Here is a 272,236-nt window from a genome sequence, read left to right on the forward strand (position 1 = left end):
CAGCGTGACTCAGGCCCTCATCTCAACACAACAGGTACCTTCTGAGTGTGAGGCAGAGACCTGGAAAGAGACTGAGCTGCAGGTAACAGAATAGAGCTGCTCGAGGAGGCTGTCCTTCTTAGCACTGACCGTCAAGCCGTCCTCAAAACACAGGAGAGCAAATGGAAGGAAAATGGAGGAGCACCGGGGTCATGAAGAAAGACGCTGGGACGCAGCGGGACTTCGCCGCTGTGCCGGGAGAGAAAAGGAGTTTCTTCTCAACTGTTCTCAGCAAGTCAGCATATTTTAGCTGAACCTATTTCACCGTCTGTAGCCGGTCCAAGAATTTCTTCCAGGTGAGAATACAAAGCAGCATCTGTTCTCCACAGGCCGAGTATTAACCGGGCACACATCCATTTTCAAGACCCCAAGAAGTAACCAGAGTAAAACACCTATTTATCATCCTTTTATTCAAACCAAAAGTTTCACGACAGGTTTCACTTTTACAGCGTCTACAGACACGAAAAGTTGGAAAAGTAGGAAGATAAAAATATACTGATTATTTCTCATTTGATTTGAATATCATTCACAGTCCCTTTCCAACTACAAAGCTGCCCTCCCTGCGGAACGATCCCTAGTCAACGTGCGACAGAAGAAAACCGGGAGGAACAGGAAGACGAGAAGGAGTCGGGGTAAAACTCCCTCAACGGTGGAACCTCGTTTGAAGCTTCCTCTCGAGGCCTCGGGGAGACGCACACGTTGGAATCGATCAGGATGAAGAAAGACGACGTTAACTTCAGGTCGTATCCGCTTTAACCAGCGCTGAATAAACTACAGCGATGATTCAGGATATTTGTAATACTTTGTTCGAAATAAATAATGTTCAATAACGTTTTTTTGCAGTAGCTTTTGTTTGAGATATGAAACGCAGCATCCTTGTTGCTTCTATATTCCTGTAGAACCACTCAACTTCCTGACAGGTGCGTCTGGGGAGTGATTACTAACACGGCGCCGACCTTGGCTCATGCCGGTGCATTTTTAAGTCGGCGTACACGAGTGTGTTGCTTACTTTGTGTGGTCAGACACAAAGAGCAGTGGTGCTCACACCGAGACAACACGGTGTGCACGTGTTTAAGAAGAGCAATGGGATGTTACACCGATAATACAATGAATTATATTGTTTATTTCTTACGATGGCCTTTTATGTCTGTAAATCAAATTGTAATGAAATAGATTAAGGGGAAATGGATCACCTCTTTTAACTGTACTCGACAACGTATTTTCACAGTAGCAGTGGAATAAAAATGGCTTTAAAAATCTGCAACAAAAGTAATTATTGCTGAACGTATTAAATCTGCCACTTGGACCATGACGCAGCACTTGGTAAAAAGAAAACAAACTTCAGGGGTTCAACTGGCATCATTAGGATTCATCTCCTGAGGACTGACTGACAGCATACGTCACGAACAAACACTTTGATTACATCTGTGGGAGAGAGTGGTGGAGGAAACAATGATTTAAGTTAAACCTCATAAACAATCATCTGTCATCTGACCTTGGTGAAAGTAAAGATCCCAGAGTCCCCGTTTGTTCACGTTGCAGTAAACAGTTCTGAGTTTGGCCCGACTGGTGGCGGTGCCCTGTAAGATGTTAATAATGCAGGAAGGAGTCCCCACGTGCATTTATTAATCATGTAACCATGATCCGGAGCTGTTTGCATGATCCAGTCTTGTCAGGTCAAGGTCTCGTATCCCAGAGGATAAACAGATGCATGTTGTTAGGAGTAAATTGTCCTTCAGGTTTTTACCAACCATTAAAGGGACACCATTGCCTGAAATGTTGGGGGATCTTTCTGAGATTGGAAGTGTTTTCTCCTAAATTTTTTTTGGGACAATTAAAAATACCATATTTTTGCTTCGAGGTGTATATTTTCTAAATTCTGGTAATTATGGTGATTTTTCCAGGATTTTCTTACTGGTTAATTGTTTTGTTCTTTTCCCCCCAGATTGTTTTTGCATGCCCTTGATCATAAGACCAGACGAAGACTGAATTATTTTAAAAGCAACCTGAAAGACAAAAAACTGTGCTCTCTTTTTAAATAAGTCAGGGGGACATAATCACATATTCATCTGCAGTGTACAGTCGACCACCTCAGTGACGCCCCACATCTACTCAATATTCTCCATCTCCATCAGCTGTCCTTGCTTTTCATAAAAATAATCCATGCTTATCACGTACTGTATCTGCTCAGTGAAATCCAATATGCCATTTTATTTTAGCTGTACCATCACTTCGGGTGGAAAATTTGATGCGTTATCATTATTTTATGTTTATTTCCTTGTTATTTTCGGGGGTTTATTTTGCATCAATCACTGGGTTGATGACTTGTTTTGACATTTAAGCTCAGTAGACTTGCACAGAGTCTGGGCTGATTGTTTGACTTTCTAATGAGCCCGCCGGTTGGTCTATGAGGATAAATAGGTTAAAGCATCCAAGTCCTAAATTAACGTCAAGGCAAAGCTAATGTGTTGGCATTCACAGCCTAGAGGTCGTAACTACATACCATAACGTTGGTTATAGACTTTGATTACATGTAAGGTCAGAGGCGTGGCCCTGAATCCATAACATCTACAACTGGAAGGTTCCTAATGGACCAATATGGATATCAGCTTCCTCACATATGACCTTTTCAATATCTATATTCCCTCGCCAATAAATCTCTGGAAACTCTCCGTTTTCAGCCACTTAAGCTACATTAAACATTTCCTGCATTTGGTATTTAGATAAATAAGACTTCACTTAAAAGCCCCGAGCGTGACTGGAGGACACCGGTTACCAGAAGTCTGCTTAACAGCGACGTGACCTTCAGACCAGTGTTAATTTCGTTGACGAAGACGATGACGAAATATATTCGTTAACGACCTTTTTTCCATGACGAAGACGAGACGAAGACGTAACGAAAACGAATCTTTGAAAATAAAAACTATGACGAAATCTATTTTAATTTTCGTTGACGAGACGAGACGAGACGAAAATGTTGGTGGTTGACTAAGTCACAATAATTTTTATAACATCATCGTATCAGGCCGTCATGAAGTATCAGGAGCGGGCGAGTGAATCTGTGTGTGTGTGTGTGTGTGTGTGTGTGCCTGTGCGCTCCCAGATAGCGCTCCGGTCCGTAGCTCCGCCCCCCGCCTCGCGCACTCGCTCAGAGAGACACAGTGAAAGCAGAGCGCGTTCTCGTGGAGCAGCCTCTCAGTGACCGACTGCTTCTTAACTATGGAAACAGTGAAAACCAGAGTTTCTATGGTCTCAGCTGCTCAGAGATCAGCGCAGCAGCTTCTTCATCAGAGCAGAAGCTGCAGTTGGTTTGTACCGATGTTCAGTTTCTGTGTCCGGCTCCAGTCTGACCTGCTCTCCCTTTTTGTTTTCACATTTAAAATTAAATATATATTTTTAAGCTATTAGGCTGCAGCTATATGTTTTTATAGAAAAGGAGTTTAATGTGGCTATTAAATGTGACTAAAACTAGACTAAAATGGAATTAGTTTTCGTCGACTAAAACTAGACTAAAATGTAATTTGTTTTCGTCGACTAAAACTAGACTAAAACTAAGAAGGATTAAAATGACTAAAAGGTGACTAAAACTAATATGCATTTTCGTCAAAAGACTAAGACTAAGACTAAATCAAAAATAGCTGCCAAAATTAACACTGCTTCAGACAGACAATGTTTCAGAAGACATGGCTTCCAGTAAGGAGATGCATCTGAAGAGTCTGCTGGATGCACACCAGCACAAGAAGGAAAACTGCAATAGAAAGTTTTAATTAGGTCAAATTAAGACATGCTCACTCTGGCTCAATGTCACTATGGAGATAATTATACCTTGGTTATTCACATGAGTTTTAAGATGCCGAGCTGACGACGTTTTATAGTCATCTGTCCTTCATCCATTCCTTTTTTTGTGAACATAAAATCGCAAGAATGCCTGGAGGTAATTTCTTCAAATTCAGCCCAAGGGTTTTCTCAGGCTTACAGATGATTGGGCTGGAGGAAGGTTAAAGGTCAAGGTGGCTTCACAAAACATGTTTTTTTGGTCCCGTGACATTCAGCAACGCCTCGAGGAAATTTGGAATCATGATCAGATTCAATATTGGAGGTCAAGGGTCACGAGAGCTTTGCGACGTCCACACAGAAAGACCCCGGGCAAATCGGGGTTTAAACCGGGAACCTTCTTACAGTGAGGCTAGAGTAATATCGTTTATCAGTTATCAAGATTTATCAACTCAACTAAAGGAAAGTGGGGAACAGTCAGTTCAACTCATTATCCGTCTTAATAGTCAACTTAATACACTGAGCAAATCAGATGTTAATGTAGATGGGGGGGGGGGGGGGGCATCTGACATCTGTGGAGGCATTTCTACTCTTCGAGGAGGATTTTCTTGTGTTGGCTTCACTGCAATGTGAAGTGGAGTGTTTGAGATTTGGAAGGTTTGGACATACAGATTTCTCATTCTCCTCGAGGAGGGAGCAGCTGCCACACATGGAGCAGGCGGCATACTGTGGAGCAAAGGAGGGGGGGTGATGAGATTGATGGTCAGTTAGGGCCACTGGCTGGCGCGGCTTTGCACCACAATGCGGTGGCGAAAGTCAAGAGCCGAGTCCAAAGAGTAAAACTCTCAATTAAACCGTCAGCCCTGGTTCACGTCCTCGCTGAATAGTGAGAGAATGAGATCGCAGGTACAGGCGGCTGTAATGAGGTTTCCCCCCCGGCTGACTGGTGAGACTGAGCTTCAGTGATTCTGAAAAACCTGAACGCTGAATCACTGCTCCTTCGCAGAGTGAGGAGTCGACTGAGGGGGGTGGAAAAGGCCACGCTCCTCGGCTCTGAGACGTCCTGAGGCATGACCAGCTGGGATGACACCCCAGAACTGACCAAGGACACACTTGAGGGATTACATCGCCCATCTAACCCCAGGGAAAGATGAGGGATCTCAGAGAGACGCTGGGGGAAGTTGAGGCAGGGAAGAATATTACTATTTCCACTAGGAAAATAACAGGTTAAATAACCCTTCCTGATCTTGATTTTAATAACTAATGATTCCAAACATCACTTAAAACTTTTTTCAGACAAGCATACTGTCCCTTAGTGTAACCTAGCTTCGTCTTTGTCCGCGTATGAACCGCTTGTACTCTGAAAATTGATTTCTCTCTGTCTGGAGATCAAACCCTGCCCCGTCCATGTCTCTGCAATCCCTCCTGCTTTTCTCTATTGACAAACCAAGGGCAACAAGCAAAAGGTACAGTTCTTTGTCCCTTTTTAATTCCATCAATACAAGAGCAAACTGGGAAAAAAAGAAGTGAAACAACTTTCCTGAATGAGACAGACTAATAAGTTTAAATCAGCGTTGGAATTCCTCCTCACTGTTAGATGCTAAATTTAAACCAAGATACATTTTCTATATATTTTTCTTTTAGCCTCATAGACAGAGGGTATTTTCAGCGAGTGTCCCTCATGACAGGATTATTTCTCACTCAATTCTCCCCCCCCCCCCCGCTCGTCCTCTCTGGATGTTTTCACCTCCAAATCATGAAAGTAATTAAAACTATACTCAAAACAAAAAGTGGCTTTTCACTCTCATTTCAGCTCCATTGATATAAATGTACAGTCTGCTGTATCGATGCAGGGCGACTCTTCATTAATTTGTCCTGCACTCATTTGGATTAGTTGGTAATTAAATGATCTCTCAAGTTTTCATGTGAGATGAAGAACTTCGAAGCGATTCTCTCTTTAATGGGGAAGAAAACTTTCATAAAAACCGGAGCTGTCACATCAAACAATCTGCAGTGTGTTGTTATGTGTGTGTGTGTGTGTGTGTTCCTCAGGTTGTGAATACAATTACTCAGCTTAAATTGGTTTTCTATTCTTTGCTGAAGAAAATAGATCAAAAGCAGAAAACAGAAAATTAGTCCAATTACACTAATGCAAATTTTGGAAAGAAGTGTTTTCGAAGTCAAGACAAACGCTCGTCTGCTCAGACGTCTCATCAGCAGCTTGGACAGCCGCGCAGGGAGAACATTTCATTTCCATTAAACTGCGGATAATTACTCTTTATAAACATATTTCTGAATAAGACGAACAAACAAGAGACTCCATCACAAATTCAGCCTCATGGTTTATTTTGGAGTGTTTTGTTTGAGCACAGACAGCCTGCCAATTTCTTATGAATCTCACAACACACTCGCCCCATCGTGTGCGTCCCTGTGTGTGGGTGTGCAGCATTGAGAAAAGTGTGTGTGTGTGGTGAAAGGAAGAGGCAGACAGGTGGAGTGAGATGGAGAGAGAGAGCGAGACATGTCGCAGCACCCTCAGGACGTCTCCTCTTCCTGAGCAGCTGTTGTCTGAGAGCTGGAGGCAGCACTGCGGCGCCCTGTCAGCTCCCCTCTCCCACACAAGCCCCCTTGCATGCAAAGCAGGCTCAGGCTGCCCTCTCTCCTTGGCCACGCTTATTCCGCCCCCTATTTTTTGTGTGTGTCTGTATATAACCCGCACCTCCTTATTTACTCTGGCCCCCCCTTCTCTCTCCCTCCGAAGCAGAGTCTTTATTCAAATCAATTCCCAGCCACCAGACGTAGTGCGCTCGGTAATGGCTTACAACACACAGACGCAGCAAGTGAGCCAATTTTATGAGAGAGCATCTCAAGGGCAGAGACTGATAAAGAAAAGAAAATGTATTGCTGTTTTTTCAGACCAGATTGATTCTGCGGGAGCAGACGCATCAATTCCTCTGCACAGAGAAAATAAATGAGCATGGTCTCATCTGCTCCAGCTCTTTCAACCACGGTAGAATCCTCTTCTACTCTGAAAAGCCAGGGGCCAGTAACGGTGTGGTAACCACACTATTAAAAACTGTGACTCTTATGATTTTAATTCAACTTCTTCCCACATAGCAAATTTGTTTCGGCCCAGATTTGGCATATATCCCCAGATCCGACCCCCACACCACATGGAATGAGGGCACTTGGGCGGTCCGCTCCCGTTTATCTGGGCCATAACTAAGCCATAGCAATACTTCATGTCAACCAAAGTGTTTTATGCAATTTGTTTTATGCAATATGGGCCATATTCACCATGGGCCACTTTAGGTTCCGTCCAGATGACACTTTGCCTAGAGCAGCATGTGTTTGCTAACAAAAAGGCCCACATTTGTTTAAGGATGTTTGGGCCACAATTGCTATTTTACAAGTGGATCACTTTAGACTCACATTCATTTTTTCCGGCCCACAAGAAGGCAAGAAGTGCTGCATCATTCTAAGAAGAAGCCCACATCTGTATAGTATCTGGGATTTAATTTGCATAGCGCCAAATCAAAACAAACATCTCAAGGTACTTTATGGTCCAGACCTCTTAATAACAGAGAAACATATTGAGATGGTGGAGAGAGTAAAAAAAAAACATGCACTTAACTTGGAGAATCCTTCAACAGAACCAGACTCGGCGTGAGCAGACATTTGCCTCGGACAGTTGGGGTGAGAGGAGAGAAATGTCGTTGTATTTAAGCATGAACAGTATCTTGTGATGAGAACAATAATAATGATACTTAAAGGTTCAGTTTGTAGAATGTAGTGACATCTAGTGGTGAAGTTGCATGTGGCAGCTGAATACCCCCTCACCTCACCCTCCACTTCCAAACATGAAAGAGAACCTGTGGTAACCTTCAGTTGTCAGAAAAATCCAAAGGGCTTTAGTTTGTCCAGTTTGGGCTCCTGTAGAAAACATGGTGCCCTCTGAAGAGAGGACCCGCTCCCAATGTAAATATAAAGTATTTAAATACAAAGGGCTCATTCTAGAGTGAAGAAAACAATTCGTACAATTTAGATGATTAATAAACTAGTGAAAAGTAGGATTTTTTATATTCAATTTCTGCCAAGAGATCCCTTTATCCAGATCTTACACAATGGAAATTTAAAGATATTGATGTTCTTAATGATACAACCAATTGAAAATAGTAGCAATGATAAATATAATGGCTGGTAATAATTGCATCAATGATGAAAAATATAATGGGAATCGCCCCCTAGAATTCCACTAGGGGGTGATACTACACTGTGTAAAGCTTGAATGTATGTTCTGCAACAGGTAGATAAGCTGTTAGGAGACGAGCAAGAATTAGAAATGCACTCAGATGATACACTCAAACTGATAGAACAGTCAAGTTACTACAAATCCACACAAGTCAAGAATGACCTGCTAGTCCACATCACAGGCTACAAAATGTCCAACTAAAATGTTGGTTGGACCCATTTCCCAAATGCCAAATTACAGTTGTTGACGAGTCAGAATGTTTTGTGAAATGTGAGGTCAGCGACGCTCCACCCAATCGTCTCAGGGACTGACAGAGAGGGAGGCTCAGACCTTCATGGAGGGAATGACAATAATGAAAGGTGATAAAGTGCAAAACCAGGTTGTCAAGATACCCGCTCGGTTATCACATCAAACCCTGTGTGACGAGCATCCTGTCGACTGCAGAGCCGAGGATGTCACAGAGACTCGGCTCTAGCTTGACGAGCTTGTGACAGAGGGGAAATCAAATCCAACGGAAAATCACCCGTGACGCAAACAAAAAACCGAGAACGTTCTTCCAAGGTGACAGCGTGTTCATCAGAAACTCTTCCTGTGGTTCTACATCCCTCCGTCAGCCACACCTCACCAGGTCCAGTCACATGTTGGTAGAAGTGTTCAAACCATGAGACACAAAGTTATGGTCGGACTCTGGACACTGTGCCCAGGTCAGATCCTAGAAAAGAACTGGTGCTGCTAACAGACACTGACTCAGACCCTGTGGGCCCGTCACCGACAGTGAGGGATCTCCTGTGTGTACAAACTTTATATTCTAAATATTCTTTGTTTCATTACTTGTCATTGACCGGCTATAGTCTCATTATCCAACATTCCCAGGCCTTAAGAAGAATAGTAACTTCGGGCTGTAGATGACTGGATCCCTCACCCTGGGGACCAGATTCCCCTCGAGACAGTTAAACTGGTTTTGTAATTTTATTTATTTAAAAATGTAGGTCGAAATTTGCACCACTCAAGTACCTTATCCACCAAGTGCCCTGTAGTTTTTTAATCTTGTATCAAAATGTTTGTTTTAGAGTTTGTTGTGCTCATTTATTATATATTGGTATTTAAAAGTGAAGCCAACCCAGTGACTGACACATGGGGTCAAGTTCAGTGTGGGAGTGTTTGTGTGGGGAGGGGTTAGCAACAGTGTCAACAAAACCTTCAGGCACTCCCTCCCCAGCTTGTTAGTCTGGTCATGGGTTAAGGACTAATGCTTTGACGCAGGTTGCATTTCATCAGAGTCACACAATCGTGGCACACAGACCTGAAACAGCTCACAAGCATTTGATTGTGCCTTGAGGGGATGGAGGGAGGGGGGGGGGGGGGGGACCAATCAGACCAATTATATTGAAACAAGTTGAAAGAGCCTAAGGAAACTTCCCAGTGCTCATGACATTCTGCGACTGCACCTTAATTTACTTCATAATCGACTGGTGCCATAATGAGGCTTTCAGATTTGCCAATCCTTGCGAGAAAAAAAAAAAGGTTGAGCGCTTGAACTTAAAAAATCCCAATTTCCGTAAACTCTTTAGGGAAAGTTGCTCACATTTTAGTCTGATTGGATTTGATCTGAGTGGATTGAGAGACCAACCGTGTACAAATGTGGAGAAAGATACATTTTCGGGTGCTTTCTTAGTTTACCTCCTTTGTCAGGATATACACTTAATCGTTTTGTTTCATCCAAGATGCCCCAGAAAAATGTCTCATTCATTCAACGAGCATGTTAGAGAAAAGTACATTGACCTACAGTACCGGGAGAAAATTATTTGATAGCCATCTTGTTTTCTATGCCGCTCAGTTGTGTTTAATGAGCCTGTTGATTCAGCAGCGATGAAACCAGTTCTTCAGGGCTGGATGGAAAACAGGAAAGGTTGGGATCAGCTTACAGTAATTTGATAAGAACCCATACAAAGGCTTATGAATGGAGAGGAAAGAGAAGGGAGCGCATTGATACAATACTGAAACGAGAACCCTGTGTATCAACAGAGAGGTTGACACAATATAGAACCACAAGTGCTACACGTGACGTTTTATACCTCGGCCCAAATGAAAACAAGTCAAACTGGCATCAAGAGTAACTGATGTTTCTTTACTCAGGAACCAATGCTCATCCTGTTCTTGAGAAACTGCTGCCACCATGTGGTGTACGTGAGCACTACAAAGTTCTGATCAATACATCATTTAGTTTTTGTCACTCTGATCACTCCAGGGATCAAATGTTCAGGACTAGGTTTCCTCTCAAAGCCGAACCAGGACTGTTGTCGGTGAGGGGAGATCACGGATGAAAACATTTCAGCCACCAGGAACTGTTTTGATCACATCTTTATTTGCATAGTCACGCTTTGCAGGTCTGTACAAACACAACAGGCTTAGAATAGAATCACATGATGGTTTCTACAAATGCTGACTGGGCTCGACGACAAATGACAATGAGCTCATTTAGGATACTGAGGAAAGACGCGAGGATGCAACACTCCCTCCATGTCGTGTCTCAATAGGTTTTCTGAGTTCAGGCTCTTCAGTGACTCACTGGGTTTAACATTTTCTGCTGACTGATCTGGAGTTTGAAATGTTTTGACTTTAAGACAGCGCCCCCCGCCCAGAAGTGATGTCACAATAACTTGAATTGCAACAAGCCTGATGGTCTAACCCACTGACTGAGATTGCATTTGAAAGCAACTAAAGTAATTACTTAATGCATTAAAACAAATTAAGGAACAAAGCCATTGGGAGCTGGAAGGCGTCATTTATGTCTCATAGATGTGTGTTGTGGCTCCGGTTGTCGTCAACTCAGTAGCAGAGGTCAACTTTGAATTTCCAACTTCTTATAACCACCACAAATATTCACTCAAAAATGCAGAAGGGTCACGCTCCGTCAGTTTGGCAGCACAGGCCACAATACCCCCTCCCCCCCCAAAGTTTGCTCCACAGCTTCATAAAATTATAATATTCTCACCTCAAGATCTATTCAGAAGCTTTTCATGGAGCCTTCAATCATTGTTATAATCCTAGGAGAAAAAGTAAAACTTAAATTACTTTCATTCTGTAACAATTAGACAAACACCTCAGAGGGGCAATTGGATGTAACTAACTTTATATAGCACATTTCATACAGAGGCAGACTCCATGAGCTTTACAGTAAAACAGAAAATATAGAAAACACTCCAGATCAATAGGCTAGGTGCTACAGCGCACACCTCAATGCAATATAATACTCACACTAAAGCGTTCACTCACACAAACTAACAGTGACACATTGTGGAAAAGCATCAAACCATGAAGAGGCGTGATTAAAGTTGTGAAACTATTTCATTTATGAAGTACATTTCATACAGAGGTACACGCCATGTGCGTTACAGTGAAACAGACAAGAGAACAAATACTCCACACCAATAGATTAACCCTTCAGCACACATGAAATATAATATTCACAATAAAATATACACAAACACCAACTACCAATACCCTGAGAATAATTAAAGCTCCACAACAGTAACTCAATTTAAATGTCTACAAATTAAAGTTAAATTTTGTATGTGTTCGATCTGTGTTAAGCTGACGGCTGCTTCTACAGCCACACTGAACCCGCATGGTGGCAACTCTTATTTCATTTAACCTCTTTAGCACAACACTTAGAAACTAACAACCAAAATAACTTCACAGATACTGGTTTTATATAAGATACTCAATTTTATTAGCAGAAATTTGACATAATTTTTTCATTTAAATCTGATTTCTTTGACTCACCAGTTCGGTGGGTTGTAGCTGTGTTCCCTGGTTGGTCAGCAGAAGGAGGTTCACCTGTGTCAGACCTGCTTAAATACTCATGTTTGCTAATTGGACCGTACCATGTTCCTGCTGCGTCGTGGGGAGGGGGGCTGTTTCCAGTTAACTCTTTGAAATTGTTGATTCATTAGTTTTTAGTGGCCTGTCATGTTAGTTAAAGATATGTATGGTCATGCTTCAGGTTATTGTTGTTCATTTGAATAATTGCTTATAACTGTTCTTAACCCTCAACAAGAGGGTTAAAAATAACCAGAAAAAAACTATTAACAGGGAGAAAACGTAGAAACGTACGTATAAAAAAAAAAACAGCATTTAAAACATTGTTTAGAAGAAATATTTGTCAGTATGTCAATGAAGTATTTGTACATATGTCTTTAAGGCATTCAAAAAAGAAAAATGTTAGCAAGATACTACATGTCTCTCTTTGCAGTGGCCTCAACATGAGGTAAACAGGTGGTCCCACCTGTAGAACTATAGTTTATTGGTATTCTCATAATTTATGTTAAAATATGTCAAATTCAAACAGTTCATATTTCTTTAGCGTCTGAAACAACATCCCCTTCTGCCTCAGTCATTTAATCCTGTGCACGGATATTTGAGAAGCATGTTTGTGTCTCTCCTCATCTTTCCTCTCAGTAAACAAAAACACAGTAAACAAACACACAGTCGCAGCCTCTGAATAAATATCAACAATAATAAACAGAGTGAGATTGAATTATTCAAAGTGCAGCCTGTTGTTCCCGTGGCGGTGTGTCGTCACCAGGAAGTGGTCGCTGGTGTTCGGAGAGGATGGAACCTGCAGGAGCAGGAGCAGGAGGAGGAGGGGAATAAGCAGGAGGAGGGGGAGGAGGCGGAGGAGCTCAGCTGTCGGACGCGTGTTTCCCTCACAGCCCGGTGGAGATGGAGGATCCCCGGAACACGATCCTCTGAGATCCGACCCCAGTCGCAACACTCGCGGCTCATTGCGGCGTCTCCTCGAGGCTCGTCGAGGAATGGGTGCTCTCCAGTCTGCGTCCGCTCTTCCAGAATACGGTGATCTGGCGGAGAAGACGGGATGTGAGTGTTATTGTGTGTTTTATTTTGAAATGAAATCAGGAAACCATGAGCTCACTGGTGGAATTACAGGTTTAAACCAGTTTTATCTTAAATTCCAGTGTCTGACACATGTTGAGCAGAAAGGTGATCAGGCCTGTTATTTGTCTTTATCATATAAACACACCTGTCCAGCCTCTCTATGTGTCTCGGGTTGAAGCTGCTTGTCTGCTGCAGCACCGATGAATAATTCAAGTTCACAGGAGAGTACGTTTCAGAGACGGGGGATAGCAGCAGGCTAAACCAGAATGTTTTACATAAATATGAATATACAAATCTGTTGCCACGAAAGTTTCCTGTAGAACCTGAAGAGCTTGTTCATTAAGAACAAACACATTGCACAGTTAAAGTTTCAGTGTGTAGAGTTTAGTGACACCTAGTGGTGAAGTTGCATGTTGCAGCTGAACCCCCCCCCCCCCCCCCCCCCCTTAAAACATTAGAGAGAACCTGTGGCAGAGATCAGTTGTCATAAAAACTCAAAAGGTTTGGTTTGTCCAGTCTGGGTTACTGTAAAAAAACATGGCGGCCTCCGTAGAGAGGACACACTCCTTATGTAAATATTAGGGCTGTGAAATGATTAAAATTTTTAATCAAATTAATCACAGGTTTCTATGGATTAATCATGATTAATCACATTACCGATTTTTTTCGGAATATTTTTGTGAAAACAAGATTTATGACATTTAACTTTTCTTTTGTGCTGCAACTCAGCAGTTCTTCAGCAGTTATCATTGCTTTTCCATATGGAACATTAATATAATCTTCATCCTAAACAGAATTCGGGTTCCTTAGCCATTGTGTGGTTGAATAAAACTTTTTTTTTTAAATTAAACAGAAATTATTTGAGCTTCTTAGCCATAGGATGGTTGACATTTTTTATATTTTTTGTCACACAACCATTAACCACACCATGATACAATCTAATGCCTCTAAAGGCCCTCTTAGCTACTCGTTCTTTAGCCAGTTGGTGAGGCAAACTAACTTGTTCAAATTCTCTGACAGTAAAGCTGACCGCTTCTTTTGCACAATGTGTCCTGCGAGTGAGTCTGGTTTGGCGCATTCCACTTGAACGCCCCTCGCCGACCAACACATGCTTCGCGTTGCGGGGGTTAGGCGGGTATTGCTACGGTGAAACGATAACGTCTTCTCGCAGAGTGTGCATATCACCTTGGTTTTACTGAATGTTCGATCTTTGTTTTTTTGGAACACGATCTTCCCGTCCAAAAGGTCCTCAGGTTCATCAGAATTATCCATGTTGTTTGTTTGTTTGAATGGCAGCTGCCGTCTGACTGCATTACGCCGGGTTCACACCGGACGCGGAAGCGACGCCGAAGCGCCGCGCATTACTAATAATATCACATACTGCTGCTGTTATCAGCCTGCAGTAAAAACGGCATTTAATCATTTTTTTCAAGCATATACTTACTTGTTGCTCCAACATTAACTGCAACAACGTTCCAACATGTGTCTTTTTTGGTGTTGTCTTTATACAACATATGCTGAGAATCAACAACTCAAGTTACTTCTCCACTTCAATGATTAATTTAATGTCATCCATGTTGAAGAACTTCTCCGCTGTTTGCTCAGTTAAATGTCGGGTGTCGAGGGTAAATTACGTATTCTCCACTCAAGCCTATGTGCAGAATACGTAGCCCCCCCCCTCTTTTTTATCTTTATGACTGCTTGTGTGGCTGTAGTGGATGGGCAGAGGGGGACATTAAATAATGTGGTTGGTAAAAGTGGTAAAATTAAAAGTCCAAGACAACAGAACGTGAATACAAAGTATGGGATGCATATTTGATCATTTATATCATATAAAATATGTCATCTATATCGTTTAAAATCATTTTTCAGTGTGTTTCCTGTCGCGATACGCTCGCGTCAAGCGGAAAAAATAGACTCGACGCCGAAACGATCGCTTCACGGCGCTAGGCAGCCGCGGCACAACGCTACGCTTCAGCCTCCGCTGTGTTCAGCGCTGCGGTTTAACATGGGAGTGGATGGGAGCCAGAGGATTGGCGCTGCGCTTACGCCTCGCTTCGGCGTCGCTTCCCTGCCGGTGTGAACCCGGCGTTAGAGCGGCGACTAGTGCAGAGGCGGCGGAATTGGAAGGTCCTTCTGCGCATGCGTTAAATGCGTTAAAAAAAAAAAAACGAATTAATCCTGTAATTTAATCATAACGCGTTAACGCGTTATTTTTCACAGCTCTAGTAAATATAAAGTATTTTAATATAAAGAGTAAAGGCAACAACAATTCATACAATTTAGATGAAACACACTCGTGAAAACATCACTAGGATTATTTTATATTCAATTTCTGCCTAGACACACTTTAAATGACCTTTTAAAATGTAAAATGTATTAATTTGCTAAAAATTTGAATTAGACCTAACGTTGCTTCTTTCAGTTTCAATTGGAAAGATCCGAGTCCTGCACAAAAGATTCAAACAGCTGAGCCACCATGAAGAAACTCTGCGGTAAGTTGACCTTGTGGTGTAATTTGCAAAGTCATTTTCATTATATTATTTTTTAAAGCAACTTTTTCCTAATAAATTGGCTCGCTGTTCCACCTTTTTCCTTTTGAAATGGAAACTTGGGGCCACAAACAGCCTGTAGCACGTGACCTCTGTAGATGTCTTGTGTGACACCATGTGACACTTCTTTCCTCAGGAGAGATCACCTCAATGACATCCCAGATCTTGCGTGCAACCCCATCCGTGCACAGATCGTAGAGGCTTTCTTTGACAGAAGGTGCAGTGACCATACCTAGTCTGAAACTTATCTCTCCTGTAGACGCGAGGGTTTTAATGTGACCACCGTGCATTTCTGTAGAAACTACCATCAGAACGGCGAGGGCCCGGTGCAGGAGATCGGCTTTGAGGAGTTCCTGGTGGTCATGTCCCATTTCCAGGCCCCCGTCTCTGCACATGACGGAGGAGCAGCGTGAGAACGTCAGGAGGGAGAAGCTGAGATGTGCGTCTGAACACAAACCACACGATCACGTGCTCGACGTTCTCTGTGACTGACACGCAGCTGATGGTTCTGTTCTTCCTCCACAGTTTTATTCAACATGCACGACACAGACAACGACGGGACAATAACCCTGGAGGAATACAGACACGTAAGCCAAAAACAATGCTCCACTCATGCCCTGTTAAAACTTTTAAATAAACTTAACTGATGAATACAAGAATGTTTGTGCACAGTTTGGGGGAAATCTTCTTGAGTCCTGATTATTATTATTATACGTTAAGATGCAGATTCAGAAAACCAAAACAAAGTCTCCGTCATGTTTTACAGTATATATATATATATAACTCCACGTCTGGTTATCGGACATCTCCACTCCACCGCTCAAGAGTCAACTGACTTCCTGCAATGTTCTTGATTGGAAGATAATGAGTGAAGGGGGGAGGGATGTCATTTCCTCCAGCCCCCGGATATCGGAGAGTCATGGAACTCGATGTAGTAATATTATGACTTCCGCTAAGGAGCTTTTTTTTTTTTTTTTGTGAGCAAGATTACACAGAAATAACTACGGATTTCCACAAAACCTGGTGGAAAGAGGCAGTGTGGGTCAAGGAAGAATCCATTTCATTCTAGTTATAGGGGACTGTCGGGCCTTGGTGGAGTGTGCGCTCTACTAAGTGCCCTTCTAGCAATTCAGCTGTTGTATTTCTACATCTGTCCAGGTGGTGGAGGAGCTGTTATCTCGGAGCGGGGCTCTGGAGAAGGAGACGGCCAAAAGCATTGCCGATGCAGCCATGTTGGAGGTGGCCAGCATTTCAATGGGTCACATGGTGTGTAAGCTATGAGATGGTAAGTTTCAAATCCAAGTTGGAGGGCACAGTGTCTGTAAACCCTTTGTCTTACACAGGAGCCTGATGAATTCTATGAGGGGATCACATTTGAGCATTTCCTCAAGGTAGGTAACCAGAACATACACTATAATACACTATAATACCATTTCAAATACGTATAAGTATAGTTTAAATTGTCATGTTGAACGATGTGGTGAAACTAAAGTCAAACTCTTTTTGCAGTTGCTGCATGGCTTTGAAATCGAATCAAAAATGAACATTCACTTCTTGAACATGGACACGTCGACCCTGTGTAAGTGAGGCTGGGACGTTAGTCGCTGACTCGGCGAAGACTCTGAGGACACACATCGTTGTTTTCATGATAACAGCAGCTCTCGCCTGTTTCCTTCACCAACGTTTGGAGCTTCCACTGACTTTATGCCTTACTCATGTTTGAATAACTATGCAGATCCAAAGAAAATATCAATATATTATTATATATTATATTATGGAGGTTTTAGGATTATTTTATTTGACTGTAAGCAATAATATGAGGCACTACATGATATAATAACCAGCCTGTAGTTCGACAAAGCAATAATAAAATATCCATGTCTGGAGTAATAGACGGAACGACTATGCATGCGAAGATGGATGCTACAACTGATAATGCCATTAATCAATAGCACCCAATAATCAGGGATAAAAGGGTTTGTCTTTAAATGTATATGTCTATAAATCATAGGACGACGATAAGAAATGCCTTCACGCTGACACTGCAGCATATTAAACATGGCTCCTGCTATGCACACGACATTTGCACAATAAAAAAAAAAACATGAAAACAGGCCTGACTATTTGATGATGTGCATTTCTGATAAAAAGGAAACGGGAGTGTGCGCTCATGCGAGGTAAAAAAGGCCAAACGGCATAATCTGATTAGTTCTAAGAACTTTCAGCAGGTCACACTTTGCTTTCTCAGAAAAGTCAGTGCACACTCTGGAGGGCGAGTGACTTGTGGAACTAACCGCACACTGAGTTAAAAGTGCGAACTGTGGTATATGTTCTAATTATAATATTTTAAAATTAGAACCGTTTCTTGAAGAATGCAGAGAAGTCACAACATAAGGTGTCACAGAGAATATCCTCCCTCGTGATGTTTCTTTATCTTAAATCCTACAATTACGAGAGGATCACGCAACCAGATCCTTCTATTCCAACATTTAACACAAGTGTGAGCAAAGCGTTTATATTTTCATCATATTAGAAGTTTCAAGAGCTATTTCTAATCCTATTACTCCAAATTACTTCCTATTCCTTAAACACTTTAAGAACTGAAATCCCCCTGGAATCAAAATCCTTTACAGGAGGGAGAAGGGGCAAAGACAGAAATAATAAATGCAGGTGAATTATAAAAGTGTGATCAGGGGCAGTTCCCCTAATCTTCCATACTCTTGTCCTTTCATGGAGATCTGCTGTTCCACTGACCTGCACTGACTTCCCCATGCTGTTCCTGTGACTGCACTGTGTTAATGCATATGTGTTGTATGTTGCTTTAATACTCACACGTTAACTAAACGTTGTCTAGTTTTGTTTAGTCGAGCTATAAATGTAGAGAATGCAGAATAGCCAGCAGTACTGCTCATGCACTGTGACGTCAGACTCCAGCCAAGCTCTGCAGTTTACTGCCCTCTGCAGGACAAAAGATGGAAAAGCAAGTTGAAGCGTGATGAACTTGAACCTGATTCTTTTTGGGTGTAATTTCAGATTATGTCAAATCTGTGACGCAGCGGTTTTAAACATGATACACTTTGAGTCATTTTCTTCCTTGTTCTTCAGTATTTTAATGTTTACGTTCGTCACAAGCCCAGGACATGATATCATTTTGTTTTTTAAACTGCGGGAAACCACAAATGGGGAAGTGGCCTCAAACGTTTGGATCCTACTATAAATCCCGAAAGCAATGGCATCTGCAAGTTTAAAGCAAACGGCTCAGTAATTTTTAAGGGATTTTTTTTCAACATTTTCCTTGATTTCTCATAGAATAATTCATAGGTCTTGAATAAGAATATAGATCAGGCATATTTGAGGGACTGCAATTTGTTGCAGATCCAAGTGAGAAGCTGATTTTTTGCATCCCTCCACCCTTCAGAAATGTTATTCCTGACCTGCTACCTTAGAAGTCAACACGTTCTCATAGTAGTGTGCTGCAGACTGATGGCAGATCAGGTCCTGTGAAGTGAAAAGGAATAAATAACCTAGACTGGAGAATAGGCGTTGTCCTAACGTACCCTCTGTGTTTGTGCTTTAAATAAAGCAGAGTTATAACGAGGAACTTGATTCATGACCTAGAGTGAATCCCCCATCTACTTCCAGTTTCCTGAGAGCTTGTGATTTCAGGAAAGTTTAGTTGGCATTACTTGGTTTCAACAAAAACTTCTAGAATCTGTGATTTACATGTGATTCGTTTACAAGCTGCTGTTCATCAACTAAAATAAAGGTGTTCTGCATCATTTCAACTTTGCTCTTGTTTTTTCCGACCAACCCTTCACACGCTCGCATCTCCATCACGATGAAGATGCGAGCGTTTAACACGTACAGTATTCTCACCCGCACCTTGTGACCGGCCAGACGTCCCGCCGGTGTCATGAAGTCTTTCCTATCTGATGCAGCCTTGTGTCAAACACATGCGTCACTCTGAGCTGATATCAGCTCGGTCAGCGTCTCAGCAGCTTCCTGATTTTCTTTTAACTCATTTTGATGGAGTGATTCTGTGCAGGAAACACTACGCGACGCCTCAAACACGAGTTAAACTGTTCCTCTGAACTGTGTAACAATGTGGAAACAGACATAGTGTCACTCTAAATGAGTTCAACAAATGGGAAGACAAGTGTAAAGCATGAAAATCTGTTTACTCTTTTAGAGCAGGTCCTTTTTCCAGACACTCGTGTTGCTGTGTGGCTCAAATAGTGCAACAACACTTCGAAAATCAACAATCACAAAGAAGTGCGGCTGTAATTTTTTTGTTTTAATAATTCCATAGGCAGTAAATAAGTTTACATCAGAAAAATAGATCCTTATATAACATCAAATGTATTAAATATACATGGCTTTCATAGAGATGGATTTGGAACATGACTCCATTTTATCGGGAACACAAAAGAAAATAAATATTAAATACCATAAATAGTATCAATCACCCTGATGTACCAGCCACCTTCAAACTGCTTTACAAGTCTTTATCAAAACCCGGTGAGAACAGGTGTTGTTGGGAGCCGACCTTCTAAGGCCAGCCTTAGGTCATCCTCAGGAGAAAGGTGTTCGTCTCCATCCTCCTCCTGCACACTTTGCCCTTTAGGGTTCTCAGTTCTCGGGCCACGTTCGACAGGAACTCCTTGTAGGTTCTGAGGACCGCGCAGCCGTAGACCTTCTGCTGGAAGACGTTCTGAGGCGGGGGTAGCATCGTGGGCCCCCCCGCCGGCTCGGGCATGGGCAGGTTTGGGAAGAGGCTCTGGTAGAAGCCGTTCATGAGAGCGGCCAGGTCTCTGCTGCGCGCGCTGACAACGGTGAGCTCGCCCAGCAGCGGGCTCGATGGCAGCTGCAGGTCTGTCTGCTGCTCGTACACCCGTTTGAAGTGGGCCATGAAGGCTTGGAGGTGCGTGTAGATGCTCGCTATCCTCTCCGAGGGCTCCAGGCCGGAGATGTTGGGGTCAGGGACATCGTTGACCGACACCTTGCAGAAGAGCTCCGACATCTCTCCTTGGGCGGCCTTCTGCAGAAAAAGATAAATCAATTAGCTCAAAGAGGAACATGAACAGTCACCATGTGCTATATATATACCACTGCACGAGCACATGGGGATTTTAACACAGCAAAACAAACTGCAGCACTTCTGCGGCCCGTACTCACATATGTTTTGATGAGGAGGACGGATTCCTTCTGTGCAAGTCTGGTGAGCTTCAGAGTCTGCTGCAGAGAATTCCCACACTGCTGGTTGCTGCTGCTGGCTGCCACAGTCCTCGTTGAATCAACAGCCATAACCAGCAGGAGAGGGAGTAGCGCTGAGGAGAAAGGAACCGGTCAGTTACCGTGATCCTACATCACACCAGCGAGGGGAACTTTGGCGTTAAAGCCACAAGCGGCGAGCAGGGGAGGTAAAAATAGAGTGGAAAACATCCAGCAAGTCCAGGAAAGAACACGACAGGTCTGTAGTATTGTCACTTCTGAGATTTTATACATTTAATTCATGTACTAATGCTGACCTGTCATCCTGCTTGTCTCTTTAAACAAAGGTCAGATTCTCCAAACACTTCACAAACTTATCAAATTTACTAATGCAGGAATGAATCTTGAATTTGTAAGTTTATAATAGACTGTAAGGCTGTAAAAGTTATAAATATCAAACTGTATAAGACTGTGAAGCACTAGAACTGAATATGAAACAAGCACAAAAAATATCCAAAACATGCACAATGGCAAGAAAAGATGTGACAGTGTTTAATTGCAGTGTGGATATTTCCATAGAAGAGATTTGAATCAAACTTACTTGTTGTCAGTTCCATAAATTGTTGAAAGCTCATCCTCTGTACACGACCATTCATTCTCTCCTCGGTATCTCAGGCAAATTGCGCGGACTTGTCATAATCACACCGCTTTAAAACTTTTTTTAAAAAGACAGAAACCACACATTTGTCATAGGAGGAAATGACGTGCACTTTGTGAGGCAACCAAATTTCCCAGAATTTCCTCCTTTTTTTCTTCACATGTGCATTTTTTTTTCTTCTTCTGTATTCAACAAGTGGTCTGCGTCCCCACTTGGCTGCTCAGTGCACAGACATGTTGGGACGTTGCCCACTTATTGTCACAGGTGTGAACTCAACCTTTTTTGACACTTGAAAAGCCCTTCCTCTCCATTTGTGCACAGAAACTAGTCACACTTCTGATATATTTAAATCGCTTGAGGAAGATAAACCTGCAAGATTTTGAAAATTGTCTCAGAAATGTATGGGAATAAATGTAGGCACCAGGGTCAGCCCCCCCCCCTGACAGGGATGATCTTTATTATTAAAGCTGTGCCTTAAGAAACCTATAAAGCTCAATTGGAGGCATTCATCCTCTAATGAACTAATCATCGGGATAAGTGTGGAGATATCAGTGGTTCTATTGATTTAAATGACAAATTAAAAACAGAGCCACTTTAATACACCTAATACTCATCCAAAATTGACTGGAAAGTACAAGTTGCATTCTTAAAAGCAAAGTTTTTTAACTGTATCTTCATATTTTCATTCCACTTCTCCTGCCTTAAGTGAACATTTATCAATATAACTGTATTTTTTACAATTTAAACTGAATCTGTGCTCGTGCTTTTGCAGCACTATTCTCACATTCGCACTGTGCAGGAAGCCAGCGAGGTCACAGGAAGCGCATTTCTCAATCAGAAACTTTTACATGTGCGTAAAGGGGCGGGACTGCGTCACTCCAGCATGCAGCGTGTCAGCTTCACTACGCTGAAGCTTCGGTTCGGACTGAGCTCACGTAACTCAGGGGATGATTTCATCCTGACATCATGAGGTGCTGCTTCCCCAGTTCCAGTGATTGTTGGGAGGAGAGACAAATATGAAGATAAACTGGGGTTTTTCATGTGTTGTCCCACTAACACTCACCTCTAGGAATTGAGGTCACTTCTGCTTGGAGACACGCTATGATGTGTTTAGTCAGCCGTCTGCATCACAGGGTTGGTGAGAGGTCACTGCCACAGCTCACTGACATGATCTCCAGTCATTTCAAGCTTCCACACTCAACGCTGTATTGTTATCAAAAACCACTACTGCTTGAGAAAAAGCCGAGGGGAACTCGACGCACCACAACCCTGTCAGCACTACTTCAGGTGAAGGCAAAACCACCTTCCCTGCTGCCCTCGGGGCTTTCCACTTGCCCCAGGGGATAATAGGGGGGTTGTGGTGAGGCAGGCAACTGCTGCAGAGGGAGCCGCAGACGTCGACGGTTCAAGGAAACTACAGCCGGATTCCTGCCAGCAGACGTGCCCCAAAAAAAGACACCAATCAACACCTAAATCGAGCAAGAATCAAGTTTACCCGAAACTTAAAAGCGGCCTATAAAACCCAGCACAGGCCTGCGCTGTTTAACTTCCCTCTCACCTCCTGTTCCCATTTCAAAGTTCAAGTTTCAAGAGTTAAAAGTGTTGGACACAATGTGGGTCATGGTGGTGATGTGGTACCAAAGAAAAGCAAAAGTAACAAGTCCTCAACCACACAACAAAGCATTACAAGGAAACTCAACCACAGACGACATGAAATGCAATGTCATAAGATGCAGGATGTCGACTGAGACTTTCTTTTTAGTTTTTTTTCAACAGAATCTCTTTTATTTTGTCTTTTATCTGCACAGGAAACGGTTGATCAGGAAAGTCCCCTCTTATTCTAACTAAATACATCTTTCTATCAACTTAACATTCACACAAACTGATAAGGTTCATCACTGTTCTCAAGACAAACCTTTCTCCGGCAGCCCAGTAGCACTTTATTTATTTTCTCACTGGAACGGCTTCGTCCACAAGGCTCCAGTTCATATCTGACCAGACAAAAAGGCCTTACTGCATATGAGAAACGTTTTCATTTTTCAAATTTCAAAAAACTTTTTATGAAAATGTAAAAGGCTGAAAAAATCTCGAGGAGCCATTCAACTTCAGCAGCACATTCTGGTCAAACACAACAAGTTTAGAACTTAGATTTCTGTCTGTAAATTTTTCAATTTTCCATCAGAAATGATACTCAATATATTCCTCTGTTTAAAATACTGTGTTAATACAGGGGACGTCTTCCGCCTTTCATCGTGTGGGGATCACGACTGAACATCAATACAAGCCGCGGCTACGAAATCAAAGGAAACAGGAAATACCTGTCCAAATATAACAGGGCTGCAATTCAAGACCACAACGTTCATTAAACAATGTTTCAAAAAACTGACCCGTGATAAAATAGTATTTATTTTTTCATACATATACTTCATTTTTAGAGGGTTTCACTGCATGGGGTACTCTAAATATGTCATGAGTGTCTGAAAAAACTTAGTAGTGTTTTGACTCGGGGAGGGGGGGGGGGGGGGGGGGCTTCAAAATGCTTCATGTTCACATTTTGTAAAAATCAATCGTCTCTCTCTCTCCAAGACACAAAACTACAAGGCTAAATGTGGTATTAGAAATTAAGCACCAAACAATTCTCGTCCCATTCGGTATAAATGGAAACATTGTGCAACCTGTTCAAGGACCTTAATGAACATGGCAAAAAAAAAAATGTAAATCTGATCATTAGACACAAATTACTCAAATGCAATCTCGATTCAAGTGTTGTGTATTTTTTTTTCCTTTTTCTAGAACCGCTGATCGATAAAAGATCACTCGGAATGATATTACAAGAAGTCTGTGGTTCCATTCACCAGCATTTATACAATCTGAGAGTCTAGTGATTTCCACTTAGCAATATACTGAGCTATTGTTTGACCGTATCTCCATGTTACAAAACAAAAACGAAGCAAAACCCTTTATCGTTAAGCTCTGCTATCGGTTATAGACCGGTGTCTCTGTGTGTCCTAGCTATTATTCTCATGTACAAATATTGATATCAAAAGTTATACAGCACAATTCTCACCATTTTTCCTTTACAAGAACTTTGATTAGTGAACATTAAATGATTCACAAGTTTAGATGAAACCAAAACAAAAAATGGTGCCGGCCTCAGGAAATAAAACATAGAGAAACACAAAGAAACTCAAATCTGCTTCAGGCACAACTTAAATAAAGGCATTTGTGAAATTATCATATCAAATATGGAGCTCATGTCCAGTACCCATAGGCTTTAAACTAAAACTAAAAAAAAAAAAAAAAAAAATGCTATGACCACTTTTATTTACAAACAGCTAAAATCTCTGACAGATTCATGCTTCACTTCACAACCTGAATTTGTCCTTAAAGTGCATGCAATAATAAGCAGTTTTACCAAGTGGGATCTGGAGTTGTGATAAAGAGAAACGGGCTGATCAAGCTGATGCCAATCGATCCTACATATCAAATGAAAAACCGTTGCCTAGAAAAGTGAGGGACCACAGTATACTGTATGCATAAGCACAATATGGAAGTATGACCGAAGAAAATGTAAAAAAAATTTTAAAAAATGAATAAACTCTGACTTTATCCAGTGACCCCATACAGTAATATTATCCACATTCAGAGCATAAAATAAATAAAACTAAATGAAATAAACCTCGTAACTTAAACGACAAAGCAGCTTAACACCACGGGGGAGTCCGCAGCTCACATTCCACAATGTCCCTCCATGTAACACACACATTTAGCATCATATGAACATGATGGGTTTCTACTTAAACATATCAAAGTGCCCATTTTACTAAAATTTCCTGATTTATTCATTTCATACCAAAAGGAGGAAATGGCATGGAGGAAAACCAAAAGAAAAAAGAGTCTGTTGTTTTGTTTTGAACACGTAGGTTTTGAGTTACACTGACTAGGTTTGATTTTTATTGACATGTTGTTGTTGTTGTTGTTGTTGTTGTTGTTGCTGCTTCTTTTGTTTTACTTCCCCCTTCAAGTTTCACAAAAGAAGTTCTCATTGCACGAGACACCCTCGATTCAAAGATGCAATATCTGCGAGAGAAGAAAAGCAATAAGAGAAAGTTATCCAGCTTCGTCACCGTGGGGGGGGGGGGGGGGGGGGGGCGCGACAAGCGGCGGGGTGGACGTGAAAAGGGGGCGTGGATATGTTCTCCTCCAGAGATAAGTCCACTTTCATCTGTCGTCTTCTTTGGCGAAGTCCAGAGATCCCAGGCTTCCGAAGCCGAGACTTCTACTCTCTGAGTCAAAGGCGTTCATTTCTCTGTCCTGACGTTCCAACAAGTGCTTGATCCTCTCGGTACGCTCCTTCTGAAGAGCGGCCAGTTCCTCCTCAATCTGCAAAGCCAAAAATATCACGGCAGATGTTTCATGATGTGGAAATTTAAGTGGCGTTTCCCCCATAGACTGCACATTAACACGGAACACATGACGGCTTCCCAATAGAGAAGCCAACTGTGCCTTCATCACACCCTAGAGGCTGTCGGTATAGGTCATAAACACTGTCTCCTCCATGTTGGTGGCTGGGCTTAATCCTCTGTTCGCTCCAGTGAAAACTCCGGCTCCTATATGCAATTAGCGCGAATTAGCACCTTCTTTTTACAGTCTATGGTTTTGTCCCGCTGGCATGTTTGTCCTGTTGCCAGTGGCTTTAACAGTAAGAAATCATACAGGTTGCCATGATAATTATTGTGGATATTCATGGTTCTGTAAGGATTCAACTTAAACAGTCGGGGGTAGTTCTCCTGACCTTTAGCCCCCCCCCAATCTCTACAGCTGAAATGTCACTCAACATACTCATTTTCAGACATTACAGTTTCTCTTATGTGAATATTTGATGCTTTTATCTGATAGTAAATTGAAATGTTTTATTGCATGAATATGTGTTTTAATGGTCACCTCGAGCCATCATGTGTGAAAAAGTAAAATAGCGTTTATCATTTGCTATTATTCAATTATTTAAACATGTTAGTTGCATTGTGACACACCTCATTCTGACATTTTCAGCTTGTACCAATCTTTCCATTTAGCAGATTACTATGATACTCGTTGTTTGCTTGCTCACGCCCCCTGGAGGATGTTCCCTATACATTCTTTTGTGCTCTTTTACTTCTTCCTTTTTTTCTGCACTGTCACCTTTAGGATAAACAGAATGAAGTTTTGCACACAACATTTTACACAATGGACAGATGTAATCAGCAGATATCCCAGCAAACCACCTATGTCAGCCAAAACATATCCAGGTTAGAAATAACTGGAACCAACCTTTGTATGGTAGCTACACTGATACAGTCAGAAGAGTAAAGTTGTGACTTTGTGGGGACTTTTATATCTGGGGTTGTAATGAACATTGCAGCCTCTAGGGGGCATTCAAATCTTCTTCAACTGCCACCACAGGATCATAAATCTCCTTCTGCACATGTATCTATCTGCTACCTATGCTGAGGTCATTCTGTTATACAGCTTGGTGTTTCAGAATGGTGTCCATCTCAGACCTACCTTCTGTTCAAGGTGCGCTCTGCGTATGGAGACCTTCTGCTCCAGTTTCTGCTGCTCCCGCTCGTGTTGGGCCTCCATCTGCGACTGGGTTTTTCTCTGGTAGGCGTCCAGCAGCTCCATCTCCTGCTTCAGCTGCTGCTTCAGAGCTTGGCACTCGGCTTCCTGCTCCTCGTCCAGTCGCATCTAGAGACGCAGCGAGACACAGGCGGTCACAATGGTATCAGCCGTGAGCCTAGGCCGGGGCCACAAGATTACGGCAAAACTGTTGACAGCACTTTAGATTTTCAGATTCACGATGAAGCTGGAAAACAACTGATGCACATACGGTGGTCGTGATGAACATGCTACATACAAATGATGATGATTGAGGTCCACGTTTGCAACTCATGACAAGAGGCTTCAGGATCCTCGTACCGCTTGTGACGCCATCATCTCGTTGATGCTCTGCTCGTACTGCTCGGCCAGCACGGCCAGCTTGCGCGTCTGCTCCTCTTTCAGGCACCTCAGGATGTTCTTGTGGTCGCCCTTGGGGGAGACCTCCAGCTGATGGTTCCGAAGAGCTTTGTACTGCTTGTTCTGCACCTTGCATGTGTCCTGGAACTGCTTCTTGATCTGCATCTCCAGCGCCTGCAGAGGGAGACAGAAAACAGTTTAGTGTCCGGTTCGTTCATGTTTTACATACAGATGGTAAAACACAAAACTCATCACAATATGGAAAACAAGATTTTGTTCAATATGGCTCTTAATTTGATTTAATTAGTTCCACACTGAATATACCCCCAATCGGGAGAGAATACTTTTGAAGTGTTATCGTAATAATAATTAATTCAGTAATAAATCGATTTGTTTGCAGTGACCTTGAATATTTCAGGTGGCACAGATGACCTTTGACCTCTACACTGTGCAGCTGCTCAAACTGAACAGTATTGTCAATTGGTAGGTACAGAAAGGGGAAACAAAAATGCAGTTCTCATGACAACTTAGTTAGAAATAATAGTTCTATTGGGAACTTTAGAATTAGATATAAGGTACATTAACCATTGAGAGATGTGCAGGGCAGATGTTCAGTACCAATATCTAATCCTTTTGTCATGAACCATGTCCTTTTCCTTTTATAAGCAAACCTGTGTTGGCATGAAGATAACCGGATATCAACTAAATAACCCAAAACACTGGTAAAGAAAACTCTTCAGGCACCTTGAGGTTTCTGGGCTGCTGCCGCTGCTCCAGACTGTGTTTCCTGTGCAGCTCCCTCTGCCGCCGGCCGTTGTACTCCTCCTGGTTCTCCAGCTCCGTCTGATGCTGCAGCCGCATGAGCTCGATGCGCAGCTTCTGCAGCATGTGCAGCTGCCTGCGCTCCAGGTCCTGTGTGGACTCGTCCTGCCGGATCATCAGGGCGTGCTCCATCTCCTTCTGGGTCCTCTTCTTGTTCAGCTCCTGGAACAAGAAGTTGATTCATTTGATTCTTTACCCAGAAATCTTACTCCTTCAAGGGAGCATCATCATTTTAGTGTCCTCTCCTTTTAACTTCACATGCTGGTTTTTGGTATGCACTATTAGATTCCATGCTTAAAAAATAGCTGCAATGTCAGAGGGGATGATTGGCATCCAAACAAATTGAGAGGATTTGGAGGTTTGCTACTATTTAATGGTCGTTTTTCTTTAAATGTTCACACACCTCCTGAAAACACCAATAATCACCCTAACATTGTGATTGGCTCTAAAGTCATGAAGTCTCACTACCTCTCTCAGTTGCTCCTGTTCAAACTCCTGCTTCCTGAACACACTCCGGCGTTTGAGGGCCCTGCAGCTCCGGTCGTAGACCAGCCTCTGCTGGGCCAGCAGGTGAGCTTCCTCGTCAGCCTGAGAGCGCTGCATTGTTTCTTTGTGCCTGGACAGACGCTCCTGCTTCTCCTCCTTGGGTGTGCAAGGGTCCTCACTCATCTCCTTAACGGAAACAGAAGCACAGATACACAGAAACGACAAAAACAAAACACAATTAAATCCTCCGAGGAACGTGTGTCTGACGAGTAGGTTGATACACTTTGTTCTGGATATTTACTTCTTTGATCTTGTCTTTGCAAAGCCTGTACTCCTTCTTCTGACTGTCTAAGAAAGACGTCAGCTCCCTCTTCTGCTGAGCAACAATCTGTTGCTGGATCCTCCGCTCTTCTGATGCAACTGACTTCATCTGTGACGAGACATTTAAAAAGTGAACATTCACCCAAAATGCCTGGACAAACATTGTTTAAGCTCAAACTGAATCACTGTGTAGTTTCCACCTCATTCACAAGAAACACCTGGAGGGCTGTACCTCTTTGTCCGTTTGAGCAGCGTGCCGCTTGGCCAGTCTTTCCAGCTCAATGTAAGTGTTGTTCGCATGTGTCTCAAGTTCCTTCTGCAGCCGGAGCCTATGCTCATCCATCTCGGCCTTTAGCCTGTTCTCCAGGGCGATCAGCTGCTTCTGGTGCTGCCGCCGCATGCGCTTATACCCAGACATCTGCTCCCGCAGCTCAAAGTCCTGCTCATGCTCCTGGATCTACCTGATGACCTAGACAGAGGAACACAGGAGGCGGGAAGTAAAAGACACAGAGCAGGCAGGGAGACACAACTGCCATGGAGGAGACAGGGGTGGGGGGGGGGGGGAGGAAGAGGGACAGCTGGTAAGTCAGAGGCTGTGGCCTAAAATCAGAGCACATGCACCACAGAGGCAAAGAAGAGCTCTTTCAAAGAAAAGTAATGAGTCCACAGATTACTACCATGATAACCGAAGACTCTAAAGTTGATAGGCTACGTCTCACTTGCAGCGTAATCAATATAAAAAAGAATCTACTGCTTTAATCCCATTTACAACAAATACACAGTCGCCCTGTCATGTTTCTGCAGCTCAGGAAAAACTTTCAAAAGATCAGCGTGTTTTGATCCAGAAGAAATTCAGAGATTTGTCATTCATGCCTTCATTCCCTCCGGTTTGGATTATTGAAATTCTCTCTTCACCTGCCTGAGCCAAAAGATTCCACATAAATTACAGCTCGTCCAGACTCCTCACCAAATCTGCTGAAACAGAGCATATTACTCCGACTCTAGCTTCTCTTGATGGGATTCCAGGAAATTTTTGAATAGTTGTACGATTTGACTGCAGACTTTGAAGGACCGTTCTGGACTTGCACCCAAGTACATTTCTTTTGACACCACACGTGACCTCCAGAGGTGACCGGCTCTGGCAACATCTCGTTTTTCTCATCTGTAACCTTTTCTCCATTTCTGTACGTTGCTTTTAAAACTGTTTCTTATTGTTTGCTCATTTAACCGTTTCCTCGTTTGCCTCCAATTTCTCCAACTTGAACTTGCCAAGCACCTTGTGACTGTGTCGTGAGAGGTGCCACGTAAATAAAGTTTATTAGATTCCCATTTAAAATTCTGCACGAGTCAGTCAATTACTCTCCACACTGTGCTTCCCAATCGGCAAGGAATATCCACACCGTTTCAAACACCGGGATCCGTGACCCGACGATCTGAGGCGACGTGTGGAGGAGCACCTTTTAACACCACCTCCGACTCAAACTAAATCCCATTAGCGGCAGGCGGCGAGCAGCGGTTTGCACATGGACGTACGTACGAATGCATGAAGGCAGAGAGAGAGAGAGAGAGAGAGAGAAGCTGAGGATGGAAAAATGACATCCATTAACAGGATACGGTTGCCATGACTACAGATGTACAGCTGAGAACACAGACACCCCCTTCCCTCCCCTCATCCACCTCACCCCCCTACCACCAGCACCCCGCCCCCCCCCCCCCCCCCCCCCGCCCCCCCTCCACCAGCACGCACGCACGCACACACTCGCTCGCTTGCACACAGCCACGCGCGCCCCGTCCGCGTGCACTCGCACACGTAGCCCCATTTCCCATGCAGGGAGAGGGGAGCTGCGTACCAAAGATGCTGATTTGATGGTGGCGGCGATGTGTTCACGGGTCTTGCAGTCGGGAGACCGGCTCTTGTGAGAAGTAGGCCGCAGCTCTGGCCTGGTGTCCCCGTGCACAGCCTCATCCCTCACGCAAGCATGGTCCTGCAGGGGGGGAGGAAAAGGGGGAGATCGTGGGGCTGGGTGCTTCCCAGGCCCTCCGCACTCGCTGTTCCTGCCTGAGCCGCGATCACTGGCGAATCTCCCTGAATGCAGCACACATCCAGCGTCAAATGCATCATTCCCCCCGGCTACTGTCCGCAAGTCCTTCCTAAGAGAGAAGAGGGCATTGCCAAACAATTGTGCAAGGCAGCACCAAAAAAAAAGAGGCAGCCACAGGATGGAGTCGGGTTTTTCTTTTCTTTTTTTTTCTTTTTTTTTGCTTTCTGGCGTCCCCCCCTCTCTTCCCACAGAGGAGGAACCAAACGGCTCCGGTGGATAAGGGTGAATTATGCAATGCCTACCATTGATAATCGGAGAGCACGGGGACGCGTTCTGCTGCCACTCTTCTCTTCCGCCTCAAAACGCAAGAAATGTTTGGGAGGATAAAGACTTCTCCTGTGCGCCCATGATCGCATGTGGTGCCGCGGGTGAAAACGCTGGAGTCAGGCGGCGAGGCGCATCCGAACATGTTTTTATTTCCCCGAATCTGTCGCCCGACGATCCGCTTGTGGTCCACTCGAATTTCTGTCCTACATTTACAGCGCACTTGGTCATGGTAGGTGGTTCTGGTGCCTTCTATTCATCTCGGTCCTCTGTCCCCTGCTACACTCCCCCTTCCTTTAAAGAGACACCGCAATACTACAGCCTCCCCTCAGCAGGACCAAACTTCCACATCCCAGGTCGCAGGAAGAACACCCGTCAGTAATCAGGTGTGATGTGGGAAAAACAATTTCACCGTTTTATATATGATGTTTGTAAAATGTCATCTTAGTTTCCAAGTTTAAACACATTCGAGCAATGCCAGATTAAAAAAGAGATTTCAACTGTCACAAGATCCTTCAATGCATTTTCCAGAGAGTAATGTTAAGCAAAGAATTATAAAATATCTTATCTTAGTGTTGAATTAAAATGTTAAATTTAAATATAAGTGTTAACCATACAGGTAAATGTTAAATATATATGTGAAAGTTAAATGTATAATATACATGTTTTAGATATATCTAAATGTAAATGTTGAATATAAATATTTAATATACATCTCTGTTAAATATAAATGCTAAATATGAAAGATATATGTAAGTGCTAAATTTAAGTGTTAAATATATATCTGTATGTTGAATATAAATGCTAAATGTAAATGTTAAGAGAAAAAAATGAATAACAAACTTAAAAAAAATAAACTTGTGAAGAAATGGAAAAATAATACCCATGCTACCAACACACAGATAAAAAAAAAGTCTGCTGTGGACTATTATTATAATTAAATTAATTTGCTGTAACAATAAAGCAGAGACTATAAACATGAATATTTTTACCACTCTAATCACTCATATTGTTGATTCATGTGGCAACAGATAAATATTCAAATACAGTCTCTCTGGTGCTGAATAAATCTCAATCAAATATATACTGTCAATACTTCTGCTGCTATGTACAGCACTATTAATATCAGCTCAATGGCGTCCCTTTGGCTGCTGGGAGTATTGCACAGTGCAACACTTAAAGGTCCAGTGTGTTCGATTTAAGGGAAAAGGATCTAGTTTAGATTTAGTTTACCCTAGAACGGGGCCTTTATATTTAGATAGCTAAATATTGCCATGTTTTTTTTTAAGTAGTTTATACTGGACAAACTAAACACCTTTGAGTTTTTATGACAACTGAAGCTACTACAGGTTCTGGTTCAAGTTTCGAAGGGAAGGGTGAAGTGAGGGGTATTCAGCTGCAACATGACATTTCACCACTAGATGTCACTACATTCTACACACTAAACCTTTAACAACTTAGTACATCTCTAGCTACCTTGCAGAACAGCTAGCAGCTACCTTACAATAACAGAGACTAAATATACTATAGCAAACCACCTAGCAACAAACTACTGACACCATAGCAGCTCAATTAAAACAGAGAACTTATAGTGACACATTAAATTATACATAAAGCACTTTTTAACTAAACGTTAGTCAAAATCATATCTCGCAGAAAGAGGGTGTGCTTGAGATTTCCTATGAAGTTTGTTTTTTACCTCTCCTATTTGTGCTACAGTTGGTAGAACTGATGTACAACAATTGTTTCAGATGTCACACTAATACAATGTTGTGTGGTTTAGGTTTGCTTTAATAAATTACACATTTAAAATGACTGTAATACAACCTGAACAAACCCCTATTCAGCTTAGAGATATTGCCGCAGACCAAAGTGGACAAACACTGTGAAATGGCCGACAATACAATGTGACCAGTTTTCTAAATAATTATTTCAATTAGTACATTAATCCCTCTGATGTCACTTAAGGACACTTGATCGGCTTGTCATGTCTGAAAACGACTGAACAATAACTTCTATCATATAATACTCCAAACACTAGATGTCACTGTTCACTTTTGAATGACTCGGTCTTTGTCAGACTAACTCTGTGTCTCTCAGGGATGAAGCTTATTGTTTATTTTTCTTGTGATAAATCTCTATCAACTGATTACAATCTCAATTGAACTTCTCATATAGAGGAAATACGTGGTAAAAAGGGATTCAGTGGTTTACCTTCAGTCGACCATTTACCTCTATGAATACTGTTGGTGAGCAACGGATGAAATAAATCAGAATAAACTGGTTCCTTCAAATCTTTTATATGCTAATAGATGCATCTGCAATGCAAGGAGAAACATACATTCTTTATTATTCTTATTGAAGGAGCTGTTTAATACAGTTGAAAATTATATTAAAATCAAAATTTAAAAACTGCAGATTTTCCAGTGTTTCTCTGCCTTGAAAGCAAATTAAAACTCAAACCAAGTCATTTCTATATTCAGCTCTTCTGCCCTGTAGAGGACATGGCAACACTGGAAATACATAAATCACTAATACACATGTTCAATTAGAAAATGCCGTCATGCTAAGACTCAAAATCTGTTACTTTTTTTTTACATTGATGAGTTTGCATTTAGTTGTTACTGTAGTGGTGATGGTGCATTATAGAAGCAGATAGTATCTCATATAGATCACCTGTACTAAGCTGTAACAAACTTTTACTTCAGTGCTACTTAGGTTCGCTACGCACAACTTGAGCTACATCTCGTTCTACTGGCTGGTCTCACTGGTCTCCATCCTGCCTCTGTTGGATCTGAACTGGTATGACGAGCTCACTGGGCGGCTCGCTGACGGACGTCCCGGGAACGGGAGCCTCCACCGACAGGACTCCATCGCCAGACAGGGACGAGCTGATGTGCTGCAGGTCCACCCCCTGTGGCAGCCTGGGAGAGAGGAGGGAAACCACTAAGTACTCAAATTCATGTGTTTTTGACTCATCAATCACACTGCAATGGAAATCAACCAGAGATGTGAAATTATACAAATTTATTCAACTGACTTGTATTTCCTGTTGAAGCATCTTGAAACCGATCCATGCTGATCTTGCTTTTCTTCATGATTTCCTTCGAATAACAAAACAAATTGTAAGAAAAACACGATACAAAAAACAGAGCTCAACATATCCTAACTTTTGCTTAGTTTCCATCACATGATTCAATGAAAGAAGCACCGGCAGCACCTGATATCTGCAGGTAGCCCTCCTTGGTCGTGATTGTGATCTCTTCAGGGGAGAAGTGGTTGACGTCCAGGTCAATCTTCCAGCTGTCCGTCCCCGTGCGGACCTCCGACACCCCGCTCGTCAGTGGTCTCGGGCCCTTTGCTTGACCTCCGAGCGGAGGCAGCAGTGGAGTCTGTGTGTAGTCGGGCCAGGAGAACGTGGCCAGCCTTCTCTTCGCCCAGTCTATCCAGTCCACGTCGCCGGGCTCCAGGAAAGGAGGGAGGCCAAAATCCTGCATGCAGATGCGGCTCGGCTGCGTCCAGTTTGGGAACGGTTCCCAGCTGACATCCCGGCGGAAAATGGGACGGGATAGTGTTTTGTTTTGTTCGCCCATGTCCCAGAAAAACAAGCTCAGAGTGGATGAGAGGTTTGTTGAAACTGCAAAGCCCGTAGCTCCACCCTGACAAACCAGTCTGAATCGATGACCCGGACACCGAACAACAGAGCAGCTGTATTTTTACTCTCTGGGTGAGCAGGGGCCTGATTTGGCATATATACCCGGCTGACTCATTTTAACACTTGTCCAGCAGCGAGTGGGATCTAGGTGATGAGGAGCTCTCGGTATGTCCTCAGCTGGGAGGTTACTCCTCCGTTGCCCCGGAGCCTGGATAGGAAAATGCTAATTATTTGTATTTATATCTCTGGAGTGTCTGTGGCAAGTTGTTGGCGAATGACTCCGGACAGTTTATTCAAGCGGTGGCCTCTGCAGTCTTGTCACATACTGGTGCTCTTTGTCCATAGAAGTCACAGCTTTGTGTTATATGTGAGGGAACAGTGCGTACATCCAGTCACACAGTAAACAACCGAGTTAAACCCTGTTTCCAAACACAACACTGAAGTAAAAACAAATCTCAAGACCAAACAAACACTACTACTCGATGAATACATATAGGTTAAATAATTCTATATGACAATGATAAGTTGTGTTCACGTTCAGCTCAAAGTGACGGGCCGAGAGACTGACGCGGTGAAGTGGAGCCGAGGAATTTGACATCTGGAACATCCTCATGTTATGACGTCCAGATAATGAAAGGAGCTTCGGAGGAATAAATCAATGAGCTCTTCGCCATCAGAGAGGAATGATATTTATTACTGAGGCAATATCTGTAACCTTTCCATCAGCGCCCATGAGTCACAGGTATTAACCAGATAAACAACATAACAGGGATGACATCGTGTTTTGAGGATGTTAATACATAATCCAATCAGACATCATCAATTCAAATGACCTTGTTTTCACTTTTTAATAGGAGCAGCTTCTGTGAGTCAAGCTGCACAGTATTCGTGTATGAGATAGCTTTATTGTCAAACAATTGTGAATAATGAACCTTTAAATAATATTGATCAGCGTTTGAGGACGATACACAAACAACGCACACACAATACATTACTTTACAGTTGTTACTTCTGTTTTTCTGCAAAATACATGGATGTAAAAAAACATCAGGTGCCACAACACTTGAAGCTCTGTGGGTATTTGTACTTCCTGACTAAAATGGAGTGTTCAAACATCTGCAGGAGGTGAGATGCTTCACGCTAAAAACTAAATCTGTAGTTTTAGCTCAGAGTGCCGTGTAGTGTTGGGTGTGGTTAAAAAAGAAAGTGCAACACATGTTGGACGTAAATCACCCCGGAGGATGTGGTGTGGAGTATTACCTGCTGCTTCCTTTGTTCAGGCTGATGATATATTCATCTATATTATATAAGAAGGTATTTATGTACCAAATAAAGTTGTTATGGTATCATTAGTTGGAGATATGAACATGTAGGCCACAGTGAAGCACAACCTGTGGTTAGAAGGCCTCACTCGTCCCAGTTAGGTTTGCATTTGCAGCTTTCCTGAAATTGAAAAAATGATAACAATACACGTCTGTCAATTCAAAGCGTATAGAGTTGATTCATTCATAAGATTTTAGATACTGCACCGCACCTTTTCTGTTTCCTGGAGCTGAGTATGATTGTCGTTATAATAACAATCAGTGCCAGAGCTCCGATTACTGAACCGGCCACAATTCCTGCGACATTACCTGAAATATGACAAAGATGCATTTAAACCAGAGGCTCTCAACAGAGGCAAAAACATTTGATAAGATGAAGTGGGTTTGATTAAATGCATTCATTATATTTTAACTATATAGGTTTGGATGGAAAGACAGGGGGCAAAGGTTACCAGGATCCTCCAACATTTGTTTCAACACATACACTGAATCAAGCTCCATTGTTTCCTTGTCCATGTGGCACGAAGCACATGAGTGTGTTACTTCTGTCTCTTATGGAAAACGGTTGCTCTAGTGGTGAGAAACCAAGCAGCAATGATTGTATATCCTTACACTGTGATCCTGAGGCCCTCTTTTTAAATACTCAACAAAATCTCAAAGAAACAATGGATCGATTATTTAATTTGGTCGAGCTTTCCATTTTTGAAAGTTGAAAGGATGAAAGTAAAATAAAAAAGAGAGGAGAGGAGAAAGGAGGGAAGTTGTCAAATGCAAAATTGACAACATTTTACAAAACAAAAAAACTAAATTTTAGTCACTTTTCTGCATTTCATAAGTCTCCTCCTCATAGGGATTAGATGACAGATGGAGTTCTTCCGTTTTTTTCAGATTTCCAATTTGTTGTGTGCATTTGATTCGACTCAATAATCAAAGGTCATGAAAGAGATAGAATTTTTTCTCCATTCAAAACTTCAATCACAGAGCTGATTCCATGGATCACACTCACACTCATGATTTATAAAAAGACAAAAAATGATTGGAGAAGACTGATCTCATAGTTTATTCTTACTGGGAACCACGCAGCTGGTCTCCTTTCCGGACCACTGGCCGCCCTCCTGGCACACGCGCTCCGCTGACCCTTTGAGAGTGTAGCCGTCGTTGCAGGAGAGCACAACCTTCGCTCCTTGTAAATACGTGGTCCCCTCCTTATGACCGTTGTCCGGTGGTGAGAGCCAGCCACAGGAAGTCACTGCGGAGTGTGACAGGAACTATTACACATCATAAATGTTCTAAACAGGGGACACTTAGACGTCTTCATCCTGTGAACACTGACCTGGCTCAAGATCCACAACAAGAGAGATGTGATTCTGGTAAGACACTCTGGTGGCGTTTCCCATCCTTGGACTGCGACCCACCAGGATATCGAACCTGCGGTGCAGAGGAAGTGATCAGGACATGAGAAGCTGTAACATTATTTAACAGACAATAGAAATTCTCATGAAGTTGGAATGTGAATCAGCAGAAATCAAATCATCTTGACTTTTATTCTCTTTATGGGCTAAAAATACAAGATGTTTAATAGGCCAATTCTTTCAAAAGTCTTATCTCCAGTTATAACAGGTTGTTCTAGTCCAGGTCAAAATAACCCTGATGATATCACCAGGGCAATATCGGGATTATTTAGTCAGATGTCAATTATTTATTATTTCATCATTAAATTTATTTTTATCAACTATTCATCAATTTAAAACATTGACAGTACAACTGAAGATGATCACAGAATACGTTTTCTTGACCAAAACAGTTGTACCGAGTAATTTTGTCAGTATTATAATGAGTAAAAGTAAATGTTCTCTGTGCACCTGCAGAACTGAGCTCCCTCTCCCGCTCCAGAGCAAATCTCTGACGCCTGTTCACCTAACGGATCGTCTGGACTCACAGGGACAGAAAACACTGGAATAAAAGTGATGTCGTGTCTCGGAGCGTAGCAGTACGTGTCCAAAAGATACTCTGAGTCATATGTGAACAAGGCAGACGCGTTGTATACGGCCCCTGTAAGAAAAAGAAAAGAAAGAGGCACAGTTAAACATCGCAGGAACTCTGACCAACACTCAAAGGTTTCATTGATTTCATGGGTTTCTTACAGCTCGCCCCGAAACTGAACAGCTCCTCTGGATCGCTGTGGTCCCGCACCAGTTGACCGTTGCTTAGGACGAGGTCGTCCGCGGCGTCCCCGTTCATCTTTCCCAGCAGGCCGAGGGTGGAGTCTTTGAACGCCTCTGGCAGGAGCACGGTGGTGGTCATGGTTCCCTCTATCAGTCGCACCTCCACCCCGGCTCCGGTCGGGAACATCACGGTCACGTTCGTCGGAGCAGGAGAAAACACAAACACGCCTGCGAGAGAGATTCGGTTTAAGTGAAGCAGAAGAAGAAGATTCCATCAAGAACTTGAGTTATTTACAAGCAATGTGGATGTGATATGAAACATAAATAATCCTGGTTTCCTTCGACAGTTTGAACTGTTTGTTGAGATCCTTTAGTAACAGCAGCACTAAGACAGCAGAAGTATTATTAGATATTGGACTCAATAAGTTTATCATTGCACTTTATTGTTGTAGTTGGTCAGGGTGAAGGCAATTTTAACATCTTTATATACTGGTGGATTGATGGATCTTGGCCACAGACCGAGGACAAAAGTCCTGCATCTGTTTCGTCCAATTTTGTTAAGTTGTCCATAACAATATCGTGTCACATCTAAGTCAAGGTAAGCAGGTATTACTAATTATTTAATAGATAAGGATAAAGGAAATATTCATAAATGGGATAATATAGGTGAGGATAATTTAATAAAGGATTTCTCTACACCTGAATAATTGTAACGCAGTCCCTCAATGTTGTTGAGAGATGTGTTTTGGGGCTTCAGGATGTCAGACTGTCCTCATTCCAGGGCAGAAAACGTCTCTATAGTCAAAAAGCCTCCAAGCGACTGGTTTACCATCTCAGCTGAAGTATAAATACTCTGTTTTTACTTTATTTACACTATGTTATTAGTCACATATCCACTGGTTCACCACAAAGTGAGAATCCTGATGTCACAAATATGAGGATTTTGTTCAAATTCTCCAAAGAAATGAATCCAAGAAAGTTTTTCAGAAGATTTCAGCAGTATCAGTGAAATGAATGATCAGGTGCAGTGGGGTGGACCTCACCGTGCAGGTCCATCCAGCTCTGCTCAGTGAAGGACAGGGTTCTTTGGTTCTGCAGCACTTGGAGCCCGTTGTGTCCCGTGGCGAGCCGAACCTCAATGACATCAGAGGATGCTTCTCTCATGGCCACGGATGTTAACTGGGTGGCTTTTATGGTTTCTAATCAGGAAAGAAGCAGATCGGTGACTACAGGTGTTTATTTTATATTCAGAAACAACAGTCAGGTCTCAAGGCTCAGGCGCTTCAGTCACTCACCATTCACAGATTCTGTTCTCCCTTGGATTGTCAGATTCTTCTCTGCGGAGGTCACCAGAGTGTATTCCCCTTTGCCATTGAAGGTGTAGCTGACGCCATCAAACGTTATGAAGTGGGGATCTCCAAACACCACAGCTGTTTCACACACAAAACGTCACGTCATGCCACAGGACACTTTTATTGAAAACAAACTCGTAAACTGTTCCCGCGGGGAGTGAGTCACTGACCCGAGCTGGGCGACTGGTAGCGTCTGCAGTCGCTGGAGGGCCGGTGCTTGAAGTAGAAGTGGCAGTTGTCCGACCACAGGCAGCAGTAGTAGAAGCTGAGCACGTCATACACCCAGTGGGACTGTCCGGGGATGCGGGGGGGCCTCTTGAAGGGAGGAGAGCCCCAGTCGTGGGCTCGGTCCGGAGTGCTCCCCCCGATGGAGTCCGCCGTCAGGACCTGGGCACCGGTGCTGTCATAGCAGCACTGCTGTCCCGCCGCGTACATGGGACTGTGGACGGGTTTACAAAACACAATGTTGGGTTTACAATGACAAAGCAAACATCCATCCATCCACTCTAGTGTTTAGCCAGACAATTGAGTCTCTATAATAAAATGCAAACTCAATGCAAACAGGCCCCAGACCAGAAATCAAACCAAGAGGCGACAGCGTGACCTCTGCTCCAACGTGCCGCCCCCAACCCTAATATGCTGATGGTAAAGATGAATAAGCAGGACTCAAAGTTCAGAGATACGACGAGAATGACATCATTTTTGTTGACTTGACTGGTTAAAAAGTTAGATCCGATTATCCTCACCTATCAATCCATCCTCCAACACCTAATAATCAATATTCATGCTCATTGGGATCATGAACGTCTGTATTAAATTTCATGAAAGTTTATAAAACAACCATTTCGGAGATATTTCAGTCTGGGATTTGTTAAAGATTTCAATTACCTCTGCAACTCCTATTATCACACAACTAAGCGATGAAACCCAAACATCTCTCCTCTTGCTCAGAATACTTATTTATGTTTATATTTCAAGTGCCGAAATTTGTGCGCAACCTTTCACCCAATGTCTGCTAAGATTAACTCCAGCCACCCCCCCCCCCCCCACCCCCCTCACCTGAGACCCTCAAAGGTTAAGCACTATATATAACTGATGGATGGATATATGATCAGCTGCTTTTCTCTCTCAGTAGCTCCAATAATCAATATCAATCGACTGTTCAAGGTGCCGTCAATCAATACGGGTATTTAACTAGAGGTCAATGGGATTATGCAACAGAGAAGCAGGATAAGAAGGGAATTTACTGCATCTTACTGTCAAGGCTAATATATTAATGCTCAGGTATCGCAAGGTCTTTGAGGTAATAGATAGGAGTACGATTTTATTAAGGGAGCAGAAAGATGGCAAGTATAAGAATTGTTTTTGTTTGCTTTTTCTTAATTTTAATATTATTATTATTATTATTGTAAAAAGCAAATCTTTTTTAGCTCGTTAAGACAGAGCTTATCTTTTGCTCTGCTGATAGACAGGTGGTCGGCACATCTCTTATTTAATCTGAATCACTGGACACTAAAGGTTTTGCCTCTTTGCTAATTGTCACAGATACTGGTGGGTATCAACCAGTTCCCTCCATCCATTAAACGTATAGAGAACAACATGTTGAGCTGTGGAGTTGAGGGTGTGTTCCCAGTGTCAGTGGAGCGCTCACCTGGCCTGTATGGCCCTCACACAGTGAACACTCCCGGGGTGGTAGGTGCAGACACTCCCTTTCTCTATGTCACAGCCATAATCCGTCTGAGGGGAGAGAGAGAGAATGTGAGCAGGCGGACGATCGTACATTTCACTGTATTAACATTTAAACCCGTGTTCAGGAACTGGCTGCACCGGCCGTGCACACTTTGTCCCAGTAGAACATTTATGTGATATGTGTGACTTGATCTCAGATTTGGGCCACGGCACCAGTTTAGATATAAGAGGCTCGACTATAAGTTAGGTTAAATGGTGTAAACTGGATTCAAATGTAACTTTACATGCAAACTTGGTGTGCGCGCTGATGCATAATTATAATGTGACGAGTGCAGCCACTGTTATTCTGTTTGCTCGTCCGTGATTTTAACGACAGTGGTTTAATAACACATGCTGCACTTGCCAGTTAACAACACGTTTCTCCTTCGCCTGTCTCTAACTCTCTGTAATGTATTTACCCGTCCCTCACTGTAAAGGACTAAGATATAAAAGGTCACCTCACAGCAACTTAAGTACAAACATCATAAACTCATAAAGTCATTACACACTTTTATCTTGAATCAGTAACACAATTCAAGATAAAGTGGGTGTGGTGTGGATCCATGCGAGCACCTGAGTCCACGCACATTTAACTGCCTCGGTCGAAGAGGTTATGTTTTGGCCTCTGACCTTTAGTCTGTGAGCGGGATTACGCAAAAACAACTGAATGGATTTCTAGAATCTATGACATTTTGGAGTAAGGCGTATGAGGTGGAGGAAATATAACAGGCATGTTTAAGGGACTGATATCTATGACTATATATCATATTTATAATAAAAATCTGGATCTAATGGATTTAAAAACTGTGGTTTCATGGGGCAACGAGTACCATTCTAGTTTCTGATTAGTTGTTCCAGGGAACCCGAGCCATTTGTCTCTTTCTCAAAAGCCACCAAACACCTGACTCACAAGTTTATTACGACGCTATCTTTATATTTGATTTATAATATTGATTACATTTTAGTTCCAGCACATTTACAGTCCAGCACAGCATCTGTTCGTGTCTCTTACGGTACTTGATTGTTTTTGTGTGTGTGAGTTAATCCAGAGCATCTCAGGAGGATTTTGACTAAAATAAGTGTCTTTATCTCGAAGTTGTTTCAAGTGGCTGCAGGTAGATAATAGAAACTGTGCTGCTCTTTACACTCACATGAAACCTCCCCGTGTCGGCTCTGGCCTGAGCCAGGGTGCAGGGGCAGTCGATGACCTCACTGAGGAAGTTGGGCAGCTTGTTCTCCAGCTGGTCCCAGGCCACACACTTGTCCAGGGCCCAAACTGTCGAGTTCTGCCTGAACTTCTCCTCCAGGTGCCAAGCGAGAGCGTGGTCCTCTGTCCAGGCTGCTTGCACATTCCTAAATGAAACAATTCAGCAATTGTTTGTGTTGACAAGAGCATTTTTGAGGAAATATGAGATGTAAATAATAGTACATATTGGAGTATTTTATTCTTATGAAACCATTATTAAATAGCAAGAAGAGGAATATTTCTTTCAGTCATACCACATGCCATCGGTGTAGCTACTGGAGCTGATGCGCAAAGAGCCGAGCTCCCAGCTGGAGAAGCCGTTCTCTGCTGGTTTGGGCAAAAAGCTGAAGGATCCACTGTTGGGTTGATCCTTTGAGAGCGAGTACAGATATTCCCAATGACCCTTCCAGTTGGCTGAGTAAGGCTCTCCTGTAGAGAGGCATTACACAGATGCTCAGGGTTTTCTACAGCTATGAGTTAGCTCAAGTACCAATATGTACTATACAGTCGGACTCACCGGTCTCCCTGTATCCCCACAGCTCCACGTTGACCCTCGCAGCTCTGACCAGAGACGTGTTCCAGGTCATCTCCAGAGAGCCTCCGACACCGGGCGTGCCGTAGTACTGCCATTTGGTCGAGTTGACCAGGGTCGCCTTGAACTTAGAATCTAACTTGCCAGTGTGTACTGTAGCAACACATTAAAATCAAAAATAATTTGTGTTAATGGTGTTTCATTTCCTAGAAATTGTTTTAAATGGACCCTGACTGTGATAATCCCAGTACCTGAAAGCCAGGATCCAACTCTGCTGAATGTGGTGCCGTTATCTGAGGAGATGTGCAGAGGGATCCATCCCGTCTCGAAGAGAAAGGGGGAGATACAGTGGCCTCGGCTGTTTTCATCCACATACCCCACAGTGTTGGTGTCACCGTTGAACCTGCAATTTCAGAAGGATTATCATTATCATTTATAAGATATTTAATAATTAAGGTTCCATGCTTTTTTCTGCACTTAAAATGTATGTTTAAGCCACTGTGAGGCCATTAGGACGCTTTCTACATGACAGACCTTTTGAACATGTAATTTTGGGAATGAAGAAGAGTTTAAGGGGCTGTACTAAGTTACTGGAGTGGAACTTATACTATCATGGGGGTTTTGCTCTTTGACAAATGCCCATTAGGTCATTGTCTGCATTACACTTTAACAAAATCAGCCAATTAAAGACCGGTAATACAGGTTTAGTTACATGTAAATGCTATAAAAGAAAATGTTACCTGCATACAACATGGGAACTTTGATTGAAAGTTGCATCGAGGACGATAAAATCCGTCCCACCGAACGAGGTCCCGGAGTAGGGAGAGACTCCCACACAGTAGTCCTTATAGTCCGTGCAGCAGGTCTTCAGGGACGTGCACGTCGGGTGACACGAACAGACGTTGAGTGTTTCTCCACAGTTTCCCTCACATGTCTGCCCTGTCCAATGAAAAAGAGGTTTTAGGAGACGATCAATACATTGTATTATTATTTAATTAGAATTTAATGAATACACCTACTTGACTTAAATTTGGCAACTGAAAATGTATCATTTATTGAATCTTTAAAATATTTTATGAATTTGAATTGACCTTATCCACCTTTATATAATGTTTCACCATGTAATTGAGGTATCTCTTGCTGTATCATTTCGATTTTCTGTTTTCAAGATTCAAGTTTTGTGATTGCTTTAAGTCAAGAGTGTGTTTTCTGTCTCTGTTTTGATTCTCCTCTCACTCTGATTAGACAGCGAAACAATTAAATGTCGGACATTAGACAGGATAGAGTTTTAACATTTCAGAGGTATGCAGGTACTGACCTGATGTCCTGCAGACACATGAAACCAGGAGGACAAATAGTGCTGCGGTGACTCTGTCCATCGTGCCACAGTGAGTCTGTCTGTCCAAGGCGTCTTCTCCACACTCCTCTGCAGCCTGCGTCTTCAACAACTCAGTCCCAGCTGGTTAGAGCACACTCAGCACTTTTACAAACCTTGGCCCTTTTATCACATGCCTTTACAAACACTGGTTTAATCATCAGCCAGGAGTCCGGGTGATCCCAAGGTCAGCTGTACATGCCCTGTTTCCCCGCTCATCTTTCACCATCTCAGGCTCCTCTTGACACAGACAACCCACATGCACTAAACTCTGAGATTCTCTAGAGTTTCTTTGAAAAGAGAAGTGTCTGTGAACACAAATGTACCTGAGGAGTCTGAAGTGGAGACATCAGCTGGTGACCAGATGTCCCCTGGTTGGTTGCAGTGATCCCGGCTGTTTGTAATGTTGAACACGTTGTGGTGACTGTAGTCAGAGAAATGGGATGAAGAGGGCAGGTTCTCCTCCGGTCTTTGAGATATCGTTAAAAAATGAAAATTCAGTCATTGTCTACTCACCACTGTGCCGAGGGTGAAGTGTGGGTGAAGTCTAAAAGTCAGAAAAACACTTTTGGAGTTTCAGGGGTAAACGGCGTTGCAGCCAGATCCAATACAATTGAAGTATATGGGGACTCCTCCTTCAGATGTGATAAAACAACAGATAAAAATCCACAACATGCCTCCAAACATTTAAATTGACTCAAAACGGCTTCCTTTAAATTATGTTTTAACCTTCCTTTGTCCTCGAGGCGAGAGCTTGTGTGTGTGTGTGCAAAACTAAACTTGGCAATGTTCTGGTTTTTTTTTTTGTTCTGCTATTTTATTTTACCCTTGAGAAAGTGGTCACTATTTCCTTTATTTCCAATTTTGTTGGATTTGGCTGAGACTCTGTTGTAGTGGTGAGCAGATAAAGAGGGAATTTAGATTTTTGGGTGAACTATCCCTTTAAGGAACGCCTCCTCTCCTCCTCCACGCTTCTCCTAAACCTCCTATCCACTAAAACATGCACGTGACGTCATCAAAGAAGTGTCCCTGAACCTTCACGTGTAAGTAAACTGCTGAGTCATGACTTGAATGACGGGCGAGGAAGGGTGGCGGGGGGGGTATTAGCTGAGCAAGACCTTAATCTATTGCATTTTGAGCATTGTGTGACATAACCAAATCAAAAGGTAATAAAACATTAGGGGGTAATTGCTCCACTGATCCAATCAGAGCAGGGCAGGTATTCTTAGACCCCGCCTCCTCCATCACGAGGACTCAGTGTTGAAGAATCCCCTGAACTGGATTCACCAAGTCTCAGCCATGGAAAATATTCATGGCTGCAAAATTCGTTATTGATCTGACAGAGTCTCTATTGTATTAAACCAACTATACAATAAGCACAGGAACTGGTGTAGTAGATCATTACAGTTGGGAATAGGTCACACTCTTTTAAGTATATTTAAAAGCAAGTCAAGTACTTACTTTTACTTTTACTTTATGTAATTGTCCACTATGCATTTGTACTTTTACCCAAATAAAATGTTTGGTCTGTAGTTTGGTCCGTAGCATTGATAGAATAAAAAAGGCCAGTAGGTGGAGGTGCTGCCTCAGAAATCATCAACACTGTCTCAAAGGCTCTTAGTGAACGAGGCTGATATTTCCAGTACAGATGTTGATACAGAGTCAGTTGTGGTTTAACATGTTTTAATGTAAAGTTACAGCATCTGTGAGGTATTATAAACAAGAATACACTAATGGTTGCACACAGGTACTATGTCTCTCTACTGGTATAATCTAAAATTTCTGATACATTTAATACAAAACAAAATACAAGTGCTTCTCTTTGTATTAGGGGTAGTTGACAGTTTGCTCACATATAGATGGTTTTTAATGTCAAAATATGACGAACAAGCAGAGCCACTGATATTCTGTACATTGGGTTCTGCTATAAACATGTTTTTTTCTCTTTACAGTCGAGGTATTGGCAGTAATTATGTAATAGTAGCATCTGCAACTTAAATGTTTCGGATGCAAAATGCAAATATTTCCTTTTATTTGCAGCAGGATTATTATTAGAACAATCATGGCTGTTGCAGCTCGGAGACTCAGCATCATGTTCGCATCATAATCTCGTCTTGGTTCTCGTCGATTCCTAAAAAACATAAAGAGCTTGGTCACTTGTCGGCGGCTTTGATGATGACTTAACAGCGTCTGTACTCACCACCATCAAGTGGCCATTCTTTGCCCTGTAGACAATGAACTCCTGACCACTCTTAAAGTCCACAAAGCCCTCTCTGCCCGGCTGGATGTCGAATCGCACACTGCAAAAGGACATCAGAATAAACTCACTCGTCTTTTACCATTTAGATATATATATACGTATAACTCTGGATCCTGTACCTGCCCTGCACCACTTTGATGCAGTTCTGCTTGTTGGCTATAACACTCAGCTTGATCAAGGCCTCAAACAGGAAGTCACACTGCAGCACCAGATCCCCCTGAAAAAACAAATGTCCCCATTCAACTGATTAGTCTGGTGATTTTTACAAGCCCATATGGTCTGATCCAGTTCTGATTCAGGTCTGATCCAGGTCTGATCCAGGAGTTAGCCAGTCTGATCTGCACTGTGTGAGCCTTAAATGTTATTAAGATTAAAATCAATTCTGAAGTTTATTCTGAAGAAATCAATCCACTACTTGTCTATAGAAGCGTGATTTATATGATTCTGTTATTGTTTTTAAAATCCATATCTACCAGCGACACCAGCCTGATGATAGCTCTACGGTACCTTTTTCTTGATGTCATCACTTTTAACATGAAGGATCAGGAAGTTGTCGCTCAGGTTGCTCACAGATACGCCTGTTTAAAAAAAGCACAACCTTTTTAAAAGCATGAATCACACAACTAATGCAAGCTTCAAGTGTGTGTGTGTGTGGTGGGTGTGTGTGTCTGTCTCCTCACTCGTTACCTATCAGAGAGCTGTAATCGATCCGCTGCTTGATCCTGGCCTCTTCCACCAGGTAGGCGGCTTCCAGGGTGAAGATGAGCTGCCGGTCACGAGGCCTGAAGCCGTTCCTGTCGTACTTCACGACCGGCACGCTGTACTGTGGGTAGAAGGTGCACGAGGTGAGAGGGGCTGAAAACGACCATGTTAATGCAAAGTCAAAATAATGACAGTTTACCTTGACTTGCTCCTGTCGTATCATCTGGAGCACTTTGATGTGTATGTCGCCTGTGCCTTAAGAAAATAAGAGAAAATGCTGAGGATCCATGAGAGAAGGTTTCACACTAACACTTAAATATGGAAAGATGGCAAATTGACAGGCCAGAATATTCAAATGACTTTTAATTTGGGAATACATTTTTCATAATTTGGAAGCACTTTAAATCGGCTGAAATCGAATGTACGGTAATGCTGTGTTGTAGTTATACATAAAATAACAAAAGTAAAAGGTTTAAAGAGAATATTCCTGTAAGTACATTCAGAGGCTATGAAATCATTCTGCAGTCTTACTGATCCTGGTGTCCAGGAAGGGTCTGCAGACACTGAATGAGTAGTTTTCTTTCTTTCCTTTAAACATGGAGCTCGTCTGTGACTTTAACAGAAGCTGCAAACAGGGAAAATATGTTAATACATAAAGTAAGAGTATAGTAATATACTGCATATGTACTGTATAATGGAACTTTATTCATTCGGGAAATCTGTGTTAGTTTTGTGTTTTCCACAAACTGTTTCCAGAAATAAGATACAAAAACCCAACTGTTTGTATAAAAGTGAATGTTGATATCAGAAGAATGAATTTAAATCTTACTATTCTATTAAGGCAGACACACGTGGGAATTCTGGTTTATTGAAAATGTGACTGAACACTAATATGAATGGTTCTGCCCTCATGTGGGACAGGGTGTGGATCGTACCTGTGCTCTCCTCTGTGGAGTAATTCCTCCAACATACTTCTTCACCATGTGGCGGATGTAGAGCTGCTTCAAGAGCTTGGATGCCTGCACAAAAATAAAGAAATCAAATGAGCTGTTTGATTTCCAGCCTGTGCACTGGTGCATGCAGCCTTTTGGAGAAACAACCAACCTCCTGCATCACAGGCGGAGGCGTGAGCCAAGCGTCTTTCTCCAGGACGGTTCTGGGAAGGTTCTCTTTCAGCCTGGTGAGGTAGTTCTGCCTCACGTACGCCAGGTACTCGCTGTTGTCAACGCAGGCCGGCTGATTCCTGGTCATGAAACCTTTGATGAACCTGGAACAGATCAACAGACGTCACAGCACAGACTCTAAACAAACACATCCTCACTGCCACACTCACATAAGATCAACTTACTTCTTGATGACCTTGACAGCCCATGATCTCTTTTCTCGCTCCTTTCTGGCCAAGATACCTCTCCAGCAGTTCTCAATCTTAGTCGCTGTTTAGATCAGACAAGTAGACAAAAGGTCAAATCATCATATAAAACATTTAATCAAGAAAGAAATGATAGTTTGTGCCCATGATGCCAGATATTGCCTCTCACCAGCGTCTCTCTGTTTCATGTAGTCTCCTTTCACCCTGTAGCCTTTGTACTTGGCCTGAATCCTTGTCGCTGAAACAGAAACAGTCAGTAGTTTCACCCCGTTTAGCTTTTTGATGCTTTGACTCCTTCAATAGAAACCTATCTACAGAACAACAGCTCACCTAGCTTATGTTTGCAGACCTGAAAGGCGTCTTCTGTTGCAAACAGAGTTCTGGGATGGCGGATGAAGATTTTTGTCCTTCGGGGAAAAGACAGTGAAACACTCATTACTGTAATTCTCGAATCCACCACAGAGAGTCTGTGAGAGCCATCCATTAACATCTGTGTGTACCTGCCCATCTTGTACTCATTGGATTTGTAGCCCAAGTGTTTGACGAGGCACCGCACCCCCTCTGCTGCCGTCCCTTTCCAGTTGGGCCAGGTTTCAGGACACAGAGGTTTATACCTGAGAACAGAGGAACACACAGAAACATTTGATCCCAGCAGAAGCTAGTAAATTAGTAACCCCATGTGTATTTAGAATGCAAATAGGGAAATTGAATGGGTGCTGGATACCTCTGGAGGAAGATCTCATATTTGCGGCGGTAAGCAAACCCGGCGCGCCTGACCCTCAGGTGCTCCATCAGCCCCAGGTACTTCACCTGATGCCGCACCAACACGTCATCAAAGCGTCCTGCAGGGGACACCGCAGTGCTAAGAGTTCAAGTGTCTCCTCCTAACTTACAGTGCACATTTAACTAAGACTCTGAGGTCTCTTAAGTCGGAGGTGTTATGGGACACCTGGCCTCACCTGGCTGCTTGGCTTCATTGGGCTTAATGCAGCGGACGTACCACGGCTCTTTGGACATGAGGATCTCTGTCAAGCCCACGAGGCTGCTTTTAAACTGAGTCACCACCTTAGGAGTAACAGGGAAACGGGATATGAGGACTAAAGGTTTGTTTATTGTACTTGTGTGTTAATTGGTCGTCATCTTACAGTCTCAGGTCTCCTCTTAGTGTCCGGCTCAGTAGAAGGAAAACAGAGCTTGATGATGGCGTTCTTGGATTGTCTCATGACCTGAGGAGGAACAGGAAATCTGTACCGTCAGTAAACACGTCCAACACATGTCCCTTAATGTAAGAGAAAAGAGTTCTGCTCTTTTAATCTCGATATATTGTCAGTTATGTTGGTGTTGAAGTGGAGAACATTAGAAGTCATTCAGCACATTTAGAAAGAAGTCTGCATTTGTGTAATGCACTTGTTCAAACACCCGGTGTCAGAGGATTCAGATGAAATGAAATTACCTCTTTCCCATTACGATACAAGAGATCATTGTTTTTGTCCAAGAATCCTGAAAGTTTAAAGGGCAAAGAAAATACTTTAAATTTTACAAGAAAAACGACACACTCCTATTCTCACAGAGAGTCTGTGTCAGCTGTCAATCATGATGTTTCACTTTGTTTTTAAAGCATTGAATAACCTATGAAAACCAAACTTGCTCTAAAGATGAGAACTTTAATATTATTCACTGTGAAACTACCTAAATTGACAGAATAACTAGTAGCATGTGGTGCATAGCATATGTACATTTCATTCATAGACTCATTTAATGGGATTTAAACGCAAAAAGACATGAACAACAATATATTATTTCATCTCTCACCAACAACACAGTAGGTAACTTCCCCTGCGTAGTGCAGGAGGCGGAAGTCTCCCCGATCCAGTGTCTTCCTCGTCTTTTGGTCTGCAAGTTTATGTCTGCATGGAGCACAGGCAGAGTCAGTGAAGGTCATTAGGATGTTTATGGTTATTGGATGTGCTGGCTTGATTGCTGGGTTCCCTTTTAACCATGTGCATTTCCTGTAAATCAAAATGCGTTGGACTCACGTGACGAAATGCGGATGGCCGCCCATCTTCTCCTCCATCTTCTCCAGGAAGGTGAGATCTGTGGCTTCTCCCGGACGTAAACATTCCTCGTCCTGTGTAAGAGGACGAGCATCACGTTTTACTTTGTTGTTGTGCCACAGCATTGTTGATATTTCCGAACGACCATAACTCAATCACAGCTTTACCAATTGAGAGATGATTCCTCTGTATTTCTCCTCCACGAGGTCACATATGATCTTGTTGTTGAAATATGGCACCGGTTCCCACTGAGCATAGAAATATGATAAAAGGATGAGTGTTTCGTAGCAGTGTGAGTCATTAATGTAGTGAAAATATGAGGAAAAGTGATTTTCATACTTCTATCCCTTCCATATCGTACTCCTCCTGCTCTGATTTGAGGGTCAGCTGGATGAAAAGCTGCTGCAGCTTCTCGTTGCAGTAGTTGATGCAAAACTGCTCAAAGCTGAAATGAAACACGTGCACGTCAGTGTCCAGATTCCTCGTTTCACACTTTTTCTGTTGAAGAATAATCCGATTCTTTGTTTTGAGTGGTCTCACCTGTTCACATTGAAAACCTCAAACCCGTAGATGTCCAGCAGACCGATCACTGTCTTTCTGGAGGAATCCTGGAATTAGTGTACAGGGGGGGGGGGGGGAATCACGCTTTCTGGTTTTTAAATACAAATTGTAAAAAATTTGCTAAAGTCTTCCAGTGAGATTGCTAAACTCAGGCTAAGGAGAGATTAAGTTGTTGTTGTAGTAGTTGTTGATCTTTTCTTTCCACCCACCTTGTTGGCTAAAGATTCATTGACCTTGTTGACCAGCCAGTTGAAAGTGCGGCCATAGATGGCTTTGGCAAGGGCATCCCTGGCATACACTGCGTGGTCCACAGAGAAGGGAGTGAGCACCTTCAACATTAGGACGAGGGAGATGATTTAACACCAACACAATAATAAACAGCCCATCAGATTTAACACTTTATTAAGAATAAAGTCACCTCCTCCATTTTGGCTTCAATCTTCCTGTGGGTTAAGCCCTGTTGTAGCACCTGAGCAGGAATCCCCAGCAGCTACACAGCAAAGGCAAAATGATAACCGGACATGAATTAGCTTTTTTTGTTTTACATCAGGAGGTTTATATGAAAGTTATAAACCATAAGAACACATGTAAAGATATAAACTCTCTGTTGTCTGTTTGGGACTCACCTTTGACACCCAGTGCATCTCCTGGTTGGTGTTGAGAGAGGCGTAGCCTCGCCCGTCTGCTTCAAACCGGATGTTACCGAGGTGGAGCACGCTGGCAATGATTCCAAACAGGTGCTGCATTACACCCAGAGAGAACCCCAGTTTATTATACATGGTTTTGTGTGAGGCTTTGTCCAGCGTTAGAGTGTAAAGTCATTTTCTACCTCACCTCAATATCATTCTCACTGAACTCTATGACAGAGAGAGCTTTCCGCACTGTCCTCCAGTCACTCTTATCATTGATGGAGCTAACTTTGGCACAATCTCCCTGAAGAAGATAAATAAACAACAGGTCAGACTCAAGTTTTCTGTCACCAGATATATAACAAGAGGGGTTTTTTTTCACGCTGACCTGCACCAGATAACTGTAGTGCTGGCAGTTTCTCTCCAGGCCGAGCCAGAGGAGCAGGTCGTCCTCTCCTCCGTCCACCAGCTGGTAGAAGATGTGGAAGTTTCTCTCTCCGTGGTTCTGGTGGACCACTCGGGATTTCTCCAACAGGTAACTGAGGATGTGGCCACCGACCGCACCACCCTGAGGAGGAAAGGTCATCTTTAACCCCCGGGTCTGTGCTAAGTGTTATTTACCGAGTTTGTGATTTTGCAGAGTAATGTAATGTAAAGATGATAAATCAGTCCACCTGGTGGTCAAACTGGATATCCATGTATTTCCCAAAGCGGCTTGAGTTGTCATTCTTCAAGGTTTTGGCATTTCCGAAAGCCTGGAAGATATAAAACGCAAAATATTTTTTAAATGACATTTTTCTCAGCACTGGTTTCACACGGCAGCACCTTGGTTCGATGTGTGTCACTGACCTCCAGCACTGGATTAGAGAGAAGGAGTCTGTCTCGAACATTGTTCAGGAGTCTGGTGCTCGGGCAGCTCACAGCGTAGTACTGCAGGATTTTCTTGGAGGCCTCGGTCTTTCCAGCCCCGCTCTCCCCTGAGATCAGGATGAAGTGGTTGTTGAACTCAGACAGCATGGTGCGGAAGACGTTGTCTGCCAGAGCATAACTGAAAGTACAAATTCAGTCGAGAATTTGACATCAGACTCGTCATAGCTTCATCCTAAACACTTCTTATATGAGGTGCAGAGAAGGTGAAGGGCTCTGGCCAGATGCAAACCAGGGACATCGTGGTTTATGGCCCCTCACATGCATAGATTCCCTCCATGAATTAATCAGTTAAAAGTTAAATAGCACTAGACAGTTCTAGCAGTTCTTAATATAAAACAAACTAGTTGACAGGTTTTTTCCACTGCCATTTTACAGAAAACCAGCAACTTAATGGTGGCGCTAGAAGAACGGTGAGGAGATAGTCTAAGTCATTAGGGTTCATCCTCTGAGGATCATGAATTTAAGCATTTTGTGAAAATCCATCCAACAGTTGTTGAGATATTCCAGTCTGGACCAAAGTGTCTGACTAAGCAGGTAACATTCTTAGACCCAGTGTGTAAGTTTTAAGAAATGTCTAAGAACTGTAGCATATCAAAACCCGTCCTTGGTATCATCTTTATCCAGAACAAAAGACGATCTTACATGTGAGGTGGCAGCTCAAAGAAGTTGACTCCCATGTAGGTGTCCATTTGCTTCTTGCTGTAGATGTCTAACTCTTTATATGGATTGACCGTCACCAGCAGCGTCCCAATGTAAGTCTGCAGACAAAGACAAGGACAGGAAGTCGAGTTCTGCAACTCTTGCACATTTGAAGATTGTTTTTCTCACCAGTGACATGACTTTAAAAAGGCCTCCAGCTGCGTGGTGTGTCTGCATCATTCCACTGATAAGTTATTTTGTTCCTCTTATCAAAAGCAATAAGTTTGTTTAATCACTTCTCATGACCCTACAGACAGCAGTGACCTCTAGAGTGCACACTCTGCAAATGAAAAGAACAGGAGATGCTGTTTCAGCAGCACAAGGTGCCAGATTCAGCAGCGTTAGGACCTCGTGGGGTTGAAGGTCGAGGCTGTAAAGTTTCATTAGAGCACAAGAGAAGCAGTGCAGCGTGCACAGTTACCCAAAATTAGACTCACGTAAATGAGATTTTCATGAAAGCGCTTCTTCAGGTTTTCCAGGAAGGCTGTCTCGCTCGTGTAGGGGTCCAAGAGAACAAAATCCTGGATGCCCACGCGATCCCGGGCCGTCAGGGAGGCCTCCATGTTCCTCAGGATCTGGTTACACCGCTCATCCAGGCTCTGGGCCCGAAGAGGAACACATCAGTGACATGACACAGAAACAGAATCACAAGAAAACCAAGTAGCATCACAGAGCCGGAATCTATTCCTGTCAAACAATATAGTATTTTTAGTCCAATTATCCCAGATCCATATGTCCCAAGCTTTTACGTTGCATCCTGTTTTCCTCAAAAGTTATCTGCTTTTGTTGAAGTTGTCAATCAACACACACACACACACACACACACACACACACACACACACACACACAACCACACACACACACACACACACACACACACACACACACAAACAAACACTCACAAGCACAAAATAATGGATAACCTGGGATACATTTCCCAGAGAGTGACTAATTTCCTGCCGGTCTCTCCCTATGGCTGCAACTTCCAGTCAGACAAGTTAGCGGCCTTGACTGCATCCTTTATGATATGTTCATGACAAATCTAAATTCAGCCGTCACTATCTAATCTGCTTTTGTGTTCTCTAAAGAGCCATTAGTCACGCTCATGGCAAGGACAAGGCGAGCGCCGCATGCTCCACCTTCTCCCCCGTCTCTATAACGTGAATGACAGTCAGATAACAGCCTCAACAATAATTTAACACAAATACAGAATAAAGTCGATCAAGCACAACCCAGATGTAATTAGATTCATTATGGAATCCACAAACACGGGATTCGTTCTGCTGCTTTACTCACAACAGAAGAAGTGCCAAGTGAAATAATCAGCTAATGGGATGCCCTTTAATTACGGTGCTACCAGAGAGCCGCCCAGTATTATGCTCCAGTAGTTTGAGTCTCATCGCTGCCAAGTCGACCTGTCACCGAGTCAGAGTGTCTGACAATCATCCTCCAATACAACCAAAACGTCTCAATAAACCACATCCTGGAAACAACATGTGATTGTTTAAATGTTCAACAAGGAAAAGATATTACATATTACATATTATAGACGTTACATACCCTGAGGGTCCTGGATGTGTGTCCTGGTGTGTGTGTGTGTGTGTGTGTGGGCGACCCGGTGCCTGCTCTGAGCTAAACATCTGGTTTTATTGAGGGGAAAGGACAGGAACATGTCAGGAAACTCTGACAGATCACTGCCTGTACTTCCTTCTCTAGGAAACCATCAATAATATAGTGCGTGTCCAGGAACGGAAGAAAATCTCGTTCTAAATTTGTGTGCGTGCGGGGGTTAGCATGTGGAGATGAATTACATGTTTCCTGAACATACAAACTGTTTCCAACTATTGCTAAATAAGTAAGGTCGTGACCTCACTCTGTAAAGTGAGATAATATATTTTAATTTGTCGGAACACAATTAGAACTGAATTGAATGACACCTTTGGGTTTTTCAGAATCATAACTTATCATCTAAATCACACTTTGTATATTTGCCATTGTTTGAGCTCTGGACACTCAATATTTAACCTTTAGAGAATATATATATAACTTTATATAAAGTTCTTGTTATTTATTGCCGAATTCTAAATATGTCTCAGTATAAAAGTAAAAAACTATTATTAAAACAACTAAATAATAATTAACAATAATTTATTTTCTCAGGGGCACAAATATAAATATATATAATATAATATATATAATGCTCACTCTCCTGACAGATGTTACAACAACAAAGAAGTGAACCTCTAAAAACTAATGCCAATAATTAAACTTTAGAAATGAAATACCCCTTTGAAAATATTCTGTTAAATAGCCAACATGAACAGCAGTCACTGACCTAATGTGATCAACTAAGACCGTAGCAGTAATAACAACCTGAGAAACCAGAAATGTCCTCACAGAGGTTAAAACTTGAAATGCACATGAACAGTTCTTCTGACAGACCAACTATTCTTTGTGACACTTGCTTATGCTGTGAATTTCCGACGAGGGGTGAAGAAATGAGCGGCTTCTCTCCGTCACTCTGCCGTGTTGTTGCTCAGCGGGCACGGAGCACGGGACAGAGATTTTATTCCATTCAAAAGTAACATGACCTCCACCGAACACACGGCCAGTGAGAAAACAAACACTATCCTGTGAGACAATGGACAGCTCTACCAAAGAAGTGGAAGATAAGAGGTCGACTTCTCTTGGCAGCGCTGGCCTCTGATTTAAGTCGGTGAGTGCAAATGACCTTTAGCAGTTAAAGGAAGAGAGACGACCACGGATGAATCAAATGCTCCGAAACGAACTAGTACTGTAGAACATCAAATTTTGATGCCAGGCTTCATCGGAACAGGAAAGTCTATCTGACCCGGAGACCATCACCCGAGAGGGCGCTCCATTGTCCCCGTCTATCCAGTACGGTGCCGGATCCTGTTACGCAGCCACAAAGTGGCAGTTAGGCTCCTGAAAGAGATAGCACTCCTCGTGGGCCATCGGCCGACACCACGCATCACCCGGGGCAACACACTTTAAGGGGGCTCCAGGTGTCCAGAGAAACCTGACCGTGGAACAGGCCTCCATCACAGCAGCCCAGTGCCTCCTCCGGTGCTACTGGGTCACACCGACAGGCAAGACACGGTAACAAACTCATCACCCTGTTTGCAATGGTAAAGAATCAACTGAACAGAAAAATCGGATTAAGTGTTTGTTTAAAGGAACATTCATTTGTTTGTGTCAATCTGGAGGCAGAAGCTGGAAACACCACATTCACACATTATCCTCACAGAAACATGTTGTTGTGAAGCTGCTAGTGAGCGATGACCTATGACCTCAACATAAGCATTCATTTAAACTTGTGCTCCTTGCCACCGGGTACAAAGTCACTTTCCTTTGAGCTCATTTTTTGGTCTTCACCGATTCATTAAGGAACACTGTGGCTCTTTAGCTGCTAAATGCTTCCCTGGCTGATTCACCGGTAAGCTGCTTACGTTGTCTGTGATTTGGTGCTGCAGATTTTTTGCCAAAACCAAAACCACAAGCTGAAAAGGGCTAAAAGGGCACAGATACATATAGGAGAAGATTATCTGTGGATTTGTCAAAGCAATCAATACCTTTTAATATCACACATAGTAATTGGATTTATAAAGTCAGAATAAAATATAAATTGGTGCAACTTTAAAATGTATGTGAATCTACACAAATTTTGACCTGCACCGTCTAATTTTTCTACAAATAAAAAAAAAAGTCAGAGAACTTTGAAACAGCAGGTAAGAATACACACACGCCAGGTCCATGTAATTACCTCCTTGCTTTCCAGAACCATGTGAGTCATGGCTGAATCAGTCGTGTGTGACGAGCCTGATAAATCCAAAACTGCTCTGAACGTCGGTCGTCAGGTGCACAACTCGGTAAAAAGGGTTTTCAGTCGGTGAGAAGTTCTCCCATAGTGCACTCTGTTCAAGTCACCCACTGATATGTCACCAAGAATCTTCTCTTTCTTCTCTGACACTCAGGTTTGCATCGGCTCCCTGATGCAAACAACGGCTCTCAGCAGGTCCGGTACCACGCCTGGGACTGAGAGGCCGGGATGAGGAGGAGGAGGAAGATGAGGAGGATGAGGAGGGAGTCCCTGCTGCTTCCTACTGGGCTGGCCTCCCTGCATTCTGGGTAATGGTGCAGTGATGAGCTACCTGGCTCCGGCAGCACTGAGCTGGTTAAACATTCATGGATCGCACGCAGGAAACCTTCAGTTCAGTGCTTCACCTGAGTGATGAACAGCTACACTATGTGTTTAAGGACGAGTGTGTGTGTGTGTGTGTGCGAGTGTGTGTGTGTATCTGCAGGTATGTTACACAAGGATGTGGTAACTGTATCCCCACGGAGACCCCTCCTCACCCTCCTATCCACCAAATTACTGCACAGTATTCGATTACAGATCTTTGATTAGGCAGATGCATTTCAAACTAATTACTAACTGCTCATTAGAGACACACACAGCACTCAGACCCAATTTCAGATTCTCCGGCATCACAAATTAATTACACATGTACCGTCATATTCTCATTTAATTATTGTGAATCCTCAGACAAAACCACAAATAGTATAAAAGTAATTAGAGTATGAAATATCAAAAAAAATTGACTACACCATATTTTAATAATGTCAACGCATTAATCAAAATTTATTTCACTAAATATATATGTTGTTTACATTTATTGAAGTACAGCACAGAAGTGAAAGAAAGTGAAGGAAGACGAGATAAAGATGGAGCCACGGTAGCAAACCAAATGAAATGTAAATTATGCTGTTTCTAAATTGGACATTACACTTTAAACATTATTCCATCCGGGAGCCTTTGTCTTATCGTTCTCTTACGTTTCAGTTGTGACAGTAAGGCCGAGTAACGTTGCCCTCCAATTCCGTCTGTTTAAATTTTAACATTGCGTTTCCTGCAGGCATCAACAAAAGGCATCTTACGTTACTGCCCTGAAGATCGGCCGCAGCACGCAGTGACATGAGAGAGCACTCTGGAAAAAAACTGCAATTAACATAATGTAATCCATTATGCAAATAGTGAAGGATGTTGAGGATCCGCTCCATCTTTAAAGAAGCTGCTTTTAGGATGTAAAGGTGCCCAATAAAAACACACAGACACTTGCTAAAGGTCACATCTTATTGATTTGTGGTCCACCTTAAAAAAAAACGTGGACCAATCATCAGATGGACATTCGTATGGTTATACATACACTTTGCAGATTGTTTGACATCCATCTATGAAGCTCTGACAGTTTTGCTTTAAAGATAAATACTGTACTATAAAGGGATAAAGATTTTAATTAAAATAAATCCCAAAATGAGGAAACATTGTAGATTATAAGAAAATTAACCAACAGTCACAGCTCTGATAATATGAACAGCGGATTGTCAGAAGTTGTTTGATATTAATGTAAAATTTGAGTTTTGGTTCCAACGCACAAAATAAACAACTTTTTGATAAACTTTAAGTTTTCAAGCATAAACACACTTTTCACCAGTAAAAATCAAACTTCTCAAATGCATCGTTGTTCAGTGCCATATTCGTTCAATTATTCATAAAATAACTGTGTCTGATGAAGTACATTATAATATGATAAAACATATTTTAAATAAAATAATTTACTTTCAAAGGGGAGCATTAAAATAAAAGAAGAATACAAATTTGACTATTAATCATCAAAATGCATTTGGTATTTGATGTATGGACCAGACTCAGTTCTTGGAAGCTTGAAAGAAAATAAATATTTATTTCATGACCTCACCCATGCACTAAATATTCATAGAGAAAGAGTAGTAATTAGATAAGCTGAATACTTTAACTTTACGGATTCACACACACACACACACAAGCATACACACACACCTCGACACCTCACCATCAGATAGGAGAAGAACAACATTGCCTGTTGCAGTCTCTATTCTACAGAGTGAAGGACGAGTGTCCTTGATCCACCACTTGTCCAAATAAATATTCACAGGCTCAATTAGTCCCAAACAACTAATCCCTTATTCATGTGAGCAAACGGATTGCTGTCGCAGGAGCAGGACTCTGAAGGCCACAACAAGCTGTGAGGATATTCGTTTTCAGGGGACCGAGGACACAGCATCACAAAACCAACTGATATAGAGATTGTCAACATCCAAGCGACCTTGCATACAACTGAAATCATAACAGCTTCAATATCTGTTACCAGGAAAGTCATAAACATAACAAATGTATCTCATCGGGCTAATATTATAGTTTTCAAGCAAATCTTACCTCTTTGTCCATGTCGCAGTTCTGTATGTGAATCTAAAAGAAGCTCTGCTGGGTCTCTGTGTGAGTCTGTGTGAGTCTGTGTGAGTCTGTGTGAGTCTGTGTGAGTCTGTCCATCCGACCGCAGAGGAAGCTGCGAGGACGAGGGACCGGACTGTAATTTCTACCTGTACTGTATTTATGGCCGTCCCATAATGCAGCAGCCTCAGCATGTCCTCACTGTGTCCCACTTTGCTTTGATTTTCAGGTCGACCTTATTCACTCGAAAGGGCTGAGAGACTCCAGCAGCTGTAGACACAGTTTATTGAATTATTTTTTGAAGATATTCTCACAGACAGGAAACAAACTATTTCAACTGCACAAATTAAATGTATAACACACTGTCAAACAGTGGTGCAATGTAACTAAGTACATTTACTCAAGTCAATAATACTGTACTTGACATTCTTCTATGCAATTTTCAAATTTACACACTTAGTGGATTTTGTTTCTCTTTACTCCACTGACATTTATCATTGCAAAAACATATATAAGGAAAAAAGTATAACAAAATACATTTTCTTATTTGTTGTTTTTTATTTTCTTTATATTGTTGTCTTCATCAACATTCTGATAATTTTTTCAAAATCCGATGTGGAATGTAAACCTGTAGTTTGTAATGTGGTATTTGTTGTTGTATTCATTCTTTTACCAAGGCTCAGGATCTGACTACTTTGCTCTTAGCCTGGTGAAAGTGTATTCATTCAGTTGCATTCCCTGGGTTTCAGTCGATTTTAGCCCAGAGACCAGAAACCAGTTTGAGAGACTCTAGAACAGGTCAAACAGGCTTTGGACAGGGCAGCTTTACACTTTGAGGGTCTTGGTGAATATACACAGGTACAGCACACATGTACCTGATAAGTTTCACCTCTGAGAATAGTCATTTTTTCGTCGTCCAACTTTATGACCAAGTGACAGAAACAGTGTGAGAGCACAACCTGCTGACGGCTGGAGGTTATAACAGGGACTGAGCTGCTCGGCCTCAGAGCTGCAGACAGGCTGCAACTCCACCTGATCAAAACCTCAAAACTCAGTTTACTCCTCTATCAATACTTTTATCCCTACCTAATATGAAACCTGTCTGTGGTCATGAGGGAACGGGGACCCTGACAATAATAACATTTTGCAAAACTGTTCTTAGCCTTGATTATTCTACTTGTTGCGTTACTGTTTTAAATTTAATTTCTCACGATAGAAAATGTTTGTATTTAAATATCTGGCTTGGTGGTTGTTTTCATCACACTATTGACTTTTATCTTCACATTTTGATATTTAAGGGGATAACTGTGATGAGGCTGAAATATTCATTCATTTATTTTGACAAAGTAACAAAGTACTTCACTCTAGAGTAAAACAAGACTGAAACTACAATAAGGTGAAATGAAAAGTGTTGTTCTTCTCTTTCGCTCTCATCATTCGCTCAGCGGTGGGACTCCTCCCCCTCTCACCTGCTGCTGCTCTCTTATGGGTTGATCCGGAAACCTGGCACAGGTAGAGAGCGGGTTTGGCGAGTTGAGGCGTGATGAGGCGACTCCACCTGCACAGTGTACACAGCACCCCGGTGTTTCTGTGTGTCGCTGCAGACACCGACTCTGAAATGGACTCTTTCGCTCGACCTGCTCAGATCAGCTACAGGCGCTGGAGGAATCCTGAACTGAGGTAAAACAGCGAAATGTTGTGGTTTCCTTTGAATGAAGATCATGATCCACTCTGACGTGTTTATTCAGAACGTCTGTTGCTCTCCTTCCTCTGTGTTGACTCTCAGGTGTGAGGTGGACTTCGTGGCCGAAGGTGATGAGTCCCAGGGAACAGAGAACGAGATCTGCACAGTGACCTCAGCCTCCAGAGAGTCTGCTCCCAGCTGTGCGTCTGATCCTCACACTGAAGGTTCCTGCACCTTCACAGTTTACTTATCTCTATATAATGTAAAAGCATGTGAAGTTATTTGTTTTTTAGTTTTGTACATAATGTTCTACGTATTTTTTGTAGTTTTAAATATTTTATTTTATAGTTTTGCATATAGTGTTCCACATATTTTGTGTAGCTTCCTATATTATATAGTATGTTTATATATTTTTGTATTTTTATATATATATGGTCTTAAAAGTTTTATATATAATGTTTTACTAAGTTTTAAGTTGTTATATACAATATATTCAATCATATATTTTGGAGTTTATCTAATCGCACTGCTGCTGCACTATTGCTACCAGTTGCTTCAGCCCCTCCACCATCCCAGCATCCACCTGTAGGCTCCAAGGGGGGGGTTTACAGGTATTTGCTCATCCCTCCCATCATTCCTTTATAATCATATGGGGGAGTGATTAAGTTGGAGCCTATAGATGCAAAACATGTTCTACTGCTGCAATAAATGTTTGAACGCGAGTTGTCTGACTGAACTCCAGTTCAACAACTCTCCTCCGAGTGGGAGTATTGATCTGAAGCTTGTAGCGTCCTTACATCATATGACAATATTTGTGTGTGTGTGGATGCATTTCTGATGGAATTAGTTTCTTTAGATTCTTACGTGATGCACGTCTTCAGAGTGAACTCACAGCGACCGTCATGTCCCCTGAACAGAAACCTTCACAGTTGAAGATGCCCTGGATGCCGTCGGTTTTGGGCCGTTCCAGTGGAAATTGGCGCTCCTCACTGGTCTCTCGTGGGTAAGTCTCCTGAAACCCGCTGATCGGTCGTCTCTCCCTGATTTCCACGTGCCGACTGTGCGTCCGTCATGTAACACTGTGTCTCTCTGAGTGCAGATAGGAGACGCCATGGAGATGATGATCCTCAGCATCTTGGGACCACAGCTGCATTGTGAGTGGAGGCTGCCGAGCTATAAGATGGCCCTGCTCACATCGGTAAAGTCTGTTGTGTTGGTATTTCACAGCTTGTTGATATTTTCCTGATAATGCGTCGTCGTTTTAACCTTTTTCTCTCTCTCTCTCTCTCTGACTCAGGTGGTGTTTGTCGGGATGGGGATCAGTTCACCTCTCTGGGGGAATTTGTCCGACAAGTACGGCAGGAAAATTGTGAGTGATTCTCAGGTCATCAAATATGATTTGTGACATTTTTGTTTTTATTATCTCACGTGCTCATGTTTCTGCGGTGACCAGGGTCTGGTGCTTTGTATGTGCTTCACTCTGTACTACGGCCTGCTGAGCGCCTTCGCTCCGATGTACGGCTGGCTCTTGGTCTTGCGGGGCCTCGTAGGATTTGGCATCGGTGGAGCTCCTCAGGCGTGAGTTCACTGTTTCATGATGAGACGCCTCCACGATTTGTTAATGTTAAACAGCAAAGACAAATATTTGGTCTCTTTTTTAGGGTGACGCTCTACTCAGAATTCCTCCCAGCGAAGAAGAGAGGCACCTGCATCATGTTGATTGCGGTACTGTGGTGATTTTGTTATAAAGGCAATATTTAACTGTAGTCTTGTGTTGAATATTTAATCCGATTGAGTAAAACAGTTCATTAATTCCCGTCTGATTGATGTGTTTGTGTGCATCAGATTTTCTGGTCAGTCGGGGCTGTGTTCGAGGTCCTCCTGGCCCTGATGATCATGCCCACCCTCGGGTGGAGGTGGCTGCTCGGCCTCTCCACGTTACCAATGGCACTCTTCATTATTTTTTGCTACGTACGTGCTCTACCTTTACAATAGAGATCCCGAACACAAATCCAGCTGCAGTCCAACTCTCAACCGAACGTTCTGTGTCTCTCAGTGGCTGCCGGAGAGTCCTCGTTTTGACGTTTCCATGGGAAGATGTCATAAAGCCCTGGTGACATTAAAGTCCATCGCCAAACAGAACGGCAAGGCCCTGCCTCGGGGGAAGATGGTTGCTTATAAACAGGTGAGGCGACAGATGTGTTACAGAATGGGAAAAAGAAGATATGTCAGATTCTGGAAGACGGTTGCCTCTAACTTCTAACCTGCCCCACTCACCCATATAATAAATGACCTATCAAATTTTACTTTATGGAAAAAGCAAGTACTATTGGCTGGGTTTACAGCAGTTTCATGACGAGTCCATGGAGAAAAGGAATCGGATCCATGAGGCTTGGTATTCATTTATAATAAATTATTCAAGGACAGTTTGCAGTGATGCGTTACTGATCGATTGATTGATTGACTTTTCATTTTACATTTTACTATTAGTATAATCGATAAAGTGCAAACAAAGTCCAAACAGTCTTCACTTTATATAATGAGGACTCAGGCAGACGCAGATGCTTTTATACAGCTACTGCATATATTCTTAAGTTATCTTAAATTATCTTACTTTTAAGTTTTTTGTGTTCTTCATGCATGTGTATTTATTTGTATTTTTATGTGTCTTTGGATAAGATGAAAAAAAAAGATTGAAAATATATTTTACAGAATAACCATGGACGGATCAAAGATCTCTTCGCTCCTCAGTACTGGAAGACGACTCTTCTTCTGTGGTTCATATGGTTAGTTGAAATTACACTTCCTACTATCTACTTGAACAAAGGAAATTATTCAATGGAGGTTGGATTAACAATTGCAAAAACAGGTATCGGCCCAGTTTAAATTATTACTTCACCTAGATAGATGTGCTTTGTATGGTTTTAGGTTTTCTGTTCTAACAGTTGTTATCTATGTCTCTAATTTACTGAAACCTATATGGGCAGGTCGTATTACAGAAGCAGTGGTTGGTATCTAGGGCACCAGGTACAATAATAGTGCGATTTCCTTGTTTGTTAGCACAGTGATGGAAGCCAAAGATGCTTCATTGGAGCCTAGAGCTATCCAGCTATGTATTTAATCATTTAAAAACCTTTCTGCATGACACAACTGAAGTGTTGTTATTCTATTCAAAGGTTTTCAAACGCCTTCGCCTACTACGGCATAGTCCTGTTGACAACTGAGATGTTCCAGGCCGGAGATTCATGTGGAGGTAAGTGTTTTTTTACATTTGTCTTAATTTGAGCCAAATACCAAAAATAAAAACCTCCCTCCTTCCTTATAGCAACGCAAGGGGCCAAGATCGAGCCCAGCTGTAGTCTGGAATGCAAATATTTGACATCGGAAGATTACAAAGACCTTTTATGGACGACGTTGGCTGAATTCCCAGGTGAAGTAAACAAAGCATATACCTGTGATGCACATGTAAAACTGCACCACATCTATATTATGAGATTTATAATATTTGAGGAAACGTTAAAATTCTCTCGCATCACTTCACCGCCCAGGCCTGCAGCAAATCTAATAAATTCAAAGCAAATGTTATGTTTAAGGGAGTGACACTGCTGAATTGTCATTTATCCTAACTGTCGCTGTGTATTTCTCTTGTTTGTTCCAGGTCTTGTGCTCGCCCTCCTGGCAGTTGAGTTTATTGGCAGGAAGAAGAGCATGGCTCTGTGTTTCTTCATGTTTTCCTTGTCCATTCTGCCTTTATACGCTTGTATCGGGAGGTACGTTGGTCTCTGTGTGCCTTAATTCCCAATAAAGCAACAAAAACAATACATTGAACCACCCTCTGCCTTTATCTATCTGTTCGTGTAGGACGGCTCTGACAATCTTCATCTTCCTCGCCAGAGCCTTCATCTCTGGAGGATACCAAATTGTTTTTGTTTACACACCAGAAGTAGGTTTTATACCCCATTTTTGTACTTAAAAAAAATAGCCTATAAAATGCTTAACTCAAATTGTGTTGCCTCTTTTCTCTCAGGTGTTTCCTACAGAAATCCGAGCCTTAGCCATGGGGGCTTCCAGTTCGATGTCCAAGCTGGGTGCTCTCATCACCCCCTTCGTGGCACAGGTATGAGGCACAGTGCTACATATTTTGCTTTATATCATTAAGATGTACAAATTTTCATTAAATAAAAGCTTGTTTACGTTGTTTATTTTTGTGATGCTGTATTACAGGTTCAAATTCAGAGTTGTGCAGCTTCATCGTTATAGCAGGAGATCGTTCCGATTTCTCTCCTCAGTGTGTTTTTGTTTCCAGATGATGCTCAGAACATCAGTGTATTTGACGCTGTCCGTGTACTGTGGCTGCTGTGTGCTGGCTGGCATTGCGTCTTTGATCCTGCCCATTGAAACGCGAGGCCGAGGTCTGCAGGAGTCCAGTGTTGACCAGGAGGCCGGAGGACAGGCAGGCAACACAAGAAGTCAGGAGCCACGATCCTAGACAGGGTTGACCAGGACAAACGCATATGGCAGAGGAAGAGGAAGGATGTGTTGGTCGCCTCGCAGCCTGCACCATGATGTGGCTGTTGTCTCTGCAACTGTGGGCTGAATCATCTGAGCGATGATGGGTGAAGATCAGCGCGGGGCACTCCCATTACAAGCAGCCGGTGATAATCGAGGGTGGACCCACTGCCCACGTCAGGCGACCGGAAGCACATTGGTGCTCGCTTTGTTTACACTCTCCCCCAATCCAGCTATGAGGACAAGCAAGGGACATGGGGGGGAAATTACGCAGTGTGAAGGCTCTGCATTGAGCTGAACACTTTAAGATTATGCCCTGAAGAAGCTGTGAAGTTTATTTAGTAATATTCCGGAAAAAAATTATTGGTTTATGTTTATTTTGTATGTATGCCTTTTGTATATTAAAGTGTGATTATGGCTGTAGATTAAGGATACATTGATTATTGAACAAGTCTACACAAAATCCAATTATTCTCTTGTTTGATTATTTGGGCGTTTTGAACAACAGACAAAATAATGCATTTTCTGACATTTACTATATATATATACTATAGGATTTTAGGCATTTTAAAAGTGTTATGGTAAATTATAGAAAATAAGATGATATAATATAAAAATATAATCAGATTGGTATTGGATTTTAATAATTAAAATATTAAAAACTAAGATTTTGATTAATAGGAATTTATATTTGGCAGTTTATACAGTCATATGATATAATAAAGTAAATAATAAAATAATTGGTGTTAAATTTTGAAATTATTCATAATAAATTATCAAATAAGAAATAATTACAATCCTTTGAATTGATCTTTAGATCCTTGATGATATTAATAATAGAACAGTGTGGTGTTGCTGTGTGTTTCATAACATGAGGATAATTTCATCAACATTTGTATTTGGGAGTTCCTAGTCTGGCCAGTCACCTTGACAACATTGGCCCAATGACAGCGCACACGCGAACTAGGCCAGCCAATCAGAGGCGGCCGCCGGAGCTGCCTGTCATGTGTGCCCCGCTTCAACCTGCACCGTGTTGTGTTTGTGTGTCTGCGGACATGATGAAGCCCCGCAAATCACGCAGCGACTCCCTCGCGACCCCCCGCATATGAGGACCCCGGTCGCCGCAGAGGACGCACGGAGCCGGGCCGAGAGGCAGCAGCAGCAGCCCCGCCGCCGGGACTCGGGAGCGAGGCGCCGCTGGATGAGAAGCGGCGGAGTCTGACTTGGCGTTTTTTTCTCCCCGGTGACAGAGACACAATCTCCGCGGCGCATCTCCTCGCGTCCTCCCCGCCCTTCCCCTCCTCCTCCTCCTCCTCCTCCGCCTCGCCCGCCGACCATGGCCCTGGTGACTCTGCAGCGCTCCCCCACCCCCAGTGCAGCATCCTCGGCCAGCACGACCAACAGCAGTGCGGGGGAGGTGAGTGGAAGGAGCCGGTGTCTGCTCTTTGTGTCCGCGGCGTGAGATGAATGCGCGTGCAGGATTTCTCCTCAACAACAGTCTGGGTGGTTGCTGGACATCGTGCGGGGGGGACGGGGGAGGGGGGGGGGGTCGCCTCACTTCCGTCCCTGCTGAGGAACTTGACTTATTGAATTATAACGGCACCAGACTTGTGTGTGGCAACTGTGGCGGCGGATTTGTAAACAAAATCCTGCAAGGGGGGGGGGGGGGGGGAGAAGAGGGAGGAGATGGTGGTAAGGAGGGGGGGGGGGGGGGGGGTTAAGCTGTCAGAACAAAGTGCTCATTTTGCTGCTGCACAAACATTTGCTGCTGTTTGTGTTCAGGTTTGTCCTCCCTGCTCTGGTGCTGGGCTGGTTTTATTGGCAGCAGTGCAGTCTGGGTGATTGGGGGGAGAAGGAGACTTTAAAGGTCCAGTGTGTGAGATTTAGGTGAAAGGGATCTATGGGCAGGAAGTGAGTCAAATATTGTTTCGTCTAAAACTGTACAAATCGCTGTTTTCATTAACGGGCCCTTTCATATTTAAATACTTTATCTTTACATCGGGAGGCTGCCATGTTGTTGTTTTTAACAGTAGCCCAGCCTGGACAAACTAAACACCTTTTGAGTTTTTATTGCAACTAAAGGCTACCACGGGTTCTCTTTCATGTTTGTTACTCAGCTGCAACGTGCAACTTCACCACTAGATGTCACTAAATTCTACACGCTGAAACTTTTAAAAGGAAATGTCGCGATACACCGATAGTATAATGACACTCTCTGCGTTTATTGGTATATTCCAAGATGATCATATAACAATACGTTGTGATATCTGTCTAACTGAAGAAGAAAATGCCCCTGAAGAGGTAACGTGCAGGATTTGTGTAGCTAAATGCAATTTGGTGTCATGGACGCATACCGAGAGCGAGCAAAGTACAATAAGTACATTACGTTTTACCGTAGTGCCTCTGTCAAAAGTCCAAAACTATACATATGTCAATAACCAAATAAGTTATAATATCGCCAGCATTTCTATAATCTGTAATTATAACGATTTACTGCCCTATCGATATTTTGTCCCACTTCTATTTACGAACTTGCAGAAACACTATAAAAAGACATGTAGGATGCTGCAGATACCACAACCATAACCACAATAAACAATCTTATGTATGAGCCATAATCTAATATTTAAACACAGCATCAAACAAAGTCGTCACAGCACCAGAGTCGTTGCTCGAGGTTCTAGTTTTTAGGAAAGTGGACAAAGTGCTCGTAAGTCAGCTGAATGAGCCGAGGCACAAAAACAACCAGTGACAATCTTCCTTCAGTTGTTAGTGCACTTTCTTTTTTAAATATCGGTTTCCTCTCACTGTTCTGCAAGAGTCAGCAGCCGGAGGAATAACTGGTGTGATGTGTTATTTCCCTGAACTCGAAGGTGTCCTCACGAGTCAGCTGACAGCTCCATGGGACTTTTCATATATGAGATCACAGCACTGACCAGGAAGGGCCAGCAGATGGCGCTGGAAAACCGTATTCCAATTTACTCATAAATACTGATTGGCTCAACTGTACCAACTCACACATTTAAAGGATTAAACAGCAATTAAATAAGCAGAGTGTCATCGTTGCTGTACAGGACAACAGTTCCCCTGTTCTTCATGTCTGCAGCCACAAACACTAGATTCACAGAGAGAGTTGTTTTCAGCTCAGGAGATTTTTTTTTTTACATATTTTACTTTTGAGTAACACTAAATTGTCTGCCTTGATTTTGTCTTTCAGGACTTTGGAAGTGACGATGACCGGAAAACTAATCAGAGGTGAGATCTCTGTCTTTTAAAAAGTTAAACAACTATTAAACAAAAAAAAACATTTTGCTGCAACGAAAAGCTGGAATCAAACTCCAGTGTCCAAATACATTTTTTGTTATTGTTGACTTTTTTTGTTTGCCTTAGCTGCTTTTAAACTTACCCTCCTCCATGGTCAGTGTGTCTGACTTCCATATTTAACAGCCAGGGACCTAAAGTAGAATAAAATAAAATAATAACATTTTTGAACATTTCAGAGTTGTAAAATGTGTGTTTTTCTGATTTATAAAGAGAAATATGAGACTTTTTCTCAATCGCTGAAAATCTTCTTTTAAAAACAGTTTCCATTTTCAACCGACATCAACAAGAGCTTTTGTGGAAGCTCCTCATCAGCACTTGTCTCTCGTACAGTCTATATTCGGTCTCTCTTCTCTCACGGCTCTGAGTGTCTCACTGTGAAGGAGGAAAGACTGTCTGGAAGTGCTGTTGATTAACGCGACTGAGTTAACAGTTACATCAACGGAGATCACGTAAACAGTTGTTCCTGTTCGGTCACAAAGCTTTTCTTTAATCAGCACAACGTCACAGAGGCAATAGTTTGTGTCAGCAAAGCTCTGGCATAGAGTCTGTCATTGTGCCCAGTGCCTGTGTGTGTGTGTGTGTGTGTGTGTGTGTGTGTGTGTGTGTGTGTGTGTGTGTGTGTGTGTGTGTGTGTGTGTGTGTGTGTGTGTGTGTGTGTGTGTGTGTGTGTGTGTGTGTGTGTGTGTGTGTGTGTGTCCGTCACAGTTGAAACAGTCGTCTCATGCTTAGTCAGACTCAGTGGGTGACATGTTTCTGCGGCTCAGTGATTCATCAGTGTTACAGATTCTGCACGTCAAACTTTCAGCCTGACGCCAGGGCAGCGTCTTCCACCGCCTCCCCGCACCTGCGTGAATGATGCTATTGTGGCCGGGCTTGGCGGAGGGAGCGCTGCCTGCGAGGAAGAGACGGGGAGGAGACACAGCGGCACGGATGAGGAGAATCGAGCACCGGGGCGGTGGGAGTAGGGAGGGGAAGGACGTGCTGGGACCCAGACCATGATGAGACACACATGCTGTCAGAGGAGGCTGCAGCCGTGTATGCAGGATTAGAAGATGAACTGGAAATAGGTTCATATTGGAAAAGTTAGTGTTTTATCATGAAATAGTAGAACAAGCATCAGGATGCATCTGGTGGTGAAACCGTCACGTAAAGCCATGCTGACCGTGCTGCCCGACTTTGTGGAGAAAGCTGCTCTGACTCGGAGGGAGATCTGTCGCATGTAAGTTTTCACGGCGGCACAAACACGCGAGGACGGGTTAGTGGACATTTTGTTGAGCTAGTCGTACTTAGTGGGAGTACGTGAGGTCTGGTTTTTCATCTAACAGAATCAAATGTTCACGTTTGAAGGAAAGGAGATGGTTTTATAAACGCGCTGGCTCTGTTTTAAAGCTTTAATCTGGGTCATAAATTAGAGGACTTTTCTTTCTTGTTAAGAAATGTTTTTTTACGTCAAGCTTTGTTGGTAATTAACCTCGCTGTCCCAGTCGTCTGCATGAATTTGAAAAAGGAACAGTGACACCAGCAGAGGAGCTAAAACAAAAGGCCTTGTGATGGTCCCACTCAGTCATACCAGGCTGTGTGTGTGTGTGTGTGTGTGTGTGTGTGTGTGTGTGTGTGTGTGTGTGTGTGTGTGTGTGTGTGTGTGTGTGTGTGTGTGTGTGTGTGTGTGTGTGTGTGTGTGTGTGTGTGTGTGTGTGTGTGTGTGTGTGTGTGTGTGTGTGTGGTGGTTGGGAAAGTGGAATGAGACTGTGGTTAAACAAAGCTGCGCCCTGTCCTGTGTGAGGAGACACACTGAAGCGCTCCTCCTGCTCACTGCGGCCCTCACAGTGTCTCATGACCCGGGTGTCCTGCGTCCGAAAGAGACTGGACAGGAGAGACCAGGTTTTAAAGCCACAGAGCTCGATCAGGACTGACAAGGCTTCCGTCCTCCTCCTGCCCACTGACTGCAAATAAATATACAGTGTCCTGACTGTTCCTGTGATTCTCTTCTTGATGTGATTCCATTTCTAATTTGGCCACAAGGAAAAATCTACAACCTTAATGGAAACTCTTTGAGACACAGAGACACACAACCAAAAACCTTTATACCAAAGTCATTGAGAGGGATTAGACCAGAGTTAGACTTTACAGTAACAAATCATGATCGTGTTGGCAGCTGATTGTGGACCGTGATGGTGGATTGTGGATTGTGGTGGCATCTGATTGTGGTTTCCTTACTCTTGTTGAGGGTTTAGGGCAGATAATGTCTCACCTTGTTAAGCCCTATGAGACAAATTGTGATTTCTGAATATTGGCTATTCAGATCGAATTTGATTTGATTTGAAAAAATACAAACACTATGCTCTGAGAGGAGTCAACAAGGCCTATGATGTGAAGCACAATTACCCTACTATTAAGCACAGACGTTTCCCTGTCGAATATTGAAAGTCGCTCATCCCCCACAGTTCACTGTTCCTGAAGCCTTCACTTAATGTTCCACTCCTTTTTGTTTCAGCCTCAGTGAGAGTTTCTTCATGGTCAAAGGAGCCGCCCTCTTCCTCCAGCAGGGCGGCAGTGCACAAGGACCAGAGACCCCGAGCCACCACAAACATGCAGGTAGGAACCGACACAAACGACTGAACAGAGAAGCTTTTCTTTTCTTCTGTTTGAGCTGCTGACAAAAGAATAAACAGGTTTTCTGTGGCGACTCTTTCCCTCTGTGGGTTTTGTGTTTATTCTCTACTGTTACCGAGCTGGGTGTGACCCGCAGTTAACACCGGGGACGCCCAAATAGGATTTAAACAAAGAAAAAGACAGTTTGCTGAAAGCTATTTCAAATTAGACAGTCAATGTTTACAAGCTCCAGCTGAACAATGCTGAAGTCGTCCTCGAGCTCTCAGTGACTAATGATGTGTGTTGTCTAAATTACTGCAGGTATAGGTGTGTGTTTTTCTTCTGCCCAAACATTACACAATGACACCGCTGCTCTTTGTCTGCACATCAAAGTGACATCAAAATTTGTCATAGTCATGCTCAGTCTAAAAATAAACTCAACGCTCAGTACAGTCCTTTTAAATTCGTTTTTTAAATAATTCAAGGTCCTTATCTGACGTCCTTGTTGAGTCTGAAGTCTGGATTCAGTCTGTACATGACTCAGGTGACTAACAAACAGGATAACCAGCAGGTTGTCGGGTTTAGATTTGTCTTCATTGAGAGAAATGTGCAAACATTTGCTAATGGACAGTGAGAAGAGGATGACTGGTCAGTCTGTAGCGAATTATGCTGTTTGAGGAGACACGTGTCCGATGTCACTGTGTGTGTGTGTGTGTGTGTGTGTGTGTGTGTGTGTGTGTGTGTGTGTGTGTGTGTGTGTGTGTGTGTGTGTGTGTGTGTGTGTGTGTGTGTGTGTGTGTGTGTGTGTGTGTGTGTGTGTGTGTGTGTGTGTGTGGGACGTCAGCTGGGTCGTGGGTCCTTTTGCCCAGAGAGTGTGTGTTTTATTATGTCTGTATTGTGAGTTGGGATATTAGTGTCTTTCGGATTATCATTATAAAACACTCCAATCAGACCACATCAGAAAAAAAGACTCTAATAATCTGAATCTTCTTCTATTTTATCATCAGTCTCAAAATGTTTCACTTTCAGGTGATTTACCTCAGCACCTGCAGGTCATGTTTAAGATCCTCCGCCCCGAAGATCGTATTAAACTGGTTTGTATGATTCCCACTCTTCATTTCTCATGGTTCGGGGCTTATCTTGACGAGAGGAGTAAACACAATATTCTTATTTTTCCTTGTGTTTCCCCAGGCCGTGCGGTTAGAGAGCGGCTGGTCGGACCGGGTGCGCTACATGGTCGTCATCTACACCAACGGTCATCAAGATTCAGAGGAGAATATCGTCCTGGGAATGGACTTCACGGAAAAGGACAAGTAAGTAATCTCCCAGAAGCCTCACATTTACACACAGTACCCTTCACACCGATTATTATGTTTTTAAATGATGTGTCCTTTCTGACCCTCAGTAAGAACTGCTCCATTGGGATGGTGCTGCCACTATGGAGTGACACCAACATACATTTAGATGGAGATGGGTGAGTTTCATTTTTTTCCTTTCACAAAAGATGGAATAATTAATGCTTGAATCAGCCGTCAAAGTGTAGCTACAGAATTACTATAACAATAATAATATTTTGTTTATAAAACACCTCTCACACACAAACAACAAATAAGTACAGTGAAGTGGAAGCTGGTTTTGCTGCCCCCCAGTGTCAGGGGAGTGAACTACCCTAATTTTCCTGTTCCTGCTGACCTGGTAACATTGTGTCTGTGTGCTGGAGGAATGTTCCACTGGTTCACGGCCTGAATAGTCCCATGAAACGAACCCCGTCCAGTCCGTGTTTACACCCCATCAACATGCCTCATCTCTAGCCGGACTCAAACTAATCTTCATCCTCCTCCTCATCCTCTTCTTCCTCCTCCACCAGAGGTTTCAGCGTCAACACAGCAGGGCGCTCACATGTCTTCAAGCCTGTGTCCGTGCAGGCAATGTGGTGAGCAAACCGTTTTTGTTTACATGGGATTACTGTGGTGTGTGTGTGGTGTGTCGATTGACACTTTTACATTAAGTAAATAGCAACAGCTTTTAGTTCATTTGCACCAACCACTTGAAATGTTGTTGTTATCTGGTGCCACAGTTACTCGTGATGTAAATCCCACGAAAAATATAATAGTAAACATTCCTTGATTTGTACAACTTTAAAAATATGTCTGTCATCCTCGTAAAAAATATGAGGCTTAGAGATATGTTATAAATCAGATTTCAGTTGTGACATTATGAATATGTTACAACATGTAAACTGAAGAACCATCCATCGCTGGACACTAGTCTCTAGTTGGTTTATCCCGTAGACATTTAATTTGCAGTTTAAAAGAACTGAAGAAAATAAATCCATCCATGTTATAGTTCTGTCAACTTAAATCTCCATTGTCCTTTAAAGTTTTTGCCAACCATTAACAGACTATTTGTTCAGAGACCTCCTCTTGCAGCAGCATGCCACCTGCTGGTCACTCATCAGAATTACAATAAAAACATGTCTGCCTTGCTCTACTGTCTTTCTGCTCCTGTCACATTTCTTGTGGTCTTCAAGCATTTTTGCTGTGCGTTGCCACAGGTCTGCCCTGCAGGTCCTGCACAAAGCATGCGAGGTGTCACGCCGGCTCAACTACTTCCCAGGGGGCATTGCCCTCACGTGGGTGGCCTTCTATGAGAGCTGCATCACCTCGGAGCAGAGCTGCGTCAATGAGTGGAACACCATGACCGACCTGGAGACCACCCGGCCCGACTCCCCCACCATGTTTGTCGACCGGTGAGAAGCTTCAGGCTGCATCTCAACACAGTTCTAGTTGCAGTACACCTACACTTCAATAGATTTAATAGAATTGGTCTTACCCATAGACTGTGTATATACCACTCTGGGCTGTCAATCATGCTCTTTTTTTAGTATATCTATTAACTAATGAAAATTACCACTAATATAGAGCAGGGTTTTCAGCCAGCCACCAGGGGGCGACCATGATGATGTGGCTTCACTGAGGGGGGAGTTATAATGTCGTCCATCTTTATATGAAGTCTATGGTCTGGCTTGTGTATGCTGTTTTCAGCTGAATGAACATATTGATCTATTGATGTGTTCTGTGCAGGCCGACCGAGCGAGAAAGAACAGAGTGCCTCATTAAAGCCAAGCTACGCAACCTCATGATGTTCCAGGACCTGGAGAACATCACGTCCAAGGAGGCACGTGTCAAACTGACGTCTCATCTGTCTGCATTTGTTCTAGATCTGTCTATAATCCTGTAAAGCTATTTGCTAGTATTTGACTGAATATGGGAAATACATCATTTAATAAATAGTTATTTTTACGTGTTTGTTTCTCGACATCAGATCCGTAACGAGCTGGAGCAGCACATGAGCTGTAACCTGAAGGAATACAAGGAGTTCATAGACAACGAGATGCTTCTGATCCTGGGTCAGATGGACAAGGCCACACTAATCTTGGACCACGTGTACTTGGTGAGAGTCTATTTTGTATTCTTCATTTTCCCCACATGCTGGTACTTAAATACACACCCTGGTTCTTCTTTTCTCAATCAAATACAGTTAAATAAGCCTTTAATAAATAAACCACTAATCAAATTTAAATTGTTCCTGTCTTTACCTTCTTAGGGCTCAGAGTGGAACGCTTCCAACCTTGAAGAGCTACGTGAGTGCGGGTGAGCTGATAAACATATTTAATATTTCTCTTATTAAATATTGCGATGGTGTATTCTGACACTGGATTCAATACATTATATCAATGCATATTTTTAGAATAATTTTTTGTATTTTATAATTTTAAGTTGCTATTATCTGTAAAAAAAATATACTGATAGATTTGCTTTAGTTGTGTCTTGCTGACGTTTTGATTTATTTCATTTTACATTTTGATGTTTGTTTTTGTGGAATAATCCAACCTCTTAATTCAAAAAGCAAAATGCAGTTTATTTATGAGTTAAAATAAATTGTGCTGGTTCATGAGTAAATGGTTTGAATGTGGACAACAAGAGAATAGAATCTGGTCCCTGCATTGAGATTGAACGTTCCTTCATTTTCCCTGCAGAGTGGGCTACATCCTGAACGTGACCAGAGAGATTGACAACTTCTTCCCTGGGATGTTCTCGTATCACAACGTGCGTGTGTACGATGAGGACGCCACCGACCTGCTGGCCCACTGGAACGACACCTACAACTTCATCCTCAAAGCCAAGTGAGGCGCCGCACATCAGAAATAAACCAGTGAGCTGAGTGGAGGGTGAAATGATCCAGATATATGGACTGTTACAGCCTGGTGTTATGGTCTATGCTGATGATAGAGTGTACCAGTGCTCCTACAGCACTGTGGTATTATTAGATGGAGTTTTTTGACTTTTTTTATGAGCTGTCACAGTTCGACTGTCTCACATCATTCATTATCCAGGACCAGAACCAGAGCTATGGTCATACAGGACACATTTTGTCTTGTCTCCAAATACATCACACAACTGTGAGTTGCTCCAGTAATAGAGAGAGATTAAATGGTGCAGTCGGACTGGTTGCTATGCAACTGTCTAACCATGCCCACCTGATGTAAAAAAAAAAAAAGAAAAAAAAAAGAAGTTTGTGATGTGAAGCTTTAAAACAGCACAATCCTAAAAATCCTGACATCCTGCTTATCTAATAATAGTTTGAACAAGTTTCTGACCCATGCTGCACTTTCCTAACACCATCAACTTAATCATCAAATAATGAGATTTCCTTCCCGTCCAATAGGAAGAATAACTCCAAGTGTCTGGTGCACTGTAAGATGGGGGTGAGCCGGTCGGCCTCGACAGTTATTGCCTATGCAATGAAAGAATATGGCTGGTCTCTGGAGAAAGCCTACAACATCGTCAAGCAGAAGCGGAGCATAGCCCAGCCCAACGCCGGCTTCATGAGACAGCTGGCGGAGTACGAGGGAATCCTGGACGCCAGGTAGGAAGGTTCACAGGTTTCACTGAGGATTGCTCGAGTCATGGGGGGGTGGTACACACTCACACAAGCTTCACATGTAAACCAAAGTTGACTTTTCCTTCACAGCAAACATCGTCACAACAAGCTGTGGAGGCCTGGAACAGACGAGGAGGGATCGGAGGATTTACAAGCATCTGGTGGAGGGGAGACGTCGGGGCTCAGAGGAGAGGAAGCCTGGGGGGGCTGCGGGGCATCTCCCTGCAGGGCTGTGGGTCTGGAGATGGAGCCCCTTGACTCTCTTAACTATAATTACTATTTCAGACGTTTGTCAGACTCTGCGTTAGACAGTGAGCCCTCCACCCCAGTGCGGGGCCCCCCGCTGCTGGGTATGGAGAGGGTTTTCATCGAGATTGAAGACGTGGAGAGGGACGCCCTGTTGGAGGACGAGGGTTTCCCCATGGCCCATTTAGCTCTGCCTGGTGAGGGCACGGCAGCGCAGACGTGTGGACGCCTGGACCCCCTGGAGGACATGAGACTAAGACTTGAGTTCAGTACTTTGGAAGAGGAGGACGAGGAAGAGGCAAAGAAAGAGGAGGCTGAAATGGCGGCTTTGGCTCAAACACCTGGAGGTTCAGATGGGAGGAGGGCGGGGGAGGAGGGGGAGAAGACGGAGGAGAGACGGCTCGGTCTCGCCAACCTCAACACCAACAACAGCAACCGGCTTGCGGCAAAACGCAGCTGCCCTGCAGCTTTTGATGTGAGTTGAGATTGATTTCTGTTTATCTGCAAATCTTAAAAAGGTTTAAGGTGAAAAGCATATACATTGCTGTTAACATTTGAAATATTCTTCATGTCACTAACCATATACTGGGTTCTCCTCCATTTTTACTCCTTGCAGGACAGTGCGAGCACAGGGAACCCTTTAAAGGTGAAGCCCTCCTATCAGTCCTGTAAAGACTGCTTGCGTTTGCCACAAGGTCGGCGCTGTGACCGTCCAATAGGAGGTCGTTCCCACCGCCTCTACTCCTCCCGCCACCACAATGTCCCCTCTATATACGTAGATCCGCCAGGGACCAACTTTGCTTCCACTCCAATTCTGCAGTCTCTGCCGGCCCCTGCAGTTGCCCCTCCCGACGTGATCCAGCCCTGTGCCCACATCTACCGCTGTACCACATGCGCCCCAGGCGTCCCACCAGCGCATCGCCTGAAACTGGTCTCACCCATGAGCTTCGAGGAGGCAGAGGACATGGATGAACCAACTGCGGAAAAGGTGGATGTGCAGCTAAGGGAGCGTTCAGGGACGGTCAGTGCTGCTGCTGCTGAAGGTTTAAAACTACAACCTGGTGATGCAGCCGAGCTCCAGCAGCAGGCTCTGGCTCAGCTGCACATGCCAGGACTGGGGATAGAGTTTGGTCTGGAACTGATGCGACAGAGGGCAGAGCAGCTTGAAAAGAGGCCGAGCTTGGCGATGGAGGGCCAGCTCCCGGTGGGCCCCCTGCCTTAAAGCAGGAGCTGGAGGAGGATCACTGCCTCCATCGGGTACACTATGATGGCTGAGAGCCTTTAGATGACTGCCGCTGTGGTGTGGTACCAGAAATGAAGCCTGAGTCTGACCTGTACCGTCACGTCCTGGCCTCAAGCAGCTCTCTGTGCTTTTGCGTCCGCTGGCATGAAGATCGAGATGAGGCTGGTTGTTTTCACCGTCACACCATTAAAAGCTTGAACGCTTGTGGCCATACTGGGACTGAAGACTTCTCTCGCGTCCCTCGGAGCTGCTGCCATTTTACCATCAACACGCAGGTTAAGCGGTGGTTTGTAAGATCTGCTCATTCCTTTGTGAGTCCTCATAGAGCTGTCGTTAAGACTTTGATGCTGATGGAAAGAAAAATACCTGTATATTTTATCAATCCACCTCATCCAGAGTATCGAGAGACGCTCAATGAATGTTGATCCCGTTTGATTCCAGTCAGTACGTCCTCATGTCACCACGGATAAACGGAATCCCTGTTCAACTTCACGTCTGTTTCTCTTGCCGCAGTTGCTTTCCCATCATGACGGAGCGTTTCACGTGGAAGCTTAATCATTTTTCATAAAAGGATGTGAGCCTATGTGAGCATTTGAGAAGCGTCGTACCTCGGACCACGAATATCTGTCGGACTAGTTTTAGTCAAAGACTTTTGTTTCTGCTCATTGGCTGGTTCACCCCCCCCCCCCCTTAATGTTAATGTATTTAAGTCCTTAAAGTGCTCAGTTTAGCCACGCATGACTTTGCAGTATTACAAAGCATATCCTCAACGTGCTTACGCAGAAAACACAATTAAAAATCACCTTTCATTTTCACCAGGGTTTTGAAATACATGTACTGAAAAAACATATTTCAACATCCAGGCATCATGAAACAATCATAAGCTTAAATATCACTGACTCTTATTCAGGTCATATCTGATGTAACTAAAGCCATATCACGTTGCCAGGTTCAGTTTTCACCTAATTATTCTCTGGGAAATCATCAAAAAGAAATCTCTCAATCTTAAAGAAAGTGAAAGAAACATTCCTGAATCGCCCGGATCGGTGCCATTTAAAAGGAGAACTATTTCGACCCACGTTTTATGGGAATCCGTTTTGTAGGTTTTGCGTAATCATGCTTTCCAACAAACGAACGTACAGGGGTGAGAACATAAGAGAAGCTGAGCACAGTTTCCTTTGACCGGTAAACCATCTAATAGGCTCACCCAGTAAACCTTTTGGTTACATGTTGAAAAACCTTTGCAAAGGCACAATGATCACGCATAGATTTAACACAACTCTAGTATCCATTCACACAGCGCACAGGCATAGCTCAGATGTATATCTACATTTAGTCAGGATTAATTTCAGAGCACTAAGTCACAAACAATAATCAGAAATGAAAAATACACATGCTCCAAAGACTTTTCACTTTCTCAGCTTGCAGTCTAAGAATAAGTAAAAAAAAAAAATGCTAATTTAATGAAATACTTGGTTACAGTGTAAACATTTGAAAAAATATAAATTTATCAACTGACAAGACCAGACTTCCTTTTATTTTCTAAATAGAGAAGTAACCTATTTAAAAAAAAACTGCAAAGCCCAGTTTCACAGTCCCCTCTAGTCCATCAGTTCTTCAATTCTTATTAAACTTTTCTTATTGCACATTGAACACCATGAGGTATATTTTTTTAACCTGTTTGGTTAAAATTAGATCACTGATCCAAAGTTGCTGTGCCGCAGGACTATATTTTCTTTGGTTGATGTTGTGTTGCTTTTGTTTTTTGGGCACGCTGGATGTGCTAGAGTGGTTCTGAATGACGCCTGTTTAGGAAAAGCACATGCAAGTGTTATTTCTGTGTTTAGAGATCCAAGTGCTTCAGGAGAACTGTACAAAGAATGGATGCAAAATATTGAATCATCTTTCTAATAATTTTTTGGTTTTTAGATTTTGCTTTACTTTCAAATCTATCTATAGAAACTTAGGGGGAAAAACAATAATGCCTCCTCTGTTCCTTCTCCTCTCTCAAATGAATCCCAGGGAGCTGCAGGTTTGCTCCGCTAGTTAGATTTAAGTAATGTGGTTTTGCCTTTAACCGGTTCCTTCCCCTCATGTGGACATGAGTCTGGTGCAACAACAGCACTTACAGAAAGTTGCCATAAACAGTTCACAGCTCAAAGCATTAAGAAGCGTAGTGTAAAAGACGGACTAAAGGAATAGTATATTGAGTATATCACGTATTTATCTCAACATAAAGACTTAAGGAAAAGCCTGGTTCTGAAAAGTCTGGCCCGTCTAAAGTAATTATTACATTAAATCCGATAAACCAACATAACTTTAAGTAGGCTGGAAGTAGGGGTGCTGAGGGGGCTGCATCAAATCCTACTGGTAAAAGGCTGTAAGTGCAAGGCAAAACAACAAAGTTGTCATAATCAATAAAATCAATTAATTAATTAATTAAAATAAATGGATTGAAGTGTTGGAAATGCAAGGTTAGATATGTCTCAAAAAGATCAAAAGATATTATTTGACTGCACCTTACCAGGAGGGGGCCATTGATAAGGAATATATCTTGAGTCAAGCTGGGTATGATTGAATTGCCTCCAGTCTATATGTCATTTTGACAAAACCCCATGTTTGCTGTTCCTTCATTTCCTGTCCTTATGCTAAGCTAAGCAGCTGCATTATGTTTCCCGTTCAGACATCACAGTGACACCACCTCCTCCAACTCTTGACAACAAAGCAAACAAGCCTACGTGTCAAAATCTCCACCAACTCCTTCAGTGTATTCTTCATGTAATTCTGAATGAATGCAGTGGTTCTCAGTAAGTTATTGGCCGGACGACGGTGCTCGACAACCCTCCGCTTGTGTTTCCCGACCGCAGCACAGATATTTGGTTGTTTGCTTCACGTGTCGAGTTTGTTTTTGCATTTAAGTGCCTTAACCTCGGCCTTAGCTTCGCCATAAAGCGTCACAGGCTTTGCAGAGTTACTGTGAGTGTGTTGAAGGTTTTTTTTTTGTACATGACTTCCCCTCACTCCCAATAATAACCACGCTCTTTGCAATGTATAACTCGGCACATCTATATAATGTATGCAAACACAGATACGCTCATGCACAGCAGCCTCCTCTTCCTCAACAGACACATACTTGATGGACTTCCATTTATTAAAACAGCCTATAATAATATTGTACTTGTTTGATATTGTTGAAACATGTGGTATTGGTTCAATAGCTGGCTGAGGAACCTTACTTGCTGGAATGAGAACTATCATTTATTTACATTAAAGCATAAGGATAAGAAGGATTTAATTACCAGTCTGTAAATACTTTTCTCTTCCATTAATTATTGAGTCGACGAGCTCGCAGATGTGGTCAGTACTAAGAAAAGCACTGATAATGTTAGCGCACAGCGAGAAAAAAATTAAAATAATTGATGGGGTCATCTCTAATTTAGTCTCATGACTTGCAGCTCTATTAAAAATGACAAATTATAGATTTTTTATTTATTATTATTGCATCATTCCCAGGCATCAAACTGACAATCCTACTTTAAGGGCCAGAGGCTGAGGACGGACATTAAATAAGAAATATATTGTATTTTCAGGGGATGGGGTGGGGGGGGGGGGGGGGGCGTTTATAGAGTGGATTGATACAGAGCACAAGTTTGCCCCCTAATGCATGAGACGAGTGGAAACGACCGAACATGAAAAACCTACCTGGGAGGAGGATTTTGTTGATCGTCTTTTGTTTACTTGTACTGTACATTGCCAATGTTCATGTGTAATGCACTTTTTTTTACATTTTGTTAAACTGATGTCCAGTCTAATGTTTATCATGGAAATAAACCATTTCCTCTGCAGAATGGGTTTATTGTGCACATATTTGATTCAACTCAATTCTATTTGTAAAGTGCCACATCATAACATACATTATACATATTTGATAAACCCAACAGTTCCCACAACAAGCATGGAGAGATAAACAGATCTTATTTGTGTTTTCACTACACTATAAATATTGATTATCCTGGTTATGAGGAGGTATCAATCCAGCAAGAGGAACTTAAAGGGAAGAAATATGAGGAGGCTCGAGTCCTCCGGCAGCGGCTGAAGGTTTGGTTCCGACCCGGCCCTTTGCCCATTCTCTCGCCCCAGTCCAGACTGGTGTCCAGTGTCTAGTCAATAAAGGTGAAGTACACAAAAAGGATCATGAGGGAAGTCATGTATGTGCATCTCTGTATATGTGTGATTGAAACGCTCCCGTCTCTGGCAGCCCGTGGCCTTGCTCTCTCAGTCAAATTAACCGGGCAGAGAGCGATCTTATTGAATTATTCAAATTATGTCTGCCTGACATGGGGCAGGTGACAGCTGAAGGAAACGATCTCCTCCAAACACTGGAGTCTGACACACGCAGAAGGAGCCTCTTTTTTAAACACCAGCCTCAGTAAGTATCTACCTTTTCTGCAGTGTTACGCCTTAATGAAATGTTTATATCAATGGTACTTTAGTCTGTATTAAATATCTTCTAAAACTGCAAAAAGTTAGGTTTTGGGATGCAAGTATTAAAAAGAATAGTCAGTATTGAGTTGGATGGTGAAGTCTCCAGCAACAACAGGTCAGGAGGAGAATTTAAATGTTAAAAGGTAAAAGTATAATTTCCACTAATAATAGAAACAAATGTTTACGTACTAAAACTGCAGTCTCTGTATTGTATATGCTTATACATTTTGAATAACTATAATCCACACAACCACAGAAATAGCTCATTAGGAGCTACTATGCTGCATAAATCGATCAACTTTCAAATAAGCACATTTATCTTTAGTTTTTTTATGACTAACTGCTGCCGTAGAGAAAGAAACTTTCACTGTCAAACTAGATCATCTGTCTGAATACCATCCTGTCTTAGAGTCAATTTGAATAGGAGTTATATTATGTCATACGCGGCTCTTAAGGCCTGTCACACTGTTTTGCAGAAGGAAAACAAAGTCTGAGGCAATTGACCGGGCTAATAGTTGGTGCACTCTGTGTCACAAGTCTCTTATAAAGTGTGTGTTTGGTATTAAAAGCATGAGATGCTCAAGAATGAGTGATGTAAGGAGAGAGGGAGAATGAGGCGGGGGGGTGGGGGGGGGGGGATTCACAGAACCAGAGTCATAGATATCTCTAATGCTGCTATTGTAACACATCCATCCCGAAATAACACTACAAGTTACACTAAAGCTTCAAGCGCACGAGTCTGTCAAGCGTTGGATTAATGTGAGCAACATCATATCCTAAAACCAGACTGTGTCATGACAAAACAATCGCTGCTGAAAGACAGCCTATTGTTACATGTTCTGTTATTTCTATTAGTGTGTGTTTGTGTTGTGTGTGTCGCAGAAGCACAAACACACCTTCAGATGAACTCAATGACTGCTTTAAGTTAAACTAACCATTTAAACATTACTCTTAGCCAACAAACCTTTAAGCTTTTAATATTATTTTAATACTTACACCGTTCATCTGTCAATTTTAGCAAACCATTAGCTATTGTTTATATTTCATCCATCATGTTTAACTCTTATCTAATACTTTTATTTTGTATTTGAAGCATTTATCCATCACCTTTGACTAAGTGTTAACTGTTATCAATTGTTCTCAGCTGCCTGGCACTTTCAGAGTGTGGTTCTCAGATGGCAAAGCTTGATCGATATACATAGATATAGTTCTTTACAGATTATTTATTTATAGATTAAAGAGGAGCCAATATACATCAAGGGGAATCATTTTATTTATGTGCTGTGGACAAGTATGTTCATGAAATGGACTGACAAGTGTCACTCAGCACTTCTTGTGCTTCACAGGCAGCGGAGCACATGATTGCAGTTGAGGGGTGAAGAGGTTCTGTCACCTCTCTTTCCTCACTCACTTCTCAACTCCAGAAACCAACGTCTCTTTAGGAGGAAATGTGGCATTTTAGGATTCAACATGATCCCAACGCAACTGTTAAGTTATGTGTACAGGAGCTGTCCCTTTAGTTGTGTGTTTGCAGCCTAAAAATACTCCTGATTCCAAATGTCACTTTAAAGCCTGTTGAGCCGTTTTCCCTTTGTAATAATCTCTCCTCCACCATCCGTCATGTCGGTGGTTGAAATCTCACCGGGCTTCGCACAAACAGCTCGGTTCAACAGTCAAGGGACTTGTGACTTGCATCACGTATTCCAGGTGACCTTTCTATAGACCCGGCCGTAACCAAAACAATCATAAACATTGAGATAGTTTGAAGGGAGGCACAGAGCACACAAAGAAACCTTGTCTCCAAACTGGTAATTGACAGTGCGTGATGTCCCACACTGCGCTGGCTCTGAAGAGGCATGTTTGTAAAAAAAACTAGTTATCAAATTCACAAATCCTGATAAACAAGACTTTGATGTAATTGAAGACTTATTAATATACATCTTAAAATGTAACGTCCATGTATTGGGAAGTATTTATGAGAACACATTTTTCTCTGGGAATTATATTTGACCTTGGCACCTAGCGGTCGATCGCTTATCTCACTTGTCCCGTTTCCTTTTTGGCCTACTGACTCACTGGCAGCAGTCGACCTTTAATTATAGCAACCGCAGCATTCCTTTGTGACAGAATGGGGGGGAGATAGGCATAGAGGCCATGGCAGGGCAAGTGTGAGCCATATAGACGAATATACAAAAATAGAGAAATATTCACGCTAGTAAAAGATGGACAGCAGTGTCTGTTATGTGGTTTAATCTCATTAGGACTGGGAGGAACGCCATCCTTATTAGGGCTACTATAACTACACTCCTGTGTCTTGACATTTGTCTCTCTCTTTTCCTAATGCTAAGACCGAACAACGACCATGGGCCAGAAGCTGGAGAAGCTGTCGGAAAAAGACGAAGAGTCGCACACTACTTCAGAATGTTCTGAGCAAACTGGAGAGACAGAACAGCCGGAGACAAGAGAGCGAGATGAGATCACGGATCAGGACAACTGCAGTTTTGCGACCCCTCCGAGTATTGATGGGATTAGTGGGAGTAATGTCAGTGGCCTGGCGACCGGGCACGCAGGGGGGCACGCAGTCACTGCTGCACGTACAGACTCCCAAACTGGGCAGCCAATCAGGCCTCTGTGTCAACAGCAGCACCCTTTCAACACTAGAGGAAAGTGGGTGGGTGGAGACAGGGAGAGCCGGAGTGTCACACAAACTGTCGAGGAGTCAAGAACTGTTCGGAGACCTAAAGACAGCAGACAAGCTTTGATCCAGAAGCAAGGCTCTGAGAGGGACGCTGTGGTCTCTACGAGGACTACGGCTATGGAGGAGAAGGGAAATGGGAGGAAATCCGAAACTGGCTGCAGCAAGTTAGATCCCGACACTCGAAGCAGGGGTGTAACCGCCTCAGGTGATCCCACCAACGACGAGGAGTTTGTGGTGCTTGAGAGGGACGAAACCTGGACGTCTTCTGATGGAGAAAATTATCCGTTTGGTGCTAGGATGATAACAGAGAACCTTCAATCACCCACTAAAAGAAGAGTTGAGGAAGACGCTTCTGCAACTCACTGTGATGATAACCTTTCCCAACCTTCCAGGAATAACCCTCAAGGGACATGTTGCGAAAATAAAAGCAGAAGAACATCTGACGTGCATTTAGTGACGGCTGAAAGTGTGGAAGCACGTGCTCAAAGTTCACCCGCTGCCTGTCTGGAGACTGAAATGGGTCAACATTTGGCTGAAGTGACAGGCAGCAGGTGTCAGCTAAAAGGAGTCAGTCATTTGGAGGCTGCCCACGCTGGGACAACTGGGAGAGGCAAAGCAGAGAGGGAGCAGAACAACAGCAGTAGGTTAATGGGAAACATGCTTGAGGACGCCGGTTGCTTGAATGCACAGGGAGAGCAGGCTGGGGACAACAAGGAGGGCCACAGTTTAGGATTTGATGTACAAAAAACTAAAGTTGAAAAATCCTTTCTGAACAGGTTTGCTGATGCTGTTTCTAAGAGAACTAAAGCGGGTCCTGTTAGTTCATGCTCTAAGAAAGAGGATGACCGAGCATTAAGAAGAGCAGCCGACTCGCACCCCCCAAAGGCCAAGGCCCATAGATCTGAAATACCACAGCGAGACCATCCCTCATTTTCACTGGAGCAATGCGATGCGATCCCTTCTCTTCCGCTGCCAGGGAATGACGCCTGCCATGAAAAGATACAGGTCGCAAACTCAAAGAAGGAGAGGGAGCTCATTTTTTTCTCGGCCGTCGTGACGTCCCCACCTTTAACTCATTTGTTGACGAAGAAAGACACAACAATGGAAACACAAAACGACACAAGCGTGGCCAGCTCACGGGTGCCCACATCAAGCGATTCCAAAGATGAGTCTATGCCAAAGGAAAAGCCCAAAGTTAAAGGTCCGCCTCCGCCGGTCCCCAAAAAGCCTAAAAACCCAATGATAAAGCTCAAAACTGCACAATTAATGTCCACTGATGTGCAAAGAAGAAACAAAGCTCATCTGCATTCTGAGGAGAAGGCCAAGAGAAGACACACTTTTCATTTTAACAAGGACTTTCCAGTTAACGCACCAACTAACCAGGACATGTGTTTGCTGTGGGACGAAAGAGGCACCTACATCGCGCCAACCAACATGCGCCGGCTCTCGGTTGACCTTGAGCCATGTCAACATCGTGAACTCGGACGCGTGGATGATCAGTACAGCGATATGATCGACTACGACTACTGTGCGCGCATGGCAAACCTGTCTCCGGACAGAGAGCTGCAAAACCTGGACATGTCGAAGAGGAGAATATCCCTGAGGAGGCGATCCAGCTTTAACAGCTCGCCTCCTCCTGTTGCGAAAAAAACCTCAAATCCATTTACGTCCTCAGAAAGTCTACACATCCCAGAGGTCGTGTCCGACGTAGAAGTCCAGAGGCGGAAACCTGCTTGTTCACGGAGAAGAGAAATCTACCCCGAGCCCCTATATGAGAAGGTCAACACACAGGACAGCAACGACAGCCAGGCTAACTTCAGATACCGTAAAGATGAGACAGTTCACGGTGGTGATTGGGACGCAGGACACGACAGTGAGGTGGGCTCCTACAAGCCTGTGTCCGAAATTGTCAAGGAGGCAAATCAAATGAAGAGACATCCGGGCCGGGTCAAAGCTGAAGGGGTCAAAGCTGAGGTTCGAGTGGCAGAGCAGGGTCCAAGTGTGAAAGTGTCCCAAATAAAGAACGCCTTCGATGTACCCAAGAAATCCAAAGAGAGACCACAGGAAGTGCAACCACCTCCAAAAAAGGGTAAGAACTCAGGACTGAGGCAGCAATGTAATGTTCTGGTTAGGTTTCACTTTTCTCAGGCAGCAAAATAAAGTTTAGATAAACCCTCTATTTACTATTCGCCCAGAACTTAACACCGGACAGACTAAATAAGCTGGTGAAGCTAGTTGAGCATTTAGCTTCTAAAGAGCCTGATACTTCTGAACAGTATGTGAATGTTTGACTTGACAAGTCCACATGGATGCTAATGCTAATCTAATAGTATCAGAAAAGTTCCGTTTCTGCTGATATTTTAGTTTTTGTTGTTCTTAACTCAAGGCAGCTGATGTGTTCATTCTCAATGAAAAAAATGCAACCACGCTGTCAGTAAGGGAACAACAGGATCTCAGTTACATAAAACATCTAAACTTTTTTAACTAAATTCTATTAAGAGCCTTGTTTTTCTTGTCTGGTTGCAAGATTAATTTAATAAAACACCAAAGCAGGATTTTCCCAGACAACGTTTTTCACATGGCTCAACGATGCCTCAGTAGCATTTGTTGAAGATAGAAGAAAATAATTCATGTTTCATATTCCTGTCATGGAGTCAATCAGTTGATCTTATAAATCTCAGCCCCTGTTCACCTTCATTTTTTCCTACATTTCAAAACATGTGCAGCTCTTTACACTCTCATTCACTGCTAAGTGTAAATTTGAGTATTAATGTGTTCATCCATCCTAATTATCTCAGTAGCAGTCTTGGAAACTGTCCATGATGTTTTCTCACCTTCTGCTAAATCACACTGGGGCAGGCTCCAAGATCCTCTCCCATAGAATCAAGCAGGTTAAGTAATAAGCAAATACATGTGGTTTGTTTCCGCTACATGACCCATCTCCTCCTTTACAAAATAAATATAGCTTTTAAAATGCATATATTTTAGATACAAGATTTTGCAATAATCTCTCAGTAACTTGAACCACAATATCATATCACACGTGTGCACACCAACCTTAATAGAATCCAACTCAAGGTCAACGTACTAGCTTTTCATCATGTGTTCCACAACAGAAGGTCTACTCAGGTGTCATATATGATCTGCTGACATACGAGCTCAGTAGCTGTTGAAATCCATGAATCAATAACACTTACAGGTCTTATGTGTGGTGAGTTTTTGAAAGTTAATTCTTGACCTTGCAGAAGAGTGTGAGATATGATTTAAAATCCATTAAATTGGAGCTTGAGCAGAAATTATCTTCTCATACTATTGTTTCTAATGTAAAGAATCAACTTCCATGCTTGCTTGACAATAGTTTTACAGTTCCACTTACAGATTGTGTATTCAACACTTACTAATATCCAACACCCTTTGGTTTAGTCCTTTTTCTTACTTTACTTTATAATCACAGTCTCAGCTGCTGTAGTTAAAGTTTGAATCAACTTAACTTAAATGCTGCTTTCAAAGCCCAAAAGGAAACATGCTTCAACATTAGCACTTCATGTTGGGGTGGAGGTCGTGTTAATTGAGTTTATTAGTGGGGTTTAATTGGGTGCATGCTTGTTGCTGATGTATGTTAAGAGGTTGAACTATCAATTCAGACACTACCGGGAACATTTAGAGAAGTAATGTGTGTTTAACTGACCTGATTAGCAGGTTCCAATACTGTATATGAGAATAATGTTGGGAGAAAATTGACTGATTTGCACATGCAGCGCATTAAGCGGTGATAAAATCTATTATTTCATATTTTATAGACATATAATGGTTGCACTTATTTTTGGTCGTCTATTTCTCCAGCACCGATCTTCATCTTACATTACCATTCAAATCCCATCTGAGTTTTTGTAATTTGTTTAAAAGAACTGAATAATTTAACCTCAATATGTGTCTAATACCAAATTAAAAATGTGTGACCTTTATCTGTAATCACATATAAACATCAGGTTAAAATGAGAGAATCTGTTGAATAAACTCCTGTAGCTTGACAATAAAGCCAAGGAGTGCAAATATAATTTGAAACATCAAATCAAATATATTTTAATGTCCCCATGGGGACATTTTACTTGGGCCAAAGGCCTACAGCAGCTGCAGAACAGAACATTGTGCAACAAACAACAAAAACATCACACAGGGACATATTGTATAAGACCCAGGATTACAACACATAATCAAGTGCGTTGAATATTGCACCTGCCCTAATTCCTGGCAAGGCAAACAGATAAAGGTTGACAGCTGATTCTCCTGGACGTGTGTGATGTTTGGGTGTGGGGGGGGGGGGGGGGGGGGGGGGGGGGGTCTTTATTGTGAATGGAGAGGACAGGCTGGGGTGGGGATGGGATTGGATTGGACAGAGGGGGGAGGGGAACAAGGACCCTGACTCAAAAGATGCTGCTGGCTCCTAAATGCACAATTCAACAGATCTGTGCATGATGACCAGAGTCAGAGGATGTATTTAGAAAAACAGACAAGAAGATGACATGTGAAGGAACTCGAGCTTCTCTGCAGACCCATCCCCGATCCCAGCCCCGGAGAGGGGGGGACGAAATCTGACTTCTTCTTTTGCGCATGTGCAGTAGCTGGTTTCCACAGTAGCCTATTGCATTTAATAACGATGAGAATAGACGATTGCTAGTCTTCTACCGCAGGTGAGGAGCGGACAGGGGATGCTCCATTCGTGCACTGGCGTCCTGAATCACCAATCGATTTAAACAAAACAAAAAAAACGAAAAAGGAACAGGGGGTCTGCGGACAGTGAGGGGGAATCAGAGCAAAGCGGCTGGGCTGTTTTCTGTGGAGACACCAGAGCAACGTCCTGCAGGATAAGGGCGCGACTCTACCACCACATCCATGTGTTGTGATTGATTCCCCCCCTCCCCGTGCGTGAGAGAATCGTGCATAGATTTAGGAGGAGGTAAGAAACATAATTTTTCAAAAAAATAAAAGTCTTTGGAGCGTTGTGCGTTTTCTCCATGTGACGCGTGGATCAGGGCCGTGCAGCATCCGTCGCTGGACGGGATCGGGAGCGGGAGCAGCCCAAAACCCCGTTGGGTGAAAATGTCTGCACTGGCGTCAGCTGGCGGTGCTCCACCGCGGCTAGCAGCGTTAGCCTAGCTTAAACCGAACCCTGGATGTAGAGCACAGTGTCCGGTCGGAGGAGGATGGTTTAACACTGTAGCCTGGTTCGAAAGCTGTACTGGTTTAACTCACCATGGTGCCAGTGGTGTGATGGTTTTAATGAATGGCAGCAGCACCAGTCTCGCGTCTTTGCGGTGCCTCTGTGTCAGCGGCTGTGGAGACGGGACCATCCCCCGGCACAGCTGCCCGGAGCTGGGGGCAGCGCGGCGGAACACGGACGAGGACCACCGTTAACCTCCCCTGTTAGCATCGCTTCCACATCTAAATAAAACACCGAGTTTTTATTAAAGTGAAAACCTCCATGAAAACCTCAAGCTTGGTGGCGTTTGTGAGTGAGGGTCACATCTGGGGCGTACTCACCAAAATACCAGTCTGCTCAGCCGGGTCCTGACCCCCTTGTTTCATTAGCAGGCGTTAGCTAACAAAAGCTAACAGCATTATTGGTTTTTAAACCCGCTGCTTGTTTCTTTGTTAAAATATCACACCTGCGTGTCATCGTCACCTGGATGATGAGATTTACAGCATCTTTTTCTAATGGAGGGAGGAGGAGGAGGGGACACACGGTTAGCTTCGTGCTAACGGGAGCTAACGTTAGCCAGCGGCGACCATTGTTTCACTGTGCACAGATGCTCCCGGTGGTTCGAGAATCAGACCGTGAATCCTGCACATGTGTGGACAGACGGACCGAAAGAGACAAGCCGGGGATGGGATGAGGAGAGGTGGTGGTGGTGGTGGGGGGGTTCGGTGGCGGTGTGCACACCCATTTAGTCGCATTGTCCAGACGCTGGAAACAACAGACCTGAGGGAGGAGGAGGTCGAGGGAGGCAGATGTTGACTACACCTTATTAATGACAGAGAAGACATCAGTGTTTCATTGGATCATCATATTTTAAGCATTAGGTGCAGCAGCAGGAGAATGAGTGAGTGCACATCCATCAGCCAGGCCTGCATGATAAGGATCAGACCTGCTGGGAGCTGATGGGGTGTAGTGAAGAGAGCAGTGTGCTGTTGAGATGCATGACATCAAGTGAAGCCTGCCAGAGCCGAGCTGCTCGTGTCATCAGGTGCATGTGAGGAGGGAGAGGAGCTTCTCCTGCATGGAGGCTGATCGCCAGCTGAGGGAACACGCTGTTCTGTGAAAAAAGAGTCCAGGCATCGTGCAGCTCTGCAGGAGCCTGGTCAGTGATCAGGACTCTGTGAAGGCCTTTACAGGAGGAGTGTGGGATTCATAACACGAGTCGTGTCCAGTAATCCATTTAAAAACTGATCATTATCTCACATTATCACTGATTAAAGTCTCTGAGGCTGCGCGTTAGAGCTCAACCAGTTTAACGCTTGGCTGATAATATTGGCCAATATGATCTAAGGGTGGGCGATACGCTCATCAACAATTATCTAGATGGATGTCACATTATTATTTCTATTAACAGTGAAGCATTTTACAAATCCAAGGTATATCATTTGTGTTTTACAGCTTCTCGCCATGCTTTATCCATGCATACGCATTTTATCAATATATATTAGAATTCTGTTACATTGCTATTAATTAAAACTACATTGTGATAGTAATGGGTATGTTTTTATCGCCCGGCCCTAATATGAGCTTGAAATATCATTTAGTTTGACTGTGTTCAACACAACCACTGTTTCCTCAAGTTTCTCCTTTCAGGTTAAATAAGTGAAAGCACTTGTGCGCTTGTATTAGTAGATACTGGCTTAAAGGTTATATTACTGTATTCAGATTGGGTGTTGCAATGTAATGCCTAGTGTTGTAGCATTATAATCATTATAAAACACATGTAATACATTTATAATCATATCTATAATCTACATTTTGTCCAGTTCTTTGCAAAACTGTTCTGGTGCATGAAAGCAAATCCAAGTTTCTATACTGGATCCAGACGGCTGTGATTCATCTTTTCCATTTTCATAGTCTGTGATTGAACGTGAAGAAGCAGGTGGTTTGGTGTGATGGCGTCTTCACTGGAGACAAATCTCAGCATCCGGTATACCAGCACAGTATGTGGCCTCAGACTGGAAGCGTAATTACTGCCCTGCAGCGCCATAGTTTCCACATAATTACACCGCAAAGCATGTCACTAAAACTGTGAAATATCTCCATCACTCAGGAATGACAGTAGATGGTGCTAAGACAAGGCAAGTTCCTGGAGGAATTTCTTTTGTGTTTTGTTTTCATGTCGCGGCCGCAGATCTCATGAAGCCTACACTTGATCTTACGTGGGAATATTTGTCTGTACTTGATAAATGACATCTCTTGAAGCAGAAAAGAGAGTGAGCGAGTTCAGTGCTACAATGAGAGCCGAATTTAGAGCGTCTCCAAAATCTCGGTGCAGTAACAGGCCATCTGTGGTGTGCCCACTGTTTCAAAGATACAGTAAAATGTCACTGATGACCGCTTTCATTGTTTCCCAATGAAATAGATCCTAAATTATAACCAAGCTTGGCACAGCACTACTGCAAAACGTTAGAAAAAAACATTGTTTTATGTTTGCGAGTAAGACTCATTCAAGAATATTTTTTTTTAATAATTTCAGTGTATTTTTTCGCCTTGTAGCCAGGTAAGGCAAAGTTCTTGATTAATTCAACTTTAAATCCAGAAAGATGAGATGATGATCGATAGTTTTCTGGAAATAATAATCAAATGTCCTAAAGATGTAAAAAGGATATAGAGCTATTTCAGAATCAGTTTGTACTAGAAACGTGAACGTGGGGTTTATAATAGGAAGTGAGTTCCCTTTAAAATGTCTTCAGATTAAATCTTGAAAGAGTTGCCTCATTTTTTCCCTGAATGAATCCGCGGGGTTGCAGATTTGGGTTTTGCTGTCATTTGCAGAAATGGAAGTAACTTTACGAGGTGTCATCATAAAGTCCACAAAGCCTCTACTCATAAAGACTGCTAAAGATTTGTGTAGCTAAGAACTCTCCCCACAATGTGAATGCTAAAATATATATGACGTTTATTTAATTGGATATGGAGATGTGAGGCAGTTTGATGAATATACAGTTAGTATTTTTGCCCTCAGTTGACAAACTGTATTGTGGATATAAATCTTTCCACCATAACATATAAACAACCTCAGCATCCGTGCGTTTGCAGAAATTGAACCTTTTTCCTCTCAGACGTTTGGGAAATTGCCCTAAGATAAGGAGGTAAACACAGCTGGAGGACAAAAAAAGCAGCATCTCATGTTTTCCAGTAGGAAGAGCTGATTTATTTGCTTTGCATGCACAGGAACAAACTGAGTCACTGGGAATAAATGTAATCTCACATCAGACAGACGGTGCTGGCTCCAGCCCAACGTTCCCCTTCAAGGTTTCCTCAGCAGGCTCAGCGGTGACAGAAGGATGCTCACTTCAGGATTTTATATCTGCCACTTTCCGTTTTTGTGCTTTTTATACAAAAGGATGTTGTAAAAATGTTCCCGGAGCTGCGGCTTAATGTACTTGCTCTTATTTCTCTCCGCAGATATGTTGCGGCGAGTTGTGCGACAGAGCAAGTTCCGTCATGTCTTCGGTCAGGCCCAGAGGAACGACCAGTGCTATGATGATATCCGCGTCTCCAGGGTCACATGGGACAGCTCCTTCTGCGCGGTCAACCCCAAGTTTGTTGCCATCATCATCGATGCCAGCGGGGGAGGAGCGTTCCTTGTACTTCCTCTACAAAAGGTCAGATGCTGTGCGACTCTCCCTCTTGTCGGAGACATGAATAAGCTTTGGTTTGGTTTTTAGCTCCATTGCAGAAGAGCTGTAAGGGGCAGATTTGCGCAACCTATTCAAAATGTCAATAGGAATGAGTTCACTCAAGGTCCAAGTACAGCGTCCCTTTTAATCTGTGAGGCTGCTGTAAAACACTTAGATCAGCTGACACGAACAAGCAGTAAAACACGATTTAAAGCTCTGCTCTTCAAATCTGCTCCTCAAGGCTGTTTTCTGAGGTTTTAGTTCTGCTCTGGTGAATAATGAACCACAACTGCTCCGTCTGTGCCTCGGGCAGACTTCATGTCATATATCCCTCTTTACATATTAGAAATACAATTAATGTCCATATGTACGCGGTAGTTCCTCCTCTGAATGAGTATTTTTCTGAAAGCTCTGGTGGCGTCTGGGTAGAACACCCCCGCCCACTGACTGTGAAGTGATTTTCTGTATTCTCACATGTGCTCACTCTGATATCTTCTTGAAATTTTGCTCGGGGGGTGGGGGGGCTTGCAGGAAAAGTTCCAGAAAGATCCTGAGCAAGGGTCCAGATCCTGCCTGAAAGCAACTTATAAAAAGTTCTATTCTAATGGCATGTTGTTGTTTGTTTTATCTAAACCATTCTGTAACCCTGCTCATATTGGCTTTAACCAACAGATAGGGTTAAACATCTGTGTCTCTCGAAGAACAAGGCTGGACACAGAGGGTGTAAATCAGAGGCTGGAGCAGTGCACTGTCATATTCTCGCATTCAGAATTCAGAACATGTGCTGAATCAATTCTCTATAGGCGCGGTCATCAGTGCTCTGCTGCTGTGACCCCATGCTGCTGAACCCTGAGGCTCTGATCTGTAGTGAAACCCCCAGATAATCAATGTGTAAAGCTGCCTGGTAGTAAAGGGATGTGATGTGTATCCTGTTACACTTCCCTCGCTCTGGACATGATATCCACGGGGGGGGGGGGGCTCTGACAGTATTGTAGGCCACTGGGTTAATGAATTTATATTGCACACACTGTGTAATGCACTAACTGTAAGTTTGTGATACATCCCTGATGAGAATGGGTCATCACAGTAAAAACATGTTAACTGTGTGTGCTCATGTGACAATCACATTTGTATAATCTCGATGACTGTTAAAGTTAAAGTTCAGTGTAATTTGAAACTTCCCTCTTCTCTTTTAGTCGTTCACTGCACTTAAGTTCATTTTGGGGATATAATTGGTTGAAGTGTTGCTTCCTCTTTTTCCTCGTTTTACAAACTAGCTGTTGTTTAGTATTAGAATGAATACAGTTTTAGTGGACGTCTGATTCTTGTAAATGTCATTTGAATGTTCTGTAGCCACGTATGAAGTCAGTTGTTAAATAAAGCTCACAGCCTTTAACCCCTTTGTAACTTAACTGCCCTCTCTTCCTTTTAGACCGGCCGCATAGACAAGGTCTACCCGACAGTATGTGGTCACACGGGCCCGGTGTTGGACATCGACTGGTGTCCTCATAATGACCTTGTCATTGCGAGCGGCTCCGAGGACTGCACAGTCATGGTAAAGTCACAGTTGATCTCCAAATAGCATGTGATGCATGTGAAGATTCCTTCACGGTTTATTATGCCAGTGCTATTTAACAGAGTGTCCCATACGAATACTTGGAATACCTTATTGTGTCACATAATATCCTGTTATTTAGAAATCTTTTCTAAGCTGTAATGTCAAGTATATGTTGACACCAATATATTTCCATAACTTCTTTAGTGTTAAAGGTTTTATACCTCAAGTGTTTCCCTGGCTTTGTGTAAAGCTGCTAAGTTTGCTTTGTTTCTTCTCATGTAGGTTTGGCAGATCCCTGAGAACGGGCTGGAGAATCCCCTCTCAGAGCCTGTGGTCGTGTTAGAGGGCCACTCTAAGAGGGTCGGGATCGTGTCATGGCATCCCACCGCTCGCAACGTGCTCCTCAGTGCAGGTAAGCGTTGACGGGAGCCGCCGCTTCGTCCTCTGCCCTAAACCGGTCTGCCATTTGTCCACTGTGCACAGCTGAACTCCATATTTGTCCAACTCTCTCAGGCTCCGCCCTCCGTCGTGTTGCTTTTGTGTGATGCAGATTTCCTAAAAATACACTTGGAAACAGAGGTGTGTGCAGTCAGGCCGTGTGTGTGTCCATTTTAGGGTGTGACAACCAGATCATCATCTGGAATGTGGGCACGGGACAGGCCATGATCAACCTGGAGGACATGCACCCTGATGTTATCTTTAGTGTCAGCTGGAACCGCAATGGCAGCCTGCTCTGCACGGCCTGTAAGGACAAGAAGGTCCGCGTCATCGACCCCCGCAAGAAAAAGATTGTGACGGTAGGTAGAAACACTGAGGGGATTAAAAAAAAACATTGGGTTGGGGGTTAATATGCTTGACGTGTGGAATAATGTATCCCAGAGTCAGCGACCACGCAGCCATGGCCATTCTGACAGGTGTTTCTGTGTGTTTTCAGGAGAAGGACAAAGCCCATGAGGGAGCTCGACCAATGAGAGCCATCTTTTTAGCAGACGGAAAGCTTCTGACCACCGGATTCAGCCGCATGAGCGAGCGCCAGCTAGCCCTGTGGAAAAGTGTAGGTCACTGTGGAGAATCCCCTTTTCAATCTGTCACAGAAACATTGGAATCCACACGACACTCAGAGCTTTTAAAGCGATGTTGAGCTTTCATAGAACTTTGATTTGTACAGCACTCTGTCTGAGATACACACAGATCAGCAGGTAACTGGATTCAGCGTTGAGGCGGATCAAACGTCTTATCTGTGTCTGTAACCTCTCCGCTCCAGCAGGGGGCGTCGAATTCAAAGAGAAACCTCTTTGTCATTGTGATAATATATATCTTCAGAATTATCGGCTGCAGTTAGGTTTTAATCATTAATCACAGGCAGTAAATGATACAACTCGGGGTTCCTCTGAACTGTGCCATTAATTCAAATGTAATCTTATGATACCAGGACAACATGGATGAGCCGATAAACGTTCAAGAGATGGACACCAGTAACGGAGTCCTGCTGCCCTTCTACGACCCCGACACCAGTGTGGTCTACCTGTGTGGAAAGGTGAGAGGCTCGTGTAACGAAGATACATCTGTGTTGTTGCTAATAACCAGATTCACAGACTCACACTCGGCTCTGACCCTGTGTCCTCAGGGCGACAGCAGCATCCGGTACTTTGAGATCACAGACGAGGCGCCGTTTGTTCACTACCTCAGCACCTTCTCCACCAAGGAGCCTCAGAGGGGCATGGGCTACATGCCCAAAAGAGGCCTGGATGTCAACAAATGTGAAATCGCAAGGTAGCACATCAGCTATGTTTTGGTTTATTTAACTTTGTCTAGATAGTGTGGGCTCCTATGGATTAATATCATATATGAAGTTGATGTACAGTGTGAGAGCAGATCAGTTTAGCAAAATTATGAAAAGCAGCAAATATTCACATTTTAAACGCTGTATTCAGGTCAAATATAAGTTATTTATTAATTTATTATCAATATGTTCATTTTAATGTAGTAAAAAGAAGTGTCACTCATATGGTTAAACCTCAGCTGTTAAAACGCAGCTTTAAAACGTAATAATGTAAATTTATATGTAATATTTTTTAACATATTTTCTTTACCCAAATAAACAGATGGATATCTTAATAGTTATGACAATCATATTAATAAATGATATATATATATTTATGAAATATTGGCTCCTGGTAATATGTACATCTAAGTAATAGATGGAAGCACTATTATATCCCTTTTAAGATCAAATTAAAATAACTAACTTCTCTTCTTGGCAGGTTTTACAAATTACATGAGAGAAAATGTGAACCTATCATCATGACAGTCCCACGTAAGGTGAGTCTGTTTCTATCAAGTTACAAATACGTGTGTTCCTTTACTGTTGCTTTACATATCACGCCGTTTTTCTCTATCTATACCTCTCAGTATTTTGCACAATCCTTAATTGTCCTTATGAAATTTCCTGTTCCTTCCCCCTGTCCAGTCGGATCTGTTCCAGGACGACCTGTATCCAGACACGGCCGGCCCCGACCCCGCCCTGGAGGCAGAGGGCTGGTTTGCCGGCAAGAACGGAGGCCCCATCCTCATCTCGCTCAAAGATGGCTACGTCTCCACGAAGGCCCGTGACCTGAAAGTCGTGAAGTCAAACGCCCTGGAGACCAAGGCAGCGCCGAAAGTAGAGAACACCCCGACTGTCCAGAAGCACGTTCCTGCACCGCCCTCAGCAGTGAGTGTTGATCACCTGCACAGCTCCCATGCTTTTGTGTTTAGTAGATTTTTACTAATAGTTCATTCTGATCTAACTAGGTTCTTAAAACAGATTGTGTTTCCTCCCAGTCAAACTGTTCAGATATGTTCTTTCAGACTTGCACAGAACTTTTTCTGCTGACACGGGCACTCTCCCATTCACAGTAATTATTATGGTTGGAACAATTCACAGAAGTTATGGATCAGCACATACTTTGGTATGTGGGTCACAATTCAGTGGAGCAGCAAAGGAAAATGTGAACAGCTCCAGGTCTTCGAGGGCCGTGAAGTCCCTGCTTATTTTCCCCAAGATTAATTACTCGATTTTATTTGAAAATCGACAAAGTAAATACACACGTCCTGCAAAGATCTTCAGTTAACTCTCTGTGACTGTTTCAGCAGAAGATGGAAGACAAACTGGAAGAGGTGCTCCGAGAGTTCAAGTCGCTCAGGGACCGCGTCATCCTCCAAGACCGTCGGATCGCCAGACTGGAAGACCAGGTCGCCAAGGTCTCCATGTAAGACCGCTCGTTGTTTCGGAGAGGAATCGAACGGACGGCGTCAGCCACGGCCTCATTCTCCCGATTCGGCTTCATTCAGCTCGACACCGCCTGGCCCCTGTGACCGGTCAGAGCCTACATTCCAAGATGAACTTTTTATTTTTCTCATCAAGCCTCCGGTTTTTACACGTTGCCCCGACACACACTGAGAAACGGAAAGAACTCTTGCAGCTCATTTTGAAGAAAAGACATTTTTTTTTGTTGAAGGAAAAGTCTTAACTTCTTTTTTTGTTTTGTTTCCAAACTGTGGTAAAACATTCTTATGTGAAGTTTGTACTTACTGCTCAGAAACTGTATGTAGCATCAGTATTTCCATTGTTCTTTTTCTTGTGTTGCCAAATATGAATGGTGTGCGGTTTCATGCACTGCTTTTACATTTATTTTCTATCCTGTTGTACATTCCGCTCACAACTTGGTAGAATGACGTAGTCGAGCTGGATTTTTTTTTTTAAACGATAGCCGTTGACCTTTTTCCTTCTCACCAGTTTGTTCATTGATAAACCATCAGATTTATGAATGTGGAAGAATTCCTACGAAAAAAACGTTTGCTTCCTGTTCTTCTGGGGATTGAAATTCAACGTTGGGTTTTAAAGGGGGAGGGGAGGGTGGGGAGGGGGTTTGCATCTCTCTGGTGTAAATGTTGTGCAAATGTAGTGGTGCCTCTTGTCACTGTCAAGGGTCAAACTAAAAGTCGCCCTCTCCAGTGCGTAGTTCGGTGTGGGGAAGGGACCACTCACCCAGCTTGTGTTTCACTGAACCCCCTGACAAACAGTTCTGTGCACATAATAAAGATTTTACACACGGAATCCTCCATTTTGACCTTTTCTTACCTTTTCATATCTGTCCACACATCTGTCCCTCCTCTGGCATCAGATGTGGTTTGAAATATCAGAGTTACACACAAAGGAAACAAGGACAATTGAAGCTGGTAAAATGTGGTAATCCTAATTTTATGGATCTGAATACCTCTTCCACTGCTCTGGCACATTTGTATTTCAAAATAAGATGAATCTGCATTGATCCCCATGAGGGAAGTTTAGGTATTACAGCAGCCTGATTACAGAACTACAGCTGTTGTGGATAGAGGAAGAAGATGAAGGTGGGTACTGGTTACATTACAACTCGGAGACAACATAACATTACTTTAACTATTCATTACTCTTACTGCTATTTATATGGATTAACCTGTTGTTAAAAATAAAAATGATATGATGACAAACTTGAAAAATGTCTTGGGTTTCCAGAGCCTCAGGTAACTCATCAAGAGACATTTGATTCCCAAACAACTTCATCAATTATAAAAATGATCTAAACTCGTCTCATTTAACATTCAAGCTAATGCTTATTCATGCCTACATTTCCCAGAATATCTTCAGAGGTGTTGTTAAAACTGTGATTATTTTGTAGCATGTAGTTTGTGCTCATGTTGCATCATATCTCAAATTGAGAGGACCGAATAATAAACACTCAGCTTCACTTAGTTGTACCTAATAAACTGCTTATTGTACTGTATATATTGCAATAATAATAAACCCCAAAAAGTGATGCATAACAGTTTGCATGTAGACAGAGAATTAACACCTGGGTCGAAAGTCACTTTCACAACATGTTTTTGAATATTGTCAACATGGCAACGTTCAAAACACTGAGAACGATTTTCATCTTCCTCTGCAGTTTTTCCACAACCACATCTCAGTGTGACTCATTAGAACAGGAAGTGACGGTTATGATTTTCAGACCAGAGGAGCCTTTTTATTTCCTGCCTGTGAGTAACTTGGGAGGCCGAGCGTTAGCCGCCTCGCTGTTATGTAACAGTCACAACAGCCATGTTGCCAAAACAACACACTTCAGGTTGATTGATTGAATAAATGGACTTTCAGGTGGATTGTTTGTCGTTTTATTAGATGTTGGCAGCGACAGTGGAATCCTTCTCTGATAGAATTATATTAGTTCAGCTTACAAAGGTTAAAAGGAGACACAGCTATAACATAAACATGAACATTTGATTCCTATTTGTTTCTGAATTCACTTTGTAATTTGTAAATACCTTGCACAGTGGTCTGGAGGCAAAACAAATATGAAGATGTACGTTTTACTGTGTCTCTTACTGTTATCATCAAATTACAAAATGTTACGAATGTATAAGCAGAAAAGGGGGAAAATATATTATTATTATTTGCTTTATTATTCTTTCTTTTATTCATGTACCTGTCTGGCAGCTCCCTGATGCACTTATATCTATGTTATTAACATAAGATGAGGAAGTGTTTTTTTGTTATTTTTTATGTACAACTACAATAACTATTAATCATTTATAGACTAAGATACACTTCAATAATAAAAATAACCTCGTGACATATTTGAGTGTTTAGAAGGAAATGGCAAAGTGTGTAGGGAAGTGTGTGTTTGTATCCGTCAATCTGAAAATGTTGCATAGCGCTGGTTGTTTTCGGAGGGGTGGTGCACATTTCCTGTTTCTTGTCTCACTCAGTGCCACGATCAGTCGGCATGTCAGAGCTCTGAGGATGTTTCTTACACAGAGGCCGAAATGAGCTGAAGTCCACTCTGGTTGATTTGAATCCCTCACGTCCATCGACCTGCTTCTCCAGCAGTGAGGTAAGAACCATTTAAAACCTGTGTTCTGTCTGAATGTCTCTGAGTATCAGGGCTGATGTCTGCTTTCGTGATGCAATTAGATAAAATCACTTTGGAAAAGAGAAGTTTTCTACTCTGCCACCAAAGGAAATACATTCATTGAGGTTTGTTTACTTCCGACCTTTAATCCTTGTTTACCTCTTACACATTTCAGACCTCACACAACTTCACAACTTCTTCTGTATAGAAAGTTAGTTTCAGGAAGTTTGAGTTTTGCTCCACAAACGCTGCAGTTCAGTGGATTTTTCTGTGAAAATGGAGCAACGGGTGTGGTGAAAGACTTTATGACGGTTTCATCATAAGATGTCACCAGCAGACATATGACACATCGATTTCCCCCCCACGCTTGTCACCTACTCTTACCCCCCCCCAGCAGCTTTGTGCAGTAGATCCTGTGAACATGAATCCGTTCTGTCGTTTCAGATCTTTTAACCCAACGATGATGCGTCTCAGCGTGAAGGCCTGTCTGCGTCTTCTATGTGGAATATCTGTTTTGCTTTCGGTGGAGTCGGAGATCACTTCCATCACAGAAACCAGCAGCCAGGCGGCTACTGCTGCACCGAACACGGCAAACATGCTGCTCACCTCTGCACACGAGGAAGCAGAGACACAGGCTGCCACCTTGGATCGCTCTGCAACTCACAATCCTGCAGAAGTCACAGCAACAACTCATATCGCTGATTCACGCACAGCAGAAACAGAGGAGGCGGCTGCGAGCAGCTCAAACGGCAGCACGCCTGGTTTGCTTGTTGTGACCACAGCAGCAGCAGCAGCAGCAAGAAGCTCAGGTCCACCGACGCTTCAGACCCCAGCGGCGGTGACCACACCTCGGCCTACAGGTGACGCACAAACTCCCCAAGATACGACAATCTCTGAAACGGTGAAACCTACAGAGGATATCACACAACAACCATCATCCACAACCTCTACCCACGTGACTTCTCCTGAAACGACCTCTGCAACCTCCCGGCGCCTCACATCCACGACTAAACCTGAGGTTACATCAGGTTTATCTCCCAGCACCACCTCTCAGACGTCACACACCGTCAGCAGTCCCTCATCTTCTACTGTGACTGTAACAAACCCTGCCTCCGAGGTATCTGACCCCACCTCTTCACCCGTCACGACGACCAAGACCCTCTCCACCAGCAGCTCTGAGAGTTCAGCCTCGTCGCACTCTCCCACCGAGCCTCCCACCGAGCCTCCCACCGACGGCTCCTCCAGCTCCACCTCCCTCGTCTCCACCAGTCCGGCGGGTATCTTTCCCAAGAGGTTGTCAATCCCATGGACCACACCGACTCCAGCAAGTACAGCAGCACCTTGTAAAGTCTCAAAAGTCCCACCCAGCACCTTCGAGGCCCAGGCCTGCTCCACCCGCGGCGCGGTGAGCCACTGCCTCATCGCCATCGCCTCTCTGGCTGTGCTGGCCTGCATCTTCATGGTCTCCACCGTCATCCTGTGCACCAAGCTGTCATCCAGGAGGTACAAGGTCAAGAGGCCCAAGGAGTCGACTGAGATGATGTGCATCTCCACCCTGCTGCCCGAGGAGGACTTCATCTACACCAGGCACCGCACCCCCATCGCCAACGGGGTCCTGGTGTTCCCGAGTGGCAGAGACAGCGACGAGGAAGGAGGAGATAACGTCACCCTCAGCAGCTTCCTACCAGAGAACGACCGCTATGTTTAGAGACAATTGACAACTCAAAGCTCTTCACAGTCAGAGTCATTCACTTCACGCTGCGCTTTTTCCTTTCCAGCCCAGACGTTAGGGCCAGTTTGGGATTCAGCATCTTGCCCCAAAGATACTTCAGAATGCAGCCTGGAGGAGTCAGGGATCGAACCGCCGACCTTCCTCTCTACCTCCTGAGCCAAGATCAGGGTGTTGTCAGTGATGTGGAGACAGTTGCTGTTTAAATAATAATAAATGCTTCCTCTGTGGTGTTGGTGGTTAGGCTTCAGTACACACTCCTGCAGGAAGTAGAGACAGACACCACACACACACACATGCACACACTTTGTTTTATTATCTTACACTGAAGACTGAATGCTTGGAGGAGGAGCACTAGCGAAGATTTGATTTTTTCTGAGCCTTGATGGTATTTCACTCAGGAAGACTGGTTTTGTCACAGACACTGGTTTCTGGTCCCTGTGAGGCTTTATCACATGAATGGAGTATTTTATTTTGTTGATGACAAACTGTATGTGTCTCTGAACGAGAGAATGTTTGTTTTGAAATGCAGTTTGTGGGATAATTTATTAAAGGAGAATTGTATTTAATGTTATTGCTTCATCATTTTTCACAAACTTCCTGAAAATAACTCTATAATAAGGACAAAGGTCAAAAACACTTTTAGTTCAGAGGTTGTGTTGAGTTGAGAAAAAGAATTTGAATAAAGGAAATCTACTCGATGGAATGCAAGAAGTCTGAGGAGGAGCCCTGTGCTCGAAGCATCACTGGTAATTAAATCCTTTAACAGGAGCTTTAGGTATACGCAAAAGTTTTAAAGAAATCGCCCATCCATTATCTATACCACTTATCCTTAAACATCCATCTACATGGGCCCCTGTTCGAAAAAGACATGAAGGGCCTATAGACGAGGTTAAAGGTCGTAGGGAGTCCTGGAGCTTGGAGCTGACATTGGTACACCATGGGCCAATTCCTGAACCAGGATTCAAACCAAGAACCTTTCCGCTCCATTTAAACCTAAACAAAAAAGGCAGCCTTGGTAATTGGAGCTGGTAATTCGATAGTTCACCATATTTTTTGCTGAAAATGTCAAAAATAAAAGCAGAAATAAAAAAAAACATAAAAGAAGACTTGGTGTAGGTTTCATCCCACGTGTCTGTGACCTTAACTCACTTCCTTTATTTGAGAAAGGTTTCATAAAAGGCGTTTTCTTCTGCCCTGGACTTGATATCACATTCACTTCCCTTCCTGTGAAACGAAAACAGAGAGTCCTGCATTCTTATTAGGGCCCTGTGAAGCCATGTTTTATTTTTATTTGTCATCTTTTCCCTTTTATATTTTGTCTTCTTCATACTCAGCATTGGGCGTCGGAACCAGACACTCAGCAGAGCAGAGACGAATGTAAACCTGGAGGATGCCGGACGCTCGTCTCCTGCTCCTCGGTGACCATATAAAGCTCGACTTGTCTTTGACTGATCACAAACAACGTCCACGTGCCAAAAAAAAAGCAGCCGCGCACGTACACACACACACACACACGATCCCTCACAGGCTCACACGCTGCGTTGTGTCCCTAAAGTGGTCACACACACCACGTGAGTTTAATTGCTTGATTCTGAGGGGGGAAAAACTGGAGAAACACAACACGTTGTTTCAAGCGGCCTCAGTCGTCTGCAGCCCCCCCCCCCCCTTCTCCTGGCTGTCCACACAGGAAACATTAACCTCTTCCTGCATTGACCGGTCACTCGTTCAACCCACTCTCAGTCTGACTCCTTCTATTTTAACCCCGAGAGGTTTCGTTTTAAGTCGTCAGAGGCCGAGGGGTCAGAGAGGAGGCCAGGCCGCCCACCAGAGCAGGAATCCTGGAGACATGAGAAGTTGCTGATGCTGATGATGTCTGAGCCACAAAGAATTCACTTCAATTTTTTGTCGTCTCCGGCCAACACATCCAGCCAGCCACACATAAGGGTGCAGGAGAGGACCCTGCCCCCACAGCACATAATAAACTCCTGCCTGTAACAAGAACAATCTGTGTGCAGGCCGGAGAGCCCAGACACTCTCGGGGAAACTGAGGAGGGGGAGGAGGAGAGCAGAGGAGAAGCAGAAGGAGGGATTTGTCCCTGTGTTTTTTTTTGTGTTGCACTATCCAGACAAAACCTCCGGCCCTGAAATCTGAAACTGCAGAAGTTGCCTGGCTCGCCGAGCAGTCGCTTCACTGTTAGTTCACTTTTTCCAGACTGGTTTCACTCGTCCTCCCATCAGACGCCAACTGAGACGCTTCTCCAGGACAGTGAGTGAGATGTTTTGTCATTATTTAAATGTTGATCTTCCTCTAAATTATTTGAGTGTTGCATGGTAAAGCTGAACTGGGCTTCCTTTACATCACGTTGGCTCAGGTGACAATTTGAAGTGATGTGAGAGCATCGTGATGCCTTCACAGGAGCCTCCACACTCCAAGAGCACGGCTATAAGAACTTAGAGGCCATATTTTGAGTCTGTTTTAAACTTAAAAATGGACAAAAACTGAATCTAGCTCATTCCTATTCAGTTTATTATTGTTTCTTTTTATCTGCCTCCTCCCGTGTGTGTGTGTGTGTGTGTCTGTGCATGTGCGTGTGTGTGTGTGTGTGTATGTGTGTGTGTGCGTATGTGTGTGTGTGTGTGTGTGTGTGTGTGTGTGTGTGTGAGATTGCGAAGGCATGTGTGGCTGTGTTTATTTGGTCTGGGTTGAGAAGGTGATTAATTTTGGGAGGGAGAGAAAAAGACCATTCCTTCTCCAGATGAGAGCAGTTTCATGTTGCACCATGCAGCCTGAACACAGACGCAGCAGAATGAGGATCAAAGTGACACAGACGGGGTAAAAACAAAGAACTACACCAGACTGAAGCCGGGTTTTAAAGGGTCACTTCCGCTACCTACCGATATTTGGCATTTTATTTTAAATGTTTAACTCCGGGTTTCTGTAGTTGTACAGCAGGTGTGTTCAGGACACTCATCAGAAAGAGTAAAACACTTCAGGCTGAGCTGGAATAAACGTATTTAACTTTGTGCTGAATCAAGCTAAGGTTGATCTATGTAGCACATTGGATTCGAGGGTTACCTTGGACGTATAGTGAACTCCAAACTATGTGGAAAGTACGGTGCAAAGATAAACATTAGACACAGATTAAAGCAAACATACAAATTAAAAACTAGGTATATAATATGATTAAATGAAAATAGTAATAAAAACCTAAAACCAATACAAAATAATATGGTCAATTTTAATTAGCTAGCCAGACCACAGAAAGGCTAAAAGGGAGTGTATACACGTTTGTTTTGTTACAGTCCAGTCAAATAATATTGCTGTAATCTTCATATTACAGCTACATACAAACGATCATATCTACATCTACAATGAAGAAACACGTGCTTAGGCCATGTAGAAATGTTTTACACAGATGTTTTCACCATATGGATCCTTGCTTCTCCATGTAAAAATGATCTAATCGAGGTTTACACATCTCATGTTTTACTATTACATTTGAGTTACTATATCACAGACTTATTCTTGATATTTCCAGACTCCTCAGAAAATCAGTGATCAAAGATATTCAGTCTGCTGCAGAAATGTTAATGCATTTCCCTTTGTTGTGCCTAAAATAACGAAACCCGGATATAACTCATAATAAGATCCATCTGTAGTTGCGCTTCTGGCTACATCCTCTCCGAGCTTAGAAACAGTGGCACAACTTGAAAGATGGATGAAAGATATTTTTTCTTCTCTTTATTCTGCAACAGCCTGAATATTTGTCCTCCAGATGGTCAGAGGAGTCTCTGAGGATTCTGGGAATATACTGGGAACAGTGGCGAGCATTGTGAAACAACCTGGTTTTCTTTTTTAAGATCCTTTTCTTTTTCCAGAGAAAACAGATGCTCTCCTCTGAGACTCCAATGTTAAGCCAAAACACGACATGCACAGATTATCTTTACATATGGAGCTGACATTCCAGTCACTGACGCTCATTGTTATTTACAGATCCTGTGGGGAAACCATGCTCCCGATGGGCCTTCGTCAGATCGGTGCGTGTGTGGTGTTATGCCTCGGCGGCGGTATGGCCACGCCTCTACCTTTTTCCAGTTCTCTGGAGGGAAGTACAGATGAGGAAGACCTCAGTAACTTTGCTTCCTCCCTGCCCACCAGTTACCTTTTCTCCGTGCCACAAACCACGCCTGCTGGCCCCACCTATGTGGAAACTGACTTCCTGAGTCAGGTTGTGGACTTCCTGGAGGAGAACATGCTCCTCATCCTCGTCACAACCTCCTTTGTCCTCCTCATCTTCTTTATCATCTGTGGGGCAATAATCATGAGCCGCAGGCGAAAGGTCAACGCCTACTACCCTTCCTCCTTCCCCTCCAAAATGTATGTGGACAACAGGGACAAGACCGGAGGTACAAAACCCTTTAATGAAGTGCCAGAGAAACCTGCTCCCGAGCAGGAGAGTGAGCCTGTGGACTCTCACAGGCAGCTCCAGGCCGACATCATGAGGGCCACCAAGAGGCTGCGGACGCCAAATAAATCTGTAGATGCTGCAGAGGGAAGTGGCAGCAGTCAGAAAGCAGCAGACCACAGTCCTGGAGACAGTTCTAAGACATGTGGCAGCGTCCTGGATCCGCAGCTGCCAAGTTTCCCTGAGGAAAAGGAGCCATGCGAGCTCCTCAACATGGAAGAGGCAGCAGCAGCAGCAGGAGGCAGCACTGAGCTGAGCTTTCCTCCAGAGCAGCCTCATCCAGAGCAGCCACAGCAACAAGGAGATGATCCAAAGCAGCCACAACAACAAGGAGATGATTCAGAGCAGCCACATCCAGAGAGAAATGATCCAGAGCATCCACATCCAGAGGGAAATGATCCAGAGCAGCCACATCCAGAGGGAAATGATCCAGAGCAGCCACATCCAGAGGGAGATGATCCAGAGCCAGAGCAGCCTCATGCAGGGGGAGATAATCCAGAGCAGCCTCATCCAGAGGGAGATGATCCAGAGCAGCCTTTGATTGGCAGGAGTCTGCGGCCCTCCTCTATGCATATCCACAATGACTCTGCAACACTTCAGCTGATCGCAGGAGAGAAAACTGCCTTCTGACTCCTCTGAACACTATGAACTGACTCATTCTCTACCTGAATCCACTAGTGGCAATTTGTCCGTAAATCTTCAAAATGATCTACAGCTTTACAGATTGACACCACTCAATTTGAGGTGTTTGTCCAGTGAGGGAAAGATGATGTGAGCTCACCAACGACTGGTTTTGTCATTATGACATTTTATCGGCTACAAACAATATTTTTTGCTTTTATGGACATGTTATTTTGTTAAATCCTTTCAAAATGGCGGCACAGCCAGAGAGTGTGGAGTTGGTATGATCCCCATGTGTCTCTGTGGGTTTTCTCCAGGTTCCCCAGCTTCTTCCCACAGTCCGATGACATGCAGATTGACATTAAGGTAATTGGAGACTCTAAATTATGTAAGTGTGAGTGGTTTGTCTCTGAGTGACACCCAGCGACCCTCAAAGCAGACAAGTGTTATGGTTAATGGTTGGATGGGGGGTCACTTTAGTAAACATGTAGTCAGTCGTATGTGGCCCAATATGTCTTCAGTGTATAAACATTCAATAGTTTAAGAACTATAACTATAATTTATGACAACCGCTTTTTAGAATCGGTTTTGTTTGATGTTGGTTGAATGTTTTCACAGTACCTCTTTTCTAAATCCCACCTTGACATGTTATAGCTTATACACAAGCAGTGTTTATGACAAACGCATTTCATTTGTGTGATCCACATCCATAACTATTATATTGTGAATTTTGCATTTTTTACTAATTGAGATATCTGCATGATTAACGTGAAAAACATCTTATTATTCAGGATGTTTCAAGACATTAAATGCACTCGAAGCAAAAGATGATTCAGGATTTTTTTATTGCAGATTTTCACAGAAGCATTGCTAGATACTAATAAATTACAGATAAAACCAATGGACCATTTCATGGTTTCTAGCAACGTCGCTTGGTTGCATATATCAAAAGGTCAAAGCTTAGGGTTCAGACAGGATACATAATTAGCTCTTAGCTTTAATCAATATCTCCATCACACCTTTCAGGACACTCTCCTCGCGCTCGACAATCTTAAAATATTTCACAATCTCAAAAATAAGGCTCAACTTTGTACCAACCGCTCACAGCAGTGCTCACATTGTGCGTTTAAGTGACAGGCTAAATGGGTAAGAGGGCGCAGGGTTGGCCACAGACTAAGCCTGGTGTACAACTGCTACAGAGGGTTGACAATGGTGGACTTGTTATCAACGTATTTGGTGTGTGCGTGTTTCAGTACTGCAGGAAGGTGAACTACAGCTACTTCTCTCCCTGGTAGCGGGAAGCAAGTGGAGGTGGGTTTAAATGCTGGCCCTGACTGCCTCCTGCTGGTCGTCCTGCTGCTTGATGCGATAGTCAGCCAGAGCAGCCTTGATGGCGTCCTCTGCCAGCACTGAAGGGGAACAGGAAATAAAGGGTGAATATACACCAGTGGAGCAGTTTGTATAAGAAGTCAATCATGACAAGAATCTGCCGTAGACTTACTGGAGCAGTGAAGTTTAACGGGAGGAAGACTGAGCTCTCTGGCAATGTCAGTGTTCTTTATTGTCAAAGCTTCATCCACCTGAGAGGGGGAAAAAAAAAAAAGAGCAAAAACCTTGCTGTTCAATGAACAGAAGAAGAATATAGGAAATGGGAAACAAGAGTCATGTCTGTTATCACTCACAGATTTGCCCTTAATCCACTCGGTGGCCAGAGAGCTTGAGGCGATGGCAGAGCCGCAGCCGAAGGTTTTGAACCTGGCATCCACAATCTTCCCCTGGTCATCCACCTCAATCTATCGGGATGAGAGAATTCATAATTTTAAATGCATAGTGATCATTTCATTATGAGCCCAGTAATAACTACATGTTTACCCTAAATCATAACAGGGGAAATGATTTATAGCTATGTTAAACTGTTAATCAAAGACTTGAGCCATCTACTTGGTGAAATAAGAATATTTAGTCTATCAGTGCTCTGTGTTGTTCTGCCACTTGTGATTTGTTATTATGATCCATCTCAAAAAGCTCTTCATGTAAACAAAAGGCTGGGATCCATCCATCCATGGTACCTGGAGCTTCATAACATCTCCGCAGGCCGGAGCTCCCACCAAACCAGTCCCAACATTCCTGGAGTTTTTGTCCAGCGAGCCGACGTTTCTCGGGTTCTCATAGTGATCCACCACCTTCAGAGGAAAGAGAGGAAATAATATATCAGGGTGGGGTTCGTTTTTTAGAGTAAATCATAACAATGAAATAAATCAGAAGAGCCCAGACATCAGCAGCATCCTGGAATGTTTTTTCCAATTCTGATACAATCACAAAATGTCTATAAATCTTGTTTATCACTGTTATTCAACGATGCATTTCCTCCATTGTGTAAGTGACACTGAAATAAACAGATTAGGACTGGACGTCATTGTCCACTACACCAACTCCTGCACCCCCCCTCCTCCCTCAGTTCCTGCTGAGTCACTCTGACCAGGACAACACAAAGCGGTTTAGTCGGTATATACGTCATTCAATACAGCAAATTTCATGTGATGTGAGATTTCGGGATGTTTCTCTTTTTGGTCACTTTCAAAACTGACTTTCAGCTTTTTATATTTAATGTTATGATGTAGAAAACCGTTTTTTTATTAAATATCTTATTTTAGAGCTTTGACACAAACACAATGAAACACAAACCATCTCTTTTTACAGGCATAAATCAACTCAACCTAAATGTTTGTGTGATTCTCATTCCCACAACCCAGACGGTCAAGTAACACAGTGAAACACTAAATGTGAAAGTTGTGTTAGACAGAAATATGCTGCACTAACAAGAATAAACGAACAACTCTCCCGCAGGTATTACAGAACATTCACCTGTAGTCTTACACAATGTGCACCTTCACCATCCCGACGGCCCTTAAAGCCTATTAATGGGATGTGATTCAGGTCTCAAAGCTGTAGCAGTGGACAGCTGAAGGGCAGATTGGTGACCTTACTTTAGTATTCAACTAGCTTACACAACAAATAATGTTTAATTGTTCCCTCGGTTTTAGATGAAGCTCGTATAGAAGTAGACTCATTCTTAGGCAGCCATGTTTAGGTTAAAATTTAATTCAAAACTAATTGAATACATTATAGAATATAATTTAGGACCTTTAATACCATTAATTACAAGATCCACAGGTTTTCTCAGGCTTCTGAGGGTTTATTCACTGTTTAACCTTTTAAAACTTGGACTACTCTCAATGTCATTTATTATATAACATTTTGATCGACTGGTTGTTTTACAGATGCTTTTAAAATAAAGCGGGCTTGAGTAGTTCACGTTCACACGGGCCAAAGTAAAAACGCATGATGGGAAACCAGAACCAGCTTAAGAGTAATTTAGTATTGTTACATCACCCTGCAATATGTAACAGTAAAAGGCCTAATGACATAACTGATTAAATCAATGAGAGCTGGACTCAGATCAGGTGATAATACACACAGATGGATTAATTACCTCGTGTGATTAACTCATTCATTTAGGCTCAGGGTCAATTAGATTTAGTTGTTATATAATATTTATCACGAGGCTTGTTCTGTATTGTAACAAACATTCCTGCTAGGTGAGCTAGCTTGTTGTGGCTAGCTACGTCGCAGCGTTGTTCAACAGCAACTTCTCCGTGGAAATGTTTGTAAACAAAGGTCAAACCGCAGTCAACACCGAAAACACACAATCTACCAGCACCACCACACACACGGACACATGCTGGGTGTTCGTTACCTTCTTGTGGTAGCAGCACTGGGTGATGAACTCCGGGGCAGAGAGCCTGCGGGTGAGCAGAGCCAGAGGACTGAGACACTTGTTCATCACGGTAGTCGCCATGTTGGAGAGTGGAGCAGTAGTGACGCAGTTCGGAACAGAAGAGCAGTTCGAGCCCAGACCGCGAGATACGTCACTACCAGGGGGGCGGGGTCACATGACGACACGTGCGCATGCGCTGTGCAGGTAAACAACACTGGGAGTAAACATCCTCTCGTGACTGCAGTGTCAACGTTTTATCACGACCTGCGACTTATAATCACATCTTGTCCTTACGTCACTTCTACAAATTAGTTTTTACTCCATTTTCTTTCCCGGCTAACAGACTAGCTGCACAATCCAGTCTTTGGTGTTTACTTACAACCTATTAGACAATCCCTCCACTGGTGCTTATAGAGTTATTTTTGTTTCCTATTTTTATAGTTTTTTAAATATAAACTTGCACAAATACACTTCAGCAAGATTCTGCTAAGATTTGTTATGGTTAAAATATCATATATACTTTCATCATAAATACTGCATGCTCCTTACGTTGCAAATGTCCCCTCTGTGGGACTAATAAAGAATTATCAGAAACAGAATTATTTTTATTGCCACGTACACTACCGTTCAAAAGTTTGGGGTCATTTAGAATTTTCCTTATTTTTCAACGAAAAGCACTGTTGTTTTCAATGAAGATAATATGAAATTAATCAGAAATACTGAGCTGTTGTGGGAGCAGCTTGACTGTATGGTATGCAAGAAGTGCCCATCAGGACGCGTGGGAGGAAATTTCTACAGATTACCTCAGCAAATTAACAGCTAGAATGCCAAAGGTCTGCAATGCTGTACTTGCTACAAATGGAGCATTCTTTGACGAAAGCAAAGTTTGAAGAACAAAATTAATATTTCAAATAAAAATCATTATTTCTAACCTTGTCAATGTCTTGACTATATTTTCTATTCATTTTTAACAACTCATTCGATAAATAAAAGTGTGACTTTTCATGGAAAACACGAAATTGTATGGGAGACCCCAAAACTTTTGAACGGTAGACTATATTTGCATATATTAGAAATTGCAACGGTGTGGTCGGTGCACTGTACATAAAAACAATATATACAGTAAGACACTATATACAGTAAGAAGCAATAAGTAATGGAGATAAATGATGTGCGAGCGGGGGCAGAGGCAGTGTGATCTTATCTTATCTTAGAGGGTAAGCATGTAGAATTTAGTGACAGCTGGTTGGTGAAGTTGTCTGTTGCAGCTCCGTATAGAAGACCTGCTCCCAGTTTCAATATAAAGAATTTAAATAGAAAGGGTCCTTTTGGTTGCAATTTTAAACAATGTTTTATCTATAACTTATACAATTACCTTATATGTCTTCTTGCGATGCAAATACAAAGTAGTGTCACATATAAGGTTCTTTAAAGGTCAGTGCTATTGCATAATTCGATCATGTGATTTTTTTGGGGAACTATAGAGAAATGCTTACGAAAGCCATAAAGACTTGATGAGGATTTCAGCACTGTTGGTTAAAGACACAATAGCAAAAATTACGGGTAGTGATTCATATTAAAATAGAGGGAGTAGGTTTTTTCTTTACAAATTAATAATTTGGTTTTAAAAGCAATGAGACGTGAGTTTTAAGGAGGACTCTACGGACCCTTGGTTAATGAGTCTTTTTGTGTTACTGTGTGACGGGGATCCCAATGTGAGATTACATCAGTGGGCTGTTGTAGAGTCAACTAACTTTATATTTATTTTATCCTCTTTCATAAACCCTCTTAAACTCCTTAAATGGTGTCACCGTCAAACACAAACTATGTTTTCAGTAATGAGTCAGATTAGTTATTAGTAACTAACTTTTTCCGTTGCGTAATAATATCTGATTGTTTCCCTCATTTTACCTTTAGTCAGTAACTCTGCCCAGGAAGCAGAAGCGAGAAGTAGCTTCAAGCGGCTGGGTGTTTCAGAACGAAGGCATCAGAACAGTGATCGCTTCCACATCGACTCTAACGTGAGTATTTATAACCTGTTTCAAATGATAATCTTAAGGGGTTTTTTTGTGCTTAAATAGTCAAACTGCTATAATTATCTATGTGTTTATGGAAATAAGACTCTGTGCTTAATTTTTACAGGACACCAAGCATGGACCTGGATTATAAAGAATATGAGGATTATACGCCAGACAATGAAACTGAGAACGTCAATGCCACCCCTGCTGTGCTCATGAAAAACAGCAGCTCTCATTCTTCGTTGGCACATGCTCTAGTGGTAATCAATATCATTATAACTGTTATTGGCCTCATAGGAAATTCAGTCGTTATCTGGATCTGCGGATGGAAAATGAAAAGAACGGTGATCACTATTTGGTACATCAGTCTGGCCATTTCAAACTTTTTGTTCTGTGTATTTCTGCCCCTGGAGGTTTTCTACAGAATAACCTCGCACTGGCCTTTCGGACTGCTCTTGTGCAAGTTCACCTCCTCCGCCCTGTTTCTCAACATGTACAGCAGTGTCTTCCTGCTGGTTCTGATCAGCACTGATCGCTGCGTGATGATTCTATTCCCCATATGGTCACATAACCACCGGTCAGTGAAGAAAGCATTTGGAGTTGTTGTGCTCATGTGGCTCCTTTCCGCGCTCCTAACGTGGCCCTCACTCATCTACAGGCAGACTGTAGTCCACGGCTCAGTCACTCAGTGCTACACAGGCTATATGGACCACTACATACACAGGGCAGTTGTCTTGTCTCGGTTCATCTGCGGGTTCCTGATTCCGTTCTTAATAATTATCGTCTGCTGCTCCGTGCTTGGTGTGAAGCTCAACACTTTGACCGTCAAGTCAACAAAGCCGTACAAAATCATGGCGGCGCTCATCTTGTCGTTTTTCTTCTGCTGGGTCCCCTACCACACCTTTGTTCTTCTGGAGTTGGACCTCACGTACCTCAGCCTGGAGGTTATTAAAACTGGAATGACGGTGGGAGCCACGCTGGCCGCAGCAAACTGCTTCATATCCCCAGCTCTGTACGTCTTCGTTGGTAACGACTTTAAACAAACCCTGAAGAGGTCTCTGACATCCAGAATGGAGGAGGCAATGGCTGAGGATTTCCGTACAGGAGGTCTCAATAACTCACGGTGTAGGTCAATGGAAGTGATCAAAACCTAGGATGGCACTTTGAGAGCAAATTCCCGCCGCCAAATTCCATGGACCAATAGTCTGGATCTTCCCCTAAATAAACGTTTTTTGTCCAGATGATTGGCTATTTGTGTGTTCAAGGCATTCATTTAGTGTTTTTCAATCTTGTTAAGAAAATCTTCAGATTCAGATGATTTTTTTTCTAAGATTTTATTCATATCTACAACTGAATTTCTTCTGTGTTATTATGTTTGCAAACAGATTCAAATTGCAACTTAAATAAAGTGGAAGGCAGAATAAATTGAATATTATGAATGTGTATAATAAATCAAATATTTAAGCAATTGAATGAAAAACAAAATGCCTTTTTTTATCTTGTTATTAGAAATTGATGCATATTGTTTATCGTTCTAATCAATACATTTAAAATATAACCATATACTAGTTTTGGGTTTATTTGTGTATTTGTGTTTAGTAAACTAAATAAAGATAATACATGTTAATATTTCTATAAGAATGGTGTATTGTGTTCCATCACCACTGACGAGTAGCAGACTTCACTAACTTCACAAAGCATCGAACTACGGACAGGTTCATCACTTTTTTGGGGGTCTGCTGGAAACATGTTAGTTGTTGTTTTCCCGATTTTGTCCTCACGTTTCTGTATTTACATGGGTCGTGACTTTTTGCAGCTCATGTGGTGAGAAATTTATGAAGTTTTTTTTGTAATTTGCATTGCGTTGCGCTCTCTTGTTCTCCCTCTTTCCAGGAGTGAGCAGCTGTTTTCTGCAGTTAGACCTTGAGCAACTGTTAAATAGGCCCTGCACCAAAATCAAGCATTCTCAGGGGCCCATTCTTTGCACCATTGCATTTTGCACTATTGCACACACTTGCGCTATTCTTTTTCTTGTTGTTTTTCTTTAGGTGTTTATATATATATTTTATTTCTATTTTGAATTTGTATATTCTATTTAACTTGTCTTACTCGATATATATTTTGTGTCTGCTTGTAATATTCTGAGCATTGCTATAAGAGAGCCTGTGACCCAAGCACTTCATTGCAAGCGACTGCTTAATGAAATGTTTGTACATATGACAATAAACTCTTGAATCTTGAATGAGCTCGGCGTCCCTGTGTCGCCTACCCTGTTGCAACACCCCGCTCTTTGCAGTTAAAACCACAGACTGTGTGTAAAGAGGAAGGGGAACATACAAATGAAACACGTTCTGGGTATCACATTTCGAGCGGAATGACTTCGTTGTCAATGCATGCAGGTTTAGCCTCAGTCAGCTGTATGCTTTGTGGAGCATCCTTAGAGTCAACACTGAGGGAAGCAGTAGCATCCTGTACGCCGCCTCCTGCCCCCCCTCCCTGGATCTACTTCCGGGTCCGTGTTGCGGATGTGTGATGCAATCAGCTGGGACCAAGTCGCCACAACTCCTCACAAGTTACGGATCATTCACTGAATCACCCCCCACTCAGCTAATACCGCTGCCGCGTGTGTTGATCCCCGCGGTGTTTCCGGTTAGACCGTCGGTTGGCTCTGCTAGCTAACGTTAGCCGCTCCGGAGCTAGCTAGCTCTCCTGTTACCTGAGGGATTATAGATACTGTCTTTTAGAAACCACTCAGACCTCCGCCTGGACCTTCGCATGTGTGTGTTGTGAAGCGCTGGGTGCCGCCGGCGGAGTCACCCCCCCACCTGAGCCTGCCTGCTACAAGAGGATCTCGGTTTTAAATGGCCACCGCTGCCCCCGCTCCACCCCCTCCTCCTCCTACGGCCTCCGGCCCCTCCACCACGGCCACCGACAACCCGAGTCCCGGGTCCAGCGGCTCCAGCGCGGCCGCCGACAGTAGCAACCAGGACAGCACGTTCGAGTGCAACATCTGTCTGGACACCGCCAAGGACGCAGTGATCAGCCTGTGTGGACACCTCTTCTGGTAGGTCGGGGTGTGCAAGAGACTGATTTAGCTTTTCAAACTAGAACCCACCTCCTCGGGGTCAGTCCGGGTTAGGAGGCCACAGTTCAGGGTCCAGACTGACTGAGACTAAATCAAGCTAACCTTCATCATGTTGCTGAACAACAGCTAAATCAGTTTATTGGCAGACAGCATGGTGGCTAATGTCAACAACAACCATCACGAGGTTCCTGTTTACATCTTGTTTACTTTGAGCTGACCATGTTTATCTTAATCACACACCACAACACACACCTGTTTCATTTTATTATCTTAGACACTTTCATGGAAACTTGACAGCCTCTGCAGCTAGATCCACCTCTTCAAATATACTCAACTTTTGTCCACTGGGAACCAGTCGCATTTGCGCATCTGGTCTGGCTTAAGTATTTATTTAGTTAATCATTCGTCAAAATGGATAAAGCCCAGAGCTGGAAGCCAGGTTCTCTCTCACCCCTCATATATAGATGCCATTGTATTAGCAAATGTATATGTAAGTCAGTGTGTTTCACTAATCAAAACTCTTCCCTTTCTGACATCTCTCATCTCTCAACCCTGTTGCATTTCCTATCATTCAGTTGGCCGTGTTTGCATCAGGTAAGTCAAACTTCCCTTTTCCTCATTCTGCAAATGCCAACGAGAGGGCGGTGCTCTAACTCGACTTTGTCTTCTGTGCAGTGGCTGGAGACCAGACCCAGCAAACAAGTGTGCCCTGTGTGTAAAGCTGGCATCAGTCGAGACAAAGTCATCCCCTTATATGGACGGGGAAGCACAGGTCAACAGGATCCCAGGTTGGTGTTGTTGTGTTAGAGTTACAGGTCAGACTGACCCTAGACTTCATGTATTGAGTCATCCCAATCCTCCTCCCCCTAGTACTGCAATGGTGAATATGTTCCACTCAGATTTTAATGTCATTTTCAAGAGAGACTGAGAATAATAACTTTTTTGAACTGTTCATGATGCGTTTTTGTTGTTGTTTTTATAGAGAAAGAACCCCCCCTCGACCACAAGGGCAAAGGCCTGAACCAGAAAACCGTGGTGTAAGTTCTCTGCACCAATATAAAGTATCATTTAATGCCAGATCTGTACCTCTTGTTTTCTTGATTTCATCCATGTGAAGCAGCAGTGTGTATTTTCTCAGTCGGTCAAGCAATCTCATGCACTCATGATGAAATGATTACATGGAATGACGCAGGTGCTGTGGTGCAGCCCTGTAGTTTTTTCACTAACAAAAGAACGTTTCCCTCTGGGATCCATTAATCGCACTGTGTTGCGTTGCAGCGTCAACTCTGGAGAATTACCACAAGTCGTACCGCCTGTTGCGTCACATCTGACAAACCATACAGTAGACTGTGCGTCAGGTGTTGTGAATACTTGACTGTACAACATATTTTGCTATTCTTTACAGGGATTTCAAGGGTTTGGTTTTGGAGATGGGGGTTTCCAGATGTCATTTGGAATCGGCGCCTTTCCATTTGGTATTTTTGCGACAGCGTTTAACATCAATGATGGTAGGCCTCCTCCAGGTATTTATGTTTTACACAATTCACTATCACCATGATGGATCTTTCATCAACAACATGTCCTATAACTGTCAAACTTATTCCCCGTCAAACAGCGGCACCCGGGACGCCCCAGCACACGGACGAGCAGTTTCTGTCTCGACTCTTCCTGTTTGTGGCTCTGGTGATTATGTTCTGGCTGCTGATTGCATGAATGTGCAGGGAAACAACATGTGGGGGTTCGGCCAGGAGATCTGCCCAGGTTGAGACAGGAAGGCTCATCATCATCACGGCGATGGGCGAATCGGATTCTGCCTCCGTGCATGTTTGTCTTCCTCGATGATTTTTTTTCTCTCTCTCAACAAGCCATGTGAGATTAGAACAGAACGTGTTTTTTGAAAATAAATGTATGAGTGCTAATCTAAGAATAACAACCTGATAGGGCACCATGAGAGATTGGTTGCCTTTGACGTCAGGGGGTTTTCACACTGGACATTTGGACTTGTCTTAGTAGGAAAAGGACAGGATTGGTACTGTCTACCATGTTGCTGCTATGTCACAATTCAGGAAAAATAGGAAATCCTCCGTGGACCATACAGTGACTTCAGCTCGGGCTCTGTGGACCACTGGGGTCTACGGAGGCCAAGCTGAAGGATGTGGCCCCTGAATCGGGACACAGCTCATCGTGACCCTCCTCTTTAAACCCTGACAGCGTGATGGTTGAGATACTTTGTGCTTTTCCTACTCTAACATGTCAAAATGTTTTCAGGGAATAGACAAATTTAAATTAAACAGTGACTATGAGCCTGTAGTTCCTCTGAGTCATCAGTCCGCTCACTTATGTACTAAGAATGTTCTTTATTTAATCTAATACTACCTGATAGTACAAATTACACATCTTTTTGTTCAAATTTACCACAATCTGTCTCATGCTTTGTTGAATCAAAACAATGTCGGACAGTCTTTTGATTTTAAAACTACATCGATGCAGTTGAAAGATTAAACTATGAAACAGTATTTATCTCCAAATCTTAACATTTTATTTTGCTCAGTTTATTGTATGTCCTTGTAAGTAAATATAAATACTGTACTGCAGAGTAGAGAGAACTTCACATGAGATCTTTACTGTAAATGTAAATTCAGACTATAGACAGAAAAAGATAATGTGAATAAAGATGTGAATCATCAGTTTTCCTATGAAGGTGTCATTCTCACACAAGCCTTACTTGCTCAGTTAATATGCAAATGAAGACACACCAAACCAAAGTGGTGTTAAAAAATTTAAATACTCTGTTGAGAAGTAGAATATGTTTTGTTTTTCTTCACTCTTAATTATTTCACATGGGAAAAAAGATGTTCTTCAACTAAACCACTTTATGCTGTAACAAAAGGAAAATCGATATTTTGGTCATTCTGTGGAAGACGTTTATAGAAAACAGAATAAAGTACAAAAAAAGAAGTCGGCCTGGTTCAGTCTTGTGTTTCTTGCTTTGCGTTTTTCTCTTGGGATTCCGACTGTGTCACGTTGAACTCGGCCTCGTACATAATCTGCTGGATCTTTATTTTGGTCTCACACCTTTTCTGTGGAGCGAGTCGCTTGAGAGCCGGAACAAAGCTCAGCAGAAATAGTTCATCCTCATCCCGGGGCCTGGTGGGAAATGAGGCGCCATTGTCTTTGACCAGCCATTTTGTCGGGGACTGTGTACTCTGAGAGGAAGGCGACGAAAGTAACTCTTGAATCAGGCGCCGTTTCCGCCCGGTCTTGCTTACGGGTGGGATCTGAGAGGTTGACGGCAGCTTGGCCATAACGGCAAGCTGCGCCGTCTGCGTGTCCTGGGACATTGAAGGGACCTGCGTCACACACGCCACCTGGGGCTTGAGGTCAGGTTGGCTCACCGGGGCCTTCATGATGGACTGCGGCGCCTTGACCACCTCAGACGCCGTGCTCTCCCCCTCCATGCTGCCAGATTCGTTGTCGGGGTTGTCCTGGTCGTCATCTTCGTTGCTGCAGATGTCCGCCAGGCCGCTTCTTGACCCAGTGAAGGGTGCGATGAAATTCATCAGTTGTCTGTATTTCCACCGGCTCTGCACGATCTCCCCTTGCTTCTTGCTTTTGATCTCGATTCGGACTTCCTTCAAGTAGCGGTCTCTCATGTTCTTCCATTTTCTTTTGCACTCCTCAGCTGGAAAGAGAAATTTCAGAGTCATGATTCTCATGATGACTAGCAGTGCATGGAACAATGAATAATAACAAGAAAGCAACCTGGACATGATGTGTTCATTGTTATGATTGTTGATATTAGGATATAATAGTTATTTTCAACATTTTTGATAATTTTACAAATAATTATTCATGGCTCTTGACAAATAAAATCAGGCATATTTAGGGGAATTGAATATATAGGTCGACCCATAAAGGGACTGATGGGCCTCGGCGGAGGTATGTGCTCTCTGAATTCCCTGTATACTTCTATATAACATTTATTTTGTAAGCTCCATATTTTATTTTAAATGGGGAAAATATATAAACTAATAACAATTTGGATACAAAAAGCAAATGGATTAATATTGAACATATAAAACAAGATGTCTGAAAACTGACAAAAGGTCCATTATATTGTCTTTAAGTCGAAACTACAGAAAACGTAAATATTTGAAATTTACTCTACTTTAAAAGAAAGTCAGCAAATCCTCACAACCGAGCTTTGAACAGAGTAATTTTTTTAATCATTTTATGTTTAACTTTAGTTTATTCTAACAGTGTTTTGAAAGGTGCTTTTTACATAGTTTAATATTATCATGATTAAATTTCCCCTTAAAATGTATTATTACCTGCTTATCTTAATAAATGAAAATAAATTCTGTTGAAATATGTAGTTCGACTTCCCGTCCCAGAGAATAATTCACGCAGATAAACTCATTTATCTGAAGGAGACGCCTCGTGATGAGTTTCTCCCGGACCCTGTGCACCATGTGCGGCTCTTGGGTCTCTGACATGTTGACCCGGGACACCGCGTTGCCGCCGCCACCACGACAACCTCACAACCAGCCGCCTTTCACTTGTTTTTTTCTTCGCTGATGGATCGCCTCCTGACGATCGACAGAGGCTCGTGCGGCGGATCAGTGCTTCCTCCTCCGCAGAGCCGTATTGTACCATGCTGTACCGTGCAGCGCAGCGCGGCCTAGGCGAGGCAGCGGCGGCTGCTACCGCTAGCACGGCGGGTGCGCGCGGCTGCGGCGGCGGCCACAGCAACAGCACCGTGCTGCCTCCTCGAGCGGAATTAAAACAACCAGAACTGCAAACCCGCCGGAAATAGCACGCGAGACATACACACGCGCTCAACCCACAAGTGCGTTCCCTCATCCATCTGCGCTGCGGTCCACGATGACGCCGCCTCGCACATTATAAGAGTCAGTAAAGTTGGGACAAACAAATATACTCACACGGGAGACCCAGTAGGAGGCTGATGTTCCTCCAGGCGTGCGCGCGGCTCTCCGTGCAGCGGTAGTTGGGCAAAGCCACGTTGTAAAGCTCCGGGTAATTAAATACAGCCAATATTAACTTATCGTCCATTTTGCGCCTCCACTGCTCGTTGTGTGCGGGGCTGCGCGGACGCGGAAGCGGCAGCCCTCTCCCGCCTTTTCCGCTCAGCTGCTGCCCCGACGCAACGCGAGATGACGCGGAGTCGCGGACGGTGCCGCGCCGTGTCGCTCCGCCGTTCACTGGGCACCGCCGCCAGGGGGCGCAACACCGCACACAGGCCTCCCTCACTCTTTGATTCACTGTGGGAGAAGAACAGACATTTAAACCCACACGTTGGCATTATTACATTATGTCAATATGATACCAGAGGGATGAAGCCCATTTCACCACTTCTCAAACTCAACAGTAAATGTGTTAGTGGTTCTTTGACCCTTCAGATCACTGGTTCTCTAACTAGAGGCTGGGACCCTCTGTTGGGTCAACAGACGCAAATGGAGAGAGTCGCAAGATGATTTCATGCAAAATAAATAAAACTCATAATAAGCCATTCTTGATCATATATTTTACTCATAAAAGTCCAGAGAGCTGAAAAATAACTGTTTTACTTCAAATATTTAAAGTAAAAGCATGCAAATGGTCATCAGCCTTTGGATCTTAGTTTCTTTGTGACCCCTGAGGGGATTACCACAGATTAGCGACCGCATCGGTTGCAGCAGGTCAGTTTACAGCACCGCAGGAAACATTATGTGCACGTATAGGTGATTTGTTTTTGTTAACTATTGCTCTGTTCTATAACCTTTATGATAATGGGAGTCACATGTCTCTGGTGGGGTTGTTTTTGGGGCTGAAAAGTTCATGATTCCCTGTTTTAGATAACCTTACCCCACCACCCTGAAAGGTATCATAAAACATTCCTATCAGAAATAGTGTAGCCTGTGATCTGCATAACAATGGTATTTTGTACCATATAAGACAAGTTGCACAATCGTTTTTTCACACCTTCTTTTAATTTTGCCATTATTTGTTGGATAAAGTTTTATTTCTAAATGGAAATCCGTTTTTCGAGCGATGCTGGAATTCTACAATGGTTGTGAACCGTTGGGTGGTAAATAGTTGAGTAATTTAAAAAGAGATAACATCCTCCCCTGACTTCCTCCACTAGACCATATTCTAGTTCCTCAACTGTTTTTAGGGCCACAAACTGACCCCTTGTGATTGCAATGTAATGAGTATAAAATACTGTTGTCTTGTGAATTCAAGTGGATTAAAATGCATTAAAGGGAAGATTTAAACAAACTCCAAAAAGGTTGTGTGTAACATAAATGACAGATACATATCTTTAACTGAAACAAATGCTGCTCACAAAGTGAATGTAGGATGTGGAAAAGTGCAGTGAGAACACAGTGGCACATGGGAGCAATTTGTCTTCCTGTGTAGTTCAATGTCGGTAACGTAAACCTGCTTAAATAACAAAACACATGGTCCCAGTGAGTCTGAAGCCAGACAGACTGAACTCCAGGTCCCAGAGCTCATTTTCAGATTTCACGGAAACGATTTGAGAAAGAAAAAGAGAGGGGGGAGGGGGAGAGAGAAGAGAAATATAATATTTGTATTTACACAGATATCAGATATGGAGTTTCTGCAATCACAGAGTGGCTTTCTTGATTCCTCTCCAGCCCCCAGAGGATCGTTATCTGATGCGTGCTTTCTTAAGCTTCCCCAGTCACTTGGTAAAAATAGTGTGGATGTTGCCTGTGTTCTCCCTGCACAGGAAAACACAGAGGAAGGTTGATCCTCTGCATTTCGTGGTCTCACAGCTGCAATCTCCAATTCCCCAGGAGGTTTTGGGCCCCGGGCCAGCGGTAAGCAGAGACACTGAGCTTTTTCACACGTGAATGCTCTCGTGTCACGTTGGGTTCTCTGCTCATTTACCAACAGCCAGTGTGTGGGTGTATTTTGTAATCCTGTGTCTCCTGTCTGAATTGTACCGCTTTGATTTGTGTCCTTTATTATTCATGTTTTCATTTTTCCTCCCGCTGACCTGAAATTTGAGCAGCCATGTGATTTGTCTGTGTCCCAACACGACACGTTAGTCACTGATAATTACGCTGAAGAGAACCTCACACGGAACACATTCTAACCCTAACCCTGATAAATACGTATTTTCTAGAAATAACTGTCTACAAAATGTCCATTTGAAAAGGATATAACAGAAAATGAATGATTAATACAATATTATTATATATATTATATATTTTTTATATTTTTCCGGCTTGGCCTTTTGTGGATCATGCTTTTTGTCAGTATATCTGAATTAGTGTTATGACTTTGTCCCCATGTATCGTATACATGTATTATATCAGATACATATAGCATGTACACAGGAATGTTATGCAAACTGCTCACATTAAACACAAAATATCCAATCTCTGATATTCTCTGATAACATTAGGAATATTTGTAACTGCACGATAAGTGGATAAAGATCATCCCCCTAAAAATACCTATTTGGATCATTGTCCAGATCGGCACCATATTTTACAGAGATGTTAGTACAGACACCCTGATCTGGATCTGCACCAAAATTGTATTGGTTCTTCCTTCTAGTAATCTTGCTAATAATGACCTTGAATCTTCACAGTCAAATTAATCAGTTGTTAAGTGTCGTCAGTTTTCCCTGTACCTCCCTTCAGGCTGTGTTATTGAGAGTTTACGACGAATCATGTGGCGCGGCACCATTTCATGAGCACCAGAAATAATTTGTACCCAATTTTCACCGTTAATAATGTTTGCAAATGAAAATCACACACCATGGAAGAGAATCAAAAGTCCATAAAACTGTATTAACCCTGATGTGCAGGTGGTTTCCCTCACTTCCCTTCTTGTACCAAGTATTTCTCTTTACAACAACAAAATGAACCTTTATCAATCTAATCCCCAGTAATGAAATTTGAGCTGTATGAACCAGTGCGGATGTGCTACAATTCCTTCTTTTGAGAGCCACAATAACTGCAGATAGCGATCTCCCATGCTCCTCAAACTATATGTCAACAATCTGGACGCTATTAAACCCGGTTGAAAAGGATGGGATGGTGTTTATTGTTATCTGTTTTCAAAAGCCCTTATAAGCGGAGCTTAAGACAGATTGTGGAAATCCATTAATTCGTATATTGCCTTGTATGAAATCACAGGATTTGTTGAGGAGGGGGTTGAATTTAACCTGTAATAGCTTTACCTCAGCTGTGCACATTGTCAGAGGAGTAAGACTGAAAAGACTGCAGCTCACAGATAAAACACATGAAGCATTATCTTGAATACAAACTACACAGTGGAGCCCCTATTTGTGCTTATCTGTATTAAGTAATATTGTACATACAAACCCATTAGTGACACCACGCATGTCACTATAGCACTGGAAAAACAAGTCACTCATTCATCTACATCTCTTTATGTAGTGGTTATGATCAGTACGCATTGTTGTCCTGTTTATCGACCATATCTACTAATTTGCACAAGATCATTTGGTGATAAAGCTAAATAGGAAAGTGACATCATGAAATAAATTTAGGCAGCTAATCCTCAAGTTCAGCATGCACAAGTCTCTGGCCACACCAAAAAAAAACGTTCATCTCTAAATCCAGGTTTCTAATACCGAGCAATCCCCTTTTCTCTAAAACCCCAACAATAAGGATCTTAGGAGCTCTCCACTTCTCATTTTATGCAGTGAAATCTGATTTCTTTTGGAGAAAGGAATGAGGCAAGATTAACTGAATCTGCCGTCCTCCCTAACCTCTTCACAAAACTGCCCAGATTAGCTAGGAATTAAGTTTCAACCGTTTTATGTGTCTGGTCCACAGGGGGGATTATAGTTTTTACTATTTTTTTTGCCTCCCAATTTCACTATAAGGGCCTGACACAGTGTTGTAGAAGGGGAGAAGCAGAAGAGCAGCGGAGCCCGAACAATCACAGTGTGCTGTGTGTCAATATCATGTGATTACCATTGCTTTTGTTTTATTGGGCTTTCTTTGAGAGATGGATGGAGTGATGAGGATGGAGAGACAAAAGTTTCCTTTCACCATAGAGAACATATTGAGCAATTATCCGGACGGTAATGGTGACAGGTGGACGTGTGGGACGAGTGGTGCTGGGGAGAAAGAGAGGGCAGTGAGTCCTGCTGGGGAACAGACAGAGACTGTTGTTCATCACGCCTGTGTGTGCTGCTGCTACTGCTCCCACTGTGGAGACATATTCAGAGCTGATTTCATCCATGAAGGTAAGACTAAACCATTACATCTGTTTTAACACGTGCTTTAGAAAGATGGATTTGTCTTCCGAATCACTTACTCTCCTTTCTAATATCAGATTACCTGCCTGCCGCCTGTCAGTATGGATGGCCCCCGGCGATGCTCTCCAACCCCTGCAGGCTGGGAGAGGCTCTTAGAGAGGAGCAGCTGCCCGGTCAGGTGCACAGGAGGACCAGGCGTCACCGCACGATTTTCACCGAGGATCAGCTGGATGCACTGGAGGAGCTGTTCCTGCAGAACCAGTATCCAGACGTGAACACGAGGGAGAAATTAGCTCTGCACACTCACTTGAGAGAGGAGAGAGTAGAGGTGAGTCTGTTAGGACATATTCAGCCTTTCAATAAATAATGCATATTGTAAATGCCACATTTGAAAAGGGATATAATTGCATTCTCTTGTATTTTTTATTAAATGTCTGCATTGATAAGGATGTTTGATAATGGTTTCTAATGTAGATCTACGAATTTAAAATTTGCCAGATATTGTGAGTACAGTAAATGAAAGCAGGAAATTACCACTAACTAACTTTTCTGGCAGGTTTGGTTTAAAAACCGAAGAGCAAAGTGGAGGCGTCAGAAAAGACTGTCGTTTGCTGTGGGAAATGCAGAAAACTAAATTTTGTACTGTATATACAGACGACAGCACTGAAAATGAGGGAGTATATTTGTATGTATGTGTTTCAATGGTTGAGGGAATAAATTATATTGTAATCAGTTCACAAACAGCCCGACAAAATAATGTTTTCCACCAGATAATAATTTTTTTGTGACTAATTATGTAACTCTAGCCTTGGCAGTTTGTAGCCTTTTCATGAAACTGGTTGGTTGAGTGCATGATAGAAGCACTGGCAGCATATACGTCTTTGGAATCCTAAAGATAAGTTTTAAGTTTGTAAATATATTGTTCTAACTTGCAACAGCTGTGGAAAAAAAGTGCCCTTGATAAAAAATAAAGTTATTTTGAATGAGTGCAGAATCTGTTTTTCCCCCAAACCCCGATACACAATACATCATGATATGTAGAATATAATTTAAATATTTTACTCAATCTGTTTTAGTTTTAGGTTTATGTTTTGGAGAGAAGTAAAGAAAAGATTTCATCCAACAAATTCTCCAGCCAGGAGCACAGGCAATAATTATTGGGGGAACAGGATAATACCAGCAGTTAGTATACATATATATAAATATAACCTGTGCTCCTGGGTGGAGAATTTGTTGGATGTTTGTTGGATATATATATATACAAATATCCAACATATATATAAATATTCTGCAAGTGAGGAGATAACAGGGGTCAGAGTGAAGCCACTTGTTTGAAGAATCTATCCTGCAAACTATACGTATATTGCATATTAGATAATGGTGATCAGTAAGGATGAGTAGCCTTTGTTATTGCTTTGTCGTTCAAATGAGGAATGCTATCAGGGAGCTTTTAAATTCAATATAATACAAGTCATTTATATGATCTTGAAAATACAAGTATATTTTTTTGGTTCAGCTCAAAGACTTGTTTTTGTAACAGTCTTTTGTCAAGTAAGTAGATCTTACTTAGAGCATTGATATGTATGTTCTACAAGCAAGTGTTACTTTCATACAACGTGGAATATATTGTCTCCTGTCTAAGTAACAATCAACGTTATAATAGACATTTGATTTAGTCATGGTGATTTAATCCAAAATCAGCATTCACAACATCCATCGCAGACATCAAAGATCAATTTAGGGAGCAAGACAAAAAGCGGTTGAAACTAATCGAACATTAATACGGAGAAGTGGAAATAACAATACGATAATTCAATATAATTGAATTGAAACAATAAACAAATATTTTATTCAATAATAATTAAAGCGACCGTAAATATCCTCGGGGTAAACTTCCGGTGACGTCACCTCGCGCAGTACGGAACTACGTCGGTCGGACGCTGTCTCTGTGTTGTGGCTGATCTATGCTAATAATACGTAGCTAATGCATCGCAGTTGTTCACAGATTTCTACAGCGTAGGACTTCCCACGGTGTCCCTTGACGTTTGTACGCGGCGTTTGTGAGGTAGAGAAGCCGCCTCGCGTCTCCGTCCGCTCGGTGTTTGTCGGTGAACGCTTCTCCGCTAGCCGTTAGCCTGCGAGGCTCGTCGGGCTCCACGATGGAGGGCAGCGCCAGCGTCAGGAGAGCCCTGTGCGGGACTCTCGTCCCCGCGGCGGTGACCACCATGGCCATCCGGCAGCAGCCAGATAATAAAGACACGGGAAGGCCGCACAGGAAGGTCCTCGACGAAGACCAGTACATCGAGGTGAGGAGATGACAGACAACCGTGTGTGTGTGTGTGTGTGTGTGTGTGTGTGTGGGTGTGGGGGGGGGACTGTGTTGACCTGGAGTTACCAGACAAAACAACTGCTTGAGCGAGGTTAAACACAGACGAGAAACGGACCTTACATAACAAACTGTGTGTTGAACTTTGTGTCTTTTGTCACAAAGGATTACGTTTTGTACGTAGCTTCTCTTTAGTGTTTTCTTCAAGGAACAGTTGAAGTGGAGAAACATGTCAGTTGGTCTGTTGGAGGTTCGACTCAGGAAAGATCTAGTGTGACAGTCGTGGAATTACGAGTTTTGTCCATTGATGATATTCATGGAGACGTGAGACTGTGTGAAATAGATTTAATCAAATGACAGAAAGATATTAAGCAACAATATCGATATTCTAGTAATAATTTAATTATTAAATAGGCCACAGGTCCTCAGGTAGTAGCCTCCCATACGTAATGAGTTATTAGGAGTCAAATAACATTCAGATTTCAACTGTCAATATTTTAATGATGATTTGTTGGGGGCCAGGTACATTTATATCTGTTTCTTGACTTTTCATTGACTGAATAATTGAATTAATCAGCAGATAACTCGATGATTAAAATGACTTACCATCTTGGTTTGTTGTTAGAAACTAGCAACTCAAGTAAATATGTAGGATTTGGTAAAAGTGAGACTCCAAAAGTGGTCACGTATATAATTTGTTTCTTTTTCTCGAGTGCCAAAGAACATGGTATGATCCTTTTACCTGTTTACTTCGAACAGAACTTGGAGAAGATCATCCAGAGGGACTTCTTCCCAGATGTGACCAAATTGCAAGCTCAGAAGGACTATCTGCACGCGGAGGAATGTGGAGACCTGGCGAGAATGAGGGAGATATCCATCCGATATGGATCCTCTGTGACAAAATCAACACCACGATCTTCTGCACCTTGTGAGTATTGTGATGTAATTGCCATGTTTTTCTGTTTTTTTTTTAATCACAGAAAGAAAGAATAGCTTTTGTGTTCTCGTTGCACCTTGTAAATAGTTGATTTTACGAGCTAGTTCCACTATACCAGATTTTTCATGAATGGGCTTTTCAACTGTGTTTTTATTTTGTGTGCCAGATGTGACTCCAGCCAGCTTTGAGACACCGGAGGGCTACGCAGCGTCTCCCTCCTCCATTCGTAGCGGTAAAGGATTAGATGGAGGTGAGTGTTTCATTTTTTCAAATTGAGATACAGAAGTTTACCAGTAGTTGAACTGTACTTCTCTCAATGTTTTATTTACAGAAGGCAGAGATGATTACAAGGAAGAAAAAGAGCTTCCCCCCCTGGATCGATTCCTGGCTAAAAATACCAGTGAGGATAATGAATCGTTTGAGCAGATTATGGATCTGGCTAAAGACAAGGAGAAAGTGAAGCATTCCTGGTTATATGAGGCTGAGGCTGAATACAAACAGGTACACATGTGCAGACTACTTTACTTAAATTCAAATCAAAATAAAAAACAGGGGTTCTGAACACACATACTTTAGTGAAGTTAGAATTTTATGAAATTGTTAGTTGCAGAACTTTTTATGACTGAATAGCTAATTACATGAATACTTTTTATGTGTTGGGTATCAAACAATCACCAAGTGTGGGCTTGAAATGGGGCTTTGAAAAGTTTTTAGTTTGAAGCTTGCATTTAAACTTCAACTTCAGTAGTTCTAAGGGTTACGTGGCCGTAGTTTATAGAGGCAGTTGATTGCTGACTGACTACAGTGAAAACATATAATAAACAATCGTGTGTTTCAGCGCCACGATGAGAACCTCGCCTTACCATCCATGGAGAAGGCAGCACTGGAATGTGTCAAAGCTGGACTGGAAACATGGGAGTACAAAGCAAAGAATGCCTTGATGTATTATCCAGAGGGTAAGCTACATTAAAAACATAAATGTCAAAAGTTGATGAAAACAGTTCAGTGAGAAGATAATAAATATGTGTTTTTCGCATTTTCCAATTCAGGTGTTAAAGATGACGATGCGTTGTTCAAAAAACCACGGGAGGTAATTCACAAGAACACGCGTTTTGTCGTAGACCCGTTCAGCAAAGCTCTCAACAAAAGCCAGATTCAACAGGCCGCGGCTCTGAATGCACAGGTAAGATTTAGGGTTATGGTTCATGAAACCAAGAAATAAGGCATGATGTTACATTGGGGTAATATACCGCAGTATAAATCCTGAAAGATGCAGATTCATATGTCATGTCTCTTTGTCCAGTTCAAACAAGGTAAAGTTGGCCCTGATGGGAAAGAGCTCATCCCACATGATTCCCCAAATGTGAACGGATATGGTTTTGAGAGGACGCCTTCCCCTGCACCTGGTAAGTGCATCTTCTAATCCTTCTCCACCTGGAACCAAATGTAGCAATAAATTATTCGAGAGCTCTGCCAACATTTTGTTGTTCTGTCCATTTCTTTTCAGGTGTATGCGACTCACCTCTGATGACATGGGGTGAGATCGAGAGTACACCCTTTCGTCTGGATGGATCGGACTCACCATATGTTGAGAGGAATCACGGTCCGTCATTTAAGGTACTGAGCATTCAGAAGTTTAGATTTTTGGGCCCAGGATGCCATTGATCCACCGTATCTTTACATAAAAATGTGGTTGTGTTGTGTTTAATCCTTCTTAATGTTGTCTCCGAAGATTCCAGAACCTGGGCGGCGAGAGAGGCTGGGCATAAAGATGGCGAATGAAGCTGCTGCTAAAAACCGTGCAAAGAAAAAGGAGGCATTTCGAAAGGTCACAGAGAACCTTGCAAGGTAAAAACTTTCATCCTTTTTCACTCTTGATTTGATCTTCTACAGGTAAAAACGCCCTGCTCCATCGGTCAGCTAAGTCTTTTACAGCGTGTGTTAGTGTAGTTATTAAGAAGTTACTATTGTCATGAACTAACTGATCACCTTTGTGTTGCAGTCTGACACCTAAAGGTCTGAGCCCAGCCCTCACCCCCGCCCTGCAGAGGCTCGTCAATCTGACGTCTAGCAAAAACACGGACAAAGCGCTGAGAGCAAGCTACACCCCATCTCCCTCACACAGAGCCCCCGTGTCTCCCTTTGGTGGCCTGACCCCATCAGGAACGCCGACACCAGACAAAGACAAGACACCAGGCTCTCAGGACGTTGCATCACTCACAGACAATCTGCTGCAGCTTCCCAAGAGACGGAAAGCCTCAGACTTTTTCTAAAGAGGAGAAGCTTCTCTCCGTTAAGACGTTGTATTGTGGAAAAGTTTATAAAAAACTATCCACACCCATTTTTTCTGTGATTTAAGAGCACATCTTTCGACTGGATGGCTTGATAAATAAAATGTACGGTGGACTGATGTATTTTTAAGGATTTATTTGTTTCATGTTTGCACCGGTGGGTTGCTGTGGATCCCAGTGAAATATGCTTTCCAAATTCTATGGTATTATTTGTTTGTTATATTATATTCTGTTTTGGTCTCAAATATAAAGTTTCCTGTTACAATTTCTGCCACTTTCGAAACAGCACATCCTGAACTGATATTTTTATATAATTAAACCCCATCATTTTTGGGGGGAGAATTTCATGTGGATTTTAACACAATTTACACAATTGTCTTTTGCCCAGTTCTTCATACATGTAGCCATGACATTTGAGTATCTCCCATCAAATGTAAAGGTGTGTTCATGCCTGTCAGCATTGAAGCTACATCCAGAAATATTCAAACATGTACTCAAGTCTGTCCCTTTGAAATATCTGAGGTTACAGGGTACCTCAGGGCCATCTTTTAATAAAATGAGGTTGGCCTGTTGGGAAAGTCAACACACATGCTTGATTTCCTTCTTACCATTCTCAAGGGAGTCTGAGGTCATTGTCTGTCTTCATTATAAAGAAGTGAAGCAGACTGAGGTTTGTGCATTACATACTTAAGATTAACCTTGCATTGGATTTTAGTACCAGTTCATATTTATTAAACATGTTTATCATGTGTAAGAAAAGGGTCTTGTTACAGAAGTAGAAGAGACTAGGTTCGTATTTTGTTAATTGTCTGCCTATATGTACATTGAAAGAACAAGTGTACACTGTATGGCATTGACACTTACTGCAGCACCAGCACAAGAGGTGGAGGACAAACTCTCCTCTCGTGCTAGAAAATGTGAAGCTTCAGCAGTCTCGAGTTTATGTGGGCAACATCTGACAGCACAGGAGCGGGAAAAATCCCCTCTGTGCATTTTCTCCAGACAGTGTTCTTTTGGCTGAGAACTGTTTGGATTAACACTTGTTTTGTCTAACTCCGACTGATAAGGCAGCCGAACCTCACAAAGCATATTTGTCCACAGCAGGCACAATAGATTTCCATATTAATGTGTGGGAATTGTTTTCAGGCAGACTTCCAGATAAAGTGTCACAGGCTAGTGAGAAAAGGTAAACATTTTATTTAAACATATATTTCTCTCTGGTTCATTCTAATGCCACTTTTAATTCGTTTTTTTAACCTCATAGTCAACATATAGCAGGTGGTGTGCATGTGTGCAAAATGCGGCTTTATATTATTGTGAGGCACCTATTAAAGACTCTTATTCTGTTGTGCACAGCCAAATATAGCGACTATTTTAATTGTGCTGCTGCTGTTATAGTTATTAGATATTTCTTCATTATGAATAGAAAAGTGGACTGTAAAATGTCGTACTTGTTATACAATTTCAGGTTTGGGAGTTTGATCCATCGGGCATCCCCCTGGGTCAAACAGCACTGAGTGTCTCCAGAGGGATAACAAAGTACAGCCACTTAAATAGTTGCATATTAGTGAATCTGCATATGTATCTGATTGTGTATAAAAGCTTTCCAGTGATTTCAAATTAACCAGATACACTTAATTTAAATTGGTAGGATTTTCTGGGAATAAAATCGATGCTTAGCTAATGTGGATGATTCAGGGTCATGTAAAAACCACCATCTAATACTAATAATTATAATGATCTTTTAATCAAGCTGTTTATGGATGGTGGTGGATGGTTCAGGATCATGTTAAAAAACAAACAACATAACAATAATAGAAACCAGAGCTCATATATAACCATTCAGCTATCAGGTTCACATAAACAAATGAATTTAAGATCATATAAAGCTTCAAAGTAACAGGACCTGAGCACAGAACATCACCACATCTTCATTTAGTAAAAGTATGTTATTCAATTGATAATACAAGTTACGGAAGCAAAACAAACGAGTCCTTAAATTAAGGCGCAGGATTAATTTAATTTAATTTAATTAAACTTAATTTAAATTTTTAATTTTTGTTTAAAATTGTTTAGTGTTTTCTCAATTTTTTTTAAGGACTCTTTTGTTTTGCTACTGAACTTTTTTTTGCTTCCGAAACTTGTATTATCAATTGATTAACATATACTTTTACTAAAGGAAGTTGTGATAGTATTTTGGGATGAATGCATCAAACACTCGCACACACAGACACACACTGGTGATCGTGTGTCTCTCCGGGTCTAATCCGCTGACTCCGCCCCGGCAGCTCCTCCAGCTGCCCCCTGTGTGCTGCATGTTTGGGATTGTTGTGATGAGGAGGCCGCAGCCATCTTGGATCAGCGCCGCTCCGCACCGAGCAGCGTTCGAAGGAGGACGACGTTAACGGCGGCGCCAGCGAAGCTAACGTCAGCTCCTCGGCCCCGGAAAAGCCTCGACCCGTCTCCGTCACGATGCTCCACGAACGCCCTCTTCCTCCGTTTGCCGCCGCCTCGAACGCATAAAAAGGAAGATGGGTGAAAGCAGCGTGAAGCGTCTAACGTAATAGTTCCGGAGGTGGAAGGTGGGAGGAGGCGACGACGGTGCAGATCCTCGGTCTATGTTTTCCCATTTCTGGATAGAGGAGCTACTATGAATGGAGGATAAATGTTGCCGAAGGCTGACAGCAGCAGTTTCGTCCTCTTCTCTCTCCTCTTCGTCCTCACGCTAACGGACCCACCACGGACAGGTAAGGCCGTCTATGTCGCTCCTGCTCCCCGCACGCTACCCGCGGGCTGCCGCTGTGGAGAGAGGGATAAACAGATTACAGCTGAGGGGTTCGGGCGGAGCGGCCTGCTGGAGGAATCCACGGGCTCCAGTGGGGGCTCGTGCCGCCGCTGTGCTGCTGTTGTCGGGCAGTGCGTTGGCACAGAGGCGGAGGGGGGTTTAGTAAGAGCAGGTCAACTAAAACCACAATTTGGCAATCATTGAATCACAAGTCACTCAATGACTTCAATGCACAGTCCACACAGCCACTTTATTCTCAGAAAAATCCCATCCACCATTGCTTCTTTCTTTATAACAAGAAGCTGGTTTCAACCCTTTCTCAACTCATTCGAGATTGTTGTCTTCGTTCCTTTGGAATCAAAGGATTTGTTTACATCCCTCCTCCGTCTCTCCGCTTCAGCTGTGAATCTGTCATTTTAAATGCATGTCAGGGATTCTTCCTCCACTAAGCCTGACTCGCATTCACTCAATCCTTCTAAGTTGCCAGATCAAGAGTGATTGTATTGTATTTTAGGATGAAAAGTCACATGTCACCGGTGCAATCAATTCTTCTTTGTCCGGTTTATTTGTGGGTTAGTGAGAAAATCCTTTTAGTCAAAGGATTTGTTTACCCTCCACAACATCCCTGCTCAGTCTCCGCTTCAGCCGTGAATCTGTCCTTTTAAATGCATGTCAGAGATTCTTCTTCCTCCACTAAGCCTGACTCGCATTCACTGAATCCTGCAGCTGCACATTCGAAACACAACCGACACACTAATGCAACAGCATCAGAGACCTCCCATGGAGAGGCTCTGGATCATAATTCTTGTAACTTCTAAGTAGATAGATCGAGAACGATTGTGTCGCATCTTGGGATGAAATGTCAGGTCGCTGGTGCAACGTGCTGCAGATACAACACAATTAAAAGGTGACTCATGAAACGACAAAAGACTTGATGCACAGTCCACACAGCAACTTTATTCTCAGAAAGATCACATCAGCCTCTTAATAATTAACTAGTTGACACCTCTTATTCTTAATTTTTCTATTTATTTGACGACTGGAGGGGCATCATCGCCATCTGCTAATGTACTAACTCTACTCCTTCCCTTTCATCACTTCACACCCCCATGTAGGGTAATCATGTATGATGGTACTTCTTCTTCTTCTTCTTAAAACAGTCTTCTTTTTCCTTGCTGGGTTAATTGGTGTCTTCACTCCTTTGAATGAAAGGATTCGATTTACCCTCCACAACATCCCTCCTTCGTCTCTGCGCTTCAGCCGTGAATCTATAATTTGAAATGCCTGCGAGAGATTCTTCCTCCTGCATCACTAAACCTGGCTCTCATTCACTCTACCCTGCAGCTGCACGGCTAAAACCCATCACAGTGATAAACTAATGCATCAGCCATGACTTCCCAGGAAGAGGCTTTGGGTCGTAATATAGGATAAGAAGTGCAAATTGCTTCAGCCACAATACATGACTTAAGAAAACCATTAAAGCAAACCCTCATAAGGAAATACTTGGTGCACGTGTATCCAAGATGCCAGTGTTTTTATGAACCGAACTGGCAGGTCACTTGGCTTGGGCATGTTGTGATCTCCTCCTGGCCTTGGGATTCTGGCACTTGTATAGATTATGAACTGTTATCAGCTCAGCCTTTGGAAAAAAATATTGTTATTTGGGTCAGTAAGCAGGTGAAACATCCTGCCTAGAACACAAACTACAAATAAAAAAACTCCATGCTTCTTTTTGTGTAGAGTTGGGTTTTTTGTGCACATGTTAACTTCTTGTTATGAGGCTCATTGTGGTTAATTTGCGTCCGATAACAAAGATAAGTCAACTGTGGTTATTTATCTTTTCAAAGGCTACATCCTCTTATCTCCAAGAGGGATCTCAAGACCATAATTTTTATTGTGACAGTTATCTGTGGTTGTGTGTTGCCTGGGTTTCTTCATCGTGTGAAATCCCTCCTTATTGTTTTGGTTGCGATGTGGCCTTCATCCCAGGATTTCAGCAGGAGGATATCTATTTACTTGCACAGGCTCCTCTGTGAGAAAGGGTGTGTTTTTGCAGAGCATGCTGGTGCACATCATGTACATACTTCCCGTTGGACGTCCAGAAAAGGAATAATCCTGTTTCTTCCAACATAATTCAATGGAAACAATTATGCAGGTGTGAGCATGAAAGATTTCTCCTCTTATTTCACAAAATGTCAGAATCTGACAGTTTAGCATCCACTTACCTGGTTTCCACACTGGTTCCACGGCAGGTTACTGAAGCAGGATGACTTGCTCTCAAAGGTTACGGTTTTATTTGAGCTTTTCTTGACAGTGGGCATAGATATCACACTTCCAAATTGCTTTTAAAGATCTGTAAGAAGCCTTCAGTCTTGTTCAACCAGGTTTAGATGCTTGCCAGTCAGCCAGGCAACATTATTGGATCCTTGCTACTTCAATTGACTCTGATGTTACAAAGACACTGTGTCAGGTGGGCCGTCGACCCGAAGATGAAACTGTACAAAGCTTCTCAAAGCCCGACCTACTTTAAATGCAGATTTTAAGGACAAGAGAGACAACATCAGCGAATATATTTTTATAAAACGATTATCAAATCAGGCAACGTTATCAGAGTCCAGTGATAGTGCATCTTGTTGAGACTGACCTCTTTCCCTTTGTGTTTACTTGGCCATAAATGTGAGCAACAAGTCAGCTGAACTTTGTTTATTGTGTGTGGGGTCGTGTTGCCCTGGCAGCTTATTTGTCACTATTTGTTCTGCACAGAAAACGTTGGCCGCGGTTGAACTTTTGGCAGGCATCATCTGTCAACAACCAGTCAGCTGATGAAACAACAGTCACAAATGACAATTAACTTGCAATGACCCAAATGTAGAAAACCTTTCATCAGTCTACTATACGCTTTGTCATTTGTCTGTTTCTGGTAAAGTTCATGTATGAAACTAATGTCTTTTTAGCCAGCATGCTAACTATTTTATGAACTTGGGGAAATGCAAGTTTATTGATAACCAGTAGGAACATAGGTTTTGCTCAGGGCAACTTATTAAGCGGTTGTCTGCAGATAATTGATTCAGAGCAACAGAGATGTGCCCATTGGCTGAGTTAAGAGCCCTTTATACACGCTTGCATCATAAAGTAGGTCATTGTTTGGAATACAGACAAAGTGACCCACATTAGAATGGTTAATGTTTTATATAGCTAATTATCTTAAAAAATGTAAGATCAAATCTAGAATCCTTGAATTGACTTGTCTTAGTTCCCCTTGACCTCTATGAGTAGTGAGATGTTAGATGAAGACATACGAGTTATTTCCTGCTGCCGTCGGCTGTGAGACGGCCCTGACCTTCCACACAGCTCTGGCTCGAGAACAAGACTTTCTCCCCCTCACATCTGAAATGTTTTGCAACGCTCTGCTCCTGCTGCTGTCCACTGTTGTTGAGCAAGAAAAAGTTCATGTTGAGAATACAGAAAGTTCCACGGTGCAGAAATATTGAACTCAGGGCAACGATACATTTGGGTATTTTATGATATACGTCAGTAAAGATCCACCTCACTGGAACACACTAGATGTGTAAATTAAGTTGAAAGTAACCCTTGTCAGCTTTTCTTTTAAAATGGAGAACCTCAGTGGTAAAGCTCTGTATTTTAGAGCGTTTGATGGAACATGCGTTCTAATGGGAAATGAAAGTGCTTTCAGTGCAAAACAGGAAACATTAAAATATACTTTCATCTTCTTGCAGACCAGTTCAAGATGTTGCCCAGCATTCTTTTGTCAATTTTCTTTTGCAAACCTAACAGTTTGGCTCATCTGAAGGATCTGCTCTGTTTCTATCCACACAGACCAGAGAGAAATACTTGTTTTAAATGTGGGCTAGTATAATGAAATGGACATGAATGCCTGTACCCACTCAGTGCTTTTACCAGTGAGCCTCAGAGCTGATGTGATTCATTAGAGGCTGGAGATGAAACAACGTGTGCACAAGGACACTTTACCATAACCCTTGCTTTTCAGTATGACTGAGTAAAAGCGCTTTCATAGTCATTATGGTATTTTTCTGTTGATTTATGTAAGAGCTGCAGAGACTCACTTTTCAAAGAGTAGCGAGCGTTCACTCTTTTGTATACTCGACATGACAAAATCCAAGGCTTGTGAGAGAAATGGACAATAATTGTATCCTGCTTCCTCTTCGTTATTCTCAACCTCATTTCAAATCTCAAATTCATAACAGCCTTGTTGACATTAATTAGCTTATAATAGTGTGATACACAGGCAGGTACATAAGTGTTTATAAAGATGAACGATGCATCCCCACTTCCTCCCATTAAAGAATCCACTAACACGGAGGAGGCAGAGATTAAGGCCTATACTGCAGCCGGCCACCAGGTGGGGAGTTAAGATGCTTTGGCTTTACTTATTGGGAACAGTCATGTCGTCCATCTTCCTAGTGTATAGTTACAGTGTGTTCAGCAGTAATCTGTGATATATGACGTTAACCATTTGCCAAATGGTCTTCAAAACCAAAAAAAGACGAACTAATAACCTTATTAAATATTGAATATGTGCAGGGAAATCACCACCAAACAGAGAGGGGAAGAGGAGCTTGTGGATTCTCCTGCAGCAGCAGATATCAGACGAGCACAGAAAGCATGAATACTGATGAAGTGTTTTTTCTGGTCATGAACACATGTTGATGAGGCTCAACAAGAGTTAGTCACATTTCCAAGCCGCATTACGCAGCTAGATTTGGTTTCTGTTATCTGGATAGTTCCCAATGTGCTGAAATAGCGACGTAACAACTCGTATTATTAAAAAACTAAGCTGGCGGCCGTGCGCACATCGTTGAATCCTGCCTCCTCACCTCCTCTTGTCAACATACATTTGTTTAGTCTAAATATGAATAATTTAAATCACTAACAAATCTTCTCTAATGCATTTGGGATACGTGGTCTCTAATGGTATCCATCAACCTGACACACATTCAGGCCGCTGGGGTCCCAGGAGACTGACACAGGTCTGTAATGCGTCTCAATCCACTTAGTCTTAAGTACGGCGGGGCGGCGTCTGCTGTGTGTGAGAGCTTTTCAAACACCTTTTGACAGAGTGGAGACGATGTCAGTTAAGGACCACGATAAAGGATGGGTTCACTTTAAGTGTTTTCACCTCATCGTTTATAGATAATTTTTGCATTGGCTTATGAATGACACAATAACTAGAGTCATATGTCTACATACAGGAAGATGAGCAACATAAAGTCAGTACAACTTGGTAATGTGAGGTCTGTGACTTTCGTAGTAGTACTAACTAGGGCATAAAAAGAACATCTTGTGTTTTTGAAATTATAGTTCATGCTATTTATCCTTAGAAGGTCTGAACAGTCCTTTCATCTTCTTGTGTATCGGCTCCGTGAGAAATTGTTAAAACGGTTTTATTGGCGAGGCTGCATTTTGCAGGAAGAGCATAATGGAATTATAATTTATTTAACTCTCTAATGTCGGTATCAGCAACGGCCCCAAAAATCCATAATGGTGAGGCTGTAAATGTAACAATGGGAAAACTTTCAATGAAGTCTGATTTGAAATAGAATGAGTTTGTCAGTGCATTCCCAAAGCTAATATCAAGCTCGAGTATAAATAGAGAGCAGGTCGACTATCTTCAAACTTAGAGTAAGTTTCGCGACTGCTCTGTGGGCTCATTGTAAATCTTTTTATGTTTACCGTCGGCTCAGGTGGTGGGTACACAGGTGGAACAATAGTCACAGTCTTGAAATAGTGCGAAGCTGCTTTTTATTCCTAAGTAAAAATAGCGTTGCCATATTTGCCAGGGGAGTGGGTGGTCCAGCTCCACTGTGGGTCCACATGACCACCGTTATCCAAGAGCAGATGGTCTCATGTACACACCGCTGGGGGAGCACCAGGGGAAATCACTAATACCAGGGTTGTCGACACTATAAATAATAGATTTCCTTATAGTCAACATAGACAGCAGCACAAACAAGTTGAGCATCGTCTGCTTTTTAAATCACACTGGCTTTGGCGAGAAGTGAAATGGAAACTTCCTCAAAGTCAAAGACACTTGACAGAATAGTCACTATTGTTTTTATTTGTTTCAGGTCCACGGCTAGCTCTGGCAAGATTATTGTCAGGTAAGAAAGCTGTGTGTCTTCTAGTGTAGTAGCTGTCTGAGCTTTTTTGTTTGAATATATCAGCAGCTTCTTAGTTTGACCCTTTTTTTGTCCTTAAAGCTCTTTTAGATGAAAAGTTTTCCCCAAAAGAAATTCAAATCTGGATTTGTTTGTGCTTGAGTTCTGACTCCGGCTGATCATTTCTTGATATAGGGTTTAGAAAAACTGTAATTTTAAAGTAGTAATCATAGTTTTTCACATTGATCTCTTTAGACATGAGATCATTTGCCCCTCCCGTGATACATAAGAGACTGGTTTGTTCATCACATGAATAAAGTTTAACACAGTTTGCTCTGATGCAGAGGAATTGCTTACGTTCGTCTCATAGGACATGAAGACTCACTTAGCTCAAAATGTTGCCTGAGGGATATAAACAGACAATAAGCCTGTACATGTGGTTAAGTATGTTTTTGCTGTAGGTCTGAAGCTGCCTCTTTCCAGTTGCCCTCATTACTGAAGGGTTATTTAAAGACTAACTCACAGAGGTCATGTTTTATTCTCTGTGGTCTCATTTATTCTATATATTGAATTACTCAGAAATGATCAAGGGGTCTGAACCAAATTAAAACTATTCAGTGACCGACTGGTGTGGAATTTCCTCATTGGCATGATCCCCTTTTAATTTCTAACAGTTATCTATATTTATCCTTCATTGCTTTGTCAAAATATTGATTTCTATATATGTAATGTACACTGAAGCATTCAGAGTCACTGGCTGCAGTAATACTATAATAATAGAAGTAATGGTTCTATTTGACTCATATTCCCTTAATTTGCACCTTCTCACCATCAAACTCTTAATTTCTTTCATACCCCAAATTTTCACATCATCATCCTCTGAGATCTCTTGTTTTTTTATATGACATGAAAGCTCATGTGTCCTCTTTCAGTCCTCTGCTGGACGTTAGACGGTTTTCTCTTGTTTGAAAGATGCCTCAGTCGCAGGTTTGACCTCTCAATCTCCTGTTGTGTTTCAGAGCAGCGCTGCAGCCCCGGGCAGTTTGCCTGCCGCAGTGGGAAGATGCAGTGTATCCCAATGTCCTGGCAGTGCGACGGCTGGACAGCATGCGACGACAAGAGTGACGAGATGGACTGTCCCCGTGAGTAGAGCTCGATTTTAAGCCCTTTTACACCCAGTGTGTTATCCAACACCCACACCATGATTGATTTCTGCAAAGAAAAGCAACACACATGACTATTTCCCCATTTGGACGATTGCATCACAACTGAGCTGCTCTATATACGTGTATATGAGTGAGGATTCACCCAGATTACATTTAAATTGCACTTTGATATAATCAAGCGGTAGTCAAAGGTGATCTGTCGTGCATGTTGTCGACCAGATATGAACAACTAACCTACAGTGTGAGTGCAGATGCATTCATGACTGAACTGCAGGACCTCTGCCAAGGAGGTCATGTTTGCACCCCCGTCTGTCTGGCGCGTTGGATTAAGCCAAAACTACGAACTGACAGTTTTTCCTCAAACTTAGTGGAGAACTCGGATAACGCGGCCGATTCAGGAATATTTCTTTGACATAATGAGATCGGATCTTTATAAGAAATCAGACGTATTTAGGGAACTGATATCTTTTGGGACTTTTTGAAGATCTGTGCCTTTTCCAGTTACTTTCATATGTGTTTGTAATAAAAAACCCAAACACAGCTCAGTCCAGCTGGTTTGCTTTTACAAAGTAGTTCAGACTTAGTGTTAAATCTGCAGGTCGGAAAAAGGTCTTTGTAATCCACCACAGTGAATCACAAAGATTAGCTGCCGTGGACCGCCCGCCTCAGATGGCAGAGGGATGGAGAGTGGAGTTTTTAGTGGCTACACATGTGTCAGTGTTTTAGTTTAGTGTCGGTTGATCTCTTCGATGCTGCATAGATAATGCAGTGCTAAGCCTTTGACCGGAATCCTATTGTTTTCTCCTAAACCCAGAGACCTTATCCCCAGATCTCTGACTGCATAATGGGAATTATTGAAAAGGATTGAGTCCAGCATGTGACCCCCATACAGCTGTACACACGGAGTCTGAGATGCTGTAGGCCTGTCAACAACACTGTACACTGAGGGAGGTTTCACACAGGCCTCATTTATTAAACAGGAAATAAAGCATCGCCAGCGGCACTGAGCACCGAAGCAGAAATGTCCTTCTGTTTCCTTTCTAGCCCTAATGCGGATATGGTTTATTCTGTATCTGCTGCTGATTATTATTCGTTGAAAGATCCTGCAGCTGAGCATAGTCTTTCTGCCTGTGCAGCATATTTGTGCTTTAATAGAGAAGTTGAATAATAAAAAAAAAAGGGTTTTACATACGCCTCATCGAGCAGTCTCTGCTAAATCAACAATTGAAATCAATGCCCTTTCTTGGGATTAGCTCTTTGTTGGATAATTAGGTACAGCAGCAATCCTTCACACTAAATCCAGCCGGACACAGAGAAATACCAGAACAAACTGGTCAACCTCACCGTGTCAACACACAAACTACAGAACTAAACCCAGGAAACTGTTATTTACTATGCACCAGTAACTGTACCGCTGACAGCTGACCAACAGACGTATAAGGTAACAAGAGGAAGTGTTTGGTTAACCCCTGATGCAGAGTGTCTAAAGACTTAACACATGAGACACCATATATTTTTTAGAAATTAGTTTTAAATAGATTCTCAGAATTTTCACAGCTAGGTTTTCAGTTCAGGTCACGTCCTAGTTTGAGAAATGAGAAGTTGTGAAAACTCCTACTTCACTGCAAATTGACGGTATTGCTGTTTTTAATACATTCGTTGTTTTGCTTGGTTTGGAAAATTAGAACCCGAATAAAGTTGCAAGAAAAGCACTTAGAGGATGACTAGTATTTGTCCAAACAGTCTTGGAACATATTCATTACTTTTAACAAACACCAGCATGATTTAGTCGGAGCTGGTGCAGAAACAATCGGCATTTTATCTGTTAACGTATCGGACTCAGACAAATGAAAAAGCTTTGAACACAGGAGAGGTCGGACAGGCTCTGATTTTTACAGATTGCACAACACCAACTAATCTGCATAGAAAAACCCCCTCAGATGACCAGTTGAGTAAATGACTGGTTCTCGTTTGTTGACTCTAAGTAATTCTCTTGCAGCTGTAAAGGAGGAGAGGTTCCGGTTCGGTAACGGGTATGACCAGGTGGAAGACGTCATTGGCGTGGCTCAGCCTGTGCGCTTCAACAGTAAGAATCTCACTTTGCTCTCTCCTTTTTAAATTTTAAGTTCATTATATATTAACATAATGGTTAAGGTTCTCCCTGGTCCACAGAGAAATGCCCCAGCGGGTGGCACCACTATGAGAAGACCGCCAGCTGTTACAAAGTGTACCTGCGGAACGAGAACTACTGGCAGGCCGTGGACACCTGTCAGAAGGTCAACGGCTCGCTGGCCACGTTTGTGACCAACGAGGAGCTGCAGTTCATCCTAAAGATCGAGGTGGACTTTGACGACAAGGTCTGCGAGCGCAAGGACCAGTGCAAGTGAGTTTGTGTTTCCTTTTTTTCACACCTTTTTAGTTTGCTCTGCTCCGATGAGTCTGTAAACCACATCTATCACCAAAAACCATACGAGAACATGCACTTCCCCTCATTGCTCCGAGGTGTCTGTACTTCCTGTCTTTAATTCCATGCAACAGCTACAGTTTAGTGTGGTCCGTCACAACCCACAATGCAAAGTGCACCAGGCTACAGCTGTACAGGAGTGAATTAGCTCATCTGGTGGTTGGTTCAGATTGATACGGCCTCACATTTCAACCTCAAGCCAACTGCTTCAGAGTTTACGCACAGCCAGGCTGAGAGCATGTCCTCTGAAGGATCCTGGTGTGACCGGAGTGGGAACACTTTGTTCATACTTGCCCAAACAAATCACACTGAGGGCGAAAACAAAACAGAGTCTGATTTAACTAACGTAGAGGATGTGAAAACCCCCCCCAGGACTTCCACACATTCCAGAAGAAGCTGGATTTTCTGGATCCTTTACAGTTGAATCAAACTCTGGGATCTACCTCATATATTGATTTTACCAGATAATCAGATGTGTTATGTTTGGCTTTGGTACAGGAGGTCGTCCACTATCCAGAAGGTTGGTGGTTAGATCCCCGACTGCTCCTGTTTAAAGGATGGAGTGTATGAATACTGTACGATTTTAAAAAAAAAAGTGCTGCCTATATAAGTTCTGTGTGAATGGGACTTGTACTGTAAAGAGCTTTGAGTGGCTCAGAAGACCAGAAAAGTGCTATTTAAATACAGTGTATTGACCAGAAATGGTTTCTCATGATTCTGTCAAATGTCCACAAGCTCTGCAGTTTCTGTGATATTTCGGAAAAACTGTTCAACCTGGTCTCTCTTTACTCAATGAAAAGCTGCCAAAACACTCTGCATTTTAAGATTAAACGTTTCTATTGTACTTATGTCAGTGATAGTGCTCTGTTTTGTTAGTAGGCCACCTAGTGGCCAATGGTTGCAATTAAATCACTCAAACTGTCATGTGCACAAACCCTAAAATAAACCTTTTGACAATGTAAAGTTAAACAATGTGGTAACTCTTTTTGTTTGTTTTTAAGGTTTTGGGTGGGCTACCAGTATGTGATCACCAATCAGAACCACTCCCTGGAGGGCCGCTGGGAGGTAGCATACAAAGGTATATACAACATTTTTGGGGCCTTGTCAGAGTAAGATGTTAATTTCTGAATCTTGACTTTAGTGTTGGTAATGCTTTAAATCTCTGGTGTTTGGTCTCAACAGGATCGATGCAGGTGTTTCTTCCACCTGAGGGTCTCACCAGTTTCGGGGAGGCGTCTCCCACCCAGGAAAACGTCTTCTGTGCCCAACTCCAGCGCTTTCAGATCAAAAGCATGAATGAACGAGGCCTTCACAGCTGGCACGCCGAGAACTGCTACAAGAAGTTCCCCTTCCTCTGCAAGAGGAGTATGTGCTCATGTCTTCTTTTTAGGCCGGATGGGTCAAATTTCATCATCTTTTGTGATGTGGTTTTTTAATTTGTCTTCACGTTATTTTTCCCTGACAGGACAAACATGTGTGGATATAAAAGAGAATGTCGTAAACGAGGGCTACTACTTCACCCCCAAGGGGGACGACCCGTGTCTGAGCTGCACGTGTCACGACGGCGAGCCGGAGATGTGCGTGGCCGCGCTGTGCGAGCGGCCTCAGGGCTGCCAGCACTTCCGCAAGGATCCTAAAGAGTGCTGCAAGTTCACCTGCCTGGACCCAGGTACGGCCCTCTCCTCGTGGCCTCACTGAGCGGTGCTGGTTCACACAGGCAGGACCTTGTCTCATGAGTTTAGTCCCTGGTTGCGGTTGTCAAAGAATCTTTAAATCTATGAAAACAGTTTAATGGAACCTTCAGGGCTCATGGTCCCACAAGATGGAGCTCCACCCAAATCGACTATATTTCATTTACTGCAACTTTGACTCAAAACCATTGGATTCCAAATTCTACTCCATAATATTTTAAATAGTTTAATACGGTGTGACTCGATAAACAAAAGGGGTTTAGGGTGCACACCACATGACTGCATTGCCCAAAAAACTTTTTTTTCAAATAAATTGAATAATTTAACAAGAATAATGAAGATTAATGGAATCTACTGTCTAGTAATAGCTTTGTTTTGTGGAATCCAGGACACACATTAGGTGTTCAGACTGATTTCTGATATTCATACATTAACAATGAGAGAAATGTAAACATTTATCAACCTCAGGGTTAAGATAATGATAATCATCTTGTCTGTCTTTTCCTCCCACGTTCCTCCTCAGAGGGAAACAGTCTCTTTGACTCGATGGCCAGTGGAATGAGACTGATCGTCAGCTGCATCTCGTCCTTCCTCATCCTCTCCCTGCTGCTCTTCATGGTGCACAGACTCCGGCAGCGACGGCGTGAACGCATCGAGACTCTGATTGGAGGAAACTGTAAGCATCAGTGTTGGACTATCACAAACACACACACCTCTCGATAAGAATGAGGTTTTGCATTGAGGCTCACTCATTCTAATGAGTTTGAGACGATTTTATTGCAGCAGTTGATCGTCTGTCTCTGTCTGTTGTTTCTCTTTGTCAGTGCACCACTTTAACCTCGGAAGACGAGTCCCCGGCTTTGACTACGGCCCGGACGCCTTTGGCACCGGCCTCACTCCCCTGCATCTGTCTGATGATGGAGAGGGAGGAGCGTTTCATTTCCAGGAGCCTCCGCCCCCGTACGCAGCCTACAAGTACCCTGACATCCAGCACCCCGATGACCCCCCTCCCCCGTACGAGGCCTCCATCAACCCGGGCAGCCTCCTCTACGTGGACCTCGGTAACCCGGCACATCCTCGTCCCGTTATTTATGTTTCTCGCCGTGTTCAGAACGAGAGTTCTCATTTCCTCCCCTTGTCGTTTCTTTCAGGACACAGCAGGGTGTCCATGGTGCCGAGCCAGATGAACACAATGGTGGACGGCCTGCCGGCAGATATTCCCGACACGTCTTGCCCCATGCCGGGCTCGGCGCCGGCCACACAGGAGAGGGAGGACTCCATAGATAGCAGCACCCTCCTGGTGGGGCCTGACACGCCGACAGATGGCCACGCCCCCGCCCCCATGCCTGCAGACTGCACCTCCCTCAGCACCGTGGTATAGGACCGTGGAGGGGCGGCAGGCAGCTGCACCCGGACATTACCTGCTGGTGGAGGAAGGTCGTGAGGACGTCCTGCACACAGGAGAGGACACAGCACGTTGTTGTGTCATTCATCTAAAACGCTGACGGCCCAGAGGAGCGTGATTATCTGTACAGACGAATCAGGAGCTGGAGCAGCCTGTCCTCTTCAAGGTGACGGGATCGATGCCCTGATTCTGAAAATTGTGCAGTTGGACTTCTGACTTTGTTTTAGTTTTTTTCCCACCAGCATCCGAGGCAGCAGAGAGAGAACTGTCTCTGTACAGAGAAGAAAAGCAATGCCTTCAATCTGAGACGGCTCCACGTTGACAGAGCAAAGCTTTTTGAAAACATCTCAGAGTTGACCTGCGTGGTCGAGACGCCCTGATGTAAATACCCCCCCCCCCCCCCTCAGGTCTGTCAGATTTGTAATACTTGTGTGTTTTAGTCCAGCACAAGACAGGGAAACGATGACAGACGGACGGTGAAGCCAGCTTTTGTTCCTCGTGCTTTTTCTGTTTGCGTCATTTAAACATCTGCAAAATCCTGTTCCCATCAGAACCCGTCTGTCGCAGCATGACCCCGAACAAGATTTCTACTCGCTCGTCCACACCTTCTGACCTTACACTTTCTTATTAGTCTGGTACATGAAGCCGTCTTCCAGGTTTATAGCTCATATTTGCAGCGAGAGATGTTTTGTAGTGAAGAGGTTAAACCTCCAGAAGAAGGTACGATTAGTTTCCCCCTGTAAGGTTTTCTTCTCAGCTGACACGACGCGTTCTGTATCAGCGAATGTTGTAGTAACTGATAAAAATACTGAATCTGTGTTTCTCTTTGACGATTATTTATGACTGACAGTTGTAATCCTGATTGATTTATTGTGGGACGGTCGCGGTGGCGCTTTTCAAGTGTGCAGATAAGTGATGATCAGTTAAATTTGAGGAGAAAAAGTTTATTTAAAATAACAAATTATGATCGTAAAGTCGTTGAATTACGCAGTGTTGTTACTTTGTCAACTCTTCACAGGGTAGTTGTGTAAACGAACCATGTTCAGTAACGAAGCTCATCCCTCCATTAAATCAGTTTTTCTTCTTTTATTTGGAAAGATGATTTGTAAGTTGTCCCATTTGGATGCTGCCTGTGTGTGTGTGAGTGTGTGTGTGTGTGTGTTTTTGTGAGATCTCTCAGTACATCTGTTATCAAGCTTGTTTTTCAGCCACTGACGTCACTGACTGTAGATGTGAATCGTTTCTGTTTCGGTGTTGATGGGTCTGTTGTTTTTGTTTCTCAGTGGGATTGCAGCAAAAAAACTTAAAAAAAATTGTAATAAAAGAAAAGTGTGAACTGTAAACTTGGAACAGGTTTGACCCCCGGTTACCACGACAATCATTTGACCCCCCCCGAGGATGATTTGATCAGACGAGCCACGACCACCAGCATCCAACTTTTGATCTGACATTTACCAAAACAGTTGTGAATGAATGACTGTGCAACATCTGTCCTGTTTGGATGTTCTTTATGACATTTTTTTTTTTGCGCTATTTCCCCCCCTTTTATTTTCAGCATATTGACAATCCACAGTGGATTCTCCATCCAACCAGATCTCCTGAATTGTCGGGTCCGTAACATGCATGTGTGTAAACGAGGTGGTGCACTGCTCTGGATCTTTTTGATTTTCTCATCAACGCTTGTTTGGTTGAAATGTTTCTGAGCTGCGCTGCATGTTTTTAATCCTCTGGCATGCTGAGAGATGTTTTATTTTAGATTTATTATTATTTAAAAACATTTTGGATGGATATACTTTTAGCTCAGCAAGTGTGTGTCCTGTGCAGTCGGTTCAAAACCTTCCTGCATTTAGTTTAAATTTCTCTGTGTGCGTCCACGACCCGAACAGCAGCATTTACACTGTAGATCCTGTGCGAGACTATGGCGGAGTGAGAACTAACTTTATTGGATTTTGAAATGTTTTATGTAAAATATGATAAATCGCTACTGTCTTTTATTTCTTTAGCATTTTAAATTTTACAAAAATGCTTCATTTGCAGAGGGGAGGTGGGAGGGGCTTGTGTTTTTATTTCTTTTTTTCCTGAGGTAGATGTACATCTAATCAAATGCCAAATAAATTGCACCATGAAGGACGTCTCATGCGTCAGTGGGTTTGAACACACACACCGCTCTGTCTGTCGCACCTCATCGGTCACGACATTTAGCTGCTCTGTGAGTCCTTTGACTGACGAAGACGAAGACGAGGATTAAGGTGGGACGAAGGGGAAATCCCCCGTCATCCAGCACTGGGATGGAGGTTTCCCGGATAAAGCCAATCCACAGGCAATCAAAGAGATTGGAATAATTTAAAGAAAGCGAATCCGGAGCAGCGCGTGACTCACGAGGCGGTGATACCCCGCCGCAGAGCGAGGTGGCCGGAGAAGAGAGGCTTTGTTCACTCGGGCCAAGTAGTGACGGAATCCCATCGTCTACGAGTGGGACGGGATGGGGGGGGGGCTGACACACACTTATCGCTGAGCTGCTCAGTCAAGACCCGGGTTCGAGTTTAGCAGACGGTGGAGAAGAGAAACCACATTAAACTACTTCCTCTGAAAGTCAAGGAGATAGAGTTAGACATGAACTTCAAGTCAGATTCCTTTATTTAGCACATTAAAGTGAAGTTGAGCCAAAGACTCATGGGTAAAAAGAGGAGATGATCTATGTCAGGAATACAATTTGTAGAAAAGTGAGTAAAAACACAGTAAAACACATAGAAGATAACATAAAGGGACATGAATAAAATAAATGAAGTTAATCTTTATTTCCTGAGCTACATAATTAATTCTGTATGAAGTTTTCTTTTTTATTTCCCAGTTATTTCAGCTACAAAAGATTAAAAATTCTTTAACACAACTAATTTCCTAATCAGACAATATCTTTGTATATTTTTTTTATCATTTTTCTCTCAGATATTCAATAAACAAATAAACTACATTGAAACTGTGCTGGACAGTGATGAGGGTTAACAGAGGACAACCTGCCTAAAGCTCATTAAAACACGCTCACAGATGATCAGGTGGATTTTCCCATCCAGGCCGTCACCGCTGACGCTAAAACCATCCATACGATCTGCTGCTTTCTATCTCAGCTCGACTTTCCCATGAGATGAATGGGTCTGGTTACCAGTCGCTGGGCATCGATGCTGGCAGAGGCAAGGAGGAGAAGGAGGAGGAGAAGGAGGAGGAGGGGGGAAGCTGTGTGTGTGCATCAATGAGCCTGTTGATCAGAAAAAAAAAGACCACTAGACTGGTAATGACACAGTCCAGCGATCAGGGCCAGAGGAAATAAAAAAAACTCAGCTTTCACCTCCGTCTCCTTATTTAAGAGGCGACTCCTGCACTGCTCCTCCTCAGTCTACCTCAAGATACTGTCTGCTCCTCCGGCTGCGGGACGAAGATGTGGACCGCTGCTCTCCTCGCGGTGCTGCTGTCCTCCGTGGACTCTGGTGAGGGGCCTGGAAACTATGTTCAAGGTTTCTGATGTTTGTTCAATTCAAGCTTGTTGAATTAAAGTAGAGAAAAAAGTGACATTTAGCTGTTTTTGTGTTGCAGATGAATACTGCTACAATCAGCCAGACTGTGGTAAGTGACCCATCAACTGTTATTTTAATTTAAACAACAAAGTCTGGTTTTGTTATTGTTACTGGCATGATAACATAAATTCAACCTGGTAATCAACTGGTCTGCGGAAAACGTTAATCAACTATTTTTGATTCGTGAGCCTTTAGAATGAGGCAGCATTGATATAGACACAGAGGTTTCACTTCTTATGAGTAGCGAGCAAATCATCGAGCGGTTTCCTTCTCTCAGTTTGGTTATTTGAATAATAACTGGTACGGGCCTCTCAGCGAGGGATTCATATTTAACATTTAACAAGACTCAAGCAAAAGTCTAAAGCAAAAAGTCAGAAAAAGGGGAGTTTGAGACAGAAGAAGTATTCTTTTCATAACAAGGTCCATTGAGCTGCTGTTGGAGCTTTTGATCCGAGCACACGTTCTTCCTCAGCAGGTGTTTTTTAAGCGAGTTTTCCTCAAAGAGCAAGAAAGACAAAGAAATCTGAGCATCTGGTTTACAGGGCTTTATGTGATGTGGTGGGTTATGGTTGAAAGCTCCGGATGAGCAAATAAATGGACCTGAATTGAGTAAACTACGGTTTTTCCGAGGTCAATCTCAATCTCAGTTTTTAAGCCCACATGGATGAGAGGCCTGTGGTTCAACAGGGAACAATCCATCTGAGGAGGAATGGGTGATATGGTCAAAAGCTCCAGAGCAGCTACTAAATGAAGCTTTTGGGGAAATTGTTGGGAAACGAGTTAAAGAATGAACTTTGACCCTCTGATCATCTTGAGATCCATCAGATTTGTCTTGTGACCCCACGGGACAGGACTCGACCACTCGTCCCTCTTCTGTCCTGTGCTTCACGTGGTTTGTCCTCCGTCCTCAGATCCTTACGCTTGGGGAGACATGTTCCCGTCATGTCACCCTTTACTTGAAGAGCACCATTCTCCCATTAATCTGGACCAGCACACCACCAGGAATGCGTCTCTGGGGCCTCTACACCTGGAGGGCTTCGATGTGACGCAGCCGGGCCACTGGACACTGAACAATGACGGACACTCAGGTGAATATACTGCAGATACTTTCCTGTGCATGTGTGTTATTGTCTCTTTGTGAGTTTTGTGTTGGCGACAACTTGACTCTGGTTTCTCCCAGTCGTGCTGCAGGTTGGCGGTGGGATGTCCGTGAGCGGTGGAGGTCTTCCAGATGTGTACCACACCATCCAGCTGCACTTCCACTGGGGAGGCCCGGCCACCAACGGCTCAGAGCACACGGTGGACAGACGCAGATTCCCGATGGAGGTACAGTACGGTCAGTAGGCAGCTGCACAGTGTCACAGAGCACAGGAGCTGCCTCAGGCTCCTGCAGGCTCCTCAACCTTCTTCTTTCGCTTCATTACCAGATGCACATAGTCAACATGAAGTCCATCCATCCCAATATCACAGCGGCCCTGGATGATCCGACGGGACTGGCCGTGCTGGGATTCTTCATTGACGTCAGTTGGTGAATTTTACTTTTGTAGAATCAAGCATTTTGCATTTACTTCCGTATAATCACATCCCAATATCTTTCTTTTCTCGCAGGTTGCTTATGCAGAGAATGTGCACTTTGGACACATTTCACAGAAACTGTCCTCAGTGGCTTATAAGGGTGAGAAAACACACACACACACACACACACACAAACACACCTGCTCGTGTTGTGCGTCACCGTTTCACTCATTACTGCTGTGTGTCCTTCCTCTAAAGGCCAGACGACCAGAGTCAAGCCGTTCCCGCTGATGAGCCTCCTGCCGAAGCACAACATGAGTCAGTATTACCGCTACTCCGGCAGCCTCACCACCCCCCCCTGCTCCCAGGTGGTCCTGTGGACTCTCTACGAAGTCCCCGTCTTCATCTCGTGGTCTCAAGTAGGAAAATCTCAAGTCCTCTCACAAAACACTCTCCATTAGTAAAGGTCTACTTGGCTTCCTGGGTGATACTGTGTTTGTTATCCCCCCCCCCCCCCCCCCCCCCCCCCCCAGCTGGCTCAGTTCACCTCGCAGATCTTCTCCACGGAGGAGGATGCAGAGCAGGTGACGCCCCTGCAGAACAACTTCAGACACGTGCACCCCACCTTCAGCCGCACCATCTCCGCCTCCAGGGACGCCAGGCTCCTGGCGGGGGGGGCCGGGCGTCCCCTCGGGTCCCCTGTGTCCCTACAGCTGCTTCAGATGGTTCTACTGGGGGGGTTCCTCTCGGCTCTTTAGCGCTGCCTCAAGTTCAAATCATAAAAACTCTGTGATCAGAGAAACATTCGAACCTGAGGTAGAGTTTACAGATCTGTAGAGATTGTCCAGCAATGAATACATTTTTTTTAAACTGAGGAAAAGTACTGTTATCACTTAACTTTCATGATTGTACCCTGCATCACTAACACTTTAATGTAATGTGAAAGGAGCCCTGGTGCTATTGATACGTGCATTTATGACTGAAGGCCGTTATTCACAGTGTACAGGTGCTTATTCTTCAAATATTGGCTTATTATTTAGTTTTCATTACTTTCTGTCATTATTGACTTTGGGCCTGAGATCATTTGTAGTTCAACATATTGTAAAATTAAAGCTTGCTAATGGTCTTTTACATTTTTATAAAACTTTAAAACTTTCATATATAGCTAAAGAATGGCATGCTAACATGTTGATATCATAGCCTGTATATAAAGACAGATGAAGTGTCTCCACCTCCGTCCACTCTCCAGAAATGAAGCCGCTAACGCTGCCATCTTGGGCCAATGAAGATACGAACACTCGACCAATCACGAGCCAGTCTCAGCTGACAACCATGACATTTCATCTGTTTTTTTTATCATCAAATAACCAACTAAAGCAGAACTTCCTGTGAGCGCCAGCGAGGGGAACACAGATGAGAAGTGTTCAATTGATTTGAGTCTGTGTGTCTAATACGAATTTCAGAGTTTTATTTGAAATGACTCCTGTTGAAGCGCTTCAATAAAGAATCTAAAATAAAGTGAAGTACATGTCTATTGATGTGATGAAATGTTTCCCACATGCAAACTTTTGTCTGTCGGCATCCATGTAAACAAGCTTCATGCAAAGAACAACTTCAACTATGCAAACTAAGGGATTAACTCAGCAAATCCTCCGTGGAGAGAACACAATAAAGAACAACAACACATAATAGATACTTCTTCACCATTTCCTTTTTTACTGAACCTGCTGTAAATCAAGGCAAAATTACCATAATAAAAAGATGGCATCATGAAATTGTGACATTAGGAAATAAGTAGAGTGAGCACAGTTGGAATGACAACATCTGACCAATCGGATCCCTCGGTGTAGACGTGTGTCTGTGTGTGTGTGTGTGTGTGTGTGTGTGTGTTTGATATCGTTCAGCAGATGGAGATGAGTGTGAGTTGGGCGCCCATGCTGTCTCTGCCATCCTCTCTGCATGTGGTCACACCATCCTCCTCCTGTCACGGCCTCGAGGCGACACACACGTACACACACGTACACACACGTACACACAGATGGGGGGGAAGAGAGGAAGAGAGGAAGAGAGAACACACTGGGAGTCTTTTCTCTCTCTCTCTCTCTCTCTCTCTCTGGGTGAATGGGAGTCCAGGGTTGTGTGGAGGTGATGTCACGCTGCAGATTTTCACTGAATTCAATCACAGCTGATCAATGACACAGTTGAAACAGGAAACAGAGTGAAACTGGACGAGTGAAAACCTCTGAACCAGAGTCACACTCCTGAGAATCACAACATGAGACTTAGAAACATTCAAGTGTTAAGTTTTAAATCCTGGAACAGAGAGAAGCTACAAGGCAGCGACAGGTGGTTCCACTTCACATCCACAATCATGAGACCTGTCAACATTCTTTCTTTCCCTCTTTCCTTCCCATCCATCATTCACCACTTCCTTCTTTTCTGCCATCAATCAACCTCCATCGTTTTTTTCTTCCATTCATTCATCCTTCCTTCAATCCACCCATCTATCCCCCCATTTATCCTGGTTGCCTTCCTCCCTCTCATCCATCTATCCTTCCATCTCTTTCTTCCCCCCTCCCTTCTTTCAACCCTTTTATATTGTCTCCGTCCATCTATCCTTCCTTCTCTTCTTCCTTCCTTCCTCCCTCCATCCTTCTGTCTTCTCTCCATCCTTCCATTCATCCACCCATACTTATTTCCTTCCACCAATTCATCCTTCTATCCTTCCTTCTGTCGTCTCTCCATCCCTCCATCCATCTTCAGTCCTCTTCATCCTTTCATTCTTCCTTCCCTCCTACCCTTAGTCTCAGCCATTCATCCTTCATTCTTTCCCTCCTGCCCTTCTCTCCACCCATCTATCCATCCATTCTTCCTCTGTTCCCTTCCTCCCTCTCAACCATCTATCCTTCCATCTCTTCTTCCTCCCTTCCTTCTTTCAACCCTTTTATATTCTCTCCGTCCATCTATCCTTCCTTCTCTTCTTCCTCCCTCCCTCCTTCTGTCTTCTCTCCATCCTTCCATTCATCCACCCGTACTTCTTTCCTTTCACCGATTCATCCTTCTATCCTCCCTTGTGTCATCTCTCCATCCCTCCATCCATCTTCCCTCCCTTCTCGCCATCCTTTCATTCTTCCTTCCCTCCTACCCTTACTCTCAGCCATTCATCCTTCCCTCCTCCCCTTCTCTCCATCCTTCAATTAATCCACCCATACTTATTTCCTACCACCCATTCATCATCTCTCCCTCCATCCCTTCTCTCCATCCTGCCATTCAGAGTTTGTCCGAGGGGGGTGGGGTCACATGACCTGCTCCTGATCAAACTGACCTGACACTGAGTCATTTGTCTGATCAGCTGCTGTCGACTGTTTTCATTCATGAAAACTCTGCAGCAGTCGGACACTGTTGGTTCGATCAAACAAAACAAACAAGCTGTTTATGGATGTATGCAAAATCGCTTTATTTCCACTATTTTTCCTTTTCATACATTTGTCGTGTAATAAATAGACATGAGACGAGCCGATGCTTCAATCCCCCTCCCATGCCGATTCTGCACCTTTTTTTTCTCCACACCACTCAACAACTTTTCATAGAATTTACAACAGAAAATAAAAAAACAAAGCTTGACACAAGCTGAATTTCCTGCTACCAGCTCAGCGCCCGCCCCGTTATGATACATCCACCTCTGAGCTGTGTTGGCGTAGCAAATCCCAGGGAACAAAAATATATATATTTATATCGTATTCACAGTTACAGTATTTACACATTTCAGGATTACAAAGCAAAAATGGGCAGAAAATGAAGACGTTTCTACAAGAAACAATCTTTCCAAAAGGGAGCCGGAGACTTTTTGTTTCCTGTACACAGGGGACCTTGTCTTTAAATAAACAACCTTTGAAACCCTCAGATTTCCTTTTAACTGATCCCTGAAAATTGTTTTTAAATACTCAGTCTTTTGTTTTATAAAGAGAAGAGAGAGAAAGCGAACGATGCGTCTTAAAAGTGTTAACCCTGTGAAGATAAAAAAAGTTTTAGATCTTCTGTACAAGTAATCATATACAATATAAACATCACGGATTGGAAAAGACAGAACGAGGAAATCTCCACCACGGATCAAACTGAATGAAAAGCGATGACTGACTTGGTCTCGAGGGGAGTGTGGGGGGGGGGGAGTGGGCGTGTGGAAGAGGGCGTAAAGCAGAAGTGCATTCACAGATATTCAGTTTCTATCTGAACGACGTTATAAAGGATGAACGACCCTCTGACGTCCGCAGAGTCGTGGGAACACCGGGGAACATGAAACACTGGCAGAGTCACAAGTGTCCTCACCGTCCAACAGAGAGAGTTAGGCAGCAGCTCTGTGCACGTGGCCACGCCTGCAGGTGACTCGCCCGCCCGCCGCGCATTCGTATGGCACTTAGAAAACGAGAATACAACTCTTTCTTCCAAAGCTGAAGTATTTCCAGACGTTGCCCAGTGGATGCTGGGTTCGATTTGAATTTTACTTTATTTGCTCTCCATGATTGGTCGGCCTTCTGCGCTGTGGCCTACAGGGGGCGGTGCACTCACATACTCTCAAGAGGTCATGATAAATACTTTGAATCAGAAGCTGGACACACACACACACACGCATTCTCACTCTCAGACACACAAACACAAATAGTGTCTTTGAAGGAAACAAGTCAGAGGTAAGCCCTCTGAACTAAAGTTGGAAAACACTGGAATATCCTTAATACAAATTCTTCACGTCGTCTTTAACTTTTGCATAAACCGACAGGAAGCAGCACGATCCGTCATTGGCTGGTGAAAGGGGGGATTTCCCATAATGTCCAGATTCCTGTGGCAGGATTTCATGATTTTTTTTCCATTTCATCAGTTTGATTAATTTCAGGAGGAGGTAGGAGCGAGAATGCGGGGGCTTCATTCAGTGGCTTCCCCCCCACCCCTCACAGAGAGGCGGTGTTTTCCCTGGGGGGCTTGTGCGTCTCAACAGTGTTAGTAAGCAGCTGATCGATGTGAGTCTGGATCACGTGTGGTGTACGTAAAGCTTATGAGACAAATGAGAAGAAAAACAAAACAAAACAAACAAAGTGTAAAACTGTACAAACCAGGACTCAATACTGAAATCGCTGAGAGGAGGGGGGGGCTGGGTGGGGAGGGAATGTCAAGTCTTCTGTAAATTCGGGGGTCACTGGCATTCGTAAAAAACTATGCACTTTTCAATTTCAAGAGCACCATAATTCGTAAACAATCTAGAGTTAAATATGTGAAGAGTTCCGTACAGGTAGCTGAAACTTTCTCCAGGCCGGTCGCAGGTTTCGCTCCCGAGCAAAACCTCCCCTACTTCACCTCCTCTTCCTCTTCCTCCTCCTCCTCCTCCTCCTCCTCCTCCTCGTCGTGGAGTCTGCACCGCGGCCCCCCCCCCGACACTCTCTCTTTCCGTCCTGCCGTCGACCAAAGGTTAATTGAGCGTTCCTCTGCAGTTCTCCGCCCCACACAAACAGGGGATCTTCTCGTCCTCGATGGGGAACTTGTAGTCGTAGGTGACCTCCTCGTTGACGTTGATCGGCTGCCGGGAGTAGATCACGATCTTCTTCTGAGCCTCCACGGTGATGACCTTCGCGTAGCAGTTCGGCTGAAAGAGAACACAGAGGTATAAACATGAATACCTCATGGTTGTTGTACGGTTTGGAGTGGAATAAATATACAGATAATCTCCTTAAGTAATAGAATAATGTTAAAAATACTTCTATAATACACTATTTAGCATCGTGAATTCAAAAAGTGTCACAACGTAAAAGTTCTAATTATGCAGGCTGATCACTTATAGTTTTCTTTTTACTGATGCATGAATGAGTGAGCAGCATTTAGTTGCAGTTGTTTGAAAAGTTTGTAAATATTTTTTGTGAAATGGTAATTTGTAGTTTATTCTGCAAAAACATCTCACCTGAAAAAGACTTTTGTTTAAATGTCCTAAGAACCATAGAGTAATAACATTCTAATATTTTTTATATATATACATTTATATCTAAATTTTTATATTTTTCTTTTGAATGATGGCAAGTATCTTGATACACTTCTTTAATAAAAAATAAAGCAACTTCATGACTGAACTGACTTTTTGACAAAAAGCTGCACATGTTTAGTGTGAAAAATAATCAGAAAGTTCTCAGTAACTATTGAAGTTACCCTAGGTAAAAAGAACAGTATCGAGTAAATGAAAAATACTTAAGTTAAATACAAGTTAATTTTACTTGATGTACTTTCCACCAGTGATCATGAAGTTGTTATCAGTTGACTCACATTGCAGCTGTGGTTGATGAAACGGGCGAAGTTGCCACACTTGGTGGCGTCGATGATGGTGTCGTGGTCGACTCGGAACATGTAGCTGCTGCCGATGCCCTCCTCCTCGTAGCGCTTCTCCCGCATGTCCGCGATCACCTGGAAATGAGGAGCGGTAACTGTTAGACGTTGGAAAACTTTAAAAAAAGGAAACCGATTGTTTTATCTGGGAAATGAAGGGAAGCAGAGAGAAATACAGGAACTCTCTAATCTAATGATCATCAATTGTCCCAATGACTTTAACGAAATGAAATGAAGCTCATGAACTCAATTGTCCTGCTACTTGTCAACACTTCAATAGGTTTGATCCTTAGGAGCCAAATCAGCGTCACGCTTAGTTGATTGTTACCATCAGTTTGATTTATTGATCATGAGGCTGTTGTGAATCAAAGGAAGTCCGATTATGACTCAAAGATTCTAAGGGGTTGACCCGATAAAGCAAACATGCACTACGTCTATACATGAAGTTACCAAGGCCCTTTCAGAGTCAGTTCACAGAAGCACAGAGAAACACTTCAGATCAACGGCCTCTCACCTGTCTGATGTTCTGTCCGACGTACTCGATCACCATTTCATCCGCAGCGATGGGCTCCATGGCGAACAGACCCCAGTCGTGGATGTGCGACCTACGGAATTGGATCCTCTTCTTACGGAACTGAACGAGACACGTGGGAGAAAAGTTATTGTTATAGTTTCGAGTTTTGAAAATCAAATCCCACAGCTGACTTTTTGTGATTACAACAAAAGATTAGCAGCTGTCTGTTTGTTGTTCTCGTCTTGTCATATCTTTTTTATCAAATCCAATCCAGGGTGAATCAAACATTTACCTTCAGCTGGTTGAACTTCAGCAGGTCACTGTCGCAGGCGAAGGAGGAGAGCAGACGCCGCTGCTCTGACCGCCGCTCCGAGCCGGATCTGGTGGAGGCGTGGACCTGTGGAGGAATACTCATCCCCTGAACAGAGAACACAGAGTTTGAGGTTAATGCGTCGCACATACACGTTGTCATGTGACTTCACAATCCGTCACGCCCCGCCCACCTGGGTGTCGACCGGCGGCTCCTCCAGCTGCAGCTTGGTGCTCTGAAGATACTTGATCTTGTCCTTCTTGTCGATCTTGTAGTAGCCTTCGCTCCGGGCGCAGCCGGTCATGTGATCCCTCATGCCGTCGTCTCGCCTCTTCTTCTTCACTCCAGGGATGTTGGTAGGTGCGGGGGGGGGTCAAGGGAGAAACTGAAAAGGCTTTGAACCTAAAACACTTCTAACACTCAACAGACATGTAAGCCCACATATAGCACTTTGTAGTTTTGTTTTATTTTTGAAGAAATTGCACTTTGTTAATTCTTGTTGTTCTGGGTTTGTACCTTCGGGGTTGAATGCACTTATTGTAAGTCGCTTTGGATAAAAGCCTCAGCTAAATGACAAATGTAAATGTAAATGTAAAACAGAAACTGGGGGTAGTTAATCCCAGTTCCACCGTTTCACCACCAGAGGGGGCTGCTAGTTGATACACAGGGTACAACACAGCTTTAAAAAGACAAATATGACAATTTCTAACTGAGCTGAACTCCTCAAACGATTTCTCTTTCCTTAACGGGAAAACTTTGTTTGGAAAAGTAACATCTACAAACAGATCAACTTCATAAATAATAGACTTTGAGCAGTAAAGGATATAAGGATGGCCGACCCAGAGTGTGTCGTTGAGCCAGTCGTTGCCGTTGTCCTGCTGGAGCATCTTGTCGTAGGTGATCTGCAGCAGCCGGACGTCCTCCTCGTCTATGCCCTCGTTCCAGATGTCGTACAGGATGGTCATCTCCTCGAAGTCAGAGCGGCGCTTGAAGTACGGCCGAGGCGGCGTGGCGACGGGGGACAGGCTGTTGAGCAGCAGCTCCTCCCAGCGCCGCCGCGCCTTCCGAGGCGGCTTCACGACCACAGGCGCCTCGTCCTCGTAGGACAGGAAGCCGTCTTCGGCGGGCAGCACCGTGTGAGGCTTGACGTCTCCTTCCCGGAAGTCCAGACTCGGGTGGTCGGGAGACCTGGCCGACTTGATTTGCGTGGATAGATCTCCGAGGTGTGCGTCATGAGGCAACGGGGTGGACTCGGACTCCAAACACTCCGGCCCCTTTTTGCCTTTGGTTCGTCCAGTTTTCTTCTTGGAAGCAGCGGTGTCTGATGGCACAGGGACGTCTACAGTGAGACCAGCAGGCAGATCTTCAGGGACACTAGCTGAGAGCTCTGTGCCAGTGGAGAGGGTTAGGTTAGGCAGTGCACTAATGGGCGGCTCCTTAAAAACTGGTCTATCGTCCAGGCTCTCAGAGGACACTTTCCTATTAAGAGATAGTGCTGTGGGGTCAGGGAAGACAGGGGTGAAGGTGAGGTCTCTTCCTGGGGTTCGGGGGACTCCAGCACTGAGGACAGGGGACTGAGCGGGGTAGGAGAAGGGGCTACCGGGGATGTGGGGGGAGCTAAGCAACAGGCTACTGCCTGTAAGAGGGGCGTCACTACCCGGTGTGTTGGGCACTGTGTCCGTGCTCTGGGACTTCCCCAGACTGCGGGCACGCTCCATCAGATCCCTACCCGGTGTACGAGGGATGTCCTCATCTGTGGGGAGCCTGGGCCGCTGTGGGAGGTCAGGCAGGGGACCGGGGGGAGGATGAAGGAGGGAGCGACCTTCTATCGCAGGGTGAGGAGGGAGAGGGAGGTGCATTAACGATGTGGAGACGGGTTTGGGGACAGGTGGATCTAAGTGGGGTGGGGGTAATCGACCGGGGGTGCGGGCTACTTCCCTGGCGTCTGGTTTACCTTTGGCTTTCGCCTCCTGGTCGCTGTCGGGCGCCGTGCCTGTGGGCGTGGGCGGCCGAAGGCTGGCTACAGGCTCCTGAGGTTCAGACTTCACTACGGGGAGGAGGCCGTCTTTAACGTCTCGCTCTTTGACTACAAGACAAGAAAAGATCAATATAATAAATACATTTGTTTTAATGTTCCACATGATCTCTACAGAAGCTGTTAAAGATATTTACCTGGTTCTTTAGGTGAAGGCGGCTTCAGGTCCACTTTCTCCTCCACAGGACTCGGAGGTCTGCGTTTGATCTTGCTGCTGAACACCTCCTGGCTTTGTTTCTCCTCCTTGACTTCTAGGACAGGTCCTGCAGGGGGGCTCGGGGGCTTGGCCTCTGCCTCTTCATCAGACGATGAGGACGACGAGGACGAGGAGGTCGTGGACGTCACAGCCCCTTTGACTTCATCCTCTTCACCGACTGTCTCCACTTCCTCCTTCTCATCTTCCTCCTCTTCTGAGCTCAACTCGTTCTCGGACGAGTCTGAGCTCTCTGCCGAGGAGTCCGAGCCGACCTTGGACGAAGCAGAACTCTCGGCTTCTGCAATAAACAGGGGCAAAGAATCATTGTGAGTTCCAGGGAATGTACTTCATAGATGAATCTACTTCTGTTGTCAGATAATTAAAGTACCATCATCAGACGAATCCGAGGAGGCGCTCTCGCTGGATGAGTCTTCATCGTCACCCTCATCATCACCACTCTCCTGAGAGATGATTAGATATATTATTACAAAGATGCACTGGTAATCAGCAAATACAACGAGTGGTGGTTTTGGAGAAAGCTTACTTTGCCCGACGACAGCCTGTCTCTAACCTCATCCGGCCTGTCCGACAACGACGACTCCTCCTTCCCGGACGTGTCCACCTCCTCCTCTCCCTCGCTGTCCAGTTCCAGCGGCCGTGCGTGCCGTCTCTTTGCAGACATGCCGTCGCTGTCCGTTTTGGAATCGTCCAAGGGGAGCTCGGCTGGGTCTCGATCCCGGTCTGACAGAAATGAACAAACATTCGTTTTAGAGGAGAAACCTCAGCACTGCATGTATTTGCTGTTGTTTTGCCTCATTGAAAAAAGAGGGGCACCTTCATCCTCCAGCTCGTCATCGACTGGAGTGGAGGGTCGGGCTCGTTTACTGTCGCCTGCTGATGCAGCCTCTGGTGGGTCCTTCCTTTTCACCTGAAAACATCATGGGACCATTAAACACCAGTGGAGTGCAACAGACTGAGAGTAAAGACACTTCCTCTCTATCCACGCTTTCTAAAATAAGAGTTTAAGTGTGTACCTTGAAGGAGGGAAGACGGATGGCTCCACGCAAACTGATTCCCAGGCCCATTCCCTCATAGCCCAGTCCCTCGACCTTGTTCCAGTTCTCCAGCAGACTCGAACCAATGGTCTCTTTGGGTTTGGGTCTTTCTTCTTCTTTCCCCTCTGTGCCCTTCACTGGAGTCAAAGATGTCTGAGGAAAACCACAAAACAAAATTCAGTCTCTGGTAAAGTTAAATAAAAGTCGCTTTTCAAGATGATTGACATTTAATTGATACTTATAAAAACAGATATGTGGAGATGTGAGCTCAAAGGTGAAAGACTCACCTTTGCCGAGAGTTCCTTCTTATCCCACCAGTCATCGAAGGCTCTGAAAGCCACCACCTCCACCATCTTGCGGTTGAGGTCCCTCTTCATGATGGCCTTCAGCTCTTTGACGATGACCAGTAGAACGCCGTCGACAGTGGCCTTGTGTGGATCCTCCTTTTTGCCCTCGTATCCAGGAGGAGGAACAGTGGGGTTGAACTTTGGTACGCTGGTTTGCTGCCACTGCTGTCCAGGTGCCACTGCACTGCCGCTGGTGGGCGTAGCCCCGAGAGACTGGGGTGCGTAGGGCCCGGCAAACTGCCCCGATGCACCACTGTCCATAAAGTGCGGATAGGGATAGGGGCCTCTAGTCTGAGCGATGCGACTCAACATCTGCTGCTGCATCTGGAACGACATGGGCACGTTGCTCCACTGCTCCCAGCGCAGGCAGTTCATCAGCTCCATTTGCACCAGTGGCATCATGTTATGAGGGTAGGGACCCAGGTGTTGAAGCATATGGTGAGGCACTCCGGGATGACCGGCCAGGTGAGCGGGATGCCCCTGCACGGCAGCGTGAAGGGACAGTTGGTGATGCGGGATCGTGAAGGCGGCCTGGTGCGGCATAGGGTGGAAGCCGGGGGTGTGGAGGGTGATGGTCTGCATCGGGGACACTGCGGAGTTGACCACGATGCCCTTGTCACATTCGCCGCTGTTAGTCGGAGTCCCGGGCATCTCATCGTCCGAGATTTCCATGTCTTCACCTGACGACTGATGACACTGTGTGGAAAAGGAGGACAGCCTGTCAGGACTATGCTAAGAGATCCTCACTTTGTTCACAGGTTACACACGAGAACAATCATCTGACTTTATTCCTCTCCGGGGAAAACTGTGCAAACACCAACTACTTACGGGTCAGTCTGTGTCAACTCATCACACTTCTCAGCAAAAAACTAACTTTCTGGACATTCAACGACATTATAAGCTTCGTAAGCACAATAACAAAATGTAAGTTTTTTCCAATCAAACTTTAACTTCCATTTAATATACTGTTATTTTTCTTATTTTGAGGGAGACATTGGTGGTCAAAGGCACAGAGTGGATGTAAAGCTCAGGTAACAGCTAATTAGTGGAGCTTTAGTTTAGATTGTTTTGTCACGTCTAAATATTTAACCTTAGAATGAATGTAAAAGTATGATGGTTTGGTAAATCAAATAATTTTCCATACTGGTGCTGAGACAATATAATATATAATTTTTGTTGCATAGTCAAGGAAATGTTTTTTGGCGAATATGAACAGTTCTTAAAATACCGTTTGTACACAAGCAGCCATCGAAGAGCTTTGCATAAATAGATCAAGTCAAAATAGGGGATTCACTTTTTAAAGAGTAAGATAAAGGATTTGACTGAGCAAACATTTCACTGTAGCTGTTGATTGAGGTTTGATCCCCTGACAAACTTCCACAATAAGAGCATCACACATTTAAATGCGCAAGAGCGCGGTCAAACACATGTGACCCAAGTCGTTGGTCAGCATGTTTCAAAACAAAGTTGTTTGTTCAAATACCAAATTACATAGTCCTTAAACCGATATCAGCAAATGTGAATGAAAGACTTAAACATAACAGAACTCTCTTCCCTGGTGTTCAATACTAGAAAAGACTTATCCGTCACAAACTGTTTTAATGGTGAAACTAAGCAGAGGTTACTCAGCATGGGAGTGGACTCGTTACTCAAATGACCTGTTTGCACTGTTTGCTTTGTGATAACTTGAAATGTGAGAGCAGAGATGCTGCAGCCAATCCTCACTATCAGCCCCGGCGAAAAAAAGCCAGGAAATGCGGTGATGAATGGGGCCCAACGACCAAACTGTGTTTTCCTCCGAGTGCGGCGAGTGTTAGAAAGAGGAAACGAGAGTGTGCAATTCCCAACAGCAGAATGGCTCTTATTTCTCTTTGAAAGAGAACGGCAGCAAGTGGAGAAGTACACCATCACGCGCCAGATGTGTAACTCTACAAACCAGGAGCTCAGTTTCACGGGAATGTGAAGGTATTTGTGAGCTTTGCATTAACCATTTCATTTTCCAGCACCTTTACTCGTGCAGACAGGACATTTCACGGATTTTATTTGAGCTTCAATGAAACTTTTGAACTTTAAAAAACTACTTTTACTGTTTCTTTGAGGATTATTTTCATTCTTTGCACAAAAACTGACAACAGCAAACAACTTTCTCTGTGGTGCCGCTACTGTGAAACCGTAGAAACACACAAAAGGGAAAGTTTACTACTACAACCTCGCACTGAAACTAAACCTCACTTCCTGTGTCCTCTTAGTAACTGTCATTCATAGCTCTATGTAAACACCAGCACCTCAACAACTATCAAAACAATAATTTTAGTCCCTTTAAAAGTGTAATAAACAAGCTGTATTTACTCTTGTATCATTGAACACTGTGTCTTACCGTTTCCATGTTATCAGTGGGAGTGTGGCCTCGAAACTGTCCATCTTGCAGGTCATTGGTGCTCATCTGCTCGTGGACAGGAGAAGTGATTTTCTTGACCAGAGGGGCAGTTCCCGGAATCGGCTCCTCGTCATCAGAGTCCGGCAGCGGGGTCGGACTGATGTCCTCCAGGCCTGTGCTGGGAGGACGGGAGTTTTGCAGCCCACCGTGAGAGCCGCCGGCGTAAGGGGGAATTGGGGATAGCTGAGAGGACGAGGAGGAAATCGGACTTCCCTCCATTAGCACCTCAGTGTCCGATTCTCGCTCCTCGAGGAAAGGCAAAAGTTTTGTCCGTTTCTCTTTGAGGAGCATCTCAATGCGGGAGTCCAGGCTATTGCGCTCTGGATCCAGCGCGGGGGAGCCAGGGGAGGGGCAGCGTTCTGGCGTTTGAGGAGGAGGGGTGGTCGGCTGGCCCGCGGGCTCGGGTGGGGGCTCGGGAATCGGAGGCGTTTCTGGTCTCTCCTTGCCGGGCATGAAGTCAGAGTCAGCCGGCGGTGGCGGCGGCTGCGGTGGTCGGAGGTAATCGCCCTCCCTCTGCGGGGGCTGATGAAAAGCAGGTTCTGACGGGGGGAACGCAGGGAGCGGCGGAGCCTGGTAGGGCGAGAAGTTGGACTTGAAGGTGGGCGTAGCCGGGGGAGGCGCTGTGAAAGACGGGGTGGAAGGTGGAGGTTCAGGTGGGGTGTATTGCTGCTGTTTGAAGGGAGCCTGTTCCGATCCTGAACCTCGGTACATGTTGCCTCGGTACTGAGGCCTCTCCGGTCTGCGGTTGTACGCATCCTGGAACTTACTCTCGTGTCTCCGGGACTTGTAGCCTCCCGAGCTCTCGGGTCGGCTGGACTGGTACGCAGGCGTGGACTGCCGACTGGAGTAATTGGAGTCTTGAGAAAAGGGCGTAGTTGACTGGCGTGGGGTAAGAGGGGTTCCCTGGGACTGGGGCGTGTCCTGCCTTAGGCTGGAGAAGCCCGCATCCTGTGACAGAGGAGTGGAGGAGCTGCTGGGTGGTAACGCCGCTCCCCCGGTCGACACGCTGTTCTCTGACAACCTGCGGATGGGCTCGCAGGCCTTTGGAAGAGAAGAACAGGATCAGGACAAGTCACAGGCAGAACAAACCTCTACCACTGTCTCCATGCTGCACCTTAGAACCTATCGTACAGCTGTATTAGTTCAGGCATGGATAATAGTGGGAGAATTTCCCCTAAGTTACCAATAGGTGCGTTTCACAGAATACACCTGCAGGATGTCAAAGGTCAAACTGGTGGATAAGAGTATCTAGGCACAATGCCTGGGTGAGCTCATGTTACGAGGCCAAAGTACATATTTCAGTGGCTTTGTGATGTCAGTCCACAGCCAAGGGTCTGGATGACATTCCCTCTGCTCTACTCCACCACCTGCTGCCCCAGTGAAATGGATTACAGATAAGTATGGCAGCTCAGACTGGTTAATTGGTTCAGTTCGAAAAGGTAACACAACAATTAAATAATCACATGTGCACAATAATGTTTAACTAAGACTGCGCTAAAACACATTAATATCCAACTACCATTACATGCAAGGTATTAAGAATGTTGTTTCTTACCAATATGGCCTCAGCTAGGCTACGAGGGGAAACGTCTCTGGCCTCCTCTCCACCCACCGGCAGGGTCATCGGATTGTAGCTGCCATTCATCAGGAGCTGGAAGTACCTGAGGCGATTGTCACCTGCACAACAGTAAACATGGACAGGGTCAGATACCAAGTTCATAGAGCGGGTATACAGCCAGTGAATGTTTAATAAAGCTTATCGGACAGGATCATTTCTACACATTTGTAAAAGGAGCAGCGTGAACTTGCAACAGTTTCCTGTCTGACTATTTTGTAAACACCGTTTACGCTCGTGTGTTAGGGTTAGGGTAAATCAATAAATATGAATTATGTAAATATGGCAATCTGAAAGATGATCTGCCCTGAGTCAATGTTTATTAAATGACATACAATGATAACACAAACGCGCTCAGTATCTCCACTCGTTAAAGTAATGTTGCAAGAATAAATCGAGATAAAACATCTATATATATTCAATAAGCACAGGTGCAAAGGTGCCGCCAGGTAAACAATAAATAAACAACATTGTCTTGATAGTAGTTCATGTTTTTGCCAGATAATCAAAAAACAACAGTTTGACTTACTGGGAAATTAGTTTCTGTTAAAGTGAGTGATCAGACACCTGGCGGAGGGGAGGGGGCTGTGACTGATTGGTTTGTGTTTGTTTACAGGTCTGAAATGAGGCCCAGTGGGACCCCACTGCTCCCACAGCTCCGGGCTCCTGGGAGCAGCCTTACTATTCAATCAAATTCAATTTCCCCCCCACGTCACCAGGCAACGCGCGTATACATCGAGTAACGTGACCGGGGTCGCTCCTGATAATCCACACAACGCTCAGCTGTCAGCGCAGAGGAGGAGAGACGAGGCTCGATCGCGCGTGACAAATACAGTCCATGCGTCTTCTCCTCCCCCGAACGAGTGAATCACTGTTTACCTTTCGGGTCCAGCTCCACGTGGATGATGTTTCCCATAACAGACGTGTTGTGGAGCGACAGCACCGCCACCTTCGCGCATTTCACGCTCTCAAACACCACCTTGGCGATGCCCAGGTGCTTCTTGTTCTTCGGATTGTACAGGATCTCCACCTCCTCGATGTCCCCGAACTTCTTGCACATGTCCAGGAGAAATCCTTCCCTGATGTTGTCGTTGAGCCGCGCGAAAGTCACCTCCTTGGGAGGCACGGGGCCGATGTAGCACTCATCGATCTGGAAGAAGAATGGAGGGGGGGGGGGGGGGGTTAATGTCGTTAAGTGGCTCCGGGGGTTAATGTTGCACCCGGTGGGGTCGGTCGTGACAGCTGAGATAAGGGACCTGCCACAGGGGTGACAACGAACACGCACGTGCACACACTCCGGTTGAAGCAGCTAAAAGATGGAGCATGCGTCTGATTTATTTTGGGTTTTCTCACAAATCATACTTTCACTGGTCGTCCCACAGAGGAGGGAGGGGGTGTGTCTGCAACTTCTGACAGCACCCGTGCTCCCACCGGGATAAAAGACCCCTGTCCCCCCGGCTCCTGTCAGAGGATGTACCTTAAACTTCGGCACCGGTAGATCCATCTCTTTGTACTTGGTCCAGAGGCGACCGATCCTCGGGTCCCGGACCATGTCCACCGGGCCCATCCCGGGGTTCTGCGGGAGAAGAGGGGGGGTTACACTGATGTTATCCATCCCATTCACAACTTCACACTCCACTAACTTGTTGCAAAGTAGTCGGGTCGTGTGATTACAACACTCCAGACGTGCTGTGTGTTTTTAAGGGGGGATGCTGCCGGAGCATGTCCGCGGCAGCAGCGGCGACACCGCCACATTGTGACCGGTCGAGGAGGTTCGGCTCCTCGGTTACTCCCGGGGCCGTGTCCCCCTCTCAACCCCCGGCGGTCCACTTACGGGCATGTTGAAAGTGAGTCCATCGTAGCGGTACAGCTTGTGCGAGCCCTTCTTCAGCGCCGGGTCGATGATCAACTTGTAACTTCTCCAGTGGTGACTCCGCTTGTCCGCCGAGCCGCAGACACCCGGGTGGCCGTCCATGCCGTTCGCCAGACCTGCAGCGACGAGGGGGGGAGAGGAGAGAGGAGAGCCGCCGTTAGTGCAACCCGCTAAACACGGCTGCTGCGAGCCCGTGAACCACCACCACCACCACCCCCACCGCGGACACTTTAAAACACACGCTACAGATGCATGGCTCCGGTGGCTCGGGGGTTGGTGGTGGGGGGGGACCTAGCTCACCCCCGGTTACGGGAAACCAGGCATGAGGAGGAGAAGCTGGAGAAAGAGGAGAGAGGGAAAAAAGAACCAGCTTACTTGAACTCTGCTTTCTGCCATGGTCTTCGCTCAACCTGTTTCTCTCCCCGGGCTTGGACATGGTTCGTCCGATCCGACTCGAGGAGGGAGGGAGGGGAGGGGGGGTTCTCGAACTGATGAAAAGACACGAATCGCTCTCCAGTCGCCGCTTACATTACATGATTTCGCCGGAAGAATACTGCCTCCTTTTCGGCGAGAGCCAGCACATATTGTGTGCCTCTCCGGTCCGTGGCTGCTCCTGTCTCTCCCACAATACACCGCCAGGCTCGCTTGCCCACCACCCTCGACGCTAGGCGCACTTTCGGCGCAAACTTACTTCTCCCTCCGCTTGTCATTTATTATAATTTTTTCTTTACCGCAGTTTTTGGGGGGTTTGTTTAAAAGCACCGAGCTTTCAGGCGACTCGTTAAAAACGAAGAGTGCGTATAGAAAAGGAAATCACGGGGGCGGCAGCAAGCGTGCGTCGCTAAACCCTCTCAAACATTTTTTTTGTGTGTGTGTGGCGAATCTGCCGGCTCTGTTCACTCAGATGGCAAACACAAGCTAGATATACACAGGGGTCAATACATAGTGAACCGCCGCTGGAGGCGAATAAAACACACACTAGCTGCGGAGGGAACTAACAAAGGAGCTAACGTGGGGCTAACTGCTGAATGTTTATGTTTGTTTTTAAAAAAAATGACGAAGATCGGATGTTGCGAAGTTGATTTAAACGATGCGGAAGAACCGTAGGAATGCGGCGGGTTGTTAAATCCTTCCCCGTCTGCCACTAATCCACTCAGGAGGGAAAAAGTAGTGCCAACCCGGATGTGTAGCCGCTCGTGTTTTTATGTCGCTTTTTAAATCGATATGATCGCAGCGTGGATTTGAAATATCTCGTGTGTATTTCTTAAAAAATTATTGGGACTTTTTTTTTGTTTGACGTCTCCTGCTGTTTTTGCGGTGCTCGGGCAATTGGCTGGTTAACAGCGGCGGCTCGGCGGACCAATCAGCGCACGGCAGCAGAGGAGCCGTCCACTATTAGAAGCGAGGATCAGGAGTCCTTCAACGCAGAGCAGAGAGAGGGGGCATCGGCAGCCATTTTCCTAACAAAAACACACAGGACTCAGTGGCCTATATGGGTTTCCTTTGTTCCAAAGAGGGATCTTACACTCGATTTCCTCATCTCTCACGGACTATGATTAAAAACTATCCTGTGAAAGGATTGAGAAGAAGGAAGAGAATGTGCCGGATGTGACATTTTGAGCCTTTTTTCCTCTGCCTGGAATCCACCTTTGTCTTAACTAGGCCATGGCACACCCAATATAATAGTGTTTATATTTCGTTTAAGTGAAAAAAGAAAAGGGAAACCAAAATTGTTGTGAATAAACAGCTTTATGGTTTTGGAGAGAGAGAGAGAGAGAGAGAGAGAGGAGGAGGAAAGAAAAACACATTTTATAGTGACAAAACGTGTAATGGCTGGTTTGTTTGGCATTGCACTTTATGGCCTGTGTAGGATAGGAGTAGCAATGAGTAAGTTCAACTCTTTTATAATCATTTCATTGTTTTTTGAACTTTCAGTAATGTAAAAAAAATTGTGAGGCATGCAGTTACTGTTATTAAAAGTGAATGTTTTTTTACTGTCAATTTATCTTCTTGGCTTTAATGTTACTACATAGAAACTTTGATCTTTAATTCCAAATGTGTTCCCAGGCATGCTGACATATCGACATATACAGCATCCAGGTTATATACAGTACCACTGCTCCTCTATAGTGACAGAGCAGGCCACGCATAACTAATGGCCCCCTTTTTTTTTGTTCCGTAAAATAGTTTACTGTGCCGCCTGCGATTTGGACTGTTGACTGATAATCCCTCTGCTTTGATTAATGACTTACTTTCCTCTCACAACAGCAACGCTTAACAACCCTGATGACTTGAGTTATACCCGGCCCACAACGGGGGAGACAACTTCGGGCACGGTGTAGGGACCGTGCCGTCCATTTGGCTTTTACGCACCAAATGTGTAAAACGACGGGGTGACCTTGCTCCAATGGCAGATTTAAAACACAATCAAAGCCCAGTCAGGTTGTCCTTTTTTTTTTAAAACTCATAACAGTCTCTATAACGATAAAAAAAAAAGAAGCAGTTAAACCAAAGAGGAAACAGATGGAGGGAAAACTCTCAGGGTGAAAATATTTACCTCAGCACTTTGGTGAAATGCAGTTAACAGGCCTAAACGCAAGGGCAGGGACGTTTTCAGCTCCATCTTCGGATCTTCTAATAATGGCTTTAATAAGGGCGAGGGAGCGTCTCCTGTGAAGGGAAGGAATCCATTAGCACGACAGATAGAGAGCTCTTTTGAAAAAACTTTTTTTCAATCACTGGCATTTGCCTCTCTGCCAGCGAACATGCATCTCCAAGCATCATCTCGTGTGGGCAATATGCAAACTATCCCTCCTCTCTCCTTGACGACTGGATCGCAGTCACGTATAACCTCCTGCATTTCGACATTTCTAACTGAGCTACATCGTGTAAAGAAAAACTAACCTAGACAAGGAAATGTTGTTTTTCTTGGAGAGGTGATGGATTTTGAGCTGTTTCACTTAATTCTGCCAAGCTGGTATGTCTTTACACGTAAGTATTCTCACAGAGGACAGACAACATGACAGATCACACATGTGGATTCAAACGTTATCGTGAAAACTCTTATTTGTTGAAGAAGAAAAAAAATGTAACCAGTATTTTTATACATATTTGGATTGATGTTGTAAACTTACAGTTAGTATTCAAAAACATGTAATCCAAGTCTTAAACGAGCAAAAAAAAGGAGTCTTATAGGGAGGAATCTTGCATGTGTCACTGCTTCCCTTTGACGAAGACACCTTTGGGTGATGTGGCTACACTTGTTCAATGGTTTCTCTGCTGTTCTCTGTCTCAAAATGGCTTCTTTGCAGACAAAGGCGAGCACTGTGCTGTGAAATGCTGCTGCGCCATAACTGGGTGAGGCTCGCTCGCTCGCTTGTGTGTGCGTGGGGGGGGAGACGCTCTTTCTCCGAGGACATTTCTCTGTGATTCGACGTGAAGTCTTTGCACCAAGCGACACCGGGGGGAGGGCGGGGTGTTGTTTTTTCTCCCTAAACGATGCATGTTTTTATAGGAAGTTAAAATAAAGATATAAACGCGGCATAGAGCGCTGTTCAGAGGAAGGACGCGTCAGCACGCGCCTGTCGGAGTGTCGCTCGCTCGGCTGACGCGCCCTGGCAACGGCGGTAATCCGAGCGCTCTGGCAGGTTGCCATGGTGTTGCAGAACCCCCACACCGCCATATAAGGTCACCAGGAACCCTGTCCCTCCTCCTCCTCCTCCATGGTAACAGCAGCAGCCCCTTTAGATTTCCATCTGCGTGATAAACAACCATCGAGGCTGCAGCGAGCTTCAGCGCCTGCTCCCCCCCCCCCCTCTCTTTCTCTCTCTCTCTTTTTGGATCACCGTCATGGAGTGTTCCAAACGCCGCAGGCCGCATCAAACTAACACACGAGATGCGACTCTACTCTTTGTTTGCTGAAGGAGCTGGAAAAACAGAGGCATGGGGGGGGACTCGTATGTTCGCGTGCGTAAAACAGGGGGCTCTCCGCGTTGTGCCCTTTACGCACGGCGCTTTGAGCATGTGCGCAGTGCGTTTGAGGACATTACAAATCGTGGCCGGTGTCAGAGGCCTGTTTGTCTTGATCTCCACTCTCGGCTCCGGCTGCCAAGAGCGCGCATTCCTCCATTTGCAGGTCACGAGGCAGCTCCCCCACCCCCCTCTCTCTCTCTCTCTCTTTCTATCTCTGTCTCTCTTTAATCCCTCATTCCTCAAGTATGCCTGTATTTTTGTTTTTTACTTTTTAGCTCTTACACAATGGAGACCAACTTGCGATTGTTATGTTTGCGTTACAAAGGTGAATATGTAACACTAGTTGAAGCTTTTCTCTTTGAATTTGCTCGTATGGTTATTATTAGGCCCTGGTTTAAAAAAAAGAGGAAAAACTCCTCCCCGGTGGGTGCGCCATCCAGTTCTGCGCGCTGCTGACAGACTGGAATATTCCACACAGAGGATTGGCCTCTCTCGTTCAGGACAGCTGTCTCTCTGCATGCATGGCGAATAACTCTTTTTTTGACTACTGTTCATTGTTCATGAAGTGACAATGGGTGCTTTTACATGTTTGGATATTTTGCACAGGACAATTTTATATCCTTTTTTACAAATAGTTATTCAGGTTGACAGTTTCACCTTCTGAGTCAAACAAGCACTTTTCTATTACTGTTATTATTATACAGGGATTTTTTTTATAGCATGTGCTGCACAATACTTTATTGTAAAAGCATATGGGACACGGTGTGTGGCTGTTTCTCTGGACTCAGGCAGACAATGCACCTCCTCTCTGTCTTTCTTTGTATGAGCAGCCTTTCATTCTGACGGATTGCTCACTGAATCCAACAAGGTATCCTCTGCGCTTTGTGTTTTTTGATTATTCATGGGCACACTTGCTTATTCAAGGATTTATCCATGCAGATTGCTGGTACTGTATTTGTTTAATTTACATGAGCCTTTCCTTCTTTCTAGCTCTTACATATTTGCATGTCTATGTTTTGTCAGTGTAATATTCCACAGTATGGTTTGTGCTTGGCAATACTCTCACCTGTCTGTGAATTTGAGGTGTTTAAATAAATAGAATATACACCCATGTTATGGTTTGTTGTTGTGGAAACTGAAGCAGATTGTTTTGTTTTTATATCTTTTTGATGAATTTACACCGAAAACTTTGAGCTTCAAACGATATAAGGCCTGGATTTAACACAGTATTTTCACCAGTCATGACACATTGAAAGCACACCTCACTTAAACCCACAGACATGGCTGTAGGAGATCTGCATGTGTTTTAAATACTTGGAAGACTATGTGTCTCTTCTTAAAATAGGCATAGGGCAGTGTCAGCTTATCCTCTTAAAGGGACAGCTTACTCAAAAGGGTTCGGTTCTCCAACACACCAACTAAATACATCCTTTCCCGGAACTGACCGAGGAAATTTAACCTTTAGATTTGACTTTGTAGCCTACGATGGTTTGAATATTTCTCAGCGACTAGACTCTAGACACTGAATCTAGATTAATCTCCCAAGCATTGTTGTGCTTTCTGAATAAGCACGCTGAGTCTTGATAATCGGCTCTCTCCTGACACCCATGGTGGTCAAACCACATATTCCCAAATTTAAGATTAAAATGTAATTTCATTGCACACAATGATATGTTCAGGACATCTCGGGCATCCAGGTTATTGGATAAGCAGTGGTAACAGAAAAGGCAACAATGAATAAAATCACACTGCATGTCCTGTTGTCCTTGATACTATCTAACCATGATTACAACATTCAACCCTATTTATAAACTGAAGCTGTGTTAAAGAGAAATCTCACTTAATGTCAAACATGTCTTAGAAGTCATCTTGCTCTAAAGTAGCTTGTCTCCTTCAGCCTTCCATAACAAAAAGAAAAAAACAGTATAGTGGTATTCGACAGTATCGCTGCATTATCTCCAAACTAATCACTTCATTCTGCTCGGTGCTGCTGGATAAGATTCCTGAACGTCACACGCTGGGATGAGAGAAAGAGAGAGAGAGAGAGAGAGAGAAGCTTGTCCTGACGCCCAATCTGTGATGTCACTGGCGTGTTCAGCAGCACCGAGTGAAAGGAGAAAGAACATTTTTGCTGTAACCACGAGGATTCAAACCAATGACGTGAATGGATGCTACCATTATTTGTATATAACCCAATCACAACGTGGTCAAATGGTGTTTTCGGAGGTATATATTTAAACAATACAAATTTTATTATATACTATGATACACTGATATTTAATGGATGACAATTAAAGGATTTTTTACCATAAAGATTCAAACGTGTATATATTCAAGTGACCTGAGAGAGGTAAGGCAAAGTTCACATAAGACACCAACTCCAGTACATCTAGTACTCGTACTCTAAACTAAAAGGTACAAGACACTCATTCATCTCATTCACTGTCACCAGAGAATCTCCAGGCCCCACATGACTTCCCAGTTAACCATCTGAACATACTTGCCGTGAACACATCAACAATACTTGCTGACTTATCTCCAGTGTAAGAGGAACCTTTTCAGTGTAATCTCTCATGCACACTTCTGTGGACGGAGGCAGTACTTCACATCAAGCCCCCACCCAGTTTTTAATGAAAGAGGAAAGCACAGGCAATAGAGGAAGTAGGTGCAGCCACACTCAGATGCTGCTGCATTATTCATACCCCAGAGATGCTGCCTCATTGAGCAGCGTGGCCACGGGACAGGGGAGAAGCGTGGAGTGTGGGGGGGGGGGGGGTCGACTGCAGACAGCCTCGGTGTGACAGGAACAGGAAGTGGTGAGGAGGCCGAGCTGTACCTGGTAAACCATGAGGCTCGTCTGTTCCTCTCTCATAACACAAGCCTGCAAACCATCTCAGCCTTTCCAAATAAAGATTCACCATGTGTCTAAGCTGAATCTGGAGGGAGCGTCTTCAGCCCTGTCCCGACTGGCACCTGTGTGACTGGTGCTGGAGGTCGACATGACACAGAACAGTGCGGGGACTGGTAATGGCACCACGAAGAAGGGAGATGAACTCAAAATTGTGATTGTTGGAGATGGAGGCTGCGGGAAAACATCTCTTCTGCTCGTTTATGCTCGAGGAAATTTTCCAGAGGTAAGGGATGCTGTGTCATACAGTGATAATGTCCTTTTGCAAGACTAGATACACTTAAAAAATGTGACCTAGGAAAGAATAAGTCAATTCATGGCTGTACCCTAAAAGCAGCATATTCTCCTTGTCTCAAAAACAGAAATATGCTCCATCAGTGTTTGAAAAATATGTCAGCACCATCTCTCTCGGAGGAAAAGAGATACAGCTCAACCTGTATGACACAGCCGGTAAGAATCACATCCGTGTTGAACTTTCATGAAGTCTCAGTCCATTTAACATGAAGCGAAAAAACAGCAGTTTGGGGATGTTGAACAACACACTGTGTTAACTGCCAGGAGTATGTATAATATATCTGTGCAGATAAAGAGCACACACACACACACACACACTAACTTAGAGGTCAGTCACTGATGTTTACTGCCGGTGTTGGAGGAATTATTTTAGAGTGTCTTATCTTTTCAGATATTAAAGTTCAGGCATCTCGACACTGTGCGTTGTGTCTTTATCTGGTTGTTCTGACACGCAGGGACACAGAGGAAGTGGTAAAGGTCGACATTAACCTCAGAGCATCATCTGAATCGTCTCTCTAGAAGTCACAAACTGGTTGAAACTACGAACAAGCTGTAGTGAAGACAAATGTACAGAAAGTTTATAAAACTAGTCAGACTGTGAGATGTTAAGGTGTCTGATTGAATTTGAATTAATCAGTATATCATTTATCTGGATAAAGTTCCCCTACAATTAATTCAAGTTAAAGAAAATACATTTGGCACATAAAGGCTGAGAAAAAAGTCTTTTGTTTTATTAGTGGTTAAAAAACTAGGTAAAGACAAAATGTCCACTCATTTCACAACATGAAGTGTCTCTGTGGGACATAAAACATGAATTTGCCATGGAAGATAAGTGTTTTAAAGTCATTGCATGTTCAGGAAAACCCATGACAGTAAGTCTTGACACTTTATCTTTAGTATAAGAGCAGCAGGGTGCTTTACATCAGCGGAAAGGAAGCTGGGGCCAGGATGTGGTTTTATTCGTCGCCTCCGACTTTGTAACACATGTTGCATCTTGAAGCTCAGGCCGTTGCAGCCTGCACAAAATGTACACTTATAAATGGTAACTTATCTTTCAGCTAACAATTAGTTTTCATCTTCCTTTTTCTAGGACAGGAAGACTATGACAGACTGAGACCGCTCTCTTACCAAGAGGCCGACCTGATCCTGGTCTGCTTCGACGTGACCAACCCAACCAGCTTTGAGAATGTCCTGATAAAGGTAATCACCTCTGCAGACCATTGACCGACACACAGGGTTCCACATAGAGGCAAACAGAAACAACAATGTGCCCGTTCAACTGGAGTTTCAGGTTTGCTGTTCAAATTCAGTTTGTAAATGATTGTCAGAGTCTGGTTTGTTTGTGCCGGCTGCATTCTTTGAGCCATGATTAACTCATGAAGGCCTGGACGTTGACCCCATGACTCCTCTCAGTGCAAACAGAGGGAGAAGTGCTGCCAAAGAAAGTTAAATAGAGCAGACGTACAGAATTCCATCTCAGCGTGCGAGACAGTTAATTATTTCCCTTCTAACGTCAGTGGTTCCCTGAGGTGAAGCATTTCTGTCAGGACATACCGGTCATCCTGATTGGCTGCAAGACCGACCTCCGGAAGGACAAGGAGTGTGCGAGGAAGCTGAAGGCCTCGAGTCTGTCTCCCATCACATACACGCAGGTAAGACATGAAGACGTGTGCAGGCGTTGATCTGTGGAAAGAGGCCTTCTCAGCCCGAGGTCACAGGATATGAACTGCAGCACGATGCACCACAGCTAGAAGCTTAAACCACTTTTAACTGTACAACAGCCAAATGAATGGAAATGCACATTTATCTTTCTTTATTGCCTTACTCTCACAGGCATAGAATCTAATTCTTGGTTTTGGATGTAGGGTGAGGAGATCCGGCAGCAGATGAACGCAGAGCTCTACCTCGAGTGCTCGGCCAAGTATCAGGAGCACGTAGAGGACATTTTCAGAGAGGCCGCCAAAAAGGCTCTGGCCTACTGTCGGAAAAAAAACAAGTGCAGGAGGAAGAAGGCCTGTGTGGTTTTGTGAAGTGTAAAGGGACGGAGCCTCGAGGAGCCCACTCTGCAGACGAGGCCCCACAGGTGATGACTTCATGAAGACACCAAGAGATGGTTCAGTTCCTGCAAGTTGAGGCACCACTGAGTCATGAGTTCGTCTCCTTTAACCGAAAGTGATGCAACAGGAAAGTATATTTTGCAAGAAATGGCCGGGTGGAGATATGTGCAAGTCTTACATAACTTGAATGAAATCAATATAGATTTTTTTACAGATATATTTTAGTAATTTTCAAAAGAAAAAGCGTTATACGGTTTGTTTTATTGGAGAAATTTGCAGTCAGCTCTTATGTAATACATTTTCCACAGGTTTTTATAGGATCATTTAAATGTCTGCACCGTTTAAATGGGGTTCGGTAGAAAACAAGCACCCTTTAAAATATAATTGATAATGGATCTGTAGCTTTAAATCTTAAGAAAAAAGGAGGGTTAGTTCATTTTCAGTAAAAACTAAACATTGGCTTCGAATGTTTTCACTTCAACTGAAGCTCTAATCTTTGCCAACAGTGCCCACCAGTGTTAAAAACTTGGAATGCATCAGAGTCGAGTCACAAAGGCAACACTGAATTCAAATAAGTTGCTTTATGTTTGATTGAAGAAACAGAAATAGCAATTACGGGTTTTTAATTTTAAATATTTCTTTACAAGAATGTACACAGAGAAATTGTCAACCGTCTCGTCACTGATCGTGTTCAGGCACCAGCTACAGATTCAAGAAGATTGATGAAAACATTTATTTAGCATCGGCTACATCATAAAAACAAGGAAGTCTTTCACTGTGTTGTGCATCCTGGCAGCTCATGTAACATTTTAGTCTGTAACTCGTCAAACATCAATAAAAGTGATATGTAAATACTGTGACCCTCCTCAGCAGCACTACTGTATGAAAAGGGGGAGGGGGGAGGAGAAAAAAAAAAAAAAGACAATTTCGGTCTTTGGATTTTCAAAATAAAAGAAGCAGGGCAGTGTTTTGCTGTGACAGGCTTGAGGGGGAATAAGGCAACAGAGACCCGACACCACTACAGCTGTTCGTTTGAACCCACCGCCCCCCCGGACAAAAACACCCTCGAGTGCCATTTTTAAACATGAAAGCATGAAATGTGAACCAGACACCAAGACAATGAACGAGAGTAAAAGCCATGGAAGTGGCCATTAATTAATTAATTATAAATATTTAATTTATTACGTCTACTTGAATAAAATAAAAATAATCCAGCACATGATTATTCATCAGTGTGCGTCGTAGCCTCACAGTACCAGTGCTAATAGCAGCGTTTGATCATTACGTCTTTCTGCATCACTACAGAAGGAAATGGGAACGGTAGCAGCACAGTGATGACAAATCCAAAAAACTCTGCATGACCTTTGAGACAAAACGTTTCTTACTCTCTAAGCTCTTCCTACACAAGTTAAAATTTGAGAGTGAAACACGATAGACCTACTTATACATTACAATTTGTTAGCATTATGCTAATGATATCATAAAATGGAACCGCTAGAGAGTGAGTCACATGAAAACCTTGCGAGGCCACCAAGTTTTTTTTAAGTGTGAGCCAGAGTTTAGGGATTGGATCACACACACATTTATGCAAACACTACCTAACGGGAACAACAGTGCTGCGTTCTAACATCACACAAATTTGTTTTAAGGAAGCTGAAGGTAACCTGCTTTGGAAGTATCAAGTCTGTTTTTTTTTTTTTTTTTATTAAATCTATTTGACTGAGAACAAAAGTTTAGTTAGAAATAAAATAAACAAGGAACAACACCGGTTAGCAGTGCAACAGCTCGATGGGGAGTTTGGGAACTACTCGTTAAAGAAATGAAGCGCGGTTCCAATTTGAACATGTCCACGTTTTGACTGAGACAAAGAGAGTTGCTACTTCACAGAAGTATGAACATAACAGACGTTAAGTCCTCAAAAGGCAAATTACAGACGGGTGATAAATTAGAGGAAAACCTGGAAAGAAAGGACGATGCCCAAATCCACAGAGAGCACATTGAATGTTTTGACGAGTAGGAGAATGATGTGAATCATTAGCCGTGGCCTTCACAGTCAACAGAACTCACAGCTATCACGATGAACACCAAAAGAGGGAATATATTTTTGCTGAGGGAGTTTTTTTTTCCTCCAGTCGTATCTCGAAACTTGTAGAATCAATGCCGAGCCACACTGAAGCCAGTCTGGTGGTTGACACAATTTGCTTTTCCTTTAAATTTGTCACCCGTCTGTATATTGACGCTACCTGCCTGCTTTTTCAGTTGCATATGATTTGAACAAAGGCTCCCAGACAGACTCACATACACCGACACTCAAATACAACGCATTCTTTCCACTCACTTTGTTTTATGTACAAGATAAAGCAACAAAACGGCTCATCCTTAGAAAAGGTGAACGACGCTTTGTGTTGAGACCGACCGAGCAGCGACACAAACAACGAGTCAATAGAAAGCAGAAAGCCTGATCTCCAGATTCTCCGGCGGGAGCTCGCTGGCGGAATCGAAGCCCGGGAGAAGCTTCGTCTTCTCCCGGCCCGATCGTACTGGGGTCAGTCTCACAAGCCATCTGTGCCTGTTGCTTCAAAGTTACTGGCCGTTTGGAAGAATTTGAGGCGTCTCGTTGAGTTTATGTCTCAGTCAGTTTTTTGCCCCTTTTCCTGGTTTTGCTGGATTTTCTGGTGGACGACTTTTACAGTGGTGAGAAAGTTTCCCAGGAACAGGATGAGAAACGTCAATGCCAACATAAACACCTGAAAGGGGACAAAGCAGAATCTGTTTTATTTCAAGACAAGTGTGAACAAGCATTTTTCCGAACATGGCCATGTCTCCATTTCAGAATGTAGCTGGGTGAGGGCATGTTGGAGGGAAAACAGAACACAAACTAACAAAGTTCACAGTAATAAAGTCAGTGTGTGTGTTCAGAAATCAAGTCCCTGATGTCCACACGAGGACCCAAATGTGTTGTACTTTCAAGTCTTGCTATTTAACCAATGGCTTCAGGTTTCATTTGTTATTTGGATGTGCCAATGCGATCCTTACCTGCCACTCTTTACAGTCTTCATGTCCTGCCAAGCGAAACAGGGTCACCGAGTTGTACAGCTGCCAAAACTACAAAGGAACAGGAGGCCCGGCCGTTTAGAATGTTTCTGCACACTATAGCTGCACAAGATAATATTCCTTTTATTCGCATCTTTCTCCTTATCCAATACAAGAAAAACTCTTTGTTAAACTACATGCTCTTTAAACATACACGTTTATGAAGTTAATAAAATTCAGGAGTAAAATGTTTTACACCCTCTTTCTGATTTAAAACTAAAGTGATAAAGCTGCGGTTTGATCTCAAACTATAGAAAATATAAATGAAAGACAGGTTTAGACTTACATGTCCAAAAAAGAGGCATGGCAAAAGAAACGTGAGGCCTCTCCACATCCAGGACTGGAATCCCTCTGCAGAGACACAGAACAATTGTAACAACCAGGCACAGATGATCCCTGTGCTCTCTCTCTCTGACCTCAGAGCAGCCAACTCACTGAGGCCTCACTCACTCAAGATCCTGTTTCAAACATCTTTTGTGTGGCAACAACTGTCTCCATCGCTCACCTTTACCCTATTTTCACCCCACCCCCCCTCAGACGCCACGTTCCAAATGGCTCAGGAGTTCAAACGATTAAAATGACAACCACCCAAAATAGCTGCCAACTCACCCACTGTGAGGTCCAGCTGATTCCTCTCTCCCAGGGCTCGCAGCCGGTACAAGCAGCCGCTCTGGTAGTAATACTGGAGGAACTGAACGAAGCCTGGGGGACAAAGGGATGATCGCAATCAAGTTACCACCCCCGTAAAATAAAAGTAAAAAACACCAAGTAGAAGTCTGTGATGAGAAGCTTTACACTATAATTATCTTAAAACAAAAGTAAACACAACTAAAGAACAGCACAATTTGACATAAACACTCAAACCATAACCACACAGACCCATCACATTAGCCGAACCATGTGATAAACTGAGCAGTGACTCTAACCACTAGTGTGGGACCAGTCTTCCCTTCTCTATTCTGGTGAAACTGAAGACTCAAACAAACATTTGTGTAATTGACAGTAGTGGTAGAACATCTGTGCTAAATCATTGTTTCTCTGCAGAGTCATAGTAGGATTCCTGCTAAAGTCTAACCTGAGCCATCATATCTTTATTGTATAGCTACATCACATTTTAATGGTAAAATGCTGAGGTGAGTATCTTTTATGAAATAAAGTTTTGAATTCTAATATAAAAAAAGTACAGATCTGAGTAGTAGTTGAAAACATCCAAAATGTGGAAAAGTTAGTTATTTTTTTTCAAAGTTGTAAAGAAGGAAAGCTTCACATTAACCTGGCAAAAAAATAAAATTCTTACTCTGATATATAGAGAAAGCAAGAAACTGGCTTCTGAACATCTGATACATGGCCCCCTCCGGCCTGTGAGGAGACAAGGTAAAAGAAACCGATTAAGATCAACACCTACATTTGTCTTAATGGAAAGAATTCAGGATTAGGTCAATAGTCCGATTATTGGTGCCTGTGTAAATGTGGTCACTGTATTGTGATACCATCAAAAGACATAACTCACCAGGTCAGCATTACACCAGACAGAAAGGTGGACACATAATGGTGAGACACCCACCAACCTTTGATTCTGAGTGAGGAGACAAAACAAACAAAAAAAAAGACATGAATACACGTTCAAACTGTAACTCAAGAATTCAACAAGCACTTCTTCCAAGTTATAAAATCATATCGACGTAGAGCTATAGTACATTTTACTTGCAACTAAACAGAAAATAGAAATAAAAAAAGGAACAAGTGCTCCCGCAGGTTTACACGACAGTTTCCACCGACTGCAGAGTGACAGGACTGATGCTGCAACACACCTGGAGCCATTGCTCATGAGGATGCTTTCCCTTATGGTCAAGGTGCAGTAGTACCACACCAGCAAAAAGTTGAAGATTTCATCAGTGACACTAAACAAAAAAGGGAGAGAAAATGAAATAGTGAGCAACTCTGTTGACATCCACAACAGTAACGCTTCAGGGGGATGATAAGAATCGTACCGATAGTTGAGAACGAAGAGGCAGGTTATGGCTCCAAACATCAGGATTATTGTCATGTACAGCTTGAACTTCTCGTACTCATCTTTGTAGGCAAATCTATGTCAATACATAGGAGACGAGTAGACAATGAGCGACGCACAACAAACACACAAATCTAGTCCCAGAACGAACACTTAACATACTTTGCCTGGTTGCTGAGAAGTGTTACGTTCACGTTGCCCAGGACCAAATTGAGGTACAGTCTAGAAACAGAAGAAGGCAACAATGTTAATATAAAAACATTTGAGAAACTAAAAGTGACATTGACGAAATACTGACCCGTTCCTCTTCGGCAAATATGCCTCCATATCAAAAAAGACATTTTCTTTCTCTTTGATTTGTGTTTTGATGTCCGCGATCAGCTTCAGTTCTTTCTCGTCACACGTTTTCGCACATCTGTAAAGAGCAGACAAGATGGTGGTGAGTGGGGAAGTAAACAAGAGGAAGAAAATCTGAATCCTCCAGTATAATACTACTAGTGACCTTTAAACTGCTCTTATCTAAACGCAAGTAGTTTTACACAGAGCAGTAAATTGAAACAAAGCAACAGAGTTAATACATTTACAGTATTTTGCACCGTAGTCCGAATAAAAACAAAAACCACGTCACCAAAAAAAGTTCCAGTAATTGCCATGAATGTAATCCCACCAAAACTGTGATAGTCAACATAATCAATAAGATTTATGTTAGGCAATATGGACGGTCACGAAAATTAGTAAAAGCTCTATTTTAAGAAGAGAATTAAAAAAGGAGGTTACAGATTCCGCTGACCTGATTTGCTCAGGCAGCTTGTTCCAGAGTTTCAAGACTGACTGCATATTTCTTACTAAACCCGCCTGTTTTGGAATGAGCCGTTTTCTTGGCCTGGGTAATGCCGGTTGCTGCTTTCTTTCTGAAACTTACAGGGACCTGCAGTAATTGAGCCGATTGACCAGTTTATTCAAAGTTCAGGGAACCACGACCTGGAGAATCAGATGCCGTTGCCGGCCACATCATTTATTTTGACATGGCATGTGTATTGTTGAGTGGGAAGCCGATAGGATTTGAGATACAAGAGCCACAGAACAATTTCTGGACATTTGTGTCAAAATGAGTTATGATAATTCTGTGTGTCATAGAACAAGCAGCTGGAAGTACATTTATTTACAAATGTGACAATAAATGAATATTGTTAAGTTGGAAAAACCATGAACTTTTCCTCTACTACTTGTCATTTCATACATGGTGACTGTGAACGGTAATAAACATGTTTCTTAGCATTAGATTGGCTGCACAACCATTTTCTTGAATGAAAGTTTGACAAACTAGCTGATGATCTGGGCAGCGATGCATCTATAGACTCACAGTAAAAAACAAACATGCAGTGTTCTACATTGACCGTTATGGTAATACTTACTTGCTCAAGCTGTACCTCAGGTCCTTTAGGCTTTTTCTCTGTTTACTGATGGAGCTGCTGCACGTTGTCTGAAGATTGGTGAGCTCCTCAAGCTTGTGTCTGTATACTTTGTGACTTTCCTGTGGATCAGACAAATGCACAAAGTGAACCAAAGGAAATCTGTAAGATGAGGAACGTCTTCCGACTGAGGAATGGACAATAAACAAAATGATAGTGATGACGGATGGAAAATTACACCCATTTCTCTTATGCAGATTGAAGTTTATCTTAACCTCATACAAATCTTTTCCAAGCTTCAAATATTCAGTCAACACTGAAAAGCTCCTGGTGAATAGAGATTGAGACAGAAATGCTTCATGCTGTGAAAATATTGTTTATTTCTCAGTACACACAGCCATGATTCTTATGTGGTGAAATATTAAAATGCCTGCTCACGTGCATTTGTGTCAGAAGACCAGACAACAGGTTCCCAACTTTTTTCAGAGAGCTCTTGACTTCATAGTATCTCCAACACTTAGTCACATCTTAACTCTTGAAACATCTAGATGTTATCTTGTCGAGCAGGACTTTCAAGAATCAAGACACCAAAAAGGGCCATTCTTTGATAAATACTTTTATTGTATTTCTAGATCCCCAAAATGTAAAATACTGGATTATTCACCAAATAAAACCCTGGTTTCTTTAGGCTATGGACTAAATGAGCAATCACTCGTCTGCTGTTACTTTGTGCAATCCATGCTTTCAACTTTGTCACACTTTGGAAAGCAGAGAGAGATCCTGGCCTTTCGGGAGGAAAGGTAAACCGACCAATAGTCACACTGATCTTTGTGTTTACAATAGAAGTAGATCACACAAGTTCTTTCTTCTTTCTCCTCTTAACAGTAATGTCAACATGCACATGGCCAACTGGAGAGGGAGGCATCGCGCCAGAGGTTCACTAAAGATCGATCAAACAAACAGTTTAAAAAACCAGAAGCACACACAGACTTTACTCTGACAAGCTGCGAATGTTAAGACTTCAAAAATGTGGAGGGCTGCAGCCGACTGCCAGTGAGAGACAGGTGGATAACGTGACTTCCGTGATTCACCACCACATCGGAGCTGCTCTGGAGAGAATCCCTGGGGAGCTTGACAGTCACCTCCATCATGTCTCCCAGCGGAGAAGCTCCAGATTGTGTATCATCATGATAGCAACACCGATCCATGTCTCATATGTGTGATACTGCCCTGAGGAGAGGACTCTCTCTCTCTCTCTCTCTTTCTTTCTTTGGGCTTTGCTGCTTCAAAGTAAAACATAACCTAGCCTTCTTGTACTGTTTTCAAGTTAGCCTGCTAGCTAACCTGAGCTAGCTTGGCAGGGCTGCACAGTGCTGCGTTCAGGGACCACAATATCATTTACTTTAGCAAATAACAACAAAAGCTAACACTTGCACTTGACCACCTGTAACTTGTGACTTCTGAAGGAACAAATATATATACAGTCCCCAGTTTCCACAGGGCTGCGGAGTGGGGGCTAGCCAACTCCCAGTGGCTGCTCATTAGCTTCATCTCACTCCAGCAGCAAGAACAAGCTAATTGTTGCTAACGCCAGCTGCTAAAGCACAGGGATGTTACAGGGAAGTGAAACACAAGATGCATCAAAGCTAACAACAGTAGCTGTAGCTCGGAGCTGCGAATGAATGGCGGTCACAGAGGGGAAGCTCCAGCCAAAGTGAGGGAGCCCCTCTGCGCACAGCTAGCTCCAATCCACGAGCACCTTCAGCTACTCAATCCACCGGGGTCGGTGTGGTGACCCCCCCTCGGAGTGTTTCTCCATCACCTGTAGTTGCTGGTGCTCCTCGTCGATCTCCTCCCACTCCGTCTGGAACTTGGGTTTGGACATGGCGCTGCAGCCGCTGCGGTGGAGGGGAGGACGGGATGCTTCTCTCCGGGTCACTCGAGCAGACGCTGCTTTTAAATGGACTGCAAGGCGCATGCGCACATCACACGCCACAGTCACACGTTTAAACCACACTAAAATAATCACATAACAATCCATTACGTGTCAACTCAACCCGGAAGACGCGTTTGAATGTGATTTTAAAATAACTCTTAATATCATTTATTTTTAAGGTCATTTTTAAACTGAGCCATCCGGTAAACATCTGTGTTGCTAGGATACAGCTGCTACCTTATAACCAGTGTTGGTTTGTTCCCGAAGCTTCACGACCTGAGTTGGTTTAGTCGAAGAAAGTAAACTCCAACACAACAACAAGGTACAAGTACTTTTTTTTGTTAGTGTCTGATTCGCTAAACTCACGTGGGTTTTAAGCATAGACTGTATGGTTTTAAGTTATAGTGCTGTTTGTCAGTGGGGTGAATAGCAAGTGCTAGCCAGCCTCCAAGTAATGCTGCTAAATGTGAGTTCATGTGCATTTGTTTGCACCACTTGCAACATTTAATCAGCAATGTCTTTGTAAAAAACAATGAATGCAATAGAAGCACCTGTGATCTCAGGACCTGATGCAACAGCTGAGACATCTTCTTAATGAATCCTTGAAGTGTTATTTTATATAGTTTAAAGTCTATAATAAGTCACAAACAAGTGTTAATCTTTCAGTTGAACCCTTTCATACACAACATGGGTCAAAAGTGACCCGGCTTGTTTTTTCTTTTGTTACTTTTTGAATAAAAAACATTTTTGTATCACTACCCTTCTAATGCACAACATGGGGCAAAAATGACCCCTATTAATTTCCTGTGTTACTTCATGCTAGAGTGTCTCTTTGTTATATTTTAGAAATAAATGTATTTGATCATTTAATATTCTAATTATTCATTAAATATTTTGTTTTTGATGACCACAAATCATTATTTTCCTTTCTTGCTTATTTTCCGTTATTACCAAACGCGAATTTAGTATTTCTATATCAGTTTTACACACATGGGTCACAAATGAACCATACATTATGTATTCACTATGGAACACCTCCCATTCATTTCACAAAGCTGCTTTTGCACATCTGATGCATGTAAGTATTATTTTACAATCCATTACTATTGACAAAAATAAATATGTACACCACTTATTAACTTTCTAGGTAGATCAACAAAATAAAACTGGAAATAAAACAGTATATACCTTATTGACAGATTGATATGCATTGGAAAATCAAGTCTGTACTTGATGGCGTGGACCATTATGTGTGATTAGTGGGCGTGGCACTAATGTTTTCTATGTTGTAGGATTTTCAGCAAGCTGCCTCCAGCCATGCCGTTGGTCAAAACATCTCAGAAGACACTGTCACTTTCGAAGCTCTTGGATATGAAGTCACAGAAATGTGGACTGCGGCACACAGTTTTCTCGGCCAATGGGAATGAATACACTGGGGAGTGGCAGGACAACAACAAGCACGGTTAGATACTGTGTTGTGTTAGTGAATGTTTGGTTGTGGCTCATTATATAGGTTGATTACACTACAATTAAAATGTTTATGAATATTGATCTTTTCAAGGAATGGGAATTCAAGTTTGGAAGAAGTCTGGTGGTATTTATGAAGGAGAGTGGAGATTTGGAAAACAGGATGGATACGGCACTTACAGTGTAATGCAGCCAGAAACAAAGAAGTATGAGAGGAAGTACTTTGGAGATTGGAAAAATGGAAAGAAGCATGTGCGTATCCGATATACAGCCATATATGCAAATGATAACTAAGTGTAAATACACTGTGTGATATATTTTGTGTCAATTTTTATCCCTCAGGGGTACGGGAAATACTTGTATAGTAATTCTTCTGTCTATGACGGGGAGTGGAGTGAGGACCATCGGAGCGGCTGGGGGAGAATGTATTATGAGAATGGTGATGTCTACGAGGGAGAATGGATGGGGGATAAGAGCCACGGACAGGGCATCATTAGATTTGGTAAGAGCAGTGTGCTTTACATACACTTCAATCTAAAGCAGACTATAATTTAGTCAGTAAAGATTGTGATATTGAAATCTGGACTTTGCAATTTGTGTCCAAGCAAATGGAAACTGGTATGAAGGCGCGTGGCAAGATGGCAAGAAGAACGGTAATGGAAAGTTCAACTATTCTGATAAAGGCCGACTTTATGAAGGCTTTTGGGTGGATGGCGTAGCAAAATGTGGGACCCTGTCGGATTTGGGGAGGGATGTAACGCCAACTCCGAGCACGTATCAAATTCCACAGGTATGATATTCTGACTCTGGCTGATTTGACCAAACCACTTATTATCACTGCCAGGACAAGAGCAATGTTGTGGATAAAAACATGAATGTACAGTATCTTCTTTTACAGATCCAGCTGTTGGATATGGAGTTGGTTTTAAGGGAAGCCCAGTCAACCTACGCTGATCATTATTGATGAACAAGAGGATCAAGAGCAAGAATAGGTAGAGGGCTCTGAAGAAAAGAGAAGTGTGTAATTCCAATAAATATTCCACACAAGTCTAAATGTGATTATGCAGCATGCGTAAGGAGACAAGTGTTCTTTAAAATAATCCAGTGTCAGGAGAATGACTGAAAGTTCACCATCCAACAGGACTGGCACAGTTTGCTATAAGGCAAAAGGACAAACATCTGTGCTAAATATTGTGTAATAAATCTACTCATGAACTTCAAATGTTTGAGATGTGACTTGCTTAACCTGTGTCAATGATAGATAACATCAGATTGATAATAAATTCAAATTATTGTCTAAACTGTGAAACCTTGAATGACACTTGGTAAAAAAGTGTTTATTATAGTGCCACAGCCTGAGCTACAACATGTCAGCAAGCATACTCGTACCATACTCAAGTTTTGGCAGCTGTTGATCCAGTCTACGCAAAAAAATACAGGTGTTACAAATGCAAATAGTGAGCATTACAATAAATCGTGTGCACGGTGAACACAGAGGAAAGAGTTAAATACCTGTGGTTCATTAAAAACAGCAAAGTAACATATATAATAACCAAGACAGTCTTCACTGTCAAAACAGATACATAAAGGCAGCAGGTATCAGACAGGATTCCTAGTTATTGATCAGATTGTCTCTGCCATAATTTAAGAGATAAAATCAAGCAACTATCACAGTTAAGACTTTACATTTTCAAGCTACATGCGTCATGGTAGATTGGTGAGTTCACAGTTGATGACATTTCTTTTAGATATACAACTATTTTTACAAATGTAAATTTCACAACAAAGACGTGAGATATATATATCTTCATTCCTGTAAAAAAAAAAAAGAAGAAGAAAAAATTTAAAACCAATAACGAGGCTTCTGGTTTGGAGATATTCTAGGAGTTACACCATAGATTTGTCTCCACCATGCTTTCCTATGGGTAATGTGAGCTTGGAGACTGCAAAATGGAAGGGTCCCCTCTGTTGTCCAGCTCGTTCTGAAGCCTGGTGAGATTTGATAACTCCTCCAGCTCCTGAAACTGTCTGTCAGTCTTGTGGCTGACCAAGGAGCGGTAGAAGTGCACCGCAAAGACTATGAATATCAAACCGAAGGGGACCATGATGGAAGTGGAGGTGATCGCAGCAGCCACGCCGGACGACACCGTATTATTGCTGGACTTGAGGGGCTTGATGGGCAGGAACTTGACCCAGCAGAGGAGGACCACCTCGGCCAGGAAGAGCAGAGTACCGATGACGGTGGAGAAGGCCCAGGCCAGTTCAATGTGTCGGTGCATTCGCTCGTGCGGAGACTCCTTCACCGAGTTGAGGTTGTGGACGTTGCTGACCGCCTCGATGTTGGGCAGGATGCAGGTGCTGACCATCAGAGCGAAGAGGTGGACAGCCACGAGGACGGTGGTGCAGGCACTGAAGGCAATGAGGAGGGCAGGGGGGTAGGGGTAGCTGTTGTCCAGCTGCACTTCTACCATAGCAACCTGGAGAGGAGGAGAACAGGCAACACAACTTTATAAACATGTTATTACTCGGTAATAACGCGATTCATCCACAGAGGAGCGAACAGGGTGAGGTCTGGGGACAGCATTACCATGGCAAATCCGGAGAGCAGAGCTGATGTCCGGCTGGAAGCTTTGAGTTTAGCCCGACTCAGATACAGCTTCCTCCAGGACAGAGCCTGCAGCGAGTGCTCGTTCAGGCTCATGTCGTGTCTTTGTGTCCGGGGACTGGACATGCAGCGCCGGCGCAGTTACCTTCTTCTTACTCCTGTGCGCGACGGAAACAAGCGATCAACATGTCAACGTGTTCACCCACGATACATTTACCCTCGCCTTGAACTGCGGAAGCGGTTTGTGTCGTTCACCGCCGGTCTGCACAGCGTGTCTGCACCTTAGATTACCCAGAAGCCAGCGCGCTCACAGAACAACATCCGCTGCTGAGAGGTTGGAGTGGACCAAATGGAGGCTAGCTCTTAGCTTAGCCTTTATATAAGAGTTCAAATTGATTCAAGTTAAATAAATAAAATACCATTTGATCATATGATTACATGGAATTTGCAAGAATGAAACAAAATGTCTTAGCCTTGCCTTGGTCTTACACACCTTCAACTTGCAGTAATACAACAATACAAAAATACAGTGAAATTATTATTGCAGAGCTCAGCAAATATTATTATGAAAATAATAACAAGTCAATCACGTGATGTGATTTTGAATGAGTTGAAGACTCCTCAAGAATTCTGATGAAGTTGAATTGTGCGTTCAACTTTGAGAGCAGGAGGTGACGAAGAGGGAGGGAGAGAGAGAGAATGACACGAGGGTGAGAAAATACTGTGAATGGGAGAGGAGGGCAGCTAGAAGGGAAGGGAAAGAAATAAAACAAGAAACATGGAGAGGAGGAAAATCTAAATAACTCCAACATTAAGATATGGGATATTTGCCTCCTCTAAGTGATTGTGAACTAAATATGAATTTCACTTTTGATTTATATTTTGTATTAATCTTTGACATCTTGTTAAAAATGATGGACAATACTTATTATATCTGTGTGTTATTTTTAGCCTGAAGTGATGTTTTGTCAAACCAAGAGTTTAAAATTCTAGTTCCTGACAGGTGATCAGCAGGCACTGTGGCCTAGTTGGTAAAGTCGCGGTTATCCAACCAGAAGGTTGCGGGGCTTGTGCTCTTTCCCTTTATCATGCTGACAATATACTGAACGGAATCGTAAATCTAACTTTAGTGAAATATATATACAGACAAAAACTCAAATTAAATTAATTAATTGAAAAAATATTAATAATTGAAAAAAAAGAAAAAAAGAAACTGCGCGCGCAATTCCTGCGCAATGGGCTTCTGCGCACATGTGCAGTAGGCTTCTGCGCAGCATGTGCACAATGGGGTTCTGCGCACATGTGCGCAGTAGGCTTCTGCGCAGGTGGTGCGCAGTGGTCTTCTGCGCAGCATGTGCGCAATGGGCTTCTGCGCAGGATGTGCGCGCGCAGTTTTTTTTTTATTAAAAAAAATTTATTAAAAGAATATATATATATTTGTAAAATATTTTTTTAATTTTTCGTTTTTTTATTTAGGTTATTTTTACATTTACATAGTATTAGATATTGTGCAATGAATAGGTGGTTGAAGTCCTGCCACCCTTACAGCCTGCCAAACTTTAGCATTTACATTAACATTAAGGATTGGATGATCTGCTCATTCCCATGCAGAACTTAGCACAGGAAGAAGAGGGACAAACTCATGATAGCACTAAGCGGGCCTAAGCACATGCAGTTTTGCCTTTTGCCTGAAAAAAATTCATAATAATTACAACAACTTCATTTTCACACTGATCAATAGGTGGCGCTATGACCCTGAGGACATATTGACACATAGAGCTGTTCAGGCCCTGTGCACACATATGATCCGTGTTGTATCATGTGTGCTGCTTGACATGCCGTGACGTCGTCCAACAATGTTTTGGTTTCTGGAGGTGACGTCACACACAAAAACATGGTTCCCCTTGTTTTGAACCCGAGCAGCGTGCTAAGTGCTGCCGCGACCCCGCCGCGCACGGGGATGCTCCCCCGACACTGAGCCACCGGGGAAACGGCGCCGACGAGAGAGGATGGCGGACCCCGCGGAGACGTGCCCTGAATCCGGACGCAGGCTGGTGCGTAGCTCCCCCATCCGCTGTGTTGTCGTTAGCTCATGAGGCGAGCTAATTACTTAGCTAAGCTAACGTCTGCAACTACAGACGCAGGTGGTGTCGGTCAGTGCTGCAGAAGACCGAGGCACCTCCGCTTGCTTTATGTTTTACAACTTCTTTAATGTGTGTCACAGTTCAGCGCGTCGGGACACGTGAGGGAAAACGTGCACACATTTATCATTGCTGGGACATCACACACTAAAGAACCTGCTGCCTTTCACTAGGACAAGTGTCGCTTCATGATTATTGCACTTGACGTCACATGCAAGGAAAAACAATGTCACTAAAAAAACCGTAATGCACCAGCAGCACAACCTGAGTATGAGCCTGTAGTCAATCCCGGTTTAAAGTTAGTAAAGACATGACTTCCCAGTTTCCTGTGATGGTGTGTTTACATTCAGATGCAGGGGCCTTTGTGTCTCTACTGTTGTGTCATGTGTGTACATGTTTGGATCGCAGCGCTCCATCTGCCGGAGGATGTATGATGAGAACGAGGACCCGTCCGATGTGGAGGAGATCACCAACATCCGAGGGTTCAGCGTGGAGGAGAAGCTTGTCAGTGACAGATACAGCGCGAACTTCGTCCACTTGATGGAGGGAAAAGGTAACTGACTACTTACATAACGTTTCTATCTGATTTGACATGTTCCTTATTCTTATTATTATGCATTTTGCAATAAAAGAGAGACATGCATATAACTTTACTTTCTTTTTATTACTTACCTCAAAGCACTCTGATCCCTTTAATCATTCAGTGTTTATGGTTTTTAATCTACATTCTTACAACCAGTTTTCACAGCCTTTATCCTGTTCACTCTTCTTTTATAGTCATATACTTTACTCCTACTTATAATTTTAGTTCACTGCACTGAGGTTTTAACTGTCTAGGATATTGCACTGAAGTCAATGTTGTTATCTCACTTGTTTTAACTTGTTGTTTTAACTTGTTTTCCTGACATGCTCTACGTGCCTAATGTCAAGAATATGCCCTCCAGGGACAAATGTAGATGTTTTGAATTGAATGTCTATCATTTCTTGGGGCCGAAACATTCATGCATTGTGTTGCAGACTTCACTTATGAATATGTGCAAAGGGAGGCTCTCAGGATCCCGCTCATTTTCAAAGAGAAAGATGGACTTGGCATCAGGTGAGAAGCCATTTCTGTCACTTTAGTTGGTCAGAAAAATCTTTGACTGTACTTTTTCTATATTTATGTGTGTGTTTTTGGTCTGTAACAAACTAATTGAATGTCATCTTGCCCTTTCTTTGATTCACATGTACAGAATGCCCGATCCAGAATTTACAGTCAGTGAAATCAAAGGTCTAGTTGGTAAGTTGAATGCTACAAACAACAACACACACATTAATCCTCATGCCTTCATGTTTTACTGATGTAGCAACCAGAACTGACAATATCTAAAACTACTTGAGTACACAGTGAAGGAGTGAGATGTTCAAAATAATAATTAATAATCATTCATAATCATGGTCATGCCAGATAACAAATATCTCTGCAATAAAAAAGTTGTAAAAAGCTGAGTCGCCTGCTTGAAGACATCCACTTAAAATATATGAATTCTCCTAAACATGTATTGTTTGATCAGGGTCATATATATATATTGTAACAGTGCAGATAGTAAAAGGAAAATGAATCAATAGGACAGTGAGTTAAAAAACTTGTGCAAACTAGTAGAAGAAAGTTTCTAGCATCATAATTTATGTCTCGTGACAAGTATTAGGGCCGATTGACATAATTCAAAAAGTAAAATGTCATTGTCATTCTTTAAATTAATTGTTTAAATGACATACCTTGTAACCCTGTTATTGGTTTATTGTTTACAATCCTTATATTTAATTTGTGTGTGTGTGTGTGTGTGTGTGTGTGTGTGTGTGTGTGTGTGTGTGTGTGTGTGTGTGTGTGTGTGTGTGTGTGTGTGTGTGTGTGTGTGTGTGTGTGTGTGTGTGTGTGTGTCCACTTTCTTATAAAGTGAAAGTGAAACATGAGAGAAACAAAGTCAAAGCACGGCTGGTTTGTAGTTTCGCCATCTAGTGGAAAAGATAATGAATTACATGAATCTGTCATCAATGCAAAATATCTCCATGCATAAATCTAAAATAGCATGTTATTCTTTTTATCCAAACCGCTATAACAGATTGTATCACATGTTAATGACACCTCCAGCACTGGTCTGTGATTTTCACCTGGTTGTCTCTTGCAGGGAGTCGTCGGTCTGTGGATGTCATGGACGTGAGCACTCAGAAAGGCTCTGAAATGACCATGGCTCAGTTTGTCCGATATTACGAGACACCAGAGGAAGAGCGGGAGAAACTCTTCAATGTCATCAGCCTCGAATTCAGCCACACCAAGCTGGAGAACCTCATCAAGCGGCCCACGGTGGTAAGATAACATGGCACTATGTGTGATGTGGTGAAGGATGTTATAAACGTGACACTGGTAGAGAACAAGTTTGACTAACAGAACATGTTGATGGCTGACAGGGAAATTTTGATTGCTCTCGCAGGTGGATCAAGTGGACTGGGTGGACAACATGTGGCCTCCGGATCTGAAACACAGCCAAACAGAGGCCACCAATGTCATCTCTGAGATGAAGTACCCTAAAGTGCAAAGGTATGAATGAACTGAAATGCTTCTCTGTCAGTCGGTGAGTAAAATGTGACACAGAGTGAGATGTAAACAACTGCCTCCTCGTCAGTGAATACAAATCCACCTCCTATCTGCAAGCCTCCTGCACCACTCCATCACCGCCGAGCGCTGAGTACTATCGGTGTCATCCACCTCCTGTGAGTGCTCCTGAGTGTTGCTAGGCAGCAGAGCGTTTCGATGGTGGAGGACGGTCTTTTAACAGCCGTGGTCTGACTGCACACACAACTCTCGGCCAATCAGCTTTGAGCAGTAGTACGCGGCTAAGAATCCAAACCAATCGTGCCATTTGTTTTAACCTCGAATTACCTTCCATCACTCAGAGACTCTACCACTCGCTCTTCCACTCTGTCCCTCTCCTGAGTTATATTTAATCATTTTAATTATACTTGTTAAACAGCGTCCACTGAGGTTAGGTGTGTGCTTTTAGTAGGGCTGCACTGGATGAAAAAATAAGCAGCGGTTTTTAACAACATTTCAGGGATGCCCCCTAACCCCTTTAGTGGTTAATTCCCACCAGCGGAGTTGATCTGTTATTTTAATAGCAAAGGGATGTGTAGTGTAAGTCTAGATGTGATAATGAAACCAATAATAGTTATCCTATTACAACTTCATTAGAATACTAATGCTTTATCAGAAATTACACTGTTGCCAAGTGCCTGCAGTTAAACTGTGGTTAACATTTCCAAACTGTAAATTCCTCGCTGTCACTTTGTTGCCTGAGTAATTCCACTTGGTCTTTCACTCTCCTTTAGTTAATTATCCTTTTGTCCTCGAGGTGAAAAATACTGCACGTGATTTGCTCTCTAATCAGTTCTTTCAAAATAAAAACAAATTATTGGCAACTATTTTGTATATGTGATTTGTCTTTTTAATTATTTCCTCATTCTTCTCACATGTGACTTTAGGGTTTAGTCTTGGTCATATGTTTCCCCGGCTGCTGTAGCCTCACAATACTTCAGTATAACCGGGAAAATCTTACAAGTGATGATATTGCAGACGTTTTAGATTAGAATTCAATTCATGTCACAGCCTAAAATTTCTGGACAGCAGACTCTTAAACACATTTGTTATTTGTAGCTGCAGCTTGCAAACCAAGTGTTGTGCTGTAGAGAGACAGAGCAGAAGTACCTGTACCTGTCCTGATCATTCAACATCTTTATTGACAAATGAATTGCTACGTTCACGTCTTCTTCTGCTCAGACGGGCTAACTAGGTTTTAATAAACGGCCTCAGTGGGATGCACAACATAATCCAGTGTAAAGATTCTCTTGGCATAGATTTTTCTTAGATAAACAGAGCTGCTGCAGTCTGGCTGAATTAGTGAATCATTTATGTCTCGCTGCGCTAACTGTTCCCCAATTAACTTCCAGAGGAGAGATGTCCTATTGAGAACCATTTTCCGTGCGGCAGCTCTCAGTGTGAGTGATTTGTATGGACTGTTTTTATCGGGAGCTAATGTTTCGTTAAAACACAGCTGATATCACTGCTGTCTGCTAAGTTTTTTCCTTTTCCGATATTTCTATGAATGTCAATCTGACAAACCTTTCGACTCTGACTCATCTCATTTATACAATTTGCCTCCTGTAAATTAATTTTCTCTCACAGGTACTGTTTGATGAGTGTGAAGGGCTGCTACACAGATTTCCACATCGACTTCGGGGGCACTTCGGTTTGGTATCATCTTTTCAAGGGACAGAAAGTAAGTTCCTTCTAGTTCCTCGAAACATATAAGATAAATTGTGGAATGAACCCACAATTTATCTCATAACTCCAGAAATGTCTGGCTGTCTAATCTGTATGTTGAATGCACATCTTGAGAACCGTTGAGAACTTGGCACGTGTATGGTCAAGCAGGCAGGTTTAGAACGGGCACAGAGTTGATTATTCACCTCACCCGGCCATAACTGTACAGCAGCACCACTAAATAAGGATTCCTCTCCTCAGGTGTTCTGGCTGGTGCCTCCCACGCTTCATAACCTTGCCCTGTTCGAGGACTGGGTCCTGTCTGGCAAGCAGAGCGATATCTTCCTGGGAGACCGAGCGGACGGATGCCAGAGAGTGGAGCTTAAGCAAGGATACACCTTCTTCATCCCTTCTGGTGTGTTGGCATTGTTTTTTTTTAGACTTGCCAGGAGAAAAAAAAGATTAGCTGCCACTTAATCTAATCCACTTGTATGTAAAGCTTTACTTTATCATTATACCAGTTTATTCAGCTTTGCATGAATCTGCTTTAATCCCTCTCTCTTTATATATGTGTGTTTTACTTTTGCGTTTCTGTCATTCAGGGTGGATTCATGCTGTCTACACTCCTGAGGACACACTGGTGTTCGGAGGCAACATTCTGCACAGCTTCAACATCCCTATGCAGCTTACCATCCATGAGATAGAGAATAGGACCAAGGTAGGAGACTACAATGTAGTGTGGCTGAATTCTGAGCGGCATTGTAATACAATAAATTCCGCCTGGAATAAATGAGTTAACCTGTGACACAGTGAGAGGAGTGGGAGACGGTGTAGTGGAGATTCAAGAGAAATCAGGAGTCAAAGGAAAAATATTTTGCTTTGACCAAAAGACTGCTGCTGCAGAAGTCAGGCGGATCTGTTTCACTCTTATTACTGAGCTGTGTGTTGTGTGCTGAAAAGACACGAAGGGGCACTGACCTTGAATGTTGCTTATTTAATGTGAAAGAAAGAAGCACTTTCCACCTCAAACTGTAAATGAACTGCTCTTTTCCAGTCTTGTAGATCACTCAAAGCAATTTACAGCTCATTTCACATTTGACCATTCACCCAAACTATAGAACTTCTCTATGCAGCATTTTGTTTCTGTCACACTCTGTCACTTGAACTGGAAACACAAACATTTCACTGCCGCCTATTTGTCCAATGAATCCAGAATTGAATGGTTCTTTCTTGGGATAAATAGACTGAAAGTATCTTTGTATCAGTGTGATTTACGGTTCGATAATGTACATTCAATCTCTAAGGTTTTTTTGTTTCTGTTTTCAGGTTCATTCCAAATTCCGTTTCCCCTTCTACTACGAGATATGCTGGTACGTCCTGGAGAGATACCTGCACTGCCTGACCAAGCGCTCCTACCTCTCTCTGGAGGTCCGCAAAGAGCCTGCGCTGATGGGTGAGTAAAGAGTGCAGCTGTCTCGTAAGATCTCTCGTGTGGCCTCCGATGTTGTTAAAGTCTTGTACTGCGGTTCTAATTAGCTCTCTCAAGTTACTAAATCTCTTATTAGATGTGAATAATGGATGAAATGTCTGATCTCCATCTGTCCTGCTGCATTCCAACGGGCTCTGCAGCAATCAGACCTAATTCCGCAGCATGTTTTCACTATTCTCTGTTTTTTGTACCGTCAGACTACGAGACGAAGGCGAACACAGAGAGCCCGTCCTCCGACTCGAGGAGCCAGGACATGAACGAGGACTCGTGCGAGACTCAAGCTCGGGAGGACCAGGTTGAGAAAGCAGACAGGGCCGCCCTCGATGGCCCCTGCTCTCCTGACCACGGGAGGGGCCAACACCTCAAAGCTGTTTTATCGATTGACTCCGAGGACAGCTGTAATCCGGGCTCCACTTCTCTAGATTGCCCCAAAACCCCCTCGGACTCTCCGGCGTCCGAGTCTCAGAATAAATGGACTCATTTGACAGAGTTTGAACTGAGCGGACTGAGGAAGCTGGTTGAGAAGCTGGAGTCACTGCCCGAAAACAAGAAGTGTGTCCCAGAGGGAATAGAGAACCCACAAGCCCTGCTGGATGACATAAAGGTACATTTAAAAAAAACAAAAAAAACATGAATGTGCTTGATGTAATAGATAAGATTAGATAGTTGTGACACATCCTTCTCTCTGTCCCCTGTGCCCGTCTAGCTTGTTTTAAAAGAACATGCTGATGATGACCCGAAGTTAGCGATCACTGGACTTCCTGTGGTTTTGTGGCCTAAGAAAACCGTAAAGGTAAGAATACTTCAGGTGCATTGGGACAGTTTCTGCAGTTTATATTCATTTTGCAGCGTAAAGCAATTGACATTGAAATGAATTCATATCTCAAATATGGTTTATTTGGACTTGATTATCACTTAAAGCTATAAAACAGCTTATCATTTAGGAAAAGCAAACAAATGCAACTTTCCTTCACAATCAAAAAAGCACATTCTGAGGGGCCTACTGAGGAACCTTCCAAAAGTTGTAGCTGTGTCCCCCCCAGCAGGTAGAGGTGTGTCCCTCTGCTGGGCGGGCAGGGTTATGTTTCCCAGTACCTTGACCAGATGCACCTCCAACATGCATTCAGCCCATATTCTGAAACTCTGACCACGTTAAACATATTATATTTACCTCTGAAAATAAGAAAAAGCATAATAGGTCCTCAATTCTCATAGAGTTTATCAGCCCAGATAAGGTAAAATATAAAGTTAAACTCGTAAAGTTTGCCACAGTTGACTTATCTTTTTTATCTTTTGTATATGGTACATGCTTTGATTGACTGTGAATAATGAATTGAACAAATAACACATGACGGGTGTATCAGGGAGAGAAGCCTCAACAGGAGGAAGGATGTGCTGAGATTCCTATTGGTCTCGTGGACCCTCTGGATCCCCCCCACCTCCCCACTCATCCCTCCAAAGGCCAGCTGCTGGTCATGGGGCCTCTTTGTGTTTGCCTTTTGTAATGAGATGCCATCTGGCTCCATTGGCTGCCGGTGCAGAGCCGGCTCTCCCATCCCTGTGACACCAGTCATGAATATGACTACGCCGTTTTTGCATTTTCTCTTACCACTGGATAGAGGCGGACGCCCCCCCAGTAAATATTCTGATGCACAGCAGCCTCCCATTGGCCCTGTGGCTCCCAGCACCCCTCCTCTTTTTCATGGAGCTGATCCATATTAATGAGGCAGGCTCGTCTGTGTTTCCTGCATCTGCTTGTGGTATTGTGGAGCTCTTGGAGCGGGAGGGAGGGCTGTAGGCCAGACAGCAGTAGCAGCAGCAGGAGGAGGAGGAGGAGGGGGAGGAGGAGGAGACTGCAGCCATGTCAGTTTGCTGTGAGCTGGACGGTGTGTGAAAACCAGCCATGGCCATGTCGCTGAGCGCTGATGATGAGGACTACGACTCAGACCCGGAGCAGGTTAGCACATCACACCCCTGCAGGCGGGCGTAGTGAGGCCACCGGAGGAATGCTTGTGCCAGACAGAGCAGTGAGCAGCATCCCAGTGCAGCGAGGAAATGGAGCTACCTGGAGAGACATTAATTCAGTCTACCTTCTGAGCTCGGTCTTTGATTATTTTGGGGCGTTTGTTGTAGTCTTTGTTGTTTTTATAGGTTTGTGTTTGTGTGCATCTGTGCCTGTGTGTGTGCATGCTTGTGTGTTTTTGTCCGGCGAATCCAGCAATAGGAGAAGGGCTGTGTTGATACAGCTCAGAGCCTCGGGCTGCTATTGGTTGTTTGAAAGGAGAGATGCAGAGGAGTGGGAATTCATGTAGATTCAGAAGATGAATCTTTCATGGTTTGATTGTAAAAGCTGAGGATGTGGATTATCTGAAGAATATGAAATGAACAGGGCATCATGCCAGGAGGAGAGCGCTCATCCTGGAGGGATTTGTTTTATATTGCTCAGTGTCAGTGTCAGGTTGATCTGAGAGTTGCTTACACAGCAAGAAATGTCTTTGGTAATTTTATTATTTCTCTTTACTTAACTGGGAACCACACCCCTTTACATTAATTTTGTCAGATTTGTAAAGCATTGATTGTAGAATATATATTTTTTATTATTCTCTATTAGTCTCTTCCTATTTGCATTTCTGTTGCAACAGCAGGGGGAGTGACTGACTTTAGGTATCACAAAAGTCAAACATTCCAGGAGTCATGCATCTAGTACAATATTTTCACAACATCTTGAAAACATAGTGTAATTTACTCTAAAGGTATTTAACTTATTGACAACCCGTTTGTTTGTTTGTGTGTAACTCCTGCTCTACGTTTCCCTGTTCTTAGAGGTTTGACTTTGGTCCCATTCTACACACTGTAACAGAGCAATCACATGTTACACATGCAGCGTTCGCTTCACAACATATGCCACCTCTAAAGCTTAACAGGAAAGTAATCCCTCCAAGAACTCGTGAACCCTTTTTTTTTTTTTGCCAAGTCAATTGTGTTCCAGGCACTTTCCAAAACGAGGGACAGAGAAATAATGAAGTTTGGTCCGAATAGTTTGAGAAACGTCATGAAACTACAACAACAACAACAACCTGTTTATGTCAGCGTAGACTTCAGGTGTTCTTCTGTTGCAACCAGTTATGTAATCGTGAATTTCCTCTGCTCTGATAAAAAAGCAACTTGTTTCTTCAATCTGTACGCTCTGTCTTCAGGGTGAAGTTAAGTACATGTACAGTAATTGATTTCCGCTGCTCTCCACAGCAGCTCGAGAGCTTCCAAGGCTGTGTCGGTGAACATAAGAGGCTGCTTCTCATAATGATCCCCGGCTGAATGAGCTGTGAAGAGCAAAGAAATTACTAGTTGGTCTCTTGTACTGTCCAACAGAGGCACGTGTGTACAATAGATATGTGTGGCTACAACAATTACTCAATAAATTGCTGCCAGCATCATATTTTCCGGTCAAGGTATGGTTGCATATACACCACAGAGGGTAGTGACTTAAACCGAGAGGCGGTTAATTCCATCAGTGGTGTTGTTGTCTTGTGTTATTTAAGTCTGTCAGAGGGATATCTGCTTGAGTGATCACCCACTTAGCAGCCAGTGGGGGGTTCGGAGGGGATTTAGGGGACAATGAGGACATCTAAACATTTTAATCTTTTTTTCCTTCTGTCATTTTTTTGTATAACCCGCTCACCTAGAGTTAAAGTTACAGGTTTAATAACCCTTATAAAGATGGTATATGTGCTCTGACATGAGCAGTTTGACTTGTCAGCCACTTGGATCTTGCAAAAACAGGGTTACAGATTTTGTTGCTTTAGCCACTGCAATGGATTTCTTTTTCTGGTCTCATTCCAGTGGTAACCCCCCCTGCACACCCCCACAACAGTCCTACACAGACTGCACAAGCCCCCCCCCCCACCACAATATGTCCCTCTAATCCTGTCTGGTAACCACATATCGGACCGCCTGTGTCAGTCTGTTTCATGGCTATTGTTAGAATAAATTATTGTAATATGCCTAAAACTGAGGCTGCTGTCTTTTTCTGTCAGAGGGTCTCATTACAGTTCTTATTGGTTACAAGTCTGTGTGTCATAGACTGTTCTGTTAGGGAACGGGATGTGGCTGTTGCTATGCTGACGCTAGGAAAATCTGCCCTGCCGATGTAACTAAAGAAATCTGATCTTCATTTCCAAGAGCTGCAGTGGTCCTCAGCCGCTCTTTGTTTATTTCTTGCCTCATCTTTTCTCACGTGGCACAGTTGGCAGTATTTGGACGTGTGGTTTTCATGGTAAAAAAAAACAATGTTGTGGTTTTGGTTCCTCTCAGCTCTGAAAAGAAGCAAAAATATAAAACACAAGAGCAATAATGATGCAGATCAAAAGCATCTCATCTCCATTACTCGCTTTTATTAAATAGAGCACATTTGATGTGTACTGTTATGAATCAGCCTGGACGCCCCCCTAACACAGAGTAATGGGGTCCTGGTGATCCATGTGAGAAATGCAGCCATAAGTGCAGCTTCTCTTTGAAGTAGAAAGATGCAAGCATGTGAAGTGCTAAATCTGGAAGACGCCTCTGGGGACATTTCCTGATGTGTTTGTTTTCTCCTTGTGCTTCAACAGCCGTGAATAATGTGTTTATGCACAGTGTTTTTATCAGGTTTGTGTTGGATTGAGGTTATATATTACGTGTGTGTGTGTATATATAGATGCAGGTGCTGTTTTCTTTAGCATGTGTCTTGACTATTGACCCTGAATCAGAACGGGCATATCCCCACACATCCAGCATTAACACTGACCCCATCTGAATTTGATATATTGTTTCAGTTTATTCTTATTATATAACATGATTGTAAGTGTGTAAGAATGTAATTCAGAACATTGGATTAATTTGCACTTTAGTCCGTTTTTATATCTTCCATCATGAATCTTAATAAATTTGTTTAACAATTCACAGATTTATCTAGAATATCACTCAGTAGAGCGCATACCTCCACAAAGGCCTAACGGTCCCCTCATGAAACCTTATGACTTATTTGGATCTGCACCAAATTGCACAAACTCATGGATACCAGTCCTCTTAATCTGCCTGTTTTCTTTCATCATGATCCATGAATTAGTCTGTGAGAAATCAAGGAAAATGTTGAAGAATCTTTCTCACAATGTTAAAGAAAGTGAAAACCCAATTTCCTGCATCTGCACCAAAATGTAATGGTTTCTTTCCTAATTCATATCACATCCTTATATTGGGTTTCACGGAACCAGTAAACAAATGGACAGGGGTTAAACCATAACCATCTTGGTGCAGGCAATGATATAAATAGAGTAGTTTGATGGCCATTTATTATTTAGTGAGATAAGGATCCTAAACCTCACTGTTCTTATATTAATACGCTCATCATAATGTAATACTCTCACATATCATAGTATTCAATATCTATTTCTAGTAGCATACTTAATAAATAGCATAATAATAAAGTCATAAGACAGTAAGTAATGTGATCTTTTAATCTAGTTGTGTAATATTTGTTGGTTGATGGATTTAGGTTCTTGACACTGTATCCCCTTGATCCCTGTAGCCCCGGCCCCCCAATCGGCCGAAACCCAAGATGGCAGCCTCCCCTGCCTCTGCAGTCAAGCTGTCAGCCAGTCGGGGAACATCTGGTGCCAGGAGAAGACGGACCCGCTGTCGGAAGTGTGAGGCGTGCCTGCGGACGGAGTGTGGGGAGTGTCACTTCTGTAAAGACATGAAGAAGTTTGGTGGACCGGGACGCATGAAGCAGTCCTGCATCATGAGGCAGTGCATCGCAGTAAGTACCCTGTTCATATTGTGAACTTTCTTTTTGTCATTTTGTGAAAGACCCTTGATCACTTTGTTTTGTTCAATATGAGGCTACAACCATCAGTTGATTAGCTTAGCAAAAAGGCTAGAAACAGTCTGGTAATATTCCGTGGTAAAAAATGTTTCATTAAATATAATAATTATTATTACTTGTCATTATCATGAGGTTGCCTCTGTACGAACTACATAAATGAGATGTGCTGGTTGTTTTTTAACTTGGTGACTATTTGCTAGTGAACAGACTTTGAAGTAATATCAATCTTTTAAGTGCATTCCCCAAAATATGAAACAACTAATTTAATGATCTCTTAATGGTTGTACTTTTCCTTTAATTTCAAATACTTGACTTTATTTGTGTGGATTTGAGGTTGTTAGGGTGTTTAACGTGGTTGTAAGGGCAGTACAAGCTGATTGGTAGTGTATTTCAGCTGATCATTACTTACTCTAGTTACACCACTTGTGTGAGTACTTATACAATTAATAATAATAAAGCAGGTAGTAGTGGCAGCAGCAGAAGTGTTAGAGGGACCATTCATCATGTGTTTGAGTGTTTCAGCACCATGGACAGTGACATGTAGAGAAGACAGTGTTTGATTGGATCTGAAAATATAAGGTACAAACGGATAGATTCAGTTTTAATGATCAATCACTGGAAAGTTTCTTCTGCTCCAATATTTTAAGGCTTTCAGCCACTTTGTCTGACTTGTAAGTAATTCACCTAGTTGGATGTTGTAAAATTCAAGACATATTGTTTTCAGGATGAATATAATTGAGTAAAGATTTATAAAAGGGTTTCAGAGCAAAAATGATTAAAATCAAAAGTCATAAAAATAGCTAAAATATAAATGTATATATTATATTATATTATAATACATTAGTTTATTCTACTGCACAAACTGTCATTGATGCTCAAAGTAAAATATGGTACGAGAATTATATGAAAACACAGATTCTGCCAATCACATCAGTATTACATCAGTCAGACTGTGTTTCTGATTTCCTCACCTCCCAGTTGGATAATGTGAGTGGGCGATTAAAACCCAAGGCTGTGAAATGTTCTGAAATCACTTTGACATGTTTTCCTTCACATTTCAAATAACATAGTGTTTATATACAGTACGTTTAAATCCACTGATAACATATTCAAAAGCCTGCAGAAAGCTAGCAGCATTTTAATAGAACCTTGACGAATAGATATTGTATAAGTGTGGGTTAGCTTGTTTATTAATCACAGTGAAGGAAACTGTGAGAGAGTATGGAAAGACATGCAGATAATGAACCAACCAGCCAAGACTTTAACTAGAGACCTAAACTCCAACTTTCCTGTGTGTTGTCCGCAGCCTGTCCTTCCCCACACAGCAGTGTGTCTGGTGTGTGGAGAGGCAGGGAAGGAGGACACTGTGGAGGACGAGGAAGAAAAGTTCAACCTCATGCTCATGGAGTGCTCCATCTGTAATGAGATCGTTCATCCCAACTGTCTCAAGGTATTTCGCTGGATACATTTTGATGTTTCCGTAATTTACTTTGAATATTTGAGCTGTTGTTGCCTTTCATGGTAATCTGTATATATGCTCCTTTCGTTCAGGTGAAAGATTCTAACGGAGTCGTCAATGACGAGTTGCCAAACTGCTGGGAGTGTCCAAAGTGCAACCATGCGGGGAAAACAGGGAAAGTAAGCATCTGTATGGAATTTATTTTGGATGAGTCTGAATCTCAGAATCTCAGAGCGAGTAAAATAAAGTTGTGCTCTCTTTGTTTCCACCCTTTTGGCCTCAAAGCAAAAAAGGGGGCCAGGGTTCAAGTACGCATCAAACCTTCCCGGCTCGCTGCTTAAAGAAACACGGTTAATCCGGGATTCAAAGGAGGAGCCCGACTCTCCCCTGGTGGCTACCGCAACGGTTACTACTCTGACGACCACGTCTGCTGTGAAGAGGAAGGCAGAGCGGGAAGACGTCCTCAAGAGGAACGACGAAGAGCCCCCGAAAAAACGGCCCCCTTTGTTGTCTCTGGATGGTACGCCCCGACCAAGGCTGGAGGACAACCCACTAAGGAAAAAGAGGAAACTTTTCGACACCAATGATGAACCTGTGATTGTAAAAAAGAAGGTAAAAGCCTTTAATTTCACACTTGTAAAATCTAACTTCTAAGTGCTTAAAATAACTATCTCCCTCCTTTTCTTTCTTAGAAGAAACTTTTGAAACCGGATGATCCTCTGACTCAGAAGCTCCTGCGTCAAATCAAGACTGAGAGGGTTCATGGTGATGAAGAATATGACCAGGACGATCGTGAAGGAGATGGATTCTGCTTGGACAGGATTTATCGAAAGGAGAAAAACGAGTACGGTGACGAGGACCAAGAGGAAGATGAGTTGGAAGAGGAGAAGCTTAAGAAAGAGAGAGACGGTAGAGAGAACAAAGCCAAGGTCATGTTAAATCCACTGCTGAGAACATCTGCAGTCAGGGAAAGTGACCACTCCTCCTCCAACTCTCCCAGAGCTGGACCAAGCAGCGAATCAGGAGAAGCTCAGGAGAAGAGCTCCACTCAGATTAAATCTCGCCATCAGCGCCGGCGGCTTCCCAACAAAGAGTTGAGCAAAGAGTTCAACCAGGAGGTTCTCCAGACTGAAGACCGCCTGAGCAACCAGAACCACGGTTCAGTGAAGTCAGAGGACAGTCCAGCCAATCACAATCGTCGACCAGTGAAGAATGAGGATTCTTTGTCCAATCAGAACCGTAAACCACTAAAAACAGAGGACTCGACCACTAACCAGAGCCGCAGGGCCCTGAAAATGGAGGAGGGTGTGGTCAGTCAAAACAGACGGCCACTGAAAGCGGAGGACGGCTTGACCAATCAAAACCACAGGCCGATCAAATCTGAGCCCGAGAACGAAGCAGACGACCAGAAGCCTCGATGGCCTCTCAACAACGGCAGCGGCGACCTGGGTGACTGGCTGCGGCATCGGGGGCGGGAGGTGAACGGGACGCCACGTGGCCACTCGCCCCTCGGCTGGAACAGGAGCGCACCCATCACGCCCATGTGCCCCCGACCACTCCCCTGCAGGTCGCCGCCCAAATGCGTTCAAATGGAGCGCCACGTGATCCGCCCTCCTCCCATCAGCCCCCCACCTGACCGGCTGCCGCTGAGCGACGGCGAAGCCCACGTGATGCGACGGGAGGTGTGGATGACGGTGTTCGGTCACCTGACCCACAGAGACCTCTGCGTGTGCATGCGCGTCTGCCAGACCTGGAACAGATGGTGAGTACAAGATGTGCCGCGGGGTTGACAACATGTTGTGTCCGCACTTCATCACACGGCGCTCATGGGAAAGTGTCCGCTGCGTGTCTCGCCAGGTGCTGTGACAAGCGGCTCTGGAAGCGCATCAATCTGAACCGATGTAAGTCCATCACACCTCTCATGCTGAGCGGCCTCATCCGGAGACAGCCAGTCGCTCTGGACCTCAGCTGGACCAACATCTCCAAGAAGCAGCTCAGCTGGCTGATCAACAGGCTGCCAGGTGAAGACACACTCGACCCAGGAAACACTGCGCTGTACTCGTGTTCATATAAACAGCCAGTAAATGAGATGAGATGCAGGTTAGGAAGGAAGTCAGGGAGCTCTGGCCGACATAATTGTGTGTGTTTGTTAAATATCACAGGAAACGTGATCAAAGGAAGACACAAAAAAGTTGTATATATTGAGAAATATCTAGGTCATGTTAAGTTTATCTCAATATATAATTATTCCATATTAAAAATAATAAGTGTAATAAAGTGAAGGTTTCCAACTCTGCAGATTCTTAGTGGTTATGACTCTACAGATTAATTATAGCGAGATGAGGAGATGGTGACTCACTTCCACACAACCTCACAATAGTATCCATTAACGCCAGTAATTAAACCATGGACATTCTGATTTTGATTATTATCACTTCCGTACAGGGTTTATAGCAAACAGCTGTTAGAATATTTTATACAAGTTCTTATTTTAAATGTTCAGGTATCTGATTGGTACACAAAGTCTAGGTATCATAATCAGGAAGGGAAAATTGGTATCACAACATCTGTCAAAAATAAAGGCAAACATTAAAGTTATAAACCTTCTGCCCATTTGTCAGTGAATTTAATTTGGAAAGCATAATATACCACAGGCAGTTCTCCTGGTGTTTATGTTGCATTTGCAGGTTTTAAGAAGTGAGAGATAAAACTTTTTGAACATGAGTTCTAGTAACACGCTCCCATATGGCTCCTCCATACGGATAACTGTGTCCCCCCGAGGCTCCTGAGTGTAGACGGTTTACTTTAGACTTCAGTTCAGTGTGTCTGGTGCCAGGGAGATGATTTTCTCTGTCTCTTGTCTTTCTCGATGATTCAGTTATTCAGATGTGAATATTGCATCTGTGTTGTTTGATTTTGAGACCTCAGATAAACTCTGGAGACAGCCTGTAAATGGGGGCCTATTTCTTTACTAGACTGTTCATCAGATCAATCTATCGTCTGCAGAAAAGCCTTAATAGAATTTACAACAGAACACAACAGATGCAGCTTGGTTTAACAGGATGTTTGGTCTCGGCTGCCCCTGCAGGTCTGCGTGTGCTGCTGCTGTCAGGATGCTCCTGGGTGGCCGTCTCTGCTCTCTGCACCTCCAGCTGTCCTCTCCTGCGAACTCTGGATGTCCAGTGGGTTGAGGGACTGAAAGACGCCCAGATGAGGGACCTGCTGTCACCTCCCACTGATAACAGGCCAGGTACTGACACTCTGATTAAACTGTCTGAGTGGAGGAGTGAATCTAAACACATTTAAAGTATGTGGATTGTTCCACAAGATGTCGATTCCGATCTGCACACAAACTTCAAGTATAAGGTCAATGATGTTATGTATTTTTCTTATTGTTTAAAAGACAAGAAAAGAGAAATACATTAAATCTCTTTTTGTGATTTTCCCTGGTTTGGGTCATCGGTCCAAATGGCTCCTGGTGAAATACGTATTTAAGTATTTAATGAGACACAAATATGTAATTTCCATTTTTAAAAAGAGGCTCAGTCATTTCCTTAAACATCTTGGTACTGAAGTTTTCAGAAAACGTTTCTCTGGCTCACTGTTGATCTCCACTCTTTTAATCGTTACCGTGCAGGTCAGTTGGACAACAGGAGTAAGCTCCGGAACGTGGAGGACCTGCGTCTGGCTGGGTTGGACGTCACGGACACATCCCTGCGCCTCATCATCCGTTACATGCCCTCGTTATCCAAGCTGGATCTCAGCTACTGCAACCACGTGACGGACCAGTCGGTCAACACGCTGACGGCTGCAGGGACGACCACCAGGGACTCGCTCACCGACATCAACCTGTCGGGTACGAGCTCGTCTTCGTTGGCTGTAAAATCCGCCTGCTTCTGTCTCACTTCCACTCAGGGATAGAGTTTTAATTTATTCAATGTAGATGTATATCACATTATGTCATATATAGTGTTTTTACCTCATTAAACCCAAATCTATAAATAAGCTCATACGTCACGATGCTGCAGGACACCCTCCAAAGTACCTAGTTTCACTTCCAGCTCGGGACCCCTGCGCCATTTCTCAGACTTTTATCAGCTTTGGTAATAAAAACCAAAAGGTTCCTGGTTGGACTGTTGAATTAATATATTCAGGTTGTACTCAATCTGTTTTTATAATTCTTGATTCAGCCTCATGATCATTTCGAAGGCTGCAGTGTTGTTACTTCTTGCTGCTGTATCAGAGGTATTAAATTACATGAAAATGGATTTTACCATTCGTTGGGACGTGCACTCAAAGCTAAAAATAATCAGACCGTCCACTTGTTGTCTCTTTGGATTGCCATTAAGTGTGTAAAGCAGTGAATCATTATGGATACAGCTGAAAGGCAAAGGCATTTAGTCTTCCTGTGAGGCGCATCAGCCTCTTCATCCATCACCCAAAACATCGCTGAGCGTAATCAGGCCTTTGGATTTCATGTCCTCAAATATTCTAAAAGGGTTGATTTATCCATGTCGTGGCTTTTTTTTAGTGCAGGAGTCCCATCATGCATCACTTGTTCCCTCTCTTCTAACCCAATTTCTCCCCGTGCAGTCTGCAACAGGGTCACAGACCAGTCGCTGACCTATTTCAAGCGCTGCGGGAGCATATGTCACATCGACCTGCGGTACTGCAAACAGGTGACCAAGGAAGGGTGCGACCAGTTCGTCGCGGAAATGTCCGTCAGCGTGCAGTTCCAGCTGATCGAGGAGAAACTGCTTCAGAAGATCAGCTAGACAGAGGGACGCCGGAGGCACTTTGACATTTACCAAGTGGTGGAGCTACTGTCCACATGGAGGCAGCAGACGACCGCGGCGCCGAGCGGCATCTGCAGACTACTGAGCAGACAGGGGGGGGGGAGCTGTCTCTTCCTGTGCAGCCTGATGTTAAAGGGAAGCTGTGCTGCTAAGCCCGAATGTAAAAAAAAAAAAAAAAGGATTATGGAAATTTCGTCCAGTGAAGGCAATATTGCAAAAATGTTTCTTTTTTTGTTGTTGTTTGCACCTTGTTTATACGTTATTTATTCCTTTGTATTGATGTATCATGATTATCCTTTGGGTGTTCATAGACTATTTTTTTGGTTCCAATGCAAAGTTGACTGCATTATAGAGTACTATTTTTGTATCAGAAAGTGTTTCCTACATTTATGTGCAGTATTGAATGCACCAGTGTACAGTATCGCTCCATGGGGGGTGATAATCGTTCGGCGTTACTGTTAAGCTCTTGTTGTCGAGAGGCATTTTCTTGCCAAGCCGTAGGACGGTAGCTTGTGTTTGTGCGGGCGTGTTTTTATATTTTATTATATACGTGTCAGTGCCCTGGTTTCTGATTGGACAAAGGCACTGTACATTTTGTTTTTCATAAGACGTACATACGTTGCTATGTCCTCGTGGGAGAGAAGTTTAAAAAAAAAAGATAAGCATTTGCACTGATACAGTTAATATGAATGTGTATAAAGCCTATTTTTCCAACACTCAAGCGTTCTGCTAATTCTACTAACAGCTTCTAGTTACTGGGTTATACTGACACACGCCTCTATACAAAGGTGTCTGTCGACCATCACTGACAGGAAGCGCTTTAAAGGCTGCATGCAGAGAAGAGACGTTTACAACACAGTAGATTTAGTCACCGATAAATATTATAACCGTCTGTCTACACCTTATCCTTAGCTGAACTCCACGTGATAAAAAAAAAAAAAAATGAGACTAATGAAGAGGAAGCAGAGTCCAGGAGGAGGAAATTAAATTCACACGAATCTTTTAGATGAGGCGCTGGAACTCAGGTGTAATCAGTCAAACAGACAAGACACCAAATGATAAAGGAAAATTAATCTCAACTTATACTGTATATCCCAAAGTTCTCCTGACCCCAGATATTTGGTTAGTTTAGTTTTGCATTCTGTTTCTAAAGGCGAGGGGTGACCATGTCTTTAATTTAGATTATATCAAAACAATATTAGTATCAATTTAAAAAATCAAGGCTTCAGCAATTCACTTATTTAAATTCAGATTTTACAGACCCCACAAGTCCATTCATCCAAAATTGTATTAGACAATTTGTCGATCATTTGAAAGATCTGCAGACGTGTATTTTGTTTGTTCTTTATTCTCACTCACACATTCCAGTGACATACATTTATTTTTTCTTTAAAAATTGTTTCTTGAAAGTTTTATTTTTTTAGTACTTATTTGTGTTTAAAAGAAAAAAACATCACAACCTATGGCATCATTTCATTGTTCTTACTCTGTGCCTGTATTCATCGTCATAATATTCAACTTGATACACACATTTTTTCTTAATGGAACTTATACATTTCTAAAAAGGCTACACAGTAATGATTCGATGGGTTTGCGTTTGGTGTAGCTGTTGAACAGAGGTTTACATTTAAATATTTGTTTTTATTAAAGAACCACGTCTCATTGGAAGATTTTACTACGTTAATGTAAATGTTCTGTGTACATAATGTACATGTAAAGCCTCTAAAGTTGACCTTTGAGATATTAAATCCGTTTAAACTACTGAACTGTGTGTGGTTTCGGTCCTTTGGCCTTTTAAAGAGTCCAGTTCCCGTGGTTAAAGCCAGTGTGATTTAATACTGCAGAAAACAATATGCTTTGTTAGGAATACAGGAGTATTTATAAAGAGCTTTTCGAGTCTTATCGACCAATCAAAGTGCTTTAAACTACAAGTCACATTCATACAGCGCTTTTTCCTATCACACACCATTCACTCGGAATCAGGGGCGTTTGGAATCTTGCCCAAGGACACTTCGGCACTCGGCCCGGAGGAGTCGAGGATCTTACTTCTCTATTGGGAGTTAAACCAAGCAAACATCGGTTGTAGGTAGACAATTTGAATCCAGGGCGAAAATGGCCGACCCCGAACATGTGGGAGGAATGACAGAATATAAATACATTGAATGATTCACAATGAAAGGAATTGAAATTACATGAAAATCTGAAGGAGTATAAGCATTTTATAAAAATAGAAGCAACATGCTGATATGCTCATTACTGGAACATCACTATTACATGTGAGTTACAACAAGCCCCAACAGTCCCTTTATGAAACTCACTAGATCCAGATTTTATTTGGATCTGCACCAAATTGCACATATTAGATATCAGTTCCATAAATATGTCAGATTTTTTCATAAAGATCCAAGACTTATTCTCTGACTTCTTCCTCGGCCGATGTCTCACCCTTCCACCAAGTTTAAATAAAATCGGTTTGGTAGTTTTTGCGTGACCCTGCTAACAATCAGACAATCAGCGTAGGAAACACAACATCCATGGCCGTGAGCGATCACACAATGAAGAGCGGTGTTCTCAGGTCTGGTTTGTAGTACTGCATTTTATTGAATCTAATAAATCATTTTTTTTTCTCTTGTTTACCAAAATAAAAAGGTTCAACATTCCAAAATATAAAGATCCAGGATTATGAGTGCTCATGATACCCCTCCTACTCTGGTAATACTGTAGCTGCCCATGAATGACATCTTTGAGAAACAGCAGCGTCCACAAACAGACTTTACAGAGTTACAGTGTCACAGCTCCGGTGTCGGGTTCCGATCTGAACGATGGTGAGAGGCGCTGTGGGAGGAAAGGAGGCCATGGCGGCGTCAGAGGAGGTGAGGAACTCTTCTGACCCAAACCAGCAGGAATACATTCTGAAAAAACTGTGAATTTTCTTTTATTTTCAAACCTCCACACTGATCAGAATCTTAAATCACGTCGTCTCCCGAGTACATGGAAAAATATACATTTAATAACTCATCAGTAAACAACAATATAAACTATCTACTGTATGTTATTCGCCGAACAGCAAATGAGTTGGGTTTGTTTTTTCCTTTCTTTTTTAACCACAGGCATTTTGTACACACACAGATAGATTAGTGACATCAGAGTTAACCGAATCTCATGAGGAACAGAAAGTGTTTCGTTTGCATAACAGGTTAAAGTAAACCAGGGTTCTTTGACCTCTCTCTGTGCTGTGGACGATGTCTGGAAGGACACAGTGAGGACATGACAGAGAGGTGGATGATGGCGTTACGCTACAGAGAAGAGGAAGTAGCACCTTGTACCTGCCTAAGATTCTACGGTAATGGACACACGGACAATCGGTGGACGCGTGGAAATCAAACGGTGTTGCTCGGTGGAAGATGTTTCACTCGCAAGGACCACACCCCAACCATATCGGATTTCCGGGTTTTTGAATGGAAATCGATACAGTGCATGTGGAGAGTTGGGGTGAAGGTGTGGCCGATAGGCTGGTGGGGGGGAACGCACTGGCGAACAGGCGGAGGTAGACTCAGCGTGGAGCTATAACAACCCCCCCCCCCCTCCCCCCCTTCAGCCAGACAGGACCGAAAACGAGACATGCAAGAGGCATGCACCATACCGAAAAAGAGGGAGGGAGGGAGGAGAGGATGACGGGATGGGAAAGGAGGATGAAGGGATGACGGGAAGGGAAAGGATGGGTCGAAGTATCTGAGACAAACAGAGCGTGAAGGGTTGACCAGATGTAAGTTGACATGTGATTAAAGGTATGTTTGAGGCGTGGCCCCTGCTTCCAAACCAAACCAACTAGTTTCATTAAAATGAAAGATGAACAGGTCATTAAAACGTCTTCCTCAGGGCCTCATATGAGCTGTGTCCCAATTCATGGGCTGCATCCTCCAGAGGACGCGGTCTACACGACCCCAAGGAGACCACCTCCTTCCTGGGCCACGCAGAGACCACAAAGGCCAGATTAAAACAAGAAGGTCTGGTCTGCAGGGGATGACCATCCCCATCTCCATCATCTTACTGGTGTCACCTATCAACAGAGCTGTTTTTATGCCCCTTGGTTTTGTTTCAACCTGTGTAGCATTAGATGAACTGAGACACAGCTATGATCTCCAAGTCAACTGAAACACCTCCATGACCGTTTGTGAACGAGTCCAAAGTTTTGATTCCGTTTCCCGTCGTACTGCTATCTCAAAGGTCAAAGGTCAAGAATGAACTCCCACACTCAGCAGGGACACCGTGCAGCATGTCGGTGGCAGGAGTCGCGTCTGTGCACCGCGTTCTGGTCGAGGGAAATGTCAGAGCACAGTCACACAGTAGGTGTTCAAACATTTACTTTTATTTCCTAAAGTTCATTTGAGAAAAACAGAAAGAAAAAAAAAAGGAGTAAACTATCACACCGAGCTTGCTGGTTATGAGATGTCGCTACTGATGTGAAATCCTAAACCCAATCATCAGACAAAGGCATGACGTTTGGCACCTCACAGCCTTCTGCGTGTGAGACGACTAAAAACACGTGTGAGTAAGTCTCTTGAAATTGTATTTTTTCTCTGATATTGCACATCCTAAAGAACACTGAGGGAGAGAGCCCACGGCGTCATGTGGCATGACTGTGTAAACCGTATCCACTCTCACCCTGGGGTCGTACATTTCTCATCGCGCTGCGTCGGAAACAAACCGATTCGGCTTCAAGTCACCGCGGGACCCCCGTCCTCTCCACCTCCTCTCCTGCGAGTCGGATCTCGAAAGAGAGTAGAAAGGGATGGCAGGGGTGTATGTGTGTGTGTGTGTGGGGGGGTCTGCTGTGTGTTTATCAGACCCTAGAGAGATGAAGAGAGAGGGTGTGTGTTTGTTTCCCGGTGCAGCTGATGACGGTCCACCCGGGAGGAGCAGTGGGACTGGAGCATGAGTTAGTAAAGAGGGGAGGAGGGGGAACCAGACCAGGCCAGAGGCAACCGCCTGACTTTCGGGGGGAGTTGCTCACGCCCGCTGCAGCATCAGCCCCCCCCCCCCCCATGTGAGACGTCATGCACAGCACCTCTTCCTCGATGGTGAAGTCAGAGCTAGGGCCCCACGTGTGCTCGCCCGAGGGGGGGGCCGCTCCGCCACGCACACGCTCTGGAGTCTTTAGGACTTGAAGACGTGCACGGCCCGCACCACGTACTGCCTGCAGATGGGGCACTCGCTCATCCGCTTCCCACATTTGGTGCAGGTGACCATGTGGCCGCACTCCAGCAGCACGCAGTCTATGATGGCGTCCATGCAGATGCGACACAGGTTTTCGTCGGCCGTCAGCTGAGCTTTGACACCATCTGTGGACGGAAAGATGGCGTTAGGTTCCAGTGACAGCACATTCAAATTCACTAGATCCCCTAAATGTGTCAAATTTTTTCGTCGAGATATATAAATTATTTCACTGGGAAATCAACGAAAATGTTGAAAAATGGCTTCTCACAACGTAATCAAATCCTGGATCCGCCCCACTCATCCTGATCCTAATCAACATGCAGACAAACATAACTCCTGCGATCCTGCAGTAACATCATTCACCTCTGTTTGGCCCTGCTATGACCTGCAGTAAACTTTCTCATCTAAATCTCTACTCACTACTTATTAAGTGTACAAATCCTTATTAAAATGTTTTGTCAGCATTTTCCAAATCCCAATAAATGCCACGTCTGTCAATAAATCAGCTAAAGAATCAGAGCCGTATTAGATGCACGAAGCACGGAAACATCCGCCAATGCTACCGTATCCAAAAAATGAAATTCAGCCGTGTATCAGCTCCAAAATCAAATGGCTCATTCCTTCATTTATGCCCCACTCCTCCACCAAATTCAATCCTGCTGACTGACTAATTACCAATGAAAACTTTATCTCTAGAAACAGATTCAGTCGATAGCCAGTGGGCAACGAGCCTGATGAAAACAAAACTTTCTTAATGGAGCTAATAACCAACATGGACGTAAAGTAAAACCCCATCTGCTGCTGCAGATCTTGGGATGGGAACGAAAGTTACAACAACAAAAAAGACTGATTTGATAACTTCTGCTCACTTGAAACCGAGAATATGAAAACTACATTTAACATTCGTTCAAAATGTGCCACTAATCCATCACTGGTTCACAGGAGTTAAACGTGTGACAGCTGACTGATCAGCTCATTGGCTTAAACCTGGCTCCTGCTGCTCGCCGCTGTACAAGGCCCACAGAGCCGCGATCTCGGCCCTCCACCGGGAACCATTAATACCATCGTCAAGCCCTTCACGTCAACAGGAGAACCAGAAGAAGTCTGAGAATGTAATTACACCTGATGGAGACGCGCTGCCACTGAAGTAATGGGATGACTCATCTCAGAGGTAAGAGCTCGGAGAGAGAGAGAGAGTGCATTAACGACGGGACGAGAGGATGAAACGAGACGCTGCACAAAAGAGGAGAGACACGAGTGACAGAACGTGCAGACGCCGAGAAAGACAGGAGATAATGACTCAATTGACCATAATGGGATAATGCACAGGATGATAAAAAGGATCAAGAGGGTAAGAATGGCTCGAGCCCGACCGATTTATCAGCTGGGAGATAAAATAACCTTTCACAGACTTATCGCTCTCTGCGTTTAACAGAATAAACGATGCAGGAAAGATTCACAGTTATTCTCTCAATTCAAGTTCTTTAAATCTGGTTGTGTTTTCTTTTAAATTGCAGTAATCAACGTCGTAATTTAACAAGGAAAAAAGTCACAGTATTATGAAATAAAGTCATAATTTAATGAGAAAAAAGATCCTGTGATAATAAAGATTAAATATTTTATAAATCTTCACTAAATCTGATTTTCTCCTTCTAACATGTAGCTGATATATCGGTATTCAAATATTTTTTATTTCCAGATCAGCCGGGCTCTAACAAGAGGTTGCATCATGCAGAGATGTGAAATGTGAAAAAGTGAAATGTGCAGTATCACTTCATGGAGGTGATGCAAAACATGTTTTTATTATAAAGACATCTTACCTCCAACACCACTGTTGCAGAGAGGTGGAGGATATGCAACCACTTTAAAGATAAGAATGAGCAGTGATAGAGAACATGTATTAGTGTAGGAAACTGTGTTGGAACAAAGCAGATTAAAGTCGAGTGGGAGTTTATTCCATATGTAAAAAGCAAAGAGACAATTACCTGTAGTTATGCTCACATTTTCCACTAAAGAAAAAGGGAGAAAACAGTATTTTATATTAGACGGAACACCGGAGATCACACAAATTCAACAAACAAGTGAAATCCAACTCACTGGATTTCCTGTTCAGCTCGTTTTCTCTGTAGAGCCGGTGCACTCGCTCCAGCAGCTCCCACTTCTCGCAGCAGCCGGAGTAATTGACGAAGTTCCTGGCGAGAATCTCTTTGAGCTGGCGGACGGAGAGGTTCTCTATCGCCTCCTCGGTGTCCAGATCAGACAGGGAAGCCCTGATCCTCCTCTGTGTGGCCGGACTGACCTACAACACAAACGGGTAAACGGGACTGCAGGATCAGCCTCTTTTACTTAGCAACATCATTCAGTTCTATGTATATATATTTATATTGTATATTAAAAACACAGGCGTCACACCTCTATGATATTTTCCGTGGGCTCCAGGTTCAAGAGGGACGCCGTTGGAGTATCCTCGTGCTCCTGTGTGGGCGGAGATCAAAACACTGAAGTCAATTCAACTGTGTTAAAGTTCTCATTAGTCACCGCTCAGCCCATTGACACACACAGTAACTGATTCATCACACACATAAAATCCCTCCTCGTAAAACATGCGCTGTTAGAGTACCCAGTCTGAGAGTCAGGGTCAGATGATTCGTCATTTAAAAGAATAGTTTAAAAGAATGTAGTTTATTTAGCTCAGCATAATGATCAATGTCAAGAGAGCGACTAAGTGGCACAAACTCTGATTTACTCCTGATTGTCCCTTCAATATCTATCACATTTTAACTACACCAAATACTTTATGTTTTCATTCCAATTAGTTTCAGAGTGGATTCCATTAACGGTGCAGATCCAAGATAATTTTTCAATTCTGAAAATGTTATTAGTTGGGACGCATATCTGTAAACAGGTGTTGTGTACAATTATCTGGATGATCTCAATACATGTATGTGCAATATGGTGATAAAGTGGCCAATCAGAGTTTTCTTCTAGTATTTTTTTCAGCAGGAATATGTAAAAACTACTCAAAGATTTGTTGAAAGGATGGGACAAGGGCCAAGAAATAAACGTTTCAATTTTGGCACTGATCCGGACAAGGGGAAAATCCAGAATTTTTTTGTTATCACTTCATTTAACATTGTGAGATGAACGGAGGGACTGATATCTATGAGTGTGTGAAACTTCTTCCAGGTTGACTTTAAGGGGACTGAGTGTCAGTCTAGTTCAGGATATTTTGTAAATATTACTCATCACACCTATAACTGCATGTGTCACATCCCTATTTTGGTCCAATTGTGTTTGAGGGATCTCGCCTTGTGGTGAACGTTAGGCCAGTTTAATTGGCTCAAGATGGTGAACACCCTTTAACTGTGCCCCCCCCGGCACATTTAACCCCAGCTAAGAAAATCATAGTCTGAACTGAAACGTGGGTTTGGAGAATATAGTTATGTCGTTGGTAAAGAACACAAACAACAAAAGGATCTTACAGCCCTCGTGTCCCACAGAGTGAGAGGAGGAAAAAAAAAAAAAACACAGAGGGAGATTATCTATGAGCGGATGAGAGGAGGGATGAACTCCAGCGTTTGTGTTGTTTCTCTGCAGCTGGGATGCTGTGGGGAGTCTCTCAACCTGTGTGGCTGTTACATAACAGACTCAGCCTATATGTAACAGACCTAAAAAAGGCAAAGGGCTTAGGCTGCATCACTGGCTGGTCCGAGAGCCACACACACACACACACAGACACACACACACACACACACACACACACACACACACACACACACAGACACACACACACACACACACACACACACAGATACACTGGTACTTCTATCTTTGTGAGGACACTCATTTACATAACACATCCACTGTCTCCTCACCCTAACCTCAACCATTAGAACTAAATGCATAAACCAAACCTCTAAATTCTAATCTGAACCCTTCAACCACATTTTAACTTCCTAAAAAAATTGTATTTTCAATGTCAGTGGAGGGAAATCAAATCTTTGCAGTTTGTGGGTTTTCCTGCAGAGACACTTCATTCAGAGCAAAGCCACATGAGAGGACGAACAAAAAGAGAGAAACCTGAATACCACTCAGTAGAGCGATACTCCAACCCACGCCTTTAAATTCAATCAAGTTATCAAGATATCAGTTCCTTAAAGGTGTTTTTTTTTTTTTCATCTACATCCTTGAATTATTCACTGGGAATTCAGTAAAAATATTGAAACTTGCAATGTTAAAGAGACTGAAAAAAAAAGAAAATCAACATCCACACCAGTGTTTTAAGGGTTCCTTCCACATCCTTCCACTAAGTTTGGTAGTAATCTATCCTGTATATTTTGTGTAATCTTGCTAACTAATATCAAACCAACAAACATAAACAGGGGTGAAAACAAAACCTCCTCGATGGAGGTGAAAAGGAAAGAGTAAAGGAAAGGGAAGAAATAGTTTGCTGGGGAGTTGAGGGGAAGGAGCCTCGTCCTGACTGGAAACTTGTAAATAAGTTGATTTCACCTCTGAAACTAATTATCTTGGATAGAATGAGGCCAGATGTGAGAGAAGTATGGCATATGGAGATTAGTGAGTGAGTGAATGAATGCCTGCCTGTGTATGTGTGTGTGTGTGTGTGTGTGTGTGTATCTTTGTGTGTGTGTTTGTGTGTGTGTGTGTGTGCATCAGACCTGGCTGGTGGTCCCTGAGCTGTCACTCGGGCTGAGCACGTCTCCCTGAGAGGCGGAGAGGACTGACTGTTCCGAGGCGGAGCGGGTGGCGGAGCGGGGCGAGGCGGCGTGCGAGTGGGGGAGCGAGTGCAGACTGTCTGTGTCATCTCCCCCTTCGTCTTCCTCCTCCTCGTGTGTGTCCTCCTCCTCCTCTTCCTCCTCCTCCTCCTCGTCCTCCTCATCCTCTTCCTCCTCGTCCTCTTCCACCTCCAGCACCGCACTCTGGGGCTCCCTCGACCCCTGATGACACATCACCAGGTCCACCAGGTCCTCCTTCTCCCGACACGTGTCCGTGGGGATGTTGCGCAGCAGCAGGTACGTGCGCAGGTCTTTCACCCGGAGCTGCATGAGCCGGGGCCGCTGGAAGGCCGTGCCGCGCAGCAGGTGGCAGGTTGTGCAGCAGCGCAGGTTCTCCTGCAGCACCGAGCACAGGGCGCAGTAACTCTTCTTACAGTCGCAGCAGATGTGCTGGGGAGGAGAGAGAGAGAGAGAGGAAGAGAGGAAGAGAGGAAGAGAGGAAGAGAGGAAGAGAGGAAGAGAGGAAGAGAGGAAGAGAGGAAGAGAGGAAGAGAGGAAGAGAGTCAGCGATCGGCATGATGTGATTAACGATTATTATTATTCTGACTGAAGCGACTAAACTCATCGTTAGATCAATTCAATCCACAGCATTCACTTAAGAAAATGTGTTTTTCATTATTGATAATTCGGCCCTGATGTCGGCCTTCTGTGAGCATAAGAAACTATTTATCCCTCACATCACTTTTGATGAATAAATTAATCACAAAAGGAATTTAATTATCTTGAGCTGAGGAAAGTGGGTTGTACGATGGAACCGAGATAGCGACAGTTTCTGTTCACGTTGTTTTAGTTTGAAAAACAATAATTCACCAGCCAAGAGTTTGACTTGCAAGATACTGTCGATTGGAACTGAGCGATAATCCAGAATTACCATTTACTAACTTTCAGTGGAGCTGCTGCACGATAACAGCAAAACACTTTGTTATCGTTTCACAAAATTATTAGTTTTCAATTTTGAGGCAAAGTGTAAATGAGCAGAGATTTTTCGAACTTTGATGATAACAAACTTCATTAATACAGCACCGTTCATGAAAGACAATGTGCTTTACATAAAAGAAGTTAAAGAAATTTACTGTAAAGCTATAATTAGAAAAATAAAACTAAATATAAATAACAGGTTAGGCTACGATTGGACAACAACCATCGGGTCAAACATTAAAAAAATGATTTTGAAACTTCCTTGATGAATGTTTGTATTTTCCATGTAGGTCGATGTCAGTGATTTATTGACGAGATGAGGGATCAGGTGCCAAGTTGATGGGCTGAAAATGGGTCAAAAATTCTTTGAGTCATTTATGAAGTAAAAATGTCCAAAAAATCTGCATGTTCCAGTTTCTCCGATGTGAGGATCCACTGTTTCCTGCTGTTTTCTATCATTGCACATTTCATCTTGTGTTCATTAGATCCTGCAGCTCATATCCTGCTAAGTCATTTTTCGGGGAAAGAATAAAGTCAAAAAAGACTTGACTGTCAGTAGTTCTTGGTGATGTTTGACATTTTAGAGGCTTAACAGTGATAAAGAGCATTGGAGTGGACTGACACTTCAAACGTGCAGGGAAGAAGGTCGACCACCGCGGCAAACATCTTCTTATCAGTAACGCACAAACACGCACAAGCACATTTCCACCGCAACAGATCCAGTTCTTCAATCATCGACTCTTAATCCTCCGGCACGTCTCTTTTCATACCGTGAAAATATCACGCTCGCACACAAACATGCAGGAATCGACCCGCCGGCAGACAGGCACCTGGTGTTTTCATGGCGATAGAGCGATCTGAAGCGGTGAGGACACGCTGGCATTAAACTCTGACACGGGCAGAGACCCCTGGAAATACCAGAATTAATATGTATGTCTTTTGCTGCCCAGAAACTTTAGAAATCTAGAGCAGAAATCCCTCCATGGTGGAACAGATAACAGCAACTGGACACCTGTAATCTAATCCTTTATATAAGGAGTACTTCATGTGAAAGGTAGTAACTATTGTTGAGTGTTGTTGAGTGAAACATATATTTCATGCTGAAATGAAGTGAGTCCCATCGATCAGAAATAAAGTACAAGTAGAGTTTGAGGTACTTGTACAGTTTGTTGAGTAAATGTACTTTTCATCAGAGACTTTGAACTTGAGATAAGTTTGTTGTCACAGTGCAGAACGTGCTGCCTCTGTTTATTTTATTATATGTGCATGTTGCACTGATCCTGTAACTGTTCGTGTATTAGAGTTCTGTGCTGTTCCACTCTCTGCTCTAATCCAGTCAATTCATGTCTGTCTGACATGATGTTATTTTATTTCCGTTCACTCTTAAATAGGGTGTTGAATGTGTGAAGCAGCATGTGGACATCCTGAGATTGTTCACTTCCCAAAAAGAATACAATCTTAAAAATAGAGAAAAATTTGTGAAATAAGGATTTAATATAACATGGATTTAATTCACTTAATTGAAAGGCCTAGTTCCCAGGATTTCCCATTAAGAGGATCTCTGCCCAGCAAGTGAATCAGTAATTATGGACGTCAGTGTTTCCTTGAACGCACCATGAATGAGCAGTCCCTCTCATCGCTGCACGCAACGATTGCATAACTCAGACACAGATAAAAAAAAAAAAACGCTGACTAAATGTGGAAGGTGAAGGATTATTTAAGCAGGTTCCCTCGTCTCTGCAAGTTCATGTTGATGTTGCTCTGACCTGGAAGGGGGGGGGGGGCAGGCAGCTGGTATGTCAACTTGCTGTTTGCTGGTATTGTCCCTGAAACCCGGTTCACTCAGCTCTTGTTTACCTTGCGTCTGAAGACGGTGAAGGCCAGTCCGCAGGCCTTGCACAGCTGGCCGGCGCTCCCTGAGCTGGTGGGGGGGTAGGTGGAGTATCCGGCGCTGGGGGCGAAGCGGAAGGGCCCGGCCCCCGCCCCGAACCCGGGCTGCTGCGCCCGCACCGTGCCCGTGCCCATCACCTCGTTCAGCAGCCCGCAGCATGACGCCCACATGGACGATGCCCCGGCCTAAAGGAACAGAGAGAAACACACAGGGAAACTTTTAGAGAAATCTTTCCACAGCTTTAAAGAGGGGAAGTCACAGACAGAATCATATGTATTATGTATCAGCTCATTCCAGCTCCTCATTGAAGCTAAACAACATATTTATGAAATATTCAAACCCTGAACTTCACATCCTGCCTTCTGCACTGAAGTAACGATTGAACAAAGTTATAAGTACAAGTAATATAAATTAGATTCCAACATCATCATGTAGTCAACAATATAAACTGATTAAATTAGTTACTAAGCTGTTATGTTGTTGTTTATTGTGAGTATGTTTAATGTGTGTGTGTGTGGTCCAGGTATTACTCATGTTGTGGGGACCTAGCTCTGTTTACACATTCACATTATGTGGACTTTTCTTACTAATAGTTACAAAAATCAAGTTCCCATCACGTAAATCAATAGATTTTAAGGTGAAGACCTGTTTTAATGTTAAGGTTTAGGCCTAGTTTAGTTTTAGGGTTAAGCAAATAATAACTATGGTTAAGTTTGGAGTACAATTACAGGAAATCACTGTAAGTCAATGTCATGTCCTCTGAATTCATTGAGACAGAGTTGTGTTTGTGTAAAAACTACAATTATCATGTCAACGATGAGGTAATTAAATGATTTCTCATTCGTTTCTATTTCCGCTAAAGATCTGATGATCGGCTCTTGTGTCTTTTTTAGCAGAATCACGTGTAAATCACTAAAAAGCAGACGAGCTGGGGATTTCTCTCAGCCCTGAATAGCGCCTGCAGAACCTCCGCAGACAAAGTAGGGCAGCTTGTTTGTCGCCGGAGACTCAAAATCCAGGGCATAAAAAAGTGAAATGATTCACTACTGTCTGCAAAACCTTCAACGCTGCGAGCACATGGAATATTTTAGAGACTGAATCAGAGTTTAACAGTCAGGAGGACGTGTCCCTCTCATGGACACTGACTAACACCTAGAGACTGTGAGGACCATAGCAAATCATCAGCATTTCTTTTCCTCACTCTGGTCGAGGGTGAAGGGCAGAGGGTGTTATAAATCAAATTGTGATTATGGAATGTGGGCTGTACAAATAAAATGTGAATGATTGATTATTATTCTCACACTATAACAATTCACCTCATGCTCTATAAATTAGTTTTTTAATTTTATTGGTGCCCTTACTAATCAAACAATTAATTTTTAACTATACTGAATCATCCAGCCCCGGCCTCTACTGTACCCTGCATGCCTTTGGGAGACGTTCTCTCCTGGTACGGAGGCTGAGAGAGTAAAACAAGAGGGATGAATGAATGAGTAGGAAAGAAAGGGAGGGAGGGAGCGAGGGAGGAGGGGAGATACTGGACAGCCCATTACCGAGAGTGCTCTTGAACAGTCCTCGAGGTTAGAGATAATTAGGCAGGAGAAGCCTCTAAAAGCTCCTATTAATGACATTTTCCAAAGAGACCCGTGGGTTAAACTTCTCCGTCACTGCATTATTTTGTACAATCTGATAAATAAATACGCCACATAAGAAGCAGATGATGGGCATGCACCTTGAGGATCAAATGAGAGGGAGAGAATCGTATATTGACCTGAGGAAAACGTGCAAACTAGAGCCGTGACTTCGAGCAGTCCCAGCCCACACGGAGAGACTCGGCCGGATGTGTTTGCTGACCACGAGACGGGCCGGAGACACGGAGCAAAGATGGCGTGATGGGAGGCCCGGCCCCTTGGAGCATACTGATGAGACGAAGGAGGGAGGAGAACCCAGGGAGGTCAGCGAGGAGGAGAATATGTCTTCTGTTGTTGCCCCCGGCCTGTAGAATCAATAGCTGACATGAGCATAATGTGGGCCCTCTGTGGTTCCCCGGCTCTGTGCGGGACAGTAAGGGAGTTCACAGGGTACTGCCACATCTCTTCCTCAGGCGGCGCTCCGACTTGTCACAAACACCCTGTGATCTGACCTCACTCCATCTACTTAGGTATTCGCTACGTAATCTTAGGAAGCAGGCACTATATGTGGAGTCACTGTGAGGAAGGTGGAGGAAGGTCCAGTCCCTTGCTGCAGTCGCACAGTCCAGGATGGGTTTCAAACCATTCACTTATTATTTCATTCATTTATGAGATTTCCACCAAACTATTATCGAGACTAAATAATTCATCCTGTGGTCAACAAAAGGTAAAACAAATAAGAGACAAATGCTCATCACCTCTGCCCCCAGTTCAAGGTGACATCTTTAAAAACCTTATTTTATCAAACCAACATTTCAAAACATAAAAATATTGAATTTACACTAAGATAAGACACAAATTCTTTAAAATTGAGAAGCTACAAGAAGTAAATGGTTCATCTTTCAGCTTCATAAATAATAAAATGTCATTTATTAACTACTATTAATTCATCTCATCTTAACTGACTATTCTTAGCTGTATGCATCTTCTCCTGATTTCAATTTGCCACAAGCAGCTTGCTTTGCCAGACTCCCGTAGCTTTATGCGCACACAATAACACCAGGATGCATAACAACTTGATTTATTTGCCCCAGGCCTAAACTTGACCCGATGTTCAGCTGCTCAAAAAGTCTCCCAGGTCAGACACAAAACCTCCTCGCGAGGGAGTGAAGACACCGAGAAGGAATATTTAGTGCATCCTCCGCGGCAGCCCTCCAATGAAAACAGTGTTATCCGGCGGTGAGCCAGCAGCACGAGATCCCTCTGTCACTTCAATTAGCGCCCGGTTAGCTCTGCGGGCAGGGAGTCCCACACAAACAAGGAACAAGAGCAAACACCAGAACCCCTTTGTCAGCTGTATCTTTTATGTTTCCTTGGAAAATACTTTATTACAGTCGATTCGAATCACCTCCGGACACTCTGAATTCTGGGACTTGGCCACATAATTGAGACATTTCTCACACTGCTGCTGGAACACGACCAGCAAACAACCAGGACGCAGTGCACAAACAAACCAGGGGGCCAGCGAGAGGGGAGAGCAGCAACAAGTAACTGTGCCACAGATTTAAATAGAAGAACCACCAGGGAATGGAAATCAGCTTCGTTCAGGCCTGAGTCCACGAACGGTAATCTGACCCCCTGAATACAGCTTCAAAAGAAAAACTGTATCCACACAGACCAGTGTAAACATACTGGGCGGAACCACATTGAGGTGTAAATGGGTCGTGTGAAGATTGGAGCTGAAACGAGTCTGAAACCGAGAGATAAGACTTCTTACCTCCGAGCGGCGTCAGGTGCCTTCTGAGCAACCTCTGCCGAAAAGGTTCCCTCTCAGATTTATACCGAACACAACCGGAGGAAAGTTGACTCGTGTCATTAGTGCATTAACGTCAATGTCAATCAAGTCAAGGCCATTAAACCCCTTAAAATAACCAGGTGCCCAGAACCAGTGAGTCTAATGGTAACAGTGAGTAACCACATAACAGGAATCATCCACAGCTTGAATCCCAGTGTGGAATTGATTTGCTTATCATCTCTCTCCTTATGTTTCCTGTATCTGCATGAGAGACTATTAAAATAAAAGGAAAAAAATCAATGTACTCCCTCACATTGATGATCCATCACAAATGTATATATCTATATAACAAAATAATAGATACTTTAACCTCTTAGTGCAAAACTCTATAATTTATAGTTTATCCTTCGCGGATCACAGGCCAACACACAGAGACACACAACCAGTCACACCTACGGACAATTTATATCCTCACTCTACATGTCTTTGGACTGTGGGAGGAACCGAGACACATGAAGAACACGCAAACGCTGCACAGGAAGACAAAGCTGGGATTCGCACCGGGGACCTTCTCTGCTGGAGAATTCATAAAATCAAATATTGACATAATTCAGTTGTGCCTGACCTGCAAACCCGTCCACCACATCTCGGAGGAGCAATTTAAAAGGGAAATCCACCAATTTCACACATTAAGATTAGTTTCCAGAACTTGGGGAGAACTTCTACTCCCTAGTCCTGCTGCATATATTTTGATCCAGTTTTTGTACACTGTCCATCTTGAGTCTGAATATTGATTCAGAGAGGTAAGGTGTTACAGTGGTACCTCACGGCAAGAATGTTCCTGGTTCGAATCCCAGCTTGACCTTGGCCTTTCTGTGTGGAGGTGGCATCTTCTCCCACTGTCCAAAACATGCAGATTGGGATTGTGGTAATACGGGACTTTAATTGTCTGGTGACCTATCAAGGGTGTGACCCGCCTCTCGCCCAAAGTCTGCTGGGATTGGCTCAAGCTCCCCCTGCGACCCTCAAAGGATAAATGGAAGAGAATGAATAGATGGATGGATGAATGGATTGATGGATGAATGGAGAGCTACAATGATGGAGGACCTACATCTGTATAGGTTATAACGAATCTCTCTGATCGTTGGCAAATTCTGTCTAATGTATCATCTCAAGTATCAATCACAGTCTATGCATTTGCACGCATCAGCAGCGATCAATACACAGATACAGTATAACCCAGAGTGAGAGTACTAAGATGCCTGCAGAGTAAACATCTGTGCACTATCATAAAGCGTCATCATTCACCATATCTCCATCGGGAGCTGTCTCTCTCTCACATTTCATTTCCTCTCTCTGTCGGCTGAACCCTTTTTTTTTCTCTGGTGATGTCACTGACGCCGGTGAAAGTGGATCCAGTCGCCTGACGGTTCAGACCGGGGAGTAATTTCACCAGAGAAAAATAAATTAATTCATTTACGGCCTTTCGTTGTTTGTCTAAAATGATAAGACTCAATTTTAAACAACACATTAGTAAATCATGCGCGAGATGTACTTGATTCAGTCGTGTCTGCTGCCGCCTGCGGACATCACATGCAGAGAGGGAGTCTGGAGAGAGATATGCACATTAAAGTCGGCTACAGGCTAAGTTTGGATTTGTGTCTGCAAAGTAAAATGTTTAAACAGTCTACTCCGAGGGCAGAGGAGGACTCGGCGAGGATCTAGCCCGGAGAGAGCTTTCGATTCGGCGATGCAAACGCATATTGACCGCTGCAGAGTTTGTCCTGGAATATTAAAGCATAACCAGACTGCTTTACAACCAGCACCAGAGATCTGCCGTGCCCCCCGGACTCTCTTTACAGCTTTAGACCTCTTCATCCACTTTAGAAGTCAGCCCTAAGTCAACTTACATTCTCATCGGGAATATGAGCATGAGCCGCTGAGCTGCAGCCCTGTGACATCTTATCATTTCAGCAGAGATTAGTGTTTGCGTCCGTGACGTCCAGTTTATATGAAATGATAAGAAGGATTTTGAATGGAAAGAATTAAAAATGTTTATCAAATATGCATTTGCACTGAAATATATATTTAGCCCGAGACTGCATCACTGATTGGTATTGATAACACTAACACTGGGAGGGCAGTAGATGTGAGCTACGCTAACACCGTCTGTCCCACAGGGGCTATACTCCTGCTTTTCAATTTGAATCAGATTAGACAACAACAAAAAATAAAGTCCTTTTTTTTACAGGGACACAGTGATGATAATTTGCTGAAGGTAAATTGATTATCCAAGATTATATACTTAGGTTAGAAAAAAGTTTCTAGCTAAGGCACATTTCCCCCATAATATAAGAAGTGATTTTTAAACCTTGCAATACTCTGGATGTGTATGAAAGCTGAAATATTAAATAACTATATTTTTGTCCAATGTTGACTGAAAACCTGAACGCGAGAATGACATTATTCCCAAAACAAACACTATGAAATGTGGATTTGGTTAAAGTAACCAATCACCAGCATCCCCTTCACATATAGACCACAAACATTCACCCCAAGAACATTGTGATATTTAAATATAGATGTATTTGACTGGACAGGACTAGATATCGAGAGAGAGAGAGAGAGAGAGAGAGAGAGAGAGAGAGAGAGAGAGAGAGAGAGAGAGAGAGAGAGCGAGAGAGCTTGTACCTTCACTGACATACCCCCCCCCCCCCAACACACACACACAATTATGATAATGCTTCTCTATGAAATGAAGGTCAGAGAGAATAAATACAGTACAGTACAGTGGCTGTATTTTTTCCAGTGCAAAGTATTTGAGTATGTGCATGTAATTACTTTGCAATAACAGATGTTTTTCAGACCAGTACACACAGCAGAACACATCCTCACTGCAATTACATGTGATCCACTGCCAGATGCATCAAACAGCAGCTCATTACTCTTACATAATGCATGTATGTATGTTGATGATGATGCTGATGATGCTGATGCTGATGGTGGTGGTGGTGGTGATGGTGGTGGTGGTACCAGCTCTGTATAACCTCTCACTGAGCCAGAAACCTGCCTCCACCGGTGCACCGATGACATCATCGCCAACATCTTCATTATTACCAGGTCCTGAGCTCAGCTCGAGCTGTCCAGACATCCCCGTCCCCCCCCCACCCCCCGTTCGCTCCTCTCGCTGCTGCAGCCCGACTCTGCTCCAGCTGCAGGACCACAGCTGGATCCACACACCGGCTGACAGCGGGGAGACTCCACTGGCCCCGGACCTGAGAGGAGATCCGAACCGGTGTGTGTGTGTGTGTGTGTGTGTGTCAACACCGAGACGTCTCCCAAACATCCCCGCACTCTCTCTCTCTCTCCCTCTCTCTCTCTCAATGACCGCAGTCTCTATCTCATTAGAGCGGATTAGAGCCTGGCGGTGAATGGACGTCGCTCCGCCGGCTTTAGTCCAATGAACTATCTCACTGGGGTCAGATCGGGCTCATTTAAAGGCTACACACTGTACCTACTGTTTATGACACGGAGGGGAGAGCGTTTCCAAAGGGGTTGCACACTCGCCAAGAAAATGGAATTCATACGGACAAGAGCAGGACCACCAGCAGCAGGCGAGTGGATATCTGATGACAAGTTCAAACCAAGCAGCCAATTATGCGTAAAAACGCAAAACGCCTGTTGATGTAATCGTTACAAAGTGTCACACAAACAACATTAATTGACGTGAGGACGAAGGTATTCCTCTTCTTCTTGCGGTGCAGCATCGTGCGCAAAGCCCCACACACAATAAACCCGCATCACCTTCGAATCCGAAGCACAAAGCAACCGCAGATGGAGTCGCGTACCTTCATTGGACCTCCCGTTCGAGGAATCTGCCGAGTAATGTCAGGACGACGACCATGGCAAGTGCACAGGGAATCAAACCATTACGTCTTCCCTCTCTTCGAACTGCCTGTGTGTGTGGAGTAAGCATAACGTAATGGCCAGGAGAGCCGCGGCCAACCACAGCGCGCACAGAGTCGCCGTTATCTTTAGCAGCCAATCCGCTACTGCAGAGCGCGGCAGTGGGCGTTCTGCGCCGTGCGTAAAGACGCTTGTTTGTGCCCGACGGACGCATCATGCTACGTTCACAGCTTTGGTTTCACATGTACGTGTGGAAAGTAATGCGCTCAACTGCAACAGCCCAGATTCAAATATGGTTTATTCTATCATTATGTGTTATGTCACGCAGGTTTATAACTGTTTAGGTTTAAGATTCATTGGGGCTAAGTCTTTTTTTTAGGTTTTAAGTTTAAAGTTTTCTAGGTGTTGGATATCATTTTAGGGTTTTGCATTTTCCCCTGCAGAATTAACCACTTTTGCAAAAGCAATTATATCATATCAACTGTATTTATTATATAAGGTCTTATTTTAACCTACATCAACGCATGCATTGCTATTTCTGTTTGTTTTACACCAAAACTAGCTGCATGTACATATTATTTGACCTCACTATTTAACCTATGTACGTGCACGTGTGCATTCCAGTGTTGGTGTGTATGCAAACAAGGCTGCTGTCTGCAGTAAAGGTGGTTAAAGGGCTTTTCTTCTTCCATCACAGCGCCAGTACTCGCTGTGAGCCCGCAGGGGGCAGCAGATAGCGCTGCATCATCGTTATTGTCATCACTCAGAGATAAGTGAGCCTCAGGGGGAGGAAGGAAGGCTCCTCAACTTTGTTCTGGCTCTATAATGCAGCTCATATCATAAAGACTCTACTGTTGCCCGTGTGCAGGAGACACCAGGACCCACAGTGATGCAACTGCAGTGTTAAGCTGCTGCCTAAGTACATTTAAATTCTCTGCCATCTCCAGCACATCAAACAGTGACCCCACTATGTTGATTTTATGTCACACAGCAACATTAAAAGACTTGTTGAGGCCTCCGGGCTCCCAGTGACACACTTTACAGCTTCAGAACCGGCCTGAATATTCATCCAGCCTGTTCAAACTTCAAAGTTGTGTGTTGGAATATGGAAGTGAACACATTTCTTCCCTCACGTGTGTGTTATTTGAGAGAACCACTCCGGGTAGATGTGCCTGTGACTTAAAGTGCTGTACACTCAAATAAAGGTTTTCACTTGTGGTTAGTTGGCACATGCAATGCAGATAAATATTTGTGCAGGTTCCGACAAGTTGATCGGAGATTCCCGCCTCCACCTACACACTTAAATAACCTGGAATTACTGCCCTGTGTGTTTTTGCCAGTGTCAACCAGTTAATTTTCAGTGTTTTTTCCCCCCCACCAGACTTATTTGAGGTCACCGTGACCTTTGAACCCTGAAAGACAATCAGAAATTCTCCAAAGGCAGATTTTAGATCATAAAAAATGTTTTGTGGGGCCACTGTGACCTTTGACCTACAAAATCCAATCAGTTCATCCATGGGTCTAAATGAACATTCGAAAGGATTCTCTGGAGTCTCTGGAGGCGTTATGCAAATATTACGCTAATATGTATGCATGCTTGTCGATACCAGACGACTCATGAGGTCTTTGAGGGGCTTCAGGCTCAGTGTTTGGGATTTTTACATTTGCCGAATATCTGTTAAAGAATCTCAAACCAGAATGAAGGCCCGTTGTGTGAGTCCAGGGCCGGAGCGGGCACGTACCTGTCAAGGGGAGGAGTTTTGATAGGGGAGGGTCTGGGAGTCACCAGCCTTGTTCCTTTGTTTGAGACCATGTGGACTTGCACCAGTAAGTTTGTTTGATTTCATTGTGTCTATTGTTGAGTTTATTTTCCTTACTTTGTATTATGTTACTTTATTGTACACCCTAATTCACTTTATGTTATTGATGTTTATTGGTCCCTAATAGCCCCTAACGCTGGGTGATGATATTTTTTTGTGTTCTTGTCGAAGGATAAAGATGCTTTTGTCGACTCTGTGGATGCAAAGATTATGTAAGTAACCTGTTTTAATGTTGTCTGGCACGGATGGTTACAAGTTAATTAATGTTTATTCAGAGAAATCCTCCATTCCTCCCACCATCCACCTGTTGTATTGGATCATGTGTTTTAATGTGCACGCCAGCCAGGAGATGTCTGACTCAGTTTTAAACTTTAATTTAAAAAGTTAAAAAATTTAAAAATTTAAAAAATTTAAAATCTGAACTGGACCAGTTCCTTCAGGAAGTTTAAAGCTCAGTGGTCACACTCATCTTTTACATACACAGAAAAAAAAACTATACAATGCGCTCAAAGAAAAAAACATCAACTGTTTCTGTAGCAGATGAACATGAAAACAACCTTCAAGTGTAACTTTATGCTCTTAAATGTTTATACATGATGATGTGGAGAAAAACTTTCATATTTTGGTCTGAAAGAATACATATCTGTGATTCCAACTCGACTCCTTCATTGTGATTATTTGTCTGAAAACCCCAAAATGTTCACTTTATGATATGAAATGGTGAAAAGCAGCAAATCTTTACCTGAGAGAAGCTGGATTTATTATTTACTTGTGTCCTAGCAGAACTGGTATTTGATAATTCTTTTACCCAGTTGATCACCTGCTCACACACACCAGACTTATTGAGCGAACAGTGAACACACACTTAAAACACCCTCTTTCTTCCCATGCTACCTCAGATCAGGGCTTACTCTCTTACAGCTGCATCCCATGTTCACGCAGTTGCACAATGCAGCTCCTTCACAATGTAACCCTCCCACTCCTCCACTCTGCTTCCAATTATGCAGTTTATGATAAAGGTAACAGGTCCTGGAACAAACATCAGATGATGACTCATACCTTTCCAAGGGAAGTCTGATCTCCATATGACAATTCAAGCATTACAGCTTTCAATGAGAAGCAGACGATAACATCAACCTCTGTGGGAGAACTTTGGAGACAGTCCAACACCCAATTGTCTACAGAGTTGTGTAATATGAGCAACAGAAAGCAGGGAGACTCAAACAACCACTTCAGATTGACACACACAAACACACACATTCTACCATTTCTGCTTCCATTTGATGGATACATCCCAAGATACTTCTAACCTACACGTAAGCTGCTGTCAGACGTGCACTGAACTCTTAGGAGGTGCATGAACGCAAACATCCGAGGGAGACACTCTCCTCCTGGCCTCCTCGTATAAGGTCTGTGGAAATCCAGGAGAATCCCGTGTGTGAACACAGCAGGGGATCCCCGCTGGATTCACCAAAAGAGAGTGGTTGAGACACCAGATGCATAAATGTAAAAAAAACGTGCAAAAGGAAAACTAATGTCTTCTGACTTGAACAGTGTGTGGTGGTTTGTTCTTGCACTGGTAATGATCACCGGGGTTTGTGATTGCATCTCCCCTTGGTAAGTAGCTGCCTCCTACATAATTCCCAGCTATTTATGTTAAAGTGTGTCATTTCTCTGTGGTCTCAGTAATTCTGTTATTTTCGCTTTCATAAACATTAGGAAATAAAAGTGATTTGTTTTTGACTTAGAATCTTTTTTTCCTTTCTTTATAGTCCTCCATTCCATTCCTCCCATTTTTAATTAAGGATTTAGTTCTGAACGTAATGAACGTATCGCACTCTTCTTGAACCACAACAATCTGATTGTGTCCATGCACGCTGAGGTCATTGGGGTCAAGTACGACCAACAGGCTGTTTCTAAAGACAACATTTGTCAGTCTAAACACGGTGCTGGGTCACATACCCCTTCCCACCTTACCTGCTCCTCCCTTCATCCACCGCCCAGTCTCACCCCTTTCTCTCTCAGCCCTTACCCATCACCTACTCCCCAAAACAAACCCTCCAATACTCTGTAAAAATTGTAAATACTTGTAAAAAGACGCATCTCCCTGTGTGCATATCTTTCTGAATACACACAGACGCAGGATTCATGGCTCTGATCAACTACTGCACGACACTACTTTTAAAATATTTTGATAGTGTCCATGCTCTCAAAGTTATCTGGGTCGCCACGGTTCACTCAAATTAAACATAATTTAGATGACCTGATTAACACAGCTCCTCCTTTTAATGGTGACACTCCTGAATACACGCATGAGAAGATGATTCATCGAAAGAAAAATTGAAAGGTCCAATATGTTTCTTCAACAACTAGGAGTGTGTCATTCAAAACAACAACAAAATACCTTGTTAGATGTTGTGAAGCAGAGTGGAATCATGGGAGTTGTTGTCTACCTGAGGTTCACTGATGAGGTAACAGAGTTTTAATCACCTTATGTGAGAGTAGGGCAGACCACACACACACACACACAGACGCGCTCACACACACAGACACACACACACACACACACACACACACACACACATACACACACACACACACACACACACACACACACACACACACACACACACACACACACACACACAGCAGATGTAGCCACCTCTTCTTCTGACATGCCCCATTTCACATGGAGCTGTTCTGCGATGCCAATGATTACCACTAGATGGAGCATTTATTCTTTCCAAATCACAGCACTCCACTTCTCTGTGTGTTTTACGTTTGCTTTGCCATTCCTGGAAAATTTGTCAACATTTGCATAAGAAACTTGAGTTGAAAATAATAAAAAATAAACTTGATTTTAATATTCAGGTTCTTTATTAAGGTTTTTTATTCTGCATTTATTTGATCACTTGTGTTAAAAAGTGCAACATAAAGTTAGTCACTCACATAGTGTAGCACTTACAGAGCAATTGAATAAATACACAACTAATTGCAATAAGTATTAAATGATATCAAGTGACTTGTTTTTGAATAAAACACATTTGTGGAAAGAAGGTTTACGGAAGTACTGTGTAAATGCACTTTACTCAAGTACTACTTAACTTCTAGTACCACTTGCACTTGAAGTTCAAGTACCTCAGTCTCTGCCTTCTCTGGAAAAACGTACACGTCAATAATTTTAATAACCATTACAATTATTTATTTTTATAGCCATTCTGTTAAATACCCAATTAGCTAGCTGGCTATTAGTAATTAGATAGCTATGAACTCTCAGAGGAAGAAGTTGCTTAAAGGCCATTTCAGATTGTGAAATCTGAAATGGCCCCCCCCTCCGATAATCATCTCAGGACTTGTAAGATTACTCATACTGATAAAAAACTGATGCCTAGTGGCAGGGAATAATCATACGTAACCTTAAAATGTTGTTTGCCGATGGTACTTATTAGTATTTTAATGCGGTACCAGCGATTTGCTTTACAGTACAGGTAAGGGATCTGTACTGGTGCAGCGTGAGCCAGCCCGGTCTGTATTATGGTCTTATGAGGTTTTAACCGAGCTCTGTTTTATTGACAGGAAGATGTGGGAGAGTTTGCTCTGGGAATGAAAACATTCCGTCTGCCTCCCACGTCACCGTGCACCAACCTGCGTCCTGCTCCCGCCACATGACTGAGGATAATGACTCACCTGGACGTGAGCATCTGTTGGCAAAACTCATACGCCATGAGGAAAAGACAAAATACACAAACAATGGACATCTACATTTCAAAGCTGCGTGTAAAATTAATAATTGATTAGCACAATTTTAATGTTTCTGTTGCATTTGGAGAGCTTTATCAGATTAAACTCTAATACTTTAATGCTACATTGTCCTGGAGAAGACTCAATATTTATTTTTATTTCTACCGACAGAATTGATATTGACCTATTTCATTTTGAAAGCTGTAGACAGCTACACAGAATATTTACCTCAAACCGAGGAGGTGATGTTTTCTGCCCATTTGTTTTTCTTGTGGAATTTGGTGCAGGTTGTCGGGCCTTGGCGGTTTGCTCACATTTGCCGTATTGTTGTACTGTATTTACTTGACTTGTGTATATGCTCTACTTCCCACGACTGTACACGAGACACTGTTTGTGTTTGATAAACTGCACCGAGTCGATTTGAACCGCAGAGTGTCGGCAGCTTGTTTGAGCGTCGGCCATAAACCAGCCCAGTATCCTGTGTAATTTGACACTCCTCTGTTCAGAGGGACAAACTGGGAATAGAAGATGGATGGCTCCAGCTCCCCCCGCCCCCCCCCCCCCCCCATCCCCACTGCAAATTTGAAAATGCCTCGCTAGCAGGATGTTGCTATTATTCAGCCTCTGACGGGTCCATACAGGGCGGCATTCTCATCCACACACAATATGAAATGCTGACGTGGAAACCAGGTGCAGGGGTAGAGTTTCTAATGTCTCCCTGAAGTGTTGGAGCATTTTTAGCCTCATATAACGTCCAGATTATGTGTGACGCAGGCTCAAGTGAATGGAGCAAGTTTTGTCGACGTAAAATGTAAAGAAAAGCTCCACCTTTCTTTGTTTATACACATACAATCATTGTGTTATATGTCTCGGTAGAAGTGTGCATGTCCTGCCCTGTCTGCGTGGGTTTTTAATGTAGGAACTCCGGCTTCCTCCCACATTCCTAAGACATGGAGATCCAGCTCCTCCAGGGACCTTTAAAGGATACGGATGATGGGTGAATGGATATCTCTTGATAGATTTGATTTCAATATTTTTTCCAGTCATGTCGCTCATTTTCAAAAAGCATCTAAATAATCCTGGTACACAGCAAAACCATAAATACATCCCATCTGCAGGAGGACATTGGTTTTACGTATAGAACTCATTTTTGCAGACGTGTCTTTATCTTTGTATTCAAAATGGCTCAAGCGGCTGCTTATGATTTGAAAGAGTTTGTAGTGATGAAGACACAAAGACTCATCTTTTCGTCGTTTTTCGTCTTTTAGCTCATTTTTTGGGCTTTTCTGTCCTTTAATGGTTTTGCCCCATCTCCAAACTCAGTGACCACCACATTAATACAGTGGAGCATTTATATAGCAGCTAAAGACATATTCTGCATGAATATTCAGCATTGTCCTTGGTTGTATTTTTATTTATTTAATTATACCGTATTTTCTTCTCCTAGTTAACTCTATAAAGCAGCATTGGGCACCTTGAAATCAACTTCATAAATCACTTTGTATAGTAAAGACCAATAAAGAGCTAAAAGTCAAATAAAGTCAACATTTGATTTACATTCATCAGATGAACAGAAACTTGAATCCAAATAAATGATATTGTTGGATGTGTGAAAACATTTAAATATGAATATGTATCATAGAAAACCCCAAAGTATAATTTAATGCAGGTGAAAGCATTTATATTGTTAAACTAAAAAATTCCAGGAGAATTAAAAAAAAAATGTAAATAAAAACACAAAGCCTAATGTTCAGTTCTTTTTCTCCAGATTTGAGACCACACCATGTGGTCTTAGTTAAATATTATATGATCTGCAACATGCTTAATAAAGTCACTTTTATTTGTGCATCATGTTACAATAAAGTCAACAAAAGACCCACTTTATTCAAACCATGTTTATTTTTGAAGCAACAGCAGGCAAAAATTGTTTCTTGAAAAGCAAGCCACGATCTCATGAGGACAAAATCAACTACGTGTACCAGTGTGTTTTTTTCTTTATCATGGCAGTGATTTGTGAATGCTGAGGATTCATCTAACAGTGATGGGAAGTGAGCCAATCAGTGTGTTTTCATGTCAACAACAACATCCCCCTAAAAAACAAAGCTCGTGCAGAGTCGTCCTTAAAGTGCAAATGAGTAAACATTTCATTTCTATGATCAAAGGTAGTAATTTACTCTCCATGTCCAGAACTCACTCATGCACACAGAAGCCCACACTAATTATACTCTCAAGGACACACACACACACACACACACACACGCACACACACACACACACACACACACACACACACACACACACACACACACACACACACACACACACACACACACACCAAGCATCCTGCTCATTAACATCCTTGTAAACACAAACAGATTTTCCTGAATATTAGCATGGAGAGATAACATCTGTAGGCAGGAAACGACGTGGGCTCTGGCAGAGTGGCTTTCACATTCTGCAATTTTAAACCTTTGACTAAATTTAAAGATGGACGACATGGCAGGTCCCCAAAGGTGAAGCCAAAGCGTCTCGATCGCCCCCTGGTGGCTACATGACAGATAATTCGTTTTGAAGATGGTTTCTCTCAATTGAGGTTGTTCTTATCACGTCAATTTTTCAAGTAAGTTTGGTATTAATTACTCATTTGATTCTGTAAAAACAGGGTGAAACAAAATGATGACTGCTGAACCTGATTTGCGATTGGTCAAGTGTGTGTATCAACAAGACCTCGCTGCCGCGGCTCCAATCCCCCGATTGGCTGTACATGCTCAGACTCTGGCTCCCTACACTCGAGATGGTGGCGTTTGCGAGGAGATTCATCCATCTTCTCCACAGTCTATAGTTTATACTGAGGTCTTTCCTATTCGATTAAATAGGGAACAGATCTTTTGGACTCAACACTCTGTCTGTGGGGTCTGATATGTCCACGTTTTCGAAAACATAACACCTACACATCTAAAAAAAGACACTAGTAAAAAGCAAAAGCATTGCAATTTATTCATGCTACAACAAGGATTCATGTGCAGACTGCAGCCCCGCACAGGAGAACAAAAAAAACAGCTGTTTGTAACACCTTCATTTAACTCTGTGTGTGCCGTTGGAAACAGAGCCTTTCTCGATGCTTATGAGTTCGCTGTATAAATAGAATCATTCATGAACATAGATCTGTGGCTCGCCATCTCCGCCTCCATCAGGTCTCATTAGACCTGATGGAGGCGGAGATCGGTTCATCAGCAGCTCGCGACCGAACACTGTCTGTGTCGTCTGCATGTGTCAGGCCAAGACATCAAAGGATCCACGTGTTCTGAAGCAGTGGTGCTCAGGATTTAAATGAAGATGTGTTCAGGACGCTTCATTTATTTAACATCAGTTGCTGTTTATATTTTAAAATAGTTCTTTAGTAAATGCTTTGTTCCAACATGAAAACATGGATATTTCTATGTGAACATTATCTCACTGATTGAGGTTCATGTTCAGAGACTGTTTGTCAAAGCAAAAAAACATGAGCAGAACATGAACTGATTGATTTTCTTAAGTGAGGGATTTTTAGTTGCTTTGATTTATTCGGACTTTTCACAGAAAAGGGGCAGCCGGAGCAAAGTGGTTGGAGAAGCAGGACCGGGTAGAGAAATGTGAATTAGTAATACTCACTGCCATTTTGCCCTTGCGCAAGGCACTTAACCCCCAGCTGCTTCAGTGGACAGTGACAGATAATGGGAAGCTTCTGCAAAAACAATAGACGAAAAACAGCAACTCTGTTCAGTTGAGTCCGACTCCTCCTGGACAAATGGAGGTGGAATCGATGTGTTGGTACAAACTGTCTGCGTCACATCGCTGGACGTCAGAGCATCCGGAGGGAAACACAGCAAGTTATTATCAGAAACTGGGTTCATCTTGTGCCACGTTGGCACCAGCCCACACATGAGGCCACACAGAGGGAAACCAGTCAGTCTGAAAGGAAGCAGCTCTGTGTGATCACCTCCCACAGAAGTGCAGCGGGACAGTTTTTGACACGTTTTCTGCACCAAAGTCCCAGGCCCGTAGCTCCAGCCTGTCCACCTCCTCCTCCCTGTCGTCCTCCTCCACCTCGCCCTCCTCGCACAGGCTGGGCTCCTCCACTGAGGTCTCCATGTTGGGGTTGTAGCGACCGAGTGCCTGCGCCTCATTGTACTCGTAAATGGTGGGGAGGCTGCTGCGCAGGCCGAAGCGCCGCCGCAGGGCCACGAGCAGCGGCTGCGGCACGGTGAAGATATCCACATTGTTGCCCAGGTCGATCCAGGCCAGGCACGGGAACTTCTTTGGATCTTTGACCGTGTCCGTCAGCTCCTTCAGGATGGCCACCGTCAGACGGTTGCCATTGACGGCTAGTATGGTGAGTTTGGGCAGGCCGCCGAGGTGAGGCAGCAGCAGCCGTAAGCTCTCGTCCTGGAGCTCGGTGAAGCTGAGGTCCACGGCCGTCACCGCGTCGCTGCCGCTCTGCAGGTAGAAGGCCACGCGGTGGACGTCCCGGCCGGACAGCGGGATGCCGGACAGGTTGACCACGTCGCCCGACACTTTCTTCTTCAGCGTCGTCTTCAGACTGTGACAGAGGACACAAAACAAAGCTTTATCTCTGAGGCACAAATGTCAAAGTGATCCAGGGGTGCAAATTCTTTACTATTAACAGTCAGCAGTTCAAAAGCGTGTAAAGACAAACAATGTTTACATAATGATAGAGGTTATTGATCTATAAAGGTCAGTAATGAGGTGCCACAAGGTCCCACAGGTACAGGGAAACCGCAACGTGTGCACAAAAAGAAATAGAGTGTAGAAAGTGTCGCGATCAATAATGCAGAGAATTTGCTTTTAAATGTGTCTTGGTCCGAGTTCCTCAAGCAACAGATTCTGCCTCCTGGGCTGAACGTCATGGTCTAAATGGCAGCAGCTGTTTTCAGTTTTCAGGATCACTTCCTTCCCGGATCATCGGCGATCAGAGCAACAAGGCACAAAGTTAACACGCTGCAAACATGTCCGAGCCTATTAGAAGCAAATGTGTCAAAGTGTTTTGTGCGGTGGTTGTAGTTGTTCACTCGGGACAATGTGACAAACAGAAAACGTGTTTTCAGGAGAGATACAGATCCTTTTCTTTAGATTTTTAGAAATCAGGTCACTTGTGTTTGAAGTGTGGCGAGTGATTTAACAAGCACAGGAAAAGTTTTGCCATTTGGGAAAAATGCCTTGTTGCTGAGAGTTTGATTGATTGAAGATTGATACCAATCTCATGTCTGTAAACGTTAAATATGACTCATAACAAGCAGCTGGCCTAGACATTGGATGTGTCCCAATTCAGGGGCTGCGTCCTTCAGAGGCTGCATTTGAGGCTTTCCCATTTCAATGGCTCCTTTAAACGAAGTCGGCAAATACCCCAAAATCTGCATTGTTTCTTTTCAACACGTATTTCACCATTTGTGACTGTCCGGCAGAGGAAAAAGTTTTGTTTTGTTAAAATATCTGCACTGGCGTGGACGAGGCGGCAGTTAGGCAGAAAAACCTGAAACCAATAAAACTGAAATTCAGACTTTGACACAACAAATTAAACAAATAAGATAAACGTGTAACTTAGATTTAATCTTGCTGGTTGGGGCCTTTTGTTACATCTAAACAGCCTTTATGCTAAGCTAAGTTAGCACCTGCTGGCTGTAGCTTTATCTAATTAGCTCACACACATTTAAGCTGAAGCAGCCTTCTCATCTAACTCTATAAGCAACAGGCACGTGCACAGACATTTTGGGGGGCAGGTGCTCAAACCAAAAAAAAAGCGCACCCATTGTCAAAATTATTCATGAAATTAAAAATAATAATAAATAAATAAAAACAGAGTAGGATATTTTCAACTTATATATTTATTTTTGTTAACAAACTAACTCAAATTATCAAATTGAATAAATAAATGAATAACAGGCAAAAAAAGACAAAACAAGGCCAACTGACAGATTTGAAGCATAAGCAGCATTACCTCACCAGACTGTCATGTAGCTCAATTTAAGACCTACCTTTCATTTCAATAATTACTATCTGTCTGTCTATCTGTCTGTCTGAAATTCTCACAAGAACTCAAATAAATACCCATCAGATTTCAAAACACATTTGGGGGGAATTCCTGACGGATAGAGTCATTTTTATTCTTAAATATTGATGAATGAAGAAAAAATTGGGCTCCAGCAGAAGGGGCACTTTTCTCATCCAGGGCAAAAGGACAGGTGCTTGAGCACCACTAGGGGTCTATCTGTGCACGTGCATGATAAGCAAGCAAGCAAATGTGTGAATTCCCCCAAACTTCTCCTTTCAGCTCAGTCAGAGGTCTTTGGAGATTTAGTGCGGGACAGACAGGACGATAACCGGCTGGATGATGGACGGACGATAACAAGCTGAAGAGGCACAGAGCCGGTCCTGAAACGAGAGCGATGAAACCAAGTGATCGTCCGTTTTCAGTCCAAATGACTTTGGACAAAAGGTGTAAGGTGAATCCGTCTCAGGGACAAGCACCACTGAGAGCATCACACCTGTCGGGTTGAGTCACTGCATCTCTCGCTGGGCAAAGTGAAACTAAGTGTTCTCTCTATACCAGAGTGTGGTTAAATATTCATAGGAGCTATGAGGCGGCTGCGTGCAGGACTATAGGCGGCAGTGAAGTGTTAAGAGAGAGCCTGCCGCAGTGCATTCAACCTCTTTGTTTAGAAGGCAGAGCGAAGACGTCTGCCAAACAAACCAGGACGAAGAGGAAGTTTGTGAGACTTTGTTTGAAAGAAGCTGACAAACAGGAGAAAGAAGGTCGTGTTGAACTGGCCTGAAGTTGATCCTGTCTTTGTCTTTAGAGTCTGTTTTGCCTTTTCCTCGTCCCTGCTTCCTCAGGCGAGGATTATCCCCACATCCCGCTCGGCTCTCTCCGGTCTGTCTGGGAGGCTGTGCTCTCTACATCAGTCACCCTCGCTGCCGTGTTCAGGAGAAGGAAAAGATCTGTAGCTCGCCGGGGCCGTTATTAGAAGACTATTGATTCCAGGAGGAGGCTATAATTCATCTCTCCCTCCTTCATATCCTCACTCTTGTTCACCGCCGCTCACTTTTAAAGTCTTTTCTTGTTTCTCGGCCCTTTTTCTTCTTTTGCAATCATCACTGTCTCTGAGACCTTGTGTCCACTCTTTCATCTCTACCTGTTTTCAGCCCTGTCTGTTTGTTGGTTTGTTTGTGAGCGAGATTACACAAAAACAACTCCAAGGATTTCCACAGGACTTGGTGGAGGGATGTGATATTTGGGTCTTGAAAGAACCCATGAAACTTTGGTGCAGATCCTGGATTTGACAAACTTTCTCTAACATTGTGAGAGAGGGCATTAGGTGAGAAAGATCTGGTTTTTACTGAACGGATATCAACGAGTCTGTGGAATTCGGTGAAGCTTGATTAAACTGACAAAAATATATGACTATAATTCCATGTGAAAACAACACAGCATTATGCAAATGTATTTCTTCAGCGCCTATACACATTTTAAGATTTCATTCATTCAACTAAAATCATTAGAAACAGAAAATATATACTTATACATAGAGAGCTGAAACCAGTAAATGTTAGACCTTAGAAATTAAGTTTAATAATTCATTTTATGACCAATACATTCCTGAGCTCAATCAAATATTATTGATTTGAACTGTCGTCTTTTTAAAAGTCAGACTGCATCGGGCAGATTGTTGGCACGCTCGACCACGGGAGGTTTACTGCACCGCTGTGCCGCTTATGCACTTTACTGTAATGAAACTAATTAGGAGCATCGACTTCTGCTCTCCTGGACGTACTTATCCGAGGGTTTTCCAGCCACAACTGGATCCCTGCCCTCTCGTCTGAGCGCCTGCGTCTGTGTGGGAGGAGCAGCTCCATGAGACGGCGTCAGGCAGGGTCGCTCCTGCAGCTGAGTGGGTGGTGCGGGGGGGTTGAAATCGAATGTGCTTTTAATGAGATTGAGTGAGGGCGACTCCAGACTTCCTTCCTTCCAAATCCGGGGCCTCCCTGGGCCTCCGTGGGCACAGCTCCACCCGCAGGCTGCTGGTGAGGACGCGCAGCTAACGTCTCCAGAAACCACATCTTACACACTGTAGTCCGTCACGATGACAACAGAGCCAAACGTCTAATCCGGCTCCCTCTGATGTGGCTGCCTTGCTCGTGGGCAGCGGTGCACATCCTTTTGGACCAGCTCAGACACAAACAACTTCAAACGGCAGTCGTCCGGCGTAAACACGACGCTAACCGAGAGCGTCGACCCGCTGCACGAGGACTCATTTAAAAGCAAACAACTGAGGCGAATCCATCTACTGGCTTCCTCAGGAGCGACTGATATAACAGCACAGGAATCTAATAAGAGCCGACTCTCCTGTGTCAAGCTGTTGGCTGTTTAAACGTGGGTTCAGGCAGACGGTCTAATTGCTTTTCATAGCCTATCTTTCCTCGGGGATGTTGTTAACTTTTACTCACTGAACAAGGGTCCTCGCCGCTCTGTAGTTATGCAAACCCCAGAGGTAGGAAATAAAACATCTGGGGTTTGTGCCGTTGAAATTGTACGAGATCGCAATTATAGAAAAGGTCAGAAAAAAGCCATAAAAGTGTGTTTTAACGAAGCATTTCAGAAAAGGGGATTTTGAGGGATACGCTGCTGAGGAATCTGCAATTCAATCCGTGTCTCAACCACACTGGACGGGATTTGTAGTGGCTGACGAAAACCTACAGCGGTTTGATGGATCTCACAGGCTGCTGCTGTTCACACAGAGATTTACTCAGACAGGCTCCGATGCCCAGAGACGACTGTAACAAGTGCACACACCACGCATCTGCTCCAGCTGCGTCTCTTACGCAACACAATGGAAATGAGTTTGTGCAAAGACACTCAGCTGTCCGACTGATGGGAACAAGTGGCTAAAACAGACACAGTCTAACAATCCTGCAACAGATCAGGGGGGTTTTCAGGGTTACCCCTTTTTCTTCAAATTGAGATGTTGATTGTGCAGGTCGTATGTTTGTAGCTCTGTTAACTAACATGGTGTTCTCATTTACCTCGCTATTCGGTTCAGTTGAAGCGTGATACTCAAGCATTGGAAGTCTTGTTGTTGCCGCCTCCTCTCCATTGCTTGCAGAAAGATAATGGGATAGGTTGGTATGACTTTGACCCGGAAGGATCCATCCGTTGGAGCCTTTGTTTCTCCGGGATGGAAGGACGCATTTGTTCGGGCACATTTGACTCAGAACTTCGAAGTTAGAAAGCCTACTTGCTCCACTGTGACGCAACCAGTCTTTAAATGCAGCCTCCTAAGGATTCAGCAGCTAAATTGAGACACAGCTTATAATATTTAATTCTTCTTCGTCTTTATCTTCTTCTTTTCATTGCTCTGTGCTTTACATTCCCAGACACGATAACAGCTTCTCGATTGAAGGTCAAGTTGGATCCATTGATTTCAGCGTTAAAACTCTTTTTCTAGTGCCACTCAGCGTCAGGTCAGTCACCACTCGACCCAGTCGCATGTCTGCCGCTCCCCCACATCACCAGGCTGCCAATCGGTTTCTACTTAAAGGTGTGTAAGATTTAGGTGAAGGGGTTCTTATGTTGTTGTCCTTATATAAAATAATCCTAGTGATGTGGGTAATCATCCAAATTGTATAAATTGTCTTTACTTGAGAATGGTCCCTTCATATTTGAATCGTCCAAACTGAACAAACTAAATCTTTTGAGTTTTTATGACAACTGAAGCAGCCACACGTTTGGAAGAGGTAAGAGGTATTCAGCTGTAACATCCAACTTCACCACTAGATGTCACTAAATTCTACACCCATGAACCTTTAACTGTTACCAATTACTGTTGAGCCAGGAGGAGTTGGAGGCGTCTGACGGGGCTGACACTGCGTCCTCCAGGATTAAACCACGGCAACATTTTAACTCATTTGTTAGTCTGGTGCCAGAGTTTTAAAGAAATAGCAGGAGAAACTTGTAATCGGCCCTCCCACATAGAATACATGTTCCTTTCCATTTACTCTCATGAATAAGTGATAGCTCCAGGGACATGGGGGAGTGTGGTAAAGGTTGTAACCCCCGACCGTGCTCATTTATACTGGGGGATTTCATAACGATGACTGTTAAAGATGGTTTACATTAATATTTCATCATTGAAGAATATAAATGAGAAAAATAAATAACTTCAGAGTCTGAAGTTAAGGTCCTGTATAGACAGACCGGCAGTACAAACATGGTTTGAAATAATGAATTGATTAAATTATTAATTGCTTATAAAAATTGTGGCTGATTAATCGTCCGTCAGTTAATCGGTTAACTGATGATTTGCTTTAGGTCTGAATACCACTCTCATTTAAACGTCAACTCCTAAATTAAAATACAAGTTTAAAAAGCTGACATTCATATTAATCTTTTTTAATCAGTGGCAAGAAAGAAAATGAATCCATTTCCCTAAATGTGGAACTATTTCTTCTTTGTTTTATAGATGAGTTGCCATCGAGAACAAATTAGCGCTAGAGGAGGATACATATGCAGTACAAAATATCCTCTTATAATTATAATATGACTACATAATATAGTTTACCATTAATTCAACTTTATGCTCTTTATAAAGTAAACCTCATTAGATCGCTTCACATGCAGTTTGATAGTAACAAGTGAGAAAATATTTGTATCTTAATATTCTGCTGAAATAATTTAAAAGGATTGTTTCCACTGGTCTGGTTAAAAACCCTGAGCCGGGCCCATAGGTTTAAAAGCCCAGCGGTCTGGTGTCACTGAGCAGAGATCAGCTAAGAGGAGGAACTCTGCAAATTCATGTCCTGCTGAGCGCGCAGTGAGACTCTGGACTCATTTCAGGGGGAATGAAATAAAAGCACTTGAGAAACACTGGATGTGGATCCAGCTCCACAGACTCGTGGGATCGCCCGGATCAATGTCTGCTTCTTCAACGCTTTGGCCTCGACTTGTTTGTTGCTCGTATCGATCGGAGCGGTTCTACCTCCGGGCGTCTGTTTAATTCATGCACAGGATGTCTGGCTCAGCCGTGGGAGACCCTGCGAGGGTCTAATGTACAAACTCCTGCAGGAGAGAGAGGTGAGCTGGTAAAGGACGGCTCCTTTGTTTCTGTGCCTGTGTTTTAAGTGAACGTGCCCTCGGGCTTGTGACTGCAGACTTCCCAGCTGAACACTTCCTCAACCAGTTTGTTTAACTAGACTCCGTTTTAGCATCAAATGATGTAGCTCATGCCTCAGGGTCATTTTTTAATGAGAATCCTTTACAGTCACTCTGAGCAAGAAAAAGAAAAAATCTGTTAAATATGCCATTTTCTCTCTGTCACACTGATACCACGGTTCTGCAGAAAATGTTCTGGGAAACATGAAAGTGGTGATTGCATATACTATCTCGTGTCCTCCAGTTTCACAGAGATAATGGCACATGTGCTGGGGAGGGAAAAAAGCCTGAAAGCTCATTTGGATTTGGATTAAATTTCAGAGAAACATTTAGCGAATGGGGGTGATTAAGGCTTCGACCATTGTACGGCATCCACAGAGCAGCTCCGGGCTGTGCAGTGTTTTGACATCTCAGAGCAGTCACTGGGTTCTTGGTAACTTTGAATTTGAAATCTGGGGGGGGGGGGCTCTGCAGAGCTGACATGAACCTGGAGTGAAGCCAGAGCAGAGAGAGGAGCAGCACATGTGCCCTTAGAAAGAGAAACAGGAGAATCTATGCACAAATCATTAAAATCCCATCTGAAGATGTAGTGTTATTAATTCCCACAAGTCAATTGTGTCAAATTGGAATAGGGGGGCCTTTAAAAGTATTCAGCTTCTTCTTCATACAAGACGTTTTCCTTCATGCAAAACACAACCTGCACTGAAGTGAAAGCAACGGAAGGAGGAGCACATCACAAATAGAGGGAAAAGAACAAAGGGAGATAAACTATTACGATTCTGCAGAATGAAGGTGACATGGATCACTTCTAATAGTTTGACATCCTGCCCAAGACAAACACACGCTTGCGCCAACGACTACAAAACTGCTTGGCACGGAGCGTACCATAATGCAACAGTGCGGCATGTAAAATGCAAAATGTCCTCCACGGTGAGCTATAAATGCTCCCCTGATTTGATTTGATGTGACAAAGTGGATGCTGAGGAGAGAAGAAATACTGCGACGGAACACGTAGAAAACAGTTTGCATTACATAACTGTATATCATGGAGCAGTGCGCCTGAGTCTGCTGTATTATGTCGAGGCACAGTTATGAAACCGGCATTAAAATGCAGGGCTCCGAACACAGATCGAGAGAGAGAGAGAGAGAGAGAGAGAGAGAGAGAGAGAGAGAGAGAGGAGAGAGAGAGAGAGAGAGAGAGAGAAGAGAGAGAGAGAGAGAGAGATGGGCTGGATGGCGGGGAGGGATCTTCATAGACCGTGAAGTAAAGGATCGAGACCCACGATTCATTAGAAGAACAATAATCCTGGTTTCTGTTGTTCTTAGGCAGCAGCTGCACTATCTCAGATTTACAGTTAATACCCAAGCGATGAGAGGTTAAGTGAGGTCGAATCCCCCGCATGAAAACAAACTTGGAAATGCCGTCAATTGACTTTTAAAAAATTCAATTTATTTAAAAACTCCTTCAACCACGCATCTTTCCATTTCTTTATGGCCCCCGTGCCTTGAAGATGGGAGCAGTGGATACCGAGCATCTCTCCCCCCCACCCCCCCCCTCGTCCTCCATCAGCCTGTGCCGCGGGAAGCCCTCAATTATTGATGGATGAGGATAGCGGCTGGATCTTTAAGTCTCTATTAAAAGTGGAGGTCAAATAGAAAAGCAGCTTGAGCAGACGGAGTGAGGGCGTGCAGTCATGTGGAATATCCCACGTCCAACTTGAGACATGAGCAGAACCCTCTAAAAAAAAAACCTGACGTCTGCGATTTGGCCCTCGAAAGATGTGAATTCTTACTTCTGCACATATTCTTTTCCCAAGACTTTCTCGCCCACGCCTCAGAGGTTGACCTTGTGGGTTCGGCAGAGGTCGGGCGTGTTGAGTCAGAGCCTGTTCGACCCTCCAGCGCTCACCTCAGGGGGGTGAGTCGTCTTCAGAAATAGGACGTACACATTTTAAAGGCAGATGACACAGGGATCAGTATACAGATGCCACATGTGGAGTAAACAGACTGGAGAGAAGTTCGTTTTTTTCATTTTTTGCAGCGGCTGCGTGACAGAGAAAATGGGAAGTGTGTGGTTTACTATTAGAAAAACTGTTTCTCTGATATAACTTACATTTTTATGAATGTATATTTGATTGTTTATTTATATTACTGTATTCTTTGTTTATTTCTAGATGTGTTTGGCACATTGGGAGACCGTAAGAAAAAGAAAAAAAAAGGAAGATGGCTTATTATTGTAAATTAAACCATTTTGGGTCAATTTTACCCACTAAACAATAATGTTACCTTTTTGGAAATCATGAATTCTGAAATAACTTATTGCAATCCATCCAATAGCAGAGTTTCGATCTCGTTTGCTAGTTTGCTGTGGATGGAAGAGAAAAACAAAGAAATCAAAATGTATTTTCCAGATTTGAAATTGTCACTTTGCATCAGAATGAGTTTAAATCCATGGATCATTAACACATACAGCCGTGAGGAGCACAAAGGTGAGAGGTGCGGTGCCGCGACAGTATCACTGTGACCCCTGGAGGGATCAAGTTCGGGGAGAGAGGCTCAGAAATAACAGCGAGGAAGGGAAGCAAAAGGGATTTCTTTAAAGATTTAGAGCAAATTAGCCTGAGCAGAGCAGCGAGGAGCCGGGGAGAGAATCCCACAGAGCGCCTCTCTAATGATTAGCAGGTGAAACGCTGTCGAGGAAACCGGGGATAGAAATCAAGTTTTTGAAACACCGTTGAAAAAGATGGTGATAAGCATAAAATAACACAGACGTCTCAGAAACGTTTCATCGCTCAACCAGATCAGGTTTTAGTCAAGACGGCAGGGCGGCTTTACTAAGGGTGTGATTCAGGAGTGAGACGATGACGTTGGGTGCAACTAAAGGAAATTCGTTCTTTATTCTATACGTGCAAATACGGGGGAGAATGTGGTGATCTTATGAATATTAGTGATATAAAAGTGGGAATTTGTATCCGCATAGTCTGGAGGAGTCACGATGGCGGTCACAGGCTGGGCAGCGTCTTGTTCGTACAGTATGGAGGAGGCTACTTAAGTCTCATTCTCTGTGTCAGCTTCTGGGGATTTGAAATGTGAGCAGCCACAGGGAACCAGCGGAAGCAGCACAGGAGGATTCTCTTGTAAGGGGCAGAGAGTATAGACCGGAGCGAGGGAGAGGGCTTCAGCTGCTGGGATGGGGAGATGATTTAAGTGTTGAGCAGTGAGAAGAGCAAAGAAACGCTAGTGGAGAAAGTTGGAGGCTGAAACCTGTTAGTTAGAACTACAGACAAGATTCATGCGCTACATTGTTCGGTGTCACATCTCGACACTTCAGCTTCGATCAGAAGAGGTGGTTGGAGGGTCAAACAGCTTCAGATCCCCTTATGTCTGAGTTTCTGTTTTGTGTGTTTGTGGGAGAATTGAATTTTAACGCCCACCTCTGAGTGAAAGTCTCAGTCTGAACGTCTCTTTTGTGTCTTCCCATACAAAGCTATGGAGTAATTTGCATGTGAATGAACAAGAACAACCCTTTGCACGACAAAGAAGAATTTGACAATTACACCTATTTTCAAAAAGATGGATGACACATCTCCACTTTCTCCCATGCCGCAAAAACAAAGGCACAATATCCTGGTTATGAACGCAGCCGTCTTGTGCATTTTGGAGCCAGAGTCTGCGCAGTCGTGCAGCTGTTGTGTCACAGTCCTGCTGATGCACACACTCAGCCAATCAGGGGTCAGTCTCAGGTGTCATGAAGCTTTGTAACTTCGAACAATTCAAACCAAACTTACTGGAAAAATGATCACCTTGAATAAGCATCAGTTTGATAGAAATAATCTAAAATGAATGAAAAAATCTTTGAGGTGTATTCTAAACTGACTTTCTATTTTAGCCCATGTCCCATCAACTATTATGGAGGAGGCGGGGTCATGACCTATACTGCAGCCAGCCACCAGGCAGCAATTGAGACGCTTTGGCTTCACTTTTGATGGACGGTTTGAATAACAAAAATAAATAAACAAGTGTTGACTTGTTGACATTTGAAGAAGTGACGTCAATGGAGACCATGTGCAGATGTTCCCCGGTGTCTGAAGTGTGCATCATTAGACATGAAGTGTTTCCAGATGTTGCTAATGATGCTGCAATCAGCTCCTTGTTATCTGAGGACATCGTTTGTTATTTAACCCATTTCTTGGGCAGCTGCTTTTGTCCTTAATGTCCCCGTGTGTGGCGACTATCCTGAGCTTGATATGGATATGAGAATGAATAAAAAATGACTTTTGGCCCGGCTTCAGAGACGGAGCTGTGGGAGGAGAGGCACTTTAGTCTGAGACGTGCGGGGTCTGCGTCAGATATCACGACTCAGACAGACTATCAACGCTCAGCCACAGCTGATGGCACCTGCCCGAACAGCTGCCAGAGCCACAACTCGTTTCACTCTCATCATCAGTCGGCACGACGGAATATCAGCACTTCACTTATTCCTGCTGAGCAACGTTTTCCACGCTGACTAATGCAGCTAAATAAGAGAAACACCAGATGGACGCAGATCTCCTTTGATACACACAGAGTCTTATTGGTGACGCTAAACACTGAACAGAAGAATCGTCTGTGAACCACAGTTATTTCTTTAAATATACTCGGTTCTGTAATAAACGCTCTAAGCATCAATTATAGCCTCGCAATAAAGACGAGCAGGGAAATTCGCATCTGCAGTCGTGAGTCCAATCTCATCCAAATGTGCTGGAGCTCGATGAATCTGAAATCCAATACCAATTACAATAACATTAAAATATCCTCCGGGGACTCGGCTATACTGTATTTCTCCGAAGCCTGGCACATGCAGCTGCGGAGGAATACAAAAATAATGAGATTGCCTTGATAATATAATAAGCGTGGCACACTTGCTTTGCACTCGCAGGGTTGTAAAAGCAAAGCCAGCCGCAGTAATGAAGCTTGAGTTTTGATTTATATGTTATATTTGTGGAAGATTTGCAACCAATTGCATATATCTCACGAAACCCAATCCTATCAGGGCCTCCGCTCGAGGGCAGGCCGTCGCACCTTTCTAGATTTATCAAGCATCGTTCTCACCATCGTCCTCATGGAGAAAATGAGAATGTCAGCACGCAATATATGGTATTCCAATTCCTAAATATGATTCCAAGCGATCCTTGCAACCGAGCAGTAATTTCACCTTCCCTCTCTTTCTCCCTCTCTTTCCATCTGACAGACAATTTCCCCAGAGCCTCGGCTCAAAGCTGCAGAGCCGCCGCTGTGTGGCAACTGTTGAGCGAAATGGTCTCTCAGAACAAGGAGAGGAAGAAAATCCCACAGGGGGAAAGAAGAGCAGAGGAGGGAAATCAATGCGAGGAAGGGATTTAAAAAAACGGGAGAAATCAGGGGGGCTTGGGAACAAGTGGGAAGGTGATGGTAGGAGAGGTGGAGCAAAAGGAGGATCGATCACAGAAAAGCACCTGAAACCATGTAAACTTGCAAGTGGCAGCGAGCGTTAACGCAGAGGAAACAGTAAACCTGGGTTCAGTGGCTGTCTGGGTGGTTACAGTGGAGGCTGCGAGGGGAGCAGAGCCCAGCTCGCTAATGAGCTCACTGCCAGAGTCTGCCTGTGTTGTTTTGTTGCATGTTTTTTTTTTTAAAACCCTGCAACCAAGAGGCGGGAAGTTAACCAAAGCTGTCGGTAAAAAAAAAGTCTTTCAATCTGGGTTAATTGCTCAGGGAGAGGGAGCCTCGTGATCGTCATTTTCATGATAACGTCTCCACTACCGATACCTGTTGCCCTGTTTCTGTCGTTTCTCCCTTTCATTCCACCCGAGCTCGAATGATCACTATCAGGTTCAGATCCCAGACTGCTCCCTCCTGCTGGTTATCTCAGCTTTGTGTTTCAGCAGATCAGTCTTCATGGAGCACACCTTAATGATGTGGGGTAACGGAGGAAAAACACTCCGGGTGGTTTGGATCGGTGAAGTGTTTCAGATGGTTTGAGGCTGTTTTCATCACAATCCTATCGAGATGGAAACATGTTTTTTTTTTGCAATTTGTCACCTCAGGATTTTTATTTTCTTCCACCACTAAGTTTTCATCAGTAACAGTTATTTATCTTCTGATTTTTCTCTAGGGTTAGGTGAGGTCAATGTATTTCAACCTTTATTAAACAATAAATTGTCGGTCATTATAGGATTGAGTTCCGATTCCATTTTCCCTTCCCGATATGGATTCCAATAAAATATACTTGTGGAATGAAATCTAAGGAATAACAGTTTAAAAAAAACGTTAAACCTCTTAAACACAGTACTTCATCCCAGGTGATGGACCTTTCCCAGAATTCCTCTGAGTATTCCAGAGAGGCCCTGTGGAGGATTGTGAGCGGCGCTGATGCTCACGGTGAGGACGTGTAAACCGTGGTGCTTTTTCGATCTGAAGAGCGACGGCACGGCCGAGAGGAGACACTCACCACGCCTGAGACTTCCTCCTGGGCACGCTCTGTCTCGTCCACTTGGAGTGAGGGGTCAGGTGGTACAGCAGCTGGCGGCAGATCTTGTTGGTCGACTTGAGGGATTCTTTCTCCTGCAACAAACACACACACACAATGTTTTAAATTGAGTCGTTTTCAGACATGAATTCTGGATAATTGGGCCTGGACCTTCTCTGGAAATATCCTCCGGAAAATATCCCAAGGAAAAATCCTATGAAAAATATCGTGCTGTATTCTCACATGGGCTCATTGTGACATTCTCCAGAGGTCTTACTCGTGGGCTGGCAGGAAAACTCACATACATTGAACTGTATGAACCTGTTTTCAGTGCATGTCTAGTAGAGCCCGGACGGAGGCAGTGAGGGGATCTATGATGTAAAATTATTCATACACGATTCATACACATGTTCAAACTCAACTCAAACGTCAATGAACTGAAAGATTAAACGTCTTCCAAGCAGAGGTCATTTATATATTCTTTATTTCCGGCAAACTATTGATGTACGGATTTTCACAAGGTAACAAAATGTCTCTTTCATGCCACATGAAAACAACTGCTTCAAACATTGTCTTCATGGAAACACTAATTATTTTCCCTTTTGCCTCCGTCTTCCTCCGTGTCTCCTCCGCGCCTTCACCTTCTTCTTCTCCCTCTTCCTCCCCCGTCCAAGGCTTTAAACGGAATGGGGTTTGCGCTGAGCAGGCTAAATCGAATTAATGGTACAACACGACAACAAGGAGGCGGCACTGTGGGGAGGGAGGGAGAGAGAGAGAGAGAGAGAGAGAGAGAGAGAGAGAGAGAGAGAGAGAGAGAGAGAGAGAGAGAGAGAGAGAGAGAGAGAGAGAGAGAGAGAGAGAGAGAGAGAGAGAGAGAGAGAGAGAGAGAGAGAGAGAGAGAGAGAGAGAGAGAGGGCAATTTACCTAAAGGCGATTAACCATTCCCGCTGCCACTTCTTTTCTTGGTCGACAAACAAAACATGCCTCATATACTCTGAAAACATTCGCCGCTGCTGTTTCGGCCGCTCGGATGACTGAGCACAATGTTATACTGCATACCGATTCACATTGTGAGAGCGTTGTTGGGAAACTGAGGTGTGGAGGACTCAACCATGTAATGTGCAGCACTCTAACTCTAAAAGCAACATGAGCAATGAATCATGGGTTTGTAAATCTGATCGCATGGAAACGGAACATACATTAGATTAATCTGTAACGCCCATGACCGTACAATTATAAATGATGCGTGCTGCAGCCCTCAATATGTCCTTGACTATATATATATAATCTGAATAAATCTCAGTGGAGTGGAAACCATTGGCCAAAGAAGCCGGCAGGCCTTAAACCCAGCTCACTGCCTCTCTACATCCTCGTCACGTCGGACACAGAACCCTGCCACGGGTCAGCAGCCAGTCAGAGCTGCCAGCTCCTCGCTATCCGTCCCGTCCTCCTGGGCTTTACCTCGCCGAAGCAAAACACACACATCGGATCAGTTTCTTACAGGTGATTATCACCAGAGCTCTGTAAAGTAGAAAACGACACCGCAGCGACTTTATCTTGAGGAGAAACCATCTTTTCCTTAATCTGATAAGACCGTAATAGGCTGGAACGGCCCCGAGGTCTGTGTTCTACAGCTTCTCTGAGCTGCCGCTGGAGCTTCTTCACCCTCATACACGAGTTTGAGATGTAATTTGAATTTTAATACCTTTGATTTGTATGCCAAGTTAGAAGAGGATGAGCAGACTTTTGGTCCGATGGTGTATCTTTGACTTGTATCAACCAAATAAACCTGACCTTCATGAGCAGTCGGTTTAAATGTTGAAAAATCAGCATTCTGTGCATTCAGGCCTAATATCACTGATAGAGATAAACCTTAGACATTGGACGTTAATAAAATGTAGAGACTGATAAAGCCCTGATACACAGAATTACTGTCGCTCCATATGGCAAAGTGCAACTCAATGACGCATGGCAAGGCAAGTGGTTTATGTAACTTAGGCAAAGAAACGCTGAAATAATATATATATACTAATAATAATAATAATTCACATGAGAAGAAATAAATCCCACAGCTTCTCTGCTATAAAAGCCAGACCAGCGTACCTACAAACACCCGCCCACTGTCTGGGCCTCTCCATCTTATTAGTATTTATACACCCATCCATCCATCAGCTAAAGAGCTTATCCTTCGAGGGCTGCGTGGGTGTTGGAGCCAACCCCAGCAGATATTGGGTGAGAGGTGATAGGTGGGGCGCACCCTGGAAAGGTCTAGTGTTTCCACAGTTCTTTACAAGAGAGGTCTCTCCAGCATCACCCCCCTTCCAAGGCCACAAGGTCGTCGCCCTCAAAGAGCCCTCACGGACGGTGCCAGAGCCACGTCACTCACAGGCCTCAGTGCCACGAGCCCTGTTGACCTCGGCATGACGGCCACTGGGCAACTCCTCACACTTGCCAGTGGGAAGCAACCGGACCAGATGATCTCAATCGCAAACCTGCAGGTGCTGGAGCACAGCTGCCGCCCACTTCCCCCTGTGTGCAGGCGGACCACACAGTGACGCTGCAGAGTCAAACCCTGTCCCAGGTCGTCCCTGTGTCCTCAAAATCCATCCCCGACCTCTCCCCCCCACCACACACCCTGCATGTGTCCCTCTTTACAGCTGGGAAAGAGGTAGTCCGGGTTTTGACCTCCAGATTTTCCACATTATGTCTGCACTAAAAGTAAAGTTTACAAGAAGCTAAAACTTCTCGTAAACTTTACAGAACTTTACAGAATGCACTTTGATCAGTCGGTACAACAGGCTGAAAATGTCCACAAAGCACAAAGTTACTTAGTTTACTTACTATTCTTAAACGAACGTCTAAGAATCTGATGCAGTTATGTAACACACGTTGCTTATCTACTGCATGTGTTTCCTGACCGTTCTAGAGATAAAGGATGTTGTGTGTTCTGCAAATTGTAAAGCATTTTGACAAATGTCTTTTGTGCTGTGTAAATAAAACTCTTTGACGAGACCTAAAATACTGTGCTGTTGCATTTCCTCATTAAAAACATGAACCAGTCAATTATGAAATTTGTGAAGATTAAACAGGCTCATGATACAAATTGAAATATTTAAAGACGTCATGAAATGACCAGTGTGTCCCCGAGCTTCTGTAGTTGTTTAAAGCAAACTGACAGTTGATTGTTGTCACAATAGCCTGACAACAAACATGACGCATGTAATTAGTCTTGGCAAGTTAACACAGACACCTTGCAGCTTGACTTTGTTCGTTATAAAATTCTAATTACTGATCTGTTCACTCATGCGGAGTCAGAGAGATTCTTACCCTCTTTGGACACTGCAGGTCCCGAGCCAGACTGAGCAGCAGCTCGTGGGATATGGGGTCCACCAGGTTGAGAAAGGCTGCGTTCTTATACAAGATGTCGTTGAGCGACGTCCCCTGGAGGCCAAGGTCCTGAGAGGGGAAAGTAAACAGAGAGGCAGGGAAGTGATTCGATTATCTCTTTTCTCTTCGTTGGATGAAAGCAGTCGTGTCTGAGCCGAGCTTAATTCAATATTCGATTGATATTTCATGGATAGTTTAATGGAAAGAGATTGTCAGTGTTTATAAGCTTTTGTTCATTATTTTCCCTTTCATCTCGCTCTCTTATCGGGCCGACGGCTGATAAGGTTCTGCCATTGGAGTCGTGATAACACCCAGCTGATTAGGGGTGGGCTGGTATTTCTTTGAGCTTTGTGTGTGTGTGTGTGTGTATCTGTGCATTGAGAGCAAGGTTTACATAAGACTAAAAGCAGTGTGGTCTTTTCTTCACTTGTAGCATTACACATACACAACTCTGAACTATGTCGTCGTGTTTTGATTCTAGGTAAATGCACTTCTGACTTCTACCTCCAATCCCTTCACTAATTGAGGCGGATGTGGCCCAGGAGTTACTTCTGGGTAGAGGGTCGGTGGATAGAAGCAGGGAACAGGAAACATCCCCGGGAGTCGACGATGATATTTGTATCATCTTCAGTCAGTTTCTATTTGCAGTGACGCTGTAAAGATTGTGAAGCTGCTTCTGCAGGTGAGGCTTTGAGCGCCATTAACATAAAATGACATAATGTCTTCAGACATGTGAAATGGCCCCACCAGCAAACAGCAGCCACACACTCACCCTCATGTCTCCGTGACTTCAGAAGACATTACGCTGATTTACTCTCATTTCCTGGAGCCTTATATGAAAACCTTATTCTAACATAAACCTAACCTTAAAGCATGTCCTCCGTTTAAAATGTAATGATTTCTGTTAATTGTGCCTAGAAAAGGAAGATAGGCTCCAACTTAGGTCCCCACAACATGAATAAGACATAGACACACGGACACAAGTTTGTGCAGCTATATACAGGACACGACATTGATTTCAACAATTTTTTTTTTTTTTAAATGGATCGAGCTTGGATAAGAAACGAGTTCACACACACACACACACACACACACACACACACACACACACACACACACACACACACACACACCAACAAAGTAGATTAAAATAGCAGCGCGGCAAACAGCAGGGAAGACATGAGGCGAAGCAGATGAAACAAAATAAGATGAAGATGAAATGTTTTGAGGAAAGAAAGTCAAAAGAATTACGTCTCTGTTAATCCATAACAACTGTTACAAGCGATTTCCTCTGCCAGGGCACAATGTTGAATCATTAACATAAACTGCTGCAGAGTAGAAAAACACGTTTCACGGGACCGCCGGCCCCTCGTTTGAGTGTTTTCTGTCATGTGAAATTGCACCAGCTAGAGGAGTAAATAGTGTCAGCTCTATGGGAAATGAAAAGCTTTTTTCCAGCAGCCGGCTGGAGGCTGTGCCTGTGTAAAACACGCTCTATAAGCCCTGACAGCCCCTCACACTTTGGGGCACGGCGGAGGCAAAGAGGAAAACTCCCATCAGCATTTTCTCCTCCTCCAGCTTTTGAGTAGATTTATCACAGCGGAGCTCTGTGGGATTCCCTGGCGTTGGGCTATCCTCCAGACCAGCCCGCTGCCCGCCCTTCAATAAACCTAATTCAGTGCAGACGCTGGCTTCCACATGTGTCCAAAAGAAAAATGGGAGCACAGAGGAAATTGGAGACTATTCTGCAATGAAGACACAGTGTGTGTTGTGCAGCTGCAGAATCAGATATGATTTTTTTTTTCTGTGCAGCTCTGTGGGGGATTCACAGCTGAAACTAAAATACACACATCAGAGATCTGATCCCACGGATTAATTTGGCTGATACCTAATTATGAAAGCATGAAATGTTTTCCTAGTTGTCACCATCAGGATCCGTGCTGTACACTTGCATGGACGACTTCAGATCTCGCTTCAAATGTCCTTGTGAAAGCTGCATATCTAATCTGATGTCTGCCTCATCACGACAAAAGTCTGAATAAAACGCCGAGCTCCGGATTGCAGAGCATCATCCCACACAGGCAGTTCATTAGAATCCAATTAAATAAACTGCGGCGAGCCACAGATCCAGTGCCACAGTGTTTCTGCTTCACCGGAGGAAACATCTCAGAGCTGACAGGTGAACTCCGGCTTTGTTTACTTTCTTTCTCTCGGCCTGAAGGATTAAATATTCTTCACCGACTTGACACATCGTTGGGACCGTCAATGTAATCATCCGAGACTCTGTGGTTTTCATGTGAAAACATGAAGCGGAAGTTTCAAAGACACATATTCCCACAGCCAGGGGCAACAAAGCTGTGGCGGAGGATGAGGTCAATATGTCAGCTTAGTCAGAAGTGACAGGACGTGTGCTCCTTCTTATACATCCTGACACACGACTATATGGCTCGAGAAAGGGCATTAAGCTGACATCTCCATTATTATTGCTACACTTGTATATGTACTGTTTCCATAAAATAAAGGAGAACTTTCCACATCACATTTTTTAATCCCTGCAAATCCGCATTTTATTGAAGGTTCACTCTTTTGCTTTCAAACCCCTTAACTTCAGTAGGTCTCATGCAACGGAAGCCAACGTGTGTATTTGCATTTTGCTGAGACCACACTCACAGAAGCCTTTATTCAGACATGAACTTCAGAGCATGTCTGGACAATTGAGTTCAGATATTTTCCAGAGTTTGCTTGGAGAATGAACGAGGCCGGACGTGATGTATAAATTCTGCTGTGGAAAGCAAACGGTTTTGTTGACACCATTTGTCCTTTTCAGCAAAAGCTCCCGAGTCTCGTTGTCTTTCTAAGTTGACATATTCATCGGCCTACATGTGTTTTTTGCAATTTATATCTTCAGTTTTGCGCATTGTAGAAAGGTCACCAACACACCCAGTCGCTGGCTGTGGAGACTCTGACATGAGTCATCAGTCTTCTCATCTAACTATGTCGTCAGTATATCATATATAACTGAGCCTCTTGTTTATATCTGTTGACATGAAGCAGGTTGGAAATGTGAGAAAGAGCAGGAGGAGTTCTCCAGTAACGGTGATTATCTTCTTCAATCCTCCTACTTCAAATTGTTTTGTTGATTATATTGAATGAATATGAACTTTCTGTTGATCATCAAACCTTTGCAGCTTCATATGAAACAACTGTGTAAGCCTGGATGAATAAACATCATGAAAATGTTTTCCTCATCCACAACCCTTTAATTAGCGTCCCCTCCATTGGTTACTCGTAGCGTAATTGATATGACCATTTGCTGATTCTTTGTGTACTCATGAATACCACAAAGATCCCAAACTAATCAACTTAACAGCCCAGAAGGCAGATCTGCGATGGAGGTGTGCGGAGGCTGCTGTTATTAGTCCCCTCCTGTAATGACTTCCCTTTTATCTGAAGGGAAACGTGTTCCGGCATCCATCATCTCAAGGTGATTATCTCCAGATCCATCCGTCCCTGAGAGGAACAACAACAACAGGCGATCCGGTGCCAGCTTGTTTTTTTTTTCTTCCCCCAGTCTTGACGTATTGTTAGTCAGACACTTGGCTTCACTCCCAACGACAGGCACCAGCGGCAGCTCTCCGGCTTCACCTCGGTGAGCGATGGCAACAGTGCTCGTGCTTCGTGAGCAGTTTAAATGCCGAGCTAAGGAGAAAGAAGCGCCGTGCTCATGACCAGCAAATCTACAGATGCTCCCCCCCCCCCCCTTTAAAGATATAACTGGACCGTTTTAATAAATATGGGGAAACTCTGAAGTTGCAGATCAAGCTACGCATGAGTCCCTCCTGCTTCACATAAATAGGAATATAAAGATTTACAGATTTAAATTCATCCCTCACCCGCAGTCTCCTACCCTCGGTCTATTGTTTGAGTGCAGAGCCGCTGTCTTCAGTTCCCATCAGGGCCGTTTGCTGCTTTAATCTGCACACATCTGTATAATTTCCTCCACAGCACTGTACAGATGGGCAGGGAGCTTCATGACAGGGGCCTCTCTTGATCAGAAGTGCTTTTGTCTGAACTTCAAAACTCTTCTTGTCTGATCAATGCGCAGCCACCAGCAGGCAGCATGAAAGCTCAAGCTGAGCCCTAAACACGATTTCCTTCTTTTTTTTTTGTACCTCTTCTCCCTAGTTGGAATAAATCTCCAGAAGAGGAGGATTAAACCAGGGAAGGTGTTACACAGTGAAGTGCACCTGATAAGACAGAAACATCTTCACCTTATTGCTTTAGATAGGAGCAATGAAGCTGTGCAACACGGTCAGAATAGAGCAATTTAACTATATGTGGCATCTGAGTTTGGATTAACTGCACCTCCACATGTGGCTCTGTTTATTTAATATTCTCTTTTATGTATATTTCAAACCGTCTTCACAGCAGGGAGCCATAAACGATGTCAGGAAAAGGGGGCAGATGCGCCCGCAGCGTGCCATTCATCCAAGATTTTATGATTTTCTTTTAACCCTGAAAAGACGGTGTTAACAGGAGCTTCTGGAGTCGGATGATGTGATGTTGCCGTCTTCTGTTTCCTCTCATTTATTCTTGTGAGGTAGAGACTTTGCAATCTGCCAACTCATAGTGGACAAACATGCAAGCAGATATAATATGGGATTGACTTGCGATGTCAAATGGAAACCTGAGATAACATATGCTCTAAATGTCATTTTCTGCTGATCTCTCTCCACAAATCGTCAGGAAGATTAAACATTAAAGGATTAAAACAACATCTGTTGCTGAGCCTTCTTTTTAAATCATTTTGTGATATTTTAAAGCGTCCAGTATTCAGTGTTGTTCGGAGCTCACTGAATATTCGGAACATGAACTGGCTCCATGACCATTCCCTTTCACACAGCACAGGTGGGGGACTTGGACCAGCGCCTCAAACAAAAGAGGCATTTGCAAGTACTGCTTTACAGTCCGTGCATGTCTTTAAAGCTGAAGAGTGAAGATTACCCTACAGCCATGGGAGAAGTTGTAACAAGTAAATGATTGAATGGTTTTAACTTCTGAAAAAATGATTAACGTAAGGACTCCTGTAGATGCATGTGCCGGTTGCCAGAGGGGTTTAGAGCCGTTCCAGCTGCTGGGATCATCGTGGCTCAGATGATTTGATCACTGGCCTCTAGCCTACATTACAGATATTATTATGAGAGCGGATTATTATATAAACTGATGTTGTATAAGACATATGGTGAAAATGATGGAATGCATTCATGGATGAAATATTTGCAGTCATTTTTTTTACACAAAATTTACTGTTTTTTTTTTTTTTCTCTTGACGGATTAAAAATAAAGTGGATCTCAGCTCTTGTAAGTAAGAAAACTTTTTTGCATGCACACAAACCCAGTTTACAGAGTTAATCACAAAGTTTCATGCACAGCAGCATTAGACTGGTCCACACTGATGCGCATCTCTCACCTTCCGCAGCAGCCGGAGCACTTCGGTCGCCTGCTCCATCCTCTGCTCCCGGAGCAGCCTCTGGATCTCCCGGATCCACGCCACGCGCCGCACGTACGGGCTGCGGCTGCTCCTGCGCATCATGCCCGGCAGCTTGTCGGACCTGAGCATCAGCGAGGTGAACAAGAAGTCCCCCCCGCCACTCCGGTCCCCCTCTCCCGGCGCGTCATTCCTCTGTCGTCTCCTCTTGGACCATCTGCTCTCCAGATCGAGGCTCCTCTGCCTGGTGAGCTTGGAGCCCATGTCACTCCTGGCTTTGAGCGGACGCGCGGCTGGAAGTGGCGGAGAGACGGGGTTTCACACTGTGCAGCCAAAACATCTCACTGGAACTTACTGCGCGGTGCAAAGACACGCATCAGCCCGCAGGACAATGGCCCTGCAAAAGTTTCCAGTCCGACCTGTTAAAGCATCATTGTAATAATAATAAGAGTTCTGATAATAATAGTAACGTGGGGAGTGTCTCGCCGTTGTTCCCCCTCTTTGCATCCGTCCATGCACTGGCTGAGCACTCTGGCATCCTCTGCTTCACACAGTACTGGAGAGCTCCTCAGCCAATCACATCACGACTCTCTGCACAGCCCGAGACTGTGGGATCTAACCTCACATCATGACACACAGGATGCTACTATGGTTTGGGTAGATAGATAGATAGATAGATAGGTTGATAGATGGATGGATGGATAGATAGATAGATAGATAGATAGATAGATAGATGGATGGATGGATGGATGGATGGATGGATGGATGGATGGATGGATAGATAGATAGATAGATAGATAGATAGATAGATAGATAGATAGATAGATAGATAGATAGATAGATCAAATGATGTATGGATGTATATATGGATGGTGGGTGGATGGATTAACTAATGGATTAATGGATGGGTGGATGGAGTGGATGGGTGGGTGGATGGATGGATTAATGGATGGACGGATGGTGCGTAAATTGATAAAAGGATGGATGATGGCAAAGGATCAATGATAGATAAATGTCCGAGAATATAATTATTATGAGGTTTTGTTTTGTCAAGATTATTATTAGTATTAAATGTATTCTTATTATTATACTTATTATTCTTATTATACTTATTATCAATATTGTCAATTGTATTAATATTATTATTGCTATTTTCTCATTGGAACAGGACTGTGTGTATCGACAGCGAAATGAAATCAGCATCCACTCCATTTCATGCTCCACCGATATGGTCGCCAATGCCAAATGTGCTGGTCCATATTTTATATTCTTATTATTCCATTCCTGTGTGATGTCTATGACTTATATTAACCAAATGTTTCCCAGAGGACTCTCTTTCTGCTCTGGACTCTCACTTCCTGTTTTATTTTGTTCTTCACCCACCCTGTTCCTGATCTCCAGCTTCACTTCCTCCGATTGTTCAGTTTCCCTCCAGTGCCCTCACCTGCACCACATCAACCAATCCCTGACCCAGTATATATTCACCTGCTCACACATACAACGGCTCCCTGCCCGGTCCCGTCTGTGGTTCTGTCTGTAGTTCATGTTTGCAGCGTTTGCTCCTCGTGTTTTCCTCCCGTGTATGAGAATTCTCTATGTTTCTTTCCGAGACTCACTGAGACGCTGTAAATTTTGCTGCCTTTTGCTTTTTTGGGGCGATATTGAGAATTGTACCTGTGGTATAGTTTTGGAGTATTTGGCTGATAAGCAACATCTGTCTCATCCTTCTTTCCCGTGTTTCAGGGAAGCTGGATCACTCCCAACATGAGGCTGGTATCTGGACCAGTCATGCAACCAGCGAGCGTCATCCAGAAAGATCTCATATCAAATATCAAACCCACTTAGTGATGAAGAAACATTGTTCGGCTGTACCGTCCGCTACATGTGATGAAGACGCCAAGTTCCAGTTGTTTCTGTCACTTGTGATGAATGAAGAGTAAGGTCTGTGCTGTGCATTAATCACCACTGTCCTCACAAAAACCTATACGTTGATGAATAAGAATGATCTGACTGCAAGAGAGCTAAAAGGCTTTCTTCATCTTCGCATCCACCTCGGTCACCTTGGCTGAGATTAATCAATCAAAAGTATTGGATGCACTCAAAGTCTACAGATGTCAATCACTCTTAAGGACGAGATCCCTTTAAAGAGATGAAAGAGTACGTACATGAACGGTTGTTAATGGGGCGGGAAAGCCAAGTCTGAGTTCCTTTGTGCCGCCCCGGTTTTCTGTCAGAAAGAAATATGGTGGCCTGCATCTGTATATTGACAATCACCTCCTGAATAAGAAAACGGTGGCAGATTGACACCCACTGCCCGGGAAACAGATCCTGACAGGCTCTCTTGGTGGCTACACCTGGTTGAGTATCCTTGACCAAGTTTTAACCTTCCATCAGGAATCTATTAATGAGGGTTCACATCATTTCACTTCCTTCATCATCCCTTGAACGTCTCTACGAATGGGTTCACATCATTGGGAATATCAAATGCCCCTGCAGCATTTCAGCAGAGCATGGAGGAGAGTATCTTCCCCTTCAGAGACCAATGCATGCTCATGCCCACATGTTGATTACTTTCTTTAATGCAAAAACATGTGACGAATATGTTGAGGTCCTCAGCAAAGTTCAATTAAACTGAGACCTGAGCAATGTTAATTTTTCCAGATCAGATGCAATCAAGTGAGACAAATGAGACCTGGGAGCTGTATCAACTCTGCCTAGCAAGACACCTCAGACAGTTGAAGTGAGGAAACTACTTGGGTTCCTGATCGATTACCACTCATAGATTTTCCTGAATCACAAAGCCATCTTGGAATGTCTCCAAACTATGCAAGGGAAAATCCAGATCCCACTGCGACCTCCCTGAGAGCGTGTTGATTATATAACTGAACACAAGCCGCCATACAAACCACCTGTCTTTGTGTCTGAACATGTCCTTCATGCTACTTTTGGATTGCATCAGACCAGGGAGCTTTCCTATTTCGACAACAGAATATTAAAGTGGGAGTTTTTGGGAATGGTTCAAGGAGGTTTGCCTGCCTTGAAGCTCTCAACATATTTCCCCCAGACTCTCATTTAGACTCTGCACTCGAGTTGCAGTTGATCATTGCACAAGATGCGCCCGGGCAAACCCCAACCAGAACAAAAGAAGAGAAGCAGCTCCTCCTCTATGCCAACCACATTATCAAGTTGATTTGCTGGTTGGCAGGCCGAAAGGAAAACTCCTCCAGACATAAAAGATAGAATGGCACATGGCCAAAAACAACAAACATGAGTGACAATTTAGATAGTGATTCCAAGGAAGGCTGAAACTCGGTTTACTGGTTTGGGATACCTGCAGAGAAAGTACTTTCTACCTTCCGGCGAGCCAGCATTTGTCAGATGAACCCGAACCATGGAAGGACAAACAGAGGATCGGCATTCTGAGCTTTCAAAACACCTGCCTGGAAAGACACTCACCATGTATCCGATTTCTAACCACACGCTACCCTGGTACCAGAGGGGGAGTGAACCTGAGAGGCAGCCATTACCTGCTCAGAGGCCTCTGTAGGACGAAGAGAGCGTGAGGAAGCAAATAAAAACAATGAGTAGCTGGACTGTGACTTAGAAACTCGACCGTTGACCCCCCCCCCCCCCCATGCTGGACACATTCACTCAGATGTTAGAAGGTCTACTCCACAAATAATTCTGACATGCGACTTGAGCCATCAGTGTGCCACGCCCACACACCATCACCATACATCCTAACTTACCGTACAACAATTGCTTCATCTGCATACTTCCCTCCCACGATGCATATCTGTTAGATAACAGTGGAAAGGGGTTTAAAGTCATATCTGGTGCTGTTTTTTGGGAGCCATATTTGTTTGTAATGCCTACTAACGTGTGAATCCCATTTGTGTGAATGACAATATTGTGTTTACTTGTGCTTCATAATTTGAGTATCTGTATTTTCTTAGAGCTAGGAGTAATATCCTGTGTTTACTTTTCTTATTAGTCATCTCGTTTGTAAGGGAGATAAAATGAATTTGCTGGAGGAGTTTTTCGACAGTAGGTCCCCGAGCGATACTGTGGTTTCTTAACGGGAGTGATAGTCAAAATATCATGCTCCACCTAATTCTCCTCCTAGTGACTGAGAATTAGCGAAAACAACCCACATCTCTCTGGCTCATCCGTCTGTCCTGTATTTCAGGTTAGTAGCGTGTGAAAGTGGTTTGTTCCCAGTGCAGAGGAATAATTCTGTTTCGACAATAACAGTGAGGTGAGTGGAGAAATAGTTTTACAGTTAATAATACCTGTGACGAGTGGCAGCGGCACATTCGTTTACCATGAAACGCTGGTGGTGAAACGTTAGCTTGGGGCTTCACATCTCCATAATTCAGGAGCGGCTCGTGGCATAGGCGACATAGGCGGGTGCGTAGGGCTCAAAATGCCGAGAGGGCGACAAAAGAGACAGATATATCATGACGTGACACATGCAATGTAAACCAATTAACGTCACACCATCATCCTCTAACCCCGGGGACGCACCGGAGGTAGAAACTCTGCAGATCGCGGCCGGCTCGCGATCTACAGCGATGGTTTCGGGGACCGTTTTAGTTTTTCCGCTCACGCCGAGCAAATCGGGCCAGACCAAACTGAAAATCAATTTTAAACGATATAAGTGATATATATTACATATTATAGAAACGATTAAATATGCATTGCATACTTTCGATTTCCCCACAGTTCTCCTGGAGTTTCATTTCCCTGAGTTTTGCCCCCACATGATGAAATTTCCCCATCTTTAATTATGTACTTAATCCACACATTTGTCAGTTGTGACTGGGGGACAGACACACACAAGCACATACTCTCTTGTGGGGGGGTGCGGCTACAGGCTTGCGTAGGTCAGTCACTGGTGAAGACCATCATCATTTCAGTGTTGCCATATCCTCAGTAAGGACAGTAGCTATTGGCTGTCCTAAAAGTCGCTAGAAGTCGCTAAATGATGTCATCGCATAATTGTAATGGACACTGTAGGACATACAAAAAGTGAGAAAAAAACACCCTAAATATATTTAGAACTACAAATGAGCTTTCTTCTACAGAGGCATATTGCATTCACTGCAGAGATTCTGAGAGATAATTTTTCAAAGATGAAAAAAAAAAATAAATACTCTCTGCTTTTATGATATAATTATCGCAGAAAAACTGATTTTTTTTATCTTGCCTTTGAAATAAGCCATAACTTCTCAAAATACCCTCATGACTTTAATGCTGTGTCTTGACCAGGGGTCTTCAACATTCTGTCTTGGAAATTGCATATAGGCCCACATTCCTTTTGACCATCAAAGATGTGACATCCTCAATGACAAACATAAAGTGCTTTAGGTTGAACTGAATGCCTCAGTGTCATTCTCAAACAGGAATGTAAATGTAAAAGAATGTCATTCTTGAACGGCCTTAATAATGTTAAGTGTTGAGAATGCGGATTCGCAACTTATGTAGAGCCAAGGAGGACCTGACGACTGAAGTTTCCATTTCAGGTTTTGTATGAACTCAACATGAGAAGAAGTATCTCTCTCTCTCTTTGTTTTTCAAGTGAATGCTGCTCGTTGAGGACAGTGACTGCAGAACGATACGTGCTGTCACGTCAGAGTCTCCGAAACACCAGAAAAAGACGCTAGATTTGTCGCTAGTCGCTTTTGACCAAAAAAAGTCACCAAGAGGATTTTGAAAGTCGCCAGATTTAGTTAGAAAGTCGCCAAGTTGGCAACACTGCATCATTTAGCCCTGAACCAGCGCGGAGAAACGCGCTTCCTGTGTGAACAGTCAGGCGGCTGCTCGGACGAGAATTTGTGCTTCCGCCTCAGGTGTGTTCCTGACGTACACGTAGGTGTTAGACCTATGTGTTAGACTGTTGTTAGAGTCAAAGATGAGTCACAAAAGGATTACATTGTCAGGTGCACAATTCAGAAAAGACAGCAAAGTAGAGGAGGAGAAGAAAGAACAATGTAAAGGTAAGAATCATCATTAATGTTTATTCTTGTCGACATGATATGAGAGCCGTCAGTACAGCAGCAGATTTCAGACTCTTTTTATATTTTTTATTATATATATTTTTTATTTTGTATAGCTTCCAATTTTGTCTTCCTGTGTGTGCATCTGTATACAGTCCAACAGTTCTTGGGGATGCATGACAATTTGCGTGTGTATGTGGGGGGGGGCGCCAATCTGAAATCTCGCCTATAGGGCGTCAACATTGCCACAATTTACATTAGAATTAAGTTGTACTGGCTGATGCATAATTGTATCTGTCATGGATAAACTAAATATTATTCTTGATTTGTGTTAGGATCTGTGATGTAAATTGATTCTCTGGTTCAGGATTCTGTTCTGATAGTGTCTGTGCATTTATGATGAGATTATAGTCAAACGTGTTCGGAAAGTGTGATCTGGAGACTTGTGTGTGTGTGTGTGTGTGTGTGTGCGTGTGTGTGTGTGGTGGTATTTCATTAAAGAGTAACAAAGCAGCTGCCCGAGTGGTTTAATGCCTCACCCTGCCACACTGACATTGACGTGCAATCCAACACTATGACGTCTCACATTCTTTTCAGCCTGGTTTTGAGTTACTCTTTAAGACTTCCAATCCTGTAAATGGCGTCATTCTAACAACATCTAATCCCATCATGCCCTGGATGACTAAACCTTATGGGAAATGTTCACAGTTTTTCTAATCAAGTGCTAATATTCACATTGGAAAAGCACAAAAAGAATACAAATATTCTTTGTGTCTTCAAGGAAACTTGAAGACACAATGAGATTCAAGAACTTTAAAAAACATTAACTTATTTATACTTAGACTAAATGTCTGGCCTCCTGCTTGCTCTACCTAGAAATCAGTTTCACACCACTGAAGCCTCACATTAGATTCACCTCAAGGTGGTAAATAATACATTTAACATGTTTCTAAATATGTTATATAAGATATATCACTCAGAAATATGCAAAGATTTCCTGACTACTTCTTCCAGTTTTAACTCCAATTGTTACATGGGCGTTGCAATATTGTTTCCTTTTGATAATTATGAATAATTCATGAATAACAAAAGGCAACATGTATAATACATCCCCAAACAGATGAAATCCCTGCCTAAATGCAAAGCAGGAAACAATAGTGGGCTCTATGCTGGGGGAATAGAGTAACAGAGTCCTCCCTCAGCACCTGGCGTATCCCTGTCATGCTTGTAGTAAAGTCTAATGGCTCTCACTGGCACTGTCTGTCTGGATTTAGGGGTTTAATTGGCTCTCTCTTGCTCAGGGCCGCTGCTTTTTTTCCTCAATCTGGATTTGAGCATGGTGTCTTGGTCCGGGGACAAAACCGCACTCTCATCACAACAATGTTTCTTCCAATTTAGCCTGTCTCCTTCTGGGCTGCACGAAGCGCCGGCTTCCTTCAAGCAACCCCATGGGAAGGATTGTGTTCGTCCCACTCTGCATAAAGTCGACAGCATCATTATCGCTAATGGCAGAAGGCAGGTGCTGCTGTTCAGGAGCCGCTGAAGAGAAACGCGACCAGCGAGGCCTGAACAGTGATGTGAGGGGGTTCACTGGGAAGCTGGCTGTGATGGCTGACTACAGGCTCAAGAGGACATTCAAGAATTTTAAATTAAACAGACTGTGAGCTGCCACTGTGTATATCGCACAGAATATATTTGACCTTTCCTATTGTCCCTGGACAAATGTAGTGACCTTGGAGGAATCAGGGTCAGAAGCCAGAATCACGCTCCAGGAGCAGTTGTGCTACACTGGGGGGAAATACGTTTTCATTGTCTCTAGTTTG

The 272,236-nt window shown here is 43.4% G+C and overlaps 27 protein-coding genes and 1 long non-coding RNA gene across 42 annotated transcripts; 16 read left to right on the forward strand and 12 right to left on the reverse strand.

The window, feature by feature from the left end:
• Window positions 1–12,716: 12,716 nt before the first annotated feature.
• tescb (tescalcin b) lies at window positions 12,717–19,301 on the forward strand. Its single transcript, XM_053411822.1, is given in 9 exon segments — window positions 12,717–12,946; window positions 15,390–15,459; window positions 15,653–15,733; window positions 15,815–15,890; window positions 15,892–15,955; window positions 16,042–16,103; window positions 16,675–16,782; window positions 16,860–16,907; window positions 17,026–19,301. Coding segments are annotated over 9 exon segments (651 nt in total). The 5' UTR covers window positions 12,717–12,882; the 3' UTR covers window positions 17,104–19,301.
• A 374-nt stretch (window positions 19,302–19,675) lies between these two features.
• Window positions 19,676–21,462, reverse strand: m17 (IL-6 subfamily cytokine M17). Of its 2 annotated transcripts, none has more exons than XM_053411930.1 (3): window positions 21,329–21,462; window positions 20,692–20,843; window positions 19,676–20,551 (listed from the first exon to the last, which is right to left on the reverse strand). In XM_053411930.1, the coding sequence occupies exons 1-3, from the start codon at window positions 21,381–21,383 to the stop codon at window positions 20,078–20,080; spliced, it is 681 nt and encodes a 226-aa protein (XP_053267905.1). In that variant the 5' UTR covers window positions 21,384–21,462; the 3' UTR covers window positions 19,676–20,077. The 2 variants fall into 2 exon arrangements, with proteins under 2 accessions (XP_053267905.1, XP_053267904.1); XM_053411929.1 differs by having other exon boundaries at window positions 19,676–20,554.
• A 4,069-nt stretch (window positions 21,463–25,531) lies between these two features.
• On the reverse strand, window positions 25,532–29,539 carry taok3b (TAO kinase 3b). 2 transcript variants are annotated; one of them, XM_053411933.1, is made up of 7 exons: window positions 29,244–29,539; window positions 28,992–29,120; window positions 28,673–28,873; window positions 28,127–28,366; window positions 27,344–27,556; window positions 26,930–27,112; window positions 25,532–25,768 (listed from the first exon to the last, which is right to left on the reverse strand). In XM_053411933.1, the coding sequence occupies exons 1-7, from the start codon at window positions 29,427–29,429 to the stop codon at window positions 25,607–25,609; spliced, it is 1,314 nt and encodes a 437-aa protein (XP_053267908.1). In that variant the 5' UTR covers window positions 29,430–29,539; the 3' UTR covers window positions 25,532–25,606. The 2 variants fall into 2 exon arrangements, with proteins under 2 accessions (XP_053267908.1, XP_053267907.1); XM_053411932.1 differs by having other exon boundaries at window positions 28,673–28,876.
• A 3,758-nt stretch (window positions 29,540–33,297) lies between these two features.
• LOC128424991 (heat shock protein beta-1) lies at window positions 33,298–35,019 on the reverse strand. The gene is made up of 3 exons (XM_053411464.1): window positions 34,598–35,019; window positions 34,418–34,481; window positions 33,298–34,301 (listed from the first exon to the last, which is right to left on the reverse strand). The coding sequence occupies exons 1-3, from the start codon at window positions 34,968–34,970 to the stop codon at window positions 34,142–34,144; spliced, it is 597 nt and encodes a 198-aa protein (XP_053267439.1). The 5' UTR covers window positions 34,971–35,019; the 3' UTR covers window positions 33,298–34,141.
• A 728-nt stretch (window positions 35,020–35,747) lies between these two features.
• Window positions 35,748–45,316, reverse strand: LOC128425000 (sushi domain-containing protein 2). The gene is made up of 18 exons (XM_053411476.1): window positions 45,269–45,316; window positions 45,079–45,176; window positions 44,696–44,836; window positions 44,118–44,316; window positions 43,629–43,780; window positions 43,363–43,530; window positions 43,100–43,274; window positions 42,751–42,952; window positions 41,523–41,608; window positions 40,042–40,310; window positions 39,815–39,949; window positions 39,563–39,718; window positions 38,499–38,747; window positions 38,217–38,406; window positions 37,688–37,782; window positions 37,424–37,603; window positions 36,567–36,663; window positions 35,748–36,475 (listed from the first exon to the last, which is right to left on the reverse strand). Exons 3-18 carry the CDS (start codon window positions 44,754–44,756, stop codon window positions 36,430–36,432), a joined length of 2,460 nt encoding a protein of 819 aa, XP_053267451.1. The 5' UTR covers window positions 44,757–44,836; window positions 45,079–45,176; window positions 45,269–45,316; the 3' UTR covers window positions 35,748–36,429.
• Window positions 45,317–46,418: 1,102 nt separating this feature from the next.
• myo1hb (myosin IHb) lies at window positions 46,419–60,286 on the reverse strand. Of its 4 annotated transcripts, XM_053411504.1 has the most exons (32): window positions 60,234–60,284; window positions 54,394–54,555; window positions 53,900–54,015; window positions 53,177–53,375; window positions 53,002–53,082; window positions 52,716–52,895; window positions 52,533–52,631; window positions 52,325–52,438; window positions 52,117–52,188; window positions 51,908–52,027; window positions 51,678–51,745; window positions 51,477–51,582; window positions 51,305–51,385; window positions 51,120–51,211; window positions 50,896–50,990; window positions 50,537–50,583; window positions 50,229–50,309; window positions 50,043–50,148; window positions 49,808–49,925; window positions 49,584–49,697; window positions 49,414–49,490; window positions 49,253–49,321; window positions 49,063–49,147; window positions 48,819–48,981; window positions 48,650–48,733; window positions 48,246–48,339; window positions 47,914–47,969; window positions 47,700–47,835; window positions 47,520–47,590; window positions 47,132–47,229; window positions 46,953–47,052; window positions 46,419–46,883 (listed from the first exon to the last, which is right to left on the reverse strand). In XM_053411504.1, exons 1-32 carry the CDS (start codon window positions 60,243–60,245, stop codon window positions 46,854–46,856), a joined length of 3,126 nt encoding a protein of 1,041 aa, XP_053267479.1. In that variant the 5' UTR covers window positions 60,246–60,284; the 3' UTR covers window positions 46,419–46,853. The 4 variants fall into 4 exon arrangements, with proteins under 4 accessions (XP_053267479.1, XP_053267477.1, XP_053267480.1 ...); XM_053411502.1 differs by having other exon boundaries at window positions 46,419–47,052; window positions 60,234–60,286; XM_053411505.1 differs by lacking the exon at window positions 60,234–60,284 and adding an exon at window positions 55,517–55,663 and having other exon boundaries at window positions 46,419–47,052.
• A 1,115-nt stretch (window positions 60,287–61,401) lies between these two features.
• On the forward strand, window positions 61,402–67,175 carry LOC128425023 (synaptic vesicle 2-related protein). The gene is made up of 16 exons (XM_053411507.1): window positions 61,402–61,928; window positions 62,035–62,156; window positions 62,850–62,935; window positions 63,032–63,130; window positions 63,230–63,301; window positions 63,386–63,510; window positions 63,594–63,657; window positions 63,778–63,903; window positions 63,989–64,117; window positions 64,645–64,718; window positions 65,109–65,185; window positions 65,258–65,362; window positions 65,591–65,702; window positions 65,794–65,875; window positions 65,960–66,049; window positions 66,239–67,175. The coding sequence occupies exons 1-16, from the start codon at window positions 61,792–61,794 to the stop codon at window positions 66,419–66,421; spliced, it is 1,683 nt and encodes a 560-aa protein (XP_053267482.1). The 5' UTR covers window positions 61,402–61,791; the 3' UTR covers window positions 66,422–67,175.
• A 602-nt stretch (window positions 67,176–67,777) lies between these two features.
• Window positions 67,778–78,769, forward strand: ssh1b (slingshot protein phosphatase 1b). Its single transcript, XM_053411827.1, has 15 exons — window positions 67,778–67,858; window positions 69,659–69,696; window positions 72,260–72,360; window positions 73,387–73,451; window positions 73,549–73,670; window positions 73,763–73,831; window positions 74,225–74,290; window positions 74,912–75,106; window positions 75,441–75,534; window positions 75,682–75,810; window positions 75,964–76,010; window positions 76,397–76,543; window positions 77,086–77,286; window positions 77,392–78,022; window positions 78,164–78,769. The coding sequence occupies exons 1-15, from the start codon at window positions 67,778–67,780 to the stop codon at window positions 78,767–78,769; spliced, it is 2,592 nt and encodes an 863-aa protein (XP_053267802.1).
• Window positions 78,770–87,683: 8,914 nt separating this feature from the next.
• On the forward strand, window positions 87,684–100,513 carry coro1cb (coronin, actin binding protein, 1Cb). 3 transcript variants are annotated; one of them, XM_053411824.1, is made up of 11 exons: window positions 87,684–88,062; window positions 94,642–94,841; window positions 96,289–96,411; window positions 96,697–96,826; window positions 97,030–97,211; window positions 97,349–97,468; window positions 97,847–97,951; window positions 98,042–98,187; window positions 98,679–98,736; window positions 98,885–99,127; window positions 99,547–100,513. In XM_053411824.1, the coding sequence occupies exons 1-11, from the start codon at window positions 87,900–87,902 to the stop codon at window positions 99,667–99,669; spliced, it is 1,593 nt and encodes a 530-aa protein (XP_053267799.1). In that variant the 5' UTR covers window positions 87,684–87,899; the 3' UTR covers window positions 99,670–100,513. The 3 variants fall into 3 exon arrangements, with proteins under 3 accessions (XP_053267799.1, XP_053267800.1, XP_053267801.1); XM_053411825.1 differs by having other exon boundaries at window positions 87,687–88,062; window positions 99,550–100,513; XM_053411826.1 differs by lacking the exon at window positions 87,684–88,062 and adding an exon at window positions 90,432–90,930.
• Window positions 100,514–102,131: 1,618 nt separating this feature from the next.
• selplg (selectin P ligand) lies at window positions 102,132–104,639 on the forward strand. The gene is made up of 2 exons (XM_053411831.1): window positions 102,132–102,323; window positions 102,786–104,639. The coding sequence occupies exon 2, from the start codon at window positions 102,802–102,804 to the stop codon at window positions 104,047–104,049; it is 1,248 nt and encodes a 415-aa protein (XP_053267806.1). The 5' UTR covers window positions 102,132–102,323; window positions 102,786–102,801; the 3' UTR covers window positions 104,050–104,639.
• A 1,096-nt stretch (window positions 104,640–105,735) lies between these two features.
• tmem119b (transmembrane protein 119b) lies at window positions 105,736–110,508 on the forward strand. The gene is made up of 2 exons (XM_053411833.1): window positions 105,736–106,339; window positions 108,068–110,508. The coding sequence occupies exon 2, from the start codon at window positions 108,084–108,086 to the stop codon at window positions 109,167–109,169; it is 1,086 nt and encodes a 361-aa protein (XP_053267808.1). The 5' UTR covers window positions 105,736–106,339; window positions 108,068–108,083; the 3' UTR covers window positions 109,170–110,508.
• On the reverse strand, window positions 109,987–113,085 carry LOC128425290 (iron-sulfur cluster assembly scaffold protein IscU). Its single transcript, XM_053411837.1, has 5 exons — window positions 112,918–113,085; window positions 111,230–111,343; window positions 110,843–110,953; window positions 110,662–110,740; window positions 109,987–110,569 (listed from the first exon to the last, which is right to left on the reverse strand). Exons 1-5 carry the CDS (start codon window positions 113,017–113,019, stop codon window positions 110,478–110,480), a joined length of 498 nt encoding a protein of 165 aa, XP_053267812.1. The 5' UTR covers window positions 113,020–113,085; the 3' UTR covers window positions 109,987–110,477.
• Window positions 113,086–114,490: 1,405 nt separating this feature from the next.
• On the forward strand, window positions 114,491–117,198 carry LOC128425286 (chemerin-like receptor 1). The gene is made up of 3 exons (XM_053411832.1): window positions 114,491–114,653; window positions 114,856–114,959; window positions 115,081–117,198. Exons 1-3 carry the CDS (start codon window positions 114,615–114,617, stop codon window positions 116,108–116,110), a joined length of 1,173 nt encoding a protein of 390 aa, XP_053267807.1. The 5' UTR covers window positions 114,491–114,614; the 3' UTR covers window positions 116,111–117,198.
• Window positions 117,199–117,315: 117 nt separating this feature from the next.
• Window positions 117,316–120,999, forward strand: rnf185 (ring finger protein 185). Of its 2 annotated transcripts, none has more exons than XM_053411835.1 (6): window positions 117,316–118,020; window positions 118,617–118,635; window positions 118,717–118,829; window positions 119,024–119,078; window positions 119,447–119,564; window positions 119,657–120,999. In XM_053411835.1, exons 1-6 carry the CDS (start codon window positions 117,818–117,820, stop codon window positions 119,752–119,754), a joined length of 606 nt encoding a protein of 201 aa, XP_053267810.1. In that variant the 5' UTR covers window positions 117,316–117,817; the 3' UTR covers window positions 119,755–120,999. The 2 variants fall into 2 exon arrangements, with proteins under 2 accessions (XP_053267810.1, XP_053267811.1); XM_053411836.1 differs by having other exon boundaries at window positions 119,447–119,549.
• si:zfos-128g4.1 (uncharacterized) lies at window positions 120,572–123,175 on the reverse strand. Its single transcript, XM_053411834.1, has 2 exons — window positions 122,985–123,175; window positions 120,572–121,723 (listed from the first exon to the last, which is right to left on the reverse strand). The coding sequence occupies exons 1-2, from the start codon at window positions 123,112–123,114 to the stop codon at window positions 121,011–121,013; spliced, it is 843 nt and encodes a 280-aa protein (XP_053267809.1). The 5' UTR covers window positions 123,115–123,175; the 3' UTR covers window positions 120,572–121,010.
• A 3,689-nt stretch (window positions 123,176–126,864) lies between these two features.
• Window positions 126,865–127,943, forward strand: LOC128425235 (homeobox protein goosecoid-2). Its single transcript, XM_053411766.1, is given in 5 exon segments — window positions 126,865–126,897; window positions 126,899–126,947; window positions 126,950–127,297; window positions 127,387–127,637; window positions 127,866–127,943. Coding segments are annotated over 5 exon segments (759 nt in total).
• Window positions 127,944–129,224: 1,281 nt separating this feature from the next.
• Window positions 129,225–133,446, forward strand: ess2 (ess-2 splicing factor homolog). Its single transcript, XM_053410707.1, has 10 exons — window positions 129,225–129,615; window positions 130,395–130,563; window positions 130,739–130,822; window positions 130,904–131,073; window positions 131,411–131,528; window positions 131,622–131,755; window positions 131,876–131,978; window positions 132,080–132,189; window positions 132,305–132,420; window positions 132,575–133,446. The coding sequence occupies exons 1-10, from the start codon at window positions 129,469–129,471 to the stop codon at window positions 132,843–132,845; spliced, it is 1,422 nt and encodes a 473-aa protein (XP_053266682.1). The 5' UTR covers window positions 129,225–129,468; the 3' UTR covers window positions 132,846–133,446.
• Window positions 133,447–135,199: 1,753 nt separating this feature from the next.
• dgcr2 (DiGeorge syndrome critical region gene 2) lies at window positions 135,200–150,638 on the forward strand. 4 transcript variants are annotated; one of them, XM_053410708.1, is made up of 11 exons: window positions 135,200–135,610; window positions 141,756–141,788; window positions 142,805–142,927; window positions 144,951–145,037; window positions 145,106–145,334; window positions 146,417–146,493; window positions 146,598–146,780; window positions 146,881–147,084; window positions 147,630–147,782; window positions 147,931–148,167; window positions 148,258–150,638. In XM_053410708.1, the coding sequence occupies exons 1-11, from the start codon at window positions 135,529–135,531 to the stop codon at window positions 148,485–148,487; spliced, it is 1,638 nt and encodes a 545-aa protein (XP_053266683.1). In that variant the 5' UTR covers window positions 135,200–135,528; the 3' UTR covers window positions 148,488–150,638. The 4 variants fall into 4 exon arrangements, with proteins under 4 accessions (XP_053266683.1, XP_053266684.1, XP_053266685.1 ...); XM_053410709.1 differs by having other exon boundaries at window positions 145,124–145,334; XM_053410710.1 differs by lacking the exon at window positions 141,756–141,788.
• Window positions 150,639–150,968: 330 nt separating this feature from the next.
• On the forward strand, window positions 150,969–155,113 carry car15 (carbonic anhydrase 15). The gene is made up of 8 exons (XM_053410712.1): window positions 150,969–151,993; window positions 152,100–152,129; window positions 152,992–153,168; window positions 153,261–153,406; window positions 153,508–153,600; window positions 153,689–153,755; window positions 153,854–154,014; window positions 154,129–155,113. The coding sequence occupies exons 1-8, from the start codon at window positions 151,945–151,947 to the stop codon at window positions 154,351–154,353; spliced, it is 948 nt and encodes a 315-aa protein (XP_053266687.1). The 5' UTR covers window positions 150,969–151,944; the 3' UTR covers window positions 154,354–155,113.
• Window positions 155,114–157,027: 1,914 nt separating this feature from the next.
• Window positions 157,028–173,757, reverse strand: setd1ba (SET domain containing 1B, histone lysine methyltransferase a). Of its 3 annotated transcripts, none has more exons than XM_053411844.1 (19): window positions 173,472–173,757; window positions 170,713–173,007; window positions 170,299–170,453; window positions 169,942–170,040; window positions 169,344–169,614; window positions 168,405–168,526; window positions 166,790–167,890; window positions 164,353–165,108; window positions 164,045–164,218; window positions 163,845–163,938; window positions 163,555–163,751; window positions 163,399–163,471; window positions 162,952–163,308; window positions 161,606–162,865; window positions 160,973–161,139; window positions 160,762–160,887; window positions 160,470–160,589; window positions 159,896–160,033; window positions 157,028–159,227 (listed from the first exon to the last, which is right to left on the reverse strand). In XM_053411844.1, the coding sequence occupies exons 2-19, from the start codon at window positions 170,771–170,773 to the stop codon at window positions 159,054–159,056; spliced, it is 5,445 nt and encodes a 1,814-aa protein (XP_053267819.1). In that variant the 5' UTR covers window positions 170,774–173,007; window positions 173,472–173,757; the 3' UTR covers window positions 157,028–159,053. The 3 variants fall into 3 exon arrangements, with proteins under 3 accessions (XP_053267819.1, XP_053267821.1, XP_053267820.1); XM_053411846.1 differs by having other exon boundaries at window positions 173,242–173,757; XM_053411845.1 differs by having other exon boundaries at window positions 170,713–173,757.
• Window positions 173,758–176,899: 3,142 nt separating this feature from the next.
• Window positions 176,900–179,954, forward strand: rhof (ras homolog family member F). The gene is made up of 5 exons (XM_053411851.1): window positions 176,900–177,443; window positions 177,580–177,667; window positions 178,602–178,711; window positions 179,029–179,163; window positions 179,377–179,954. Exons 1-5 carry the CDS (start codon window positions 177,309–177,311, stop codon window positions 179,539–179,541), a joined length of 633 nt encoding a protein of 210 aa, XP_053267826.1. The 5' UTR covers window positions 176,900–177,308; the 3' UTR covers window positions 179,542–179,954.
• tmem120b (transmembrane protein 120B) lies at window positions 179,941–188,054 on the reverse strand. Its single transcript, XM_053411847.1, has 12 exons — window positions 187,907–188,054; window positions 186,088–186,206; window positions 184,971–185,087; window positions 184,835–184,894; window positions 184,653–184,748; window positions 184,473–184,562; window positions 184,172–184,237; window positions 183,959–184,020; window positions 183,271–183,363; window positions 182,948–183,012; window positions 182,605–182,673; window positions 179,941–182,315 (listed from the first exon to the last, which is right to left on the reverse strand). The coding sequence occupies exons 1-12, from the start codon at window positions 187,967–187,969 to the stop codon at window positions 182,199–182,201; spliced, it is 1,017 nt and encodes a 338-aa protein (XP_053267822.1). The 5' UTR covers window positions 187,970–188,054; the 3' UTR covers window positions 179,941–182,198.
• Window positions 187,914–190,709, forward strand: morn3 (MORN repeat containing 3). Its single transcript, XM_053411848.1, has 6 exons — window positions 187,914–188,342; window positions 189,313–189,482; window positions 189,582–189,739; window positions 189,830–189,989; window positions 190,093–190,277; window positions 190,386–190,709. Exons 2-6 carry the CDS (start codon window positions 189,338–189,340, stop codon window positions 190,449–190,451), a joined length of 714 nt encoding a protein of 237 aa, XP_053267823.1. The 5' UTR covers window positions 187,914–188,342; window positions 189,313–189,337; the 3' UTR covers window positions 190,452–190,709.
• A 94-nt stretch (window positions 190,710–190,803) lies between these two features.
• orai1b (ORAI calcium release-activated calcium modulator 1b) lies at window positions 190,804–192,408 on the reverse strand. Its single transcript, XM_053411849.1, has 2 exons — window positions 192,075–192,408; window positions 190,804–191,964 (listed from the first exon to the last, which is right to left on the reverse strand). The coding sequence occupies exons 1-2, from the start codon at window positions 192,216–192,218 to the stop codon at window positions 191,407–191,409; spliced, it is 702 nt and encodes a 233-aa protein (XP_053267824.1). The 5' UTR covers window positions 192,219–192,408; the 3' UTR covers window positions 190,804–191,406.
• Window positions 192,409–194,089: 1,681 nt separating this feature from the next.
• On the forward strand, window positions 194,090–213,896 carry LOC128424656 (lysine-specific demethylase 2B). Of its 2 annotated transcripts, none has more exons than XM_053410974.1 (21): window positions 194,090–194,146; window positions 194,642–194,786; window positions 195,251–195,329; window positions 195,466–195,512; window positions 196,402–196,580; window positions 196,705–196,811; window positions 198,453–198,546; window positions 198,792–198,945; window positions 199,133–199,248; window positions 199,857–199,983; window positions 200,217–200,623; window positions 200,726–200,812; window positions 205,583–205,813; window positions 207,186–207,329; window positions 207,431–207,517; window positions 207,615–207,950; window positions 208,031–209,100; window positions 209,196–209,359; window positions 210,427–210,588; window positions 210,976–211,194; window positions 211,932–213,896. In XM_053410974.1, the coding sequence occupies exons 1-21, from the start codon at window positions 194,102–194,104 to the stop codon at window positions 212,111–212,113; spliced, it is 4,182 nt and encodes a 1,393-aa protein (XP_053266949.1). In that variant the 5' UTR covers window positions 194,090–194,101; the 3' UTR covers window positions 212,114–213,896. The 2 variants fall into 2 exon arrangements, with proteins under 2 accessions (XP_053266949.1, XP_053266951.1); XM_053410976.1 differs by having other exon boundaries at window positions 207,624–207,950.
• A 1,825-nt stretch (window positions 213,897–215,721) lies between these two features.
• On the reverse strand, window positions 215,722–232,423 carry rnf34b (ring finger protein 34b). The gene is made up of 8 exons (XM_053410977.1): window positions 232,231–232,423; window positions 224,923–225,141; window positions 222,031–222,537; window positions 219,764–219,826; window positions 219,449–219,650; window positions 219,337–219,360; window positions 219,172–219,213; window positions 215,722–217,476 (listed from the first exon to the last, which is right to left on the reverse strand). Exons 1-8 carry the CDS (start codon window positions 232,234–232,236, stop codon window positions 217,292–217,294), a joined length of 1,248 nt encoding a protein of 415 aa, XP_053266952.1. The 5' UTR covers window positions 232,237–232,423; the 3' UTR covers window positions 215,722–217,291.
• A 1,626-nt stretch (window positions 232,424–234,049) lies between these two features.
• On the forward strand, window positions 234,050–237,801 carry LOC128425282 (uncharacterized). The gene is made up of 3 exons (XR_008333106.1): window positions 234,050–234,115; window positions 234,280–234,320; window positions 237,685–237,801. It is a non-coding gene; the product is annotated as an uncharacterized LOC128425282 (long non-coding RNA).
• A 1,971-nt stretch (window positions 237,802–239,772) lies between these two features.
• Window positions 239,773–264,683, reverse strand: lrrc75bb (leucine rich repeat containing 75Bb). The gene is made up of 4 exons (XM_053411397.1): window positions 264,397–264,683; window positions 258,867–258,995; window positions 255,522–255,634; window positions 239,773–242,428 (listed from the first exon to the last, which is right to left on the reverse strand). The coding sequence occupies exons 1-4, from the start codon at window positions 264,676–264,678 to the stop codon at window positions 241,825–241,827; spliced, it is 1,128 nt and encodes a 375-aa protein (XP_053267372.1). The 5' UTR covers window positions 264,679–264,683; the 3' UTR covers window positions 239,773–241,824.
• Window positions 264,684–272,236: the final 7,553 nt, after the last annotated feature.

Source organism: Pleuronectes platessa, chromosome 19 (genome assembly GCF_947347685.1).
Source record: "Pleuronectes platessa chromosome 19, fPlePla1.1, whole genome shotgun sequence".
NCBI classification, from domain to species: Eukaryota; Metazoa; Chordata; class Actinopteri; order Pleuronectiformes; family Pleuronectidae; genus Pleuronectes; species Pleuronectes platessa.

Bases quoted from the DNA above. Each gene is read 5' to 3' on its own strand.
- morn3 (XM_053411848.1), top strand. From the start codon at position 189,338: ATGCCGTTGGTCAAAACATCTCAGAAGACACTGTCACTTTCGAAGCTC. The intron at 189,483-189,581 runs GTTAGATACTGT...GATCTTTTCAAG, and splicing joins GCAGGACAACAACAAGCACG to GAATGGGAATTCAAGTTTGG. The intron at 190,278-190,385 runs GTATGATATTCT...CTTCTTTTACAG, and splicing joins GCACGTATCAAATTCCACAG to ATCCAGCTGTTGGATATGGA.
- setd1ba (XM_053411844.1), bottom strand. From the start codon at position 170,773: ATGTCCAAGCCCGGGGAGAGAAACAGGTTGAGCGAAGACCATGGCAGA. The intron at 160,888-160,972 runs GTGGGCGGGGCG...TTCTCTGTTCAG, and splicing joins AGCCGCCGGTCGACACCCAG to GGGATGAGTATTCCTCCACA. The intron at 160,034-160,469 runs GTGAGAGGCCGT...CCTCATTTCCAG, and splicing joins TCGGACAGAACATCAGACAG to GTGATCGCGGACATGCGGGA.
- LOC128424656 (XM_053410974.1), top strand. From the start codon at position 194,102: ATGGCGGACCCCGCGGAGACGTGCCCTGAATCCGGACGCAGGCTG. The intron at 195,330-195,465 runs GTGAGAAGCCAT...TCACATGTACAG, and splicing joins AAAGATGGACTTGGCATCAG to AATGCCCGATCCAGAATTTA. The intron at 199,249-199,856 runs GTAGGAGACTAC...TTCTGTTTTCAG, and splicing joins AGATAGAGAATAGGACCAAG to GTTCATTCCAAATTCCGTTT.
- tmem119b (XM_053411833.1), top strand. From the start codon at position 108,084: ATGCTCCCGATGGGCCTTCGTCAGATCGGTGCGTGTGTGGTGTTATGC.
- selplg (XM_053411831.1), top strand. From the start codon at position 102,802: ATGATGCGTCTCAGCGTGAAGGCCTGTCTGCGTCTTCTATGTGGAATA.
- LOC128425023 (XM_053411507.1), top strand. From the start codon at position 61,792: ATGAGGCGACTCCACCTGCACAGTGTACACAGCACCCCGGTGTTTCTG. The intron at 63,658-63,777 runs GTACTGTGGTGA...TGTGTGCATCAG, and splicing joins CCTGCATCATGTTGATTGCG to ATTTTCTGGTCAGTCGGGGC. The intron at 63,904-63,988 runs GTACGTGCTCTA...TGTGTCTCTCAG, and splicing joins TCTTCATTATTTTTTGCTAC to TGGCTGCCGGAGAGTCCTCG.
- tmem120b (XM_053411847.1), bottom strand. From the start codon at position 187,969: ATGTCCAAACCCAAGTTCCAGACGGAGTGGGAGGAGATCGACGAGGAG. The intron at 184,749-184,834 runs GTATGTTAAGTG...GTATTGACATAG, and splicing joins CTTCTCAGCAACCAGGCAAA to ATTTGCCTACAAAGATGAGT. The intron at 183,364-183,958 runs GTAAGAATTTTA...TTTGTCCCCCAG, and splicing joins TGCTTTCTCTATATATCAGA to GCTTCGTTCAGTTCCTCCAG.
- coro1cb (XM_053411824.1), top strand. From the start codon at position 87,900: ATGAAGAGACATCCGGGCCGGGTCAAAGCTGAAGGGGTCAAAGCTGAG. The intron at 97,212-97,348 runs GTAGGTAGAAAC...GTGTGTTTTCAG, and splicing joins GCAAGAAAAAGATTGTGACG to GAGAAGGACAAAGCCCATGA. The intron at 97,952-98,041 runs GTGAGAGGCTCG...CTGTGTCCTCAG, and splicing joins TGGTCTACCTGTGTGGAAAG to GGCGACAGCAGCATCCGGTA.
- rnf34b (XM_053410977.1), bottom strand. The intron at 222,538-224,922 runs GTAAACAAGAGC...TCTCCTCCCCAG, and splicing joins TCACCGTCTTCAGACGCAAG to CACATCTGCTGCGACTGTAA. The intron at 217,477-219,171 runs GTAAGATGTCTT...TTCCGTCCACAG, and splicing joins CTGCAACAGTGGTGTTGGAG to ATGGTGTCAAAGCTCAGCTG.
- rhof (XM_053411851.1), top strand. From the start codon at position 177,309: ATGACACAGAACAGTGCGGGGACTGGTAATGGCACCACGAAGAAGGGA. The intron at 177,444-177,579 runs GTAAGGGATGCT...TCTCAAAAACAG, and splicing joins CTCGAGGAAATTTTCCAGAG to AAATATGCTCCATCAGTGTT. The intron at 178,712-179,028 runs GTAATCACCTCT...TTCTAACGTCAG, and splicing joins TTGAGAATGTCCTGATAAAG to TGGTTCCCTGAGGTGAAGCA.
- ssh1b (XM_053411827.1), top strand. From the start codon at position 67,778: ATGGCCCTGGTGACTCTGCAGCGCTCCCCCACCCCCAGTGCAGCATCC. The intron at 73,452-73,548 runs GTTTGTATGATT...GTGTTTCCCCAG, and splicing joins CCGAAGATCGTATTAAACTG to GCCGTGCGGTTAGAGAGCGG. The intron at 73,671-73,762 runs GTAAGTAATCTC...TCTGACCCTCAG, and splicing joins GACTTCACGGAAAAGGACAA to TAAGAACTGCTCCATTGGGA.
- m17 (XM_053411929.1), bottom strand. From the start codon at position 21,383: ATGAATGGTCGTGTACAGAGGATGAGCTTTCAACAATTTATGGAACTG. The intron at 20,844-21,328 runs GTAAGTTTGATT...CTTTCTCCTCAG, and splicing joins ATTTATGGAACTGACAACAA to CGCTACTCCCTCTCCTGCTG. The intron at 20,555-20,691 runs GTGAGTACGGGC...CTTTTTCTGCAG, and splicing joins TCCTCCTCATCAAAACATAT to AAGGCCGCCCAAGGAGAGAT.
- myo1hb (XM_053411502.1), bottom strand. The intron at 53,376-53,899 runs GTAAGATCGTCT...TTGTACTTTCAG, and splicing joins TTTGAGCTGCCACCTCACAT to TTATGCTCTGGCAGACAACG. The intron at 52,189-52,324 runs GTGAGTCCCAAA...TTTGCTGTGTAG, and splicing joins AGATGCACTGGGTGTCAAAG to CTGCTGGGGATTCCTGCTCA.
- taok3b (XM_053411932.1), bottom strand. From the start codon at position 29,429: ATGTCTGGGTATAAGCGCATGCGGCGGCAGCACCAGAAGCAGCTGATC. The intron at 29,121-29,243 runs GTACAGCCCTCC...GTCTCGTCACAG, and splicing joins CTGCTCAAACGGACAAAGAG to ATGAAGTCAGTTGCATCAGA. The intron at 28,367-28,672 runs GTAGTGAGACTT...TTCTTGTTCCAG, and splicing joins AACAGGAGCAACTGAGAGAG to GAGCTGAACAAGAAGAGGAC.
- rnf185 (XM_053411835.1), top strand. From the start codon at position 117,818: ATGGCCACCGCTGCCCCCGCTCCACCCCCTCCTCCTCCTACGGCCTCC. The intron at 119,079-119,446 runs GTAAGTTCTCTG...TATTCTTTACAG, and splicing joins CTGAACCAGAAAACCGTGGT to GGATTTCAAGGGTTTGGTTT. The intron at 119,565-119,656 runs GTATTTATGTTT...CCCGTCAAACAG, and splicing joins TGATGGTAGGCCTCCTCCAG to CGGCACCCGGGACGCCCCAG.
- LOC128425000 (XM_053411476.1), bottom strand. From the start codon at position 44,756: ATGGACAGAGTCACCGCAGCACTATTTGTCCTCCTGGTTTCATGTGTC. The intron at 43,275-43,362 runs GTGAGTCCGACT...GCCTCTCTACAG, and splicing joins GTGGGGATACAGGGAGACCG to GAGAGCCTTACTCAGCCAAC. The intron at 37,783-38,216 runs GTGCACAGAGAA...TCTGCACCGCAG, and splicing joins GAGGGAGCTCAGTTCTGCAG to GTTCGATATCCTGGTGGGTC.
- ess2 (XM_053410707.1), top strand. From the start codon at position 129,469: ATGGAGGGCAGCGCCAGCGTCAGGAGAGCCCTGTGCGGGACTCTCGTC. The intron at 131,756-131,875 runs GTAAGATTTAGG...CTCTTTGTCCAG, and splicing joins CCGCGGCTCTGAATGCACAG to TTCAAACAAGGTAAAGTTGG. The intron at 132,421-132,574 runs GTAAAAACTTTC...TTTGTGTTGCAG, and splicing joins GTCACAGAGAACCTTGCAAG to TCTGACACCTAAAGGTCTGA.
- car15 (XM_053410712.1), top strand. From the start codon at position 151,945: ATGTGGACCGCTGCTCTCCTCGCGGTGCTGCTGTCCTCCGTGGACTCT. The intron at 152,130-152,991 runs GTAAGTGACCCA...CTCCGTCCTCAG, and splicing joins CTACAATCAGCCAGACTGTG to ATCCTTACGCTTGGGGAGAC. The intron at 153,407-153,507 runs GTACAGTACGGT...CTTCATTACCAG, and splicing joins GACGCAGATTCCCGATGGAG to ATGCACATAGTCAACATGAA.
- LOC128425286 (XM_053411832.1), top strand. From the start codon at position 114,615: ATGAGTCTTTTTGTGTTACTGTGTGACGGGGATCCCAAT. The intron at 114,654-114,855 runs GTGAGATTACAT...TTTTACCTTTAG, and splicing joins TGTGTGACGGGGATCCCAAT to TCAGTAACTCTGCCCAGGAA. The intron at 114,960-115,080 runs GTGAGTATTTAT...TAATTTTTACAG, and splicing joins GCTTCCACATCGACTCTAAC to GACACCAAGCATGGACCTGG.
- LOC128424991 (XM_053411464.1), bottom strand. From the start codon at position 34,970: ATGGGCGAACAAAACAAAACACTATCCCGTCCCATTTTCCGCCGGGAT. The intron at 34,482-34,597 runs GTGCTGCCGGTG...TGTTATTCGAAG, and splicing joins GGGCTACCTGCAGATATCAG to GAAATCATGAAGAAAAGCAA. The intron at 34,302-34,417 runs GTCAGTTGAATA...CCTCTCTCCCAG, and splicing joins TGCTTCAACAGGAAATACAA to GCTGCCACAGGGGGTGGACC.
- si:zfos-128g4.1 (XM_053411834.1), bottom strand. From the start codon at position 123,114: ATGGACGATAAGTTAATATTGGCTGTATTTAATTACCCGGAGCTTTAC. The intron at 121,724-122,984 runs GTGAGTATATTT...TTCTCTTTCCAG, and splicing joins CCTCCTACTGGGTCTCCCGT to CTGAGGAGTGCAAAAGAAAA.
- LOC128425290 (XM_053411837.1), bottom strand. From the start codon at position 113,019: ATGGCGACTACCGTGATGAACAAGTGTCTCAGTCCTCTGGCTCTGCTC. The intron at 110,741-110,842 runs GTGAGTGATAAC...TCCCCCTCTCAG, and splicing joins AGTGGATTAAGGGCAAATCT to GTGGATGAAGCTTTGACAAT. The intron at 110,570-110,661 runs GTAAGTCTACGG...GTTCCCCTTCAG, and splicing joins CGTTAAACTTCACTGCTCCA to TGCTGGCAGAGGACGCCATC.
- dgcr2 (XM_053410708.1), top strand. From the start codon at position 135,529: ATGTTGCCGAAGGCTGACAGCAGCAGTTTCGTCCTCTTCTCTCTCCTC. The intron at 142,928-144,950 runs GTGAGTAGAGCT...ATTCTCTTGCAG, and splicing joins TGACGAGATGGACTGTCCCC to CTGTAAAGGAGGAGAGGTTC. The intron at 147,783-147,930 runs GTAAGCATCAGT...TCTCTTTGTCAG, and splicing joins GACTCTGATTGGAGGAAACT to TGCACCACTTTAACCTCGGA.
- orai1b (XM_053411849.1), bottom strand. From the start codon at position 192,218: ATGTCCAGTCCCCGGACACAAAGACACGACATGAGCCTGAACGAGCAC. The intron at 191,965-192,074 runs GTAATGCTGTCC...CCTCCTCTCCAG, and splicing joins TGCTCTCCGGATTTGCCATG to GTTGCTATGGTAGAAGTGCA.
- lrrc75bb (XM_053411397.1), bottom strand. From the start codon at position 264,678: ATGGGCTCCAAGCTCACCAGGCAGAGGAGCCTCGATCTGGAGAGCAGA. The intron at 258,996-264,396 runs GTGAGAGATGCG...TTCCCCTCTCAG, and splicing joins TGCTCCGGCTGCTGCGGAAG to GACCTTGGCCTCCAGGGGAC. The intron at 255,635-258,866 runs GTAAGAATCTCT...TGTTTGTTGCAG, and splicing joins ACCTGCAGTGTCCAAAGAGG to GAGAAAGAATCCCTCAAGTC.